Below are 274,477 nucleotides of genomic sequence, written 5' to 3' on the forward strand. Positions count from 1 at the left end.
CATCCCAGTCGTGGCGGGAGTTGTGCGGCTGGCGTTAGGCTTTAACGCAGAGTTATCGCTGCGTTAACGAGCTGTGATGAGACTCCTCATTTCCTGTAATGACCGACCCATTCAGCGATCACTAATTCATTGTAATCAATCGGATAATTAATATTGCAGCAGCCGGCCTCAACCGGTCCAGTGTCCATGACTCATTCTTTGTCTCGGTGCGGCCCACCCGTCCACAGCAGAGTCTCTGGAGCGTAACGCTGCCTTATTAATTCCTCTGTTTACCTGCAGTCGTTCTGCCGCTGAGGAGCGATTATCGCAGCAGCTGCAGCAGCTCTGTTGTGTTCCGCTCCTCTCCGAGTGCGGAGTGACGTTGATGTGAAGCTTCGATTGAGGAGCTCATCGCCCTCTGGAAGGGCCTCGCGTTAACTCGTGTCGTAAAGTGACGGCGGCGCTAAAACTTTACTGCGACAACAGACACGGGCAGAGAGGTGGTAAAGAAGTTGATCTGTTCTCCTTCTTTCTCATTTCAAGTTTTGTCCTTTAACTTAACTTGACCTGGCATCACATCTGAGCAGATACCAGATACAAGAAGACGATCTTCTCTGCAAAGATATGTTCAGCACTTTTATTCTGTGTTGCAGCAGCTGTTTGTTTTGGGGAAATGTGCAAAAACAACTGATGCAACCTCACAAGTCTCATGATGCAGGTTGTTAAATTATTAATATTAATCACAAACGTTAGAAACATCCATAATCTATTTATTGATAATATCAATTTGAATATTGAGCCTTTTACTCATTAAGTCAATGTAATTGAAAACTGGACGAAAGATAATGTCTCAGTTTTGGAAGAAGAAACAACATTAACATACATTTTCCATATCCGAGATACCATATTGTCTTAAAATCATAATACAATTCAAATAACAAACTTCTGGGCTGTCACCATGACGATAATCGGAGTAAGATGACCAGCTGATCCTGGATCTGTGTGGGTGGAGAACTGCCCTAATTAGCACTGCTTTGTGAACAGTGATTAATGTGGCTCCGACTTTTGTGAGGAAGTTTTCTTTTCTGCTGCCTGACATGAAACTTCTCAGATAATTGCCCAATCGGCTTTTGTTGTAGTTGCGGTCGTGTTAAAGCCGTTTTCACACAGAAGTGAGAAGATAACGAAACAAGCTCTCACTTGTTTGTGAGGTAAAAAAAGAAGAGGAGGATGAAACCAAGAACACAGTGAGAGATGAAGAGATCTTGGATCATATATCTTCTTGTGATACCGGATATTGTCTCGATAAATTCATAAATAAAACACGAATGAGGACAAAATGGCTGCTTTAACCTTTAGGGAGAATATATAGATTGTATTTGTATTGAATAGTTTCTCATTCACCTCATTATCCATGTTTATTTATTTAACTTGAAGTTGGCGGTTACACACTGACACCTTCCATTAGTCACTGTCGTTGTGTTAAGTTTGTCACACATTACCATTTTAATCAATGTAGGATTGATTCCGTCTGCGCGGAAGTTGACGAGCAGATTAAGATGTGCTTGCTTTAGCTTTTCCTATTCACACTCGGCCCATTCACTGTACACACACAGAGGAGCTGGGAGGGGCCTTCTCCTGCAGATAAGTTCATTCAAAACCTTTGTCCTCTGCTTGGTCTGTTTCTTGTGTTCTCTTCTCTTTCCTTCAAATAGGAAATGGTTTAAATTCAATTTTGTTTAGGATGCTGCACTCAGATTAAACTGGCAGTTTGCCCTTGGAGCTTTAACAGGATAAAGAGTATATACTGTGGGGAAAAATATATATATATTTATATTTTGAATAGCAATGCAGTCTTAACTATGAATAAAACAGTGAAGGAGGAAGTGTTGTAACCAAAGCAGCATTTTAGTAACAACTACAGAGAGACGGGTTGATTTAACTCATGAGGTCATTTTAAGTCCAGAGTTGTTGTGTTGTGCTGAATTGTGTGTAAATATATATATATATACAAATTCAGCAGTTACAAAGACTGATATTTATACCAGCCTCTGAAACAGGTGAAGCAAGGTGATGAGTGTCACAGTACAATAAACTTTATCTGGCACTTTTCAAAACAAAGCTTCAAAGTGCTTTATAAGATGAAATAATGAACGTTAAACAGTTTAAATGTCGAGCAATCATTAATAAAAAGAAGCCACATAGAAATAAATACAATGGAACAAAATAAAGTGTAAAAATAGGTGTTATAAGTAAAAAGGTAATTTCAGGACACAAGCCCAGACTCGTCCACAAATCAGAACCAGCAACTTTACAGTCACAAGCCAAATCACTTCTCTAACATTCACTCCTCATGTGTTTGTGTTGAATACTGCAAACAGTGAAACCAATGATGAGCTATAAACAATGCACCTCATCTGACATAATTAATAGAAGCATCTGTATGTGAACAAGAAGATGAGCAGCATTCAGTACTTTTCACTTTTCAGCCCTCGGCCTCGACCCCTAAAGGATGAGGCTGGTAATATATTCAGTTTTTCTCTTATCGTCAACGAATCCCATGAAAATCCCCAAAAACCAACAATGACTTGATCCGACTGAGTGTCGCCAGAGCCTGACACAGCTTATCCCTGCATTGTTGTCCACAAACCATTAGAAACACATAAAGGAGCTGTGCTATTGCACCAGGCGACACATTACTTCATCGCTGTGTTTTATTTTGAATGCCATGTTCATTGTCCTCCTGATAATCCTCCGCAGCAAATAGTCTCCACCATGAGCTGTTTTTACTATTGTTGGATTATTTCTAAATGAAAACCACAACATTTTCTCTACAAAATGAACTTTACCTGTGTGACCTGTTTTTAAGAGATTAAGAGCCCAGTGGGAACCAGTAAGCTTGTGTCCGCAGCACAGGCGTCACAGGGCGGAACTTTCATAGAGATTTCAAGTAATAAATAAATTGGGGTCCATTAGTGGTCCTGTGGGATTGGATGCTGCATTAAATGAAACTGTAGTGTGGATTTAAAATCACTCCCACAACAGAACAACATCAGGACATCACATCTGCACTGCTGTCATGGCTGTCACGCTATTCCAATTATTTGTATTGGGTGTTATTCGGTTCTCTTACATGTGCCTGGGACTCTCTGCAGGAAGCAGCATCATTACTGAGTCCGTCATCCCGCAGACGTCCAGTTGAAATGAAATATGAATGATCTCGGATCTGTCCGAGCACAAAGTTGGACGCACTGGACGTCTGTCAAACTCTGCATGTTTAAGTGATTTCTCGTTGCTCTCGATGCACCAAGGTGGACGAGTCTGTTTGATTATTGCTGAACAATTCTACTCTCTTGTTTGTGTGAAAGGAATCACAGGGTTTGAGTGTGAGGGTCAGAGGAGATGAGGAGGGACGAGGCTGTTTGTACCTGAAGCTGCTTCTATAGATTGTTTAGTCTTTTGGGTAAAACACAACTCTTATTTTAACGTTATATTTAACGCTTGGTATCATATTTCTCCTTCAGGAAATGAATGTGAGAAACATGTGCCTTGCACAACGGCACCTTGTCCAGTGACGGTGAGTTTTCTATTACATCATTATTCTTCTCAAAATACTGAAATAAACCAGTTACATGAAACACAATACAAAGTCATAATAATGAAGTCTAATAATGAATCATTATTTTGCGATAGGTTTGAAAAGGTGAAAACTGTTTTCTCATGAGTTGAAGATTAAGTTGCATGAGTTTCTCAAACTCACAGAATCTTGCTCATGTTAATGACTTAAGACTTTATAGTTTATCATGACTGACTGTTTTAAGGCTGATTTTAAACATGATTCAAATGGCACAGTGTTGATATCCAATAGAAAATGGGGTTCCATCCTTTGTGAGTCACATTTCCTTCCTATTACAGTGAACTGTACTGTACTAGCCTGGTTGTTGTTCAATCGAGTTGTCTTCACTTCACCTGTGCTCACTGTGTGTGTGTGTGTGTGTGTTTCTGTTGTTGGCCTTTGGGGACAAATTCCAAACTTAAAAAACAGTTAATTGGGGACAAAATCGGTGTCTAAGATTGGAAAAAAACTTAATATTTTTGGGTCAGTGTTTAAAGTTAGGATGAGGAAGACGGCGGTCTGGGTAAATGTATGCCATGTCCCCACAGACCCACTCTATGTGTGTGTGTGTGTGTGTTGCGCCTGCACTCGTGGAAAACTTCCATAAGCACTTCTCAGTTTTGGAAGATGAAATGACTTACTGTAGTTTAAGATATGAATTCACTTCACCAACTAACTAATCAATAAAACACAAAAAACTGCAACAGCATTTGAGAACATGATTCCCGTCAACTCACGCTGATCAACAGCCCAATAAGTGAGGATGTTTAGAGCAAATTCATTAAAGTTGAATGACTGAACAGATGAAACTTCTCTCTACTCGTCGAGTTAAGTTTCTAAAGAAACAAAAGAAGCACAAATAACAGACTTCCCAGCATGCATTGTTCTCCAGAGGCTCCCGTGCTCTTTAGTTTGAAGTAAACAGATGATTTAGGCCTGTGGTGTGTTTTCCGTGAATGCCAAGGTAAGTCGTGCTTGTTTCTTCTCTCAGTCATGAAAACAATAGTCTCTGTGACGAGCGTTGGATTTGGTCCCTGCAGCTGTTTTCTGAAGACCTGAACAAAGTCCCAGTGAGCGGCGTCTTTGTGTTTGAGTCTTTGAGTCTCGTACAAAGTGGCTTCAACAGCTGCAGCTCCGAGTTCTTCATGTGAAACGGAGACGTGACGCTTTAAACTGAGGAAACATTAAAGACAGAAGACATGTTTGTAACAAATATAACAGATCAGGGGATTTTAATTAATATTTCATTATGATCTGCTGCACCAGTGAGGTTATGTTTTCACCTGTGTTTGTTTGTTGGTTTACGCAAAATCTATTGAGCTGATGTTACACCAAACTGGGTGGAGGGATGGAGCCTGGGTCTGGGGGAGGAGCCACTAAATAAGATCCAGGATTATGATTTCTTTTTTCATTTGAACAATCCAACCTATAGAGCAATTTCATAAAGTTTTCAGGGAATAATGCACAGATTTTTATTTTGAAAAGGCCGGCAGTCCACTGATATTTATGAATTTAAACAATTGGGGATTTGTTTCTCAACTGTTCTTGTAATATTTTGTGTTCCTGTATAATATTTTGTGTTGCTATGACAAATAAATAATTCAGGTTATAGAGCGTGACCTCAGGAATGGGTTCGGACAAAGATTTTTAAAGGATGTTCTTTTTTTGGGTGTATTTAAACCTCAGGCTCCGGTCGGGTTTGGATACAAAAACAAAATGCCGGTTGTGTTCAGGTCAGACTTTTCTCTTGGGCTTGGTCGGGTTCGGACAGAAAGAAATAAACATCACATATTTTTTTCTGATATATTTTTACTGTAGCATCTAGACAATCACCGTGTGTTGGATTGTTCTTGACAAAGGTTTGTGCTTGTGAGTTTTATTCTATCTGAACTTCTGCAGCTCAGTTAACGAAGCTCAGTAACTTTTACAATTTCAATCTCCAACCACTCAGTTAACTCACATTTTTTAAAGGCACCGAGGGAACTTGTGTGTTTCTAAATTAAACGAGCTTGAAATGATCTAAGAAAACTGCTAAAAACATAAGTGATTCACTTCGGAGTCTCCAGATCAGTTCCTATGAGAATAACTCTGAACGTGCACGTGTGCTCCCACAGGCCACTGATGTTTTGTCTCCATGTTTGCAGAACACAATGAAGTGTTGTGTTGTGGAAAAATATGATCAACACGATTATCATGTTTGTGCAGCAATTAGCTGTAATTAGCAACAGAAATAAATAAACATAAATTCTGCTCGTGAACTGCATAACCCCACCGTAAAACAAAGCAGCAGTTGTTGTTTCTTTCACCCTTTATTTCATAATGTTGTTCTCCAGCGGTTGATGTGCGAGTCATCGCTGCCCCGTGTCACAGACGGAAAAAACAACCGATACGGAGATTTCGTGAATCCGAGAGGCTGCCAGCTGCTCAGTCCTCCTCTTAGGTAATAAGATCCTGGACCCAGCGCCCTGCTGTCTAAACAGCCGAGGGCTCCCGGATGTGTGGGCCCGGTGCGTAGGTGTGTGTCTGTGTGTGTGTGTGTGTGATGAAGTGAAGGGTGCGGGGTTGGGTTGCCATCAAAAAGAGACAGTCCGGCTGATTCTCTGCTGTCGCCTCTGGTCAGCGGAGACTGCAGCTCATTCCACTTTCTAACTGAGGCAATCACTGCCTGGAGACTTTCCGAGGCTCCCGGGGACCCGCTAATCCGAACAGGATATGCCCGCGGTGCGCTCCCCCCCCCCCCTGCTGGTGGTGAGCACTAGTAAAGGTCAGGGAGCGTCCACAGGGATTTTCATGCAAATGACTCCACCGCCGCCGACAGCGGCTCGACGGCAGATTAAGATTTTTGTTTTCCTACTTTTGACATTTTTAGAGCAGTTTTGAGATTCCCCCTCAGAAACATGAATCCTCCATGTTCTGAATTATAGTTTTGCTCTTTTATAGCAGAAGCAGCTGGAAATACACCCACACACCTGACTGCTCACCTGTGACCTCAGGTGTACTTGTGTATTTACACATAATCATATCAAACCCATTATCGTACTACTGCCACCATGTTACTGTGGTTCTCTACTGCACAGCTGCTCAGATATTATTATTCTGTTGTGCAGGGCTCTTCACATTTGAGTTCTTGATGTTGAGACCAGACCCTGGACGAAAAAAAATCTAACCCTAACCCAGGCATTTTGTGTTTTTGTGTCCGAACCCGATCTGAGCCTGAAGTTTTCCCTGATTAAAGGCACATGCAACTTTAAAAAATCAAGTATGACCGAGCTGACGTGACTGAACCCGGCCTGAACCCAAATATTTCTAAATTTCTGCCGACCCGATTGGCTCAAGTCGGGTTTTCACACTTTAATGTGAGTGCGGCTTGGTCCAAATCAATTAGTTCTACCTGGAATAAGATGGATTCTCCTGTAGGTCTGTGTCAGAGGATCCAAGTGCTGTTATATTCAAACATGTCCGGTTCAGACAAGCTTTTATTTATTAGTCGTTATTGTCATTTCATTTATCATTTTGTCGACATGTTGTTTATGTTCCAGAACTGACGGTCGTTCCAAACACTACGATTTAAAATCCGAGGAGAGAATCAGAACATTTCTCTGATAATTGACTCAAACAAAACGTTGCTTATTTACAATCAACTAATCAAATTATAATTTCATCAGTTAATGAACAACCTCTTTAAATCTGAAGCAGTAAATCCAGGCTGTGTAAAATGCAGAGGAATATTTTTTGTTTTTCTCTTCAAATCTCAATAAAGGCCCAGACGTCACTGGGAGATTTCATGAGTCACTGCTTTGATGTGTATTCACGTGTATTTCCTAAAAATATCCACTTGTAATAGTCGTTTACGAAGCCGCTCCACTTTCCCACCACAGCAACACTCATCAGCTCCCACTGAACAGATTCATCTTCCCATTCGCCTGCTTGGAAACTTTGATGACTTGTGCCAGCAGACTAAATATCAACAGGCACGTATTTATGGTGCACGTCTGTGTTTTCAGTTCCCATTGATCAGAAAATAAACCCGTCTACGTGCCGGATGCTGCAGTGTTTGCAGCTCAGAGACCAGTTGATGATAATCTGTTGGCAGTGGCGCTGCACCACTGCTGCCTGTCCCCCCAGATGTGTCGGTAACAAGACGTGTCAAAACAAATCCAGCCAATCAGAGGCCAGACGCACAGGGTCTCCCTCACGAGTGCATTCGTACCTACACACCATCTGTGGTCATCGTCTTATATAAACTCCCTCGTTGTGTGTTCCAGTTTCACTTTATTCATTTATTCGGAGGAACATTCTTCTACAGTTAACATGTGCTGCAAATCAACAACAGTAAAACAATCACAGGTGTGAAAGCAGCAGCGACAGAGCACACAACTCACCTGCCTGACTCCCTGAGACACATGCACCACAGTGAGGTTTTTCCAAATAGGTGTCACAACGTGTATCATTATGTGGGTTTGGTAAAAAAAATCGACGGCACATTTGTTTACTGACAAAGGAAGGTTCTGTAACTTACTGCGGTCAAGTGAGCCATCGTCTGTGAGAACCAGGTCGAGACAGCGGCTGATTGAAATGTGATGCTCGTCTATTTGAGGTTTGGAGCTTTCAGAAGAAGAACGTCCGTGTGATGTCACAACTTTAAAAGAAAAGGCATTGATGGCTCACTGAAGTTACTCTGCTCGTTTCATTGTCAACATCAGAATCAGAATTCTTTTATTGGCCAAGTATATTTTCACATACAGGAACTTGACTTGGTGTGGTTGGTGCATAGGACATAAAACAACAATATATATGAATAGATAACATCCATTGTCGTTCACTTCCATTGTGGTTGTGTTGGTGTTCTTGCGTTCGCGACTTCCCTTAACACGTCTGTGTCTCGGCCACCGTTCAACTGTGCTACGTTGAATATGACGTCGTTATATAGACTTTCTCTCAACGCCCTCAACTGACTTCCAGCGTCCCTGCATCAGAAATATTTACCAATCACTATTAGCTATTGTTAACTTTAATCTATTTAACAAGGGGACAAGAGTTGGCAGCAGATTTACTGAGAATATGTGAATAACTGAACCTTGACCTTCACCTTCAGTCTAAAACTCTCGGCTACTTTGCAAACGAGGGAAAACGCTCTCACCAGCTCAGATTGTCAATAACACAGAATAAGTCAAACCACCGATAAACAAAACCTCATTGACCTTATCAGGAAACTTTCATTTATTCTTTTTTTTTAATGCGAAAGGACCAGAAGGGTGATGTCATCAGGAGCCGTGAACCTGATGACATCACCCTGGTTCCTGCTGGTTTAACAACAACAAACCTGAATTGTTGCTTTCGCAGATACAGCATCTGTAGGTTTCTCCCCTTGGAGCATAAAAACAGGATTTTAGTGCTGGTCTGTTCAGCATTGAAGAAGCATTAGTTTGCATTTAAATTTCTGTTTAATCGACAGGGAAATTAGTCTTTAACGTTCCGAGTGTAGACCAGAGGCTCCGGGGTAGCAGCACCTCAAACCAAGACACTGGCCTTTTAAAGCTAATTTACTACGTTGTTAATTGTGCTAAGTGTTCTGCGGGTTGGCAGGTAGAGGATAATACATGATGCGCCAATTAAAAAGTGGATTCCCGGCCTGCTCCTCTTAAATCTGAGCAGTTTCTTGGCAATCAACTCTTATCTGCCAGTGATTACACACAAGCGTTCAGTCCGAAGAGCTCCTGGCGTTTTCCTTATCCTCATAAAAGTCTGAACTTCAAATGAGAGCCACTGTCAAATCTTTGAAATCCCAGACGCCTGGAAACAAAACACACAGGGTTTAATGGTATGCTCGCTCAGTTGGTTTGTCACAGGACTCCCCACAGATCCTCACCCTGAGGAGTGACCCCCGTGCTTTGTTTGTGTGCAGACGGGACGATGTGCTGTCAGACTTCTGTCTATAGACACCAGGTAGTACAGCGGTCATATACTGGAGAGAGGCTTTAGAGTCAAAACAAGTGGAGTCAGGTTGGTGGACAAAAAAATATATAACCCTGTAAGAATGAAGGGAAGGAAAGAAGGTGAAAAAAGAACATGAGAAAGCCAAATCTTAAATATAATGTAATATAATTGGTACAAAGCTCTGGCTACATTTTCACCCAAAACAGTTTGTGCCTCTTATTGAGCCACATATGGTTGAACGTGGAGGATTTTATATTCCTGTGGTCACTGAGTGTAACTGACAACCCTTAAAATCCCTTTACAGCCAGTCGATGGTCAGTTATTGGTCGTTTATATATGATGTTTTATCACTGCTGCCGTGGAGGTTATGTTTTCACCCTTGTTTGTTGGTGGGTGTGTTTGTCAGCAGGATTACGAAGCAGGAAGAGAGATGATAGGGCATTTTTTGGACATTTTCACCAATTTCCCAGGGAATAATTCATGGTTCGTGTTGAAAAGAGAAATCAAGCGCATTTAGAGGACCAGTATCTACGAGTATCTGCAATTTGTTGCAGCTTGATTGAATTTAAGATGTCTTGGTGGATGTGTACACTGCATCTTGATAGCTTGTGCGTGATTTTACAACTTTAAATCCTCAGCTAAAACTAAAAATGCTATAAATCACCGCAGAGGGGGAAAATGGATCCCTGTCACGTTATAAAAACCCAGCGTGGACCAGTGTGTGAGCGTGATGCTGCACTTTGTCAGATTCACAGGTCGGATCTCAGACTGGACTTCTTTCTGTAACAGGAAATCTCTTCTGTAATTCGTCATCGTTTCAACTGACGAGATTGAGAGACATAATTTCTCTGCCGCTGTTGAGGCTGTGGTTTTAATCTCCAGTCCCAAAAAAACTAAAGAAGAAAGACCGACTGCATTTCTTTAAAAGGTGTTTGAAGCAGTCGTCATATTTTCTGTGGAGCTTAGTTTAGGTCGGATTAGTGGAGAGTAAATTCACAGTGCTGTTTTTAAACGCAATTATAAAAGCATGATTAATTATATTTGTATAGCAAGGGAGGGGCCATGAGAACCTCAGTACTTTCCTAAAACATCTAATGAATGTGAGTATTTAAACCAAATCAAACTACAAAAAGGTATTTTTTCACATTCAGCTCCACCGGCTGCTACAAAACCCAATTGAACAGTATACAAACATATTAGCAGCCTCATTTAAATCTATCTGAGGACTATCTACAAAATTCACTGTGCTGTTTAATTCTTATTGCGACTCCATATCTGTGGTGAGATAAGCACTCGCTAATTGGCTGTTTCTGCTCTCTCGGATAAATGCCACAGATCAGCAGCCAGTGCCGGCTCCACGGAAAATAATGAGCTAATAAAGATAAGGATCATGGGAAAATTGCAGATCGGGGACCACTCATATTCCCTCTGACTGGGGACGCACATCATATGCTGTGAAGTCATTGTGGACAAGCGGCTCTTTCTCTGCAAGTCGTCAGAGAAATGAAATCTGTGGCCACGTTTCACAACCTCGAAAAACTCTTCTGTTCTCAGCTTGATATCCATCTAATAAACATATGTGTCTTTTACATTTATGTTTTGCTTGTAACACACCTGTTGTGTTACGGAGTTTAGAAGATGATACAAACCTGCAGCACGTGTTGGAGCAGGTGAATCGGCCTTTTGTTTTTTATCACTTTCCCAGCAGCCTCAGTGCTTCTGCTCTGTGATGCAGGGAATCGCTTTTGATTGTGATACAGAGAAGTCAATATATTGTGATGTAAAGAAATGCCTCTCGTGTGACAATCAGCCAAACATCCACGTTGAGACCTGACACAGATGGAAGAACGAAACCTGATTTGCTTCGTGCGTGTGATAACGATTTATTCACACAACAAGGAAGCATCAGCGTCAAAGAAATACACAAATATTCACATTTCTGAAGTGGAGCATGTTCAGGGTTTGATGGGATTTAGCAGAAGGATGTATTTGACCTGCTCGGGTTGTATTATACTTTATTTATGTTCCACATGTGTTGGTGAACACATGTACTTATAGATCATCCGGTTCAGTCACACCTTGTTTGGTTATTCAGTTGAAGGCTTCTTCAGTGCAGTTGACATATTTCTGTTCTTTCATGTGTCACATTGTACTGAACCTGTCTTTTATCATGCTGTCAACATGTAGTAGAACTATAGCCTCACCTAGAGTGCATGTATAAGTGTTGTAGCTATATAACCCTGTAATACTCAGTTCTATACCTCTACACCATTCATGACACATAACAGAACCTCACTTAAATGCATTGAAGTAGACTTTGTAAATGCATAAATATATTTACTCCATGAAAACATACACGTTTAAAAAATCCAATGAGTAATTGTTTGTTTGTGTTTGACATTTACTGCTTGTGACTGTCGTGGCTGAGCACAATTTGAGAAGCATATTGGGTTTTAGGGCCGTTAACAGGTTTGTGTGTCAGAGTCGATCCAAAACCTTTTAGAAAAATGGCATAAACTGACATTTTCTTAGAGCTAATGTCAATTAATCATCCAAAATAAGGGGAATTCTAATTTTGTTTAAGAAAGTGGACATTTTAAATATGTACTGTATGTATCCATTTATTTGAATTCACTCTCTCTAGTTTAGTTGGATGATCAACCTGTGAACCTGTGAACAAGCTGCAGAAGCTGGCGTCCACACACCGGTGAGCGCCGTAAGAAGTTGTGTTTCATGTCCAGTAAAAGTGTAGCCAACATAAACACCGTTGTTCACAACACGTACCATTAAGTTTGAGATATTTGCAGCTAAATGCTCGTATACCGGTAGATTCACTTCCTATTAGCACGACTACGACGAGGGACACAACAGTAGAATGTCCACTATAGTATCTGAAGACTATTTAAAAGAATCAAAGTCGTCCAAAGTAAGTCGCAGACAATCTCATGGCAGAAGTTTAATTAAGTCTTTTATTAACAAACCTGATTGATAAAAAACAACGGAGCTATGGCAGAAAGCTCAGTGGCCTCGTTAAGATTAAGTTAAGATTTTAATCATGGTGTGGTCGCCGCCTCCTGTATTTTAACGATCATAGAAATGAAGGAATTCATTGTTGACTCATGTAATCAGTCATTCTCTGATCCTGATTCACTGTTGCCAACCCCCAGGACTTCAGGAACAAGGCGATACAGGCGAGCACGTCAAGTCTCCACGGGGCTCATCAGCACCAGTAACAAGACCTGACCCGTGTAATCCCAGTCTGATTCCTCTCATTCAAGTCTGGGGCTCGCTCAAGTTCGGGAAAAACACCTGTTCAAAGTTTTCAGGACACCGTGTCTAACGTTGGTGAATCTTTCCAACTCAAACGCATCTATATTTAACCTCCGTGACACGGAATCAGTGGAGAGGAAAAGTACAGAGAGAGAGAGAGGTTTTGTAAAGATGCAGAACGAAAAGGCTGTGGAATGACAGCAGGAGCATGATGTGGGATTTGTACGATTTGATATTGCACACACTACTTTTTTTGTTAAATGGGTGATTATTAAACACTTTGCTTTTTGGGATTTGCCCCGAGGGAGACGTGTAATTACAGAAGTTGTGAATGATTTGCAGTTTTGGGGCATCAGCTATAAAGATGAATTATTAATCTGTGAATTACGATAAATGGGGGGAAAATGTGCCTCACAAGTTTCTCCCCCGACAAGGTGATATCTTCTTACTGCTGCTTTTGATTGAAAAGCCCCAAATGAGTTTCAGTTAACAAAGGCATTAAAACAGAGGAAAGCATTAAATCCTCTCATCTGATTCGCAAGAACCAGCTCAGGTTTGATAAACGATTTCAGCCAATAGTCGCGTTCCAAGCACTAATCAATTAGTTTGTCTAATTTTGCAGAGTGGAACATTTTCTTCTGTGTGCGTTGCCTCCTCACTGCAGCTCATCGCTTTGGAGATGAAACAATGAGGGTGAGTTCAAAGTGCTGACTCGCCGCTTTCATTCTGGAGCGTTATCGTCCACATTGTGTTGCCAGCGCATGAAAAAGAACATCCTCGCACACTTCTATAGCCGAGAGGCGGCACTTTAACCTTTCGTTCTTTCTCTTCAAAGCCGACGCTATAGAAAAATGTGCCGCCGTCAAAACACATACAGGAGTCTGCACTATGGACGCGATTGTTTAGATCTGACCCAGATCTTCATCGCTGTAACGAGGCCCCTCCTGCAGACAACATGGGCTGGCCTGGTTTTAATAGTTTTTTCCTTTACCTCACAGTTGTTCCCAGTGTCCAGCAGCAAACACCTTCTGACAGTGTGAAGCACACAAGGTTTTCTTGGTCCGTGTTTCTCTTAATTAGAACTTCAGTAAAGGTGCGTTTGGGATTTAGTCCCGGAGATGTGTGAGCGTGTGAAAACAAATGAATTGTCTAGTCAACACAAAACAGCTGCCAACACCAGCAGGCTGTGCTTTAACATTGTTTAATATTCAGTTTTACTTTAATTGCTGTGTGCCTGAGTTGAGCTGCTTGGTGAAAATGTGTTTGAAGGACCAACACAGAGGCAAATTTAGTATTTGATCTGTGGCACTTTGTGTTTGTCATTCAGTCCACAGCCGGAATTATTAGTCGTTTGGTGCGTGGCCCATTTTAAAGCTGTCCGCTCTGGACTCCAGGCATTTCTGGAATTAGTAGATCATTTTTTCAACAGACTATTATAATTAGATTATAGATTCTTAATCAAGATTATAATTGATTAATCGCATCAGTTGTTTTCTGCAGCGAAAATACAAAACGTTCTGTGGTTCCAGATTCTCAATGTGAGTTTGTTTTATGTCCTTCTTCACATGTAACAACTGCTTTTTAATTACAGGCTTTTTGATTATTTCTGTTCATTTTACAGACAAAACAACTAATTGAAATGATAATCAGTTGTTTGATCTATAATGAAGTTATGATTATGTGTTGCAGTCATAATAAATCCCAGCATCGTTCTTTGGATGGTCCCTTGTGGCTGCCACATGTGGCTCAACAGAAAGATAATAACTTGCAGGCTTTAGATGGTGTCGAGCTTTAATCCTGGAGACATTCGATCAGTTTGATTAATTCATAGATTTGTTTTTGGGTTTATAAACATCAGAAAACACTGAAAGATGCTTATAAATGTCAGGAGCTGCAGCCGATCCTTCAATTTGAAACTCTGTGGTCGTTTCTCTTTCAATCGGTTAACAAAATAGTTTCAGATGAACGTTCTGTAGACCGATCAATTAAACAGCTAATGGTGGCGGCGCTAATCTTCTGCTCTTGATTTAATGTCAGAAATAGTGAAAAATGTTCGTCCCGAGTTCCCAGAGCCAAAGGATTTTATTGTTTAATCTTGGGCCAACGGACTAAAACCCAGAATCATCCATTTTATTCTTCCACACGTGACGAAGAGAAGAAGGAAATCCTCACATTGTAGAAGCTGAAAGCAAAAAACATGAGTAATGAAATCCAAAGAGATTATTGGAACGTCAAACTTTTATTCATCTCTACTGACTTTGCGCTATAATCTGCAGTTTTATAATTTGAATTCGAGACATAACCAAATACCCCAAAAAAAAGAAAATGAGGTCTAGAGCTTTTGATGGACAGTAGATCTGAAAAACTGCATCTTATTACTCTGTGCTTTGCCTTTGGAAAACCTCCCCATCCATAATAGATGCTCATCTCCGAGGGAAGTTCTTAAGCCAGTGAAAATTAGTTTGCTCAATGCATCCTCTAAAAATCATTAGGACTGTGCGGAGCCACTCGGTGAAATCCGATATTGGCTTTCAGGTTTCCGCCGCAGCCGCCATTTCTTCCGGTCCTGTGATGTCATTTGCAGGTTTAATTCTGTCTGGTTAAATTTGGTCTCAAAATTAACAATCTCCCAACCGCTGTGAACTGTTCACGGAAAAAACCTGAAGCCTCCTGTTCTGCAAAGAGTCAAAACCTCATTAAGAACCAAAGCCACGATGTGTCCTCTGTTGCAATTTGTCCTTTTTATAGCTTCTCCTTTTTTTTTTTAAAACTTAACACATTTCAAAGCAGATGGGTTACACCCAAGGATTTTGCCTGCTGCTATTCATTCTCATTCTCTCTTTTAGCACTTCTTTCCACTCCGGTTGCTCCTGCATTGGGGTAATTACCATTCAGCACTCTCCTGAAGGCTCTCACTGTAAAATTCAATCAGCAACCAAGCAAGATTTAACTCCCAAACTCCCATATGTTGAAGCAGTAAAGCCTTGTCCATTGATTTAGTGGGGACATCCTCTTTCTCCGTTGGCTGCTCAAACTGCTGTGGCACTGGCTTTTTATGTGATTCAAAATAATATTGGAAATAGATGGACTGCAGGGAGGGCGGAGGTATAAACTTCTCTAAACACACTCATCGCCAGTGTTATTTCAGTCGCTGCAGTTTGGCCCCGACTGCGTTAAGCACGTGATTAAGTTGAAGTATTTTCACGACACTTATTACTGCTGAAATACTAGAAAAATACTCATTATATTGCCATAGAAATTAGCCTTTTAGAAACGTGCCTTGGTTTTAATTTGTCAAACTGTCGCTTAAAGCTAATTTAGACCAATTTAAAGACCAAAACATCCACAGAGCTCCTGAAATAGTCCGATTTCCAGAGTTCGTTTGAAGGCGAAAGGATCTTCTGTTGCCTGTAGTTTCCACAGAGCATGTTGTCGTTGCATGGATTAAAATGCCATCACCGCATTTCGCTAATGTCACATCGCCCTCGACTCATTCCCCTCCTCTCTCTCTCTCTCTCTCTCTCTCTCCCCTGGACACAAAATGCAATAAAACACTCGCCGAGGGTGCTGCTCCCTCTAAAAGGTCTTTTATCAATCAGCGTTAACTACCTGCCAAGAGCTTATTACTCTGGCCCATATGCGACACAGTAAACCTTATTACAAGTGAACCGTCGCCGCGCTGCAAAGCCAACGAACATATACTGTAAGCACCTGCTTTAGCTTCAATAAACCTGCAGCTCAAGGTACAGTCGATGGTCTGGAACGATGGGAATTATCATTTTCTTTCCCCCCCTTTTACTTCTCTGCTCCTCTGATTATTTCCAGGTAATTACAGATTATAGATCTTTGCACAAGCTCAACGTCTCTTACTTTTTTCTTTTGGGAAAGTTTTTGAATCGTATTGTTCCTGCTGCTGTATTCGATGCAGATAAGCAGGAGAGAGGTGGGATGTCATGGTGATTTCACAGTGGAGTCCGCAGTCCGCTGCAGAAGTTTTTGATGGTAATCTTTAGAATAAACAGAAGGCAGCATATCTAAGTTCAAACATGCATATTTATACTTTTGTTTTTTTAAACAGACGCACTCCAAGATATAAACCTATCAACCCACGCCCCTGTTATTTTACTGCCTTATGGCCAAAGCAATAGCAAACTAACATCCTGCAGAAATGAAGCTACATTATCATCCACTTTAACCCGAGTCCTGATGAAAGTCAAACAAATAGTCACTCTCCATTTGACTATAGTTTGGCCTCAACCAGCTCTAGAGGGAAGTTTAGCTTTTTAACTTTTTCACCAGCTTGATACCAACTTTGTTTGTGTTTATGTTTTTTGATCTAACTTTGAACTGTCTGCAGGGGATTCATAGGCAGTGGACAGCAGGTTTATCAACTGATCAGCTGAGAGCTGCTGGGAACAAGGTTCAAGAAAAGAATGGGACAGATCCACGAGCTTAATTTGATTTAAAAATCAAAATATCTAAAAAGGGCTAAATATCACCTGAAAGTCCAAAAGTCAAGGTTCAGCTCATTATTCTATTGTTCCCACACTAGAGACCTTTTGTTTGACATTTGGTCTCTTTACTTTTGAATGAGGAAAATGAATCCATAAATTAATTTTGTTAATTTATTGCCACTGTAACATCAGTGTAATATCATTATTCCCAGCAGCATCACCAATTCCCGGTTCAATAAAGAAATCAATTATATTTACATAGTAGATTTCACAACAAACAACATTTAGCAACAGACAAAGATTTGGGTGATAATTCTCTGTTTGTCCTCTTATCATATTGCTGTTGTTTTAATATATATATATAAATATAAAACACACTATTAGCTCAGTTGTTTATTTTAACAGTAGTTACCTATGATAAATATGCCATTTTTACCATTTTTGAATCTTTTTTCCCCCTCTACATTTTGAATTAACAAACTAAGATTAAACCGATATAATTATCTGCGTCACAATTATATGAGCCAAGTTTCTACGTAGATTTGTTGCTATAAGTCGAAACGTTTTTCCTGTGAAATACAACAAAATTTGACAGTGATTTTTATACATCTTAGTTATTTACATTCTTCATAGTTTAGACCCCACTGATGTGTGGCTGTTACTGGTTTGTCAGAATCCTCCTCAGTGTTTCCAGTGACCAAGAATCAGGCGGATGAGACGCAGTATATTTCTAAACTGTAATAATGTTAATCGCCATAATTACTCTCCTCAAAGGCACCGACTGCGGCTTTGAACTGTGTCCCACTCCAACAAACATTCACTGAACCCAGTGGACAAATTCAGGTCAGCAGGCGTCAGCGGCTCTATAGAGCACAAACCATAGATTTTAATTAAGTCATTTTTCTTTGTCATCATATGAATAGAAGGACAAACAGGGCTTCATGTCAGACAACAACATCAATTGAGTCGAACCAGTTTGGTTTTAACACAGGGCTGTTTTATTTTGGGGGGCGGCAGCAGCTGATTCGTGGGTGGATCAGTTTAACCAGAGATTCAACCAGTGGCTCGCACAGAAGCTTCAAAAAATCTTTCAGAAGATCATATCCTCTTGTAGAGAAAAACTTTAAAGGTGCTTTGAGAAGAAGGTCGGCTGACGCAAGTGAAGACCGCGGCACTGAAACGATCCAGTTCCATTTCTCATTCCATCCAAAAGCCAGAGAACAGTTCGTCATGACACCACTTTGATCTTTAATTAGCAGATCTCATCTGGACTCTGCTGTGAATCCTAATGCACAATATCTAGGAACTCTCCATCCGTCATCCCCCCCAACATAAAAACACTCTGTCTTTATATTTGACTCCATGCAAAGGAATTAGTCGCGATGGCAAATCCACTTGAAAGAGGTTGCAGTGCATTAGATGTTATATAAAACGCAGCCTCACCGCCACGCAAGAGATGTCAAAAATAATAAAATATAAAAAGATTACATGAATAAAACAATAATATTTAGCATTCGCTCAGAGCTTCTCCTGGTGCACGCCCAGCAGCGTTTCCCTCCCTGACTCCTTTTTAATGAGAGGAACTCCCAGAAGTCAGTTACAAGGTAAAATGTGTACATCACCTCGGCTAATAGCCGTCAAAATGTGGCTCCTGATGCGTAAAATCTGTTTCTACAGCGTCTGCGTGCACGACCCAGCGACATAATTCATTAAGATATGGATTTTTTTACACTAATTGCTTTTCCTCTTTTGACAGTGAGACGTTTATTGCGGTTGTTATTAATCAGTTTTAAATAACTTACAAACAGCTTAGATTAGCACAGATGGATGAATAATAATTGAATAATGTCTTTTAAAAATCTTTTTATTCTGTGACCTAGCATCTCATATTTTTGTTTCACTACTTTGCATTGAAATACCAGTAGAGTCGAGTGTGAAGCCTGTTTACAGCTTTACTTTAATCAATAATTGAAAGAGTAACACGTTTGATTTCCGATGCTCCACAAAAGAAAACAACCGTAATAATCTAACCGCAAGAACCGATCAGGGTTTATTGATCGGGGAACAGTGACTCAGGAGATGCTCTGCCAGTTTCTGACATTTCTGGCTCCTCTGACCCATTTAAATATTTAATCCACCCACGAGACTTTCACACAACTGCCGGTTAAAGACGGTACAAACAAATGCATTAAACATGAAATGACTCTCACGAAGCCTTTACTTGATTATTTGTCTTTAAAAATGGGATCAGACCATCATCAGGTGCCTCCGGGTGTAGGTTACATTTTTAGAGAAAACTGTGTCAGCCCAAATATAAGAAGCCCACACACACTCAACACTTTTCACTGTTTCTATTGGTCACTCGTAGTGGATCAGGATTATTTATTGCCATTTGCTGCGTAACGTGAATAAAGCAGGGGTCGTTAAAATCTAAAAGTAGAGGCCTGCCCTCCTCAGAAATGAAAATCTGTAAAATTCCCTAAAACTACATTATCTCTGAACTATGTTTTTTAACCAAATCACATACGTTTAGGCTGTTTTAAGTGATCTGCCTTTGATACCTAATTCACTCCCCTGAAACTGAACATCTCTGCATTCAAGGATAATGTTCACCTACATCCTCTTGAAAACATAATAATCTCTAACATTTAAAGACTATAATAATATTTTTGAGCTCCTCATGACATTTGGTGACACTAATAGTTCTTGGCTTCAACATATTGGACATTAAAGGTGGAGTCAAAGCTTCTCCGTGCTGCTTTTAAGTTTACAGGGGTGTCGTGCGTTTACACTAGTAAACTGTATTTTTTGTGCAACTATGTCAAATAAAAGAAATCAGGAAACACATTAATTTCTCCCTGACACCGATGTAAACAAACCACTGCATCCGAGAAAGGGGAAACAACTTGGTTTATCAAACATAAATGAATTGGATTAAGTGTCTTGAAGCTGAATTAGTTTTTCCACCCGCTCGGCTTGAGGATTACACAGAACAGCACTGTGCTGAAATTTATGCCATAATGAAGAAAATACAGAAATCCTCCAGCCAGGATGTTGCATCATCCTGCATTCGAATTGCGAGAGGCAGCCAGTCGGGCTTATTCCCTCCAAAGGAGACCCGAGCCTCCCCGAAGCAATAACGTCTCAAGTATGGCGTGGCATCTGAAACGTGCTACTCTGAGCGATAAAAGAAATTCATAACGTCTGATAAGAATCTAATGTCTTGTCATGGGCGACCTTAAATATGTTCTGCTGTGCTCAGTGGGCCGGAGTTCATCTGCTGTCAATACTGCCTGTAACATGATTGATCGGAGCATGTGCAGCGCTTTTTTATTTTGTTTATCCCGGCTCAAAGCTGCTTTCATGTGTTGTTCTGTGCACATGGATCCTGGTCATTGATTCTTACTGAAACGTCCTGACAGTGCATTCAGTGCTGCAGCCTCCCTCGTCTCCTCTGTTCCCCTCCACACCAACGTCTCCTCACAATTATAAAACCATCTAGTTATAAAACGAGCGATTGTGCTGGATTCTTACTAAATAGTGAGTTTTTTGTTTTTCATGCTCCATGGCTCTGACTGGTTTTTGTGGGCGCTGCATCGCCTCTCAAACTGGAGGTCAGGTCTAAACGTGGAACAGGCTCCGGTACAAAACACAATGCAGCTTTGGCTCGCTTGCATTTTGTTGTTGGGAAATTGGACGGTGTCCATGTCTGCTCTTCTGCAAACCTGTAACCTTTGTTCAGCCATAACCCCCTCTCTCTCTGCGTAGGTTGGCGCACATGATTGAAACGTTGATCTACACTGACACATAACACCAACTGTAATCCACCCAGAATGCAACACTCTCTGTAGGAGCCCGATACTTAACTCAAATAGACCATCTGATGCTGTGAATGCACAGTTATCGAGTCTTTGAGTTTAACACTATTAAACTCACACTTTTTCCTATTTCAAGCTGCTTTCAGACAGGCACTGAATTCTGGACATTTGCCCGGATGCAAAACTGGAAAAATACAAATATCTCTTCTAGTTATAATTATAGTTATACGTCATATCCTGCCTCCTGCATGCTCTACTCAGGCACCACCCCCCCCTCGCCTGAATATTCCTGTTATTATGAGGACGTCTGACTTGGACAATCTCCTGCTGCTCCTTCTTATGTGAAAGGCAAATGTCCAGATATTGTCCAGACATTTCTGAGAACATCTTCAGCTTTATGTGAACCAAAACTACAAAGCTAACTGTTTTATCAATGTATATAATCAAGGTAAATAACATTTAACATTGATATTCCTCTCAGCCTGGGCTGCTGAGATGAGGTTTGACACTGTATGTGTTGTAAGTTAAGAGTAATTACTCTGCGTTATCACATCTTATAGAGTTATGGTGCATTATAGAAATCTGTGCCGCCTCTCACATTCATAATTGAGCTACAAAGAGCTTCTTCTGGGGGTGAAAACAACACAAGCTGTAAACAAGCATTATAGTTTTTGCACTATATGTTTTTATATCATGAATTTTTCAATTTCAGTTCCATCGGCGAACGTAATGAAAATGTCTGACATTTCCACCTCTGGTGCTACGGTAAACACACTCGTTTAAACAGCGGGGTTTCGACATCTGGTGAACATTTAGTGCAAAAATGTGCGCACATTAAATCTGAACTCTCCTTTTAAAGATACATATCCCATCAGACAGAAAAGATTAAAAAAAAAAGAAATCCAATCGCATTATGTAAGATCAACATTCACAGACGCATCCGCGGCATAAATATGCAGACTGCATGTTCCTGCTGGAAATAAATACAGCTGTAATAAATAGATATAACCCCAAAAATGATATCATATACTGGGAAGTGTTATGAAATCCCATTAGCAGCACATATAGCGCTATCATATTGCACACACAGCGTGGTTTTGGATTCAAGCTGATTGCTGCATAATTCGCTTCTCCCCAACTAAATTAGCCGCTGTGCATTAGCAGGTAATTGTGGGTTCGACGGGATACGGCCTTCACGGGCTGAGGACCTGGAAGCGTCAGTGCCAGGATGGAGATATTAGCCTCCCGCCAGTCGCAACATGGTACAAATGGTCCGCAAGAAAAAAGGCTCAGCGTGTCCAAGTCTCCCTCAGAGGTGAAGATTTCCCGCGGTAAACCTGACGCCCGGCGTGAAGCCCCCCCCCATTCTGACCTTATTGTGCTTCTCAGATTTATGTCTCGCTCAAGGAGGAGAGTGTGAAACCGCGGGTAGAGTTAGTTTATTTGCTGACTTTCCACAAGGCCGATGCTGTTTATTGCTAGAGCCCCCCCCCCCCCCAAAAAAAGAGTGGCAGTCAACCCAGAGCGTCTCCAAGAAGAAATATATTTATGGGGCAACGGCACCGAATAAGCTCGGAAGACGAGGAATATTTATTGGCCGTCCCCGTGTTTGAAGATTACAGCGAGAATGCAAATCCTGAACACGGCGCCCGAGGTCGTAAGAAGGGTTTCTTTAGCCCGGGAGCATTGTTCGTGTAAAGTTAACGGAGCATGGAGAGGAGGAGAAAAATGTGAATTTGCTTTTTTTTAATAGCTTACAACAAAAACGTACGCCCTCCACTTTTACAATTGAATGTTAAGCTTAAATAAAGTTGAAGCCAATCTCGCGCCGCCGGTCCCAGAGAGGTTGTAGCCGGAGTGAGGAGCCGTGTTAAAGGTGAAATGGAGGATTTTTACAGTCACAGAGGACGAGCACAGTAACAAGCATCCCACCCGCTTCACATAAAGAGTAGTGGAGGTTGTCAAGTGTGACCTCATCTCTAAGCAGGAAAGGGAATATCTGTTGAGACACTGGTCCGTTTATCCACCGGGCCACACTGGCTGCTCTTCAGTCACAAATCGGAGGAGGAGCTGTGTCCAATAGGCTGATATTAATTAAAGCCTGGACTAAAGTGAGCAGCGCCAAGAAAAATTATTAGTCTTTATAATGTGTGGGTATATATATCATGGTGGAACAAACCCCCTGTAATACTGCGGAAGATGAGTTGCTATTATAAAAAATGTGATTTCACATAGTTTGTCAAACAAAGCGTGAGCAGAGAAAACTTTATTTTCAAACTTTTAAAAGTCTCAGTGAGTAAAAAACTTGTTCGCAGTTCTTGCATTTGAAAATCAAAGAGATATTTATTCATCTGAAACGATCAATACGTCTTCAGATGTTCTTAAACTCGCAAAAATCAATATCAGCATTCGAGTTGGACTAAAATAAACAAATGGATTTTTATAGTTATGTTGAATTTAAAGAATGAGCAGCTCATAGAAGATGAATTAAAACGATGATGTACGGTTAAAAAAAAAAAGTACAAATTCAGATTTGAGAAAAACGAACTTGATAATGGAAATAATATGCCTGTGAAAAACAGCCCATTGTAAAGTTGTGTTGGTTGTTACCTGTTATATTGTGATTACTGTACATTCATCAGTCGGTAAAACATGTTTACAAGTAACTTCCGTCTTGTGTTAGTGATTAAATTACTCAATAACTCATCTGTCAGGGGAAATGTAGAAGTAGCTCGGTCTCATTATTGAGCCTGATTGGAAAACAATGGTGACATGAAAGAATTGACAAAGCATGTGACTGACACAGTGGTTTTATTTTTAACGTCCTACCGATGGTGGACATCAGCGTTGGCGTCTTTTAATCAAGACCACGACAGATTCTGAACCATCACAGAGAGAAGTTGTTGATGATCTCTCCCTAATTTGAAGATTTGGAAATTAACTAGTTCTGAATGCATGGAGTAATTTAGTGTGACTGATTTTTTTTCCAATCAAGATTCATGAATTATTCTCCGTGTAGTTGATTTTGTGTAATTACGCTGACAAACAAATCAACCAACAAACAAACGGACGGGGGTGAAAACATAACCTCCTAAATATACGGAAACCTCATGAATCCAAATCACTAACTTCTAATTCTGTGAGCTTTTCATCCCAGGTTTGAATGCAGTTGAAAATACTCAACATGATCACATCATCATGAGTTGATTCCGAGTCCAATCCGGTTACTCAGACAACTCAGAGCCCCCGAGGCCCCGAGGCCCCGAGGCCCCGGCCCTGCCGTACAAGCACCTCTCTTATTTGTTCTTTTTAATTTTCAGGGTTTGGAGAAGCTGTAAAAAAAAGAGCAGATAAACAAGTCTGCAGGTCTCGTATTACCTCCGTGCAGTCGCCAATGATCAAGTTATTTGTACAGACGCCTGGTTTCATCTCATACCACAGCCAGCTGTAACTGTAAGCCAGTGTAACCTTCCTGCTATTCATTAAAACACGAGGGCAGCAAACCATGCACGAAAAATGGGCATTTGACAGATTTAATGAGAGTGGCTGCGAACAATGAGCCGTCGGGGTCTATGGCAGGGAGAGTCACACTTACTCAATTTAATGGGGGATTAAATTCAGCGGACAGACGAAGGTATTAGTGAGAGTTTGTCACTCCCACCTCCCTTCACACATCGATAAGATTCTGTAAATGAAGGTGGGAGGGATTGAAAGTTGAGCAAAGCAGAGCGTCCTCAGAAAGTTACTGTACGTGGACTTTGGTCACAACAACGTAAACTCTGACGTCCTTATCGTGCGGTACAGTTGGATTTAGTGGAGGAGGAGGAGGAGGAGGAGGAAGAGGAGGAGGAGCAGGAGGTGTGTGGGTGTCGTAATTGCGTTTCATAATAAAGAAAGCTTCTCAGATTATCCTCTTCATTAAATGTTAATTAGTTGTCATACATCTGTTCTCGCTCGTCGGGAAAAATATTCAAATTTAATAAACACAATTGATGGAGTCAATGTATTAGATGAACTTAATTTCCTCCGCCGATCTTCGGTTCTGGCGTATTTTCTTGATAACGGCAGAAATTATGGTTTCATTAAAATGTCAGACAGACAGTCGGCGGTGATGAGCTCTTATTGCCTCTGATCTGCTCGTGTGTGACTGAGGATGTCGACCAGACATTCAGGCCAGTGTCTTTCTTGGTTTAATCACGTTGGCGAGGCCAGAAAATGAGTTTCCATCGAGTTTCTATTCATTTTCCTGCTGTGGTGCAGCTTGTCAGACGTGATGAAGTCCAAAACTATCACAGGGAATTAATAAAACATAACATATATATATATAGCTATGCCAATTTTATTTGTTATAACCTCTGCTGTATTTTTTATTCTATGCTCTAGCTCTTAGACCATTAAAGACCATTTGCCATTCTGGGGGAGGAGTTAAATCCTCGAGTGGAGTGAGTGGATTCAGTTACTGCTGTAGAAATATGGCCGATGAATTAATAAAGTAAAATAAAAACTTCACCTGGTATTTAGTTAATCTCCAGGTACACTGAGAGGAATAGTTTCTCTCCTGAAGACTGAGTTTCCCAGTTCAGATTCCCATGATGACCAGTCCACACAGACACACAGTCACTGCACTAGGGTGGGGGGGGGGAGTTGCTGTAAACCAGTTTGATTTTATGCAAACTGACTGAACTGACACTTGTCATTATGACATGTTCTGGTAAATTAAACAACTGGTCCACATCAGGAACATGTCCCGACGGTGTCTCAGAGCTCAACTTGTTTTGCAGTAGTGATACGACAACACGATTAACATAATTGTACGCTTGTTAATCAACAGGCTGATGGATCCACGAGCGTCTGACAAACCGTGTACAGTTCTCTGGCAGGTCGAGCTGACAAAATGAAGATCATATGTCAGTGGACGCCTGAAGCTCAGAATCGGCGTCTCACTTGACTGATGTGTGCGTCACAGGATTTGTGTGCGTCACAGGACTTCAGCTGACAGCTCGTACAGGTTTGTGGAGATAGAGATGAATCTTCTGTAGTAATTAGACGTGACGTTCTTCAAGGCAGAATCAGAGATCTTGTCTCGCTGTAGACAGACGGTGTCTTTACTGAGTTAGCTGCTTCAGGGGAGGAGGGTTAGGAAAGACCCCCCGACGACTCCAGGCACCATTTCCCTTTTCAGTCTTCTTAAGTAAAGCAGACGGCTGACGACGCTGTTCATCATTATCACACTGTAGCTGTGACAGACGGGAACGTGAAGGTGTCTGATTGACAGAAGTGTGGATTGAGAGAAACAGGTTGGTGGAGGAAAGAGGAGGAAGATGTTAAAAGTTGATGTACTGCTTTAGCTCCTGTCTTTTCTGTGCAGCTGAAAACAGAAGCTGCCTAAAGAGACTTAAAGGTTCAGTGTGTAGAATCTAGAGACATCTAGTGGTGACGTTGCAGGTTGCAGCTCAATACCCCTCACCTCCCCCTCCCCTTCCAAACATTAAAGAGAATCTGTGGTAAAAACTCAAAAGGTTTAGTTTGTCCAGTCTGGGCTACTGTAAAAAACATGGCGGCCTCCGTAGAGAGGACCTGCTCCTGATGTAAATATAAAGAAAACAACAATTAGTACAATTTAGATGAAACACACTAGTGAAAACATCACAAGGATTATTTTATATTCAATTTCTACCAATAGATCAAATTTTTAAACCCTGAACAAATGGTTACCTCTGCCAAGGAGGCGATGTTTGTCCATGTGGTTGTTTTTAGGATGAAGGAATGTTTCATCATTCGTTTTTACCTTTTCACCTATTTTTCAGGCAATAATTCATGAAACTTGATGAGAGAAATCAGGCCTGTTTATTCCATAATTTCTATGATTGTGTGCAATTTGGTGCAGATCCAAACAAAAAAGTGTTTTTTGTAATGGTGGAGATGATGATTATTATTATTATTCTCTTATTACAACCAGAAATAAGTATGATGGCCAATAATAGCAGTGATCCAGCAGGAGCTCTAAAAGAAAAGGTGAAATGTTGCTACACACCTGAGTTACCTCCCAGCGCCAGTTGTTTGCTCATACTGTAACACAGCCTGCATAATTTAGGAGATGAAAATGTCATTAAATGTCAGCGGCAGTGTCAAAAACTCCCAGTGGATGTGAAGTGTTCTTTTCTATTTTTTTGTGCAGAGTTGAACATGAGTAATAAAACGAAGCATCTCCCAAGAAAATGTCCTTTTTTCAGTTTTACATATTCAGCCACGTCGCCTGCTGCCTTGTAGTTTCTCTTGTTTACAACACACATACACTGGAAATATCTTAGTGAGGTTTTGTAGCTCAAGGTGTTGACAATTATCTTTTTCCTTTCCCAAAGAGTCGTATCAAAGGTTTGTGCTCACAGAGGAGAGAAGACCAGGAAATGTCTCGTCCATGTTAATAACAGATCAAACACATGTACGGATGGATCATGCCCGTCAAAGTAAAAGCTCTATTAATGAAAGGTTAGGGGTTTGATGCCGTAACAAGACACTGGCGACCCTAACATCCATGTGCCATGTTAAATGTTGAGCACACATCATTTTAAAGACATTGAATATTCAATAAATCATCCCCCCTCGCCTGTGCTTCTGCAGCCAACATTTATTATTTATTCTTTATATATTTATTATTTTTCTGCATCAATCAATCTGCCGGTGATTTGTCACTATGGAGAAATCCATTTTTTACTCAATAAAATGTCAGGAAATATGGAAAATGACCCATCACATTATCCCAAAGCCAAAAAAACGTCATCACATTATTTTATTATTACCGCATTATTTGCCACAATGACTCAAACCATTGATTTGGATTTTAAAAACGTTTCCTGCAGAGTTTTTAATCCTCTTATTTGAACCAGTTGTTTCAGCTCTACATCATTCCACTCAACTTTTTTCAATTTACGATTCAGTTTTTATGAGATGATTTAGCGAGTAAGTCACCTTGGCGTCCTCTGACTTAACAGCTTCATTATGCCTGAACTACATGCTGTCAAAATTCCTCCTCTAACCTCAAACAGAAAGAAAGTAATGTGTTTGGAAGACGAAGATGGAAATTGACGTTTTATATCATCGGTGTGAAGTTTCAATTTGAGGTCCGAGCTCCTCAACCGGCCAGTGTTTGGTGTTTTAATGGAGAGAAGCTGAGAACTGAAGCAGCCTCACACGGAAAATGTTCCAGTATTCTGCTTCTGTCTGTCACATGTGAAGGATGTTGCTCTCAATGTTCTGGAGATCCACCGTTTTGGTTCAGAATTGTTATCGGTGATGTTCCTGGTCCTCAGATGATGATCCCTTTTCTTCTCTTCTTCAGCCAGCAGGTTGACATTTTGTGTTTGAAGTGAAATATATTCACAACTATAAGATGGATTGCTGGGAAAATTTGTTTCCGACATTTATGGCGCCCGGGGGATTGATTCACGCTTCCTCTAGCGCCACCATCAGGTCAAAGTCTGACCTCAACTTCTATAAGTAATAAATTGGCACATTTTGCTATGGACCGTCATGGTTCACAGCGGAGATATCCCACTGACATTTGTATTAGCGCCACCTAGAGGTTTAAATTGACATGAAACATTTATTAAATGAATAACAATCTTTCTGGAGTTGGGTTACAGACGTGGACTCTGTTAATGTAACGGGTCCGGCCACTCTACTGTATGTACTTCCAACTATTTCTTAGTTTACAAGTCTGTAAAGAGAACCCTGTGGTTTCAGGACCGTGTCTATAGGTTCTACAGGTTCTACAGGTTCTACAGGTTATATAGGTTCTACAGGTTCTACAGGTTCTAGTCAAACAGCCGAACAATGCTCATTTTAGTGAACTTCCAATTAATATGTAACAAATGTAAGTGTTCTCATGTAATATGATGATTATACATTCCTGAAAGAACATAACTCAGGAGGGAGCTTTTTAATTAAAGTTCATGCTCGCTGCTTGTTATTTACAGAAACAAATGTGTGCTCCTATTATCACAGCTTCCATTCCAGGGACTGCAGAAGTTTCTTTCCATGGACTTTCCGTGGACTATTTTGTCACTTTAACTTTGGTGAGTGATGAGTTTGTCTTACACTTTCAAATAGAAAACGCAGAGTGAGATTTTCGTGAAACCCAACTAGCTTCAGGCGGTATTCATGAAGCAATTATATTATATCACCGTGTAACGTTTGGGAACATATATGATTTAAAAAAGGTTAGTTTAGGAGAATATACAAGCATTCATAACAATTGTGTGGTGGTACCTACTCTTGGTTGCCTCCCTAATCTCATTTTAACGATATTTTCAATGCAAATCATTAAATAATGAAATTAGGGTTTTTATGTGCCAGTAAATGATTAATGTCTTACCTCTGAACGATGCACATCTTGGAGAACAACTGCTTTAGAATTACACGCTCCATTAAAAAAAGTGAAGGGGAAAAAAGGGAGAAACCTAAACCTACAAACTCATCCTCCTGCAGAAAGTGCTCGACTCTCCGGTGCAGCTCGGTGAATATCCACCCCGGCACTGAGCTGTCTGAAATACAATGATTCCAGAGTATAAGGAGACCACTGCATCCCCCAATTAGGTGCTACAGCAGCGATAAATACTGTTCGTTCTCTAAGTCCTTTCTCTCAGTTCAGGGAAATTATTACATCTATTCACCTTTTGTTTCCCAGTGGGAGAAACACGGTCGATTCGGCCGTTATTTTGTTTCCTTTTCCACTGAATATATTGACTCATCAATATATAATGTTATTGATTTTTTTTTGTGGGGTTTGTGCGAGTCTCTGCAGTTTCGGTCCACTATCTCAATTTGTGACACAGCAAAGCAACGTATAGAAATAAATTGTCCTTGGGTGTATCTCCCCTCCTCTGCTGTGTTGTGATGGGGTTTTTCTCAGGCTGCTGTGTGTTTATATTGAAGTCGCTCTTTTCGGGCTCTGTGCTGCCAGTCCTGTCTCGGTAACAGGTCACTGAAGCTCAGCTCCAAATGTCTGCCTGTCACAACGGGTTATTGACTCTGTTAAACCTTCCCCAACGCTTCCTGGAACGTACTTTATGAAATCATATTGCAATGCTATGAACGAGCCAACGTTACATTAGCATTTCTATCGCTTTCATGTTCCTTCCCTCCACCAAGGAGATGCTTTTCACAGCTTTCCATTTCTTTGTTGGTTGGTTTATATGTAATATGCAATATTACCCAAAAACAGCTGAGGAGATTTCCACGAAATGTCATTAAGGAAGTGGTTTGTGTCAGAACAGAACCCGGTCCAGATCCTGATCATTTGAGGAACTGATATCTATGAGTGTGTGAAACTTGGTGAAACTTGGTCCTCTACCGAGTCTCTACCGAGTCTAATTTAGTCTGTTTTTATGCACGTTTTTTTATCTTTTTTAAGGTGTTTTCAGCTGCATTTCTTCTATGAAAGGTGCTGTGCAAATAAAGTTTATCGTCTGCATTATTTTCACACAACACCAATAATGCGATACATGTTCCAGGTTTTATTCTCGTCGTAAAAACGGAATAGCGACCGTTAAAAACCATTAAAACCATCTGCTGACAACAAACACTGTTAAAATCCCAACTTGTTTGCATTTTGCCATCTGTTTTGTTTTTTCTTCAAAATTCCCTCCTGAGAAAAAGCTGTCGTGACATTCTTATAACACTTTCTGCCTGACATACAGGTATTGTGGAATACCTCAGGATGCTGTGTTTCCTTCTGACATAACCTCCCAGTCAGGAGCCGCACATGCACCACTGAACCTCCTGGGGGACTTTCATTTGCAGACGTTTCAGTCGTCCGTTTTTACTTTTTGATACTTAACTTTCACATTTTCCTGCTCCTTACATCAGTCCCAGAGAGCTTTATGGTCCACTTCTCCTCTGCCTCTGTACTTTGGGTTAAGAAGGGACTCAGCCGGAGAGTTTAGAGTAGATCCAAGGGGCTTTTTTATACGAGAGTTACTGCTTATAAAGTGACTCCGTGGGCCACACGCTGCGGTGATGCACGGGGGGTGAGGCCGGGGCACTGTGGCTGAAATCAATACCTTTAAATCTGTAATCATATTTGCCTCCATGGTGATTAAATTAAATTGTAATGGTGTTATGCATTACAAAACCTGTCACACCGGTTATAACAAAAAGTGACAATAACGTGAAGTGATCAGATTTAAAAACTGCTCGTGTTTCCCTCTGTGCAGGGAGTGTGTGTGTGTGTCTGTGTGTGTGTGTGTGTGTGCCTGCGTAAGAAAATGTAAATAAAACATGAAAGGTGAAGTCAAAAACAATGGCCCCGGTACATCCCGGCAGCGAGCGCTGTGTGAAGCCGTCCATCCAGGGGACTCATCAGTCTTTTAAACTCTCCGCAGTCAAACATTAATGCTGAGCATGCAGGTGACAACAATTAAAGTGTGTGAAGGTCATGGACATCGAGATCGGGCCCCTGACAGCCTCCTTCTGTGTAAGTTAGTCTGTGATTTGCAAGCGCTCACATCTGGCAGCGAGCGCGAAGGCACGTGTCGGACGTGTCTCGCTGAGAACAGCGACGCGGTGGAACAGAGGTTTGACAGCAGGTTGATTTCACGCCGGTTTAAGTTCAAGCCTGGTTTCGTGTTGCAAATCAAATTCAGTCGGTCGTGTTAAATCAGCGGTAAGACCTTTGTTTTTCAGATTTAGAGATTTAAATTATGACTTAGTGACGTTTACAAATTCTTTCATCCACCATCTTCATGTTAGAAAGATGATAATAAAAGACGATTATCTCTGAGGTCCATACTGTGAAATATAATAACGAAATTAAGAGGAACTGTCTTTTGTCATTAAATTCATAGATATAAAGGTTTATTAATCAACTTTCTTAAAATGAAACTTAGAAAACTTGAAATGATAAGTTGAATAGAAATACTCTTGAGAGTTTGCTTCTGTCACTAAATTAAGTTTAATGATCAGCAGTTTTGGAGTTTGAAGAAATCTTAGAGTGATAACTTCTTTTTTATTGTAATTCAAAAGTATTTCATCAAAACATCTTTGTCTTAGGACATGAAAGAAAAAGACCCTTCAATTTCCCAGACTGTGAAAATGTAATATAATTCAACACACTAATAAGTATCACAGACCTATAAAGATATAATAAATCCTGGCAATGTTATTCCAATTTCTATGCTTGCGTCTGTTCAATCATTTAGACTTTCTTCATATTAAAACAAAATTTAGAAAAATACGCAAGGAAGCCATTTACTTAGAGGAAGTTATTTTATAAAGCAAACAATTTACTTCAGTCGAAAACGATTGAAACCTTTCAAATTAAGTTCGTCGGCAAAGTGTTACTTTTAAAACGAGAGTAACACAACGACTGAGAGTGAAAATGAGAAACACAATCAAGAGGGAATGTCTCGAGAACTGAGTTTATCATAATAACGGAAATGGAGGAATATTGCGTTTTATATTGCGAAAGTGATTTGCTCGTAGGCCCGAGCAAATCACTTTCCATTTTAATCAACATGTTGACCGAGACGTCAGAGTAAATAAAAGTGAATTTAACTTTAATGTCTGGAGCTTTATTTAAACCTGGCAGTGCTTCATCCATCTGTTTGGCTGTTTGGTGAAACACGCTGAGCCACGGATGCCGGGGACTCCGCACTCTTTGAATGTGGGTTTCTCTGGATCACATCCCGGCAGACGAGGAGTCATTATAATTTCCCCGCCTGTGTACGCCTCAAAAGAATTGTGTACTTCTGATTGAGGCAATTACAAAGTGATATTGCCTGTGACGACAGATGGCTTTGAACCGCTGCTGTTTTAAAGAAATGGGCGTGATTGAATTTTACAAAGCTGAACGGCGACTCGGCTCAAAACGCCGCAGCTGAAGAAGTTCACGTTTTCTGTTTGCAAGAGGTTCAATTTCTGTTTTTATTAGAGAGATACAGAATGAAATTGATGTTTACTGCACATCTGGGGGGTCACACAGCAATCAACCTTCCCTTCCTGCCACAGTTACAGAAGAAAATGACCATGTTCTATTACCGTGACGATGCTTTGAACAATGAAATGAGTCTGAAAGCGTCTTCCATGTGTTTATGTCTGCGCTGGTTCATCCACTTTAAGATAAAGTTTATTATCAGGCAAAAAGATACAGCACATATCCAAGATGAAAAGTTCTCAGAGCTCAATCAAGCTCATCTTATCTTCATTTTCTGCCTTGAAAGTTATTTTTTTGCTACTAACCAATGACCATTAAACCTAAAACATCCAGACATTGAAAATGTGTTTGTGTCTTTGTATTAATAAACAAAGGTTTTTTTATGACAACCAAACTAACCTTAAACAAATCGAAAAACCTAAACACAATATTCCTACATTACCTAAATTTGATTTCAAATGATTTGTTAATCCTCCGAAATGATTGCATGTAAACAATGGGGGTGAAAAGATCCTGCCCACTAAAAAACTACAACTGAATAAATTATACCAGCAGCTTCACTTGTATATTTATGTCTGAAAACCTCTGTGTTGTCAGGTAAAAGGAAAATAAAAAGATGCTTGTATTTATTGGAATTCATTGGAAGTGCTTGGTGGATTATTACATTATATATATTTTTGTGTAAAATAACATTTATCAGGGAAGTTTCAGAATCCACCGACTTGATATGACCTTAAATAAACCTGCAAACCTCAAACTCGCTGCTGCTCAGCTGACACAAAACCCTGTGTCTCACAAATAGAAACATCAGAGAAACTACCGACACGACTGCAGGAGAATATTAATGTGTCACTTCTCTCTCTCCCACTTCCTCTCCGGCCCGTAAGCAGGTTAGTGACATCGAGCGTTACTGCATCGTTATGACCAAACTTCACTCTCGTCTCGTCAAGATGCAAAAAAAAAAAAAGAAAATCTCAATTACCTGGCACATCTCTGGGAGAAGACTTCCGCTCAGCAATATTGCATCGCAGCACTAAATGGATTTCCGAGTACTTTCGCACACACATTACCACGTCTTTATGCGTTTTATGTAGACGGCAATATTACTGCCGTTGGAAAGGGGTTGTGTTACATTGAATTATCTATCGACACTTCAATCAGTTTACTGGTAATGAAGTCGCCAGTGGTTGAGTAATTTATTAGTGTGTTTCCCACTCTGCTAATGGTGTTTCGCCTCATTAAGCCACACAGTGTAGGCAGATATTCCGTCCTAGGGGTTAGAGGCACAGGTTTCACTTCGGCTCCAGGTGATAATTTCCCTCTATTTTCTCGTGGGTTTGACGTATCAGCTCCCATTACGTGTCGTTATGGCGCTCATAATTTGGTTTATAATTCATGTTTATTTTATCTGCACATCAGCGATAACTTACCGCAATGTACAAGCCCATTTTAGGCTCGTATCATTATCGTCGTGACAGCGTTCATATATCAGTATTACACAGCGCTCCAAACACATAAAGCACGGGGAGTTGATAGTGTTAAAATTCATTACCCTGACAACCCTGACAATCTTTTCCTTCATCTGTAAACAATACCCTCGGCCAACTTCTTCTGTGGCCATTGAATCATGAGGCAGCTCAACAGAGGTCATTACTTTTAATGGCCGCCCTGATGAATGATGGTGTCGGGGCAGGTTGATGGGGTCAGGGAAGGATGTGAGTGTGAAAACACCTGTACAGTCCCAACAGGGGAGCAAATTGTGTTAAACCCTCGACTGTATATGTGCGTCTATTGTTAGCTGTTGTTTACGAGATGTAGTTGGTGTCATCACACACACTAATGACCTCGGTATACTTCCTGTAGAAACCAGCCTTGGCAGGTTCGCGTAGGAACTGAAAGGTTACAGCTGCTGGGTAAACAATTTTCTGCACCGGCGTTAGAATCTATAATGTGCACATGCTTGCTGCCTAAATTAATCTAATACCTTTAAATAAAGATTTAAACCTGTGTGCTGCCGTCTGCAATTAGTCTGAAGTATGGCACAATTTGTTTTTGTTGCCTTGGAGATCTTCAGTTTTTACAACCAACCAAATGGCTTCTAAATCTCTGCCCCCCCCTTCAGCCTCTGCTGTCGCTCCTTCCCCTGCAGCCATCGTTGTTATTGCTCTGCTTCATTTTGTCACCACTACCAGTGTTTCCCCGAGGTTACCATTAACGTTTTGTAATAAACCCCACGATGAGAAAACGTTCAATACAAGAGCTCAGTATGCAACTGTATATACGAGTTCTTAAATGTGATGCAAATAAACGGAAAAGAGTCAAATTTCAATTTCAATATGCCTTAATATTCACATTCAGCACATTTAGCTAATGAAAGATAAGGATATCAGGATACAAACAATGCACCTCTGGAAAAGAGAGAATAAATGAGTCGACATCCAGCTGTGATGATCTGCTGCACTTGACGTTGCACAAAGAAATCGCCCAGTTATACATCTTAAGTGCTCCTCACCATGAATGTGCCTTGAGTCTCCAATTCTCAGCCCATAAAGAGATTACTCTGTGAGGCTCGTATTCCAATAATAACCCAATTTTAATCTGTCTGTTTCACTTAAACTACTTACTGTGCTTCGTGAAAAAATCCTCTGCCTTTTTTCCCTCTGTGTGTGAAATCACGCAGCCTCATAAAAACACACTGATGTCGAATGGGAAAATAAAACTGCCACAAAAAAACAACACGCTCGGCTGCCGAGGCCCGAACAGACAATGGATCAGCGGGAAAAACAATTAACGTCCACTTTTGATAAAAGATACGTCAAAGATTAGAGCCTGGAGCTCACATGCAGGGTGAGACTAACAGGCTGCTGAGCCTCTCTGACACATTCGTTGTTCTGTTTTGATTTAATCGGCTCGTGTTCCAGTATTCCAAAGAGAAGCGAGGTCCAAAGACGGCATTCAAAAATGGCATTAAAATGTTATTCTTAACCGAGCGTGGGCGGGTGACCCCTATTGATTCCTCCAACAAAAGAAAATTTCCTGGAGCATTTGGCTCTTTTGGATTTTTTTTTTGCATTTCCAAACTATTTGTCTGCTTATTTAGAGAAGATTGCACAAATTACTCCCGGGGTAATTATTTCTTCTGCTCTTGAAAGCAATCGATTTAGTCAAATATGGAGGGGGGCAGAGGTGGGGGGCTTATGCGGTATTATGTCGAACTGCTCTGGGACACTCAATCAGCGCGTGATAGGTTCTTTTCAAATGGCTTAATCCAAATTAGGCCCTAAACAGAGGACGCTCAATAGACAGGCTGTGCTTTGCATGCGAAAGGAATAACAGAGCGGTTGAAGATGTTTCAACGAGACAAATGGCTGTCGATGGATTTGTCGCCAGCTCGTGGGATTTAACCTGTGACTTTCAAATTGGGACGTGGTATCTTTTTTACACCACAAGGGCACCTCCTCTCTGGTCCTCCAGAGAGATTAGACCGGGAGAGAGCGATTTTTCCCCTCTGGTGTTTGGGACACAGAGAGATATCGTGTCATAATTTATCTATTCTTTTGTCCTTGTCCTTCACTTTCTCCTCCTCCTCCTCACTTTGTAATTCTTCTTCTCCTCCTGCTTACTGAGATGTTTTAGTGCTTCTAGGGTTTGGGTATCCCATGTCCGCTGAAGCTCAGTGAACACAGTGTTGCACTAACGCTGCCAGGATTAAGGGTTTTATTACATGTGTGGCTCAATAGATATGGCATCGACCTGACGCTGCCAAGGTGAGGGGTCTGTTACGCAGAGTGTGACAGCCCATCATAAGCATGACCCTGTGTGGCTGTTTGGATTAAAGCTGCAGAACAGATAAACCTGGATCTCATGGCTTCACATCTTCCCCAAATCTGAATATAATACCGGTATGAACATAGCTGCCAGGTTGCTATAGTGACAGTGGTGAACAGCGCTGTGGCCATCGGTATTGTACCGTATCCATGAGCTTTGGGAAACCTGAGTAGCTTTGGAAGAAATGAAAGTAGAACGCCCTTGTTGTGTTGCACCAAACAAATACTAACCTCACCATCATTCTCCTTCTCCAAATCCACCCTAAGTCACAGGTGAGTGTTGTTTTATGTAATTTATCTTCATCATTAAGATATAAAAACTTGTACCGAGTGACAGAATCCCTTTACACTTACCAGTGACCCTGTCCTGGTTCTTCTGTCAGAACCCAAATCTGTCCACTTTACGATCACGAATCACCCACACATGTCGGTAACTGGCAAATGGCATCGGTGAGTCGAAAGCGATTTCAAGTGCGGTCACACTTTTCAAAAGTTGACATGGACGATGCTGTCTGGAGTTATATGAAATGTGAAATGCAAAGCTGGCCCGTGGCAACACATCTAAACCTGATGAACCTGGTCAAGCACAAAATATGTCTAAAAGCTGAACAGTGTGAGGTATCTGATTCCCTGCAGCAGCTGCAGCTAACATTAGCACCGTGCTAGCAGCAGGCGCAGAATAAGTTAATCCCTCCATGTATGAAGAAACTTTACGTGAGGCACTGGCAGCTTCATCGACCTCAGGTGTGTAATTCGCCAGTTGGTTACGTTCTTCTTCATTTTTTGTTTGCTTTTTCTTTGGTCAGCATTTTCTTCCGCTCTCGTCTTACTCGCAAAACAACGTGAAGGTGCTCACTGCAAACGACACAAAAATATGTCTGTTCGGTACCTATACCGAACTCCTGGTACCAGATCCGGTACCAACTTGATTCCTAACCCTACGAAGTTAACCAACCGTAATGATCTGTTAATTGGCTTGACAGGCGATTAGAGGTGTTACCCTGCTCCTGAACCTACGTTAACTTTATTTAAAGCTGTGGATTTCATGTCACGTGTACCGAACTGATGCCAAAACCCAGTGAAGTGAACAGCATGGCTTCTTTTCTGCTTTTCCTGCAGACACGTTAATGTACTGGTGCTTAACTCTACAGGGCCTTCAGCCAAACGTTAGCAGTTAAATGTGTAAAGTCCTCCAGTTGTCAGGTTAATTCAACACAATCAAACCCCCCCCCCCCGTTCAGTTGGACGACCTCACCTGTTGATCATTTGTTCGCTCGTTCAAAAACCAAACTAAATTGAGTTCTGGGTGAAAAACATGTGCAGCATTAAAATACCTGCTCTTGTTGCCGCGAGTTGTAAAATGTGTGAGTGCTTCATTGTCAAAAAGGCTTCTTAACTGGAGTACTGCTGAGCGGTTGGCAATTGGCCCTTCTCTCAGGGCTAACTGGGTGTTTAATGACCTGCCAATCACACATCACAGGCGACACCCAGGTAGATGTAGTTTTCCATACGCTGAAATGTTCTGCCTCTGGGTCCAAAGTCATTTGGAAGTGTTCACAAACACAGTGTTGACACTAGGAAAGAAATACTGGTCTGTTAGAGATAATGAGTGGATTGAGTCGAGCGACAAGATATACGTCTATATTGTAATTTATATATTAATCCATAGCTTTAAATTTAGGTTTTTGATCAATCTAAAAAACTCAACACAATGTCTTTTGGGTAACGATGATTTTGAGGATGTCATCTTCGTGTCTGGATATTTTTTTCAGTATATAAACAATTTTACCACTTAAAACTGAGGCTACACACAGAATTGATCAAACGCAAATAACCAGAACCGCTGAACTGTAACGTTTGCTGAGACCGAACTATTTATTTAGAGCAGATATATTCATACGAACTTTGATGGCCCCGAGCCCCGTTCTTCCCAGTGTCTGATATCAAACCACCTTTTACTTTCTCTCCTCACCCGCTTCCTCTCCGCTCGCATGTTGGTATAACATGAAACAGCGAGTTGTCTTCATCACGGAAGACGCTTTGTACAAATGTTCCGTGTGACCTCTACAAACCAGACGAGAGAGAGAACGCAGCTTGTGAGGAAGTTTCATCACGGGGATTAACGGAAGGTTACAACAGATCCTGAGAAGTTCATCTCGAGGTCAGCCGCTGTACTTATACCCTCCACCTTAAAGGAAGGTGCTTCAATCAGCTGTTTGTGTGACAGCAGAGTTACACTGTTTACACTGAGTGAGACCCACAGTCTGCACGGCCCTGTTCTTTCACCTTGTTTACCTACTTCCTGCGAGGACGAGAATCAGAGCCAGGTTTCGTCAGTGTTCCCTCTTTCTGTCCCTGGACAGCAACGTGTCTGGGATCCGCTTGTTTGGGTTGTATTGTTATTTTGTTGGGGTTTTTTTTAAAGATATTTTCTGTGCGTCTGGTCTCTATTGACAGGAAAGTATAATCGTGAAATAGGAAGTGAGAATGGGGGATGGCGTGCAGCAAAGGGCGGCTGCAGGCGGCCAACGCCACCACCTCACACTGGCAACTCAATGTGCACCTTACTGAAGTTGAGTTTGTTGTAATTTATTAAATTCAAATGTTGATCATCTTAGTTGTGGTCTGAGGGAGCTGGTTATTACACCGTCAGTGTTTTTCTGTCAGTAGTAAACAACATGTTCAAACTTCCCCATATACTTTCGAAACTCTTTTCAGCTGAATCTTTCTTTATGGTTCTATATTTCTTTCGCTCCTGTCTCGAAACCCTGCTCACTCAGGAAAGCTATTGATTGAGATTACTCGATCCTCAGCACTTTGAAGTCTCCGCAGTGTCCTGAAGGTCGTCTCTGTCTCCGCCTCACGAAGACGTTCTCATCCGTTTCCCTGTGTTGAGAGATTGTCTTGCAGCTGGTTTCACTTTTCATCCGATCACACGGACACATTTCTTCCTGTGTGCAACGCTGCTCCAAAAATAAAACATGCTTTGTGTTAATCAGTTTCGAAAAAACAGCAATCATCAAATACAAAGAGAATACCCCAAAGAGGTTGTTCATGACAAAAGGCATTTCGTTAAAAGACAACTAAATTACAGTCACTGACATTGTTCAAATTAAAAATTGTTCCAACAAAGGAAAGTCTGGAATTAAGATGGACACATACATTTATCTGCTGAAGCGGGGATCACAAAATCCAAAGTTCCTCTTTAATTAGCTGAGTTGATGTGGGAAAAGCTTCCTTCCCTTTCTCCACAGACGTCTTAAAGAAAATCTGATTTAGGAATAAAAAAGAGCCGACTTTAAAACCCTCAGTGAGCATCGAGAAACACTCCCAGTCCCTATTCAGATTCTACTGGGGAGAACGTTAAGCGCTGATTTATTGTTTGGTGTCTATCAGTGAATCAAAGGTAAGTATGATCACGGTTGGGAAATATTCTCAGCAGCCTTGGTTTTGATGGTGTTGGTGTCATCCCCGGCTGTTTTATGACGCGCTCTAGATTGGGTTTTGTTGGCGAGCCTTGATTAAAACTGCAGCGGGCGCTCATTTCACAAATGAACAGCTCAGCAGACACCACACCCTGTTGTATCATCGGTGACGCGCCGAAACTGCTCCCGCCGCCAAAAGGCCCCCCCGCTCTTGTGGAACAGCACCAGCTGCTCTTTAAATCTTCTGTGCATTAGCGGGATATTGAACTGGAGACGCATTGTATCTGGGAAGACGTGCAAATAGGAAACAGGGAGGAATATACCCTTTGTTGGTTTTTCCTGGTGTAACTGTTCGGCGGCCTCAGGCGATCTTTACTCCAGCGGTACAATAGCTGTTGGACATGTCACCTACAACCTGTGTTTCCTTTGGTCTAAACGCCACGAGCAGCCTGTTATGAGCTCCCTCCCTCTAATCCACTGCTGGAGTTATTTATACTGCTGTATTGTCACCGTGGATCCAATCTCGCCAGGAGTCAGAGCTCCAAAAGAGTTGTCATTGTCATTGTCGGTCGGGCGCCGCACGCTGCGCCTCAGTACGTCTCTCGCCGGCAGAAATGCCTCATCTTTCTCTTTGAGGCCGGGTGCAGAGGGAAATGCTACCGTTTTTTAAAAAAAAGCGTCATAAAGACAAATCTGATGTGGATTTGACCTTTCAACCCCCGACCAAAGGTGACAAGCGATGCAAAGGAAAAGACAGAGCGAGGCCGGCAGAGGCGGGGAAAGTGCTGCAGTCCGTACAGCGAGTTCAGACTCTGAGGCTGTCTGAGCATTACAAGTCTCCATTTGTTCTATTAGTCTCCTCCCCTGGCACATCCTATTTCTTCAGGGAATTAGCCTGTCGATAAGAAAGCATCAAACCCGCGGCGAAGGAGAGAATCCATTTAACCAGCCCCTTTGTTTCCGATATTTTTTTCAGCCTCCATCTGGAAAATGTCATGGCAACCTTATCACAGAAGTCACACGGCGGAGTTTCGACAGCCCCGGATCTGACAGATAGAAAAGTGTTGGAGATAATGTGACGTGTCACTTCATGTACAGGATCGGCCAATCACGTGCCGTGCTACTGAGTCGGTCCTAACGAGCTATGACTGTTAATGCAGTCAGCAGTGCAAGAACCAGTTGTTGTGTAGAGTAACTTTGTGTTGCGTTTTGTGTCTCTCTGGTTTTATTGTAGCTCTTTAGTCATTTTATCTCTATATTGTCATTTTGTGTCTCTATTTTGTTTTGTTGTTTTGTTTCTCGTTGGTTGTGTTTGCCTCTTCATTGGCCCTTTTTGTGTGTATTATAATCTTTTGTTTCTCTTTGTGGTTAATTTGTGTCTCTTTGTGGTAATCCTTTGTCTCTTTATTGGCATTTTGTGTCTTTAAATAATAATTTCTTTCTCTTTGTGTTCGTTTTGTCTCTGTATATGTGTTGTGTGCCTTTGTACTCATTTGTCTTTGTGGTCATTCAGTGTCTAACTGAGTTTGTTTCAGTTGTAAACATGTAGACAATGAAGTATAAGTAAAGGCACTCCCTGGAGAATTTCATGCTGTCTGGCTTGTGTTTGCGTTTTCAGCATTGTAGTAATAATACTGACAGTATTGTCATTACTTGTTGTTGATGTTGTGCTATTAAGAGGATATCCAGTGGCTCTAATGTTGTAGTTATGGTCACAGTAGTAGGATAGATGTAGTGTTTCTATGCTTTCTATCGTGTAATATATATACACAATAGTGTGCAGGTGTTTTTGTGGCATTTCTCAGGTCTGTTGTGGAAACTGAGGCAACACGCTGCCCATCAGATCTCTATCTCAGGATATCTCTATTTCAAAACAAGTATCTCTTGGAGACAGCAGCCTCTTTATTTATTAAGTGAATCCTCCTTTCAGCAATTGCAGCATGCCACGGTGCAGCCGACAAGCAATTAGTCCACAAAGGCCAGACAATTACTGAGGCCACAGCAACACTTCAAAGAGTCAAGGGCATAAATCCTTCAGGGCGCAGTATGCACCCTCTCACACGTCTCCGCTGGTCGGCAGTTTGTTATTTTGTCTGCGGCGAGTGCAGAGAACCAGCTGGAATGTGTCCGTCTGAGTCTCCGCTGAGCCTTGGGCGAGATAACGCAGCAGAATCGTCCCGCACACACACACACTAAGAGGGGGGGGTGGGTGGAGGGAGGCCTGTCAGTTTTTCTAGAGGGAGCACTTAGCATTTGCCTTCCTGCCGCCGCTGTGGTGCCGTGAATATTTAGCCTGTACCAGGTCTGACCTCCACTGATGTTGCAGTCTGAAGAGACATTTGCATCTGAATCAACTGACTCTAACCCGCATAATATTTGGTCCGATGAAAAAATGAGTCAGGGATGAAATCTGCTCTATTATCTGTAAAGTAGCTACATGGTGAAATGTGGCTGGCGTATGACGGGAAGGTCACCGACTCAATCCTACAGCTGCTAACATGCTTATTAACAGCCTGTTGTCGTTTTTCTGCTTCAAAGAAAAACACGATTTATTTTCCCCCCGTCTTTACCGTTAAACCCTTCAGTTCTATCGCGTGAGAACAAAAGCTCGGCGTTGTTTGATGTTTTTGTGAGAATCCGTAGAACTGCCATTGATGGGAAGCTGCTGTGCTCAGCGTCTTGCCAATTGCTTGATTACACTGTTGTTGATTGGAGGGGGAGGAAAACACCATCATTACATTAAATTACAATGATTGGGTGAAATTGCAGTCTCTTGCAGATTTTCAAGTATATGAGGTGAATTATGTGGCATAGTGCAACTGGCGATATTCAGAGCTCGAGATACTGAAGAGAAAACATCACCAAATAATCCTGTGATTTCACTGGTGATTTTCCAAAACATGTCTAATGACTTGTTCATGATAACCTTTGAAATGCAATGAGAGTCAGATTTCTGTTGGTGTAGTAAACAAGTCTTAGCTGCTGTTTTAGCAAAGACTGAACCACAATACATCAATAAGTCAAGAAGTCTTTCCAAGTTGACGTCTTCGTTGGAATCTTCTACGTGTCAGACACCTTTTTTAGTTTTTTATTACTGAGATATTCAATTCTTGTGAGTTCTCGTGAATTCTCCAGACAGTGTCCTGCTTTAAAGACAGAAGCATTACAGGGAATTCAGGAAAGTAAGACGGTGCCATTTAATACCAAAAACACGAGTTAAAAAGTACTATCCCCACTCTCCCTAATTCATTGATTGTTGATAATTAAATTGCGAACCTTTTGGTACCTTTAACAGCTGATTCCTCGATTAGACGATTAAATAATTTAGTTTTACTTGTGCTCCCTCTGTGTTTTTTTTTTTTTTCAGATAAAAGCATCCACAAAATGAAATCAGCAAATTAAGACCCATTTTCTTTTCTTCCCCCTCAAACTGCTTGATTGGAGCAGTCATCATGTGAAGGAGCTGCATCCCAGAACAAGACTATTTAGCACAAAGTGTCGCATTATACATTTTCCACATTTAATCCAGCTCCCCGAGGGGCAGACAACTTCCAGGAAATGAAGCCACTCTGGAACAGAAACCCCATCCCTCACTCTGTGGAGACTGAATATTGACATCTGGGTGGTCCCATTGTTTTGACCTCAGCCTGTATGTAATTTATCATACAAGGCGCCTGCTGATCAGATCAGCTGTCTGTTTCAGCTCTGAAGCATATACATCAAAGTGCTTTTCTGAAATCAGCCGAGCGCAAAATTACAGCTCCAGTTACCTGACAGTCCTATCAGCTTTGTGATTAGGTGTCCAACCTGGACGTGAACCAATACTCAGGCGCAATTGTTCTCTCGGCCACCAGAAATACAGATGAGTCGTCTGTGTGTCGCTAATAATCGGCAACATTTCCATCGGACTCAGGGACCTGAAAACAAACGGGTGACACACTTTGAATATTTAATACGACCTTTCCTTCACCTGTCGTTACCATGGATTAATTTATCCGGCACTGCTTGGGTTTGAAATGTGCTGCTTTTAATAGATTTCACATTTTCGAGACACCTTTCTGTGTGTGCGCTTCTCAAACCAGCTCCAATCCCTTTAACTCGCATCTTTATCCATTACCCTGATGCTACCATTACGTTGACACCCCGTACGAAATCGACCAGAGAGGCAGAAAAGGAGAGACTATACTTCCCTGACTCGCTGCTGCTAAAATGAATAGTCTTACATCTGAGCACAGTGTTCTGCTTGACTGGATTTGTCTGCCAGCTCGCCGTGGCTTTTGTGAGAGCTCGACAGAAACCTAAAGGGAGAGAGAGAGAGAGAGAGAAATATGGGAGGCGAGACCTGAGCTCCGCCAGATGCTCACTTGCCACCGAGATGAGACAAAAGCCGGAGCCAGAGGGGTCACGACGCCGAGATCATCCCTCCTTTCCCTTCACCTCGTCTCTCCTTCACGGCCGATGGCGGAGACGTTTTATAGGCGTGGGAGAGCGAACTTGCGGGGGTGGTTGTTTTATTTCGTAATTAAGCGCTGATTACCACATGGGCAGGCTTTTAACAAAACAGGCTTTCATTTATTTAGTTAGGGAACCATCTATATTAATTTAGCTGAGAGCTGCACTGTCAACAGAACACTGTGTGAAGGGGTAAAGACGGACGGCATTAATAATAGGTTTTCCCTGTGCTTTTTTTCAAATTGCTTTCATGAAAATATAAAAAAAAACAAAAAACAGAAACAATCTCCAATGAGTTAATTTAAAATCTGGAGGAGTTAGGGCATCATCTCCAGCTGCAGGATGAGGAACCATTCATCATCACATGGCCGGCTCCATCTTGCCAGTTGAAAACCTGCATGTAGGGTTTCTTGTGGGCCATTACTTACAGGCCGTACAGCGGAGGAGCAAAGAGGAGAGGAAGGAAATGGGGTAATGAGAGAATATAGACTAGATGGGAGAATGATTGGAAAGGAGGTGCGCTGGGGACAGAGGAGAAACCTGGAGATGTTATCCAGAGGGGCTGTAGCTGAGAATGAAAATGTCCAAGTCAGGTGCTCCAGTCATTCTCCAGAGCTTTACCTGCGAGCCCCCCCCTGGGTAAAATGTCAGGAGAACGTCCATGTGATACTACGCATGATACTGTCTGGAGAATTCACAGCAAGGAAGTGGGCAAAACTGTTGACAAAAGAGACGTCATACACAGAAGATGCAAAAGACGATTGTCAAGTCGGAAAGACGATGGGATCCGAGAGACTTTGGTCATAAGCACAGATGCTGGTGGCAGAATTTATACCTTGTGTTCCGCCTCCTGCTGCTCTACCCAGACGCCGTCCATCATCCAAAGGCTCTGGACACTTTCTCTGACAATCTCCTGCAGCGTTCTTCATACGTTAAAAAAGCAAAGTTCGCAAAAAAAATGTGGACATTTTCGTGTGTCTGAAAGCGTCTCATGGGAAGTAAAGGCAGATGTGACTGTGGGTAGTAAGTTAAGAGGAGGTGGGAGGAAAGGGAAGGGGAAGTGAAGGGGAGGAGAGGAGGAGTTACAGGGGAGACTTGGAGAATTCTGGACGTCTGCGCTGCTGTTGCTGCCAACATCCCCCCTCCCCCCCCCCGGGCCTGGGAGTTGCTGGAGCAGCTGAAACGACAGCGGGAGGTTCCTGGGATGCGGAGCTAAGGGCACGGAAACACCCACAGCAATGATAAAGAGGCAGCTTATCATTTTCATCTGGATATTATTAGATTGCAAGTGATGCATTTTACTCAGCCTTGACTTTGTAGTCAGATTTCATCGCACAGGCATGAAATTAAAATAATCCGTCAGTCGAAACTTCCCTCTCTCTCTGTGGATTTCTCCAAATCGATGTTTCTTTATGACGATTGCATCATTGTTAAGGGAGAGAAATGCAATATAACTTGAGGAATCCTTGACGATATGGGCTGTTTACTTCTGGACTGTGGTGATGCATGGTTGTACATTTCTTTCTGAAACCGGGAAAAAAATAACCTGCAGTAATTGAGCCGCGGCAAAATAAAGACCAACTGCCGGACTCGGTCCACTGAGCCAAAGAGCTGTTCACCAGTTTAAAGTGGAGCTTGATGCAGAATCTCAAACTGGAGAATCAACATGTCATCATGAAGAAAGAGATGAGACCCATCATCCTCACCCATTACATCTGCTATTTGTTTACCATCAGGAGAACCGAACCCGTCTCAATCACACACATACTCCCCTTGTCTCCCCCAACACCCAAGGCCAGGTTATTGATAAACGGCAAATTAGTGGTAAAGTATAATGTCTACTCTCAGGGACTTTCATATCTAATTCAACACATAACGTAGGGACACAACGTGATTGAGGTACTTCTGCTTTGGGTTGAAGTCTCCAATAAGATGCAAACACATAACATGTAACATATGTGAAAGCCCCTTTAGCCTTTTATGGACATGTTGGAATGGGTGATGCGAGCTGGGGAGGGAAGGAGTTCAGTTGGGGTTGATATTGTTTCATATTGCATCAAGTCTACATTAAACTCTTCTGCCTCCATCACAGTCTCCAGTCAGTGCGCTACAAGGAAAAAGTTTCAGGAATAGTACAACTAAGCCTAAAAGCTTATTGTTAACACCTTTTTCTGATTATTTCTTTCCTCATTTAAGAAAGAATTTGTACAGTCTCCAGAGCAGCCTGCACAGCTTTTTAGTTTTTAAACCTGAATAAGAGACAAGCGCCAGAAAGAGCATTCATGCAGTCAGGTGTGGGAGGGACTCGTGTGGATGTCTCAGCAAAGGAGAGCATACTTTACGATGTGAGGATGACGGGAACGTTATCGTCTCGTAATACAAAGTCTCTGTGTTTGCAGAAATGTTTTTTTCCCCCTGGAGGTTTTAAAGAATACGCGTGAATACACTGCACCTTGGCTTCTCTCTGCATTTACATATTGTCTAGTATATCAAAAATGGATTTCACGCCCGAGCTGTTAAGTGAACTGAGGAGTGTGATTTACATGGCTCCTTTTTTAAATTCATAAGCCTTAAATTTAATTAATTCAGCAAATACCAGTCATTGAATGCGATATAATATTCTCCCTCGCTCGTGAATACGGCTCCAGCTGATCTCGTGAGGCTGCGGAGTGCACCTTGCTTTTTATTTTTATGGTGATACATGCATAATTTCCAATTCACCTTTTGTTCCTTGACAGAATTTTAAAAAGCCGGAGGCCAACAGATCTGTCAAGACCGCAGCCTCTTTGTAACTCATTTTGTATTCTTGAATCGTGTATAGTTCTTATTCACCTCTCTGGCATTCTTCACCACACAATCTCACATATGAAAAGTACGAAGCGGAGCTATTACTGTCCCACTGAGTAAAGGATTCACTTTCCTTTTTTTTTTAGATGAGCGGAGTGAATTGTGAAGGAAGCTGCGATACAGATTCATTATACCTGACAACAGAATAATTTCAGGTGCTTTCAAGGGCCAAACACAAAGGGAAATAATACCTGCAATCGGCTTCATTATTTATCTTTCCAAAGCCTCATTTGAAGTGGTGAGAACAAGTAGAAAAGTGTGACCTTCCTATTTCTCACCCTGGAACGTCTCTCCAAGACAAAACATTTTTACTATTTACGATGCGTGAGTAACTCTGTGTTTTCTAGGTGGCTCGACGTGACTCAGCGTCTCTCAGTGTAACTGACGGGTCTTACAAAAACATTGGAACAACAAAGAGGATTACCACAATATCCTTTCTATGCTTTACTCTTTTTAAGTGAGAGTGAAAAGGTTTTATTATTTCACCTGTGATTTCAACAAACACTGAAATACTCAAGATACTACAACACTCGCTCCAAGGAAGAACAAATCAGAAACCACAACCTAATTGACCGGCTCCTAAACTGTTCCCTTCGAGGAGCAATTGACCTGGAGGCTAAGCCCCGCCCACCTTGCAACAACACTTTCCAGTTGGCTGAGCTTCATTTCCTGAAATGTGTTTGCTACCAGCAAAAGTTTAATCCACAACATTTACCTCCATTTAAATGTGATTCATGAACTGGAAGAAAGTCTGTCCCATCACGGTTGTAGCTGCACTCACCCCATGCACGTAGTTTCACCATTTCTCCACTTTATAGAATACCAGAAAAATGGTGATTACCAAAACCTTTTCCATGAAGGCTTGAGCTCAGAATGTCAGAGTGTATTGTATAGCTGAGCAACTCTAACTACACGCACTGTAGAAATTCAGATTTCTCTTCATACCCTATCCTATTATTAGCTCTTGCAATTATGTCAAATTCAAAATACTTAATTTTCATTCCTTAAGGGGCGATTTTAGGTATTTTTCTCTGACACTAATAAACAAATATGAGCATGTCAGAAAGTTGAATTTTGGAATGCACCAACCTGTAATGGCCCACAATGGCCAAATCCACATATACAGTTTGTCTTACTCAAACTGAAATTGATCTTAATTTGTTCCAAAAACAAGAGTCTTATCATTAATGGTGTTCGTGCTGTGCAGGGCAGAAAAGCAGTGATGGTAAAACCCGTCCGTCGCACTATCCAGACGGTATAGATGTGCATTATTTGCATTAAAGTGAAAGAGCAGATGTAGCAGCAGACTCTCACGCCTCAGTTCACTGTAACGTGTCAGGAGAGTTGGAAAGCCCTGCTTTACATCAAGAGCCTGAGTGGGGCCTTTCCCACCAAAGGTTACACACTTCACATTAGTCCAATGAAGTGAACAAGTAATTTAAAGTCATTACAAGCTGCCAGGAGTTGTGTAGCACTCTGGCAGTGATTCAGAAAGTGTCCACACCGTCTGGAGTGAAGCAACAACTTCATGTAGATTATAAGAATGATTCTGATGTTGAGGCGATTCTAAAGCTTCTTTGATTGACTTCCATGTGGCAAAAAGGAGTAAAATGCATGAATACTGAAAAGAAAAGTGTAAAATGATGATACTTACAAAAGTAATGGCATGAATAGGTTTAATTTACTAATACGAGGTCAAACCAACTGTTCCTGTTACACCAGCTCATAGTTTTTCAAGTTCCTCGGTGGGTAGGCTGTTCTGAGCATCTTGTGGGACCCACGGCTCCTCTGTGGATCTACACTGTGGGTTCCATCTTTTCATGTGATCCCATGATGTTGAGATCAGAGCTCAGTGGGCACCAGACCATCTGCTGCAGAACGTCTTTGTTCTACTCGTCTCTGAAGATAGTTCGGGGTCTTTTTCATGCTGCAGAATGAATTTGAGAACAATCTGACGTGTCTCTGATGATGGATACAAATCAGAAAATCCTTATTTGTTTTTGCGTTCAAACCAACTCATTCAGTGAGTATTCTTTTGATATACATGTATAATATCTATTTGAGACATCTATCTATCACAATTAGACCGATTAGGGATTCTCAGAATTATTTTTAATGCAAGTGCGGGAACAACCAAACCAAATTCAATTGTAGCCCTAACGTTCCTCAGCTTAGTGGTTTAGACTGGTCAGAAAATGTCATCCACTGACAGTGATTGAAAGAATCGTTTAGCTGAAACAAAACAACAGTGGACAGAGAAATAAACTTTTCATGGCCTATGCAGTTAAATTATACTGATAACCCATCAATAATGTAAAAACAAACAAACAAACAAAAGTAAAATATGATTAATAAATCTCCCGTTCAGAAAACTTTGATTTTAATATAGTTAAGTAAATAATTTCTCTCTGAGACAAAGAAAATCATAGCTCCTACAAACTGGATAAAAAGACAAATGGGCAACTTAATACTATATAAATAAATGAATAGAATTCTGAAAACATCCTGTTCTTTCATCTGTTCTTATACATACTCTGACTTTATGTTTAAGCACTATAAATAAATGAAAAAGAAGGTATATGAATTCAAATACCATTTTTCCTCCTTTTCCTAAAAAGCAGCAGCTACATTCCAAAATGATGTAGTTATTATTCAAAGCTGTATATTCTCTGCCTTTAGGCTCAGCAATCTCAAAAAAGTATTTGCATCAATCCAGTTCTGTTATATTTTGGTAAATTGTTGCTTAATGCAAACATTTATGTGCAGAGCCACAAACCTGAATGGAATGTGTAATGTTAATTTAATGGAAATGAGTCTTGTCCTTTTCTCTGTAAAGTGAGCAGAAGAGGAAATGTGTGGTCGCATTGATGCTGAATGTATTTATTTATTAGATCACTGAAAAACCCACACACATTCAGTTTAACAATTTGTTCCAGTCATTTCTGCCATGTTACTATCATCAGATCAGATCCAGCATTATTGTCATTGTGTAGATGACAGGTACAAATCTAATGAAATGCATTAAGCATGTAACCAAAAGTGCAAACAATGCACTATTTACAGATAAATGCAGATATAACTTCTAGAGTGTAAGTGAGGCTATATCTTACATCATGTGGAAGGGTTCTGTCAGTGGAGATCAACATAAACACAGATTATTATCTAAGTATGATATATTAAATATGTGTAAACGAGGGGGTGGTGAACACTGTCGACTCACAGCAAGAAGATTCCTGGTTTGAATCCTGGTTTGAATCCTGGTTCAGTCGTGGCCTTGATGTGGAGATTGTATGTTTTCTGTGTGTTGGTCGTGTGATTGGCCAACAACCTTGTCCAAGGTCAGCTGTGATTCGCTCCAGCCCCCTTGTGACCCTTTAAGGAAACACGATACAGATGATTGATGGAGATGAAGTGAGCAGAGTTGGATCTAATATGTATATTTATGTAGTATATAAAAGTGTATAAAAGACTGGATGTAGACTTGGTTGTATATATATCTCTGCAGTCACCTGTTTGGACTGATATCAGGGTCTTGTAGATGTACTTTTCGGTTTGTTTTTGATTCTAACGAGATGTTTCCTGGAAATGGAGCTTGAAATACTAGTTTAATTTGGACAGATCTCTTTATATGACCTCGTTAATGCATGTCTGTGCTCTGCAGTGACCAATTAAGGCTCCTGGTGCTGAAGTGAAGAGTGATATTCGGCTGCTGCGTTTTTTTATCTCTCTTTAAGGAGAACATATGGAGGGAAAACGAATGGGTAGAGTGCTGGTTTAGTTTTTCTTGTATATGGTGTATAATTGCGTAATGGAGACTTTTGCTTGGTTTTCCTCTCTCTCCCTCATTATCTCTGTAAATGGGCTCTCGGTGTGATAATTAAACGCAGTTCTGCAGCGGAAAAATGCAAATGAACGGGACAAACACAGCAACAAGTCTCGGTGGTTCCCCGCGGACATGCCAAGCCAGGAAGTGATTCAGAGGAAACAAATAGAACAGCCCTCATTGTGATAGCAGTAGAATGGCATTTCATTTTTTTCCTGTCTGCTCAGTTGTTGCAGAACACAAGATAGTGCACATTGTTTTGTACACAGCGATCCCTCCACATCCCTGCAATTGTTAGAACAAAATCACGTAATGACGTGCGATGTCTGACTGGCACCAGAAGATTCTGTCGTGGGTTTTTTTTTGTTGCCGTTTTACATTTTTCCCTTCAAATATCAAATAATACTAAGAGTCTGCAGCTGAAGGTTTTTAATCTGATCCATTTCCACTGAAGCACTTCACATGCTGAGCACGCGACTGTAAGTTAGTGCCGCGGCGGATAATTCTTCATATTTCCATGCGAGTTAAGGTCAAACTAATAAAGGAAAAATACAGGCATCACAATGCGATCACAAACAATGGCAGTTAATCACAGTGAATGCCTTCAGCTTTACGCGGGCCCTCCCTGCGGGTTGTACGGCCGCAGAATTAATTTAGACGGCGCAGCATGTGAAGTAAAAGAGACAGATTTTGACAGACGATGCTCATCAGGTGAACACGTCAGTCAAAGCCAAAGATAATAAAGAGTGACGCAGCTGATCTTGCTGTCGGCTGCACTGTCTATGTGGTTTTATGACTAAAGTTTGATTTGCTTCACAGGAAGTTGTGTAATGATGTACAAATATTGTTGTAGCTTTTATCGGTATTGTTTATATCAACAACATCAAAAATAATTCACAAAGATTTATCTTGCGTTTATATACTGAGCGTTTTAGCCTAATGATTCAAAGTTGCTGTAAATTAGATTAGGCCCCGATCTAACTCGCTGTGAATCTAATTTACAGCAACTTTGATTTCTTGGTTCAGACAAACTGTTCTCAAACAGATGTTTTCAGTGAAGATGCTGCGATGTGCTCTGCAACAAATAGTAGACGGGCAAAGTTAGCAGTTAGCTGGTGAGCATTCAGCAGGTAAGAGAATATTTCCCAGAGAAGCTGGTGGAGAGGAAAACGGAGCTAAAAGCAGAGTGATTGCAGGAAGGTGTGAATAGTCACCATCACAACTTTCCTTTTGATTATAACTTATAGTTTTAGTTAATTGTCAAACATTAACAGGTCAGGTCTCTCATTAAGGACCCATAGTTCTGTTTTAATGTCAGGTGACCTGCTGTGGTTGTGGTTATTGGAGTAGAGTTGAGATGGAAGTCATGGTTTGGTGCAAAGTGTGGAATCAATGAAACACGACCTTTACAAAGAAGACGGCTGTTCGTGTCCTTTGTGAAACCAACTGTCGTTTCTTTTAACAATACTGTTTCCATGGCTTTAACTGCAAAGTTGTGATTGTTACCGTGTGTCATGGTTTTGTCTTCGGACTGTTTATTTTCGAGTGTTTTCAGTTTGATTATTACCTCCTCGTGTTTCATGTATACCCCTGTGTTTATGTCTGTATATGACTTGTTCCTGTGTCTCATGTTTTCCCACTCCCTGTGTTCTGTTTCCTGTTTTATTTTGTAGTTTCTGCTCCTATGTGTGTTTTCTTTCTTCACTTCCTGTCTTGGTCCTGTTCCCACCCTTGTGATTGTCTGCACCAGTCCTCATGTGTTCCACCTGTGTTCAATTGCCCCCGCCTTCCTTTTTGTTCTTCTCTGTCTGCATCTTGGGTCCACCTGCTCAACCATACCCTGACACCGGGATGACAAAAGGCCAAGTTGGCTGCTGCTGTTATTCTATGGGTTGTATTCAAGGTTGGGGACAAACGACCTAAATCATTTTTCAGGTAGTCTGTTAATTTGTTAAGCTGAATGAAACCAACCCACCAACCAAGGCTGAGCTCTGTTGTTAATTTAAGTAGAGGACTGGGCCAGTCTGACCATGGACCCTTCCCCTAACATGCTAATTCACCGCTGTGCTAATTAATTTAAACAAAGTGCAAATTCGTGACCCAGAAAGTCAAAGAGTTTGAGTCAAAATACGCTTAAATTGGACAACTAATTAGGTCGAAGTTCCTCCAGGCCTCCCTTGAAACTCATCATCATGGAAGTAGCACATTGGTGTCGACACACTCCCCCAAGCAAAACAGTGCAGTTAGCCCTGAAGAGAACTGCAGCTTCCAGCTCGGAGAAAAACAATATCTTTAAAAAAACTAAAATTGGAAAACAAAACATTAAACCCACTCTGTTCTTTCTATCCAATGCATGGGAGCTCACAAACACACACATACAATAAAAAACACCCACGTCCTCCACCCATAAAAACGCACTGTGTGCATACTTTCCTTTACATTTAATCCATAAAACGATCCACACACTTCAGGGCGGCTGTATAAAATTGCAGACATTTAGAATTAGTCGCCTGATAAAAGTCTGCTGTAGGTAGAATGAAGGACTGTGCGGCAATAAGTGATGAACATGCAGTCTTCTGAGAGGAAAAGCTCCGTGTTCAATATATTCCCAAGAAAACTAAAATCCCCAGTGAGGGGAGCGCGCTGGGTCTCACGCCGCCTCTGTATTATTTTGGGAAATATAAGCTCGCTTGCTCCATTGCTTTTGAATTGCCTCCAACTCACCTGCGCATAGCGTTCGCCTGCAGGGAATTACTGTTTATACTCTCGCCATATGTGGTATTTTTTTTCCTCCCCCTAGTCATAACAAAAACAAATTTATATTGAGCACCATATAAAGTCTCCCTGTTCTCCGTCCAATGTGTGAACTGGTACTTTGGTCGGGGGGTGGGACGTATGAGAAAGAAGATTAAAACCTTGTTAGTGTCAAACATCAGCAGAACATCTGACAGCTTTGTGGCCTGAAATGTAAATCGAAGGTCCCGGTGGATTTAAATGCCAAACACACTCAATTTAACCACTTTACTGCACAATAGGTTGTGGTTCTGTTCCCCGCCGCCTGTGCCAGAGCGGGTAGTTCACCTCACCAGAAAAAAATCACAGGAGCACAGGATCTACAGATTTCAACAAATCTCAGGGTGAGACACGGATCCCTAGGTCGGCAGAATCAAACTTTCTTATAGCTTTTTATTTACCTCAATGGAAAAGATAACTAGGTCTTTCATTTTGCAGATTGCTGATTTGTTTTTATTCCCCTGTTGTGTTGATTAATTACTGTTCATTGATTAATCACCGATTCTTTCCTGTCAACTATTTCCATTTTACTGTGAGTGGAAATTAAACTCCACCTCCTGCAGGTTCTTCACATTAACAAACTTCCTGCCCCCCCTCCACTGACCATTGTTGAAAATGAACTGATTTTCCCAATAACAAAAGGGTTTTTACAGACCAAGTGAAATGCTGCACAGAATCCAAAGGCTGCGTCGTGATGTGTGGTGATTACCTTTCAGAACAACATGTAAGATTGAGAGGGATAACACACAAACAAAAAGTTAGATATCCAGCAGATTGATCTCCTCTTTCTCCGGCTGTAATTGAGTTGCACTGGACTGATGATCGAACAAACCAAATGTCATTTCACTCCATTACAGTCCCTCCTATTTAGAGTCTTGTCAAGCTTACATCTGCTCCTACACAGTAAGTCAAGATGCTTTTATTTTTAAAAGGCCTAAAAACAAACACTTTTTTCTTCTCTTATTTGCCATAAACCAGAAGATATAACAGGAAGAATCAGAGCAGCAGAATTTATCCAGAACACCACAGCACGGACCCAGTAACGTCCATCACTGGTGTTGAGGTAATAAGGTAAGACATTGATGACCAGTGACCTCACTTCACCACTAAATCACTGCAAATAAAGCTTTATTCACAAGGTTGGTACACGTCCAGTTCTTTCTATACGGTCCATGTTGTTCATGCCTCTCCTGCCAGGATCTCACCCGGATGGATAAATGTATATACACAGTACAAGTCACTGGGTGTTGTCCGTGTTTCCTTTGGTACAAGAAGACGTGAGAAGTTGTGTTTTCAAATGATTTGCAGAGTTAGAACTCGAGACGTTACTGACTTGTCGTGTATTTAATCACTGACAAAGACTAAAAATCGTCTGAAGGTCCCAGAAACAATCTGCATAAGTGGAATGTCCAGTCTTATAGGTTACAGCTAATCTTCAAGTGGTTCCCAAGAGTGTTTCTCTTAATATTCATTATTTGGGTTTTTAGTCCACCTGCAAACTTTTGCTGCAGAGCTTTGAGCCAGGGTCTTAGATGAAGCAGATGGATTTTTGCTCACTTGTCATAGTTTGTTCAGTTATCGTAATGTTGCATAACCTCAGTCACATGATCATAGATGACAATGACTTTTGAATCATTCCTAATTGATAATGTAACTGTTTTTTTTCTGGTGTTAGACAGCTGTCATATCTTCTGTCTCTCGTACAGTCCCTTTAATTTCACTCCACAGTTTGTTCCTGTCTTTAGGTTGTTCCATCACAGAACCTTTATTTTACGGGTTTAATTTAATAGCTGATTAATGGGGTATTGAATACTAATATTTGTAATCTGGTGTCAAGTGTTGCCTAGCAACAGCACTGTTGCCTAGTGTCAAGCACGAGACACCAGACGAGAGCCGGGAGAACTAACGAAGTTAAGGTAAAGCAGTGAAGACTGGAGGAGGAGACTGGAGGTTTCTGAGCAGCGGAGCTATCTCCTATTATTTTAAATTGCCTTCTCAGAAAGATGAGAAAATAACTGAGGTACAAACTCAGGTCCAGGTCAGAACGAGCTGCTGTCAACTCCACTGGAGTCTGCTGGATTAATAAACCAGAGTTATATTCAGGGTCCAATCATGTTCTTTACATTGTGCTACGGAACTAGAAGGATTTTTCAAGTATAACCTAAAACTTACAAATTGGTACCTCTGTTTTCATTGATTTCCACGGTAACATATTTGTTGAGCAGCTCTTCTCAACTGGGTCGATTTCGTGATTGTTCTTTAGCTTCCGCTCGTATCACAAGTTCTTCAGGAGTTGCACAGTTGTTTCTTCACTTCTAACTGACTGGTAAGAAATTCCATATTTTTAACCTGCGTGGGTTGTTACCTGTTTTGAGAGTCGTTATGTTGAACATGCAGGTTGTTGACTTGTGGGTGGTAGGGTTATTCTGAGTCAAGGTGTTAATGGCTGTTGATACCTTGCAGGTGGGTAAGGTCATTGGGGTCAGATGAGTTTGGGGTGTGGATTGGGATCTAGTTTTTGCTTCTTGCTTGTATTATTTTCTGTAAGTAAGTAAGCAACCAGCTCTTGTGGGCAGGGATCATATATGTTTTAAAGTGCTGGTTTAAAACCAAAATGTACTCGTATGGATTAAGCCTTAGACCACCTCCTTTGTTGAGTGATTTCAAATTACCTGAGCACTTCTCATCCCCTGTTGGTTCGAAGGTCAATGGTCAGAGTTCATTCTTCATGTTGAAAACAGCAGAACACTCACACCAAGGTCTGTGCAGCATTTGCTCTTGAACGTTCAAACCCACCACATTCTCCTCTTTGTAAACATATTTTTCGTTTAAAGTCATGATTTTGCAGAGATTAAAAAAGGATTAAAAACAAGAACGTGAAGTCCGTGAACCACTCTGAGAAAAATTTAAACATGAGCATCTACATTTAAACTGGGGATAGAATTGAAGGCTCTGGAGCAGTTACTGAACAGACTCTGTTTTCTCTGCTGCTGTTCCCAAGGTCAAGAAGGAACTTTGTCACACAACTGTCGCTGCTGCTTTACAACACACAAACACAATATGGTATAAACCTTCTGTATATAGTGCAGTGAAAGCGTGGCCTGTATATAGTGTAAAAACAGGACAGGGCTGTGATGTTCGTCGAGAGCTCGCAAAGCTGAAGGTCTTACGAGTTGGTAAAAGGCAGATGGTGAAAAGAGTTTAATGCTGACGTGAAATTCAGCTGAAAAGTGAAGGAAATGAAAAGGGAGTCCTGGCCAAGCTATATTATCCTCTCCTGCAAAAAGAAGCCAAAATTCACAATGACTAGAGGCTCCTAACAGCACAGATCATACTTCCATCCATGTGTTGTAACTATTAAAATGATTTATAATTTAAGTTTCAAATGCTGCATGGAGCACAGAGACAATCAAGAAAGTGGTTTGTTGAATGTGTTCATGTTCAGATGGAGTTGAAAGCCAAAATGATTGATTTCTAAAGTTACGTGTCAAAAAGGCCAAAAGGCTAATAGCATAGACTGTGTGTCAGACGTGACAACATTGATTCAGTTTGAATCTTTTGAGACAAACTGGTACATGCAGCTGCAGGCAGAATCCCAGAGGGCAGACAGAGGGAAAGCTTTGTATGTGCAAGTGTATGACATCAGATTACGACACGTTGTTCTCGTTCCAACTTGATAATGTCACGCTACCATTTTGTGTTTTGGTTAATATTGATGTGACACACACACAATCTGGTGTATTATTCCATCAGCTGTCACTTCACACTGAGTGGCAGCCTGTAGGTGAGGTTCCGTTCGCCTCTGGGGCTCCGGGTTGGATCTCAGAACATCGCTGACGGTTATGGGTGTAATGTATTATTTAGTTGTTATGGTTTTCAAAGACACTGCATGTTTCTCTTATGCATCAGGTATGAGGATTGTTTGTAACATGGATTTGAAGGGGGCCTTTAAACCGTAAGGGTATAATTTGAAAGATTTAAAAAAGCCACGTTTATTGGAACTTTTTGAATGGTATTTATTTTATATAGAGCTTTTCTAGTGTAGATGACAACTCAAAACACTTTACAATACAGGTTATTGCCATCCAGGGTTCAGTATCTTGCCCAAGGACACTTAGGCATGGATATGAGGAAGACTGGGATCGAACCACTGACCTTCTGGTTAGAGGATGACCACTTTTAGACAGAAATACATAATCTTGCAGCAAAAACTGTGACGCTCAGATGTTCACAAAAACAAAGCCTCTGAGAAGCAATGTGTGTTGATGTATTTTGAGTTTAGATTGTTTTTACCATAGCTGTTTGACAGCCTAGTCGAAATACTCGTTCCCAGTGTTATGGGTGCGATAGAGACGAGAGGAAAACCAAGAGGAGGAGGGAGTTACTGCTGTGGCCTGTCCTGCTCTTTGTCATTTAACGCAGAAAAAATTCAAAATATAGTTATTCTCATTTACATATTTTTCATTTTCCGATGTTAGATGTTTGAACTCGAGTGAAATATGATTACGGTTCATAAATAGGCTGCTTTGTTTTCCTGCCCTCATTACAGAGGTGGCGTAGCGCAGATATCATCGCTGACTCGTTTGAACAATGAACAAAAATACAGGTTAATAGCAGCGGCTGTGCGGTGAGATTGGCTGTTTTGACATTTAATAAGTGATGGTCGAGATAGTTTGAGGAACAGAGGGGTTGTGATGTCATACGACCACGAAGCGACTGAGGAGGAGCTGCAGCCGAGTATTCACTGGGCTGTAAAACTACACCAGCAAAACAACTCTGACTGACAGTATTTAAGAAATGTAGGCTTTGATTCAGTTTCTGAAAAGCTTCCATGGGACGTTAAACTTGTTAAACATTAAAGTTTGATGGCGCTGTATGAAAAGTTGTAAGTATAACCTCGATCTCCCCCTGGTGGCTGGCTGCGGTATACGTGATAAACCAGGCTTCCTCCGTGTTAGCAGATGGGACACGGGTCAAACTACTGTTCATATTTTCAGTAAGTTTATTTTTCAATTTGATACAATCCAAAAGAGGTGAAATGTCCTGATTGACAGCTGAGACTGACTTGTGATGTCAAAAGTCGAGACGGATCGTCCATTTCTATATAGATGGATGTAACCAATGTCTGTAAGGTTCGTACTCTGGGATCAGTGTAGGTCTGCTCTAAATATCATAGCAGTCCAATCGTTGTTAAGATGTTTCCGTCCGGACTAAAGTGGTTTTCTCTCCGACCATATTGTTCCCACAGCCACTAGTGGGACTGAAAACGTTTTTACATCATATGTACAGTCGGCATTTACAGATATTTTAGGATTCGCTAGATTGAACCTTTTCTTTGAGGCGAGAACACGATTCTGAACTGAAGGTGAACATTCCAGTTCTGTTTCAGTCCCACATCAAGATGCTAATGCTCCATTCAATCCTGCTGTTTCATATTGGAAGCACATTGAATTTACTCTGGAGGCTTTCGATACTGTTGAAAGTTTTATGAGAAAATATGAATAAGAAATGAATCTTACAGGTTTGGATGAGTTACATACATTGTCAGCACGTGTAAGGACATTTCTCTCACAGCGTCCCCTTGATAGGATAAAAGTAGGTGTTGGGGATGTAGATATAGTGCATATGTACATGAATATGTGCATATTACAAGTTTTGTAAAGAAAATTTCAAGACTTTCTTAAAACTCACCAACTAAATTGACCTTTGGTTATTAATGAAGTGTCTAATCGAGTGTTTTTGTTGCACTCAGGGGAGTCGTGAGAGAAAGTTGCAAAGGCTGAAATGTCCTTATAACTTTTAGTCCTTATAATGAGTCGGTCTCCAAACCAGTGCATGTCCCAGAAATTGATGAAACTCTCCCTTCCTCTTCCTCGCAAGTAGACTGACTTTTGTGTGTCCCATTAAAACTGAATCGACCACAATAGTTCCAAAACACCTACGCTCACAGTACGTTTGGTTTCAGTGTTCGTTGCAGTGAAAATGAGGTGAAACGTCATTCGATCGTCATAAAGATTCAAGCGTGAGACCTCGTTACTGCGGATGTTTTGACATTTGACACTTAAAATGACACGTAAAAAGCTTAAACCTTTGCCTCCTTTCGCTGCAGCATTCTTTAAGTTGACATTTATGTACAGTGCTGACTTTGATGATCAAAACAAACTGTATAATTTACAGAACGCAGTGGTGCCAGTGAGAGAATATGCATTCTTCATCACATTACTGAAAGAATAACCCTTCTGCCGCAGCACAGCGTTTGCCCAGTAACGGTGATATATGCCTCTTGGTTTCCTGCCCAGAATAAAAAGTTGTTTACATCCCATCATGCAGTTTCACAATAAAGACGCAGCGTGTTTGATCCTGCTGAGGTGCATGATGCCTGGTTTCATTTAAAAAATCCGCGTGAGCGTTGAACTCACCTGCCTCAACTTGAATATGACAATACATTGACTTTCAATTTCAAATGGATAAAACTGAAAACATGTCTAAAATCTCCCGCATCTGAGAACTTGACCAGCATAAGAAACCTCTGCCATGAAAGAGTTTCCTCAAAACCGTGGTTGTGAGAAGAGTCGACATGAACACCTCGCTATTGTGGCGTTCACAACGTCGCACCTTTGAATCTTTTGAGAGCTCTGAGTTCACAAGTTGTGCGTATGCAAGTTTTTCTGCAGAATTTTATATTAAATCTGAGGACAATGTTGATATTTCCACCGTCTCATCTTTCCTCACTGTCATCCTGCCTCAGCATTTCCTGCATCATGTTACTTGCTCAATCGTTAGCTCCTGGGTCTTCTTGGCACAGTTATTAATGTCCATGTTTCCATTGCCGAGCAGCAGAGTTCTCACGACTTGGCCACTTGAACGCCAGGCCTACAACGTACGTGGCTTACATGTACACATCGTAAGCTTCCTACGAGCTCACAAGCAGTTTTATGAGTTTGGACTCTGACTGAGACAACTTGTCCTGAAGCAACTCCAGATTCGTTGTCCTGACTCGTCTCAATGTCCCAGGTAGCATCTGTCTCCCCAGCAGGTTTTCTCCATGAACCTGTGATGGTATTAGCGTAGCATTTACCATACATAGCATTTTGGGTTCGATTTCCATCTCAACAGACCTGTGAATTTTTTTTACCTCATGCTCTCAGAGTCCTCTAAATGACGTTTGGCAAACTCCAGGCAAGCTGTCATATGGCTTTAACTCAGAGTGGATTCCATCTCAGGCCTGATTGATGAAGTGCTGCTGAGAGGGAGTGAGTAGCGGTGGACCAAACTTTCAGAATTAATGCAGCCACCATTTGTTTCCATACTCCCGTCCTGATCTATGCCTCTACTGCTCCTCCACTGAGTCCCGCAGCCTTAATGGTTCGGTTTTTGCTCTGACACGCAGCATGAATTGTTGGACCTAATGTGCACAGGCACTTTCTAAACTACGTTCAGTTGATTCATTTTGCCACAGGGTGATCAATCCAGTTCTATGCACATCTTAAACAATCAAAGCAGCGATGCACCGACCACAACTCCCAGTTCAGAGGGGCAGAATACTTGCTTTACTGCAAATGAGCAGCAACATAATTATAATGAGTAAAACAAATGAATCAACATCATTATAATCTACCACTGTTAGAACATGCTAAAAATAGCAGCCTAATTATTGATGCTGCTAAATAACATTTCTAGTCACTATCAGCATTGTAGGTTTTCTTATTACATTGATGTTTGTATTTGCAGTAAGTTAAAGTCAAAGTTATTTGATAGAAGGTGAACTGTCATGATTGACAGCTGAGACCGACTCACGATGTGTCAGGTGTGTTTATCAGCGGGACTTTACTTCCCCTGGTTTCGCAGCACGATCACGACAGCGTTCGAATCCACAATATTTTGGCTTCATTTCTGGATGGTGGGAGGTGGTGGTGGTGGTGGAGAGTCGTCGTCCGTCTTTACATCGGCTGAGAATCTATAATCTGACAACCAAGCTAGGACTTCTAAATAACGGGAATTTATTTGCCAGCTTTATATCTCATTTTAAGCATTAGACTGATCGAGTGGATGTAAAGTGCCCTCATTCAGTACCGCGAGCTCATTCTCCAGTCGAGAGCTTTACATTTTGAAGGAGTCCCTCTCGGCGTAAAAAACCACAGGCTGCTTCTCCTCTGCTCTCAGACTTCCTCTCTTAACAGCTGGCTCTTTGGCTGAGAGTCGTCAAGCTGGAGAGAGCTGTGTGATGTTTCCTCCTGGCAGTGAAAGAGCTGCTCTCTAGACTGGTTTCCCCTGGTGCAGGATGCGTCTCACTGTGTTTGGCAGCCCAGGAGACGGCCATCACATCTGGTCGCCCACTCGGCAGCGAGAAGTAAATTCTCCTAATGACGACTGGCTGGCCAATGGCCCAATCCGCCAGGGCCGGTGGGTAAAACTGGCCTGCTGCTCTAGTGGAGAGAGAAATCTAAAGACGGGGACCTTCGTCATTTGTGAAACTCTGAAGAGCTTTCACTCGGAATGGGAATGAGGAAAAGTTTGAGATGGAAGGAGCTGCTGCACGTCTCACTGCTTCGTCTTACATCGCTCTCTGCTGGTTGATTTCTCTGAGGTCTCACCGTGTGGTCTGCTGTGTACAGATGGACAGTTGATGGATGCGCGACGTCCATAACGGACTCCGGTAATGATTGATACAAGACAATAGGGAGTCAGTTCACGGCCAGTTCATGCAGATAAGCTGAAAATGATATGTTTAGGTAAAGACAATGATTAAATAAGATATATATATTGCTGGTTATATGTAGCCTTCATTGAACACCATCAGGATCATCAAGTGTCTGTGTTTACAGGGAATTAAACTGTAATTGGTGTACAAATATTTTAGACAGCAGATTATACAACTCGGGAATTGAAGAAATGTCTTCAGATAAGAGTGTTTGTAAATGTTATAAATATTTAAAGGGAATTTTGAGAATTTTATGGATATGGATGAAAGGAATGACTTTCTAGTCTTGGTTGCCCTCTGGACAGAAATAAACACACAAACAGTGAAAGTTGTAGAAGTTGTAATAATTAAAAGAAGCTCAATTAGCTGTGGACCAATTAGCAGAAGCCTAATTGATCTGCGTGTCCCACGTTGGCTTATAGGCTCCGCAAAACATCTGAAAAGAATTGCTGCCCATGTTTTCACTGCCTTCACTTACCCGCCTTCCAATGCACAGCCACAAAAACTGAAGGGCTCCATCCTCCAACCTTGTTTTCAAACCTCGGAGACTTGGGGCCTGCAGGTGTGACTTGCATTGCCTCCACAGGCCTCTAGGTGTGAATTGGACAGGGGGCTAGGACCCTGTAAATACCTGCTGGCAGGTCGAGTTATTAATATGTTCCTCCAGAGGCTGAGCTCAGCCAAACTGGGCAAATACAAACTTTAGTCTCACCTTGTACGTCCTCTCTCAGTAGGTGAAGATTCATGCTAACATTAGCAACTCGCTGCTTTCACTCTCAGGAAGTAGAATACTAACTTGTAGACTTTAAATGATTTTAATTGATAATGCAACAAACACTATGTGTGAAAGTATGTATTTAACATACTTTCACACATAGTGTCTTCGACGTCAAACCCTGCGATTCGACGTCAAACCCTGCGATTCAAAGTTAGATGCTTTCATAAACTTCTCCAAAATGTTTTCTCATGCAAACTGAACATTGCTGCAACATCATTACAGTTTTCAACTTTATAGTTTAAGGCTAAATTACACAGAACAGAGAAATGAATTTAAATGGCAGGAGACATTGTTGTGTCTGTTGCTACATAGGACAAAAGGTGTAAGTTTGTAGAAGTGAAAATAAAGATTTTCGATGATTATCATGCGCCACAATTTTCTCCATGTGTGAATAAACAAGATTTTCTCTTTGAAGAAATTCTAACATCAGAGACGTCGCTTAAAATCATCCAAACAAACAAATCAGATTCTAAGCAGTAAACTAACTTCAGCTGGAACATCAGTGATGTGAAACTTCTTCAGTGACGAGAGACAGAAGCACAATGGAGTCATTTCTCCACAGAACTGTTTGAATACGCTGCAGATTGTGTTTCTTCTTTGGGAATCACAGTACTAAAGTCTGGTGAAAGTACTGAACTAGCAACTTCAAGGTACTTATACTTGAAATATTTCAATATATCTCTATCTAGCAGCATTAGACAGAAAGTTTACAGAGAGTTTATGGAGCATCGGAACCTTTGGAAACTAAATGTTGTTTGTTGAGCCGTTTGCAGAGTTTACACGTGAGACTTTCAGACGCCTGTTTTAACAAAGTGCAGCCTCACTGACGACTGCTCCGTCACTTTGGTGTCACTTAGTTTGGAGGCGATTTTGATTAAACTTTCAGAAAACATAAAATAAGATTAAACTCAGCAGCCTGAGTGAGGTTGGGCGAGTGAAAACGGTTTTGCTTTGTCACTCCTGCTGCTGGAAATAATGGATCCATCCTCAGAGGCTATGGAGGTAACACTCTTGTCTTTATCATTAGAACACAGGCAATTGTCTGACCTATGAGAAGTTGGTCGGCCGGAGCATTTTGAGCAAATGGAACAATCCAGAGACTACAGAGCTGTGACATATTTACCTGAACTGTACCTGCAGCTCTTGGAACGTCTCCAATTTCAACTCAACTTTTTTATCGATTCATCAAATGTTTATTTATTCAATTAATCAATTATTCAGTCTTCTATATACAACTGGAAATGTAGTAGAATATTTTTTGGGAGTCCAAGGTGACTTCTTCAAACTGTAAAAATCCATTGAAAAAAAAATCCTTCCATTGGCTCCTCAGCGTTTGTGAAATAACAAGATAAAAAGACGGTGGTGTTGCCTTCTCATAAACAGAAATAAAAACAAACTATTTTTTCATAAACCTGACCTCTGGGTTTATGGAGGAACAGAACAGATAGAATGTGGCTGGTGACAGGCGTCTTACTTTATGGCTGAGAAACCCCTATCGCCTGCTACGCTCTCCGTAACGTGCAGAATCCAGCGCAGCATCACACAGATCAACACTCTCGATATTCAAACAAAGAGTAGCTGCAGCGCTGAGGAAGACCTACGGGTTTAACTCCCCAGGCCATCTTCCTCCTGGTTTTTTTCCGTCTCTGCTCGACCTTGAGAAGCGCTCCCTCTGCTGCCTCCTCACACTGAGCAGCGAAAAGGACAGACAAGGTCCGTGTTAAGTGCAGGTGGCGGCGCCTGTCATGGTCAACCTGGGCGCTATCAGGACGTGGATCATTGGGCTGTGTCTGGATGACAAGACTCTGCCTGCGTCCCCGTCACTGCTGAGTATCCACAGGCGTCCTCCGGTCTCGGTGTCATGACAGCCATCCCAGCACGACAATAGGACAGCTAAAGGGGACGAGGCGTCTGCTGTCAGTGTGTTCCACCACATCCTGGGCTGCTGCCATCGCCATATGTCCAAAGATCCCAAATATGAAAACTTTAACTCTAAATTGGGACACACACTGAGACGACCTTTCTCAACGCCAGTGGTCTCTTACCCCTCGGAATATATTAAACATGTGTGTTCAGATGCAAGCTGCAAAGGTTCACCAAGTTACATTTTCAAAAAGGTATTTTATTTGCAACTGTTGAAGGACACAGAAACTGAGGGAAGGTCCACAGAGGAACCTGGACTCAGTTTTGAATATATATTCAGTGCTAATGAAGCCACTTTGTAAGACTTTTTAATTAAAACAACAGAAAATATATTGATCATGACTTGAAACGTGACAACGTTTTGAAACTCTACGTCTTGAACAAACAAACGTGGATTTGGAAATCTTCTGCCGAATAAACTAAAGACATAATTTATTTCTTTGGAGCTGTTTCACCACCGCCCACAAGTTGCGGCTCCTCCATTTCCTTTGTGCGTTTCATTGTAGGAGAATAATGTCCATCAACATCATTCTCAAATTTAAAATGTTTTTAGTGAGCGCACTGTCTGGTTTGATTTCCTCACTTTTCCGGTTTTGAACACACAACAAACACAGCCTGCTTATAATCACTGTGTACCAGCAGCATACAAAGCATAAGAAACGGCGTAAAGCTGCTTTAACTAAGAAGCTGAACACGGTAAACATCACCAGCTGAGCGTGGGAACATGTCGCTCAGATCAGCTGCTGATAAACAAACGGAAAAGGGTTTTGGGAACATGTCCCCACTGCTTCCTGCTATTTAACAAACCCAGTTAATTGATTAATCAAAACAATATATAAAGAGATTAATCAATGAGGAAAAAATAATCCCCTAACAGAGGAGCAAAATGTAAACACAAATGTTTCATGTCTTGTGTCTGTCTATGTAATTACATTTTGCTCACTGCACCACGATGACAAGTCCGTTTTGCAGTTGGTTAAAAACTCTGTGTACTCAGCACCAGTGCAGCACCAGTGCAGCACCAGTGCAGCACCAGTGCAGCAGTGGCTTCACTCCGTCCTCAGGTGACTCGGTGTGGACGGAGTAGAGAGGTTGTGCTGCTGTCAGGCCCCCGGTAGCGTTAATGAGGAGGCAGCGGCACGACCACGCCGCTCCGCCTTATGAATGGAGTAATAGAGAGAGATGCAGAGTGTGGTGCTAAATCCTCCTGATGGAGGTGAGTGGGTGTCGGGGGAGGTGTTCTGGGCCGTCCCATGTGACCAGGAGAAGATAAAGCACTGACAATAGATAATTAAAGAACTGCAGGCTTCTCTTTTCTATTCATTTTATTAAAGGGGACTGGGTAAGGATGAAAATTAATATAAACTACCAGCCTGTGTGACTCAGAGGGGAATATAAATTGGCAGTTGTAGGGGGGGCGTTTATCAAGAGCGCAGGTGGGGGTGGGGGGGCACACAGGTTTCCAGTGGAGCTTCAGCTCTGGTGATCTCCGGTGAATAACTGTGTGCATGTCATCGGCAACAAAGGTGCTTTCACAGACCTGCTTGTTCAGGCATTAATCCTCCTGTAGGAAAGTGTGTCGCACGTTAAACTCCGACCGGTTCTGTCTGCTCCTGCATCACAGAGGCAGATGCTGTAGTTTTCACACATTTCACGGCAGCTGTAGTTACTTTGCCATTTGAGACTAAACTAATGATTATTTTATAAAAATCTGACTTAATGGAAACATTTCTGTTGAAATAAGTTGACAATGACGACACTAAAATTCTCTTAAAGTGCATATTACGTGTCATTAAAACTTGACATTACACTTTGTACTTTTACGGGATATAAGTACACACTTGAAGGACTTTTACCAGTGTTACTTCACTATTAAACTATAACTAGTGGTGGATACAAGTTCACTGGGTGTGTCTCTTACTTAGTTTTCGCTTAAAAAGATGGAAAGACTTTTTGTGACCTCTTGAAATTACTTCTGTTGTCCAACTAACAATTTAAAACCCACATATATTCATTATTACCTAGGAGGTTATGTTTTTTTCAGTTTTTTAGCAGCATTATGCAAACCTCGCTGCACAGATTACCATGAAACTTAGAGGAAGGAGGCATTATGGGTCAGGAAAGAACCTTTCAAACTCTAATGCCGATCCAGGAATTGTTTTTCACTTTGTTTAACAAAGATGTTTTTAGGACGCGAGAATAATTCATGGAACTTGATGGAAAAAATCTGGCGTTTTTTTAGGGCACCAATATCTATGAGTGTTTATAACTTGGTACAGATCCAAATAAAAATCCAAATGTAGTGAATTTATATTAGGTTTTTAAAAGGAGGGGGGGACTGTTGGGCCTTGGCAGAGGTATGTACTCTACTAAGTGTGTGAAATGAAATGAAATTTACCCTTTACACTGGAGAAATTGTTACAACCTAATATTTTATATCCTATCTATATGTTATATATAGTTCACTTTTGAAATGTCAAATGATGATAATATAAGAAGTGTATTTTTAAAAGTTATAAAGATGTTTTATTTAGCTTTCATGCAGACATTGGTTGAATCATGTCCGTGTCAATCAAGTCCAGAATATCCAAAAAGTATTTGCCAAAACTAACAAGATGATAATTTGCTCCGACCCACACTGCTCGGCTGTCATGGTAATTCACTCGTCTCTATCTTACACAACTGCTTGTTCTTTCTGTGCTGAATATAAATATGACCAGAAGGGTTTTGACCTTGTTCTTGGAGCATCTCCTGTGGAATGATTGGCAACTGGCCGCTGTAAAAAAGAAAGATGTTGAATAGCGCCTTAAAACAAAAAGTTTAATTAGGAAGAGTTGACATCATACTTGTTTTTTTCATGGTTTAGGTTTTATTGTTGGATAAAATGACAAGCGTGTTTTCTCTATATAAATAACAATCACATGAAGGAACATACAGGACGTGGCTATATGGAGGTGAAAGCAGTGTTGGTGATCACAATGTATTTGAGTACACGATGTGGATAATGACAACAGTGGGGTTTCTTCGCTTCTTAAAAAGGAAAATCAACAAAAAAACCTGCGTGAATCTGTACATTCGTGAGAAACTAGCGGGAGAGAGAAAGGTCAGAGGTCGTCATCAGCAGTACAGTCGAGTGTAAAGGTCGGAAAACACAACGTGTGACGGGGGAGAAATAAAAGGCTTAAATTAAATTAAAAGCAAAATCATATACGAGTAAGATCTAACAGGAAAGACAGGATGAGTTTATATAATCTGTACACAAGTCAAAAGTCCTTACTAAATTTGAAATACAGTTGCCCATCTTGAGTCAGAGTGCTAGGGTGAAAATGCATAGAAATGTGTTTTCCGGCAAAGAAACGTTTTTTTCTTTGACTTGCCGGCTATGAATCTACTGCAGGACGTTCTGGAAAGAGTCGTCATTCACATTCAAAGCTTCTCCTCAAAGACCCTCTACACACACCCACAACTATCCCACTCCCCAGTGTGCTAGCACGTCGTTACTTCACATTAAAACATCCACAGGAAACACGCTGTCGAACAGGGCAGACAATGCGTGTTTTCCACTCTTCATCCTATTAAACTCCACTATTCTCTCTTCTCTTTCCTCCTCGTGTTTGATCCCGGGGATATTTAAGTTGCGATAGGATTTTCTTCACACACAAGTGCTCTATTGACTCATTGCTAAGGAACAGTTTGACATACTTAAATTTTTAACAATGTGCAGTGTATAAAGCTGGTACAATTTTTAAAACATCGCCACTGACTTTTCTTCGGCTTTGGACTAAAAAGGGAAAAAGAAAGGGTTTCGCTCAGAACCTTCCGGCGCCGGTTATAATTTGGGATCAAATGTTACGGAGCGCACAACCGTAATGAACCATTCAGTCTCTGTCTCCACTTCAAACGGGACGGGATCACAGCAAGGGCTCGTTTTAATTAGGCCGAGTCGGCTGCGTTTGGACGGACGGACCAGATTCGGGAGGAACGACGCTCGCCACAAATGGAGGAGTCAAAGGAAGAGGTGTAGTTTACAGTCATACTGGGAATAATTACACTAATTCCTCTGATGGAGGGCGCTTTCTGATGGAGGGCGCTTTTCCTTGAAGGCACAGGAAAAAAGTTGGGGATGGGTAAACTTAGATTACAAGAGTCAATCCGGACACATACAGCATATATATTATATCTATTTCTGCCAATTTCGCTTGAGTATTGGTTTTGTTCAGAGATTATCTACAGCATTCCCACACACTGAATACAACTGACTGTGAATATTAATGCAAAGTTGCACATATTTACGGCTTCATACCAAATTTTCCTGAAAAATGTTACCAGCAAGCAACGTCATGTTGACTGAAACACAAACCACCTGGTGGAAAAGAATGATTTTAAACTTGGCTTCAAGACGATATCAATCAATTACTCCCTCAGCTGAATTTTTCTTTTCTTTTCTTTTTTTTTTTTTTTTGGTGGATGATGATGATACTTCTTCATCCAGCGGACTTACAAATGGCCAATTTGGTTTTTCGGAATCTGTGGATTTCACGTCTGTGCTCCCACAAAATGAAAGAATCTGCAACAGAATTCAGTGCAACAGTAACTTTGACAAAAACAAAGCTCCTTGGGTCTCGCTAAGCCGCGACCTAAGACTCGCCGACCCACACCACCACGTTGCCTTTGACGACGTCGGTGATCTCACAGTTGAGCTTGTTGAGCCGGCCGTTCAGGACGAAGAGGGACTCTCGTGACGGGGTCATGAGGTACTGGCCGAACAGTCCGCTGCCGGCCATTACCCTGTTCCTACTGCTCCACGGCCACTCAAACGACTTTGTGGCCTCTTTCAAGCTCTTGATCATCTTGACTTTGCCGGAGCTCAGTTCCACAAACAGGGCGTCGGTTTGACGGCCCGAGCTCCCGAACACGTTGTACTGGTGGACCTCCGTGAAGGAGCGCTGGAAGGCCAGGTCGGACAGGTGAAGGTTTGTGTGGATGTCGAACGGTTCCTGGATCTCTCCCCGATCGGTGATCGTCTGGATCCTCATCAAGCCGTCGCCGTCGTCGACAGTGACCAGGTAGTGACCGTCTGGAGACACGAAGGGAGTGCCGGTGACGTCACGGTTTTGTCCGATGGCGCTATCTGTCACACTGTCCAGGATGAGCTGGGGCTGCGTAGCGCCGGTGGAGTCAGGTCGGCAATTGACGAAGTAATAGCCTCCGAGATGGGTGTAGGCTATGGACTTGGGGATGCAGTTATACTCCCACAAACTGATGTTTTTCACGTATGACGTTGTCTCCAGGTCGATCTTGTGGAGGACAGGCTCATTTCGATGAAGGATGAGGCCGAATCTGCAGTGAATTTAAAGAGAAAAGACAAAATTTCAATCAATAACACAGCAAAGTCTTGTAAACTCCAAATTAAGACATATTTGTTGTCATGTTAGTGGCGAGGCTGCCGGGAGACTTTCTTCTAGTCATGTTCTGAACATTCATTGATCCCAAACACGGTGTCCAAATTATATTTTTGGGATTTTGTGACTTTCCTTCGGCTGCACAGTGAGGGTGACATTTGTGATTGACATTTCAGTGAAATGTCATAAAGCCGGTCAATAGTGTTCCATAAATTCTGAAACACAATTATTCCCACTTCAATATAAATCATAAGAATCTTGCTTATCCCTACTTTTTTCATTTAGAACCATCATCAGGTTTCATTTTTAACAGTCCATTGATATCATTTATAACAAAATACCTTCACATCAGTCTGTTTTTAGTGCAACTAATTCAAAAGCTAACAAGCTAATTTACAAAACTAAGAACATTGTACCTGCTTAATGTCAATAGACCCTTAGTCTTGATGTATATTTGATTAATTCATGATATACAGAGCAACTGAAACTCAATCATTATGCCCTTTGGGTCTACAGCATCTTAATGATCAGGACAAGATGGAATACTGAGTAAAACCAATTTATGAAAAGGTTGTTGCCTCCACCAAGGAGGTTGTTATTCTGCATTTTTTTGTTTGTTAGCACAATAATGCAAAAACTACTGCACGGATGTTCACAACTTTCTGTGGATGGGTGGGACATGACCCAAGGCGCAACCAATACATTTCGATTTTCAGCATTTGAATTATTCTCTGAGAAATCAATGCAAGCAGCAAGCGGTAACATCTTATAATACAGCTACAATCCACATAGCAACTAGAAATAACAAATCCAAACTGATTTCCACCGGTTAATTGGACCGTCCTCATTTTAAAGAAATAATCAGTAGAATATTAAAGTTACTGAGAAGGTTTTTAACCAGTTTAAAAGTCCAGCTTTGGTCCCTGACCGTCTTCACATCGGCAGCTCAGCACCATCTATTCTTTCCCCTCTAATAGAAATATATTAGGTTTTTTTTATGGGGGCATGGATCTGTGAACATGCTTCTCATTACAGAAACCCAAAAGAATCTCTTAATGGCACATTACGTTTTAACAGCTGAAGAGGGAAGAGGGAATGTGCACAGAGCTGACAGGCCTCAATTAAATGTGAATACCAGCTGATCGATGCTGACAGGCACTTCAAGCTTGCCGTTGTTCATCATCTTTTATGCGATTTGAAAACCAAGCTGTCGCGTACCTGCGAACAGAAAATGGCTGTTTGAAAGCCACAGAGCTACACTGCCCCCCCCGTGCAGGGAATCATTGATCCAGAGATCTTTCTGTCCACCAGGTCCAGAGACACGAGGCGACACCGAGTTCGAAAAGACAAGATCTGATCACATTTCCTGTTCTATTTTTTAAAGCCGGCCAGCAGGTGTCACGGGTAATTTGTGGACACGAATCAACAGAACATAACACTGAGCTATCTTTAACATTGGTGCAAGGCTGGCAGGCGCCGCGCGAAACCAGATCTGACTAATTTTCAAATTGAATTTCTGCTGGATTTGTTGTCCTCTGATTTGCAGCAGCTGTTGCTTTGACAAATTACTGGCATGTCAAAAAAAATATCGGTCGGCTGTCGTGCAGTTTGAGTTGCTCTGTAATCTGATTCCCCTCATGGCTGTAGTGGAAAGATCCGTTCTGAGCCGGGGTGAACTTGTATTATTTTACATTAGGTGGCTGCCTGTAGTCTTGATGTCGTCCACGTTTTCCCAAACATCGACAGGTCCATAGTTTCACCTGAAAACAAAAAGTCAAAGTGCGTTTTCCTTTCTGAGGATGTGATCTGTGCAGAGAACCTCCCGCTGTGTTGTGCATGTGTGAAAGGAAAACTCTGTAGACAGATCTCGGGAAGGTCCCAAAGGTCATGTCTGAAAACGGCGTTGGTGGATTTGTAATGTTTCAGAGAGGAACCTGTTAAATGTTGGTGCAGATCTGGATCAGGGGGTGGATTGATTTTCATCATTTTGAGAACTGATATCTGTGTCAAATGTGATGCAGCTTAATTGGATTTAAGGTTTGTGATCTACTGGGTTCCATTGTAGTTTAATGTATCAGAGCTGCAGTGTTTGTGTTCTGTGTTGAACACAAAGGCAGAATAACACCTGACGTATGAGGAAGATCAAAAATAAAACTTTTTAACAGGAAAAGACTTGTATTAAATCTTTTACTTGGACATGATGATTATTGCATTTATGTCTATATTTTATCTTTTACCTTGACCAGGGAACTTTACTTTCTGTGTCATTATAGAAATTAAATCGTTAAAGACTCAGGAACACAATTCATAGTTGGTAAATAGTTGATTTTGATGTCAAACATACTGAATAGTCTTCGTGTGACTTGGGAAACTATTTAAATGTATCCAAACATGTTGGTTCCTGATCTCACTGCGTCTCACCTGCACTAACAAATAAGCTCCAAGACATTTTTTAAATCTGCAGTTCAAACATTTGCCTTTGTCTTTCCTCCAAGCTGATGATTTATATATTAACACTCTGCCTGTGAAACGCTGCTGAAGTTGTTTTGCTATTAGTTGAATTCAATATTGTGGCTGTTGGGACAAATCAATGAGTCATGCACATACGCTGGGACATTTATTGGTAACATGCTCGGAAGCTAAAGGTCAAAGGTGCATTTCTCCTGCATGGACCAGATTATTTCAACCGGCAGTGAGTTGTTCTTTTTAAATTCCACCTTTGATAAATTAATAATCCGACATTGTTTGGCGTCGCTCTGATGTGAACGCAGCTGGGCGGCTTCATCGGCAGACCCAGATCGCTCTCAGCCAAACTGACAGCTGCTGTCTGTCGTCTGCACCATTGACTAATGCATTAAAGATTCTCCTCGCTTCTGCACAATGGGGTCACATCTTTATTTTCATTTCATCATCTCATCTTCACCTCAGTGTTTTTTTCCAGTGTAGACATTTCCCGGGTCTGAACACTTAACCCCCGATGTAATGTTTGCTCTGCAGTTCGGTTAAAGACCCAGAGGCCAGAATTCACGAGGAAACAGCAGGACAATGAATGCCGCACAGTAAAGGATATCTATAACACAGCAATTCTTGTTCACCCATCCTCCAGCGTGAAAAACATCGAATCAACATCTCGCTTGGCTTGTTTCGCCACGAGGAAGTCGGTGCAATGATTAGAAATTTGTGAAGAATAGGTGCGGGCAGCCCGAGCTGCAGGGTCCTGTATGTGGCCAGAAATGAGAAAGAACAGTTTTTTTTTTTGCTGACATGCAGAGCTGCCTGACTGTAAGTCGATGGGTCTAATGAATGACAGCCCCCAGAAGTTCCTGGTTGCTTTATAGTGGCTGCTGAGGGAATCCCTCGTCATTGAACGATCCCCAGAAGTTGCAGAATATATATCGGCTGCTGACACGCTGCTCATGTTGCTAAATCGACTGATCGATGCTGCGCTGCTGCCGACGGACAAATAGCTGTGTACTAACAGAAAAAGGAAGAGGCACCAGGCAGTAGTTAACTCAAAGCCTCCTTATATCTGCAATAGAAGCAGCTGACATGAGTCGTGGTTTTCAGTGTGATGAGGTTGAGATTCTTATATTGTGAAGTATTTAACTTGCTGGAGTAGTCGACTGTTATAAAGTTTATCAGTCTGTACTTGTGCTAATTGATTAATTGCTTTTCTTTAGGTTTTGTGAAGGTAAACTTAATTTCTTTTGGTTTTAGACTTTAAGACTCTGGGAAAATGTTAAAGTAATGTATTACTATATCTACTACATTTTATAGGATAAACAAAGAGATAAACTAGGAAAATTAGAGAATTTCTTTTCAAATAAAATTGTCAAATATTTGTTGGTTCCTGCTTTTAAATTTGATCAGTTTTTCTCCTTTTATATTAACTTTAAATTAAATTTTGGGGGGCGTGGCTATTTTGTTTTATACACTACACTGTCCTGATGCCATTAGCCTGCAGCATCTTGTGTATTTGAATTGCAGCTGGACACAGAGAAAGCAACTTTCATGTACAACCAGTGACACACGTGACCTCTGTAGTTAACGTTGATATTTTGATATTAATCAACATTCACAATATTAGGAACCCGGCTGTAGCAGAAACAATCAGAAAGCTGCTGTTCAGGACAATGATGAGTAGGTATCTGGTGAAGACGACTTTCAAACACAACAACATCGCAGGTCTCAGTGGATCTAATTACAGCTGTGCTAGCAACAGAGCCCCACCCCCACCCCCTCTCCATGACACCATTAACATCCTGAAATCCTCCAGACCTCCCGCCTGGTCCTGGCCTCTCCATGACACTAGCCAAGCGTCTGAAAGCAGCTTTTCTCTGTGCACGTTAAGCCCGAGTGTGACAACTACTCATGACTCGTGAAAACCACTGCAGCGTTTCGATGTCTCTGTATTCAGCACATCCGGGCTTTTGTAGATGATCAACGGAAATGTCTTTGCTGCTTCACGTGTTTTTTATTTCCTCGTCTATCTCAAACACAACTAATCCTACTGTCCTCAAACTGTGTCTTTGTTGTGATTCGTGCTGTTTCAGAGGAACCAGCCTCTGACACCAGGACTCTGGGGACGTCAGAACTGAGGAGGCGGCTGTTTTCTGATGTCTGTGATATCATCGAAAAATAAAACGTGGACAGATACAAACACTGTAATTGATTGATTAAGTTCATGTTGACATGTTGATGACCGGGGTCTTTTTCTTTTTAAAGGAGCTCACACAGTCTGTGCGGCGCTGATTTACTGCTGCTCGGTCCAAATGGTGGTCATCAGCATTTACTTACCATCGCTGATGCTTAGCAACGCAATTACACTGTCTAACCTTGTTTCAGGGACAGAGCTGGCATAAAGCTAAGTGCTCACACAGAGAGCACATTGACTAATAACTGCACCAGATACGTAACGACCAGTCGATATGGGAAATCTATTCTTTTATATCCTTATTGTTTTACTTTTTTTATAGGTTACTTTAGTTGTTAGATTGATATTACGACGCAGCCACTCAGTGGCCACATTAGGTAGATGTGTACAAACACAACTGTTATAATAATAAATACTGTAAATCAGCAAAGCAACTTTATTCCTGCAGCACTTCTCCAACCAAGGTTACAAAGTGCAGAGGAGTAAAAAAACAGAGCAAAACAAGAAAGGTGATGAAAAAGACTTCAATGATACTAATATTCAGTATTTTATACACCAGCATTGAAGTGTAAACATATTATTTAATTACACATTTGTAGTCAGAAATGAACATTATGCACTTTGAGGTCAAATTTATTGCAGAGCTGTTGTATTGGGTTCCAACAGATTGTACATGTGTGCATAATAAAGTTGCTGAGTGCAAATTAAGTTACTCATTCTGTTGAGAAATATAACTATAGTATAATCCTCTTGTTAAAGATTCAGAAACTCAAATTAACAGGAATTGTTTTAACTGCAAACAGAATCTATTAATAAACTACACTTCCTCAGGCTTGTTTATCTATTTAATCTAATTCTCACCAATATTCTTTGTAAACTGAAATGTTAACATCTCGGGTGTGAAGCAGCTGTGGCTGGGACTCGACAGCACAAGTGTCCATCACAACAACAGCAGTGGTGCAACTACAGCATCACTACAGGCCAAACAATCCTACACAGGCAGGTTCAGAACGGTCACTGAACTAGTGTTCTTTCAATTTTACATTTTATAAAAGTATAAGCGTCTATTAGGAAAGAATTAAAGTCTCTGTGCTGACACCGAAGTTGGGAAATCTAGAATATTTGACCTTTGACACCTATCCAACAGCATGTAGTGTTTTCACAGCTGTGTCACTATAATAACTTACTATGCTGTTGAGATCTATTCATTGTTAATCATTTAAAAAAACACTCAGCCTCCTGCCAGAGTAACTGTCAGAAGACTGAACCTTTGCTAATTAAAAAAAATGTTCGGTTGACTGTTCACTGGCTTTGTGGATTCACAACAGTCTGATATAAACTATTAATCCAGCGCAGCTCATGCAAGAAAGGTTACAACTATTTCAGGTGAGTGGCCATGAAACTCATCTGCAGCACAAGATGACCACCGGGACTTTCTCCCACAACCTCCATTAACACACTCTCTCACAAAACGCCCATCCACATCATTATTGTAGAATTGAGTCTCTGAGAGAGAGAGACAAAAAAATCAAACAAACAAGGGGAATCAAATGCCGATGGGATGAATTCAATTTGCCTGAGCTCTTGGATCCTGTGGAACGTACCTGATGTGGTTAACGATGAGGCTGGAGGCGGGGATGAAGAAGTCGTCCACCCTGTCGAAGCGCCGGCCGACCGGCTGCGTGTGCACGGTGTGGTGGGAGACTCTTCCACTGGCCTGATTGATGACCTGGAGAACAGCAGCAGGGGAGATGGTGGGTGTTCAACATGAGCCTCGCGCTTATTCGTAGCTCACAAACCAGAAGACAGCGAAGTCCACCCAAGTAAATAACTTAATATGTTGCTATCATGTTTATCTTTGCTTGAGTCGGGATAAAACTGTAAAATCCTCTTATTCCTGAGATCTTCTCTGTGGGAGGTGATGTGCGCTGTTGTCACTGGCGTCTAAATAACCCTCGTTGATGCATGAGTAGCGTGCAGCCACGTGTTCTGTGTGTGGGCAGCGTTTGCTTTGATTATGCCACGATGCACAAAGCAAATAGCTTCAGACCAAACCCTGCTTTCATGAAATTCTGTGCAGGCGATGACGAGAGGGATTTTCAAATAAAACCCCCTCAAGTCTTGAGCTGAATCAGGGATAAATGTCAGAGGAAGCGAGAAAAGCAAAGACAGTTTGAAAAAAAAATCGTGATATATTTGTTGATTGTATTTATAGTAAACGTGTGTCAGGGAGAAATACAGTAAAATCTGTCAGTGTTTGCACGCTTGCTTTGCTGTTTTCTGTTACGTTCTGTTTGGTTTGAACAAACAATAAATGATATATTGCTGCTGATGTTGGCTTGTTGCAGTTGCTCTATATCTGTATCAGTATGTAGGTGCATTAGATGGGGAAACAGTGAGGATGCTGCACAGTGGTGAGGTGGGGGGAGCTGTTGCCTCACAGCAAGTAGGCTAGAACCCCGGTGTGTTTCTGTGTGACATTTGCAAGTTCTCCTCGTGTCTCTGTGGGATTTCTCTCGATATTTCCAGTTTCCTCCCATAGTCTGAAGAGATGCAGGTTGGGAGCGGATTGGAGACTAAAGCTGTGAATGTGTATTAATGGTTTGTGTCTGTACGTCGGCCCAGTGTGAGCTGGAAATGGATCCAGCTCCCCCCTTCACCCTTAAAAGATAACTGGTGTAGATAATGGATGGATGGGAAATTATATGTAGCTATAGTTTATGGGTTACCTGTAAAGCTACAATCAGTAAAGGTTGTTGCAACATATGACTAATGTAATAATTGATTAAACTGCTAATTATGCTTTCCATGGATTGACCTATTGGCCTATCAAATGTCAGACTGCGTAAAATCCAAATTTCTGAAACATCTTTAGTCTCACCAGTTGAAAACCTAAAATCTATTAAATAATCAATGAATAAGAGAAAGTCCTCACAAATGTGAAGGAGAAAATTTAGTTACTCATCGTTTTTCTTGTATAAGCGACTCATTCATTAATCAACTGATCTTTTCAGTTCTATTCTGTTTATTCAAGTTATAAACAAAGTAACTACTCAAACAATATGTTAAATACAATTGCAGTAAAACAGTGCTGCCAGTACATACAGTAGTTTTCCAGTAGTTATCCTGGTCCCAAGTCTTATAACAGCACATTAAGGGATCTACACAAAAAAACGTGTTTATCTATTTAAAAAATAACAATGTAATTCCCCGACTCTGACGGTTTTGATTTCAAAAGACAACAGATGCAAGGCTCATCGTATTAAAGCTGAAAGTCGGCAGCTCGTCGAAATTGTTTCTATTTTCTATTTCATTTCCACTGTGCTTGACTCCAGAGCCCAAACAATTGAAAATGTGTCACAGTCCAAATACCTGCGCAGCGCTCTGAGTGAATATTAATTACCCTCATCAGGCAAGACAAACAAATCAACAGCTCAAAATCCCAGAGAGGCTGCAGTGATTAATGCCACGTCCAGGACATATTGGAAAAAAGGGGGAGAAGCACTTCAAGTTTAAATTCGCATTTAATAAGATGTCAGGTCTCGCCAGGACGGTGATAATAAGGTTGTTTATAATAAACTGTACATGTGTAGCTAATGGAAAAGCATCTAGGACCTAACAACACGACTGCAGAGGGTGTTGGTGTATTTGTTTCAGGTAGAATACAGTGCGTTAGTGTGAATGGAGCTGATCAGTGTGAACCGAATTTCACTGGGTTCTTTACTGGTGGTTGAACAAAACAACGTCGGAATTTGAATTCGGGGATTAACAGGGTACAAATTCATGTGAAACACAAACTCTGTCCCTTTTTACCAAACTGAAATCAAATCCTCTCAAATCAAATAATGTGGATTTACCTGCAGAGTCGGGAAGTTCTTCTCGGCGTCTCCCCAGCTGAGCAGCCACACCTGGTCGTGAGATTTGTCATAGTGGAGCTTCACAGGATAAGGATCGGTGCTGACCGTCTGGAGGGGACACACACACACACACACACACACACACACACACACACACACACACACAGACACACACACAACCAAACCAAACGGAGCCTTTAAAGCGAGCAGGGTCTGCAGAATAACAATTTAAGACTTTGCGTTTGAAGAGATCCCTCTTTGATGTGCAGTGGTAATGCTTCTGAAAAGTTTTCCTGCACACTGATGCATCAGGGTTGACAGGAGCGAGGCTTCTCTTAACAAGGCCGACCGGACGGGGTGCCTCTTATGTACAAGGTGTTTTTTGGTGTTCGGCTGCATTTCAAATCGAGTGGTGACAGACACAATTGCTTTACCGCAGCGAAGTAATTGCTTTCAGTCTTTATCCGTTCCTTGACGCACAGCAGCAGTATTCCAAGTCGGAACAAAAGATGAGTCGCATGTGACAGAGAACTGCTCCTCGTGCATTACGTCCGCAGCTCCGAGGGAATAGGGAAAGTATGAGGGAGAAGATGAAGCTGCTTCACAGGGAAAGCAATCATGCTGTTTTTCAAGGAAATTATTCCACCCTGGAATTCCCACAATTCCCTTTGACTGCAGTTTACTTCCTATAGTATTTGTTTTTTTTGCTATGGAGCCATCATAGTATTGTTTACCCAGGCAGAATATATATCGTTTCATGAGAGAGTGAACAGCTCCTCAGAGGGTTCTTGCAAAAAAAAAAAGAAGAAGAAGATGAGAATATCCGCTGAATCCCAACTAATCTCTGAGCATGTAGTCATCGGAGAGAACAGGTGTTCATGTTCTTTTCCTTCTTTTGCCTTTTCTCTATCAACTTCTTTCTGGCGGAGGAAGATTATCAAGATCCTCATCCAATATGCTCTTGTAAATTCAGCTACGACGGCGGATCTGTTGGAGATGAAGAGCGGAAAAAACACTGCGGCGACTTCAAACATTCATCCGTCTGCACTTTGCATCCAATCTGTTCATTAAAAAGTCCTCACCAGATATTTAATTGGTCAGAAGTTTCTAAATATTTTTTTCTCATTGATACTATCGTGTGCATGTCATTCATATTTATATTTCAATAGGAAATTTGAACCAGGGAAACCAGAACAAGTCTCGTGCTATTTGAGACGAGAGACGGTTTCAGGTAGTTTAATTATCAACTGCTAATATAATGCAATGAAGCTCAACCTCCAGGCAATTGTATAATGAGCTTGTGATAGTGTTGAGGACAACAACCTTCTTACCGGCGGGTCCCTGGGAGCCTTGCGAGCTGTAAACAGTCGTTACGGTGTCGCAAACATCTGCAGGGATTTGAACCCACCGTGAATCAACCGGTCACATCCCAACAAAACCCCCACTGACACTGATCATTTAGCCGAATGCTGCTCACGGAAAATGTGCTGAATGTTGTCATGTGGGAACGGTTCTATTTCCTGAGCCCGCCTGGCGAAAAATAAAACTCCCTCAGGAGAATAAACGGCGCTGCGAGGTGGCCGGGGATTGGAGGGATCGCCACTTCCACTATCTGTGAAGAAAACGGCAGAGGGGTTGCCATGTAACAATATCTATGAGAAGTTGCCGGGTGACGGTCTCCGTGAAGGTGGGTCTCAGGGTGACACGCTAACCACATCGACGCAGAGGTTAAGCGTGAGACTCGGCGGCGGCAGTGTGTACGAAACGGAGCTGGTCAGGGGTAAGCAGTCGGATTAAAGGTGAAAGATCCGACGTCAGAGCTGAAAAAGTAGCACTCGAAATCACCCGCCCGAGTGGAACAGAGCAGGGGTGAGGCAAAGCTTTCAGACGAGTGAGACACCGAAAGAGCGCCAAGCAGAAAACTCCAGCGCCGGAGGAACCAGACACAACAGTCTCCCGTCGTCTGTTGCTTTTTTATTGTTTCTGAATAAAGTCTGCAAGTAACTAAAATGATAAATAATCCAAACAAATTAAATTAAGATCTGTATTCAGGGTTTTTTCTGGCAGAGAAACCGTTTGAATGGCAGCTTGATTAATGTTTACCACAGCACAGCGGCAGAAAGACATGCTAATTAAATGTCTGACACATTATTCTTACTGGTGCAGCGGATTCACACCTGCCTCATCTGGTCCAAACCAAAAGAAGAGGTATGAAAGGTGCTGTGACCAACAGGATGTTTTTTGTTCTGCAAAACCAAGTTCAAAGGGCAATATCATAGCATATTTATGACCCTGGAGCCCCAGTGATGGTTTAAAAGGACATGACTGTAGTTAGGGCAACAAGGACGTCTCCAGAATTCATCAACATTATCTAATCTTATAATATTTCTACAAACCAAGAACCGAGGACAGATCAGAATAATTTGAACGGCAGAAATATCACTTGGGCTGTGATTATATCTTATACATCATTAAACTGACTGTACTTTTTTACGAGTTGAGCAAATGATGAGTTTAAAGTTAAATCTCCACAAATAAATGCACACTAATTTCTGCTATGAATCATATATGAGTCCAGAAACTACAGTTGCATTCATTGCCAGTGGCCAAATTCCTTTAAAACCTCAGTTTACTGTTCAGTGTGTGTGACTCAGGCACTAACGAGTGATTTTGGACTCTAAATTTGAAATGGCAGCCTCGTACTTACTTTAAATCAGGTCCTTAATTAGTCTAAAGAATGCCACTATCTGTTTACGTCACTCAGTCACATTTTACGCCCCGTTACCAGGCAACCAAGTGATTCAAAGCCCCCTCGTTAGTTACCGTTGCTGTTTTGGCCCTCAGCCTCTTGTTGCCCACCCGCTGTTGAGCTTTGTCTTCCTCCTGCTTTTGTCTTTTAACTTCCAGTTGTTACAGGGTGGATCATTTCCCACATCACTGACATTAGTGCCAGTCAGAGTCGACCGACTGTCAAACGTGTTGTGATTTATTCAGCCTCCTGCCAACACTTGAAGCACGCCACGGTTCTGAATGCACACACCACAGCTCTGCCTCTTGTGAATAAGTATCCTGCTAAATTATTACTCAAGTAGAATATTTTAAGTCCGGACATATCTGAAGTAAAAAGCTGTTTCTAAAGAGCCTGGGTGAAGTTTCACAGGCACTTTGGGTGAAAAGCTGAGGTCCTGTGCTTTGGAATAATTGTTTCTGGATGAAGGACAATGTACAAACTGAATCCTGCGTCGAAGGGGGGGGATTTCATCAAATCTTGTACTCTACTATCAGAAAAACGACTTATCGAAGGATCTTGTGGAATATGTTGCCTTTGTGTCAATGTGGGAACATGTGTTTTTTTGGGGAGTGAGAGAAACTCTATTGCTTCCTTCAACCTTGAGGTTTGTTTGAGCAGAATTCTGCTCAAACAAACCTTTATTCTGCCTCCGTGTGACATTGTCAACTTCCCTCACATGAACTATCTCTCATGTATTGTTGTGGTGTTGCTGGCAAAAGTGGACGTGAACCCCATTTCCAATTTAGCCGGAAAATTACCTGGACAGCCTTCTGAGACTGGATGTCAACTATGAGCACTCGATTCAAGGTTGGCTGTGTCACATAAATAAACTTGTCCTTGACGTTGACCGCTGATGACCACACACACCTCTGGACCGCCTCCCCCGGTGAGGTGGGGCACACCTCCTCCTGGGAAAAAAAGCACAAACACACTGTCAATTAATTGTTTTTCTCACATCAACAGGAAATACGGCTCGTTAAAAAACAATTATCTCCATCCAGTCATTATTCTGCGTTGTTTACTCCTCGACCGTCTTATCGCATCTTGGCAACTTGGATAAATGAGATTTTTGCGAGGTCCTGCAAAAAATCTCTGTAATCGCTCCCATTTGTCGAAACACGTAATCCCCGGAACACAAAACCCTGCCGACGATCTGCGGATGTTCAGCCTCCAGTCTTGGCAGCGCTCGCCTCCTCCCCGGCCGGTGGGAGCCTTAACCAGCCTCCCCGTCTCTGGAGTCCTCCTCCCTTTTGCCCCCTCCCCGGCCCTGCGAGCCCTACAGGGCTGCATTAGTGTGCAATGATTTAAGGAGCCGCTGGCCAGCAGAGGATGAATGAAGGGCTCCTGCGTGTCGGGGGGGGAACTCTCTCTCCCTCACTGTATTTACAACCGCAGAGGCGTTGGGTGACAGGTACCTTCCCACAAGCCAATGTCTTTTAGTTAGAAGGACATTAGGTAATGTATGAACTCCACTGAAGTATGTAAAGGATTGGAGGGGGCAAGGGGGCAGAAACACTCTCAGAATTTATATCTACTGCAGTTTCCCGCTCGTCCCCTCCTTTGTTTTCTCTCCAGGGGCGAGTTAAACCAGCTAATTTGGGGCGTTTTAAAACAATGACAGCTCTTTGGCGCTTTCGGCCTCGTGGCACCTTTTTTTTTTTAATCGGTAGCATCTTTCCGGGTCCAGTTGTGGCACCATCTGTCAGCGTTTCCCATCCAAAACAGGTTAGAGGAGTCCGTCGCCAGAGCCAGAAATCCAGGCACTCCGCTGAAGCAATCATCACTGGTATTGAACTGTACGAATCCCCCCCCTGCAGACCCACACACCGTGGTCCTTCTGTGTTATGTGGCTGTAAAACCGTACTTATTGCACCTTTTTAGGAGGTGAGAAATCGAACATGTGACGCCCAGCTGAGGGTGTGAATGGAGGTGGTCGTAATCCTCCACCGTGTTTACGTGTGTTGCATATGTCTGCATACGTGCGGTTACATAGCATTAATGTAATTTACGGAGTATGTGGAGGCTTCTAACGGGTGTAGATAGGTTTTTCCCTTTGTTATTGATATTCTTACTCTCTCCTGATAATAGACCGGTGTAATGTTTTTTTCATTGATCCACTGAAATCCTAAAAAGAGCATTTTATAGGGATTTTGCAGCTGAGCGATGACATTTAAACAGTCCTGCTAGAGAAATACGAGGCTTCTGATAGTCCCCCAGTTTAGCCAGTGGATGATTTGTGGCGTTAATATATTTGTGACACATCATCAGCCATCTGCGGGGAGGAAACTGCAGGAAGCAGCGGAGCAGCAACATCCAAAGTGTCAGAAAGAGGAATTTTAAAGCAAAGTAGCGGCGCACTTCGACACTGCTGTTCCCTCAAGGTGTTTCTCCAAGGTCTCAATCCAAACTGCTATAAACCGGCAATATGAAGCAGGGGAGAGAATATTTCGACGTTTGTCTCGCTGTTGTTTTTCAAATGGTTGACAGGTCAGTTGGTCGAAGAATGATATGTATCCCTCCTTTAGATACTTCTCCTGAATTATTCAGTGTCTATATAGTATGAGGCCATTCTTCTGTACACTGGCGACACTGAAATGTCATTAACTTAAAACAGAAGTCCGTCTCTGTCTGTAGCCGAGGCCTTTTCAGATACCGTAGATAGGACAGGACAAGTAATTGAGATTTTTGCATTACACGTCTTCCTATATATTTTACTAACTTGTTGATCATCACTTTAAAGGAAACACAATCTTCTCTGACAGATTAAAGCGCCTCCACTGACGGAGAGTGAAACACTGAGAGAAACTGCTTCAAGCTGTTGATTATGTTCCTTCAGGGACACAACGGGATTTTCAGATTCTCCTCTGCTGCAGAGGGAAGTCAAATAAAATTATTTCCTGAATTGGCTTTTCTGCATTTGGACATTGGAATGTTTTCCCTGATACTGTGCGTATCACGGTAAAACACTCTATACGGTACTTAAGGATAATGGATCGGCGGCGCCATTACCATAAACAAATCAATCAATGCTCCCTGGTGATGGGGAAAACTTGAGCGCCACGTTGGGAGCGGCCTTGCGTTCACGCAGCAATCCCCCAAGACAGCACTGGAGCTGGCACCACAGCCCTCGCGGTGATTGATACCCTAATACAAACACACCTCTCCGAGGAACGCTTGGCTGATTGTTGTGCATTCACGGCACTGCATTATGTATAACAGCCATCCAATCAGCGCGCGGCTCGTGGATGAAAAGCAGCTCGGAGGAAACCTGTCCTTTGGAGAACACATGTAAATCTACCGGGTATCTATCAACGAGCCGCTTTGAATATTTTGCTGCTTGAGAGCTTCAGTGATAAACGGTGATTCAGCGAGGGAGGCTGCAGTAAAGACTCCACGGAGAGGTGAAGCCCCCCCGACTGCATGTGGTCCGCCAATGTATGAAATTAAAGAGAGGGGCTGTAAGTCGGCCCCTGTGTTCACCCTGCGTTCACCCTGTGTTCACCCTGTGTTCACTCTGTGTTCACCCTGCGTTCACTCTGTGTTCACCCTGTGTTCACCCTGCGTTCACTCTGTGTTCACTCTGTGTTCAGCATGTGTTCACCCTGCGTTCACTTTGTGTTCACTCTGTGTTCAGCATGTGTTCACTCTGTGTTCACCCTGCGTTCACTCTGTGTTCACTCTGTGTTCAGCATGTGTTCACCCTGCGTTCACTTTGTGTTCACTCTGTGTTCAGCATGTGTTCACTCTGTGTTCACCCTGCGTTCACTCTGTGTTCACTCTGTGTTCAGCATGTGTTCACCCTGCGTTCACTCTGTGTTCACTCTGTGTTCACCCTGTGTTCACTCTGTGTTCACTCTGTGTTCAGCATGTGTTCACTCTGTGTTCACTCTGCGTTCACTCTGTGTTCAGCATGTGTTCACCCTGCGTTCACCCTGTGTTCACTCTGTGTTCACCCTGTGTTCACCCTGTGTTCACTCTGTGTTCACCCTTCGTTCACTCTGTGTTCACCCTGTGTTCACTCTGTGTTCACCCTGTGTTCACCCTGTGTTCACTCTGTGTTCACTCTGTGTTCACCCTGCGTTCACTCTGTGTTCACTCTGTGTTCACCCTTCGTTCACTCTGTGTTCACCCTGTGTTCACTCTGTGTTCACTCTGTGTTCACCCTGCGTTCACTCTGTGTTCACTCTGTGTTCACCCTTCGTTCACTCTGTGTTCACCCTGTGTTCACTCTGTGTTCACTCTGTGTTCACCCTGCGTTCACTCTGTGTTCACCCTGTGTTCACTCTGCGTTCACTCTGTGTTCACTCTGTGTTCACCATGTGTTCACTCTGCGTTCACTCTGTGTTCACTCTGTGTTCACTCTGTGTTCACCCTGCGTTCACTCTGTGTTCACCTCTGTGTTCACTCTGCGTTCACTCTGTGTTCACTCTGTGTTCACCATGTGTTCACCCTGCGTTCACCCTGTGTTCACTCTGTGTTCACCCTGCGTTCACTCTGTGTTCACTCTGTGTTCACCCTGTGTTCACTCTGTGTTCACCCTGTGTTCACTCTGTGTTCACCCTGTGTTCACTCTGTGTTCACTCTGTGTTCACTCTGTGTTCACCCTGTGTTCACTCTGCGTTCACCCTGTGTTCACTCTGTGGGTTAGGGCTAACCCTAACCCTAACCTTAACCCTAGGATGGCACTTAGTTGAGTGCACAGCCCAAGGCCCAATTTTGATATTTTAAAAGTCAACTATGCATAACATAGGATATATAGTTATAAGTGGAAAATAGGGCAGTAAAAGTAAAATATTTGTAAATAAAAGATTCAGTTTCTCCAGTGTAAAGAATGGTTGATTTACATTGCCACAACTAATTTAACAAAACCCATTATGAAACCACATTTAAATTCACTAAATCCAGATTTGGATTTGGATCTGCACCAAATTGCGCACACACATATATCTGCCCCCTGAACAGACCAGAATTATCCTCTGGGAAATGTTAAAAACTGCCCTATCGCACAATATTTGATGGCAATCGGTTCAGTACTTTTTGCGTATTACTGCTAACAGAGACGAAACACCCTCCTCAGTGGAAGTAACTCGAGTGGCAGATCTGTCCTCCGAGGCCAAACAAGCCTGCACATCTAAGCCAAATTGTACTGAATTGGACACACTCTGAGATCTCAACACAATAACATCTTTTTTTTTTTACATCAAGATCTATTTTCCCAACTAGCGGACAAAAATGTCGAAAAATCTCACAACTATAAGAAAACTTTAAAAAACATTCCTGGATGCGTTAATTTTGATGCAAATTGGGTTCAGCACTTTGTGAGTTATCCTGCTGACAAACACAGTAGATGAGAGTTGTGTTGTTTACACAGCTTCACAATTACCTGAACATCTGGTGTCAGTCGACTGTGGGTTTGATATTCAGCAGCTTCAACGACACAAAGTCACCTGATCCACGGATATAACACGTGAAGTCTTCTGTGAAAACTCTGAGGCCTGCGTCACTCAACCTGAGCAGAAGCTCCTGTAAAGCTCATGATTTGTAATAAACCGACGAAAACATTTAATTGTTTCATTTAGCTTTTCAGTTCATTATTACATGAATCCACAAGTTTAAATTTGCTGCTTCACTGGTTCTGAGCCTGTGACTTGACTCCTTTGCATAACAATGGAGAATTGTACCAAACCAAACCACTGAAAACCTAAAATTAAAGCCAGGAGCCTGACGTGTTTCTACGCTGAGGATATTATTAAAAGGAAATGGTCATGTGAGAATTCACAGTTTGGGGAAAATGCCGCAGCTTCACACATCCAGCTCCATCGTGCAGAGGAAATTATGATCTACAGCAACAATAAAGTCCAAATGCTCGTTCTCACACAGGAAAAGTGCAGTGAGTCAAAAATAACAAAGCTGTTTCTTCTTCCCGAGCACTCACCTGCAGAGCCAGCAGCTTCTCACTGGGCTTAATGTGTCGTTGTATCTCACACGCCACCGGCTGAATGACTTTTATACCATCTTCATAGAACACATAGAACATGTTGCCAATGCCGAGACCTGCAGGAGAGAGAGTGAGAAAGAGAAACAGCTCCGTTACACACCTGAAAGAGCTTGTGCCTCTGCACGGTGTGAATGTTTGCAACGGAAATAAGCCTACAACACTGTTATCTACTTCCAAAGCATCACATTATTTAATCCCTCTCATCACAGTTCACCAACCCTATTACAAAAAATTCAATTAACTCCGTATAATGAATGCTAGAGTGGAGCAGAAGCCGCAGAGACGTACCTTCTTCTCGCCACAAAATGTTCGCCACTGTGAGGGAGAGAGAGAGAGAGAGAGAGAGAGAGAGAGGAAAAGGAAGGATGAAAATAAGTGCAAGAATCAATAGTGTCCCCTTTTGTGAGAGCTAACAACCGAACACTAACTCGTATCGGGGCCGAGAGGAAGGCAGGGCCGCATGAAAGTTTTATGGAAACTGTCTCCCTGACACCTATGGCAACAGATAATCGATGGAGCACTCTGCTTGGAAATAATTTGATACCAAACACTGGAGAATGGAGCACAGTCAACAAACTACAAGCGCTGTAAAACGCCTCATGATTTTTGGAATGCGGAAACGCTGAATCTGTGAAATAGGACAAAGTAAATATGTATAAAACATCCGGAGACATCAGATCATCACCCTTCAATAAGAAGAGTTTTATGGATAAGCCGCCTTAGACACACATGCACAGGTTTCCGGCTCAGATGATTATCATACATCATTAGCAGGGATTAGTGAGCAGCTCCTTCAGCGTTGGCTCCTGTTATGGGTAATTTCTCGTTAAATTCACTTAGAGGTGACTAATGATGTGAGATGTGAAGTGAAAGACACACAACACCCTGAGTGGTTTAATGGGTCGACCCGAAACCCCGATCCCGCTGGCTTTCAGAGCACTCAGAGAATAAGAGACACCGGTTGACGACTAAATAAGTGATGTGGTGAGAAGAGAATCTGAGGCCAGTTTGCAGATGGGTCCAGATGTTTGGGAACCTCTGGGGGGAAATGACGTGTTGACTTTTAAAGTAAAAATATACGAAAACAGTGAAGGAGACATATTATGCTTGTGTCGTTATGAATGTACAAGCTGTTAAAGTTAAAAAGCCCAAAGTCGGCCCCACAGAAAACACAGTTCTCTGTCAGTAGCCCGACCGATCCCCCCCCCGACAAAGCCTGGGAAAGCAAGATTGTCGGCTGAAATGTCCTACACTTGCTGCAGCAATGGACAATGAAAAGTTCATTTTTATCATTTGAAGATAAAGATAGAAAAATGTGGCTTTAGGATTAGTCTGAAATTAGTCTGCTTAAGGCAGATTGGCAAAATGTCACATGAGGAGAATTCCAGAGCTGATAAATTCTCTACTGACTCTCCTCTGACTCGTGTGCAACGTGAGACCCCCAACCCGGTTTCATCTATCCTCAAGTCATTGCAACTTCACATCTTACAGCAGGTAAAGTCCAACTCAAGTACTGTGTTATATTATATTATGTTATTGTGTAATATATATTATATAACACAGCAGTGATACATGAGTGTATACAGCCAGAGATGTGCTGCCTGAAAGGGAATTTCACAGAACTAGGCCTCAAAGTCGTCCTTCAAAATGTTTTGTTGGAAGTAAAGATGTTGTCTCCGTAAGGACATAGAAACTAGCAGGAGAGTTGAAACTTGTTCTCATAACGTAGTGAAAAATGTGTGTTATATTGCTTGTAAGTTAGTTACTACTTACTTTGTTCTTAACAAGACTGGAGAATTATCTGTCTTTAAACTTTGGTTATGACCAATTCTTTATTAAATCTAATATCTGATTAATAGCTTTTTATTTCTATACATTGTTTTTTTGTGCTTTCTCTCAGTTGAGAACAAAAAACCTTGATTGGTATCAATTACAATGATTAATAATTAGCTAATTTGCCCAGAGGTGCTCACACGTTTGCACACAACTGTATAGTCTAAATACCAGAGCAAATGTATCCACTCAATCAGCATTATCCTCCAGCAGCAGCAGCATCCTCTCACGCTGCCTTTTTAACCGTGACCTTCTCTCTCATTGTTCATCTGTCACCCAGTCCTCCCTCTGCTTCCACCCCATCTTCCATTTTCAGGCATTTTCAGTCTACAAACCAATCTCCAGCCCAATTCACATCCGATTCTAATCTCACCTCTAATGCAACGCTCGTTCCTGCAGCCTCTTGTTCGGGCGGACGGACGCAGAGAGGGGGAAAAAAGAAAGAACGAAGGAGACAAAGCCAACGAGACTCAGTCAGCCTTAATCTTTCAAAAGTGCTTTGTCATGTGTTTCCTGTGCACTCCTGCATACCTTTCAGCTCATTAAAAGTTACACAAAGGGAGTGGGGATCTTAAGATACAGGGACAAGGAAGGAAGGGAGGACGTGAGGAAGGAAGGAAGGAAAGGACAAAACAAAAAAAGGGGGAAAAACAATACAATTTATTTGAGATGTGCCAAAAAATGGAACATGGAGAAAATGGAAAAGAGGAGTTGAGATGAGATCTTGTGTGCCCAGGTCTTTTCCAATAGCCCACAGTATTGATGCTATTCATCACTCTGCAGAGAGACTGTGGCTGCTCTGCGCATACAAGGGGCCCATACATCAACTTCATCATCCATATAACAAAACAAGCTGCTTGCCACTGTAGGCGGTGAGTTCACTCTTTCTGTTCGTAATAACTGTGTTTCCACCGGGCTCGGGGGAAACGCCATGCGTGTGCACCAGGCGCCGCGGACTCTGCGGTTCCTCCCCGTCAGCAAGGTTACATAAATTCAATTTGTTTACAAGAGCACGCCGCTGCGTCAGTGGGCCAAACAGCCTGTGGTGTTCACCATAGAAGCGTGGCGGGAGACGGCGAATGCATAATATCTGTAGACTAATTGGGTCAGAGTGGATGCAAATGTGAAACGTAACGCAAGATGACTGGCGCGGTCGTGCACATTTGTTTGCTGCACTTTCCAGAACCCAGCTCTGAGGTTTCTGGGAAATATTGACCCCTGCAGTGTGTTGAAGTTATGCTTCAATTATAGGCCGCGCACAAATACTTTATCACTGACAAACTGCGACGGCTGTAACAGGCTGAGTGCCCGCTCGCAGTCATGAGGAAGCCGAACGGAATGACAAATGAAACGGAAGAAAAATCTTTCCCCCCTTCCTCATCTGCATTGATACAAAACAAATATCCTGTCTCTGCACTGATGGATAACATGCAGAGCAGGTACACCTCATATCCATTACTCCGGCAGCAGGATTATGCATCCACCTGCCAGCTCCCACTTACAGTTCGTCCAGGATGGAGACGCCTCTGGACTCCTGCTTTGGTTCTTAACTAGTAGACCTGAAGAAGCTTTATCACTTACTTCTATTCTGCTTTCTCAAATGAGCTCTTTGTTTTAATACTTTTTATTAACTTGATTTCTACAACCTCAAATGTTATCTTTATTCTTGTCTTGAACATAGTTTGCCTTGCAAGTACAGTAGAATCGGGTGATACTGACTTTCTTTACTATTTTTCCTGTTAGGCCTCATTATGAGAGTCTGTCTGTCATAGAAGGTTCCCTCAAGTGACAGATATCAATATTTCTCGTTCATTACTGAAATTAAGAGAGTTCTGTTTATCTTTTATGGGATTTTAGCATTTTTTTGTGTTTTTTTTCCTTTGCTTTCATGGTTTGAATCGGGCTCAGTTGGATAACATAGATACACACTGTCTTCAAGAGGCACATTATTTTACCTTTACTGGTCATTTACGTATAAATATTAAATATTATTGAGATACTTAAGGTTTTAAACGAACAAGAGGTGTAAAGGATTAGACAAAAAGCGAACCCAGACAATCCATGAGTGTCTCATATTTCTATCTGTGCCTTTCATCACCAAGACAATATTTCTAAAGAGGACACAAATACATGGTTTCCCGTTCTGAAGGGCTCGCTAGTATATGTTGAGAAAATGTTATATTTTGGGGGGTAAGTCATCGTCCACATCCTAGTGACGACCTCACGGTATAGGAAGGAGAATCCTATAGTTCAATATAATGCAAATGATTACACTGTGCACAATGAGAGGTATCAGACTATGACAAGAAAAATATTTTCTTTGAACTAAATGAGTTGATAATAAGCAGGAATATACAGAAAATCAGCAGCAGACCTTAAAAAGATAAAAACTTTCCAAAGAGAGTAGAAGTGGTCAAATTAACATCCAGTGGTAAAAAATTCAGACAGATGGGATGATGATACCTTTTAAAAAAAATCTCAACTCTAATGTGAGCTGAGGTCATGAAGTTGAAACTCTTACAAGCCAAGCAGAGATAAAAAAATATATATATATTTTTCTTGTATGATTTGAAAAATGTGAAAATGACAGTTTCAGTTGTCAAGGGAAAGTCACGACAGGTCATTTCAGACACTGGCGCGCCGCATGCTAATTCAAAGTGGCGACCAACTGCTTGTGTGTTGCTCTCTGTCGCGTTGAAGGGAATACTGATGAGGAAAATATCAGTTTCAGTCCTTTGGCCTCACTCTGCACTACAGTCATGACTCAACTAGTGATTCAGCTTTTATATATTTTCACCTTCTTTTCTGCAGCCAGCAAATTTGTATGATTTCATTTTCTGTTGCCGTGCTGCAAATATACGAGGATGATTGATGATCGAGGGCTGACTTCAACAGAAAGTCCCACACGCTACGATTTACAGTCAGGTGCAGTCGGAGAGCCTTCAGAATGACAGCGCTGCCTGCACTGGAATTAGAGCTCGAAGCCTGTGGGGGGGGCGAACTGAACAGCGTGTCATGTCTGTAAGAGGAAAAGTTTTGAAAAGACTTAATCCTTGAAGAAAAAAAAATCCCTGAGAGTTTCAAGTTAATGGAGAGAGCATGAAACATCAAAGCCTGAGAAATAAAACTCCCCGTCTGTGCTCAACAGAAACAAAAAACTGCTACTGGACACGTGGAAAGATGAATATCTGTCTGTGCGATGGTTGCGTGCAGGTGAGCACAATTTTGTACGTTTCATGAAATTAAAAATATAATTTTTAATGCTTTATAAAGATTGAAGTCGCTAAAGCTGCTTTCAGACGTGCACTAAACTCAGAAGAATTCACTGTGAGCGAGAACCGATGCTGGGGCCATAAATAAGAATCCAGAAATTGACACGTCACGTTCTCCAGACAATTTCCTGCTGTTCTGGAAACGTCCGACTGTGACAATCTCCTGCTGCGTTCTTCATGGGCTCTGTTGTTGGGACACCGAATGGAGTAAATGTCTGAAAATGGCTTTAGGGTGACTAAGCCTTTTAAGAATTTCAGATAATCTTTTTATTTTAATGTGAAATAAACCACTTTACAATTTCATTATAATTTTATTTAGCTGGTTTTCTGTTTGCTTTGTTTTGTAGTGATTAACCTTATTTTGTAAATTAAAGCACACTTGATAACAGTAACAGTATAACACCCTTTTTGAAAGCACAAATCATGAGGCCGGTGAAGATGCCCACCTCTAATAGTCACATTGGGATAAGAAGTGAATCTTGAGGTGCCTGGAGGTTCCCACCTCTAATTCCTATCAATAATATTCCCATTACATCAGGTTTGTAACAGAATGCATCAGCGGAAATATCCATAAGCTGTCATGTTGGAACCGCGGCTTTAAGGCATTTAAACTTTCCACTGGATTTACGATAATCACTTCACCAGGCCCTCAGCATGAAACCCGGTCGACAGCCACTAGGCTCCTGGCACTGTAGATGGCGTCGCTGCCTGGTTAGAGCCGCTTGCTGCTGGCAGCCCGTCCGACACTGTGAAAGCCCGCTGTGATGGGAGGGACACCGCTGATGGAAACATGGACGCTGTTTTGGCACGAGCTGATCTCTATTCAGGGGATATGGAGCAGACAGTTTGCCAGAGAGCTCAGAATGAAAAGAGCTTTGTGAAGACTTTGGTGTGAAGTTGTCGTCCTCGTACGTGTGGGATCAAAGCGCAGGAGATTGCAGGGCTCCGGTCCAACCAATCACTTCACCAGCATTGATTTCACTGATTAGATCCACCTCTCGTGAACCAGTGTCGCGTCTGATTGGAACCAGAGCTGAGGAACATCTCAATATCGAAAGGTGGTGGGAGAAATAATTTAGCAGAACAAAGAATAAAATAAAAGACAATATAAAGGTTGATTTACGGAGATTTAGGTTTGTCCCTGAACTGCATGTCAAGATGGAGAAAATGACAGTCCCCAAAAGTGAAGCTAAATCAATAGTTGCCTCCTGCATTTTAGCAGATGGGACATGGAGTACAAAGTCAAAGTTCAATAAACTGTAGGAAGCTATTCTCACACTGAATAAACGTACGGTACATATGGATTGGAAACGGGTGAAGTGACCTCACCCCGTCTGCAGATGTGTCACGAATTCAATAACTGATCACGACTGAGTGGAGATGTTTTTCAGTATAAAGGCGTAAACTTGCTTCCCTGCCCACTGAAGTTTCAAGATTCCTTCTCCCTGCTGAAGTATGTAAAGGTCATTTACAGTGAATCATAAACAGTGAGAGGACAGTATGGAGGAAGAGAGAATGCTAGGATATAAAGAACTGACTGTAAATCACGGTGCACTTAATCCCTCTGAACACATTTTGCATGTGAATGTGCAGAATCTGAAGGTGAGGGGAAATATTTTGGGGCCAGAAGCTTTCTGTTCTTTTTTCTTCTTGTTTGAGGAGGCGTCAGAACATTTACCGAAATGCATCAGCTATCAGCTTTTTAAATAATCTGCTTTCATATGCAAATAGCTGCTAATAGAGATTAGCCAACGGGTTGTGTGGACCTAAAACACGTTCGACTCGTAGAAGAAATAATTGGATTGTAAAGAGGCGGAGATGAAGTCAGATATCCAGAAAATGAGATACTTTCTAGAGTTGATGGACTTGCATGTTAAGTGGACTGATTGGTTGTCAGAGGAAAGATGCCAGAGAAGCTGTAGTAAGGTCTCCTGCACCAGTACAACCTGTGCCACCACCACATGGAGAATAAAGCATTGACTGGAGATAAAGTGTGTGTAAAATAGCTGCTGAATATTTCATCCATAAGAATTTGTCTGTTATCTGTCTGTGTTGAACCAAGTTTGCAAAAACAAGCCCTTGCCTAAGCTGCCTCCTCCAGCTTCTTGTCTCTCTCGACTTTGTTTCATCTTTTCTGGAGAGCATCATCCCTGTAAACAACGTGCAGCCAATAATAAACTTTATTCTGAAAGACACATCAACCGTCGCCAACTGATAACCCATTAAAATATTCTGCGGAGGTATATCGTTCATGATAAAGAGTATGAGCATTTAAACAAAACCGTCCCCAGATCCTAATAAAGGTTTGAAGGGTTCAAGGGGAACAGTTACAGCACAGTGAAAACAAACCAGATAACACTGCTACTGTTCTGTCCTCTATGCTAATGAGCTCTGTAAGGAGAACACAATAAAAATGAATTATACAGTGAAATCCTCCGCCAAGTCAGAAAGACAGGTACAAATGGAGTTTTTCTTCCTCAAGTCAGTGACTCAACTGATTTCGTCCCCTTTTGAACTGCAGCTCAGCAGCTCGGTGAATAACTCCGTAATTAAAAGTTCTTTATTTGGTCCAGAACGGCACTTGAGCTAAAAAAAAAAAAGGGCAAAAGAGCAGCAGCGAGAGCGACTACCAGCCTCAATCCACCGTACGGTCCTCCTGCAAACCCCCGATACGAGACACGGAGTGCAGCCTAATGTGGAGACGTAAGAAAGTGGAGAGACCAAAGCAACAAACGCTGGTTCTGAGCCCCGCGGATCCTCTGACGCTGCAGAAATAATTGGCACATTGCGAAGGGCAGATATTTATGCCAGTTTAGCAGCAGCCTGTCAGAGATGGATGCCGCTCTGCCTGCTGGTGACAGACGGTTAAAGAGATCTCAGAATAGTGACTGCTCAGGTTTTCCCAAACAACGAGGCGCATTGGGTAAATCTGAGAGAAGAAACAATCAGACCGTTGTGTAGGCGCACGCGAAGAAAAAAAAGGTTCTGACCTTCGCGCTCCTCTGTGGTGAATTCATCTTAAGAAGCTCATTTATGCCTCGCTCATCACATCATGTTCTCCTGCTCGGCTTCTGCTTTGTATCCTTTGACAACTGAGCTCAGTTTGTTTTTCAGCCCCCTCTCTCTCTAATTCAAGTGTTTGAACGAGTGGCCCGAGGCAGATCATGAACACATTTTCCCGGAAATTAGATAATTACTTTCCACAAAGTCCGATTTTTAAAACATTTTTCGTGTACAAACGCAACGTGTCATTTGAATCTGTATCTGTATCAGATCAATGGTACCCCCCATTTAAATATCGGTGGTACCTCTTCCCTGTGCCTAAGGATAATTCAGTCAGCACCAGAGGGTCCGATGCCTGAACACAGGGCCGCTGTGACAGGTTGCAGGGAATTGCCCCGGGGCCCCTGAGAACGGCTGCAACAGCAACTGCAATTTCATGAGAACATCCTGGTCATAGACCCCTTAAGAGGGCCACATGCCGCTATACCTCTCTGCCAATAGCCCAGTAATGTTAGAGGTTTGAAGACTGGAACATCTATCATGTAGCATGTGTTTCCATGCAATCTCAGAGCCCATCTGCTATTGTCTGACAACAAATTAGCCTCTTGGGGCTACGATATTTCTGAGGCTACCAGTGTAGACGATCTGGGCCAAGGCTCCATCTTCCGTTCATTGCACAGTGTTTCCAGTCCGACTAGTTTCTTTTATCTCGTACTTTTTGAAGGTGTTTTAGGTCAAGACGACATTTGGCTCATCCCTATTAACAGCTATTTGTATGCAAATGCAGATAAATCAAAAAAGGCTGATTTCGGTCAATGTGATCTGCTTCTTTTTCTCTCCACACACACTAGTTTACCTGCGGGGAAGTCAACTAGAAACAGAAGACAGACGGCTTCCGGCCCCAAAACCTTGTCCCTCATCTTTATCTCCTGCACATTCACATGCAGAGGCTGTTTGTAGAGATTAGGTTTGATGTAGGGCCTCCCAGATTGTTTTGGCTTTGGAACCTCCAAAGTCTGTTGAAGGTCTTCAGCCCGGATACGTACAGTACATGATAAGAAGCTTCTTTTAGGTTGTGAGGACATTGCTTTCCCCCGAGATATGATCATGATTGATGCTTCAACTCCTGATTGGTCAGTTCGTCTTCAGAGAAAAATGCATGTGTTGACAATACAATCTCAGCATGACGTCCATTCAGCAGCTGCTCCGGAGCTTTTGATTGTATCCGGAACCATCGTCAGCAGATGGAATCGGCCCAGTCACTGAATTGCAGACGTTCACATTTCCATTTTTCTGAAAAGATGAGACTGCAAGTTCCTCCTTGACCTTGGCAACTGCAAACGCTTATGTGTAGTTATTATTTTAGCTTTATAATTTGGGAAGCAGACTTTGAAGTAGATGAACCAGTGAATCATTTCGTTTAGATCTAGAATTGGTACGTTTAAGGTCAGAGGTTTGTTGGTTGTTTTTGCCTGCACCAGGATGTAAAGCAGATGTTCTGAGGTAATAGCTGAGCCTGTGAGAGCCTCTCTGACCAGGACACGATGCCATATGGAGGTTATATGGATTCACACACTCCATGTTTGCTTTTGAATGGCTTTCATGTACGACCTCAGTTCCTGCAGCTGTATGTGCAAAGTTTTAGAAACAAAAACAGTAGCTACAAGTTCGACTCACTGTACTTACTGATCGTTACCTCCACCAACGAGGTTGTGTTTACACCCTCGTCCGTCTTTTTCAATGTTTTCTCAAGGAGTAATTCTTTCTTGATGAAAATAAATCAGGCACATTTAGGGACCTGATATCTCTGTGTGGTGCGGTTTAATTGGATTTAAGTGTGTCTAAGTGGGCTGTTGGGCCTTGGTGGAGCTCTACTGAGTGCCATTCGAGTTTGAAGTGTTTCTTCTTCTCCGAGAGGTTTTCTTTTTGGTATTCGACTGAAATGATTATTCAACAATTGGCCAAAATGTGAGGTAATTACTTTAGAGGCAATATGACAGGATGTAGACTGAAAACTGAACTTTTTCTGTACAACAACTCCCCTGTGCTGGAATTGACCAAACCTTGAATATCTATATACTTGGTGGAAATACATCTTACAATGCTATGTACAAGGACAACCACCCACGCACGTAGAACAATACTTCTGCAGCTGCTCGTCTCAACATACACGATGGTGAAAAGAAAGTATATTGTCAAGCTTTGTTATATTGTTGTTCGGTTATTGTTGGATGAGATATTTACTGATGTGAAAAAACAAACCTGTTTTCGAATAAAACTGTCTTCAACTTGCTGCTGATGATTTTAAGACATAAAATATCGATGCACTTTCAAATTTGACATATTTTGAGAAAAGAAAAAGGCTTTTTTCTACAAATATATTTATTTTCCTCAGACTAAGGAACAGAAAAATCCACTTGTGGTTTATAACATGTCTCATTTGCACACTGACTTGTGCTGTCATGTGACGTAACAGGGTCTGACATGTACTGTGAGGAGAGGCCAATGCAGCACAATGGGCCACGCTGGTGAAAAGCTCTTAGATGAAAGACACTGCCAGGTTTGATGTACTCGTACGAGCTGGCTGAGTGTTGATGAAGATGAGTGGTCGAGGTCAGCGAGGGGCCGGCGCTCATCGCGACTCCGGGAAGAAGCAAGACAGTGAAACGAGAATGGATCGCTCGCTGCAGATGAGACAAAAGGTTGATATCGATGTGAGGCGAAGCTCGGCCGGTTGCTTCCTCAGGTTCGTTACAGGTTCATAACGCTGCCTTCTCCCTCAGAGAACTGTGTTATCAACGCAGTAACGACGGGAGTTCACTGGCTGCATTTAGCATGTACTTCTTTACACGTTAATGCAGGTGACGTCTGCCTTTCACAGATTAAATGCAGGTTGTCTCCACTTCATCGAGGCTGAACTCCATTTCCAGGAGGGTGGTTAATGGCAGCTGAAGACGAGAGTTGAGGCAGGAAATGAGCTAAAGGGAAAAATGTGAACAGCAGGACTTTGTAGACCGAGATGAATACGCACATACTTAAGAAGAAAAATACTTCTAAAGCATAAATGAAACTTTAACAATGCTGTGTAATCTAAATGTATCAGAGAGTACTTTGAATACAAATCACAATCAGCCTTGGAGCAGTTTGTTCAGGTTACCTTGACCAAGAGTTGGGAACATTAAAGGAACATTTGTTCTTATTTGTTATTATATTTCATAAATATGGAAAAAAAAATATTCTATTCTCCCTTTTAAATATTTAATATTACCACTTCCAAGCGGGTCATGGTTTCCGCTTGTTTGTTTATCAGCAAAAACTACTGCACCGGTTTCTGCAAACTTTTGGTGGAAGTATGAGACAAAGGCCAAGAAAGAAGTGATTACGTTTGGCGAAGATCGAGACAAAGGAGCGGATCCAGGAATGACCGTTTTTTAAAAATATACATTTTCTGTGGTCTTTCATTGATCCGTCATATTTAGGGGACTGATGTCAATGAGTTTATGTAATTTGATGGAGCTTTATTAAATTCCAGGGGACCGTTGGGCCCAAGCAGAATTGTTCTTGTTGTGGGGGAACGAGGTCTGTTTTGTACAACTTGTTATTCTGTTTGCTTGTTGCAAGATAAAAAGGCATTGATTAGAAAAACAAACCTGAGAAAAGCTCTGAGAACAAAAAAAAAATCCTTTCCTAAACTTGCAAATTGTCACCTTTCAATGTGTGAAATTAATTCCCTTTAATTAATGGATACGCCGATTTACATACACGTTTTTATCAAGTAGAATTCACACTTTGAAAATCTATGAAGTTTGGAGGAAACGTGCACAGATAATTTCCCGTGTGAGATTCATAGCACACGTGAATGTTTTGCATGGAAACATTGGCCGACTGTGTCTCGACGGAGCCTGTGAGCCTGGAGCTGCCTGCACAAACTGTGTTGTTCCAGCAAAACACCCAACAACTTAAATAAACACCCTGACATGCTCTAAATATTCAGCGCAAGATCATCTGTTTGCATTTGGCATGATACCAAATGCAAGTACACGGGTGCTTTGTTTTTCTGTCGTACATTTTTTTTCTGTAATAACATCTGCTTGTTAAACATATTAATAACCACAAACAGGAGAAGAATAGCTCAGGTAAAAAAAACAAACAGCTGCAGTGCACACTAACACTCGCCGTGCCTGATTAACTTTGCTTTGTTAGCGCACAACCACCAGAATACACACGAGCGGCTCCGACTCCCAGTCGTTCCGTTCTGCCCTTAAACGCTGACGTATTGACAACAGCTGGCAGCTTTCCTAGAAAATATCATCCAGCTGCCCCCTTATTGCAGCGGCCAATCAGGATATCTGTCCATCTGCAGCGGCTAATCAAATGCCAAGACAATGCAAATAAGGAGAGAGGGTCAAAACTCCAACCTGCAGCCTGCTCACCGAATTAATGAGTTTGGTGTTTGGTTGTTTGTTTCACCTTCTCACTTATAAGCAGTTGCACAATCAAAAGCAAGGCTGGACTTTAAGTATATGAATTTTTTCTCATTTTCATTCCGATGTGAATGATCTGTTCTCCTGCCTGTGGATCACATCGCTGTTCACACATCTAAAGGTCATTTGATCAGATATTTCTCTCCCAATCGCTGATTAATGAGTGTATGGATATTTCAAATATTCAAAATGGTTTAACATTCAAACGTGACATTTGCAAGATTGAAAAAAAGCTGAAAATCAGACTTTAACCTGTAACCTTTTTTAATAATCAGGTTCATACATTTTATTTGGGTTATTGCTTGAAAAGAAATGTTCAGAAAACACGTCACTTTCCACACACTGTCCGTTGCTGCTGCTCCTCTTTTCAGCCTCTGTCTCTTTAAGGCCTCTCCTAATAAAGTCCAGTCTGCTTCAACATGTAGGAATTGTTATGTGGCTTTGTGAGGGGGCGTTCCAGACGAGCTCTAGGCTGCATTAGGTGACTGATAAACATCGGGGCCTGACGAGATATTTAATTTTTTCTGTGGGGGAGAAAAGCTCCCGTTTAGTTACTTTTAATTTGAAATTCGAGCATTCATTCGAACGTGAGGAAATGTTGAAGTGAACCAGTGGAGGAGGCACCACAGACCAGCGCGTCCGAGGGGTAGTCAAATACAAATTTATTTGAACTTGATTTTTGGAAAAGGTGACAGCCCTATTCCCTTTTGTGCGGACTTTGTGCTTCTTAACTTTTCAGGGTTTTTACACAACTTACACAACTAACCTATGTAACAAACTGGAGGAAAGAGCTGACATAATGAAGAAGCATGTCCCCTATAGTTTAGTCTCCTTTGTCACACTGCTCTCTCTCTTTGTTCCCTCACACTCAGCTGTGAAGTACTTTCCGGTCGACCTGTGTTAAAAGCACTTCATAAAACTCTAGAAGTGTAGAAATAGATTTGACTTGACACCTTGTGTGGATTAAACTAACAACACTTGTCTTTTGTTCCAGAGCTCATTACTGTTTTGTATGTTCTGATGTCTGATGACAGCCGAGCGCGGCGAACATGTCAAACATGTCTGATACCAAGGTCATTATTAGTTCATCTGTAACCCTCACGTTCTATATTTAACAGAATTACAGAAGGTAGACAAAGTCAAACTAACTGTAAAATAACTTGCTGCTGCAGAGTTGAATTATTTTAGATTCAGAGCCAATTAGCAGCATTTTTCAGGCATGAAAGGCGGCCGAGAATTCACACTTTGATACGTACGATTTCAAAGCGACATGAGACAACTCACACATCTCGAAAGAGACTAAATCTCCTCTGATCAAACCTGCAGGTGCATCAAACCCCCCCCCCAAAAAAATAGAAATTGATTAAATATGTCGAGGGAAACAATCTGGAAAGTCATGGCAACATAGACTCCGCACAAAGAGCTGCAGTGACAAATAGGAACATCTGCTATTAGACGGAATCTAACAGGAACATGATGAGGCTGAAAAATACTTTTTAGCTGGTGATCAAACATAAAGGAGCCAATTCTGTTGCAAACTAAAGCGCTTACATTATTCTAATTATCCCCTGTAGTACTGAATGAGTGTTTAAACATTCACCAGATAATTTGTATACAGTATTTGCCTGCGATTATTAATCCTCCTGTGAAAACACATTCGGTATAATTACCACTGTGCTTTATTATATTCATGTTCAGTTTGTACAGCAGCCTGCACACGAGGGTTCCACAGGAGGAGCTAGAGTTAGAGACAAATACATTTATTACATTTATCTGCTTATAACACTTTTATTATGTTTTTCTTAACTGTTTATTGGGCTAAATAATATTTAAATAGCTAACAAATGTGACCCTCTCACATATGCTTTTCAATTTAATCTCTTTTATATGATACATTGTTATGCCTTGGCTGATGAATACACTCCACTCAGTGCTATTCTGCTTTATGATATATAACTTTGTAAATCTAATATCTGTTGGTTGGAGAAACATATTCTATAGGTTTTTCTTTAAGTGTTAAGTATAATATGTAAAGTTTGAGTATTTTGTGACATAATCACAAAATTGCGTCATGCAGTACTCAGTACTATCATGTACGTTCTTTGGACAAAATCCACAGCATTTGTAAACGCTGCATGAATTTGACATTATAATCCTCCCTGCTGAAGTGAATGTCTCCTCAGAATGTATATTTCCCGGCGCTGTGGTGAGAGTCACTAGTATTTGATGGCTGCAGGCGGTGTGACCTAACATTAGCCTCAGGCTCACAGAGACTGCTAATCCATGGAAAATGAGTAGTCAGCCTCTTACTGACTCAACTAGTCTTAATAAAGGTGATACTCTCATGTGAAGACTAGTCATGGACACAGTGAGTAAGATTTCCAGGCTACGACAGCGTAGTAAAGTCTGTTTCTTCTCTCTCTCTCCATTTGGTAATGTTGTAGTGCAGCCACGTCTGGCTGTCTGCTGATATCCCTTTGAACTGCTGTCCTGTGGGGTTGCTCACCCCCCAAAAAAAGCGGGGGGGGGTCTGCAATACCCAACTCCTCGCAGCATTTTTGCCCACGGTACGGCATCAAAGGCATCAAAGCACACAAGTGACATCTGACCTCGCCGAGCGTGATCCTCTAATGCACGACAGGCCGGGTGGAGGAAGTGTCGTACTGCGGGGGTGACATCTAAAGGCGTTGGGTCCGGTATGAGGTGTGGGACCGAGCGCACACGTGGGTTGTGTGACCCGACTGCAGAGTGAGTGGCTGTGTGTGCTGTGTGTGCGAGCCCTAATTACCCCACAGGGAAAAAAACAAACACACTAACAACTGGCCTCAAATCCCAAAGACAGATTCTGACATTTCGGAGAAGGTCAAAGTTAATAACGGTGAGAGATTCTAATAAACAGCAAGAAACAGGAGGAGATTGTTTGTGTTTGAAAAATGCTCCCCAATTTGAATAAGAAGTTTTTTTCTTGTGGCACAGCCCCTGATTTCACAAAGACATTTTGAGCAGTGGCAGCTGAGGCACATCCCTGATGTGGAGTCTGACGTGTACAGCTTTTATATCAACATTAGGGTTTAAGCATGTTTCTTTTAACACGGTTAAAGCTGCAGCACTGAAAAGATGAAAGACGACGGACTTAAAGTGGACGGCTCGGAACAAAATAATTGTTCCTGCGACGATACACACTAAAGACAGTATCGCTATTTCCTCCCTGCAGAGGCTCCATCGTTGCACCGCAGGATATAAACTATTAAGCACTCACAGGATTAATTATTAACAGATCCATTAGCATGTACATACGAGTTTTGCGAGCAGAGTCCTCCACAAATAGCGAAGAGATGTCCTCGTCCACGCCAGCTTGGTTCCTGGCGATGCAGGTGTAGGCGCCGGTGTCCTCGAAGTGGACGTTGCTGATGTGCACCTCACTTCCATTAGCTTTGAGGAGCAAGACGGGGAGAGAGAGACGAGACAGTTTTTCCTTTCAGAGCGAGATAAAAGGTGACTTCATGCTACAGTTACTCTGTTACATAAGTGTTCTCTCACATGTCGGGAAACAAGGGTGAGAGGTTTGTTTCAGGGAGAAGTCAATAAAGTGGGAGTTCAAAGGGAGAAAGCAGCACAGGCCTGCCTCACGCTGCGCCTGTCATTTAGTGTTTTTGTGCACAACCTCCCAAAAAAAAAGCATTTGTCTTCCCTGTTCACTGAAACACCTTCAAACAGCGAAACTCTGACTCTGACTGTTTGATCCTGACGCTTCACAATCCACCAAATCTATCAAAATACAGATATTATGAATCTGTCGATGACCTGAATACATTCACATCAACATCACCATTTCCAGCCAGAGTCTTTAAACTGAAAATAGCAACAGCGATCAATAACGTCTATCCCGGAGGCAACCAATCAGCTGCGAGGAACATCAGATGTGAGTCGATATGACAGAGAAAACACATTTACCATTATCGAAGTGCGTCTGATCCTTATTCTCCATTACTTTGAATTGCTCAGCCCAATGTTATTTGTGTAAAATGAATCTTTGCAAACAGCATTAGTCAGAATTGACAGTAATATAACAACAATGATAGTGACATTTATGTTTGTGGTATAGTTGAAGCAATTGCAGGAGGATTCGTGGCAGTAAAAGTGTTGGTAAAAGCAGTAGTAAAATAATAATGGAAGCAGTAGTCGAGGCAATAAAACTCTACAAGTGCACACGCAGTGAGCTGTAAACTCTGGACTCCCGTACCTTGCAGGGTGAGCTGTTTGGACAGTTTGCTTGTGATGTCCATGCCGTTCTTCAGCCAGGCCAGCTGGGGGTTAGGTACACCCTCGGCGTGGCAGCGCAGGCTGGCGGTGACGCCCGGCTCGCGGGCTTGGCTCTCCGGGTAAACTCGGATGACGGGAGGAACTGAGAATACGGTGGAGAAGAGGAGAGGAAGACATGTGAGAAGGGAGAAGGAGATGAATCAATCAATCAATCAATCAATCAATCAAATTTTTATTTTAACAGCCCATGGTCACAAATCACAATCTGTCTCTTAGGGCTGAACAAGGTGCGACTTTCTCTGTTCTTAATCCTCAAGAGCGAGAAAAAACAACCACAATAAAAACATTTGAACAGAGAAACTAAAGGTAGAAACCTCAGAGACCCACATGTGCAGGATCCCTCTCTCAGGAAAAGACTGTGTCTAAAAGACAGGGAGCAGTTTATCAGAGTTTAAAATATTTATACAAAAGAAAAACTCTGACAGAGATGAATGGAGCAGTAATTGCAATTGTAATTATAGCAGTATTGCCAATAATGGTAGTAAATGTGAGTAGGCGTATTGTGTGTATAAGCAATCTAGTTGTAATCACAATCCACAATCAGCTGCCACCGCGATCATGATCCACTGTTGTTTACACGAGTGTCACCTGAGGAGAGAGGCAGCCGTATTAAATGAGAAGTTTTCGAGAAGATGCCGAGTCCTGAACTCATGGCGTTGCATTAGTAAACACTATCAATGGTATCAAGTGTATTCTCAGTATTACTGAATACCTTCAGATAAGGTTAACATGCTGCTGCGGAGCCAAACAAATCAGATAAATAAGGGAGAGAACCTCTGTTCGGATGTTATCGATTTTGCCTGGTAGTCATTGATTTTACGTAACCCCTCTGTCAGGGAGGAGATGAGAGGATAGAAGCAGACAAAACAAAATGTGTGAAGAAAGAAAAATCCCAGACTAAATGTCACTCCTATTAAAAAAAAAAATACCTTGCTCTTGTTTACTCTACCCTGCAGCAAAAACAAACAGAAAAACCCTCCTACTGTACTTCCAAGAACTGTGAATCAACATAAATCAATGAAGCAGACAAATGCATTAATAATATGCATTTATGCATTGGCTGAGAATATGCCACAAGTTTTGCTCCACACCCCGGGGGGTGAACTTGTTAGAGTCTTGCTCCGCAAAACATGGAAAATATCAAAAGACTGAATTTGAATAATCCTTTAAAAAGGGAAGGAGCGTTCTCCGAAATAACACAACAATGATAAAACCTTTCAAAGGGACAGTCGTATCTCTGAGGAGACGCTCACACCGAAATGGTGACTGAAACTTGGACGGTGACAATGAGCTGTTTACGGAGCGGCCGTGAAATAGCAGCTGTCACATATAAGGATGACAACCTGGCGGTGGTTTAAACAGGGACATCAAGTCTCTCCATCACGCCATCTTGATTTGAGCAATCTCTCATAGCCTGCGTGGCCCAAATCAGTGTCCTCTTTTCTGAAAGAGACTTCAGAGACGCGAGCGGAGGATGGAAGCTTGGCAGACACAGAGAAGGCAGACGTGCTGTAGAGACCATTTCCTGTGGGCGCTGGGTTTAGAGGAAGTCTTTACTCAGCCAGGTGAGTGAATGGACTGGAGATTGCTGCCACGGCCATCTGGTAACCATGGCACTCCTGGGCTTTGGCGCTCACGTCAACCCGACTGCCAACGCGGCGCCCACAGCGGCCCGCGGAGGGCTCTTACGGCGCCCAGGTTACTTTACCAATCACAGTCACAGAGACACTCCAGTTACGCCGATGCCCCTCAGCTGTAACAAGGTTGACTGAGCGGAGCACACGGAGACACTTATTTTGTACGATCTTCTGAGTGAAGATTATTACTCACACTTAATTTCCTCTCACATGCCCACAGAAGCATACAAAAGCTCCGGCCTCATTTCTGAGCGTGTGTGTCTCTGTGTGTGTGTGTGTGTGTGTGCGGCTCGTGTTCTCACTCCAGATTTACTTCTCTGCCTTTTATCTGTTTTTCAAATGTGAAACAATTTGTTATTGGAAGATTATTTAATGCTCGACTGGAAATCAACTTCCCCAAATGCACATGGAAGGAAATAATTGATCTTAACACATCTAAAGATACTTTAATTCTTTAATCTCACCTAAAAGAATGAGATCCAGCTGTTCATATAACATCTACATTTTGATATAACATCTGCTGATGGTATTTACCAGAATAACATAATCCATTATTATCCATTGTACGTTAAAAACCTTATTGTTTATCAAGTTTTTGGCACATTACCTCCACCAAAAACTACTGTATGGATTACCACAAGACTCACTGGTGTAGGATGGAGTATCGGTCAGGGGAGAACCAATTAAATCTTGGTGCTCCATATGCTTTTTCCCTTCTTCTATTTTTCTACATTTTGAACATCTGTTCTCACAGAATAATTAATCGTGACAAAAAAAACTGACTTATGTTAATAAGGGTTTCCAATTTGCTGCAGATCTTAATAAGAATCTGGATGTAGTGAATTTAAAAGTGTTTTTTATAAAGGAGAATGTTGGGCCTTGGCCGAGGCATATGTGCCATTCTAGTTATGTTTTTTTGCATATAAACATTGAATATCTTTCCAGAAACCTGTTGCAAGGAAATTATGTTTAAGATGTTCTGGTTTTATAAAGCTCGACCTGCAATCCAGGTATAAAATGGCATAAAAATACCTGATCCCAGTTCATGCAACTTTCCCTTATGTGTTCCTGAAACAGGATGAAATATATTCAAACCTTAGAATATGAGTTCTGGTACTTGATCACATAATTAATGTACAAATTCTAACTTTTGCTGATCCAAGCTTGTGAAACATGGAGTTTGCAGCCGTTCGTATGTGAAAGTTAAGTGAATAAGAATAAGGGCGGAAAAGCAATATAGAAACTCCACGTCTGACTCCAGGGAATTGAAAACCTCATATTGTATAAGAAAAACAATAAATCGAGAAAATAATATGCAGCTTAATCAACAGAGAAAACATTTTAGTTGCAGCTGCACTGAGAATTATTGTTGCTTCTGTCTTCCATTACTGAGGATTAAATGAAGAAGCTAAATTCAGCAGAGTGGTAAATGCAGCATCGTCCGTGCAGCCCGGCCAGGACAGAAATTACATATTGTCTGGATGTGAAAGAGTCAGAATCAGAAACTTGGATAATTAGAATAATGTCTCCAGGGTTCTTTATATTTAATATAAACTTTGCATCCCAAATATGATCCAAACGACGATACTAGAATAAAAAAACTGGTGATCGTCTATCAGAAGAAATAAGACTCGCCCTCATCTTCATCCTTGTTTTGTAGATTCAGGGCAATTAAATCTTTAATTTTGACATATTATACAATCACGAAACGTCACACTGTGCAGAGAACCAGGTGGAATCCAACTCAGGATCTGGAACATATGGAAGCTGTCGATTTGTCTAGTGTGTGTTGTCTCTGACGCTGAATGGCAGGATGTCTGTGTGTGTGTCTGTGTGTGTGTGTGTTGGTGTTACAGGAAGATTTCGAGGTCATGGCAGACATGGAACGTAACTTTTTTTTTTCCTCCTGGCACGAAATCACAACAACCTATTAATCAACGGCCGTATCCTGCGAGCGCAGATCGACCAGGTTCCCTTGAGCGCCTCATTAATAAAAGCTCTCAGGCAGTCTCACAAAGTTGCGTTAATTAGTGTGTTGTAATTAAAACTTTGGCTGTATCCACAAGCCTTTTTTATTCCCAGAAAAAAAAAGAAAATAGTGTAACTGCTACAGCGGTCAGTGAGAGGGGGGGGGGACTCTTCAAAAGCTTCAGCAGCTTATGTACAATGCAGCATGAGCACTTTATTAGGAACAGCTCAATTCAGTCTCAGTTCTTTGTGACTCCACAATAAGCCGGAAACTTTCCTTTGAGATGCTGCTCCGTGTCGACAGGATTGCATCATTATCTCTGCAGATCACATCCACATCCCACAGATTTTCATGTTGTATTACGATGTGGTGACTCGAGGACGCTTTAAGTTCCCTGAAGTCACGTCCGTGTCCGTGATTGCAGTTTGAGTCGTCGTCTGCTTTGTGACGCGGTGCAGTGTATCATTAGAAGATGGTAAATTAGGGTCATAAAGGAAGAAACGCATGGTCAGCAAATTCAACAGAAAACAGAAAAAGGATCTGGGTCCACCTGCAGCTTCCCAGAGGGAGAGCGTCGTTGACGGTTTAATACATCAGCCCACCCGCTATTACTAATTTGAAACGAATTACATTACAAAACACAATTAAATAACATTATTACATCTATTAATATCACTCTTATTCACACTCCAGTCGCACAGAGCTTAAGTACACAAATCACACAACTGTTCATGGCCTCTCTGTCCTCCCCCCCCCTCTGCTCGAGGTTTCCTCCAGTTAATGAGTTAAATCTCTCCACAGTCATCAGTGCGGCTCATTGTGGGAGCCGCTGGGTTCCTCCACCAGTTTGTTCAGCGCCTCGGGATAATGTTTGTGGTGATTTTGCACCATAGAAAAAGATTTGAATGTAAATTGAATTAGAAATGAATGTTAGTTTATGTTTAAGTAGAAGGGACATTGGAGAGTAGCCCCGACAGAGACTAACGCCTAATCTCAGCATGTAGAAGAAAGTGAATTGAATGTATTGTACTCTTCTTTGGGTCATGCCCCACCCTTACACGCATATTTAGATAAATCTGTTGTGGTTTTTTTAAATATATATATATTTGTAAGTTTTGTGGTTTTGTTTTAGTCTAAAAAAATGTTATGTCCATATTGAAACAGGTGCAGAGAGTCAGAGCAAAGATCATCCTGTGATCACTGGAGTGTTTTGTTGGGGCCAATGTAGAAATATCTTGTGCAGCTGTAGAGGCTGATAGAAAATGGATGGCACGACATCGAGCCCACATCTCATCTCATGCACCTTTTTGGGTAAAATGCTTTTTGTGATTTGAGAAAATGGAACTGGTTGTCACTCTGTGCTGAAGTACTCTGCCTATGATCCAATCACGGCTTGTAACACCACATCAGCTGCCAGATGGGTTACAGTAAAAGTATAGGTGCAGCGAGTGGCGGTGTACTTACAGAGGAGGTAAGTGCAGGTCTAATCAGAGCTGAAAATGGGTGTTTAGAGGCAGAGCAGGAGCTGAAGTCCTCTGTAGGTTTCATGATGGACCTAATTCAGCCAAACATCTGTGATGTGAGGGGCCCTGCTGCCAAAAAACACTCATAACCCGGCCTCGTTTCCTCCAAGTGAAGCTTTTCACGCAGGTGTTCCCCAAGTTCAGCAGGAGAATACATCACAGTCATTGTAGGCTGAATTTATAAAGGCTGAAGAAAGTGTTCGACCCTTTTTACATTTTGTATTCTTCCAGTTTCACATCTGATGCAGGTTAGAAATGTCAACATAAAACTGCCTAGTGGAAGGAATCAAAAGAATGAAATATTGTAGAATGGAATGAAATAAAATGTGGATAAATTAAATTAACTACTACTTTATTAGAAGAAGCTTCATCATCACCATCATCATCATCATGGGGAGAATCAGGTGCAGTTGCTGAGTGCCCAGTTGCATCCGTTCAGCTCTTGATGACCTGTGTCCAATTGTTTTCATATCAATTAGATTTAATTTGTTGCTCGACAGAGTGAGAGTCGCAGTGAAACACGAGTCAGAACATCTTTGTCTCCGTTAATGAGACGTCTTCATGAGCGAGTGCAGAACAGGTAGGAGTGTTTATCTGTCAGCTTAAATCAAATCCTTCAGATTTAATAAATCAACAGAGTGATGACGGAGAATTAACAAATTAGACCTCAGCAGTAAAACAGTGAAAGAAACTGTGAAAAAGCAAACCTCCTGATATGATACTGATACTTTTTACAATGTATTTGTACAGTTTAACCCATTCACACAAATTCACACAGACATTAACATACTGATGACGCAGCGTCAGGAGCAGATAGAAGTTCAGCGTCTTGCTCAAGGACACTTTGACACAGCCCGGAGGAGTTTGCGTCTCCTGATTGAGTGAATTCTTGTCTATTCCCCAGAGAGCAAGAATGTCATTCAAAGTGTTTTAATAGTTCACAGGAAGAGGAATTTTTGATATCGACATTCTGTATCTGGCCCATATCAAGGTTGTACTGACACGTAACTGAGCCCACGACGAATTTCCCCCGAGGTACGACAAAGGACATCTTGATCCACCAAGACAGAGCTGAACAATTAACACAGGGACAAATCCTCACTGAGTTAAATAAGAAACACCCACATCAAAAAAAGCCTGTATGCTTAACATCCCACCCCAACTCCACACTGAAAGACCCTGACCCATCCAGGATTCGAACCTGGAACCTTCGCTCAGTGCCGCCCAGATTCCATCGCAAATATGTAACTCTATTCCAATAAAAATTCCTTCCCTGATTATATAAACCCTCGTATTTAGCAGCAATTTGACTAGATGTTCCATAACATGGCACTCATTTAAAACAGGAGCTGACTTTAACAACAGGAAGGCATCAATTCAATTATAGGGGGCATTGAAAAAAGCTTTTAAGTCATAAAGCACTATGAATCTGCATCGTTCACCAGGTCCCTGAACACCTTATTAGCCACAGAGAACCGGGAAACAGTTTTTTCTACTCCACCTGAATTGTAAATGTGAGTATTCTGCTTTTCTAAAAAACACCTCACTGACACACTCCGCCTCTGTGCATGTGTAAACCCAATCCCTGCGTGCAAATCATTACTCTTTCCTTTGCCTGGACAGTCGCTGAAAATGAAAGGCGAGAGCCGGTCGGCGGGGTTTTTTTCCACTCAAAGCACGATTCAGACAAGATGTGAGAGAAGTTGCATTGTGATGTGTTTCTGAGAGTGTCAGGAGAGCCACTGCCAGGAGAATGTGACACAGCAGGGATGACAGCTCCATCATAAAGCTCCCCAGCCAGTCGTCAATCACTCAGCAAGGCTCCCGACGGCCGTGGCGCTCTAGAAGATGAGCAGGCGTTCAGACTCACAAACACACACACACACACACGTGTGACACACAAACACACAGGCGGGATACGACACATTACCGGGAGATTTCCAACTAAGCCTGGCAGACTCGTTGCAACTCTTCAGTCAAATTGAACTCGTGGCTGCTGCTAAACAACATGGCAGTGGATTGTGAAAACAGACCGAGGACCTGTGAACATCTCACAAATCACACGCGTGCTCCTGCTCACACACACACACACACACTCACTCATCCGCCGACAGACACACACCATGACGGAAAGCTTCCTCTCTCAGTTGTGATTACACTCTCAACCGAGCGTCATGCCTCCTGTGGAGATTTGGGAGAAATCCAGCTCAGACGTCAGCGTTGTCCGGAGCACAAATCCGTTGCATTACAACTGCATCACATAGCTGCTGGAAGGAGAAGTTTTCAAGGGTAAAACTAAAGGAAGAAACACTAAAACTACCGGGAACGTTAGAAAACAGATCTGGGACACGAATTAAGAGGCGTAATGGATGTCCAGGGAAAACTGCTGTGCCGTGTTTGTGAGCCTCCTCTGTTTTATACCTCAGAAGAAGTTTTTGTTTTACACAGGGGCTGGGAATCTTTGTATGTAGATACATTTAGATATAATTCTCTTATTATTTTATAATTAATACAAGACTTACAATATTTACCATTTCTTTTGTAGTGAATTAGATTGGGTTAAGGGGGGTCGTATTTTATTAAACCCAGCAGCAGTAATATTGTATTCATAAGCAAAAATCAATACACAGATTTTTTTGGGGTCTAGTCTGTGGATTTAGTTTTCTTCTTTTTCACTTTATTATGTTGTGTCTCATTCTGTGGTCTCTCTAACAGAGGATGACAGCACATAGAGGAAAGTCAGGGTCAAGTTAATACAAATTCACCACATATTTGTGATATAATACCAAGTCCCCTTCTCTTTATTGCAGTATTCACAGGACCCAAGGTTCAGTGAGGAAGTTAGATAGATAGGAACTGGAGGAAGGTACTTAGCATCTCTGTGAGAGGACTCAGAGAAGACAACAATGGTTTCGACTAGATGAGCCAAGGTCTAGATATATTTTTCAAAAGCTCCACATGAAGACTAAAGGTTTGTGGCCACTGCAACTTGCTGAGATTATAATACTCCTTTTTGCAAGGGCAGCTCAGTTCTGTGAACGGTTAACTTGTTAACTTTTCATCAGCCTGCTCTCCCTAATGCATCCGGCATTGTGAATAAATACTTCTGCTTAAGGCACTAGAACACAAAAATCCCTACAAGCACTCGAAGCATGCTGGGCCGGTGGGTGGAGATTAAGTCAACATCCAGGATCCGTCAAATACCAGAGAAGAGCGCTGTGATCCAAGTAATATTGGGCGGGGGAGACGCCTATGAATGCTGGTAATGTGGTGCAGTACACTTACGGTTGACTTGCATATGCACACAGAGCAATGTGGAAACAAGGCGTTACCCAAGTCTCTACAACAAAAAATATCACATCCCCAGGTGGCCGCCTCCCGAGGACCCCAACCAAACACTGCAAGCCTGCAAGCCTGTCTCCTGTGTCTGCTTAACGTTGCCTAGATACAGCAACGCTCCCCGAAACGAAGTCCCATGTGGGAAAACCTCTCCCCTGGGAAAACTGCAGCATTCAGCTGGGGACTTGTCACAATCCGAACATTCACCCAGCAACTCTGGGAAAAAAGGAGACAGTCCAACCCCGATCAAGGATTCTGGTTCCAGAGCGTCAAGGTGAGCCCGACTACATCTACCACATCGAGTTCTGACACCTTCCCACTAGAAACTGCATTCCAGCTCCCGAGGGCCTGTTTTGTATCGAGGGATCAGCACATAAAGGCCTCTTCTCCTTCGCCTGCCATCCACAGCTAACCTTGCAGGGGATGGGCATAAATGGAGGCAGTGTTGCATTTCTTCCCAGCAAGGCCCCATGGGTACGAGTCTCTGACTCACTGTCAGTGAGGCCTTCCTCACCTGGGAGAGACTCTACCAGGAGCTGTTGTCACGATGGCAGCCAAGGTACCTTTACTGATATTGACATATACTGCATAAGTACTGTGCAGCTTTCCAGGGTAGAAAACTATATTTACACAGTAATTATGTGTATATGACGATTCAACCAAACCTTTTATTAATTTGCCTCTAACAACAATATTTTCTACTTAAGTGGCTGAGAGAGTGGACAAACTTTTCAGCCACAGAATTAATTAGATGCAACTTTATTGATTCCTGTAAATAAAGTTTACAGGAATTCGTGCAACATGAATAAAAAGTTCTCAAAGAGTTTTCAAAATATTAGTCCCCACTGTATATAACATTCTTGCAGATAATACAAAGAGATTAACTGAAAAAGGTATCCAGCACCATCTTGGTTTTTTTAAACCAGAAGGAACCACATTTGGAGGAACAGGGAAAGGGGGCTGACTCTGAGCTGGAGGACACACCCACCTACACCTGAGACCTAGACCCATTGGATGGTGCTAGCTGTCAATCACACAGTATCCATGCCCGCTTCATGCAGTAGTTCACTTCTGTTTGACTCTAAATGGGACCTTAATTATTCAAAGAAGACTTGAAACTAGCAATCGAGACCCTAAACGGTTTTCCGAGACAATACAGGTTCCAGGCACTTCTGCATTGGCTTCACTTTCCAGACCCAGAGTCTATTTTTCTATAAAGTCAATGGTAGAGACCAAAGCCCAGAACCTCTAATGATCCTCCACACATACGCACGCAGTCATTTAGAAATCCTCTGCCTGCTTCAAGGGGAATCAAAAGTTCCTCTAAACTCCATCAGCTCTTCTGAATAAAACTCTGAAGGATGCATCATCAGTCTCTTGTGGTTGCAGACGGCGTTCTGAATCCACTTTCTCAAAAAAGTTACTCTACTCTTTTTAATTGAGTCGTGGAAAAAATCTCAGTAGTCATCGCAGGGTGACAGCCGGTCCTCCGAGGCTTCACCCAGACTAAGAATGTGAAATTCATAGTCTGCAGTAAAAAGGTCATCTGGAAGTTTCAGTATCAATTACGACCAAAAGTCACTGGTCTCATGGGATTCGCTCTGTTTCCATTAAACAAAGTCCTGGGTATAATAGGACATGTATATCACTGCAATTAACCCCCGATTTTTTGATGAATGGTAATGAACCGACTGACTGTCTGTCAACGGTAATGCAGATGCTGAGCAATCTGCATCGACACATTGTGGTTTATTTATATTCAGTTCATTAGAGCCAGATCGGGAGAAAACAGACTCATTCCCACTTCACCTCTGCCCTCTCCAGACTGTCACTGATTCACAATCCACCTCATCGGTTCCCCATTAAAGCCTGGAAGCTGCTCCCCACCAATTAGCGAGAGGAGGACCGAAAAACTCTATAAGGGGTTATTCATATCGATGCTGGTGTGGTCGCAGTGGTTTTCAGGCAAATGAATGTGGGACCTGGAGTGGGAAATAAATATAAGAGAAATATCTCCACCCTCCGTTCAGTGCACAACTTTCTTTTATCACACAAGTTTCTCCAAACCAAACACAAACAATGGTGCAGATGTTCTAGGTCTAGACGACATTTAAAGTAATCGCCATTAACACGTATCTGCATGTGAATTCAGATAGATTGTAAAGCTTATATGTTTTGGTTCATGTGTCTTTTGCTCTCAACAAATCTGCTCGAACGGGATCGGTAAAGGCTTCCAGCTCCAAACTCTTGTCCCTCACCTACAGATTCTGTGTATTCACAGGTTATATGAGAATAATGATGTGTCTTTAGTCTATATGATGCAGAGATACCTAGAAAATAGTTATTTACTGTGCATTTTCTGGCTTTTTTGTTTCTTTCTTTATGAGATATCTTATCATATGACATCGTTAGATGGGAAATGGGAAATGATACTGATCCAGATACACTTCAGGTTGTCTCTATAGTCATAAGTTTTGTTGACCTTTGCTTCTTCTTTGACTGATAAGCTCCAAAAGTAGATAATCTGAAGATAACCTCCTAATATTCTTCATATTATTTTGTACACACACAAGTTGGCATTATAAATATCCTGCTTTCAGCCGTAGCGTGCAGAGTAGAAACATGGTGGTGGTACAGTGTGCTCCATGAAGTCTGTGGGTTGACTGTGCAATTCACAATGACATTTTAACAAAAGTAAGCCAGCGACATCACCTTTACCCTAAGAAATAGAAAAGATACCGAAACTGGAAACCCAATGAAGGAAGTAAAGGAGGACTTCAAGAAAATTTCAAGATCTGAGAGTAGGAAAAGCATCAGTGAAACACCACAGCAACGACCACGTGCAACCAGAGATGTTACCATATGGCTTTGGATCGTCAAATCAAAGAATAAGATATAAAAATCCTCCTTCGACAAATTATTTTAAGTAATAACAAGAGACTGAAAGTCCAACAAAATCCAATAAATATTTACAACAAAAGCAAAGTTGAGGAAATCTCCCATGAGCTGCAGTCGCTGATGGATTCCACAACATAACAATAGTTTACTCAACAGAGTTTTAGGAGCAGAAAGAGACGTGTAGTTGATGTTTCGGCACCGAACACCGTGGCTGGTATTACACAGAAGACAAGACATGAAGTTATTTTAATAAAAAAGTGGGATGTGTGGAGAGTATGTGCCTCTTACCGTGCACTTGAAGAGAATGGGTCTGAAAGAGTTTCTCATAGCCATCGGCATGACAGGTGTAGTTGCCCATGTGGGTTGTTGTCACCTTGGTGATGTACAACGAGCCATCATCCCCGAAGTCCTACCAGACGGAGACAGAAAAACAGTTTTGACGACTTGGAGAAAGTCGCCGGCAGCTCAGAAGTAGCAGTGACGGTGTGAGAGGGCGTTGGTAGATGGGAGTGAACTGTTTGAGTGGGGATGCAACAAGCCCGTGGTGTGCAGATGGAAAAGATAAACATGTTTCATAGCACAGGGAATGAGAAACACAACAGTAATTCAACAAGGCACAGTGTGGATAAACGTCCAAGTGAGAAGTTGAAGCCATGTGGTGCCAAAGAAAAAACAGCTGAGGGACACAACGGCAAAAGTCACAGTTAAGAAAAACAGTTTTGATCTGATGAAACAACTAAAAAACAAAAGATGAAAATGCATTAAAACGTTGTCCCTGAAAAGGATCTAATGTGAGTTTGTTTTCACGCATTAGACACACATACACAAAATACTTTAATTCTCACGTAGCCTATTTAAACCAAAACAAGGCTGTAATCAAACCAACACCAATCCACAATGTGAATGTAGCACCAACAAAAAACATGACTTATTCATGGCGTACTTATTTATTATTAAGCCAGCAAACAAAAAGGAAAAAAAGAAAGGATAGAAACGGTGCCCGACAAGAAAAGAGAGCAAAGAAAAATAAATAATTCAAGCTGTGGCAGAAGAAGAAGCCCCCGAAGCTAATGAGCCCACTGACGGCGGGGCGCTGCGATGAATCCCATCTGGCAAAAGAGCAAATGTCTGGCACCTTGTTAAGACCATGTCGCCATGAGATCTTGACAAGACATTGTAATAAGGTTTAGAATTTTAAAGTCTTAAAGGAGGATTGTATTTTACTCTCAAAAAGGGAATTAACTGTTTGAAAGTAAGCGTTGATTCTTTAAAATGAAAGTCTACCTCTTATATCCTGGGTTAATGTGGTCAGAGGCGTAAAAGTGAAAAATTCTTACTTCATCCTTTTTCTTTTCTCTTATTAAAAATACATTTACAGACGTCAGGAGGCTTTTCTAATTTAAGAGTCTCAGACGGCTGCTGAGAGCTGAGTGTGTCCTCGGAGACATGTTTCAGAGAGACTGGCAATTATTGAAGAGTTTGGCATATAAAACAATAGGTTAAATTAATAATGGCGTAGTTATTCAGAATAGGGATAGTGACTTGCTATTTCCTGTTTTATTTTGAAATAACTTGATGTTTGTTTTACCTTCCTCCCCTTGTGTTCTACCTGCGTCTCTTCACCTCTGAACCATTTGTGTGTTCAGTCTCTTCCTGTTTCTCAGTTTCCATACATCTTATTCTTCCAATTGCTGATTTGAGTACATTAGTACATACTTTGAAACTTGTGAATATGGCGTCTGATTTGCAGGAGGTGAAGGACAATAACATCGTACGTTTCCATCTCCATTGATTGTACAGCAGCCGTGTTTGATTTGCGTCTCTGGTACATGTCAGATATCACGTGCCGCTCCAGTGAGTATAGCGTGTACTCGGTGTACTACATGTGAATGCACTGACTGACCCACTGTCTCTGTGCGTTCGTCTGTGTGTGTGTGTTATCTCAGTATCCCCTGGTGCATTCATTCCACGTGTTTCCTTGTGAGGCAGCAACCTACACATTGCGTCCTGTTGTCTGTTCCTGCCAGCTCACCTGCCTGTTCATACACAGGCCGGCCCATAAGCCTGTTTACCTCAGGTAGCTGCACTGCATCAGCCTCTGTGGGTCGGAGATTGGGTCCAACCTGCCCGTGATGCTGTAACTCCTACTCAGCTGTACTTTCTGCATTTGTCATTGTGTTGATAACAGACACTGATTGTCTGTTTTCTCTGATAAAACTTATCTATATGTTATTATAATAGATTTGTATTCATTGCAAATGAATCACTGTTCATTTCACAGTTGGGTGCATGTGATCAATGTACATGATGAGAGAAATATTTTTGATTTTATAGATTAATGTCAACTCTCCATTGCTGCAGCTCCTCTGTTCAGCCTCTGAACTACATGCGACGTCAACATGAGCCGGAAGTATCAGCCGGACTTCTGGCGAGACGTTTAAGGAGATTCAGGATCAGTGATTTTTGTGGAGGAGCCACGTTTGGCTTTTTTACCTTTGCAGAACTTTTACATGAACATAAAACCATATAAGACACTAGAGGAAAGACAAAGTGATAATATATCTTTAACCTTTGTCAAATATCTTTTTAACTTCCTAGTCATGCTTCATGTTACATTATACTTTTCACCTTAAGTCACAAAAAATATATATATATTTGAACCTTGTATTTCGCAATTGAAGAAAAAAACAAAACCTGTCTTGGACTATATGACAATAATGATTTTAGCACATGCATTGTCTCACGTAGTTTATATCACACGTGTTCAGACACTGCTTGGAAACTAAAGAACTGCCTGTGTTCAGAATAATGAGCTTCACCACTTCCCGATGCACAGTGGCTTTTCAGAAACCTGCCGAACGTGCTGCAGCACTCATTAGACTTTTCTTCAGTCTCCGCTAACTTGATGAAGGCCAAGTGCCAGAACGTGTTCATTCCTGATTGCCGCCGTGTCATTAAAAAAACATTCAGATATCTCTTAGCGACGTGAACTTTCCCGTGATTCTGCCCTTTGCTCCTGGATTCTTCTCACCGAGCACAGCACATTCTTACAGAATTTGATAAAGCCGTGTTTACCAGAGGAGGTCACAGTAAGAAAAAATGCCTCTTCTCATTAAATAGCTCTTAACATTTCGATCACATCTCCACTGGCTGTTTAAATCGTGGCTTCTCCTTTAAAGTCTACAAACAACTAAGGGGAGTCAGCCGTCGTGTTTACAGGCGTACAGTGTGTTTATCAGTCCTGATGTGCTCCGATCTAACCCACGAGCCCGGTGCCGGGTCGGGGCTGAGTGAAGCATCAGAGCCTCACAACACGAGGGGAAATCGATGGTGCGTTTTGGCCCCTTGGGCTGAGAGCATATTGTGTCACCTTCTTAAATGAAAAATGAATTGGGGGAGAAATGAAACTCAGAGGGGTGGAACGAGCCGCGGCGGAGGCTGTCGACATGATTCCTCCACCTCAGCCCGGCTATCAGCGGCACCCAGCTCTCTGCAGACGAAGCAGGACCGGGGCTAAGGCTGCTCGGACGCAGGGGAGACAAGGGCAGGTAGAGGTGGAGTTACAAATAGGCCATGGCCCTCAAGAAAGTATAATTAATAAAGCTGTCAGCGAGGGTCACCCCTGAAAGGACACTAAAGTGCCACCTCACTGGGTAACTAACCTCTAGTAGTGACACGGCATTGTAGAAATCGCCTTTGAAGAAGTTTCCAGTCATTTCCCATGAGACATCGTGAGAGACACAATATGTGGAGTGAAAATATCCTCCAGTCTAGAGAAGGCGAAGCAAACATGTTTCCTGACTCTCAAGTTTCACATTTAAAAGGGGCAGTTCACCCAATTTATGAAACTATGGCTCTTGATTATAATACCTTTCCTGAGAGATCTGATCAAAGTGCTAAGTTTGTCTGTTCAAATCACGTACGTCATTTGTGTTTGTGAGGATCAAACGTTTTTGTCTTTATCCAGTCTGAGCTCACAGATGTTCACAGATGTGTCCAATGATAATGTTTGACAACAGACTTTTATTACCAGGTGTGAACGGGCTCATAAAAGAAAGCTTCTCCTCTTTGTGTCTAGCAATATCGAACCATACAACAATGCAGTCGTTGCAGAATCATGTTGCAGCTCTACAACCCATTATCTGCATTTGTGTGTTTGTGATGTGGATGACAGCTTCATGCAGCCGCTGCAGGCACCTCACTAGATTTAAGGGCTATTTGTGGATGGGATGAAAAAAGAGTGAATGTATGTCAGTTTGTTGAGACATTTAAAAAAATGATATATCAAACATCATACCTGAGACGGGATCTGTTGGGGGGGGGAAACAGATGTCAAACATTTAGAGGTTTAGTTAAATATGAAGGCATTAAACACAATATTAAGGCATTAAACACAATGTTAAGGCATTAGAAACAGATTTTTCAGCAAAGGGGTCAAACCATGCGGGTGTTATTGTCACAAATGAAATCAGAGGTTAATAATTTTTGCCTTTTTGGGAAAACATGTCCAAGATTCACTGGGTTCAGCTTCTCATATGTGATACTTTTGAGTTTCAGGCTGTCTCCGAACAATACAACACATTTTGATCAAATTACGTCGGTCTTCAGAAAACCGTGAAGGTCATTTTCCACCATTGTCTGGTGATAATTAGGAGGATAATAAGCAAATTACTTGATAATTAGGTTGATTATTAGTTGCAAGCCTATAGACTAAAGTACAGTGTGTAGCACAGTGTAGGTCTGATCTCAGGACGACAGAGGAGCGGTGCAGATGTGCGCTTCTCGGCTCCCAGACCCTATGATTAATTCAACAGTAAAACCGAACCTGACAGAAGTTGCAGATATAATAAAACAGGCCAGTGTGATTCTGGGAGATTCATGTATTATCTGACACATGAGCTTGATTTGTTTGTCCTCGTGAAACAGCACGGGGGAGAATTCAAATTGCATCAGATGCCGAGGTTCAAACTGATCAAAGATGAATGTTGGGTATTAATAATAATCTCGCACATTTAATGTTACACGTCTCCTCTGTGCGGGGATAACATGAAAACAACCAGCGCGGGCCACAGAGAATTATGGGAGATGAAAACACACGTATTCCAATGGACGAGATAAGAGGACGAAAGATTCAGATCAGATTTTACTGTTTCCTGCTTCATATCTATTCCTGTTGTAGCCGCAGACTTCAAAACACTTTCTCTATTTTTAACAATTCCACCTTTTCAAGATTTTTGTTGCCGAGTCACAAATAATATATTTAAAAATGTGACCTCGCAAGTTCACTTTATGATACGACTTAAATAAGCAGTTTGTTGAATTCTTCATACAAACTTCAGCGTATTTTCTTTTTACCCACGATGCACTTTTCCCATTGTTGGGATGTCCAAACTTTCTGAGAATTACAAAATATCAAATGCAGTTTTCGTCTTCCAAACTCTATCCTGCACCACTGAGTCATCATCCCCAGACAGACACACACACACACACACACACACACACACACACACACACACACACACACACACACACACACACACACACACAGCGAGTACTTGACTGTGTCTTCTGCTCGGCCACTCGGGGAGGATTGAAATACTGACAGCCTTGGATGATGATGATGATGCAATAGCCTGCAACTGTCAACTTCATGGAATTACAGTAAGCTGCTTTGTCAAAATTTAGAGAGGCTCCATTGAACTCCGGGATACAAGCACATCGCTGGGATTAATGCGCAAGTCTGAATGTCGACAAAAACAAATTCTGAAACAGCCGCGTTCTAAATTGGGAGGGCCTGCGAGAGTGGACCGCGGAAACCTCCCATGTGTACTCACAGGAATATGACTCTAATTAAGGCTGGCAGTGGATGCTCACAAATATTAACAGCCAGCAATTATAAAGAAATTGTCTGCAAGGCAATTTAGAATGGGCCTGTGGATGCCAGGTGCGGGGCGGAATTCATTCTCCTCTCTGGAAGCAACAACAATGATTGACTGGAAGTCTCAGAGCCAAATATAAATCTGGATTAAGCCGGCGTTGGGTTGTGCCGCTCGCGCTCCAGCGGTAGTTTCTTTCGGTGATGTGTGGTTTGCACAGTTTCCTGACGAGCCACGGCGGACTGCTGCTGTTTGTGCTGATTCACTTGCTGTTGGTGTTCGGTGTTAGTGCAGCTGCTCCGAACGTAATCTCCGCTCTGGCAGAGGCTGTCAACTCAAGCTTTGTCAGGCACAAACAACAGGAAAAAAAATCAAATCTGACAATTGCAGACCGACAGGGTCAAAGTACAGCGAGTCCGCTCAGGATGAAGAGACAGTCCTGCTGGTAGTTTGACTCACTCTCACTTCATGAAGCTGCACTGGCATCAAGCTGTGTGCTGTGTGCACCACAGAGAGAGAGAGGAGGCATCTAATGCAGCATTAAACACAGGTAACATTAAGATCCTGGGGGGTCGTACCGAAGCGGTTTAGAGTTAATTAAAATAATTAAAATACTGTTATTTGCTTCCTTTTTTAAATTCTGCCTCAATCTGCCGAGGAGATTATGTTTTCACTCCTGTCGGTTTGTTTGTTAGCAAGATTACGCACAAAATACTATTATCACGAAACTTGGTGGAAAGATATGGAAACGGTCCGAACTGGTTAAGAACTGGTGCAGATCCAGGATTCTTTTTTCATTAGGGCGATTATTTTATATACTTTTGGGGAATTTCTCAAGAAATAATTTTACGATCTTTATGAAAAAATCTATAATAAGTGAAATTTGGTTTGCATCCATTAGCTTATCTGTATTCAGTGAGTTTATAGTCATAAATATTACTTTAATTTCCATGTACATGTGTCTGATCTCAATGTGCAATACGGCGATGAATCGGTCAGTCTCCGTGGAGGTTTGTTCCCTCCGAGTGTCAAACAACAAAGTTTGAGTTCCACGGACTGAAATAAAAGTTTGATACTTTCTCCAGGAGCACGACGGCTGCAAACCCCCGAAAGGCCAACGTGTGATTGTTACCCAACACGACGCGCTCTCTTCTCCACTGTCTCAGTAATGGGGTAAAAAAAATGAAGACGAAGGTGACGAAGAAAAAAATAAACTTCTGATGCAAAGGATGAAAGGTCAAATTCTTCAATGCCATTTTCTCTTGATCAACCTAAGACGAAGCATTTTTTGGGGGGAATACCGAGTCTGAGCTGACATTTGAATTGAAAACACACACGAGTGAGATTGTTTACGAGGGGAAACTGATGACGGCGTGTGAAGCTCCGACCGACCACCTGCGGCCGGGACCCTGAACTCAGCTATGTGTCCTCAGGCAAAGTGAGGAGATGAAACAAAAACGAGTTCCTCTGCCAAAAAAAGAAGTAAAACACTTCTCAGAGAAAATCTATATGAATGATAGATCAAAGCCCCGCGCTGACCTTACAGGACCTCACACATGTATTCGTCCTCCGGGTAAATCCTCCAAAAGATATTTAGTGTTTTTCAGGAAATAGTCCGACTTGACATGTCTTTGTTGTAAAACCCAGTTCTTGCATTCATGTTTTTTTCATGAATAAAGAATCAGCCATGATACATTAACAGGAAACGTCAAACGATTGGAAAGAAGCTGTTACTCTGGTGTGCACGGCCTTAAAAGTCACCTCTGAGTTTGAAGCCGCTCTTTATGTGGAATCACCAACAACCAGAACCAGGGCGCCAGTTTAGAGCGGGTTGATGGCGCCAAGGATGACTGGCGGCAGCTGGGCGCCTCTTACTCATTTTAAGGGTCATCAACATTTAATGTTACATTAGCGGCTTCGCTGGGTCTCCCTTTATCTACTGCGACAGTGTTGACTTAATTATGCACAGCAGCATCACACTGATCTTGGCCGGCCCTGACACGGAGACGAGGAAAGGCTGAGGCGAAGGAGCTCCGGCTTCTCTGTTCCTCGCCAACATAGGTGTCCTCGCTCCTTCTGATGTGGATGAAAGTGACACGGAGCGCTGTGTGGAGCCGCGAATGTAGATTAACACACACACACACACACACACACACACACACACACACACACACACACACACACACACACACACACACACACACACACACACACACACACACACACACACACACACAGTCTTTCAGAGAGTTGTTAAAAGTAGGTCCTTCCTCTAGGGCTGAACCCCTTTGGTCCTGTCCCCCCCCCCGTCCCCCTTCATCTTTTTTTATTTGTCGGAAATCCCCGTCCCTCCAAGCGAGTCTCTAAACACAGACACCAAGAATACAAACTGACATCCTGGATTACCGTCACGCCGACAACACAAAAGCCGGCACCGACAGTCAGATAAAATGTGCCGGCAACCTGAGCCACTGCCAAATGAAATAAATCTGGAATATGATGAGAGGGAAATACGGCATGAAATTATCTGAAAATTTACAGCTCGTGCTAAAAATAGAGAAAAGGTGATGTTTCTGAAAGCGTCGCTGAAAGAGTGACGGTGCTTTACGACGTGAACACTTGGTAATTAGACGTGTTCACGGGCGTTGTGGTAGTAACTCAACGATAAATCCCATTATCTATTAACATCTCTCCGTTGATTTACCCGTGAACATGTACGTCGACCTATATAAATTATAACTGCTGTCAGGTCGTTCTTACGTTGATGTCCTCCAGGTTCAAGGAGTTCAGGTATTGATCGTTTCTCTTCCACAGTATCGGAGGCCTCCGCTCCCCGGTGATGGCACAGGTCAACACGGCGCTCTGGCCGACGGTCACGGTGGTGACGCTCACTTTCTGGTCGTCCGGCAGGTTGAGCAGGTACACATCTGTAGACAAGAGGGACAGAAACATGAACGAGAGACTGAAGAAGTTTCCAGTTCCGGGTAACAAACTTCAGATTTGAGCTTGAACAAGAGAAGAAAATCGTGTTTTTTTCGGAACTGGTGAGTCTGTCTGTATTTTACATGTGAAATTTGACGGACTCCTTTTGCATGTGACGCCTCGTAATTCACACAGCTTCTCACTGAGGTGCTTCAGAATCACGTTTCTTTTCTTAATGCCGCTTGAGAACAAGAAAAACAAAACATGAGAGCGTCTCAATTAGCTGCTGCCGAGCTGCAGAGGCAGACGTTGGTTTAGTTAAAGATGCACTGAGGCGGCACAATTATTGCAATTTTCAAAGTAATGGGAGGGAATTAAGTTTAATGTTGTGTAAATACTTTGCATAATTTATGTGATGATAATATAAAGGAAGTTCTGCTTTCTCCCGGAGGATCCTCGTCTCTGTACCTCCTTTTTTTTTTTTTTAAGCGAACAGAACAAAACAGGCGCTTTTGGTTGAGGCGGCGGTGCTGCTGGTCTGCTGACTGCTGGAATCCCATCTGAAGCGCGCTGCTTTGTAACCAGGAGTTTGAATATTTTGAACATGATCAGTGTTCTGAGAGTTTAAAACAAGCTCCACTCTCCTGGCTGCTGCCGAAGCCCAGGAGTGCATCCCCTTCTGATGAAACTAACATGGAATGAAATAAAAAACCTGTGCTTCCAGGAGAGGTTCCCCATGGAAACGCAGCCCGAGACCTCGATCAGAGTCGGTGCTTTGCTCGCCTCCATATTCCTGCAAAAACCTCAACATCCTTTCAAGCGTGTTCCTGCTAATGATGAGATGTGGTCTGTGATCGCTTAATTTTTAACTAATCCTGAGAGCAAATTTTGCCAGAAAGAGAAGCCAGGGGACGGGTGACGAGGGGTCAGCGGGGCCACGGTTGGTTAACATCTTTTGTGCGTCCAGGATTTTGATGAGACAACGAGCACAATGTACACTCGTCCCGTTTCTCCGGCGGCATTGTGTAACGTGGCCTGTGAGAGAATGCTTTTTAATCTTTCTCTCGGGTAATGAGCAGCGGAGCAAAAGGAAACAGAGACTCAATTTGTTCTGCTCCTAAGGGCATGAAATACAAAACGTAATGAAAGAGCGGGTCCAGCAGACAGTGTTCGCTCGCCACAGCCCAGAGAATAAGGATGAGAGCACCTTCAATTACAGCATGACTCCGGTGGCCCCGTACCGATGGCCCTGTGAATGCTTCCTTAACCTGCACCTTCATCTGCTTTGTTTGCTCCACTTGTTGCGTCTGTGAACTGTGAACCGGGCTCAGCCATTATAGGTCCAGGCCGATCAGACGCGCGGCGCCGTGGGACGACTCGTGCTTCCTTTTTTCAGTGGGAAGCTCCGAGCTAAGACTTCTAATCTCCCGTTTGGCCCGAGGCAGCCCTGCTTAAGCCCGGGCAAATCACTGCCAGGATTACATCAAAATTAGAGGATTAATTTCAGCCGTTTCTTCCGAGTGGAGTATAACTCGAAGTTTAGGTGATTATACTGGAAGCGGAGAGACGTTCAAACTCTCCGGTAGTTTTTAATTTTCACATTTCCTATTTTTCTCGATGTTAAACTGATCAATTTGCTCCTGCGGCAGCATTACAAGTTTTGGGTGCACGAGGTCCTTAAAGGTGAAGTGTGTACGATTTAGTTTCATCTAAGTTGTTGTTTACTTTATCCTAGAATTGACCTTTTATATTTAAATACTTTATATTAACATCTGGAGCGTCTCCTCTCTACGGAGGCCACCATGTTTTTTACAGTAGCCCAGACTGGACAAACTAAATCTTGTTTTACGTGAGTTTTTATGACGACTGAAGCTGCCACAGATTCTCTCTCATGTTTGGAAGAGGAGGGTGAGGTGAAGGGTGTTCAGCTGCAACATGCAACCTCACCACTAGATGTCACTAAATTCTACACACTGAACCTTTAAAATGTAAGAAACAAATCTCACGTATCTTTTTCGTATAAATCTGTAAATTATATTAAAAGATATTTCAACCATTGTTAATAAACCCAGAAACACAATGAAAAAGCTGTTTCTGCTTCACCACTTTCAGGAGAGAACAACAGAAACGTCTTCCATCAAAACATAATTCAACACAACAGAACAAATGTTTCCACCAAGTTGAGCCAAACGTTCTGAGACAAACACCGAACGTCACCGGCTCCATGAAGCCAGGGAATGTTGCCCGGCTGTTGCATCACATTGTGTGATAATATACAAGGTGTTCTTGTTGCAATGTCCACTTGTCCATGTGTGTTGAAATATCAAGTTGCAACGAATCCTATACTTAATATGTAGGTGATTTTAGTGAGAACTTATTTAAAACAATAGCTTTTCTTGTGTTTGTATAATGCATGATTTTGTATTCATTCATTAGCTAAGAGACATTTCTGTGCATTTCTCTGTAATATTATATGATCTCCACTTCAGTATGTCAAGTGTTTTGATTTAGTGAATGTTGGGATTCGGTGCTTTATAAAATAAAACTGAATTGAAAAGGAAATGCAGTTAATTTGTTTCTTTGCACATTATCCATGTTGCAAAATAACATGTAACCGAACTGTGCAGGGTATTTTTTTTCCCGCCTGGTCACACTTGGAGTCGCAATGTGACAGACCACATTTATTCCTCCTTCACTATAAGAGCTGTGTGCATGTGATAGAGACAGAGCGGCAGGACTCGGCACGGAGTGATATGAGACACATCACGGACACAGAGAACAGAAACGACTGAAGGGAAATGAACTGTTCTGGTTTCACACGGCCTCATTAGAAGCGCACTGAGGCTACAACTGAGGAACTTCTGTCCAAGTTCGGCAGAAAGTTCAGAAAACTCTTGACAATAACATAATTGTTTCGGGGCTCACAGACACGCTGCCGGCTCGAGCTGTGATTTGAGAGAAGAAACAAACAGTGTCACCGCTGGTTTCTGACGGGATGGAGCAAATTGATTAATGAGTTAGTTCTCTTTCCAGCAAAAGGGGAACTACACAGGATCAGTTGTTTGGGTTTATTCGGTATAACGTGACAGTGGGATAACAAATGGTCCATCACAGCTTTCAGTGTTTTCTTATGTGAGCCCAGTGATGGACTGAAAATGCATCCAGGGGATAAGCATTATACATAAAGGATTTATAATAACAGGATCTTGAATTTAACTTTTGGTGCTGTTGCTCCTGACCTGAGCCGATCAGAATCTGTCAAGATCCGACGAGTCAGGTGATGATGAAATGAAATAGAGTTTGGGTTAAAATATCTACTTGATTTTTTTTACGCTGTTCGTCATGTCAGGGAAAACATCGGGTTCGGCTCAGGTTCAGACATGAAAAATTGAGTTTCTGTCGGGTTCGGGTCAGGCTCGGCTGATCGTGCTCGGTCGGGCTTGAACTGAAAACTCCAGCGTGCAGAGCTCTTAGCGCCGCTGCCACTCTCTCTTTGTCTTTCTTTACTCGCACCCGAGGACACAGTTCACGCTCACATGAGACATTAGCTACAAGTTAGTGGACTTAATTTTAAAAGAGCCAAAACAAACAAAAGCAAGAAAGAAAATCCTCAACCCAAACTAAAATAATGCAAAAATAAAAACAACACAGCAAGAAAAATAAAACACAGTCCATCAGTCATGCATCCTCCTCCTCCCCCGACACTAATAACAGTAAAACCAGCAGATCTACACACCAGGCAGCCACTTGGCGCTCGCCATGCTGGTGGTGGGCGGATACGCTGACAGAAATCTTCTTCAATAATGTCCTCCCTAACCATTCAATTACAGCCCCCTTGTATCTTAATGCTTCTGGAATACGCTGCGAGCTACAAACTCGATTTGCCGCTGATCCCCACGGGATAGAAACGTGTGAAGTTATAAGGAGAATTTTAAAGAAGAAAGTGGGCGACAGACGGCTTTAGCTGTTGGATGGAGGGAGGAGGGGAAGCAGGAAGGAAGTGATGGCTGGAATCGGACCGGAATGAGAAACTCCTCCGAGAGACGGGAGTTTGGAGGCGACTCAAACACTTTGAGTCCGGCACCTCTTCTGCGAGAGATTTATCAGAGGAGGAAGTGGCCTTGGCTCCTCTTTTTGGTCTGATTTGAGGCCTGAGGGACTCGGCCTCCTGGGAAGGATCAACCTTCACTGCCCAACCCGTAATTAGTGATTAACGGTGAAGTCCAGGCTTTTGATTTACTCTGCTCTTCTCCCAGAATGGGATGTTGACCAGTGACACGGCAAGAGCTAAATCACCTATTGCACTGGAGGCAACAAGCTTGTCAGGGAAAAGAGCCTGGGCCTGCAGGACGTTGCGAGGGGCCGGCTGCATGAAGACAAATTGCACCAAGGTTGCTCAGCCAACCCCCCACTCCATCCTCTATCATGCTCTGTCGCTCTCTTTCTTAAACACATGCTCACTTGCTCTGTCTCTCTTCACCAAGTCTTTCATTCCTCCAGCACACTCCCCCTCTCTCCATCTCAGTGATGTTCAATATTACTAAGGCTGAACGGTTGTGTAGCCCCCGATTGCTTTGGCTTTGACATTCTGAAGTGAAGATAAAAGTGCTCTCCGTGATGCAGAGTATTCATAGCCCATACACAAAGACACGAAAGGGAAAGAAAAAAAAACATCCCGAAAACAGCAAACACATCCGTGTGAACACTCTGATCTTGGCTCAGTTGATTTGTGCAAACTCTCTCCCGAAGAAAGAAGTATTGTGTCTCTTGCTTTTTTTTTTGATTCTGCAAACGAGTGACTCTGTGGACCTCAACGTCAGAAAATAGTCTCGACTCTGAAGCTCACACGCTCCGTATACTTTCTTCAGAGAAAACACTTATGTCTGTTTTTAACGTTGAACTTCTACCACAAGCCACACACACACACACACACACACACAGTCTGGGTGTATTTTAGTTTTGTAATTGTTTCCCCGTTGCACATGGAGCCGCTCTAACAACATCATCATCATCAAGCCTTTGCACCAATCCAGGTTGCATTTCCTCTTCGCTATTAACACGTTGCAGATTCAATCTAGTTAAGAGGAGTTGTTTAATATAGTATATATAACCTGAGGGTGATGTTAATCCAAGGAGACACACATGGAAGCATGTTTAACTTTATCATTATTATTGCTTTGTGTGCAGGGAAATGAGAAAAGTAGATTGCACACTGTATATTTAGCTCATATGATAAAGAAGCAGATACAGACAAATATGACGACAAACATCCAATATTCCAAAACAATCAATTATATAAAATACATATTTGCACAAATCAAGAGGTCATTACCTGAACAGAAGTTATATATTATAGCTAAGGCCCAGATATGAGCCTTTCACAGACGTATCAGTGTTTGTTTGCCGATATAAAAGTTCTTTATATTTAGTTTTTTATAGATATTCATGATATGGTTTAGGGTTAACATATTGTGGGAATCACTGGTATTTAAAACAAAATATATTTTTGTCCTCAAAAATCAATATCAGTGGAGCTATTAAAATAGTCTACATTTTACAATAATGACATATTTTTTTATATACACAAACCAAGATTATTCCTCACTATGTATTTTGTCCAAATATTCACTATAACAGTGTGTAGCACAATATAATATCTTTTTTGAAGTTCTTATATATCTATATTGATTTGGTTTAATTCAAACTGTTCTCATTGAATTTGTCAATGATGATCTTTATAAGACCATCTGTATTCTTATAATCACAACAGCCCTTTTCTTGTGTATGACATGTTTCATAGCTTGTGCAAAATAGAGAAACCAAAGCAGCTCTGCTTGTCGTAAACAAGACGGTAAGAAGAGTGTAAACATCTGAGGTTTGTTATCTCGACATCACAGCCTTGTGATGAAGATCCTCTGAGCGTCTTCCAAGGTAACGACTTCAGTCAACATCGTCTGAGTCGTCCTCCACGTCTGCCCAAGAGGATTCATCAATGCTGATATGTTAGTGTTTGTTGATTTATTTGGAAAAAACTGTGCAGCTCAACTTTTACAAGGTCGAAGAACTTTTAAATTTGAATCTGAGAATTTCCACTTAAATATCATAAATAAAAGATTATTTAAAATGGTCCAAATAAAAACAAATTCTCAAAGCAAGAAATAATTGTGGTTTTTGCTGCATTATTGCTTTAAGAAGCTTATAAATAATGCAATGCTTTTTAGGTAATCATAATTATTACCTGCTTCTTCTCTCTTACTACAAACACTACAAAACTGCACTTACTGCAATAAGTAAACCAAAGAGCACTGAAGCTGTAGCATTTATTCTACTGAGGGTGTCGTGTCGAGTGAAGCCTTCACGACTCTGAGACACATCACTTTCAATCTGTTTGAAAGAGGCCAGTGTATTTAGCACCTGCATCAACCAAGCTTCACCTGCTGGAAAATGCAGAAAGCCTCCAATCACCTGTTGAGAGAAGAGGAGCGATGGGTTTATACTGCCCTGCTAAACAGTCCTGACAGCCAGAGAAGCCCATTGAACCTCTCCTAGTGAGAGGGCATTAGATATTTCGAGGGAGGGTTTCACCGAACTTAGAATTCAACCCAGAGCTGAAGCGTTCGTTTGTTGAATCCAGAAAAGTCTTTGACCTCCAGTTGTGTAACTGTCCTCAGAACCAGCTGCACTGTCGGCAGCAAGACAGTCACTGGGCTTGTGGGCCGAGTAGCACAAGTATAAGCTGAAGTATACGATAAGCACTCATTCATTTTACTGTATTTACTTGGCATCATGTTTGCACAGGACTAAAGATCTCCTTCTCAAACATAGGTCCAACATCTGCCTGCCTAAGATGCTAAAAACGTGTCTACGTGTGTGTGTGTGTGTGTGTGTGTGTGTGTGTGTGTGTGTGTGTGTGTGTGTGTGTGGTGATGAGTGAGGCCAATGTTTCTACTGCTTCTACTTTGCTTTTAGACATTTGTTTGAAGCCCTTGGTGTCTTCTGCAAAAACATAATGTACAGTGACAGTTACGTATAATCCATAATTCAGATTCTTATCTGTGCTGCAGAATTGTAAGTCATTCAGGGTATACAACACAAATAAGTAGCTTGTCTTGACAAAAAGCTTTTCAGGGTAAATATATATAATATGTGCTGTTAAAAAATACAATGCCTTCCCTTTATCATCCAATTGAATAGGAAAGAACAATCCTCTGTTGAGAATCACTGAGTGCATTGGCCTGTGCACTTCAGGATCACTTCAAATAAAAAAAAGTAAAAAGGCTAATTCAAGTTCTTTTTAAATCTCTCTAATACATTCCAGATATAGAAAAGCCACATATTGGAAAATGAGGCATGAATTATGAAACCATTCTAAGACACTTGTGGCAGCATGTGAATAGAATCCTCAGCAGGGGTTACGACAAGTAAAAGCCTGAGTATCCATTAATTGTCGCTGTGCCAGGCACAAGTTCTGCTAATGTGAGGATTACGTCAGACTTAGAAATGGGCAAAATGATGATATAAAATATAAATAAAACAAAAGTAGACAAATGTCTAATCAAACTAAGAAATAAAAGAAAGAGAAAACACTAATACAACAAAGACAAATGGCATCTATCTAGAGGTGCGTTCATGGACCCTGGGACACACCAGCATGTGGCTACGTCCGCTAGCTTAGCCATTTCCAGTGGACTTTTAGGCTTAAAACACAGTGTATTGACCTTGTTTCGAGTCGAATGTGAATGTCGGGGCTTGGATGAAACCACAGGAGCTGTATGGAGGCATGTTGTGTTTTTTCTGTTGTTTTATTACGTCTAAGGTGTGGGTCACCATTGACTTAAATTGTATTGGATACAAAGTTTACCCCTGAGACTCCAGAGTTGTTTTTTGGACTCAAACACTTCTCAAACACGGCAAAGTGGTGAGTAGATAATGAGTTAATTTTCATTTTTTCAGTGAACTACCCCATTAAGTCACAAATGCCATTGTCACTTGCCACTTACCAACTCAGCCATTACTGTGTTGCCAGAGGCATATTCTGTTTACGGAGTTAATGGCAAATCACTGGTGATGTGAACATAACGCTCAGATACAGATGTTGCCCTTGATAAAAAACACAGTCAACTCTAACCCACCTTGAACTCAAGCAATCTATGGCGGCCACTTTAAAATTACAATATGACAGATCTTATTACAGCCCATCTTGGTTTTCCACCAGTCCCTCCTCGCCTCAGCAGAAATCAAAGAGCTGTATCTCCTCTAGCCGTGTGCTCTGTCAGGAGGTGTCAGGGTTCAGATCGATATCTGGGCACCACAGAGCAACGAGCAGGGGCGAGATGGATCCTGAAGTACAGCACAAACAGCATTTATACTCCACTTGATAGAAAAGTACAATTAAGGTCATTACTGTGAATCAGCTGAATAAATAATGTGTACTGAATAAATCAAGTTTTACAAGGAAAAAACAGTGGAGAGAAGCTGAGAGGAGGGAAACTGATGTACATCAAAATAGGGCTAACGTCTTTTACTTGGTGGGTGATTTAAAACTTGCCACAATAATGAATGAGCCCTGTGCAGTGTGATGTGGAGTAGGATTTGTTGGGGACGTGGTTAAATGCCAAATCAACCCGGAGGGAGCGTTCACACAGATTCTTTCCAAGCACTCGCCCATTCATTTTCATCGATGTCTGTGAAGCAGCACGTCCGGACGCTCGGAGAATGCGTTTAGTAGGTGCACCCAAACTAATAACATTTAAACTGTGTGGTGCACAAGCACAGCCGCCTGTGATTGTACAGCCGACCTGAAAGGGGCTTAAACAGCACTTTGGCACAGGTCGCTGTCTGCCTCACATTTAGAGGCTTTTTTCAAAACGCGACCCAATCTGACTAATGTTAATCTACCTAATAGAACATGTGCATTGCTTACATTGCCTGGGTGTGATAGCAGACATCAAATATACTCAGCGGTAAGTCAAACATCAGGTGCACTACACTCCAGACGTATTTCTTTTACCTTCACGTTGAGATATTACTTGCAGCAAACTGCGAGCGTGACCTTTCCTGAGTTTATTTGGGCGGTGATCACAGATGCTGACCGGTCGGCTGCAGATGACAGAGCTCCCTCGCTGCACCGACTGCACACAAGTGCTTTCTGCTATCTTGTTTTTTAGCAGAGTGTGCAGCTCTAGAGGCAGTGGAGAGAGTAGTGGATGCAGAATTGTATTTATAGAGGCACAAATGTATACAACACAACGTAGCCTGTAATCATTCAATTGCAATAATTGCAGTTCAGCTGCAATGACTGACTGGGGCACAGGAAGAGGTTGAAGTACTGTGCGGTACTCATAGTGGTGTTTGCAGGTAGCTGCTGTACATACTCACATAAATGATGAGTTATTTCTTATGAAACTTTAGTATTTACTCGAGTGAACAATATTCAAGGTCGCTGCCGTGCGAGTTTATACAATTACATTGTACATTTACCAATGTGTCCGTCTTGTCTCTTGTCTCGGTCGTGCAAATGAAAGATGTCAGGGTCTGCCAGTCAGTGCCCCGATGTATCGTGACACTCCCACCAAAAAGTTGATGACGTGCTATCACATCATGATGGATGGCGCCTTATCTGTGTACCCATGATGCACTGGGCCATCACTCACCAAATTATTCAACGATGACAAGGGGCTGACTCTCAGTAGCGTGGCAGACATCATTCATATCTGTAACATCATCTAATTAAAAGACATCACTTCTGCCAGACAGTTTCCTACTGCAAGCCGAGGCAAATTGATTCTCAACACAACCCCCCCCCTTCCAGTCCCTTCTAATGCAGGAATGAATAATGCATTGACATTAACGTCTTATCTTTTGTCCTGATAAACACAGTTGCCACACTTTGAATCGTGCACAGAGGTGTGCAGCAGCGGCGGGCCCTTATTAGCAGAGCCGTCAGACAGGTGCAGTTTTCATGGGGGGAGTCAGGCGGCGTTTACTGCCGTTCGTCTTCCAAGCTGCGCCCTAATTCTGGACACACTGCATCAACGGATTTACTTTATGACGGCGCTCGGTTTTACGACAGCGCTTTAAGTATTTGCATCAATTTTTTTTTTATAGCTGCCACTCACAGATTATGTCAGCAATGAAGTGAGAAACTATAACTTGTCAATGCGTGTTTGCCTCAGGCGCTGTGACCGTGGGCTGTAAGACCAGATACTTCCACGCTGCCGGTCCATGTTGCTGCACTGCATCACTCGTCTCCGGGCTACAGCTGCTGCAAGCCAATGTAATACATGTTCAAAGCCATGGCTCGGGCCATTATTGAGGACGCCTGTCACTGGATTATGTCGACGGCTCTGCACCCCCGTCCACTCAGATGACAAAAATGTGTAAAAGAAAAAGAGCAGCTCATGTGTGAGATGCTACACGGTTGATTTATAAATATATACAGAGGAACCTCAATGGATCGTCCATGCAAAGGAAACCTGAGCGACTACTGTTTACTTGATTAAAACACATCATAAGACAGAATTCATCACCAAGCACCATTAATTCCCTCGGCAAAGGAGGTTGAGTTATTGATTTGTATGTTAGTTAGCAGAACAACACAAACACTATTGAACCTATTACTAAGAAACTTGGGGGAAAGATGTTGTATGGGTCAGGAAACATTACATTTAGCTGCAGATACGAATAAATGTGCATAGATGAGCACAAAGATGGCTCTTGGTTTGTGAAAGACAAGATCTTTCACTGCAACTGCAGCAGAAATTGTGAGATCTGACTCTCTCCGTGGACGGTAACAACTTTACGGATGATACAGCGAGAGATCACGCGGCATGTAGTGCTGCATATGGGGCTGGAAATAATGTTGAACAAAGCTATGCAATGCAACAAAACACCAAGTTAGAGATCTTGTATGTTATTATGAGAAGTGTAACTTCCTAGTGTGAAGAAGGAACAGATCCAGATCCAGGGGTAGATCCATTTGGATTTCATCAATTTCTTTATATGACATTTTTGTCTCAGAGTAATTCATGGATTTAGATTTTTTAAACCTGACATGTTTTGAGGACTGACATTTGGTGCAGATCCAAATAACAATCCGGATCTAATGAACTTAACAGTGGTTTCATAAGAGGACCGTTGGGTCTGGTGGAGGCATGACCTTCTTTTTTCCTGGGATCAGACCACACGTGATAACGCTTTGAAAAAAAGCTGCATCTCTGCAATCTGCTCATTTGCACCAGGATCATATCCCTTGGTTGCATGAATATAAATCTCATGAAAGTGGATGAATTGTAGTGTTCGGTGCAGCTGTTAGTCTTTAGAGGAGGTGGATTTGTGACCTTGTTATCTGCCTCTTTCGTTCTCAGCTGCCTCACAGGCATATTGAGGGTCTACCTCCAAGGCACCTAAGTATTTAGCAGAGTGGAAGTAGTTTTACCTGTGAATTAAATAAAGAAGACAAGACCTCCAAGAATGTAAGACTCGTCTGAATTCGGTATTAGACGAACAGGGGTGAAATGGCTTCGAGTTCTCCGGCAGAGTGTCGGAATATCTCGAGTCAAGAAGTTGACAAAGACACAAAAACCACCTCAGTCGTAAGAAGCACATTATTGCTTGATTAAAAAAACACTTCATTTGTTAAAATAAAAAAAAATTCCACCTGACTATAGAAGCAATTCAAGTGTTTTAATGAAGCATTTACATAATAACATCATTTTTCTAACGACGTCGCGCGGCAGGTAAGGACAAAGAGCGGAGGAGAGGTGGTGAAGGAGAACAATGAAACAGGTTTGAAAGGGAAGGAACTCAGAAGCCACAGAGGGAGAGATTTACCGGCAGGAAATATTCCATTTCTTTGTGAGCGGTTAAGCTGCAGGATCTGAAAAAGTGAAGAGGAGGTAGTTGGAGTTGGAGCAACTCAACTCTTCAAGGAAACGCAGGCAGCTCTCCACGGAGCGGCTGAGGTCCCCCCTCGTTTCATGGGTTTGCCAGGAGGGCTTTGCTCCCACACATCCACGTGTGATGTGGAGATTAGCAGACGAGACCAGACTTTTTCCACTTTGCCATTTGCTCTCCTGATGTTTTTACTTTTCATTTCATAATTATTGTCTCTTCAAGGAAAGCGCTTTAAATACAAAAGGGGCTGATGAGTTGACGGTTGATCGTGAATTCTCTCCCACTGCTAAATGTGTCAAGCCAGCCAAATGTCAGAGGATATTCTGCGAGGGGATATCGAGCCGACTGAAAATGTCAGAACCATGAAAGAGATCACGAGGAGGAAACAAGGGAGGGAAGCCGCTGCACATTTGTTGTCGCGTCTCAGATATAGAAGAGCACCTGTCGTCATTATGTTTCCTAATGAGGAGGAGGCAGGATGCTACTATTTCATAATATTTGTGACCTGCTTCCTTTTCCTCCACCGGGGGGGTTTAAATCCTTCATCCATCGATCCCGACGGACGGAAAACATCTGAAGACCCACAATACACAAACAACCTGCAGTTCAAAGTGAGTGAACCTCTGGCAGGATATCAAACACTCCTCCGAGTTTATCGCCGTCGTAAACTTTGAAACACGGCCCACGTTTTCCAAGGAAATGCGACAGACTGACTGGTTCAGACGTTAAGAACAAGTCGGTCGCTCCTCCGATTTCAGAGACACAATCAAAATTTAATTAGAGAACCTTTGGTTTTTTATGGAGCCCGCGAGGTTTATACATTTTAAGACACGCAGCTTATATTTTATGCCGTTAAATGTGAAGCAAGCCGCTCGTCACACTGTGAGGTTTGAAATAAATGTACGTGAATTTATGATGTTTGTAAAAGATTTTCTGCTGCTCCAACAGATTTCAGTTGTTTCAAGTTTTCTTTTATCTTTTGAAGGTTGATAAGTATTATTACATTAAGGTCCCAGTAAAGATGATGCAGATACTTTTTCCTCAGTGTTTATTGATTGAGACGATAAGAGCATAAAATTCAAAGTGTGCAATTAAACACTTGAGGAGATAATGAAGGTGTTGGTGCACATTGTTTCTCAGATGATGTAAATGACAAATGAAAAAGGAAAATATCACACGTTGTTGGTTCATTCTTTTTCCACAATTTCAAAGCTCAAAATGCGTTTTTTTTCTTCATCACTCAAACATATTGTGTCGAGTCATTTATTTGAGTTTGGCAAACCAAGCTGTGCACTCACCGAAAGCCGTGTAGAACTCCTCTTTTGTCAGGTGCTCGTCGTCGTTGACGTCGTTGTACTTCAGCAGGTCGAACAACGTGCACTCAGAGAAGTCCTTGGACAGGCCCTCTTGTTTGATCACCTGAGAACACAATGATGGTTGGTTAAAGTTTACAGTGTATTTTAGTCTAAATGTCCTCATTTACACAAGCACCTGTCATCAACACATCAACTAACATTTATGTATCAAGAAAACATGGTTTGCAGGACGTGTATCTTTTAGGATTTGTATTTCAGTCTCAAAATTGTTGATACTGAATAAATTGGTCAAATATTCGCTGAAAACATCTTTCATTTGTTTTCCACCCAAATATCCATTATTGCTTAGGGAATATAATACTTTAAAAGTCCAATTACTTTGAATATGGTTCACTATGTGTTTATTAACCTCTCCTAATCAAAACAGCAGACTGGACTCATGATGGAAACTCACGAATATTCCTTTCATCTATATCAGAGAGAGGATATTTTGCCATTTAATATAAGTAGTATGCAGAAACCCTCTGTGTCCATGGTACGTATCTGATCTCATTACATGTGTGTAGGTCCTAAAGAGGCCGATAACCCTACGCTAAGGTTTGAGATGTGTCATGTTTAACAGGCATTTTACTACAGTGATTTTGATCTTGTTCTGTAAACATCGTATACATTTATCTAAATGTAAAACAGAACATGTGACAACCTTGGCCCCCAGAATAAAAACGATATGCATAATGTTTTACAGAGTAGTGAACCCTGTGTGTTTTTTTTAAATAGATAAGAAAAAGTACATGAATTTCCTCTGAAATGGAGTTCAACCAACACCGTGCAGGTTTGTATCCTCCTCCCTTCAGCTTCATGCTGATACATGATCCTGTTCACCAGCCTCCGCCCGGCACTGACACATCCATCATTCTGGATCAGCTGTCAGAACGCTGATCACAGGGGACGGCTCTGTACATCACGTCCCGTCCATCAGATCAATGCACCTCCCTTCCCCTACATTTAGGAGTCACCTGTAATGGCATGTCTTTAGTCGATCCTCGTAACTCTGCAGGAGACAAATAACCGTGGTGCTGCCTGTGTATTTCATATCTCATCTTTTTCTTCTTGTATTTATTTCATAGATTTGAAGCTGATCTACAAATAAACTTATCTAAATCAAAACTGAGCCGAAAGATTAAAAAAAGAAAGGTGTTGAATCTTGACTCTATTCTTCATTCTCTGGTCCGTCTTTGTGCTCAGACCTGAGAGTCACAGTCTTTGTTGCTGTCAGTGCTGAAGGGAAAACTGCAGAACTAGTGTGGGGCACCTGTAGAGAGATGTCTAACTGAGTCCCTCAGGATTCACACGTTGAATGAACTGTACGTGTGAGGAAAAGGTCACTGGTTCTAACACTTATTTCAAAAATAAACTCGGAATCTTTTTTTTTTTTCAAATTATGCCGAGAACTGCAGAAGAGTCTGCACATGTAAAGGGAATAAATGTTTAAAATAAATGTTTCTTTAGTTGCAGTGCGAAAAATCAGCGATAAGGAACTTTAAACCGAACACAGAAGAAATCTGAATCTTTATCCTCTGTGGAATAAATCCATTTTTAGACACGGCAGCTCAGGTAGACAGAGCCAGAGCTGCGTCCATGATACTATCTTCATATATGAGGGTTTTTTTGGGGGTAAATGGTTTGATTTTAAATATGAGCAACGCACATGGGGGGGGGAATAAGTTTTGATTTGCCATTTCAAAAAGGGCAACTGAGACTAAAAGGTCAGTGACAATTGTACACGATCCAGCAAGTCAAGTGAGCCAAGATGAGGATTTCCACCCCTGGAATTTCAAATGAGCGCTCCGATTATAAAGGAGGCTTCAGGACACGAGGGGGGGGGGGGCTCTGGTTTTATACTTTCAGCTGCTCATGAGACTGTGATTAGCTTGTCAATAAGCAAAAAGAAAACATGCAGATTGTCAAATGTAATCTTAGTAAATCTGAACCTTTAAGTATTTTAAGCTCACATTTTTCAGAGAGAAAATGAAACAGTGTTCTTCTAAGCTATTAAAAACTCAACATCAAAACTCATTAGCGGCCCAGTGAGCAGGATTTAGGGGCTGTATTGGCAGGAATGGAAGAAAGATTCATAATTAAGTTTTAATTGGTGTATAATCACCTGAAACTAAGATGAATTATTGAGTTTTCAGTTCACAGGGAGCTGGTCCTCCTCCACTGAGCCGAACATGAAGCGCCAGCAGCCAACAACACACTAAACCGAACCCTGGCTCTGAGAAGGTCTCTCACATTTTTAAATTACCGGAAGAAAACCATAGATTCTCCTACATATGTTGCGGAGGGAAATCATAATAACTGAATGCATGCACACTAACGTTGAGGGACATTGAAACTATCATCAACCATCTTTAACTCTGAGATCTTTTGGATTGATGAAGCACTTTCACTCTGATTTCATCGTGCAATTATTCTTTACTAATGCAGTGTCAGTTCTACACCTGATGGATGAATGGAGGGATTTTGTTGTGAGGTAGAAGAAAGAAAGTTGTTTCTTGTTTTGGATGTTTGTGCAGCTTCCTATGAATGCAGCCCAAAAGAAAAACAAGTTTGGGCTGCAGTATGATGGGGACAAGATCTAGAAATCTATTGTTCTTACAGAGCTGTGTGTAAATCAAAGTCACAGAAACTTGGATTCAGACGCATGTTAAGAAACATATTTTTGGGATTCCGTTGAGAAGCCAATAAGTTTTATTTAAATTCTAACCCTTTCTGAAATCTCCTCCTCTCTTGCTGTCTTTTAAAATATGTTTTTTCTGATGTTACTGACAGTTTAGGAAATCTGTCAACCATTCCACAGGAGATGTGGATGTTAACTGTTGCCGACTTGCTCGTGCCACTCAAACATCGAGAGGAAAACGTGGAACAGAATAAACGCATTAGCACCTCAAGGTCTGAAAATCAGCCCAGAGTAATATCCGATGGGTTGAAAGGTCTTACTCAAATTCACACTCGGAGTGAACTGACAATATTATTCCACAAAACACAGCACAACACTGTTGACTATGCATTTCACCCGCTGAGCATTGATTTCTCTCATTCTGGCCCAGTTGAATGTATAAAACATGGAAAAATATGTAAATAATATGAAGATATGACAAAAATATCCAAATTTCTGAGGCATCACTTAGCAGCTTTGAGCTCAAACTACAAAGATTTATTCACATGAATCTAATGAGACCCCCCCTGGTGGGGTCGAGGCTCCTGACAGGGCTCACCAAGGTGCCCCCTCTTCAGACAGAAGATCCTATTGAATCAGCAGGAAACTGACCTCCGAACGGCAACTGCTGCAGTGGATCTGAAAAACGCTGCAGGTTGCTTACACGTTCCATTATTCAAATACTTTCTCTATTAAATCAGTCCTCGGGTGCGGGCCGGCTTTATTGTTATGCACAGAATATCTTCCTTCCTCGTGGCAGCAGCAGAAAGCTCCTTTTCACCACCGTCCCTGTTGGCAGCGCTGGTCAAAGGCTGCAGCCTCGCATGAGCATGAGGCTCCTTTGACCCACATTGCTTTTCAAAGGGTTTACCTGCAGCCGCGCAGCTCAGGGGGGGTAGTTTAAACACCAGACATCAAAGTGGGCAGTTTAAACACCTGAGTGCACAGGGTGTTTGTTTCCTTTTTCTTCTGGTTTTTTGATTTTGTAAAAACATAACCGTGGTTTTGACGGCCTTGAGAGGATTCTTTAAGAGGGAGGTGGGACAGAATGGGAAGCAGCTCTTTCTACCTCCTGTATAATACAAGATGAGAAGCTTGACTCCGAGATTAAGTTGTTGCGTTTACCTTCATGTTCGTAAAGCTGCTTTCAGCCGCTTTTTTACCTGTATTGTCTTGTACCTGTGCAAATGGCAATAAACATCCATCCATTCAGACATCCATCTATACATCTATCTAATTCTCCGGACGTTTTCAGGAGAACATCTCAACTCACCCACAGTTTTGTCTTTCAATGTCTCGTTTTGTTCTTACCTGTGAGAGCTCGCTGGATTCGATCTGACCGTTACTGTCCGCGTCAAAGCGTTTGAACATCATATCAACCAGTTGCTTCCTGGCAGCCATGTTGTCCTTGTGGGCGCCGTGCATGCGAGACCCCGTGTACCTCTTGTCATGCAGATCCAGAGTCTTGGTTTTCAGCCGGCGGTAATCGCTCAGTCTGCAGTCATCATCTGGGGATAAAGGGAAAAAGGGGCTGTGAGGAAAAATGCTTTTTCTTTGTTTGAATAAATAAAAAAATATTAAAATGTTAAGAGGAAGTCTAAATAGATAAATATCTCCTAATGATTCCCCAGTGCAGAAAGAGCCCCCTGATTAAAAGCACTGAACTTAAGAATTGGATGCTGTGTTTAAAATCTCAGCCAATTAGTACCTGTGAAAACTACAATCCCCCCGTAGACTCACATTATTTAACAATAAGCTGCTGTTTATATTCAGCAAAATCCAAATCTGAGCCTGTGCTGTGATTGTCTGCCGCACAATAACAACAGGATGGCAATAATAACTGGATTATTCCTCTTCCCAAGGGGGAAGCTCAAACAGGCGTGCAGCATCCCACTGCCTCCAAATCGGAAAAAAGGAGCAGTCCCGTCTCCACAAAGGAACTGACGAACAAATTCATCACACAGGTGTCAAGAGCTAACGCTGACAGCAACAGAAAACACGACGCCGATGTATTTACAATCCGCCATCAAAGGCCCCAGATCAAAGAAGTCAACTACATGAAAGCTTTGGCGGGGGTAGAGTCGGTGCAAAGAGAAAATAATGACTACAACTACAGGTTGACACATGTCACATCAAATTCTCATTGTGGGACGCGGAAGTGTTTTTTTCCGCTAATAACAGTCGTATTAGCTGATGTCATTCAGCCCGAAAAGGGAAACTTTCTCGGGCACGGAGACGCTTTTTGCAGATCTCCGGGGAGGGAGGTGACATCGCCGCTCGCTCCGTCGTGATCACTGACTTTGGAGGAAACAGCAGCTGCGAGACAAATTCACTTTTGTTGCAGGGTGATGATCGGGAGAGAAGGATTTGGTGAGCGCGGTAATGAGATCTCCGGTCGGTGGAAGTCGGTGCTCGCTGGGAGCCGGTGACTTGTTATGCAGAAGAAGAAGAGCGACCTCAGAAACCGGTGACGTGTCATTATCCAACGCGCAGGATATTTTTTTATGTCTTATAGGTAAATTTCCCCCAGATGTTTCCTTCAGAGAGTATTTCAACGAGGGGCTTGGTGTGATCCTGACCCTCACCGTCATCTGGGTTTAAGAGGCTGGAAGCAACTCTCCTAACTCTCTGCCAGGTAGAATCAAAGAGTCTCCGTGTCCTCGTTAAGTCACAAGGAGAAGAAACTTTATTTCTGGAATTGAAATATTTAGAATTGTGACTGAGGAGTGTTTGAGATGCAAGTTATCGTGTTTATTTTGGCTTAAACTACATAAATACACAAGTCAGGAGTTATTTATATTCAGAATAATTTCATTTTCTCCAGATAAAGAGAAACAATGTGTAAACAAGAGAAATATCCATGAAATTAAACTGAACAAAGATGATTTTTGTGAGTAAATTGATCCAAATGCTTTGAGCCATGTGTTTGAAGGACGTCTCAGTTGTTTCTTGGCTGTTGAAATGTCACCCAATAGAAACCCCCTCTTGTCTGTGCTTGCTTTTCTAATAATGACTTGGAGAGCTGAATAATTGAGAGCTTGCTTCGCCAGGTGGAGAGAATTAGACACAAGCGAGGAAACCCTGGAACAACGCTTCGGTTTGTTGTTTTTTGCAGCTCCACCTGTCAGAGAGAGACAAACTGACTTGTTGACAGATGCTCGGGCTGAACGCTCAGTCTGGAGCTTCCTGCAGCCGGCAGGGTGTGAACGACAACTGCTACGTCTCCTCCACCAGCCGCTGCACATAACAAACCAAGTGGAGAATCTATTGAATTACAAGTTAAAACCGGTGAATGTGGCTGGTGAATTTCCCGGGAATGGAACCAGCATGTTTAATTACCACACTGGATGAACTTCTGCATATCTTGGGGCCGCGGCTGTTTTGACAGGCGTCAGTGCCAGACAAGCTGCCTTGGTCACAAATGGCAGAATGAATAAAAAAACAAAATGGCTGCTGGCGGACCCAGGAGATATGAAGGTCACCGACGTCAAAGGAACAGGCTCTGTCACATGCACACGCGCGCACACACACAAACACGCACACAGTCTACACATGTCCTTCATATCCAAACTGCACAGGAGAGCGTCAGCAGTAATTAGACAGTGTCTTCTCAGATATTATCTAAGCCAACTGTCCAGTTCAGCTCCACAGAAATCTGTTCACAGTTCAATCCATTTAATTGAGTTAGATTAATATTGTCAGTCTCATTAAACCCAGTGTTGGGTCGTGCTGCACATTCAAACTGGTTCCAATGAAAGAAAGATGCCTCAAATTTTAACCATTTAACTTTATATAACTTATAAAGTGTATCTGTAGATTGTTTATAAAGATGGATAACATGACAACTCCCCAATCATCTCAATCGCCCCCTGGTGGCTGGCTGCATGACACCTGCCTCCTCCATGTTAGTGAATGGTGCATGGAACGAACTACAAAGATGGTTTCTGTCGAATACATTTGTTCAAATGTAAATTTTCCCCTTCAGTGGGGTTTCAATTGATCATTTTACAGGATAGAAACAGGCCCATCAGCAGGACCTTGACACTGCGGCTTCACGACCACCATCACTACTACTCAGACTCTGGTTCCAAATAACGTCTAAGGTGCAAGATGGCTGCAGGATATCTTGTTTTCATTTCGGGGGGAGTGGAGATGCATCCTCCATTTTTATATACAAAACTAAATCAGCACTTTTAGCCATGATACTTTTAAAATATCTAAAAGTGAACTGATTCAAATCATCAGTGAAGAAGCCCAGATTTGAACTTCATGCCAGTCGAATATCCTGCGTTTTTTAAAGGAGAATAAAACAACCAGGGAAACAACATGTCGGGGAGCAAACAAGACATTGGCACCACTGAATCACGACTTTTATAAACCGCATGCACTGAATCTTTCACATCAGAGGTGAGGCTCCTGTTGGCTGCCAGCAAACACATTTCAATCTCTCACAAGTTCTTCCAGGTTCAACTTAACACTTTAAATAAGGGCTGTTCACAGTTTGATGTGTGGTGGTGGCTCTCTACCTGAGGTTGACTCTAATCTAACTGAGCACAGTATAGCAAAGAGGAATTTGGGATAATTTAAAGAAGGCTATGCTTATTTAAAAAAATACAAAATATCATAAGGATGCTCATTTATGTGGCTGGATTTCTTTGTGATTGTTCTCTGGCGCTGTGTAATTTAAGTGAATTTTATAAATTTAAAAATGATCCAATGCCGGTTTCGGAGTCTGAATAGAAGCTGCTCTTTTCAAATGTGTCGGAAAAACCTCTCGCATGTTTCCACAGATGTAAAAAAGTGTGACTTTTGCAAGAGTGAAGAAAATAACCCGCACTGTTCACCCGATTGTCCTCCTGTTCATTTTACTGCACAATCAACACCGCAAACACTTTGACCTTCACACAAGCTGCTCTAAGAAAAACACAGTCCTTGTATCTAAAGGCAAATGGGCTAAAGTTGGATTTTATGTTTGCTTGTTTGCTTTTTTTCCACTTGCTGAGAAAGATGAGAGGTTCAACCAACCGTGCACAGTCTCCTCTCCGGCGTGTTCTCGAACTGCTACAGCTCAATTACCACATATGCCAAAATCCACCTAATCTTCCAGTTTCCCCATGTGTAATCTTAAATTTTTTCCATTTACACTCATCTCAAGTCTGCTCATTTATAACACATACTAATGGCAGCACAGTCCTTGTTTACAACATCCAATTACAAGCTGAGTAAACAGCGTTCAAGGAGAGCTGACAGAGTTAGTAATAGAACCATCAACTGTAAGACTCCCACTAGAACGCTTTGGCGTAATGATATTTTTTCCGCAGTGTTCATGGATGAAACATGACATTCTGCAGCTGATGTAACTGAAGTGGTTGATGTGGAGTCCGGCTGTGAAAGTTTTTCCATTTCTCTCACAGGAGCTTTTACACTCGAAGTGTCATCATCCCTTTAGCTGTTATGAGAGAATCCATTACTACTAAAACTACTTAATACTAAAAAAGGAAAGTTTCTTTTCATTGCAGCTGTTAATCTGTCAAAGCGACTTTTAGCCAAAACCTAATGGTATTTTCCTGAATCTCCATCACTGCTTGCTTATGGCACATAACGGACACAGACATATCACAGTTTGCTTTACTGTACATTTTTGTTTAACCAAACTTTACTTCTGACAAATGTTTCTGATCACAAAAGCTTCATATGTACTTTAAACAGCTCGTCAGGTTCCACCATGAAAAGCACCAGCGTGTCTGATGTGGAGGTCAAGTGTCCACTCTGTCAGTGTATGAGAACTCATGTGTCGTTCCACGTCAGATCATTACACTTTTGGCCCATAACGCCACAGATATTAACAAGCTGCACTAAAAGTCACACACTTGTAGATATCAGCTCCATAAATATGTCGTAGAATAAGATTTTTCCATCAAGATCCATGAATGTCAACAGACGCCCTCTCAAAATGGAATGGCTTCCTCCCCGACCCCTACAGCTTCCTTCCACCAAGTTGTAGTGATCCATCAAGTAGTTTTTGTGTAATCCTGCAAACTATACTAATGCACAGGGGTGAAAACATAACCTCCTTGGTAGACGTTTACTTTGTTCATATGAGAAACCCATGCATCCAAATTCGCATGTGTCTCAGCTCCCGATTAAGGGATATGTGCTAACGAAGCTTGAACTTTTTGGGGTGACGCTGTGCACTGTTGTTTCGCATGTGTTAGTGATATGGAGCCACTCCAGGTCAGTAATGATATCTCAACAACGACTCAAGATCCCAAGAAAACCAAACACTTGCACATTATTAAGTAACTGGTGAAAACTTGACCAATTTCTTAAAGCTGTTATTTCTTTATATCGAGGAGAACCTACTTCATATCTCCCTTAATTACACTCTAAGAAAGACAAATTATTTATTTCATTAATACCATTAGTCAAACAGAGCGGCACACTTACAGGAGACGTTGTTATCGAAATTCAAAAGATTTGCTTTTAACCGTAAACTTTTGAATTACTGCTTTACTTTGGCAGGGTTTTGCTTTTTCAGCCATTTGTGGTTACAATAAATAGTAATTCATTAGCGTATCGAAGGAGCTGTTTACAGGCGTCTGATTAATAAAGAGAAGAAGTGAATGCTTTGGCAAGAAAAGGTTTTTTAAATAGCATCTTGATGTGCTAGAGCTTTATCTCGGGTGAACCCCATCAGTGTCTGTTTGCAGATTCAGGCAGTATACTGCATATGTAAAAAAGTAGAAAGTAGAAAATGTATAAAACCTTTTTTTGTGGTGGAGCAGACGGAGCTGCCTGAATCTGATAAATTGCCACGAGGGACAGAACATGAGATGATGCTGGTTAGGAGTGAAGCCTGGAAATGAAATGGAAATGAAATAAGTCTGAAAAATATAATCTGGCGGCGTGGAGCGGTGAACTTAGCAGACCTCTGTAGCGTCTCCGCTGGAGGAGAGAGCGCCTCCAGTCGGCATTACTCACTCAAAGCTTAGCACAGAGCAGAAACCCTGACAGAGCTGTCGGTGATCAGGTTGCATCGTGGGTAATAGAAGCACCAGGATTTGACACGGGAACCGAATCTGCTTCTAATGCATCAATGGTTTGTAGTATCATTGATAGACCACTGGTGCAGGTGAGGCTAGAACAATACGGTATTTTCTTGACCTTGAAATTCACTGTTTGGTATTTTTGCATCGTGGTGAAAAGAGGAGAGATTTAAACAGCTGGTTTTCAGAGGAAACGGAGTCACAGGCTGTTCAGATTCAATGTATTTCAACTGTGTTCCACTTGCATCTGATGGAACAATAACAAAATATGTTTCAAGCACTAAATATGTCCGCACCTGTCACATGACAGTTCACATCACACTCTGCATAATTCTACTTCCTGTCAGACAAAAACACAAAACATGATCTAATCTGTTTTGTTTCCTCACACGGTTAATGTAGATATATTAAGATTTATTTATTTATTATAAATACTGAAGAAGAAATCTGCAGCAATTATGAAATGATGCTGTGATTGTAAATGGAAACTTAATTAAGCTCAAACCCGATGAGATATATTTCAAGAATAAAGCGTGGAGCCAGAAAGTAGCCGACACGTTGCTGTGGTACAATCGAGATCTTCTGCAGAGCGCCGAGACTGAACAACCTGAATAATCATTACACAAAGAGGAATCCATCAAGGTCAATTGGAAAACTTCAGAGATTCAAGAAATTCAAAATTCAGCAGGTACAATCATGGTGCTTTTTCTCTGCTTCGTTTTCCCTCGGCAGTGCCGATGAAAAGCGCTGCAGAATAGTCAATGACTCACTTCAACAATGCAGCTCCTTCCGCCGACCACGATGTGGAAAAGGTTTTTATCGCAAGCAAAAATTTAATCATGGAGATTAGAAATCCACATGTAGCTGTATGGCTAATGCAGGATCATTATAAATGCTTAACTGTCTGCATACAACTGTGTGACCTGCCGGTTTGAAACCAAACCACCCTTTATTCCTTAACTACAGACACTTAGATCTTTACCTTTTATTCCAATTTACACTCCCTGCTATAACTCTTGCTATAAATAACCAGTGCAGAGCCTGTTGTAAACCTGCCTGTGAGGAATGGGCTGTTTGTTTTTTCCTGTGGTGAAGCTGGCTGCAGCTTTTCTTTCTTAAAAGGTAAAAGTGACCTGCAGTAACTGAGCCACAGCAGGAAAAGATCTGCTGCAGGACTCGCTGCACGGAGCCATGAAGCTGCACCGCGGCTGCTGCACAAAGAGCTGTTCGCCTGTTTATACAGAACAGAGCACTGAACCTGTTTATTCAAGGTTTATCAATATCGAACGTATCGTGTGTCCATATTGCACCAAAATCCACACTACGCTTCCTCGGGCCCTTTACATTCCACATGCCAAGTGTGGAGCTGATAAGACGAACAGTTCTCGAGGCATGTGAGCCACAAACAGACGGTTTTCTGGAAGTGGTTGATAGATAAAAGTATACGGTGTAATTCCTGTAGTGTAAAATCAAGATATGTATGCAAATATATTCTGTTTGTGTATTTAAGAGAAATCATGTCACTATAAACTGTATTTATCCATTTGCTTTGTATGTGACACACACAACAACTCGTTTAAAAATCTGAAATATATATAAAAACTATATTTTACACAATATAATGCAACTTAAATATATAAATGTTAATGTGATTTGGAAATTAATCAGTCTTTGCTGCATTGACATTTTTTTTAATGAACCACGTCTGTGTTCAGTGCAGCACAACTGTTTGTTATTTGTCATTGGTGGCAGAGTGATTTGTCTCTGAAACATCCAGCCGCTGGACGCAGCACTGAAATGAACCCGGGACGAAGAAGTGCAACAACAAGTCTCTGCATGTAAACCAGATGCATGATGGCGTTCTCCTGGGTACGACAGCAAACCCGTCCACAGGGAGACGCCCTGCGGTGGTGACGAAGCATGAAGGCTAACAGCGATGTTTGCATTTGTTGCTACACAGAGCTTTTTATTCAGATATGTAAAAATAACAGTCAGCACGCAAGAGAACCTTCTGATTAGTCTTCTCTCTGAGCACCTGAGGAGAAAACCACTGTGCACCATGAGTCTGCAGCCGCTGGTGGAGCCGAGCGACGCGGAAACAGCTCCTGCATAAGTGATCACCAGCTGGTGCTCACGACTGTCACAAGTTACTGTAGAAAAACAAACCAGATCTGTCCCACCACGAGCAGATCTGCGTTCCCGTTGCTCCACCGCCCGGGTCTCTGCTTCTGTTTGAGCTGAAAATACACACGAGTCATTCCTGGAATACATTAAACTCAGTGAGGAAAAAAAGGGGAAGCAATCTCCATCCTGTCCACTGAGGCCATAACGCTGAGTGAACCACCCCCCACCCTTTAAAAGCACTGCTGTTTTATTTATACAAAGACAGAGAGTGGCTCGGTGGAATAGCTGGACTCAACTCCGGCTGAAACTTTCCCCTCTTTGCCCCCCCCCTCCAGCTTTTCCATCTCTAGCTCCGCGGCTCACGATGCATCAGGACAGCTCAGCGTGACAACTGGCTTAGCCAAATCAGGGGTCAGTGATTGCAATCTTAAAGAGCAACCAGAGGGGCCACTGCCGCAACACCTGAGTGAATCTGAAATGTATATGTGGGCAGGAGGGCTGCAGACTCCTCACACACTCCGGGATGAGACGGATGCTAAAAAAAAACTCACAGCAGAACCCAGGAGCAGAGAAAATACTTCTGCTAATGTTCCAGAGTTAGAATCAAACAAGATCCCTGCATTGTTATTATATAAAACTAGTGAAGAACATTGTTTAAAATATGCAGTAAATATTTATTCACTGATTTCTTCAGCTACAAAGTCACTGTGAATAGATGCTGCTGAACAGCTGGAGTCACCTCCAACAAGGAGGTTGTTTTTGGCACCGTTGGTTTGTTTGTTGGTTTGATTGTCAGCAGGATTCTGCAAAAACTACTGAACGAATTTAAACTCAACCTGGTGAAGGGGACGGGACATTGATCAAGAAAGAACTCAATACATTTTGGGGGAGGATCCGGACAAAGGGGCGATGGTTTGGACATTTTCACTGACTGCCCAGGGAGTAATTCAGGATCTTATTCATGGATATATTTGGAGGACTGATATCTATGATTGGGGACATTGGTGGAGCTCGATTGAATATAAGGGTCTATTGCTCCTTGCAGATGTGCTCTACTGAGGCCGTTCTAGTTAATGAATGATGATTCTGTAACTGAAGTCTGTTGGTTAGTGTTCTCTCTCCATGGCTGATCAGTATTTCTGATCTGAGCGTGACGTGATGCAAACAAACCAACGATGAAAGTGTTTGTTGGTGGCGAGATTACGCAATATCTAAAAGTTTACTACGATACAAGGTGGAAGGATGCCGAACGGGTCGGGGAAGTACCCATTCAATTTCGGTGACTATCTGGATCAGAGGAAAGATCCAGATTTTTGTTGGCATCTTCGCTCATTTCCCAGGGAATAAATCATGGATCTTGGTGAAAAGAAACCAGGCACATTCAAGGAACTTTTGAGTTTTTGCTATTTGGTGCAGCTTGATTGAATTCAAGGGCACTGTAGGGCCTTGGCGGAGGAATACGCTGTACTGAAGGCCTTTCTAGTTAATTAATTTTAATTTTAATTCTGTAACTGTCCCTGGGTTGATGTGCCTGCGACAGGTTGTTTGTAAGTGAAGACGAGGGTTGGGCTGAAATGAAACCAATGATCTTATAGGTGACGAAATGTTGATTTGACTCTTCTATCAGTTCATTAGAACATGATTCTACTGTCTCTACACATTCGATTCTTTGGGAACTTGACTTCCTTTCTGCACATGATAACTTTCCGTGTGTGTGAGGTAACGGCTCCAGACAGACTCTCTGTCACTACCGCTTCGTCCCCAGATGCAGGTGTAATTCTCTCCCTCCCATCCTTCATCGGCCCCGCTGCTCTTCCTCGTGTCTTAATCTTTGATGTATTACCCCCGCCCGCCCCTCCTCTTCTCACCGTGAAGGGGATCATTATCATCCAGGAGACTTTGCACGAACTCACAGACTCACCTCTGCCTTCTTCTCCGGGCTCTCAGAAGCCTCCAGAGGAGTTCAGAGCCTCGGAGTCTCCTTGTTAAAGGATCTCATCTTCCCTGCCATCTGCTACACCACAGTAGCATGAAACTGCACCGGCTATTTCCACTTTACTGGGCCTTTTGTTCCAACTGTGACAGATCCACGCTGCCTGTGTTCTGCCGGCTCCTGTTCGCTCTTTAAAGAGAATGAATGGGAGGCATGACTCATCTTGAATTCTGCATTGGATACACAGTATGACATTGCAAAATGTTTTATGCCAGAGTTTAGATTAAGTTATTACAATGCATAAATGAATGAGCGAGGCTGCAGATTGGAAAACATCTCTGAACTTTTTTCGGGCTTAACTCATTTTTAAGCCCCGTTGTTTGAGTTTGAGTCATTTATTGGAAAGTACCCAGAGTTTTTAAAGAATGCAAATTGTTTTAAACTCATTTTTACCAGCTTCTACGTCAACACACCCAAAAGAGAGTGAGATGGAAGTAGACTGAGGCCTTGTCTCCATCCAAACGACCTTCGTTTTACAAAATATCTCCGTCCAGACGAGAACAAAAACTCAGAGAGAAAAGTTTGTTCTGCAAAACATCCGGTATTAGTGTGGACAGAGTCGTGAGCAGAAAGTCTGAGAGAAAGAAAGAAAGGAGGAGGAGGAGGAGGAGAGACCTCTGAGGCCGTGTTCAATTCCTAAATATGATCCCAGAAGAGTTGATCACAAGGAGCTGCCTCTAGTTGATGAGCTGATGGAGGACAGTGACCCGGGGGATGAACACACCCAGGCCACGACATCAAATCAACACACGGCTGCAGCTATATATTTGGACAAGGTGCAGACGGACTGGGAGCTTGTTCACTCTTCTGTTTGTTGACAGACTGGAGCTTCACACTGAGCACGGAAACTTTTCTCAGAGTCACAGGTGGATTTAAAATGGACAATCTCCAAGTCCTGGATGATTTGGTGACAGCTTCCACCTCAAACGATGTAAACTATTGTCCCTGCAACACATATATCAGCCAATAACTTTTTATTCTGTTAGCGACAGAGGTCTCTCATTTTATGCCGTCCACGGTTTTAGCCGGCGAGCAGGAAGGGCAGAGTGAAAGGTTGCTTACGTCGCTGAGAAGCTGGAGGTGTGCTGCCTGTCGCCTGCAGCTCCTCGTCTAACAGTTCACTGTGGCTGCTCCTTCTCCTTCCATGACTCACTGCAATATTTCAAACCTGATCCGCTGTCAGAGAAACTCGGCCTTTGTTTTCTAGTGGCATTTCTGATGAGGAGTGGTAAGTGCTAAGCTCACTGAAAAGGCAACCTGTGTTCAGCCAATGCTTTAATGCAGCAGGAGGAAATGTACAGAATAACAGAAACTTCATGCAGGATTTCTTCTTTTTCCCAGAAACGTTGCCACAGTTTGTAATACTGAAAATATACAAAAGTACTCTCATGTATGAATACTTTCCTTAGTGGCCCATAGGCTCAATAGATATTTTATACAAAGACTGGATGCTACGTATCCACATAAGTCAGGGGCCAACACCTGCATGCTTTGCTTCATGCATGTTTTATATGATGTGGTTGTCCTGGGCTCCGGATTTCCTGAACTCCATGTCACGATGGGGGAAAATGCATTATGGGTAATGTATTCTGTGAATCTTTGTGACAGCTTGAGCCTGCAAAAAATAAAAAATGAATGTCTTCACTTGCAGTTCAAACCGTGGCTGAGGAACAGAGTGAGAGGAGCAGCAGTGAAGCAAAGTAGAACAGTTACGAGGATGAAAAACAACAATGACAACGACTGAGAAAAACTCAGACTCAGACTTCGACGCGTCTGCTGAGCAACAAACGTCTGTTTCTCTCTGCTGCAGAGTCTGAGAAGTCAATGTTGGAAGTTAAGTTTTTCAAATATTACTTTTAGGAGGGCGTCTCATAAAATGCCTGAGTTTCTGGCATTCTTTGAGATTGCCACTTTAAATGCTGAGTAATGGCAGCCTACTCAAACCCAGTGGAAATACAGTAGAAGCAGAAAGTAAAGGATGTACAAATATATAATCTGTTATTGTTATATTGTTATAAGGTCGTGTTCCTTGTTTAGTCGGAGTGGCTTACAGCCCAGGTGGGTGAGCTACCTACCCGGACTCAGGGGATGTGAACTGCTGAGATAAGCTTTGCATTCGCTGACTTTACATTATGCTTCTCTTATCTCGTGCTTCTCAGCCATTTCTTCACATTCTCATTGATGATGATTTAAAAAATGGCTGCCTAAGATGGATGTTGCTGTACTTTTCCTCATGGTTTCACTGGATTTCAATTAGCAATGCGCACATTTTCGATCCAAGCACATTTTTTTAGAGCTTTCCACAGTTTTAGGTTCTTTTCAGAAATACAATGAGAACAGGAGAGTGTCATACACAATAACAAGTCTTTGAGGAACAAGGGAGTAAGTGGACCTTGAGTTGAGATTATTTTATCTGTGTGTGATTATCTATAAAGCTCAAGTTATGAAATTTACCCTGAAACCCTCTGTGCAATTTGAAAATATCTGCTTCTTTCACTCAGCACGACAACGCGCAGGAGTTTATTTCCTTCTGTCTGGTCGGTGTCGTGATCCGAAGAAGTACAAGCCTCTATTCAGCTTTAGATTATAGACATTATTGTACACAAACACACAGTGAGAAGGAGACTCTCAGACTGACTTGCAGAAACTCTCCTGATTATCTCAAAGCCTCCCGAGTCCTGCTTCTATTCCCACAGCGGGGTCACCATTAGGTTAACACATTCTATTATCATCTATCCAGCCAGCGGCCTCGTAGCCGGGAACCATAAAGAGCTGAATTCCTATAGATCCGCTGCCCTAGATATGGCAGAACGCTACAGCCTGTATTGATTGGTTCATAAAGCATTCAGGTTCACAAACCAGGATGGAAAACGAGGCTGTTTTGTCCCCACGTCCACCGGCGACTGTGTCTGCACCCACACGGACGCACTCCGGAGTTTTATGACCTCTCCAAATGCTGCCCGGTGACGTCCCAGTGCCACTGAAATGCAGCCAGATACCAAGCAGCATTTTACCATTACAGCTGATGTTAATTTCTTTAATCTATTCCATTAGTGTGGCCACGAAGCTGAAAATGAGAGGCTAATTTGATGTTTTCTAACCCTCGGGCGACCTCGTAATATCGACCATTTCGGGTTCAAGAAATGTTTAGCACTACTTTCCATTAGTCTTGTTCCTTTCTCTGCTGAGGAGCTCTGTGACCGTCAGAGGGGACGAACACAACGAGCCCAGGTCAGCGGCATCGTAAAGCTTTTCTCCTTCTGGAACGTGCATTTTTCTTGCTGATGTTTTGTCAGAAATGGGAATGTTTTCTGATGTATGGTGTAATCGGCCATATTGGCAGCCAGCTCCGTCATTTCTGCTTTTGACAAGACTCTCATTCAAACTGATAGAGCCGAGGAGAAAAAAGAGAGAGTCCCCGCTCTCTGAAATCAAAGCGAGGCCTTGATGTGCACTGAGCTGTACGTTGTTAATATTTATCTGGGTTAGCATTCATTTCCAAATAGGAAGAGACAGAAATACAACAAAGCATCTAGAGGAATATAAAGAATATTATAGTATTTCTATACGTTTTCTGCATGTTAACCTTACCTAAGTTAGGTCATGAAGCATTTTGAGTTGTTTCAGATTCCTATTGAATATTTAAAAAACATTCCTGCAGCACATCTTAAGCTGCAGTTTCTCAAATTACCTCCACTACACTCTGCACTCGCTTGTTCTGAGGCTGTCAACCATGTGACCATTATGCTCAATAACAGAAGGTTTAGAGCAGCAGTTTTCAGAATGTCAATGTGGAAGGTGTCGCCCGTCGTGAACCCGCAGAGATTTATCATCCACATCTTTAGAGTTTTACAGTGAGCTGGTGGATCAGCTGTCTGGCCCCGAACGTCACAACTTTGGTTAGTTTGCTTCGTGTTGTTTTTGCCGACTCATACAGTAAAGATAACAAAATCTGTAAAAAACACAGACACCACATGTGCCTGAATAACAACGAGCAGTGAATCTACCACTTTGTTTTTCAGAAATTGGAGGAGACAAAAAAAAACACATAAAAATGAGTGTATATTTGACTTATGTTTTCCAGTTGGACATAGACAACTTCCTATCTTATCTTATCTTATTACTGCTAAATGTATAAATAAGCAACTGTTTGATCACAGGTTCCTCATATAGATAATATGTCAGTGTATCTACAGCTTTTTTTTCTTCTGCTGCTGCTGCTTGCTGTTATTGCAGGTTTAACCGTCAAGACCATGTGATAAAGTCCAAAGCTCCAGTGCACAGAACAGCTCTGTGATAAATGAGAAGCACAATGGACTGAAGAAGACCTTGGGACATGTTCCGAGTCTGTAGGACGAGTGAACGAGTGGATGTTGAGCGGTGACTGCTTTGTCAACTGCTGCTGTGTCGACGGCTGCTTCCAAGGTCAGGAAGGAACTGTTTGAGTTTCTCAGACCCCTTGTGGAGGCGGAGTCGTTTGGATGGTGCAGAGAATCAAGATACATGTCAGAGAAAATCCTCTGCTTCGCCTCAACTTACTCCGACGTTAACAATGTGGCCAGCGTGCAACACATGCAGAAATGAAACAACTAATAATACAACTACTCAGTAGATTTGTCGGTAGCGTGAAGAGAACACGTCATCCAAGAGAACTACAGTTACAGAATTAACGTTAATTTACTAGAAGGACACTTAGCAGAGCCAAGGCCCGAGAGTCCACTTCAATTCAATCAAGCTGCACCAAATTTCACACTCTCATTGATAGCAGCCCCCTTTAATGCCTGTCCCCCATCAAGATCTATGACATATTCCCTGTGAAATCAGTTGAAATGTCCCAATAAAATCTCGCAAAGATAAAGAAAGTAAGAAGTAAAATATCCTGGATCCGCTTCAGCCTTGACCCATATCGCATCCCCGTGTGTTTAGTAGAAATCCATCCGGTAGTTTTTTGTAATCCTGCTAAATAACAAACAGTTAAACGCCAATGAAAGCACAACCCTCCTCGGAGCAGGCAATTATACGATCTCAAATCTCAAGCACAAAAGGGTTTTCTTTCTATTATCAGGCTGTTAATGCGAACACTAATTATGTGCAGGATCCTTTCCCCCCCTCTGGTCAAACAGAAAAAAAACACAACCTTCAACTTGTTTTATCCAGAGATTAGTTTTTTCTTCTGTACTTTAGCTTTTTCTTCCTCAGAAGAGATCCATGTAGTTTTTATCCCACTGTCCAGAACCTGAAAATCCAACACATCTGCCACATCACTGGGTCAGATGGGTTTGTTTTATACATAGAATGAAGTCAACGCTTTGATATTATAAAACGCCCACAACGCTGCAACCCAGTCAACCCTCTCCCCCTCCACCCTCTCCTCCTCTCTCCATCTCTCTCCATCTGCGACTTACTCACAAGCCCACTGCTCCGAGCGATGCTGGCAAAGATTGCTCACTTTTATTTCACCAAATTGTTCAAAGGGCCTGATATCCAGGAAGGAGAAAGTGGGTGGAAACAACAGAGAGCGAGAGGAGGCAGAGAGCAATAAAATGGAAACTTCTCAGGATAATAGCTTGCACAGCAAAGGAGCTTTTAACCAATTCCTTTAATGAAAAGCCACCTTGTGCAGACGGCGAAAAATTATTCTGGAACCTGTTCACTCACCGTAAAACGCGTCCGCAACAGAACGCGATTTGGCCAATTCATCACGAGTCTAACGCGTTTTTAAGGGTTTGTATTAATTTACATATTTATTGGAAAGTCTTAGAGGAGAGTCACTTTAATGTAGTTTTAATTTATGGGCCTTTTACTTATACACCTGAGCGGTCCCTCTTTTAAACTGCACAACCATAACACAACAAATCTCTGCAGAAAAATCACTGAGCAACAGCAGAGCAACTTTTTGCTTTAAAGTCAAAACAGAATTAATTTGATGGAACTGGAGCCCTGAGTACACGTTCTCGCTCTTCGTAACTTTGACGAACGCGTACGATCTCTTGTGAGAAGTTCGTAACTGACTGACAATCGCAGTTTATTTGCAAATCAGGCCGAGAAAGTTCAAGAGTGAAGCCGAACTGTGGATCAGTTCAAATAATGTAGTAGTCATTAAAAAACCTCCGATATTCAGGGAGGACATTTTAAATGTCAAAAATGCTGAGCAGAGTTTGGTGTATTTGCTCAGGGAGCCAGGGATCATGGGTAATATCCATGATTCAGTTCAGTGAGTGGGACGACATGTAGCCCAACACGAATGAATCAACCCTGTGTGGCTGCAGGGGGCGCTGTTTCTCAGTAACAATCACATAGTGTTGCTTTAATATTTTAAGTCTCCTAACTTTCTCTGGTTAAGTAAACGTTAAATATCGCTTTAACTTGGTCGTAGCTACTTCAATTCCTCTCGTAAACTATTCTGCGCCGTCAGCACAACATCACGCATGTTTAAATTGGCTAATTTGTCACATGATTGTTTGAGGATCTGTGGCCCAGTCATCTGCACGAGCCTTTGATGGAGTAATTGGCCATTTTAGGCGCATAATGAACATGCTAATGAATCGGATGCTTTGAAGCTGAGCTATAAATAAACCCATCGATCAAAGACTCACGCTCTTTGTCTTGAGGTGTTCGAACCTCGGGGGGGTTGTATCATTATCTACATCAAATTGGACTCGACAAAGTTATAAAACATAATTTGATAAAATTATACTTTACAGTTTATGTGAGTTGGAGTCTATAAATAGATTTAATGTGTGTGTAGTAAAAATGATCCATCTGGCAGCGTGATGAGCTGTAGGATGAAAATATTCAAACATTCCTCTCAAAAGGAACGTGTTCATGTTTTAGTATCAAAGCCTCGAGTTTCTTGTCCTTCAAATCAATGCAGCACAGAGTTTTTTTATTTAATATTTATGATTTGCTGGTTGGTTGTCTTTGAACACGTCTAAAAATAATAGCTTGACTGCAGTTGAACATAGTCTCTGAAAAAAATATATATACAGTGTATGTTTTTGAACTTTCAGTCCAAGGGGGGGAAAAGTCACCTCCACCCACACATATGTTTGTTTCGGCCTTGTTTGCTCAATATCTATGTTTCTGTTCCATTCATAATTTATAGTTCTACCTGAGAGAAACATCCCTCTTTGGTCTCCAGCTTCTTATTTGTGGAGCTTTTTTTTGCGTCTAATCGGTCAAAATATAATCGTAAATATAACATATTAAATTAGTTTTACCTCCACGAAGGACATTGTTTTGAATGCATTTGTGTTTTAAATCACATCTAGTTCTTTCCCTCTGTCGGAGCTGTACAGACAAACAAGGTTAAATTTGTTCACCATCTCAAACTACTCAGCAGAGCACAGTTACCTAAATAATAATTTTTGTGCTAATTGTGCTTATAAATAGGGTAAGTCAGGCCTCAGGTGTCTCGGCTGCTGAGGAACACGCAGGAATAATAAAATAAAACAGACTTGGGAGGCACACAACCCTTAAATGCACACGGAATAAATTACAAGTCTTTGTGGGAATATCCTCAAGGGTTCCTTTTCTTCGCTGAGAGTAAAAAAAAATACATGTACTTATTTATAGATACACACAGAGGGACGGTGGTACTGGGACACATTTATTCCAAACTGTCGGATGATTTTAAAATAAACACAACGCGTGCATTCAACCCCAATCTCGGTTCCACCTTTGTCACAATAAAAGACAATATATTTCACACACAGCGGCAACTTCTGCGAATGCAAACAAGGAAATTAAAAGAATTGAAAATGCTGCAATGCCGACAAAACAATTTATTTTTGTATTAATATAACACACACTAAATAAATTAGATTTAAACTATGCATAATATGTAATATTGGTGGTAAAATAAGCAGTGTATAAATGTGGGGAGATGAAATTAGCCTGGTTGTTGTTAGAGGTAGATTTTTTTAATTAAACACTGATTAATATTAAGCCTCAAAGAGATGGTTGTTAAGTTTTCCTGCGTTGAAACACTTCCAACAATTCACACAGATGTTTACAGCCTGTGATAAAATCAAACCTCCTCTTTAAGACCATCTGCAATTCTCTCCTAAGAATAAAGCCGAGAAGCACACATGGTGTAACAGTGTTTATATCCATGTCTGTCAAGACTCATAATATTTTTTAATAAAATGTAATTACTGTATTCATCATCATTTTTTCTTTTCCGTTTTGTGAGTTTTGAGCACAAAGAAAAATCTGTTCATCCACATGTGCATGGATGTTTGTGCCAGAAGTAATGAAATTCATGAGCCCCACGAGAACAGGCCAGCTGTGTCCTTGAGCGACCTTGACCTTTGACTCCCAGAATCCTATTAATTCATGCTTGAGTCCAAGTGAACATCTCACCCAATCTTTCCTGAGATAGTGAGTTTTTCAGACCGCAGCAGATGGTCAGACGATGTCAAAGCACAACTCCCCCGGGCCCACACTCAAAAATCCATATCTACCAGAGCTCAATGATCTGCAGTTGGAGCAAATGCAGAAAAGAACAAACATATTTCAAATCAAATACAACATAAATGTGCTGCAAATTCATGCAGCACAACCGAAGAGACGCAAAACCGTCTGCAGCTCAACGCACTGTGAATAAAGAAAACACGTGTAAATAGATAAAAACATGTGCAAATACAGAAAACTTCACAACACAACACATGCAAACTCAAGAAAACATCAATTTGTGAAGTTTTAGAAGTCTGAACGTCACAAAGCATTGAACTACAGCCGGGTTCATCACTCTTTTGGGTCCCATGGAAACATTTCCGTTGTCGTCTTCACATTTTGTTTCTGTATTTGCAAGTGTTGTGACCTTTTGCAGCTTTCTCAGCCACCGTAGATTTGTCTATTTGGTCAATACTGGTAGTGAAGCTCAATGTGGATGTTGGATCAAATTTAAATACATGGATTGGATATCAACAATAATATCAAGTTTCCTCTACAAGGAGGCTGCTGATGTTATTTTTCTAAGTCTTTCTAAGAACATATTTAGCTGAAAAGTGTTTTTGAAAATATCTCACAACTATAATCCTATTTCAAATGTGTCATACGCTGCTGCCTGCTGTTTGGATGAGTGGAAACTCACACAGGCATAAGGAGAGAATAAAAATACCACAGGCTCCTGAACAACACGGGTTACGTCCAATGTGCCACAGTGAAGGAACCGCTGACCACGAGGGACTTTAAAGATGCTTCTGGCAAACAGGCGTCCAACATGGAGCAGGTGAACAGCTCGGGTCGCCATAATTTACTGTCGCCACTGAAGGTATCGGCTTGTAACAAATCCCATTGACGACAGGAGCTGCCATATAAACCCTATAACCGATGACTTACCAGCTAATTTAGGTGACATGACAGTGGGGATGGGGGGGGGGGATCGGTGTTGTGTCACTTTGACAGGAGTCAGGGCTGTGAATAAACAAACAGGAACCTGCAGCCTTTCAAATTAGACCACTGTAGCCGCTCATCCCTGTCAGGCAGCACAAGGGGACGGCAGCTCCAGGCCTCGTCCTTCAGTAAATATTAACTGTCCTCGCCATCTGCAGCCACTTCCCGACCTCATTTCCCCTCTGAAACCCGACTGTACTGCAGATCCCCAACACGGACTCCCGCAAGTTTCCGTAATTTTAGCTTTTGATCAATAGCAAAAACAGGAGAAATGCTTGTTTCGTCGCTGCGGTGTGATGACGGAGTCTTTGCGGGCTGAGCACTGGAAATATTCTGTCACACGGCACAAAGGCAGGTGTGAAATACAAGACGACACCGAGAACAATACGAATACAGATTTTCCGGCGTGTTCACGTCGGGGAGCTTTGATTCACCTTGACATAAAATTTCACCCTCGTCTTATTTTCCATCTCGGCACCTAATTTCATCTGTATTAATCCTGGTTATGATCTGTCCCTCTCCCGCGCACCTCCCCCGAGCTGCTCCTGCACGCACCAGACACAAAGAGTGATGAGACCATTGTGCTCAGACATTTTTCCCCTTACCATATCACTTTTTTTTTTGAACAAATGCGCCTGCACACAGTCCCTGCGGCGATGTCATGCATCTGCACTGTTTCCCTACTGCATCAGTCTTCATTCCGCTGTAATCAGGAAAGCTAACGGTGCCACGCATCCAGCGATGTGACTGTCGTTAGCAGACGCCCGTGTCAGAGGGAAAGAAGGTGGGGGAACCAGAAAAAGACAAAATCAATGATAAAAGAAAAACAACATCTTGGTTTCGCTGTAGCAGAGGCTGCGTTATTTGTTACTCCGAGAATTCCACTGATGATGAATTTTTTTGCTCAATGTCACCACTCCAGACAATTAACCTTTTTTTAGAGGCTTTTTATTAAAATATGCCAAGGTGAGTCATTCGTTGTATGAAAAAAATGCCACAAAAAGTGATTTAATTGTATTCTTTCCAGTGTGATGCCGTTTCAACCTGGCCTTGTACTCGTCCTCTCGCTGCATCGTGTCAAACACTCATCATGTTCACTCTCTCACTGACCATTGAGAGCAGCACAATGACGTGTGGCATTGAGCTCATGTCGGCTGAGGAACGTCGAGGCCGTGAAGCGTCTTTATCTTTCTGCAAATGCCTTGTTTGCCCTTTCTTTGTCTCTCGATAAGGGTGTTGTCACAAATATCCATTTTCAGAGCTACAAACGTCGGAGAAAATGTTTGATGCCATGTAAGCTTGTGTTTTTCTGTGTTTATACAAGGTGAAGATAGTCGCACAGCCTCACACTCGTATTTGTGTTCTTAGTTGCAAAAAAAAAACCACAATCTGATCCTGGATCAATTGATAAACAGCTGATGAGCACATAATCTGGAGAGACTGAAGAGGATCATTAATCTCCTTTGCCCTGAGCAACATTTAACCGCAGCTTGTGTAAGATTCAGGATAATATGTCAGCGAAAAAATTCAAGGTTGCTTTTCAATATCTCGAAGAAATTATACAACGTGTAATTCACCACTTTTTCACCTACATAATAAAATCAGCTTTCGTTTCTATAAAGATTTTATTTCTCCTGTAAATTTGTCTCAGATAAATCAATCTGTGAATCTCATTTTGTTTATTCAACAAAGCAGATGACAATATACTGTATATAAACTCTTAGCTCCCGAGTCTAAGATCCTGCAGGTGACAATGGTTTGGACGTCCTTGCAAACTTAATGATCCGCCCGTCTCGATTTTAATGAGGAGCTTGTTCCTTGGCACCGCTGTCGATGACAACGCCAGGTCTCCTACGGAGGCTGCAGCGTTAATGGTGCCACGGAGTCATTAAAAGGAAAGCGGGAGTGCAAGGGAGGTTCTGAAGCCTTTTCACTGTACACAAGCTCCTCTCACTGATCTCACCGGAGCGACTCTCCGGAGGGACCGGCGACGCAGAGACATCGTTAAGGTAGAAGGTCTCCGGAGGCCGGGAGCTACGACGCCTCATGATCATGTTGTTCTTGGCAGAGCCCAGGAGGGTTGTCCACAAAGAGTTTGCTCTGTGGAGACGGCAGAGAGGCAGCCGGCAACAAACGCGCTGCACTTCAACAAGCTCTACTTTCATAGACACAAACTAATTACAGATGTTCATAGTTGCTGTGCTCAGTTTGGTGCAAAACAAAGAACGTAGCCATGCTGTGCTGTGGCAAAATGACGATGTCAATTAATTTTAACCTTTCAAAAGTCAATTCTGAGAAATTTAGGAGCGACAGACCGAAAATATAGATTTAAAATAAAGCTCATATTACAAACATCTACAGTTTATGTCTCAGATCAGTCACATTTACAATATTTTACCATTTACTGATCACTAACTATAAACTTAGGAACATTTAAATACAGGCGATTACTGTGTGCTACTTTTGACAAGATAAAAAGTTGTGCGATGCATAATGCTGATAAAGATAAATGTTTTTTGGCATTGTAGTAAAAAATGAAGAAAAGATACATCTGGGAAAATTACAGTCTCTGATTTAATGTTTTAAAATATGGAGCCTTGATTATATAAATGCCTACTTCATAACCCAAGTGACATCCAAACCTCCTCTCTTGATTACACAAACTGTCGATAAATTACACACTGAGACGTCTCCGCTTTCACATTTGTAGATAAATATGCAGAGAATGGTTGGCGGCCAACTCAGTGGCTAATACATCTCAGCAGAGGCGGGTTCCATGGGGGACATGTCCTCGTCTGGTAAATATTACAAATATTCAGAAGGTGTTTTCTCTTATGATAAAATTATTAGATAAAAAGATTAAATGGTGTCAAAACATTTACGGAATTTGGATTTTTTTTATTTGGCCGGGTGATTTAGACCTAAAACAATTAGTCTAATCATTGATTGATCAATCAGCAGAAAATAAGAGTAACAGTAAAAGTGAGCATAATTGTTTAGGTCATCATTATTTTCAAGTAAAAACTATCAAATATTTCAGCCGGTGGCCTCTAGTATTAAAATGTATAAGATTTACAGCTTTTTTCCTGTTTCTATCTTGTGAAGACGCCACTCTGTGTTAATCAGCAGATTATCACCAATCAGCAGAGAACGGATGATAAAACTAATCGTCAGTTTGCAGCCCAACAGGGAGGAGGTGACTAACCTTTGATTCGAGCATAGCTCAGACCAAAGGCACAGAGACTCGAGCAGCGGGGGGTGCAGGTGAGATCATTAGCACGGTGCAGGTCATCAGGCAGCTGCAATTACCATGTACGTATGAAAATTAAAGGGCTATTCTAGGCTCTGAGATGTCAGTCACTCATCATATTTTAGCAGTAATTCTAATGTATACTCGGCACCTCATTCTTAATTTAAAAAACTAAATGGGTCCCTCCTCGGCTGCATTAAACTTGAAACTACACCGATCAGCCACATTGTTAGAACCGCTGACAGGTGATTAACGGTTGATCATCTTGTTACAGTGGCACCTGTCAAGAGCTGCAGCAAGTGAACAGTCAGTTCTTAAAGTTGATGTGTTAGAAGCTGGAAAAAATGGATCTGAGAAACTCAAGGGCCAAACTGTGATGGGTAGAGGACTGGGTAATAACACCTCTGCAAACTGCAGGTGTGGTGGGGTAGTCCCTGTATCCAGTGGTTAGTGCCCATGGAAATTGGGACAACCAGTGAACCAGTGACGGGGTCATGGGAACCCAAGGCTCACTGATGCAGAAGAGCCACTGTGCCACAAAGTGATGATAAAGAAGTTCAAGCTGGTTATGATAAAAAGCCGTCAGAGCACAGAACGCATTGCACGTTGCTTCGAGTGGGAGAATGTCACGTCAGACCTGTTAGAGTGTGAACGTTGACCCCTGTCAACTGCTGAGCGCGCCTACAAAGGGCATGTGAGTATCCAAACTGGACGATGGTGTGATGGGAGAAAGTGGCCGAGGCTGATTCTTCTTTTCTTTACCATCCTGTGGACAGCTGGGTGCTTGTGCGCCGTTTACAAGGGAAGGAAATGACAGCAATATGGGAGGGAGGCAATCTGTCATCGGCACAGTGATGCACTGGGCCACAGCGAGTAAAATGCAAGTATAGTATGCATACTGTGTTTATTGTTGTAGACCAGGGATGTGATAATTCTATCTGCCAGACTATAAGAATTGTAACATTAACGACTTTAAATCAATGGAGACCCAAACCTCTCAACTTACAGGAATCAGAGGATCTGATGCTAATGCTCGTACCCAGTAACATCACCACTTTCAGGGGTCTTGTGGAGTCATGCCTGAAAGGATAAGTGCTGTTTGGCTGCACAAGTGGGGAGTGTGCAGTACTACGCAGGTTAATACTCCAGGAGTAAACACGGAGAATACACATTTTTGCATTCAGTATATGTCAAGGTACCAAATGGAAATTACCTTAAAGCTCTGCATGATCTCTCAGAACTCTGCATTACTATTCTGTTTGTGCAACCGCTCGTGATGTCGTGGGATTTATCTCCTTCTGGATTCACTATATTTGGATTTGTTTGCACTTGGACCCTCCCCTTAAAATGTCCGAACCAATATTTCATCTGTCAAGAAGTTTGGCGCAGGCCATTAGACTTTATAACGGTCTGATGAAATCTAACAACACCGGCTCATCTCAATATTAAAACAAAGCCGATGCAAATCTTTCATCCATCCTTCCCCAACTGTATGATGCAACAGCAAAGTAAATGATGCAGTGCAGCCGTACATTAAGTGGTAAATAAAAAACAATGTGACGCACTCAGGCACAGAGGGGTTATTAGGATCTGAATGTCTGAGGGTTTTCTGAATGTGAGATCTCTCAGATAACTGGACATGCTGAATGCACTGGAACCACTTCCTTGATGTGTTGCAACTTCAGCCCTGATTGTCTCCACTCGTTGTCTGCTGCAGAAAGCCGCTCGCCTCCATGCACACGTTTGGATTGGACAGGCTTTTGTGCACCACTTAATTTTCAATCAGATCCGATCCTGGCTAAGTTGCCATGCGGTGCAAAGGGAAAATGGGGGTCATATGCTTTCCCATAGTGCTAATGAGAAGCTTCAGTCAACACACGGCTGTCATTTTTTATCCTGTCTTCCACAGCAGATAAGAGGCAAAAAAAAAAAGGCCTGGCTGACAAGTCCTGTCCATTTCCCACAGAGACACATCCAACTGGGACCAGAACCAAGAGTGGCTCGGCTCCCACGCGTATGGATGTCAGTTGAAAAGCAGCCGCTTTAAGTTCAAGTTGGCCCACGGGATTAATTGTGTTTCCATCAAGTGAATCTGAGGCAGAATGTTCAGTGATCATAAGATGCCAGGACTCGTCTGCTGACGGTACGTATTAAGACGTCATGATGACATGTGAATAGAGTAAATAATGGCGTCTGTTTAAGTATGGACTAATGGCATTGAAACCATCATATTCTGCTGGAGCACTTCCATTCCTATTTCACATTAGCATGTTTAATGTATATTCAAATTTTTAAATTACTAGCAATACGATATATTACCCAAGAGAGCTCTAAATATGCAAATCCACTTTACACGCACACTAATGGTAAATGTGACTCGGCTTCAATAACTAACACATTGTTTTATGAATATTTGAAGTTGTGGAGTTTAAATTGAGTTGACCTGCGATTAAATAATTAAAACCAGGTCTGCACTGGTGTATGTGGCTGATAAATGAGGGAAACAGAAACTTGGTGACCAACTGATCGTGATTTCATTAAATTCTGTGAATCTAAAAAAAAGTCTGAGCCAATTTGTGGCAGTGGGCAGAGCGTTAAAGTCGGGCTGGCCTTTTTATTTCACTGGCACTGACAGTTCATTTGTGGCATTTTGTTTTGAGTCGAACCATCAATGGTTATATATAACTCCTCATTTAATGTGCTGGACAGAAGGGAGACCTTATGCTGCTGTAATGATTAGCTTCCCCGTGCTGGTGAGTTGGAAACAACTGAGTGAAGAATTCAATATAAACATAAAAGAAGAAATGTGATTATGATTATGACGTTAGGAAAAAGACCTATGATTGATGTGTATAAAATACACTTGTGTCATTGTATATATCAGGGTAACATGCATTAGTCTATCAGTGATTAGCTTGCACCACTAAACAGGCAATATGAAACCTATAAAAATCCTTTGGAATACATTACATTTAATGTGCGGGCAAAGTGCACATACCTCCTCTGAAAGAAATGGCATAATATTACTAATGACAGCTTCAAAAGATTTTTAAATAAGAGAGCACTAAGCCAAGGTCTGTGTCTGAGGAGGGATGAGCGAGTGAGGATCAAGACGACCACACGGAACAAACTCTGGAGAGGTTAGTTCCTAGAGAGAACATAATCCAACCTGGACCCAAATGTAGCATTGATTTTAGCATTGAACAAATATTAAATCCATCTACTGTCTTATAAATGATCTACATGAGGGATGTTTCTGTGAATCGTATGGTAACCATTGGTATCACACAGATATAAACCAGACGTATTTTCCTGCAATAGGTCCTGATGATGCAGGATGACATCACCAAATAGTCGGAATTACCTGTCTGTCTGTACGACTTCATGTTCACCAGAGCCTAGAGCCCTGTTCAGACCTTAACACCCACCTCTGGTGATTTGATGACAAAATGACAGGTGAGAACAACCCCCACCCCACACACACACACACACACACTTTTAAGTCTGCTCCAATCAGACTCTGGTTGGTTTTCCCCCATCGTGTGATTCATTGAGGCAGGTGTGAACACAGAGATCACACTTGGCGACTCTGAGAGTTGGAGCTAAAAGGCTCCTGCAGCCGGGTGTACTTTGCCTTCTGGGAAGCAGCAGGACGGGCAAACTGTAGCAGCTCAGGTAGCAGCAGCTGTACGTTACATTTCATGGCTGTTTCTATCACAAAAAATATGTACTAGTCCCGAACATGGGTCCTTCTTGATGTGTTACTGTCGTGATCTCACCTCTGACACATCCGGCCAACATTCTCACCCGGTTTGAAGCGATGCTTTTTGGGTTGCTTGGATTTTCCTCCGTTTGAAACGCAACCAAACCAAAGAAGAAATGCTTCAACTCATCATCTGATTCAGACCACAGCAAATAAAATGACAGGTGAAAACATCCAAAGAGACTTGCAGACTAGGGAGGATGTATTCAAGGGCAGTGATGTGTTGGAGTACTGTCAGCATAATAAACATGCTCCCAAGGACAATGTTAACATGTTGATTTGCAGCAGGTTTAATGTTACTACACGTTCACCATCTTTCTGTTGCACAGCTGGAGCTGATAGGAGTTTTGCAGGTACAGTATTTGGTGATGAAGCGAAGTGACAGTAGTGTTAGTTTAGGAGATCACCAGAGCTGTCAGAACCCATTCTGTCGATATCCATTTCAAATTTTACAGCAATCTATCCAGTAACCGGTGTAGAGACATGTCACTTAACAACCAAAAGTGCCAACTTCATGGTTGCTCAAGAGGAAAGATGGTAAGAGCTTCATCCTTAGGAGGAGCCATTAGGAGGTGTGAGGGGGATGAAGTGTAGTGTCAGATGTAGAGCGAGCTGGTAGGGAAAGATATTTACTCCCTTTTTACAGCTCACCTGGCGGCAGCACAGACCTGAGACACCCGAGGAGTGGACAGATGATGGCGGGTGATGACCTGAAAGACCCTTGATCCAATACTCTAGAGACAGTAACTCAGAGTATAGACTCACTCATTACTTTACTATACACTTGCCCATCACTTCTAAACTGAAATCGGGCAACAGAATCTGAGCTGGCCGGGGTTAGACGGGAAGCAAAATCACGAGTAATCCATAAGCTCCCTAGTCAGTGCGCCTCTACACAGGTAAGGGAGGCATACGAATACACAGCAGGGACTGAATTAAATGTTATCAGGTGAATGGGAAGCAGATGAGAAGAGGTCTGGTCTTTGAAAGTAGCGAGCCAGGTAGAATATAGTTCATCTCGTAACGATGGTGATCAGAAGTAAACCGTTGCTTTCCTTCTTTTAAGTCAGTATTCTATACCCGACAAGGAGAAGGAGACAAATGGGACCAAAAACATAAGTATTCTGTGGAGGTAACAAACACTGAATTGCAGGAAATTCATTATTATGCCGCGATAAGGAGGAAATATCTCCAGATTGCCAGGTGAATTCAACCCATTACCTGGAGGACAAATAATCAAGTGACACATTAAACATGCCACCGAGGGCACATTCCATTCTACTCACTAATAACCTCTGAATCATAATGACATCTAGATTTGGTTGTAAGCTCTATTACATTTGCTCAATTATCCATTTCCTCTGATTGCCAGCGTGGATGCAGCAAAGGACACAAATCCTCTGCAGCTGTTTGTATTTCAGGGAAATGCCTCTGTTCTTCCTCTCTTAAAGTTTTGCGACTGTAAACATCATTTCTATAATTCATGGATTTAAATGATTGGAAAGTGGAGAGAGGGAAAACAATGCCTTTAGGAGAGATTACTAATCACTGCAGCAGGTTCCCGCGTCCTCTTCCCGGAGCTCTCATCCAATGTGAAATTGATTACACATCAGTCAGAGTACAAAGAAAAACCGTTTGGACCGAGCAAGGGACACGATTCTCTTTTTTACTCCTTCTTTTGGCTGCTGTTGATCTGATATTGATCGCCTGACATTGGTCAAATATCCCACTCTGCATTGCGGATAGATGCTGATTGGGTGTCGAGGGGTTGTCTGACAGGACAGGACAGGGCGCATGAATGAGGCTGATTAGGGCCGTCACCCACCAGGGATGTGCCATTGATTCGAATGCCTTTTTCTGTGATTGGGATGGAACAGATGCTGTGATTGTGAACATTAGCTTACCTACACTGTTTCTGCACAGGCTGCTCCCTACGTATACCAAGCAATACGAGGCAGCTGCCACTTTAAGATGGTTTGTACTGTATTTTGGCTCTTGTGTAGGGAATTTACTCCCTGTAGTTTGGCTTTGTTCGTCTATAAATTCAACATTCCAGCAGCGGAGGAACTTGGCAAGGACGATGTGCAGTTTCTTTTCAGTTAATCCGAGGATGCGAGGAGGACCACACAGAGTTTCATGTGCTACAGTAAATAGATCCAAAGACACCCTATGTCTCCTGTGAAGTTACTTTTCAAAGTTAACAAGGTAGCTGAGACACCCTGCCGAATCAATGCAGAGACTCGGTCAGTTGCTCATGAATATTGTGAATATGCCGTGTGTGAGCAGTCCGCCACTGCTCCCCCCTTTGCCCTGAATGAAGTGGATGAGTGTCGGGAGCTCTTACTTCACCAATATCCAGCTTCACGAAAGAGAGCGGCCTTGTTTCCAGGGACTAAGAATAATTGGCGTGTTTATACAATCAATGTTAGAGAGCAGTCATACTTCTCTGGGGAAATATGAACACTAGAGCACCACCACCTGCTCCTGCCTTTAAACCGAGCTGTGCATTCTACAAAGGCTCATATGACTGGTTTCGGATCGTGCCCTAATTGTGATTCATGTTGCATTTACTGTGAAACGCTCTATTGTACATGTCAATATTTCACGTAAATGGCTGTGATATGTTTTACACTGTCTTTTGTGTTGACGTTGTTCTGTTACAGTACAACGTGATTTCATGTCACTTAATGCACTATGTGTGCTTGTATTTTGACATTAAGAATTAAGATGTGCAGTAAAATATGCATTTGCTTCAGACTCGTAATTGTTTTTGCTGAGAACATTAAAGAAACCGTCCCTAATTATCATGCAGCTTTTCATGTTCGTCCTCTGTATATTACTCCCACATGGATTCACCGACCACCATTATTTTTTCTCTTTGCCAAATGAGACAGAAGACGCTTGATGGATCCACTTCCACGGAGCACAGTTATTCCAACAAGAAGCACGTGTTGTTAAACGAGGCAAAGTGAAAGAACAGCTAAGTAAACTGATTTCCTCACATCTGCTGCCTGCTGTATGGAGAGCGTAAGAAAATCTGCCCAACAACACCTCTAAAATCTCACTAATTAAAACACCATACCTTGCTTGTGCCTTTTTTATCTGCACAAAAACTAAAGAATAAAAATGAACATCGAGACTTTTGTTGTGGCGATTAACAGCAACTTTCCAAAGCCTCCGCTGGTTCCCTGGAAACTACTAATTTACTGAGATTTAGTGATGTGCGAAAGTGGAGAGCTGATATCTATTGATCTCATTTTAATCGCCACCTGAAAGCCGATACAGAAGCAGAATTTGCTCGGGTGAACCAGCTGTCCTCATAAAGTCAACAGTTTATTTGCTTAGCCAATTAATTATATATGTCTGAGTTCATAACTTTTTCTTTGCGGGTGTTTTGATGTATTTTTGAAATCTTTTGAGTCTGAGCTAGTGATGTGAAAATGGATATTTTACCAACCACGTCAAAAAAACAAAAGGGAATTCCCTAATGATGGGAGAGGGCTGGTGGTTCAGACTTTCTTAGCAGCCGCTATTTGACAAATGGTAATTTCCCACCTAGCTTGAGTCTCTTGCTCAGTGATTATTCAGTTATCACGCTTCTTCCATCTTGAAAAAGCTTTCCTGAATAACTTTTATGTTCTATTCTTCAAGATCTTCAATAACCCAGATATTGTCCTGTGCTCAACAAGTCAGGCAGAACACTAACACAGGGTTAAGCATTCCTGTCCCATGGAAGTATACTGTACTACATAGGATGAAAGCATACGAGCAAAGGGCACAGAGCGAGACTCCCAGCATCCAGTGCTCCACACATCATCCTGCATTAGAGAAAGGTCACACGAGCGCTCACCTTTGTAGAAGCACTCCTCGCTGTGCACGATGGTAATCCTGTGTCCTCTGAGGCACGAGGCCCTGTGGAGCTCGCAGTGGTTCTGGTACAGCTTGCCGTCCGAGCCGCACACGGGTTTGTAGTGCGGTTTACAGTGATCCAAGCACTTGCAATCCCCTTGGCCGGTCTCATGGTCGACGACGCAGTGACGCCCCAAGCCACAGTACTTGTGTTCACACGGACCTGGAGAGCCATTGTGTCCCATAAAACCTGCAGGAACACATAAAGAGAAAGTTAGTACTTTTCGTCTGTCCACAACAAAACCAGGAAGTCAGGGTTTCAGCTCTTATGAATCCTCATCGATGGTTGATGGTGTTTTTCTCAACCAATAAAGTGTCAAACGCACAAATTATGCAACTCAAGATCTCTACAAAGCATCCACAGTGGGAGGGATTCAAAAAATACAACAACTAAAACAATCTGTTCATTTCAAAACTAATATCACCAAAAATGCAATGACAAGAAAAACATCTCCTGTTTTATCTTTTGACATTTGCAGACGTAAGATGCAATTTTCACATTAATGTAAGCACAGTTTTATAAATGTCGACACCCACAACTATTATTTAGTCTCTTTGGAAAATATAAGGCTAAATAACCAAGTGAGGGTATATTCCATTTATCATTTTTTTACTCAATATATATATATATATATAGATGAATGACAACAGCTCCCCAAAAGTAAAGGGAAAGGGTCTTGATCGCCCCCTGGTAGCTGTCTGCTGTATAGGTGATAAAGCCTGCCTCCTCTATGTTAGCACATGGGACATGGACCAAATTAAGTAGACATGCAAATAAATTATTGCAAAGGTTTCTCTAATTGTAGCCCACTGATGTTTAACCCCTGGGTAAAAGCCCCAGAGTTACAATATACAAAGTTTAAAAGCCCCAGAGTTTAAGGCTAAGGGGCTAAGAGAGAGGGCGGTACAGTGTCTCACCTGCTGCACCTGTGGGATGAAGCAGTGTTTGTGACATTAAAGCTCCACACAAAGGGTTTATTCTGTTTATTCCTGGCTTTTGTTATATTTTTGTTATAAATGTGCCCTTACATTTTAAAGCTGAAAAATGTAGCCTTGCTGTTGTGAATTGTTGTTGGTGCAGTATTTCAATAAGGTTTTATTCAGAGAGAATATAAGCTGTTGACAAACCTTGTCAAAGTTGAGTTACATTTTTCAAAAGTTTGTGTCTTGCAGTTTAAAGGTGCCATAAGGACATTACTACAGATACAAGGTTACTTGGTCTTGGTCGAAAAATGCTATTGCATGTTATTTGGTTGAACTAATCTGTCTTAAACGTAGTGTTGACTGATTTTATTCATAAAAATATATGTTATTATCCTCTTGGTTGTAATTATTAATAATATAGCAATAAATTCTAATAAATTTACGCATTTCAATTAAAATACCTAGACATTCCTTCTACATCTACCATTAAAGGGTAAAACATGGGGAAGGTGTAAAGTGTATTTAGCTGAAGAACCCGGGGAGCTGTTCCTCTTGCTAGGTGATGCACAGAATACACTACAGATGTGTTTAAGTTTGGTGTTATTTAGTTATTTGGTCCCATTAAAAACAGGGTAAAAAGCCATTATTGAAAGCTTCGACTGACGCATGATTGGTAGAGCTTTTATTTTGATACCACAGCTACACACCTAGATCACTACTCCACAGATTCTGGCTCTTATGACCATCATGGGTGAGAGATGGCCGTGTTCCTACCCAAATATTTAGCTTTCATTTCTGTATAGTGGAAGGAAGTAGAGACATGTCATTCATCTCCAGGTTAAGAAGGAGGGAGCAGTCCTGTTTGGGTTTTACAGTGTCCAATATGTCCTCACACAAAGTGACCTCTACAATGACAAGAGGTTACATGTCATCAAGTATTCATCAGATCCGAGGGCTGAGGAGTTGAGGGTGTACGAAATGAAAAGAAAAAAACGAGAAAGTGAAATGTGGGAAAAGTGTCCTTGAGTGAAGCGTTTTTTTTGTGACTGGCTCCGGGATTGCGGTTCTGCAGCGGCCCCTGAACTCTGACCACAGCGTGGAGGAGGCAAGCGAGGGAGAATTTCCCAATGGGGATTAGTGGAGTGGCAGGAAAAAGAAGCTAATCACGGATCCAAACACTGGAGCTTGTAGGGTTTCCCAGCAGCGGTTGAGAAACAGCGAATAGTAAATAGTATTGGAAATAGTATAAAAACTTCACAAGAGGAATAAGATGTGCTGTTGGACCGTGAAGTCGAAGTCACACTTTACGAAGAACGGGACTTTCCTTTGAGAAATCATTAGAGTGAATTTGTCAGAGTTGAAGATTCTGCCTTTTCAACCTGTTTGAACACGGGCCACAGATCATTCTGCACAGTGAACTACATCAAATATATTGGCTTTTTAATGGCTGCCGTCTCACTCTCACATCGCCCTTTGGAATAGTCCTCCGGGATCGGGGGGGGGGAAACGATGAGCCGAGAAAAAAGACACACAAAAACTCAACCATCAGAGCGGGAGGTCACTCAGAGCTTTCACGGGCTGAAGGGACAGCTTGCGATGAATACACAGAAAAATGATTATAGGTTTGTCCACTGCTTAATCCCTTTTGTGCAAAGGTCATTGTATTTGCAAACTGTTAGTGTGCAGTCCTTTAGAAAACTGCCCGTGTAATGAGAGAGCAATAAAAGATATACATTGCAGCATTTAGTTTTTGTGTCCCAGGACAAACGGACAATTTAACGACCGCAGTGAAAGCAAAACTGTTCAAACTCACACCCTGACGAACTGAACGTTACACACACCAGCACAGCGATGAGATGAATAAAAGCTGTGACACTACAGACTCGCACTGCACAGACTCATCACACAGTTTCACAAATTATTTTTTAATGAACTCAGAATAAATCAATTATCATGTCCTGTGCATATTAAGTTGAGAGCATATGTTTTATCGCTTTAAAAGAATTGGGCAGAGGAGACAAGCGTAGATAGAGACATGACTTTGGTCTAAATCTTTGTTGGGTTCACTTGAATGAACACAAGCAGAGACGTGTCCAACTGTAAGTTGTTTACAATTTTTTGCAAAACTTTATTCAGCTAAAAAGATTTTAGCCATAAAGAATGCAAAACATTCAAAGTGAAAACATGTACAGATTTTCAACGTCAGTGTCTTTCATTTGTCCCCCCTCAGTATCAACTTAACCTAAACCAAGATAATCATGGTTTTATGCTTATGCAACTCAAAGCACTTGTGTTAGTTGATGATCATTCTTTATAATTTATCAATCAATTCAAACATCAAGCATTAGATGGAATGTGAACCTAAGGCTCAGGTGAAAAGGTTTTTAAATCCAGGCGTCCACACCAAACTCCTCCAAATGCTGCCAGCGCAGTTTCCTCCCAAGCAAACAAGCCAATGCAAACCATTTGCACATGATCGTGATTTGTGGGGCGCTGCACTGCATTTACTTAAGATAAGTGTCCAACTGATATGCAAATCTCATGGAGATATAGAAAAATAATTCAACTGAGGGGCACACAGATTGGCATCCACACACTTTACTCTCACGCTGCACACACTGTTTCACCACTGACCAATAAATATTGACTAGGGAGCAGCGCTTCGTGGCATTAATTACAATCTATGATGCATTTGGCTTCGAGCACCGCGGTCTCCTGATATATAAACTCAGTCGAAAAGCAAGATGAACAGCCATTGTGCTCTGCCTAAACAGATGGTTATGGCCAATGCGTTCCAGCAAGGGAATCGCTCCTGTGGTTGAATAGATAACACACTAAGGAGTCAGCATCCACCGCTGTTGTCTCCATTTTAAAACACACACACACAAAAAAGTTTCTACAGAGCTGTGTCTAATCATACCATCATCTAAACGCCACATAATTGCAGGGTTTTGGGTTTTTCTTTCAAATGTGTAAAAGATGCATTTCAAATCCTCCTCGACATCACTGAGAATATCTGTATTATTAAATCCGCACTCATTTCTCATTTGACAGCTACGTGGCTTTCAATTAAAATGTCTTCATGAATTTCTGAACGCTCGGTTTTAGCAGCTGGACGTCGCGGTAAACAAGCCGACTTAAAGCGGTAAGCCTTGTTCACATCCAGAACATCTCCCCGCGCGCAGGCCCGGCATTATCCCCCAGCCATCACGGAGGATTTAGACGAGATACAAGTGTGGACACTGTGACCCGATTGGAGCCGGTCAATTTGCTAGTTTATTAATTCCCTGCGGTTCCCTGGCATAACGATTATTCAGTGAATTTGTGTCGCACAGCCAGGCATCCTCTGCCACCAGCAGGGTCAGCGAAGGGCGCAGTCGTTTGTCATCAGTATGCACGTCCAACCGTCTGGTCATCAGCTGACATCGGGGGACAAATGAGGAATTGTGCACGGCCTTTCATTCATCGATGACCTATTAGTTTTTCAGAGCGTGGAGAGAAATACATGATGTGCGGTGTGAACCCGAGGGCTGTTATGAGAGTTTGGGATTGTAAGGATGCACTTAACACACCTTCAAGGAGAATAGATCATGGTGAGGGTGGAGTGATTCAGTGTCTTGCTCAAGGACACTGCAGCAGCAGCAGTGGCAGCAGATGCTTGTTGTTGAGGCAGATGGTGGGTTTGTTTATACCGTGCATCTTAGTTGATCAACAGATATGACAAAACAATGGTATATAACCCTTTGATATGTTGTGATTCAATGTGGTTTCAATGTAGGAAAGCTCTGTTGTAATAGTTCTCCTTTGCACAAAAGAAAAAAACAGTAACACAAGGAAACCAAAGGACGATGCAGCAGAACCAGGCTTCAGGAACACTAGCATATTTTAAAATCTTAACAGCAAAGCAACAGAGGTGAAGCATCACTGTCCGCTTGTTGCAATGAGGACACTGAATATGTCTCAGTTGGAAATCACTTATTTTGCTGAGAGTCAGGTAGAGAGGGTCGTTCAATAACCTGAGGGTTGGTGGTAGTTATTGCAATAACGGCAAACTACAGGTGTGATGTTTTGATATGAATAACAGATCTATGCTATACTTGACGACTATGGCACAGAAACTCACCTTGATTATTTATTTGTCATCAGGAAATGACATAACCCTCAACACCCTAAAAACCTAAAAGTGCAAATCAGTCGGTGCTATGACAGTTAACCTGAGGTTGTAATATTTCTCTCAAGAAACCCACAGTATCCAAAAGCTTCACTCACGACCTGATAAACATAATTCTGAAGTTTCATGACAAAGTTTCAAATGTTTTTTTTGAGTTCTGCTCAAGGAACTAATTTATTACAGATGGACAATATCCCTGCGGTGTTTGCTGAGGGGATATTTTAGAGCTTGCTGACTCAATGATGAAAAAAAAAATAAGTAGATGTAAAAATTCCCAGTGTGAATAGATTTAGATGCAGAGCAAATTAATCAGAATCGTCAGTCTGAGCATGTAGGCAACACCAAGGTCCAGACATATGTTAGTCCAGTGTGCATCATTTGAAGGGCATGCATAATGAGGTGCACACCGTGTGAAGGGATAACTGACGAACATGGACAAGGCCAACATGATCAGATTGTCATCGCAGATGAATCAAAGCCTCGAAAATATCGCAGCTCGAGGAGAAACACGAAACGGCCTAATGGAAACTGCCCTTCACCAAATGTGTAACAACCTGCTCTCTGTGAAAAGCCATCCCAAGCTGCCTTGACATCTCCGCCGCTTAAGCTGAATCTAAATACTCACAACCACTTAAGCAATATGCCCCAATATTCTGAAGGATGTTTACTCTGTTTCTCAACAAGTTCTCCATTTCCTTTCTCTGGCAACGGAGAATGTTCGTTCGGTGCCCATCTGATGTTTTCATTACAGCTTCACAGAGTCCTGGGGGGGGGGCGAGCCGAGTGTGGTAAACAACAGTCGGAGGCACTGAGCTCCCTCCGTGCACCGAGTTAAGCTGGCCCACAAGGCCCCGTGAAGGGGAACAAGGGGGCTGCAAATCAGAATAAACATATACTGAAACAATACAAAAACTTCTACATGGCACATAAACAATGTCACGATCCCTCACAAAAGCTGACACGTCGATGGATTACGTTTTTTTGAATGTGCATAGGTGCAAAGGGCTGTGAGGAGAGAAGAAGAAATAAGTTTAAAGTTTAATGCATTCATGGCTAAAAGTCTGAAATCAGGAAATCTGACTTTACCGAGGGTTTTCTCTAACAATCGCTGAATTAAATCGTGACCATTAGGACTGCGTCGGAAACACTGAGACCCTGAATGTCGCCCATTTATTGACAGTGAATTATTTGTGACATATTTATGGAGAGAGGAATTTAACGGCCAGTTCATTTTCACCCAGCTTGAGTTATTGGTTTGCACAGTTTTGCAGATTTCATTTCAGATTTGCAATAAGGGAACAACGATTGGTTTTTACGTTTTTTTTTTCATTTCATAACAGGTAACAACCATCGGACGGTGTTTTGAATATGCAGGCAACCCTGAAACATGACATGTGAGGTTATAAATCAAAGCAATGTCTCCACTACATAATATCCAGCTGGTAAAAATAGCACCTCCATGTATTCAGTAATGAGAAATGAGAATTTAGTTTTGTTTGGCTCTGTGTAGTTATCCTTGGGCCATCAATTTCAAATTCATGCCCAAAAAACTGCTGCACCGCCAGAGGACACACTCTATAAGGGAAATAAAGCTTAAAGCTATTTTACAACTTCTGTTTCACTTCGCTTCTCAAGGTTTTACTCAAAATCCGCAGCTCCCAACGCCCCCTGTGTCAAATGGAAGGTTTGCCCAGATTAAGCCTGTTCCGTGTATACGATTGCAAATGTGCATAATCATTTCTGCACACTCAGCTGTCAAATCAGAGAAGCTGCGGTGTTCTGAAATTTTGAGATATGTGCAGAAAATTCTCCTGAAGTACCCTTGGCAAAGATCCTTGGCAAATTTCAGAAGATGCAGCAACTAGCGGCGTTGTTATCTTCAGCTTTACGCATGTCAATTCAATCTGCTATACCTGTCTGCCTCCCAGGTGCAGCCGTGAATCCATCACCTGCTGAAATGCACTTCCTCTCTCCCCCCCCACCCATCATGTGCTAATTTGCAGCACTGTGACAACACTTTCACTCCTGGTGGCATAAACAACTCGTGAACATTTTATGAGAAGCTATTTGAGGCACAGGAGCTTTTTCAAACCTCTGGAGCCGGCGAACCCACTATGTTTGAAACATTGATGACTTCCCTTCCACCTCAGTGGGTGCGTTACATCGTCCTCCCTCTGAGATGCAAAGCACAAGTCACATCTGTTGTGAGGCCATTTCTCAAATTTAGTAATTTCACAAAAAATCAATCACAATTCGTATAGTAGACGAATGGAAGTAGAGAGTATAGAGCTAGTTTCCTGCTGTTGCATGGCCGGAGTGGATACTGTCTTTGTAATTAATGTGGCCATGTTCTTTCTTTTGCTAGTTTTGTTTTGTTTAATGAATTCAATCAAGCCCAACTCCGTGTGAACAGAGGATAAGTCCTTGGTGTCATTAATAAAGAGGAAGGCCTTCTCCTTTTTAATGAAAGCTGAGCTCTGCAACCTGCTGATGTGAAACCTTGCTTGCTTTGCTCTGGTTCTCCGCTTTCTAACTATATAAAAAAAAACATTTGATGAAGAGAAAGTGTTGGTTTTATCAATTCAGTCATTTAATTCTGACACAAGGTGACTGAACGGCACTTTGCTCTCGTAAGTTGCGGCCAAAAAAATTAGAAGGAAGGGTTTTAGAATAAGAAATACAGGCAGAGAGAATTTGTTACACTTAAACAATACAGGAGATTTTTTAGTGCAGGTATAGGAGGCATACATTCAATAGAGGGGTTGTTTACCACTGAGCATTCATCTCGTAGCGCTCGACAAACACAACTGACATTAACAGACGGTGCTGGGTGTTTGTGGAATCTAACACAGCACCACAAATCAAGTCATGGTCAATTTATTCATAATGTGCCGTCTGACACTTTCATCACAAACCACTCAGCAGACTACAAAAGATGTAAATACAAATTAAACTATATATATATAAACTGCACATGGGACATTGTGCAGCTCGTCCATAGTCCAAGATATTAATAGTCATATCAAGGCTGTTCCATAGAGTGTCTGGAAAAAAGAGCCCTCACCGGGTTATCTTTTTCATATCTTATTGTTGTTCGGCTTTGAATCAGAGCTGATTAATTAGGCTTCTTTGACATTCATCCACAAGGAGACTCTTTAATGTTGGAGATAAAGCATTTATTTTAGAATAAAAACATCGGATCTTTGTTTTCCCCCCACAAGGTTTTTTCCATTTATGCAGAAAATAGGGTCTGTTATCTCTGTAAACACTTTGTTCTGGGACATAAATTACACCCATTAAACCCTCAACTGCGATTTCTGATGTTCTAAAATGTTATTTTTGTATTTGTACTAATTGCATGTGTGGTTCAAACACGGTGGAAAAAATAATGATTTGCAGAGATTATCCGGTTGGTTAATGCGTTTACCTATATTCTTCCACTGTAAACCCACTGAGACAAACAGGTAACATCCAGTTTTCTGTTTATACAAAAACAGGTCATCACCTCACGAAATTATCTTGATCATCTGGCCACAGCAAAAATAGCTGCAAGACAACCAAGTGGAAATAGATCAATAAACCCTGGAGCCACTGGACGTACACAATCACAAAATCTAAAATACCATAAAGAGCGTCCTGCCCCTCCCAACACAAAATGTTTGATTCTATAAGCCATGAACATTATCTCACACCCCCCATGGCAGCTACTTCACCACCAACTGAGCCAACAACTATTTGTAGTTTCTGTTGCTGCCTAAATGTCATTTGAATCAGAAAACAATGACAAATTTGTTTCTTTTTCAGAAGACAGTTGCTCACGTTCAACCTTTTCCTTCATTATTTTTGCATGATATGAATTATGTAGAGAATCTCTTGGTATCATGCAGTTGACTTCATATTTTTTAGCCAGTGTTCATCGTCACTTGCAGGGGTTGAGGCTCAGGGGAGGATGGTTTAGTCAATTAATGGAAAAGTGGGAACAGTAAATTAACCTGAATCTACTTTGATGATTAAATTATAATTTGTAAAATGCTAAATATTTGCTGTTTCCATCGTCTCAAATGTGAGGATTTAATGATTTTCTTTTGCTGTGCATGATGATAAACTGAATGTGTGTGTGTTAGTGGAACAAAAACATACCTAGAAAGTTGAGATAATCTTTCTAATGGAATTATATAAGACATTTTTGGCACATTAAACTATCAACCAACATGTCCCTCTACTCTCTTAGCCAGATGTTCTTTTTAATTACTATTAAAGGGCATTTTTATTATTTATAACGTCCTTCAAGAACCGTACTAAATTACTAAATGCATATTTTCTACGTGTCTGTCCTGAATATGTTGTAAATTGAACTATAGCTTGTGTTCTTTTGTCTCTTCGGAGAGGCGTCTGATGTCAGATGGTATTGAGGATGGTGATGATAAAGATGCTACTCAGGAGGTTTTAGCCAAAAAAACTTGCTCGAGCACTTCTCACCGTTGGTAGTGCAATGTATGGTTTGTGAAGACCATTACTCCTCCCTTGTATCAAACTCTGCTGTAACCCGACATGTAAAAATAAGTCTTGGAGCCCAGAGGCCCCCCCCCCCGCTCCACGAGACACAATGCGGCTGGGACGTCCGTTAATGGAATAAAAACGACACTGCATATCCATCACTCTAATGTGCACCTGCATTTTATTGAGTTACTATTCTTGTTACTCTCTCCTTTTAGATTTTGCAATACACACGGTCATAAAGACACTGAAGTCAGCACCTGTGCATAAACCACAGCAGATGATACACTATTTATATTCATTCACCTTTTACAAGGCATTTAAAGAGGTTAGGTGACTTACTATGAAATGCATGGGATGTACAATGCATCAATGTGACACACTTTAATTCTTATGAAAAGAAAACAACACAAGAGTTTATTCCATTTCAGCAACAAGACTGACACCCTAGAGTGTGTGTTTGTGTGTGTGTGTTTGTGCGTGTGTGTGTGCTAGTCCTTGGCTGAGTGCATGTGCTGCAGAGTGGATACGAGAGCACCTGGCAGCCACTTGGCAACTTTCCGTCCCATTTCATTCCCACGCCTAATGACTGAACGTGGGCCAGGCTCCTCTCTCATTCTGTCCACATCGGGATGCAGCACTGAGAGCATTTCCAGCAACAAGCCCATTTATCAGAGACTGCTGACTAATTGTAAGCGCCCCACGCTTCTCCCATTACTACTTCACATTACAGTGGGCTGTCTGGTTGGGAGGCAAACGGCAGAAATCAAGCAGTGTCTTGTTCCATGTTGGATATTTGGGGTTTGCTTTGTTTGATTTTTACATGTACTTGCAAGTACTGCTATCTGTATTTCATTCATTTTTTTGTTTAAGTCTGAAATCCCAATGATAATAAGGTTACACAAGGGGGGGGGTACAGTGCTGGGAGTACATAGCTCCAGGTTTTGCTTTGGGGTGAAACTCATATCGAGGCTGCAGGGTTGCAGATAGGATTCCATTTATCTCGTGAACAAACGCACAGCTGTGTTGTCGAGAGGCTGAATTACTGTGGAATATTCTCCGAAGGTAATTCAAGCAAATACCTTGTTTGTATAAACAATGAATTTAGTTCAATTGGTTTAAAATGTCACTGAGCCATTTAAAGTAAAGAATTAGCATTCGATGATAATTGCAAAGCATTAAAAAGCTCCTTACAGAAACAGTTATTGTGATTATGACTGATTCAATGGTTTAAAGGGTCAACAAATAAGATTCTCATAGAGGAAAATGAACAGAGAAAAAGGGCAAAGATGAAATATTTTACAGTCGTGATGGATTTTATACACACCTGGTTATTCCTTTTCTTTTTGCTAATGTGTTACTGTCAAAACATTTATTCTGAATATAAGATAAATTCATATTTATTCAAGCTTTTAGTGCCGAGCAAAAAGTAAATTATCTATTTCAAAGACGGTTATGTTTTCAAAGCTGATTGTTTGTTAGCAGTATGATGTAAAAACTACTAAACTTGAACTTATGGAAGAACCCATTAACTATTGGAACAGATTCAATTAAGGGGGCAGAACCAGGAAGTTTTTCATTTTCTTTAACATTGTGGGATAAGGCGTTTTCTGACATTTTTGCATAAGCGTTTTTAAGTGTGATCTTTATTCAGTATGGGAACAAATCTTGCTTTCAGTTACATCAGATAATGTATATTCTGCTTGTATTTAATGTGAGCAGATTCTATGTATCTGGTCTCAGTACATGTACATGCAATGGGGTGTTAAAGTGGCCAATCAGTCTCGACGGGTGTATGTGCTCTCTGCGTGTCACTTTTAAATAGACGATCAATTCTTGTCAATTGCGCTCTTCACTGCCCAGCATTGAAATGGCAGCGGGAGTAAATGATTTATTGGATATCTTTTTTGTAAAGACACTTCTACAGGTTGAAAAGCCAGGGTTGTGGGATCAAGGCTTTTGTCAGAGGGCCTACTGAGGGTTACGCCGTTTAAACTCCACAGGAGCCTTTTTTCAAACGGCAAAAGAAAAACATGTAGTGCCACAAAATAGGATGATTTTTTTTCCCACCACGTGTGGAAAAATCAAAGCTCACATTACTTTTGCTCGACAAATAAAACAACAGCAAGAGAGTCGGCTATGATGAAACCCACAAAAGAAGCATCTGAGACTTCAGCTCTTGAAGGAAAAGAAGAAAACACAACTTGCAGTTTTACCCCCAAACTGCCGTGATAAGCCGAACCCCCTGCTGAGAGCAAGACTGTACAAGGCAACCAAAGTGTTCTGTCAGTCAAACTGACTTTTTATATCGTTGTATATTCCACGAGTGATACTAACAGTCCTATAACAAAGACCTTTAAAAGACAAATCAATAATCTGAGTAGGTTACAGAGAGCTCTTCATTCATTTGGTCTATTCATGCTTCCTAAATTCACCCCTATTGCTGCCTTGGGTATTAAAGCTGTTGTCACTGCTGTGAAACTATTAATGTCAAGATCCTGGGTAAAAGCTGGATAAGAGTCTTTAAGAAGATTCATATATATATGTTCAATGAAGTTATGAACAAGGGGATAGAATACTGTGAAAGGGCTGACTTGCTTCCTCGTGGAGTTACTCTGTGTTTGTACACTGAAGTGGTCCTGTCATTCAGATAAAAGCTACATTAAAGTTAATCTCGGTCGAGAGCGGGGAACCGTCCTTCAAGATAATGTTCCTGCCTGTGATTACTGCGTTGACCTTCAGATGGAAGGAGATGGCACCGCTGCTGCCAAGCTTTTATCATTACCCACTGTAAGTACCACCGGTTCACGCAGATCACTGGGAATTATTGATGAATCTCAATTAGATTTGTCTCACTTCATTTGATACTACATATTTGGGATGTGGTTTGCCAAAAATGATGGGCATCAACACCATGGGAGTCATTTATATGCTGAAGATGAGTTTTGATGGTAATATTGTTGATCTTGCTAAGTGTGCAGCGCGTTATGCTTCCTCTGGCAGAGCTGATGGTCGCCGTGACACCTATCAAACACTTTTCTGCCCTTGCGTGTGTTATTGTTTTCAAATAAGCAGTTTAACGTTCTTTGCAAGTTCATTAAGCAGTTCAAAGACCTGAAAATGAATTGCATGCCATAACAGTATAGTACTGTACGCCTCATAAATGTTACTCTTACGGCCATCCGTCAATGTTTATGAGCTTGAATAACCCCCCCCCTTCTCTATAGTTTCAACCAGTCAGTCTTTAAAATCTAAGTAAAAAATCTGTCAAATTAAAAACTAATGATGTAGAAATGATGTTTTTCCCTTGAGGTAAATTTGTACATCAGAACTGATCAACAGAAACGTGAAGCTCATTTGCTTTTCAAAGAAATCAGATGTTACAAGTTCACTAAAATCTGTCTTCCATTAATTTTCCACAGGAGCAGTTTAAAAAAAACTTCTCAAGTAGGAGCATTACTTTGATGCTAAAAATGTGTTTTCTCTTTAAAAAACTTGAAACCAGAGGAGCGAAGCTTTCAAAAATGCTAACTCACCGTTTAAAAATGCGTATCCAGGGGTGAGAGCAGCTCATTTGATCTGCGTTGAAAGATTCATTATTTGAAGAATAATTTCTCACAGATAATAGCTCATTAGGAGTCCTCGCCCGGGCAGGAAGCATCTCGGCAGTTCAAATTATTGCTCGTGTGATTTGGGCTCCTGCTGGTTCATGTTCTCACCGTGTAATTAGGAGCCGACTCACCTGGGAGACGGGTCAAAGTAGTTAATGAGCACGTGGAGACTGCAGTTTATCACCATTTTCAGAAATCTAACTAATTTAGGATACACACTGATATCTTTGAGGGTTTTGCAAATTGAGATCCCTTGTGATCACGGTTAGTTATTATTTATGATAAAATGAGGACAATCTAATATGTAGACATATGTTGAGAACACACTGGTGAAGCCTTTATGACGACATCACTAAAGGTTTTGTTCGATATAAGTTGAAGCAGTAAGTGTAATCATTGAACCAACATGCGAGACAACAGGGTCCTGCGGTGGAAAAAAAATCTATACTGAATTGAGCCATGATTAAATATTATTGACAGCATCTGTTCTTCTTCGTGTTGAAACATTCACAGTGAGAAAGGTTTACACGTTTAACTGCAGCAGGAGGGAAAAGGCCAAAGCCACTTTTATGTCATTGTAAATGTCATAAATAATTATTGACTCATTATAAAAGAAAAGCTGAAATCATCAGGAAGGCTGTATAATCACAGTGTTGGTGGCGTGAGGTTAACAACTGGAATGACAGTATAACAGCAGGGCCATTACAGGCGTTCGAATACATGGAATTACTCACTACTTTTACATGGACAGCAATGTTCCAACTATTCACCTCTGTCTGAATTAGATATTATTTTCATTATGATGTTATCATGAGCTGCTGGTATAATATTCCATTGATGTTCCAGTTGAGGTAATCAGAAAATGCTAATAACATGACAGTGTCTTATTCAATTTGTCGATTCAACTTTTGACAAAGGTAGAATCTAACTAAGCTCATGAATATATTTTACTTTATTACAGGTAACAGTAAGAAGCAGCCTGCACCAACACACGTCCTTGTTATGGACATTAGATCAGTTTCAGATTCTCGTGGTGTATAAGCTTGTGTTAGAGGCATTTTCACCGGCTACTTAGTAAACGATTTGCCTAAGAAGAGAACTGACGACTAAGAAGGTGGACAACCAAGTCATGTTAATCTTTCCGTGCACCTGTTTTGGATACAGCCCTCATGCATCCAAATATTTCAAAAAAATAGATAAGAGAACCAAGTTAGAACCAAGAATATAGATCCGCAGTGCAAATGCAAGCTTCTGAGTGCAGCGTGACCATGAAAGGTAGAGCTGGTTTCTCTCCCTCAAGGAGGTGAAGACTTCTACCATACAGTATTTAGGCCAGACACAAGTGTCCTCTTATGGCTTATTAGGTCAAGGAGTATAAGTGGCCTGTAAAGCTCATCAGAGAAGTCCTGTGGGATTTCAAAGGAAAATCCTATAGGTCTATTTTTCTTTCTTAACTCCGCTCCTCATCTGAGCCTGTCAGTGGTGCTCACAAGCAGATGGTGCAGTGCGGTCCCACAGCCCTGTATTTAAAAACTACTTCTGTCCCCGTGCAGAGAACGACTGCACACAATCTAACTTGATTAAGACCCACTGTATGAAGGATTGTAAATTAAAAATGTGGCCAAACAGTGAAAGGATAGACGGAACAACAGGGAGTCTTCCAGTAATCCTTTCTGAGAGGAGTGCGGCGCGACACAGTGCTCAGCGCTCCTGAGTATAGCCGTGACGAGTTATTAAAAGTGTAACCTGAGCCCAGGGGGTGGTGTGTAATTTTAGAATTAATATACAATTTAGAGCTTGGTGTTTGCAGCCTCTGAATTATTCAAATGTGCGGCTGCAATAGGCTTAGGTCTGGTTGGGCGAGGGCGGCTCCAATGCATACAAATTAATATATTATGTCAGCATATGAGAGAAGGGGAGATGACATAGATCAGGGAAACGTAAACACTGGAGTCAATCAACAAAACAAGATGCTTGTTCTTCTGCAGAGTTCAACCTGAAAGTTCGTACCATATGGAAATAGACTCGGGTGTTTGATGTGTATTAAGGTTTCTGTCTGTGGGGAAATCTTTCTTTAGTGGCTGCACTTCATCAGTTCACTAAATAAACCTACAGTTGTTAACCCCTTCTCCTCCAGTTTGATTTAATACACTGGCTTTGTTCTGTGTTCAATTTAGTCTGGTTCATGTAGCTTTGCAGGTAGACTTAAAATGATAACAAAGGCATAGAAGATATAGATTTTTCAGTCGTTACAGTCACAGAGCACCTTATTTAGGAACATCATACTCATACTGGAGATGTTGGGAACATCAAATTCATACTGGAGATGTTGGGAACACGCCTTTGTTATTCTGTTCCATGTTGTTCACAGGGGACAGACTTTTACTTTGTGTTATGGTGCATTGTTATGCTGGAAGTAGCCTTTTGAAGATAAAGGGATACATGTGCTAATAATTAATATGCAGAAGCACAATGGCGTTCAATCCACTGATTTGACTCAATAGGCCGTTACACCACTAACACTACCCCGAACTGGTGACTCAAGTCCTGTTGGCTCCATGGTTTCATGCTGTTGACTCCAAACTCTGACCCACACATCTGCTGCCTCAGTAGAAATCCACATTCATCAGACCTGGCTGTATGTTCCAATGCAACTGTCCAGTGTTGGTGAGGCTGTGCCGACTGCAGCCACAGATTTCTATTACATATAGTTATGGTTATAAGAGTTACCGTAGATTTTCTGTCATCTCCAACCGGTCTGGTCATTCTCCTCTGACCTCCTCTGTTTGAACTCCTCCTTTTGCACCACTCTGAGTGAACTCTTTAGAAATAATTGTGCATTAAAACAGCAGGAGATCCGCAGTTTTTCAGCGATCAGGCCTCACTTGAAGTGACCAAATGTCCCCAGGCCTCCTAACCTGCCTCTGCATGATGTTACACATTGCACTGATGCCACACGATTGGCTGGTCGGATCACTTCGTGAATATTCAGGCCAACCTGCGACAGTAATGTGAACACAAACACATTATTTTCCGGAACTCATGAAGTTAGCCCGCCCTTGGCACCATCAACTGGACAGATGTGACCCGACAAACCTGATCAACGCCTGTGCAAAGGAGATAATGATGAGCTTCCCCAGATATATTAAATGTGCCTTGTTTTCACAGTCTCCGCCACATCTGTGAAGATTCATGTGTCAACAAATTGATTGGACAATATTTAGAATTCCAGCCCTAAATTGACACTGGTTTTAATGGTGTTTTGGTAGAGAAGAATATTCGTTAGCTGTTTGTTTTTTTTTGATATTGTTTGCAGTTACGGCCACGGAATCTATATATAGTTTTGTGGTATAACCGCAAGCGATATAAGTGATATATCATTGGTTTGCAGGACTAAACCTGGTCTGTAAACACAGACATAACTGCCCTTTTATTGTCTCTCGACGGTGCCTCAAATGAGCACGACTCATCCTTCACGCCCGCCACTGACACTTTTTACACGTAATGAGGATCGTAAGATTGTCTCAAAAAGTTCCATTAGATATTTCACATGGCTAAATCAGGCTATTTATTCCGTCAAATTGCATTTCACCGGCAGCCCAGGGTCTCGCCGCAGCCTGCATAACAAGCTCCGTCGGCGTGGCACCCGCTCGTTCTGGGACTCCAATTACAGAGCATCCTGGAAAACGGCTGGCATTTGTCTGTCTTTGTCTCTTCCGTGCTGACATTCAGTTCCAGTTTATAGGCCGCTGCATTCCTCCCCCATCTGTAATTATTTTTTGTTTTCTCATCCACACTTAATGTAGCAATATAATATCCGTCCATCCATTTCTGAAATTGCTCACCTCGCTCAGGGTAACCCATTAGGTGAAGACGGGGTGCCGGTCCATCATGAGGTGAGGAATATAACAGTCTCAGACAATTGAACGCTGAGGGGGCAAGTGAGTGTAAGTGCTGGCTATCACCTGGTTTAGATTTTGAGGGAGCAAAGAATTTTTAAAATATCAAATAGGAACATATTGCTTTAGGTTATGGACGCGGTGGAGGCTCTATAACAAATCTATGCTGCAGTTTTAACCCCACTTGTTCACCACCAGGAATTATTTTTGCAACTTTTCATGAATGTGAACTGACTCACTCTTCTCTGTCCAGCCCCGCCTCTTGTGTCTCCAGTCGTCCATTCAAAATGTAGCTCGTGACGTAGCTTGTAAAATTGAAGTTTTAATGCCAAATTGGCCTCAGTCGTGTAATAATGAGAAGCCCCCTACGTATCGGGTGATGCCTGAATTATTTATGGTTTCCTCCACAGTTCGCTTGCCTTCTTGTTACTGGGGCTGTAAATGAGTTTGCTGAAAACTGGCCAAAGTGAGATCTCCCCTCTCAGCTTACAGAACATGGCGCATTAAAGTGAATCACAGCAGACAGCTGGGGCCGCCCTTTATGGTAATGCACCCTCTACAATTACTGCTTCGACCTTCCCCGGTGAAGAAAAATGGGTAGACGTCCATTTAGAGGCCCTTTCAAACACTTAGTGGCAGACATGTTGGGCAGCAGGGCCACCTTTTGCCTGACATTGACTCCGGTTTAGAGGAGACAGAGAAGGTATTAGAAAGGTGACAGGTTGACAGATGAGATGCATCTGTCAAACAGCGAGAGGACCACGGCGCGTTGATGCAGCCGCACCAGCCTTCACCGTGCTGCTGCATGATGTTGGTGGTGGATAATGGTGCAAGCTGCAGCTAAAGGTTATCTTTACTAAATATTCATATTGATTTAGAATGTTATCAATTACTAAATTACCAAGCAGAGTGTATAAAGAGTATAAAATAACATTGAAAATGCCCACCGCAATATTCCAGTGCCCAAAGTCACATTTCCACATAGTTTAAATTGTCAAAACTCATATCTGTTAAATATTATGACACCCACTAAGAAAGGCCACCACTGAATCTGGAGAACTAAAGCAATTTGAGACAATAACTGTTTTGTCAAAGTGACATTTAATAAATTGTTTAAGGAGGTTTTTGCAAGTGCAAATTTATCTAGTCCAGGTTCACGGATTTGCTTTCTTATTATTCTGTGACAGCAAATTGAATATCTGTAGATGTTGTACAGAAAAAATTAAAACATTTTAATATGTCAACTTAATACGTGGAGACGATAACTGGCAAATTGAAAAATAATGATCAGGAAATTACCGGTTTCAAGTCTAATGTAAATTCCGCTCACAATCAGAGCACTTCACTCTCACATTATGATGTCTGTTATTTCAGCAGAGTGATTCTCAGTCAGCCTGAAAGCAGCTCGATGAACCCGACATTAAGAAACAATACGCTTGTTCAGTGGGGCGCGGAATTTTCTTCTTTTTTTTTTAAACCCATCAATCATAGATACCTGCTCGCCTAACTGAGATGCTTCATCCACCACGGATCACTACCCAGGCTGAAGTTGTAGACATTGGCTAAAATTGCCAAGTATACAGTAAGTGAGGATAGTTCTTGATAAAAAAAAAAAAATCTAGTGAAGTGGCTGATTAGAATGGGCTGTTTTGTATTTGAGCCGCTGCGAGTGAAGACTGGACAAAGAGCTGGTCACCTGTTTATTCAAAGTGGGAAGCTATGCGTTCCACAGGCAGACAGAGACTCTACGAGATAGATTAGATAGATGATATTGATGTTTGCTTGTGCCACAACTAGGTTTTTCCAAAGCTTGGTCACGACACTACTCTACAAACAACCCTTTATCTATATGCAGCAGTGGCTGGTGGATTCCAAAGTGAGAGACTTGCCCTGTTTCCCCCATTCACAAAAAGCTACCACCACAGCAGACGTTCTCCCCAGAGGAGCCTTGTTGGCTGCCTGTGTTAAGATGTGATTATCAGGTGAGATATCCTTGTTAAACCAAATAAACTGGTTGCAAGACCACATGAGAGTGCCGTGCTCCAAATGAGTTTCCCGACGCAGAGCTTTACTTTGTTAAAGGCGCTTTCTGGAGCTTTCCAATAAAAAAGTTAAACTCTTGAATCTTTTAGACAACAGGTCAGTCCGATCTATTCTGCAGCAGACGGGCTTCAGTCACGCTGTGGCCTCCATCAAACCACGACCCTGAACCTCACCTGCACGGTGCCTGTGCATCGCATGTCAGGGAGGAAATCGTAAAGAGAGAAATGGAAACTCACCTTTTATCCTCAAGCTCTCGGGGATCCCATCCTGCTGGAACAAAGACAAAGACAAGACCACAATTATAATAAACCGCACGATCACAGCATCAACAACATGGCAGAAGGATGAAAGTGAAATCGTTGGTGCATGCGTCATAGATTTTTAGAAGTATTCTTCAGACCACTTAATACAACTGAGTTCACACATCGATATAAGAAGAGATGGTCTGAGAATTTCACTCTGACCGCAAGAGCTCGACTGCGGGAAAATCCAGTTTGACTGGCAACAGATGCATCGATGATTTAGACATTAATGTACGATTGTATTATGACAAGTGGTCCTTTGCCTCACTCACATTAACAGCACAAATAATTATACATGAATACATCATTTATTGCATTGTTATCCACTTCATGATTTTATTTTTGTCAACTACCGACAATTTAATTATTTAATTAAAGTGTCTCTTTTTCAGATTTACTGCGTTCTGTTTTCCAATCCTTCATTTCTCTTTTTCTCCATCACATTTTCCCTCACTCCATTTTCATAACAGCACTTATGAATCCCCATGCTGGTCTTGTTTACACCATATTTGTTGTCTTTCTTCCTTCCTGTCATCTCAGTTAATCTGTTGGTTTAACAGGATTTAATAAACACTACGGGACAGATTGGAAACTTGGATACAAACTATTATGAATAAACAAAATGTGACTGAACTGTTTTACACAGAAAAAAGAAATAATCCACAATAATAGTGGAGAGACATATACAAAAGGGTAAATGTCCACAACCACTTGAGTGGTAGCACTATACAATATTTAGAGCATGCACAGCGATTACGGCTGCAGAAAACGCTGCTATCAGGATGACTATTCTAAGTAGCTGCTCTCCACAAATAATGAATATGAAAGAAAGAGGCATAAATATTTGATTTCCCTACAGTGAAATCTGCCGAGCTCATCCCTCTCGCGCTTGTGCAGAAAATGCAGCCTCCCTCGTTACCAGCTGTAGCAGAGTGGTGCTATGAGGAACATCCGCTGTGCAACAGGTCGACTGTCGATAATGAACAGCGGTCCCTGTCTGCCTACTGAAAATAGATTGCCCAGAAAATCTGCATACTGTATATTTTATAGTTTCTTATACGAATTGATTAATGGAGTACATTATAGATTAAAAGCATTTTACACCTTCCACTGTAAAATGCTGTCTGTAATACAAGAGATCTGGTTAAAAATTAATTTGGACTGCAGAAATTATTTCAGCTCACTCCATTGATTGATTACACACACACTCACTGCTAAGGGTTACTTATGCATTTCTCTACAATTACTAACTTGGTTGTAAGGGTCCAGTGAGACCGGACCTGGTATAAGCACAGAGCAGCACACTGTCATGCAGACAGGGCTCCGTCCCAGTGGCACGAATCCCAGTTAGTTTGCACAGAAACAATGTGCATAAAAGATGGACGAGGCCTTTCCACTTTCTCCCACTATCCAGACATTAAAAATGAAAGACCACGCTCTTGAATAAAGACGGGAGAGAAACTCCACGCTGATGGCGTTAGAAGAAACGTGAGGGGAGCACCTTCCTTCACTGTAGTTGCCACGTGAGTGTGTGTGCCGAGTTGAGACATGTCAATCCGAAACCAAAGTTGTCACACGGATCAAACCGACATCACACGGAGCCGCGCAGCTGTCATGTCTATTAATAAGATAAAATAAGGCTATGAACTAGCAGACAGCTAAGTTTAATAATTCATCAGGGGAAGAACTATTTTTATTATTTTTACAAAACCTCGTTGAAACCAATGAGCACGAAATCCCAGCAAACACCTGTGGCTGTGTGACATCCTTTGTATCCCCACGCAACGTCTAAAGGAGGTGACATTTAGAAGTGCACTACAGGTAGGAGGATATCAAATGGGGCCTATTTGCATATGGCAGACAGTGTTCACACTTCATTTGTTTGAGGAGCGTGATTTTCCCCGCGGCGGCTGGCAGCCCTGTCTCCGCTGCCCTGAGACTCCGGGGACAGTGAAGCACCCAGCTGTACAACCCGTGGTTCATCTGCCCCTGTCATAGCGAGCTGGCTGACCGCCCACATCTCTCTCTCTCTCTCTCTCTCTCTCTCTCTTCATCACTCCACACACCCCACCTCCACCACCACACCCCCCACTCCTCCTCCTTGTCCTCTCTTATACACCTTCAGATTCCACATCCCACACTGCTGCATTTCCACCAGCTTCTAAGTACACTTCAACTTGTAATGTATAACTGCTGCAAACCACGAAAAGACATTTTCCACATCGTGATATATTTCCAGAGTCGTACTTGCGTTTCAGCATCTGGTAAATTATCATGTTTAGGTCAAAAATGTTGCATCTCGTAAAAAAACTATTGGGGGATCTTGCAAATTCAGATTTTCAGTTGAGATGATGATGTTGTGAACTTCATTGTGTTTGTGGTTTATTGTGACTCCTGACTGGACAGATGTGACAGAGAGGAAATCAGACGATCATCATTATGGTCTGGTTTGTGTCATGAGAATAGAATAACTGTTCTGTTTGTTATATTTACGTGGATCTGTCCAGGTGCAACTACAAGGTTGTGTCACTTTAAACGTGGGGCGGCATTTCCTTCTTTCCTTTCGTAAAGGATGGTCCGATGTTTCCGATGCTAAAGGAGATAAGTTAGGAAGCATTGAGGCTCCTTTCCTTACCATTTAGAGAATTGGAACATCTCCTATAATGGCGGCCACTGAAATAGTTCCGGGTCATTTCACTCAGTTTGGGGGGATCCTAAGCAAAACTGACCAATCAAAACAAACAGACTGGGTACGTTCATGAAGTATAATCTGGTAGATTTAATTTAATTGTTGATGGGTGTGAACTTGTTGTTTCATAGCCGATGTTGTCTACACGCTGTTAAGGTTTGTTTGTGTCAATGTCAGCGCATCTCAGAATCAACTTGTATCTTTATCCAACTTGTGTGATGAAAATTGAACAAGGAAATTGAGAGATGAACATTGAGACGTCTTGCCTTCAAAGTTAAAGATTCTGGATGTAGCCGCCAATTTAAGGAGAGCTAAACTAAATAAATAAACTAGTAGCCTAAGTAATGCATATAAAAATTGATTGACAGTTATATATATGACTCTTTTACAAAATGGCATAAATGTTTGTCAAGCCCGGCACCTGAATTCCCCTGAATTCAGATTCCCTGTGCACCTACTGTGGCCTGTGGTTGGCTGAATATTGCAATAAGTCTACATATCAATAACACACTAACGATCCATAGAACAGCAACGATAAAAAAAAGAAATTGAGCATCAGCATCTGCATTGACATGTTGCTACAGCAGATTGGCTCCATGCAGCGTCTGCTTCTTCAGCCCCCGTGGAGACTTTACAGGAGCTGGTTACCGCCGCTGTGGGCTCGCTGCCATTTGAAAGTAGACAGCTCATCAAGATGAGTGACAAGGGTTGGGGCTAAAGCTGACCATCTGAGGAGGAGGAGGAGGAGGAGGAGGGGGAGGAGGAAGAGGAGGGTGGGAATAATCCCGACAGTAGCCACATTTAAGACTAACATTGCAGCTTTCCGAGCAGCTACGCTACATAAAACTGTGTCTTATGAATTGTGTGATTTGTTCCTGTTATTTCTACCGTCCCCTTCTCTCTTTATCTCAATCTCATTTACCCGCCCGCCCTCCCCCCTCTGTCTCTGTTTCTCCCCCACTCTCCCTCTCTCGGTTTATCCCCTGTTAATCTAGATTTGTCATGTGGCCAAGCCAGCCCTGGATGGATGGGGCTTTGCACACAGTCGTCCTTGCCTCCATTTTGTTTGTTGTGTCATAACAGCTTGATGTCAGAGCGACAAACTCTCAGAAATTGCTTTTGTCCCTCGCGTCGAGCGGGGCCTGGCGACTTTTCCACCAAATTTTCACAAAGTACACATGAAGCCTCTCCGTCACTTTTACAGCGGAGCTCAGCGGGAGAGAGGCCGAGTGAAAGACGAGGATAGAAAATGAGCTCGCTGTGTTCCAGAAGCTTGAAAACACCAACCGTCACATTTTAACCATTTCTAATTAGGGCTGAATTGTGATGGACGGGATTCTGTGTCCTATACTTGACCTGATGGGGAGGATTTCACAGCGACTTTCTGAAATAATACCACGGGAATTATGGGTAGAGCATGTGACCAGCTGTTTATGGCCGAGTGCCTCCTGGTGATTGAAGTCTTTGTGAGGGAAGCTTATAAGGTCGTATCCTATCCTGTTACCCTTGTCAAACACTCTCCTTCAAAGCTCAGGAAGAGGCATATAGCTTTAACGCTGTCTCTGGCACATTACAGCATGAAAGCAAAGCATAGTGCTGTGAGTGTTAGGAGGAGGAAATGAATGCAATTATGTTGTTTAAAGTATGTTTGGGCGTTTTTTGCATCTCTTTAGATGGAGAAAGTGAGGGAGAGACAGGAAACTGGATGAAAGAGAAGGGGGGAGAAGTGAATGTCTGTCGAGATCAGACCAGTTGCATCCTCAGTGTTGTGTGTAACTTCACTTTATTGTTTTATGAAGTGAGTCATCGTTCTCTTGGTTTAATTGCCGTGCTTGTAATTCCATTTTTCTTTCATTTGAGCAATTTGATTATTATTGTTATCTCCTCCGCTGAGGTTATGTTTTCACTCCAAATCCCGATCTAGTGGATTTGAGAGGACTGTTGGGTCTGGGCAGAGGTGTGTCTTCTACTGGGGGGTTATAGTTTGTTGGTTTGTCAACAGGGTAACGCAAAAACTAGCCTTGATTTCTACAAAACTTGGTGGAAGGATGGGACATGGGCCAAGAAAGAATCCATTCAGTTGCATCATTCATGAATTTTCATCCATTGATCTTGATTAAAAAATATTTGGGCAACTGATTTCTATGAATGTGTGCAATTTAAGGCAACTTGGACCTCGGCGAAGGTATGTGGAGTCGAACCAGGGACCTGCTGCTCAGTTTTTAATTAAAAATGTGTGAAATTGTTAAATGAATTTGAGTCACCTCCTACTATCCTTTCAAAAAAGGTCAGAGAACTTAAAATCCACATCGCCGTCACCTCTGTTCTAAAACTTGACATTGGCGTTTCTGAAATATCTCATTTTGAAACAGCTGTTCTTTTTTAACGCTGCTCACTCAACTGTATTGACAAGTGGACGACCCGCTCCTCTCTGGCATCCATCCACCGGTGCAGAACATTCTCTCACCAACAAAATAGGCTGATGACATATTTTGGAAAAAAGATCTTGTGATGTGGCCATTTTTCACCAAAGGGCTGTAAATCTCCACTGGCTGGTTTGACAGGCGGATGGATGAGCAGAGTTTACCTCTGTCCCCCCCCCGCAAGACGGATTGTAATGGTATGCAGATGCCGTAATGACATTCCTCTGCGATGTAATCACAGAGCCTGGCACATTAATTTCATTGGACCGGAAAGGCACATACATCATTTTTGCAGCTTCTCGTCAAATTCTGCACTGCACGATGGCCGTACATTACTTTAATTATTAAAGTCACACTGGTTCCAGACCAGCGCAATAAAGAGAGAGGGAGTCAAAACGAGTGTGTTTGAACAAGAGAACCTGTATCATACAAAAGATCAAATCCTGTCTATTGGAAGTTAACTGTTTAACCTTATAAACATGCCCATATGGAGTTTTTTTTATACGATCAAAGACAGATCATGAGTAAAATAAGCAGTTAAAGTCACGGGCCGAGTATTTCCACCTTGGAACGCAGGGATTCGATGACAATGTCAGTGTCATAAAGGGTTTTTTACGAAGTTGCATCACAAAGGTCAGTCTTAACCTCTGGCTTACAGTGATACTGGCTCTTAGTCGCCTTATTCCCCCCCCCCTCCTCCTCTCTCACCCTGAGCTCTGGCTAATGGCCCTGCAGGCACGTCAAAGTCTGAGGCTGAATCGTCTGGGCTCTAAAGGTTAATTTAAGTAAATCAAGACGCATTTTAATGGGTCACATCTTTACGAAACTACAAAATAAAAACTATATGACGCACTAGATGAAAAGTGAAAAATCCTACGTCTCCTTTAAACACAGGAGCACATGTTCCTCCTGGGGTAAAAAGAAGCATCACGCCGTACATGGTGCAGTTCCGCCCTGCACATAGATAAGCTTACATCACAGACATCTCTAACACTGTCCTTAAAGAATGAAATCCAACACCGTCTAAGCAGAGGTAGACATTGGATTATTTGCCTCTCTCTCTTTCCCTTTGGTGTAGAGCATCCCGGCCTGGAAGAAGTGCAATCTCTGCAGTTTACAAAGATCATATTATAGGATTTCTGGGTATTGAAGTTTAAATCGCTTTACTTCCCTGACACACACAATTTCCTGGATAAAGTGCTGGCTGGAAAAGAAGCATAACTCTCGCCCAGTTGCTATCTGCCCGTCCTCGTGTTGTGTCGAGCATCTCCCTCAGCAAACGGTTCGAAAAAGGTCAGCGTGTGTTTGACCGTCGTGTCGATTCAACAGCTTTGCATCGCTCCCAGCTTCTCACACAACTCTGATACCGTCTAATGACTTTCCTACCATCTGTTTCCGCTGTGTCCCGCTCCTCTTTCTAACCACCCGCCCTTTGCAACCACTATCAGGGCATTTTACTTCCACGCATATGTAACTCAAACCAAAATGGAGATAAATCTTAGTTTGAATATGACAGACAGACAAAACCATTTCTATATTTTCACCCCTAATTTATTATCTTTGATTGGATAGCGAGGATATGCGTTTGCAAGGGAACAGACTTGCAAAAGGGGCACATGGGAAATATGTAGTGGAAGGCCATAAGCCGACTAATGCCTCTTGACAAAAGACTTTGCCTTACTCGAGTCCCCGTCTGCCAAAACAGTCCGTTTTTGTTTTTTTTCACAGTCTGGCTTTAATTGATCCAACTCGGTTACTCTGGAGTTTTGGAGCCAAATCAGACAAAAACAAAAACAAGACGCTTCTTGTTTAGAGGGCAAAACATTTCTTTGAGTCGCTGTAGAGGGAGATAAATAAAAAGTGGCGGATTCTGCTCGTGGGGTCTGCCCTCTATCAATAAGATTCCAGTGACATCTTTTACTTTAAACTTTCCGCTTTGGTGCCATATAGAAAAAAAATCCTCATTTCATTCAGAGCTCATTTTCATCTTTGCTCAGCTGTGGCTCGCAATAATCTGATGCTGTCTTTGAAAAGACAGTCCCCTGGCACAGAGGGAGGGATAATGATTCATCACGTGTTTTTTCAGTAGGCAGAAAAACAACAACCACAGGAGAGTCATCTGAAGCGGGAAGAAAGTGCCACTGTAATTAGTTTAATACTTGGCAAAAAAGCACATAAGTTCTCTTGTTACGGACGGCAAATGAAAAAAGAAGGCGGGTCAATACCTTGTGGCGGAATCTCACGACCGGTCGATAAGGCGGCGATCCGAATCCCTCCTTGTTGGGTCTCCCGTCGGCGCTGAGCACAGCGAGACCCAACAGTAAGATTGCCGCCGACCACCATCTGGCCGTCTTCATTGGTCTTTTCCTTTTAGAAAACAACAAACAAGAACGGTGAATACTCTTCACCAACACTCTGGAGGTTCAAGACAATACATCACGTCCGCAGTAATTAGTGCAGACAATGGGAACCGCAAACTGTCACTGGTTTAGACTAGAGCCATCAATATGTGCCCAACACCAGTCCAGATTAGATCTGCTTTTGAATCAATTCCGGGGGGGACATGAGAAAATCAAAATAAGGAAGACAAAGAGCCAATATATTAAGGCAATTAGGGCCGAGTGTCAAGCCACTGTGATGTAGCACAGGAGATAACGTCTTCAACAGTTTGCTTACACCCTCACAGAGATGTGGCCCCTGACACGTTTGTTTAAGGGAGGGAGAATATTCACCTCCAACATAACTGCATTTTAAATTATTCATTACGCTGTGTAAAAACGAGTTTGACCTTTGCGTGACATGAATTTTACAAAACCATGTTTGTGAGGGGGGGTAGCCCTGTGAGAATGTGTGTCCCATAAACTGATGTTCAAGGAAAAGCAAAAGGCAGGAAATGCAGAGGAGGGTACATGATGTGTTAGCAGTGAAATCATATTGCCTAACACACAAACACACACGCACACAAAAACATGCACACAAGCATTTTGTCAAAAATCTGCATCGCATTTGTTCACTTTTTATTTTTAACCCACAAGCTCCATCTGCTTTTATGCCGGCGGTTCTTTTGTGCACCACATAACAAAAACTCCCCTTTGCAAGAGCCGCTTTATAAATACAGTTGACTCGACTTGACTTGTTGATTTTCACAGGCAAACGCTGAGCTGTGCTTCCTGAGCCTTTTCAGGCCACCAGTGCCTTGTCATCATCCTCCGGCGGAGGGAGATGACTGACGGCAGGACGGTGACCCTGCCTCCTTGTTCTTCTGGAGTGTCACTGAGTCAGACAACAATGGCCCTGCCGTGGCAGCTCTGTGGGCCCACTTGCTAGTCACCAGAGGTCAGGAGGTCGTGCCGGCGTGTCGGCATGTCACTGTGATGTGCCGGACAAAGAGGGAACAGTGAAACTTTTATTTCCGTGACTTTAAGGGAGTTTTTTTATTGCCTTCCTGAGCCGCCCGACATGCACCTACTGCTTCCCTGCACGTTTTCTCATTGTGAAATTCCATCTTTTAACATCTTCAAAAACCAAGTTTTCTTTCTTTCTGATATGAAGAATATAAATAAAGTATTTAATTGTTTTATTTTGAGACAACTTTGATAGTCTACTGGCTCCTGCACAAACCACCCGGCCACTAATGTCCAAACATTATAGTAAAATTCCCATGAAAACGCTAATTAGAGCAGACACATCTACAAAGACACTAATGTACAAGTCAAATGCAACATATTACAATAATGCTGCTGCATTAAGACGGAGCCTTAAGCCTGTTTTCCTTCAGAACAAAGCTTTGAGCCTTTTTGTAGTTGAAACATCTCTCACTTCTGTCAGGGAGGGGGGGGGAGCTGTTTCATAATCCAGTGGGCAGTGTGTGGTTTTGTTCCGTCGTGCGAGTCTAGAAATTCAAAAGATTTCCAAAAGCCTGTCAAAAGTAATTGTTAAAACGTTAATAATGATCAACAGCTTTACACGAACCCCTGCAGACACATTACCGTCATTTTGTGCAACCTGACAAAAATCCTACCTAACGCCTCTTAAATGTATTCATCATATCATTATATACTTTTCTACACTCTCCAGTCGCAGGTAGGAACCCTGCCGGCAGTTCCTGCTCCTGCTCCACTTCTCTGCTAACACAGTCTTTCAGCCACTCGGGGTGGATTACCATATCTGCTTGCACAATCAATCAACTTCTGTGCAGCATCCCCGTGTTAAATGGGTTATTAATGGACTAACTTTTGCAGGATGCTGTGTCAGAGACAGAGACGTATGCACAGGTTTTAAGGAGTTTAACTTTGTCATACACACACACACACAGTTCCTCGCAGACATTTAACTCATTATTATCATTCATACAAGTGCAATAACTTTCCAGCTCTTCTCCGACTGACGACTAAATCACGAGTTGTCTTACTGAGAGTTTCTACATTTCAAACTGGGCTGCTCCTCTTTTCCCTAAAAGCTGCCTTTACTGGGGTCTGAACAGAACACATTTAAATGGTTTCTCTTTCAAAGCAGAGAGCGTTTCTCTGAGTGTTTGTGTCTGTGGGTGAGTTTATTGTTCTGTCATTCAGTCCCTTTCCTTTTATCGTGTTGCTGTTAATGAAGCTTTGGCACAATGACAAACTACAGAGATGTTGAGAGATGGAGGGAGGTTCAAACAAAAGCAAAACTACTTTTATGAATAATAAAATCAACAGCAGACACTCAGTTTGTGCTGCTGCTGAACTGCCATACGTTACACTGAGGGATCATCTTTCTATTATTTCATGCATCACATTTATATCAATGAGTGTAGAATAGAAACAACTGTCAGCAGTAAAATACTTGAGATTAATCAGAAACTAAACTTCCATAAAGCAGTGAGGGGGGATGTGGCCTCAGTAAAACCATTTATATTGTTAGAGCTGCAGCAATGAGTCGATCAATAGAAGATTTTGCTGTAATTTTTAAAGGCATTTGTTATCACCAAAGTAGTGAATATCCACTTCCTCCAGCTTTTTAATTAGGAGGTTTTGCTTCCTCCCCAATTTTCTGGCCATAAACTGATTGTGTTCAGGTCTTGGACCTTGGGTTGCATGAAGAAAATCATTTCAAGACAAACCATTGGAACCTGTGACACGAATTTTCACATTTATGTTGCTCAAATGATTAATTCAACACTCGTTAGACTGTTTGATAATTAAAATCATCATTAGTTGCAGCACTAAAACCAATAATCAAACAAAATCTGAAAATTAAAACCCCAAACCTGATAAATATGATTAATTGTCTAGCTCTTGTGTTGTGGTTCTTATCAGATACAATTTTCTGTCACCCATTTTTTTCCAATGTCCTGCTGTGTGCAAGGATTTTTCTCTTTTTTGCTTCTTTCCATGTAAAATTGCCTCTCAACTGAATTTGTTATGTAAGTTATTAACCGGGATCAGAGTTTATAATCTGACTAAAGGCTACAAGCAAGATTTCCTGTTCCATTTAAAACCTTATTCCCAAATTGTTACTGATCCAAGAGAAGCAATGGGACGAGAAGAACGTGTCTCATCTGTAAAGGACAATGTTGCACACGTGAAACACATCGAATGTCGTTTAACAGTAAAGTGTACAAGCCTAAATTCCACTCTTGTCCGTACGTGTTTACTTCTACGTCCTTCAGTGACAATCAGAGTGTTTTCATGAGTAAATACTGTAAATCTTGACTCTTATTTATTCGCTTTAAAAGCACAGGAGGCTGAAACAGTCCAGAGGTTTTCCCCTTGGACCCCCCAGGGAGAGCCATCATAACTCGAGCCTGTGGTTTTTAGTTCCCCGGAGCACGTCTGAGCTTTGGCATTGACTTTCAAATGAAGACTCCCAATTTCCCACTATGTACACAATGCATCATGTCTTGACAAGCTCATAGCCGCCGCCCCTTCCCCTTCCTCCCTCCATCTCATTCAGTGCACGGGACAAGCATAACAACACATCCATACAACACAGAGCACGTTCTAGAGATAATGTGCACGTGCACCAGCTGACTGCACCACACTGGGCTTTAGCTACGTTTGAATTAATACACACGTTTGTAATTCATTTGCCTGCCATGTATGTTTGGCGAGTCATAACTCTGGAAAATGGGAATACATAATTAAAACATGTTATTCATTTTCCTGATATTGTGCATGATTTTCCCCTCAAAAAACGCCCTCCGGGAATATTGCTCTCCCGTGTGACTCTAACGCTGTAAGTCAGCTTGGACTAATTCTGATTCATAGCTGATAAGTCTTCAATTTACAGCTTTCTAATTACAGTCAGCTTGTCTCCAATGTAATTAAACAAACTCTTGAGAAATGAGGAACGCTGAGTGGCTGTTGGTCCTCTGGGGAAGTTCTGAGCCGAGGTTGTGTTACATTTTCTCGCTGTCCGTCAATTTGATGGACAGCGAGTGTAAAAAATTCCATCATAATCTATCCTTAGCTGCCGTTTTAATTTAAATTAGATCATAATGAGACATAGCCCGTTTAATAGCATTTAATTCTCAATTATTTATCGTGCAGCTACAGATTATGTACATGAAAGAGAATGGAGGAAAAGAAAAAGACGGAAAACAGAGACGTGTACCACACAGTCAGTTTTCTTTCTCCGCTGTGACGGTGGAGGGCAATAAAACAACGTGGTCATTGTGTCTTAAAGGGAAAATATGAATGATGAAATCCGACAGCATTAGATGGTTAAAGTGAAATGCGAGCTTACAATTTGAAGGTATTAAACAAAATTCAATTGACCTGCAGTAACCCAGCCTGGATTCCTCCTGCACATAAACTGGAGTGAAACTGCGTCCTCGTTTTTAACTTGATCTAACGTAAAAAGACATTTCTGCAAAAAGGCCCGGTGTCATTAGATTTAGTTTCTCTTCTTTTTATGGCCATTTTAGTTTTTTTTTTTTCATCTGAAGGTTGCATCTCTGTAAACTGGAAATTACCAGCACAGCTTTCAGCTTTCAAGATTTCAAGTGGTGGAACATTTCACTCAGGGAAACAATCAGGAGTCAACAAGACTCTGTGAACGTGGGATTTTCTATGTTTCTATTTTCTATATTTTCTAAGCAATCGTTTCACCGGGAGAAAATCCCACAGCAGGGGTGCTGTCGATTAAACTTCTCCAAAGTCGATGTTGACAATGCTCATTGCCAAAAGGGCAACACGTCTTTTGCATGTGAGGGGAGAAACACAAGAGATAAGTCGAAGCATCACATGCAGGTGAAGATATTCAGTTCTCAACTCTATAGTTCATGTGTGGTAAATTAAATCAGCAGATTTAGTGATTTGTGGGCTGAAGGCAAACTGCTGCAGAGAAAAAAGTCTTCATATATATATACTGTATGTCCACCATTTCTTTTTATCTATACCACTGCACTTTAAAGGTGGCAACATACAGGCGTGTAGGTGTTCTACACTCAGCAGCTCTTAAGTTCCCAATGAGTTGCTCAGCTGGAAACACTTAAAGTGGCTGCACAGTACAGCTCCCAAGTGTGAGAGGGGTAAACATCTATGAAGGAGAACAGGGCGATGCTGGAGGAAAAAAACAACACATGCAGGCTCAGTCAAGCGACTGTTGCGAAACAACCAGTGGAACCCTCTCAAAGTGAGGCTCAAGACTTCCTCAAGGTCACAGCGCTGCTCTGCAAAGCATGACACTCCATCACGCTGACAATTAAACTACTAGACCTGCACACTTCGGAAGCTTTTCATTTAAAAACGTAGGCTACGTTGCTAATGTATTAATTTTTTGTCTCCTGTCACATCTTTCAAGTGTATTTGTTTGTGGAACACACAAGGTCGCACTCCTGCCACATTAGTTTATGTTGTTTTTGTTCTTCTGCAAACACAAAATGAATTGATGACAGATACAAAAGAGAGAAATCGCAGAAAAAGGCTGATTTTAAAAAAAACGTGTTCTGCAGCGTAGACAATTTTCAATCTACTAACATTATTCTTTAGGTGCAGACTGTGTTTCAGACCTGTCATGTGTTGAACTGACGTTTAAAGCTTCATATATAATTTTCTTATGGCAGCTGCTTTGCCCTTCTCTGGCAGCTATTTTCTATTTTCATTTTGAGTGTAAAATGCAGAGCTCTGAGTCCAGAGAGGGAAAAATAACCACTTTTTTCATTTGTTTGCTGTTATTTATCTGCTCTGCTGAGCTTGCTTGAGGTTTTTCTGCCGTCACTGAACTTCAAAGTCAGCCGGGCATTGAGATTTACATCAGGCAGCAGCACAGCTCAGTGGGAAATGCTACAAAACCAAGCCGCTTACTCAAGCCTCCGTGTCTTACTCGACAATCCTACGATAGTAACTGATGAACAGGATGATGACTCAAGGTGTTTCATGTCATTTTATGTTTTTTACATGATTCTGCAGGATTCATCCGTTTCCATATGAGACTTTTAAACATTAATACCAAATTCACTCAGATACTGATGAATGTTAAAAGCTGATAAAGCCAGAATTGTTTACCAAGTGCATCTGTATCACACTTGTGCCAATTCCTACCAACACCTACAGACATGACCTGGATAAGCAGAAGGAGAACTGAACTCTCTGGATGAACTATAAAAAAAAAAGAAACATCTATTTCAAGTCTTCATATTCAACATTAGGTCAAAGGTCTGCAACAATAATTTACTGAATATTTTAAGACAGAGTTTTGTTAGTTATAAAACATTTCATAACTCACAACACTGCCTAGAATGATTACTAGAACACTGCCAGCAGCCGTTCTCCTGGATTCACTTCAACACAATTTAAAAGGTACTTTGCAGGTTTAAGTTTGAAGCAGCTTCGAGGAACCTGTCATAGTTTGTGTGAGGAGTTTTGCCGTCCCAGCAGTTTCAGTCTCTTCATGTGACACTGACTGACACCATGATGCTGAGATCAGACCCTGTGAAGTTCAGACATTCGGTTGTGACTCCCGTTGCCTCATGACTCTGACCTCTGACTTCATGACTGGGGTCATTGTCACGCTGCAGATTAAATATAGGCACCACACACGCATATGGTGGTTGAGAATTGAAACATCTTAGGTATCTAAAACGTTTATATAATCATGAAATATAGTTGCCTATCACATAAGGATCGTTGAGAGGTGCGCTGGTATATAATCTAATGATGTAATAAATGGTGCATGTTGAGTTCAGTGTATTATACCAAACTCGACAGTCGCATACAGGGAGAGTGTTTTAATTGATAAACTGGACTTTGGATCATGTCCTTGGATAACAGCGTTAAAGCAGAATCACAGAGAACAACCTCATTAACATTCTGTTCGGTATATTCAGTTTTATGCAATATGCTCAGGATGTCTTTCAGACTTTGCTCTTCATGGCTGTTCTCAGTTTTTTTATATTCAGTCACGCATCCAGCAGGAGCCTCTAGGTAAAACTGCCTGGAAAGTGGGAAGCAGGTTTTTAAACAATGCTGCAGACATTGTGTTCTAAAGAAATGATTTAAAAATGTTCAGTGTCGTGTAAACATAAACAAGACGGCGACATTTTAATGGTTGAGTTAGTGGAATTTGTGGCTCGAGATCTGTTTGTTAAAAGTTCTGAAAAAGCTCCTCTGGAAGGTCAATGCATTCAGAATAACTTTCTTCACCGGGTCCGTCTTCAGTCAAACTGGAGCTCACCTGTGCAGCTGAGACATTGGATTGTTGTCGGGGGGGAACCAGAGCCTGATTCGGCCAACATGGATTCGGTGGTTGCTCCCAGTTTGCTCTCTAAACCAAATCATTTCCTCGAGACGCTACTTTGAAATTATTCAAATTTCCTGCGAGGTCATTGGAGGGGAACTTGAAGCCAGCAGATGAAGTACTCTGCTTACCTCAGTCCCCACCCCCCACTTCTTTCGCCATATGCTTCAGTTGACACATCCCTGACCCCCTGCAGGCAGATCCCCTCCAGCACGCTCAGCGGTATTCCTGTGTACAGATCAATTTGGTTGGAGTACCACAGTTTGTCCCTGAGATATCTGGAGAACACCGGAGCATCTGCTGCGTGTCTGCTGCCCGAGCATCCCCGCTGCAGCGCGTCTTATTTGGTAGAGTTATCATGGCACTTGTCATACTCGCACATCCCCGGCAGCACTGTACACTGATAAAGGACTCCTTCAAGTTCAAAGCACGTCCAAAACCACAGGCGACACACTTCCCCCAAGGGTAGTGCTTCCTGTTCGGTCCTTGTTCTTTCCTTACAAATGCTGGAAATGCTGTGCAAATCGCTGAGATGGAGCAGGTCCTCACAACAAAGGAGCAGTGGGATGACTCTGAATGTCATACATGCTCAAATGAGTGTCTCGTATAGATTTTTATGTTATGTCCCTGAATTGTTTCTGAATGAATCGTTTTTTTAAATTAGAAATTCCTTATAAATTCGTGGTTTTATATTATTTTGGTGCATAAAGGCAACAGCAGCTGCCTCTCTCGTCCACATCTCCGTGATGTGCACAGAAATGAAACCCTTCAGGTTTGAACAGGACGTGCTGAGCGTGTTTTGCATAGGTTTGGGGGAAACCCCAGCAATTCACCACGGTTTTCTGGTGCTTCTCTGGAGGAGCAAAAACCTCTAACAACTCAAACGGACCGTGCTATATTTCTTTCTGCAAGAGTTGCAGTCAGCGAGTCAGTTAATAAATGGCAAAGTGGGTTCATCAAAAGGGGCAGCACTCGCCTGGAGGTGAGAGGAGCCGGCTGCTGCATGTTGGAACCAGCTCAGAGAAATAGGGTGTTTCAAGGGGCAACAATCCCTCCATCCCCCTTCAGAAAACACTGCTGAGAGTCCCCTGGGCAAAGTACTGACCCCCAATACCTGCTGTGAAACTACAAAGTGGTCAACAGCATTAGCAAGGGAAGTAGAAAAATCCATAATCTGATATTTCAGCAATAAGCAATCGTGAGAAAGATTTGAACTTTTAATTTTGTGTTTCGCAAATTTCACATTTCCAAACACAGAGCCCATAACATTACGCTGTAAACCGAGCAGGTGCAGTTTATATACAGAGGCCGTAAACCAAAAAATTAAAGTTGAACTGTATATTGGCTGTAAAGCTTTTACAGGATCAGATTTTTTATTTCACCTTTTAAGAATGAATGCATAAAACATGTCCCCCGCTCACTCAGGGCGATGATGCCAGATCTGTTGGATTCTCTGCCAGACTGTGCAAATCAAAGCTGCTGATTACAACACAGATAACAGGCCTGTGCTGGTAATTCATTAATGCTGCAATTTAAGATAAATGTGAGATTGTAAATTTCCAGAGTAACTGCCAGCCGGTCGAGGGTGTTGCCAAAACCGTATGAATAACTCATATTCTAACATTCAGCTATTTCCCTCTATTTAATGCTGAGGAATCAGTATGGGACGTTATTGTTATTAAACTAATATACAATAATATAAAATATATACATATACTCTATATATGGACAGACAGTCGCATATTTTAAATGATAATTTTTTTAAATGATTCTCTGTTTTAATGGACTATATTGATATGACTACAATTTAATCATAGAATTGTCATTATTGTTATTGATATATTTAAAAAATCGTTGTTGAGATACTGCATTATTGTCATCACTTTTAATTTAGTGTAAATATTAATATATTTCAATAAAAACTCATTTAAACTGTCACTTAATTCACACATTTCCCTTAACAACTGGTCCGTGGTTCAAACTAAACAGTATGAAAAACCACTTAGTGGCTTTTGCCAGAGCTTTCCTCTGTTGATCAGGGTCTTCATCAGCAGATCAGTGGGAGTTGTTATGGTGATGGTTGTGTATTGTTGCTGTTACATTCTCCTCCGGAGCAGTTTCAGGAGCGTCCCTGTGACTCTGCTGTGGTACTGACTTGTTTCTGTAAGCGTTACCGATGAGGGAGGCCGGACGTGGTTGAAAGCTCCAGAAAAACGTTCTGACATTGAGTCAGAACGGTTTCGTCAAATCATTTCCAAGGTCAGGAATGAACTGTGATGCAAAAAAAATATAAATCTGTCTAAAGGTCACCTCTTGCAGTGAGATATTGTTGTGTTGCTTTCTCATTTTTGTATTTTATAACAGGGGTTTTATTGCCGTGCAGTAAAGCATAAATACAGCTACTGTCTTCTGTGTTTTTCCTGGCAACAACTTGGCAGCTACATAATCACAGTTGTAGAATTTTAATACTGCACTGCCAGGGATCACTTGTCTATTAAATGTCCCGTCCAACATTGTTGCATCGTTGTCTGAAGTTGTGTTGACGAGGCTGGAACGTGTGTAGGTTGCAGTGTTTCATCTGCTCAGACATTGTGACTGTCGCTGCTTGTCACAACTGCCCAGTCCCTGTGTTTATCCCAGTCTGTTGCAGCAGCTGGAAAGATAAAAACACATCACGCCCCGTGTGCCCAGTGGATTTGTTTCCCAGGAAACAAACCAAAAAAAAGAACTATAAACCAGGGGATGGAACCTTAAATGTGAAAGCTGTTATGATTGAGATATTCCCGGAGTCAATATTCTCTAACATCCATTTGGGAATAAGTAAAACATTTTACTGCAGCATTTACATGAACCCAAGTTGTGATATTGGAACTGTGAACCTGTGTTCATCTGGGTTTTTAGACCAAAACATGTTTTGACAAATTAGTTGTTTGTGCCAAAGAACATCAGAATGTTTACATAAAATATTTTTGTGTTTACTCCAGATTTAAATACTGATGAGGAGGCAAATTTGATGTGCAGATAAAAACTTAACTTAAACTTGATAAATAAATGTTGCTTGATGTCTGAATTTAATTTCTGCACTTAACAGATGCTGCATTTGACTGTCGGTGAACCTGAGTCCGGCTTGTCTTCAGGAGTTGTGCGTGTGTGTACATAGGCAACTGGTTTCATCTCTCACCCATGTCTGGTTCAGTTCTCTGGGATTAAAGGTGAAATGTCTTCAAGAAACACAAGAAAGTCCAGTTGCCTGTGTACGAAACTCCTGAAGATACTACGACCTGGAAGACTGAGCATCTTCACAGATACACGTTGTTGACTCCGACCCAGTGAAACGTCTGGAAGAGCATGAACTTTAATACTGAACTGAACCAGAACTTATTTTCATTCCGCTCAGAGCTTGTATCGATGTCAGATTCTGACGTGACACATCTCATCAGTGCTCCCTTCTCTCCGCACATTGTGGCAACGTGAACCGTCTTGTCATGTACCTCGAATTAGGCACCTCCTGACAAAACCATTATTGTGTAATCACCGGCCATTCATCTGAAATGACACGGTGACAGATGTTTTGGTGAGAGGATGTTCAGCATCTTTTTGCTACGAGAGCTCTTCCACTGCAGATGCCCAGCTGTGCTGGCAGCTGGATGTGCTGACAGCTAGCGTGGATTCTGCCTCGTGTGCAGCCGCTAATTCTCCAGTCATCTCCATATTTGGATGATACATCTCCATTCTTCATATGTAGCTTGTGTTTCTTCACAGGGCAGCAGAAATGTAACCTTAAGTTTATACAGCTGACCCACTAACAGTAGGGGGTATTTGCTTACACACACACACACACACACACACACACACACACACACACACACACACACACACACACACACACGTATGTATATAGATACTGTCTCTTGAAATAGACAGCTGTTGTCATGGTTACAATAATGACCGCTTGATTAAGCCTGTGGAACAGTCATGGCTAATAGACACAACGCATATTGGTTTCTGATTGGAAACAAATGCTGCTCGACTGGGTCGGGGTCTCATGCTAAGTGGATCCATTCATCCACTCCAACCTCCTCCTGTTCCGGACTCTGTCGCTCAGTACACGATATGATTTGATTCTCACTTTGCTCCTCTCATCATTAATATGGCAGCTAGAAGCCACCTCATAAGTCTCTCTGTGTAATAACAGTCCGCATTCAAATGGATGAAACGCCAACAGAGGTGGAACACTTCATTAACTGCCTTCTGGTCTGTGCTATTCACAGCAAGATAATGAGTAGTAGTAGTTAGGGTAGTGGGGAAAAGGAGCACTTAAAAAAAAAGTTTATTTCCTTCTTCTCATCTCAGGAGTAGTTTTCAGAAAAGGTGGATTTCTTTGTGGGGCTTAAATTTAGCCCAAACGTTGGAGCCGGATCTGAACGGAAAACCTTAAAATGCTGAGACTCAAACCTGGCTGGTCCTTAATCATCCCTCCGATATTCTGGATCACGTCCAAGTAAGAGGCACTTGAGATGCCTAATGTTCCTTCATAATCACCGTAATATATTAAATATGACAAGTCATGCTAATTGACTAATTCATTAAGCTAATTAATGCACTAATTTGTATACATTTTACGTCTGTGTTACAGAACATGTTAATATCAACCCTGTGCAGCGTTGTAAAGACGTCATTTGAAATGAATATAAAATTATCTTTTTTTATATGAACATCTATGCGATGAGGTGCTTCTAAACCAGGTGAGGATCCGACAGTCACTGGCCTGATGATGTAGCACGGGGGGGGCCCAACCCTCTTCTTGAGCCAAGCTTTACTTTGAAAGTCTGGGAGGCTCTACCAGTCTAAAGAGGGATCTGGAGCCATTACCCCCACTGAGCACGGAATAAGATTCTCTGGAACCTCTCGGTGAATACGGAAGATACGACAACTTCAGCATCCATCACTTCCTCCCTGTCTTAAAATCTTCCCCCACAATGCACCAGTGCTGCATGGTGAATTAAACAACGGTGATTAAGGAAGTTTCAGAAAGATTCACTTTGTTTGCACAATACAACGAGAAGACGTAATGTAAAAATATCTTTGCCTTGAAGAAGTTTGTCTCTGCTCCACATCCGCCATCTCAGTTGAAGATGAAAAATAAAATACATGCATCAATGTTCTTCTTCAGTTCCTCCTTGACATCTTCTGGCATTAGATCACATCGCTGTGTAACCGCATTCCAGGATAACTACATATCCTGAATAAGAGTTTTGACATCTGATTTATTCTGAAAGTGTCTCCAGCCTCGACAAACGATTCCTTCACAAATTGACCTCGAAACACTTCTTGTGTTTTTTGCAAGAAAAGCGTCTGGTGCGATGAGATGATTCTGTTGCAGCCTCACGCTCGGTGTTGGGTCAGGTGAAGATTTACATGCTACGCTGCTGATTGACCTTTCCCACAATGTTTGGGTTTGTAGAAGTGTTTTAGCAGAAAAGTCTGGTTTGAAATGCCACTCAAAATGACCCCCCCCTCTTACCTTCTTAGGTCAGGCGATCCTCATTATTTAGAAAAGACAGACTGACTGAAAAAAATCCTAAATCCAAATGAAAATGTGGAGTTTTCACCATATTTGTGTTTTGCCAACTTAACTTGTGCTGTTGTCACGGACCTCTCAACTCAATGCAATGTGCCTGTAGCAACAACTGACCAGTGGGTTGGAGGCTAATGTAGCCTACCCACAATGCACAGCCATAACTGTGACCTGTCATTGAAAGGTTGCACAGTGAAAATGCAGGGCAAAAACTATTTTGCAATTCTATTTTTATTCATGATGTTAATTCAGAATGTTCCTATCAGACCATTTTCTTCCATGTAAAGAATAAACCTTGTCTTTTCTGGGAATCTCTGTTTTCATATTTAACCGTCCAGGAAATGATGCACTTCATATTCCAACCAGGAAACTGTCCACTACAGTCACAGTCCACTGCCGGCCACTGAGAAGTGTCTAATCAATAACTGGGAATTCATTTAAAGTTGAAAGTTGTGTAATTATTTTCCCATTCGGTTGGTTGATTAGATCTGTTCAGTGTTAGATACAGAATATATACGTTTCCTAACCATATCATGCAAATGCTTACATTAGTTTTGGATATTAATACAATTTACACGTTTGCTGTTTATTTCTGGAGTTATTTCTTCAACATTATTTTTGTAATTTAGCACATTCCCTCCCAGTGGGCGTCCTGCTGTGACTTAGAATAATTCAACTCCATAAGTTTTTGTGTAAATAACATCTCTGTGTGACTGAGTGAGGGACTTGCTGCTTCCTCATTATCCACTATTTTGGTGCACTTAACCCCCCGCTGCTCCAGTGGCTAAACGATGTAGCTGCTTGTTGTAGGCAGCTGTCAGGTGGGACTCCGTGTTGTGAAGCCATTGCTTCCATGCTCCGTGAACTCTGCCTGCGTGAGTTAAAACTTCGAGAAGTGTTCACTACTAAGATCTCACATCAGAGGCTTGATGGACAAACTATCAAAGTTAATCAAACCTGTTTTTGTTTGCTGTAATTTCCTTACATTTTTTAGATTAACTGTGAATCTGTCTCTCACCACAGTGGCAGCGGTTCTTCTGATTTGGCCCAGTACCAACAAATCATTCAGAATAAACACGGACAACTGAAATAACAAAAACAGAGTCTAGATGCACTTTAAGGTTAAATGTGAATGGATTGACTGGATTGTCAAAGGGACGACTTTTCTCCTGCTAAAGACTTAATTTCTGTCATTCAGATGTTTGAAATTGAAGGCGGTCATGAAAATACATTTCGGAGTAATCTGTAACAATGATTTACAACTTGTGTTGTAGTTAGCAAAACCACTTGTGAAGGAGAGAGTGTGTGCCCCATGTTTTCAGCTCTTAAAAGTCACATTGTTAAATCTTAGGTTTGTGTATTGTGTGGCTACTGATAGATTAAAATACTCATTTGTATTCAATTGATGCAACAAGTTGTGTTCATGCTTGTGTTGTTTCCCCTTTACATCATTGTTATTTTAAAAAATCTCCCACACTGGGTTTTAGTTTGCTGCTGGGAAGCCGTGAGGGATCGACTCTTCGTTACTCCACCGTCAGAATAGTTTGTGAATGAGTTTCTTATTGAATAGTCACATCATCCTAAGCCCCCGTATCAATCAGCCCCTGTGATTACAAGCCTCTGAGTTCACTTACTCCCTCAATAATTAGCACAGATTTCTTGAGGGATTTGTGAACCTTCACTTTCGCTGGACTTCAAAGAACCACCGTCTGCCCCCTCTGAATCCTTTATAGGACACCACCACTGCTCCGATATCCCAGACTCATTAGACTCCAAATGCCAAGTGGATAACAGCGGAGCACCAGATAACAGATAAAGAAGGAGATAGGCCCTTGTGTGAATTTGTTGGCTGCATGTTGTGATGACATAATTCATTACCCCCACCACACACACACACATCCTTTTTATGAGGCTGTTATCTGTTTCATTCAGATATCTATTCAAATGCATAAAATATGATTACACTAAGCTTTGAACTTGTGCTGGTGCTTTCCCACTGGACGCCTGTTTCAGGTGGCTTCCTCTTCCTCTTCCTCTTCCTCTTCCTCTTCCCCTTCCACTTCCTTCATGTTCCTCTTTTTATCAAATCCTTTTTGATACAGGAAACAACAACTGAACTGGTAACCTACATGCTGAAAATGGCAAGTTAACGACAGTGGTCGTCTTCCCATACGTCCAACAACACTTCCTCCAGCAGTGTTTTGCAGGCGGCAGCGTTGTTGCACCCTCGGTTTTATCGTCGCCCAAAACAATTGTGATTGGTTTAAAGAAATACCCCAAAAAATGAAAAATGATAATATGTGCAGCCAGACCATTCCTCCTGCGCTGACACAGCACTGTGGAGATAGGTCTGCCAATGCAAGACTATGTGTCTTCCCACTAAACCCCTGGTGCCCCATAGTTACATTTTAATACTCTGGAATGTATTTATTGTGTTGTGTGTGCGTGTGTGTGATTAGATAAGGCCCTATATAAGGCTGTATCTCTGTATTCATGCCTACATGACTGTCACTCGTCTCTTTTTACACGCAGACCCCCTCTAATTAGGTTTTGATATACTGCCACTGTTTGGGGTCACACAAGACAGATCACATTTCACAGGTTTGGAATATTTAGTGAATGTGGGGAACATGTGAGCCAGTGAGGACGGAACAAGTGGATGAGAAAAAGCTATTTTTTCTGCCGCGGTAGCAACTACAAGAACCCAGGAGCTAAATCACTTTCAAAGTTAATCTGCTATAAATCCAGGCAGGAAAGTCCAAATCTAGTCAGAGAAACTTTTTAAATCAAAAGCGGAATTTCAATGATCCTTCCACCCACAAAGTCGCCGCTTCACTCGAATTCAGCAACAGTCCCGGAAGCAATTTCAGTCCTGAGAACACTAGCATCTCATTTTATTCCTGCCTGACTCTTATGCAGATATGAAATACGAAAGGACTTCTGTTGGAATCATAAAAGGTGTCAACCGTGTGAGACTGGGGGAAACACAGAGAGGAGGCGGGGGGGAGGGGGAGTAGATCAAGGTAAACATTAAGGAAGTCGTGAGGGGAACTGGAGTTCAGCTGGTCAATCACTGGAGCATTAATGAGCTTCTGATGGTTTTCTAAGTTAGCTGGCTGCTTTGTTCACAGCGGGACGATAGATGTTATGGACTGTGGGCTTTCAGTGAGCATCGAGAGTGGTTCAGGGATTCCTGCAGGGACTCAAACATCACTTTCCTAAATAGAAAACAGGATGTGTCAGGTTTAGATTCGCACAGTTGCCTATTCCGACTGTAATTCTGGACCCGAACATGATGCAAATGTAGAGGAAATGTGTGTTTTGCACGCAGGCGAGATAAATCCCACACCACCTGAGATTACTGAAAATGCACCAAATTAGCTTTCTTGGTGAGAGGAAGACGAGAAGATCGATACCACGCTCGTATTTCTGTAGTCAACCCTACAGCTAGTTAGTGGAGCTTAGCACAAACACTGGACGTGGTCGTGGTGGAGGGGAATCTCTCACATTAAAAGAGGATTAGAATCACTGATCTGAGCAGAATCTTCTACGAATGAGGCTCAGGGCGACTTAATCAATCTACTGGAGCCGGGTCGACAGTTTCCTGCCTTTGTGATAAGTTTTCACTCTACTTATGTGGCTTCATATGTACTGTACCACATTTAACTCCCAGCAACACGGTACATCAGCGTGCTGAGCTGGAGCAATTTCTTGAAATTGCTCCTTGAAATTGAGACTTACAGTGTCCATTGCTAAGACAACTGGTCAAACTTGATCCATGAGGATTGTCCGATATGATTTAAAGCCCCAGAACAGCTACTGAATCGACCTTGTGGTCTTTTACTACAAAATTAGCACTTATATGCAAAATCACTTTCCTCCCATTGCCAGTGGAGAAATTTAGCTTTTTATTCTATTTCATGTTTGACATCACAAACGAGCCATAAACCCGGGCGTCAGAAGCAATACACACTTCATCCAACAGAGAAAAGCCCCATGTGACCAGTGTCAATGTTATGGAGGTTACACTTCAATCTTTCACTTCAGTCCCTCTTTCAAAACGACGTTTAGAAGTTGTATGCGCATCATAAGGATGAGTCAGAACACGTGCAGTGTCAGTGACTAGACTGCCAAAATGAAGAAGAAGAAGAAGAAGAAGAAGAAGAAGAAGAAGAAGAAGAAGAAGAAGAAGAAGAAGAAGAAGAAGAAGAAGAAGAAGAAGAAGAAGAAGAAGAAGAGTCTATTAAAACTGCCCTGCGACATGTGTGCAGTAGCATGTTTTTTGTAGTTTACTATCTCTCAGGAACGCTGATGATTATTTTTAATCTTCAATATGTATAAATTAGATATCAAAGCCAGTAAAAGTAATATATAAGTACTTTATCTTTAGTTTAAAGCTTGCGAGCACTTGTAAAGAGGTTCCTTCTCATCGTAGATCACATGTCTTTGATCCACCCAGGCAGTCATCTACGAAGCGGCAGATAACGCACTGTGACCGGACCCCGCCTGCCAGTTTGTACTATATGAAAAATGTGAACTAATTCGTCCTCAGTGTGTGTGTGTGCATTATTCATCACAGCGCCGAATAACCACCCAGTGAGAAAATTAAGTGATTCTAATATATCTTTTGTCATGCACAGGATTTCTGTCTGACTTGGCACGACATCTGAGAATTATAAACAGCCTACTGTGTACTATCAGCTCCAATTGTACCCTCAGATTATTCCATAAGCCACAATTATTAACAATTGGGAGCATGATTACGCAGCAGAACACAAAATATCTCCAGCAGTCTTCCTGCACAGCGGAGGACGGAGGAGGCTTCTCGTGAACCCATAAGTTCTGCGTGACAAAGGTTTGACTGCGGGGACTCGATGGTCCGCATTACAGTCATTTATGATCGCAGGGGTCTCTACATACGAGCCCGTGGCGGGAAGGACCTTGACTTGTCTTTTATTGCTCTTTAATTTATAGACCAGTTTAAATGTCGTGAAGTACAGGCTGTCGCTACAACTCTGCAGGAGGAAAACCTGGCAGAGGCACGCGGCTAACAATCATTACACAATCAGACGGATCTGATCGACTGCACTGTGCCCGGAACAATTCCCTCACACTTGGCCACGGAGGCAGCAAACACTGAACTGCGACCCGCGGTGCCATTAAAATGCAAGGCATGGCCAGACCACCCCCGCCGCTCTCCTCCCCGAGCATCATACGTTTTCCAGCAAACAGCAAACAACAGCGTTATTATCTCAAAGACTGACTGCTCCGTCTCCTATCTATCCTTGGCCGGCTCTACAAACACCCCCCGACCCACTCAGACATATTTTACAAGCCACATGTGCCACCATCCGCGTGCTTGCGGGACACTTACAGGATTAGCACAGAAACCTGGAGCCTGTTGACCCTCACCCTCAAGGTTTTCCCGGCCTCTATTATGGTCTGACCATCTGCCAAAGAGCACGGAGCAAGTCTCGATATTTCACCCGGGCTCAGCTTTTTACAAGTGGCCACAAAAGCCTTGTTCTGGTGTAGCTACTCCATGAAATGGGTTATGACAATAACAATTTAACAATCCACTCGGAGTTCAGTCGAGACACTGGAGTAGCGGAGGTCATGCTTCAGAAATCCAGAGCTGTTTGAAAAGTCAGGTGTCACAGCCTCCTACTGTTGCCTTAGATTGATCCAAGAAGCAAAGAAAAAAAAAATGAAATGGAAATGTCACCGGTTCGACTCCACTGCGTACAGGGTAGATATTCTCAAACATCATCAGAGCAGGTTGAGCATGAGCTAATAATCTAAGCTACATTTTAACTGTTCTCATGTGTTCTCGAATGCGTCATTTGATAGAAAGGGGCTTTTCTGTTTGTTTCCACGCTTTCAAGCTGAAGTAAAGTCCTGTAAACGAGAGATGCAGCGCACACAATGGAGGGAACATCATCAAACAGACCTCCTGTTTGCCAGGAGATATAAGAACGTCGGGAGATAGCGTCTCCTACACATGGCAGAGGCAGAACATATCTCAATGTGTGTGGGTCTCACTGCACAATAAAGATTCAGCGCATTGAAGAGGGGAACAACAAAGCCAGACACAGATGGGAGTTGGCAGCGGTTAAAGCTTAAAGTGCGAAGAGGGGAGATGGAGAAGGGGAAGGCAGCGTTAGAAGTGTTACTGCTGAGGCGGGCTGAGCGCTGAGAGACGTGATACCTTAACATTTTGGATGGTAAAAAGGTTAACTGAAAACATTTAAAAAATGAGATATAGATTGTTTTTACAATGCACGAATGTTAAATATGAGTTGCTGGAAATATCATGCAAATAGTACAGATGGGCCGATTATTGCTGTGTATTTCTGACCAAATTGCTCCAGTGGAGTCGCTCTGGCTGTAATGGGCAACTCCCAGTGAACTATAACTGTGAATGTGAAACCAGGCATCGCTTGGAAAGAGCAAGTGCACTCAACTAATCTTCTCAGCGTCATTTCTTTTATAACTCAAACACAATCTTATGTAAGAAGAAAAATACATAAGTTTGATGTTTATGTAATTTTGCTTATTCACTTTGTTTGACTGGAGTTAGGTAAGACGATCGATAAACTTAATTATGTGTCTGTGCTTAAAGTTTTCATACTTTCATACATACAACAAAACAGCTTGTGTTGTTGGTGCTGAAGCATTTCCTCGGCGAACAGCAGCTGGATGCAGCGATGTCTCAGAGTTTTGTGTTCGCTGTGAGGTCGCCAGGCGAGCAGAGGAGACGCGGTATAGAAGTGCCAGGCGGATGCACAAACATTGCTCATTACATTACATAATAAATCCTTGGATTTGTGTCTGTGTTTCCAACAAACAAATGAAGTACAACAGGTATTGACTATACCCTTGGGCCCACACTTGTTTTTGGCCAGATCGCAAATATGAATGTCTGTGTCTGACTGACTAATGGGTTCTATAGTTTTCCATCCATTATCTACACCGTGCATCCTTTGAGAGTTGTGGGGGGTGGATCTGGAGCCAATCCCAACAGACACTGGGCGATTGTACAGCCTGGACTTGGCCAATATATAGAAACAAACAACCAATCACTCTTACATTGACACCTACATATTCAATTTAAAGTCTCCAATGTCTTTGGACTATGGGAGAAAGCCGGAGTAGCCAGAAAAAACTTTTGCAAAAACCAGGAGAACATGCAAACTCCACACAGGAGGACCCCGGGGAAGCAGGGATTCGAACCTTCTTAGTGTGAGACGTCAGGCTAACCACCACAACACTGCACCGCCCTATTTTGTTGTTTGTAAATTTGAAAATGTTTTATCAGCACTAGCAAATCATCTGCCCCCCTCTTTGCTGAGTCTCCTCCCAGGTTAAAACATTAATGAACTTTAGACAACTGCAAGCTAGCAGTTTCCCCCTGCTACCAGTCTTTATGCTAAGCTAAGCTAACCTCCTCGTGACTCTTGGTCCTCACTTGTATGGCACAGGCTTTAGATTGACATCTGTTTTCTTGTGAGTGGAGTTTACTACAGAGATATTATCTATTACAAGATGCTTCAGAGGAATCTTCAGTTTCTCACTTGGTTGCTCGAATAACAAAGAACAACAGTAACGGTAATTAACTGCAATATGAAACACAACACATATTCAATTAGGTACATTGCAAATCTCCACATTTGTAGGATGAGCTGAAGACCTCATTAACAGTGTTGATTGGAACAGTAGACTTGTTGTATGGGGGGGGGGCAGAGATTTCCGAGACATACCAGTGCGAATAGAATCAAAACCATCATGCCAGCAAATAATGTGAGAAAATACATTTAAGTGAACTGACCCTTTGAATATGAAACGCAGCTTTGAAAAAGTGAAAAAAACCTGAAACGATGATTGAACCCTGATGTGAAGGAAGTGGAAATCTCTCATCTGAAAGGACGTCGCTCTTTCACCGTATAAATCCATTAACATGGCCACATGCTGGCACAGTACTTTATGTCACCTTGTTCCATTATATTCAGTTCAGTAGCATTATGTTGGTACATATTTGAAAGGCACTTGAACATGATGGATTTTGTAGATCCCTGCCTTCAAAAGAAGTTGGCAGGCTGTGGTATAGTTGTTTGATCTCCCATGTTTATTCGGGGTCCCAGTAGGAGCCACTGGGAAGCTTAGAATAGCGCAGCAGCCCTAAGAGGGCTAGCGCCGGATCATAATATCAGTGATGGAATGGGAAAACCTCACGGACCTGACTTGGCATTGAAAAGTGCTCTGCAGCATTTGCGGAGGAATCTGATGTTGGTACAGAAAGCTGTGATAGCAACACAGAGGAAGTGTGCTCTTTAAAACCAGTTTGCTCTAGAACAGCCTCCCAAACGGTAACGGATAAAGATTTTTGGAAAATGCTGGGACGCGAGGACACTCTAGATCATTGTGAAGACACCGAATCTGTGTTATTTTCAGTGGCAGCACAATTTTCCTCCCGAAAGGCACATCTTCATTGTCATATCAACCCTGCTCTGCCCCCGACTACCTGCTGCTACTGGGTGCCGACACCTCTTCTCCTCTCAGATCTGAAATACTTTAATCAGTTCCTTCTTCCTCTAGTGAAAAGTAATATTGACTCGGAAGCCTTTTCCTCCCCATGGTGCTCGAGGGAAGTCATAATGAAAAGAAGAGCGCTCCATTAACACTGCTATACCTGCTAAGCAGCTCACACCATCTCATACCTGCTGTTAAATGGCTTAATTGGACTTTTTTTGTGTGTTGATGAGGCGGAGAACAATGTTTTTCCTTGTGAGGATTGTTCTGAACTAAGAGGATCAGTATCAATTCAGTGCAGAAAACCTATAGAGACATTCTGAAATTGAACATTGTCTTATCTGTCTCTCCAAGTCCCTCCACAACACGCTATGTTTTTTATTAAGATGAGCACATTTATCACGTATCCGCCTCTATACTGCACTCTATACATATCGCTGTAGATATCGCCTATATTGATGATCCATTATTTGGTCCCTGGTTTGTATTCAAGTGGAGAATCAATTAGTTAGTGCAGTCTTGAAAAACGGATGCACTCATTCATCCTATGTGCCACTTGAAATAGATTCTATCTTGCGGTTTCAACGAGCTTTCATAGATAAAGTGAATGCATTGTGGGAATAAAGGGACCGGAGTTGGATTGTAAAGTCCTACAGATGGCTGAGCATCGGCGCACGCTTTCTGTAGCATTCACGCTGTCTCTTCAAGAATTTCAATTACTGTCGCAATTAGTATAGAAATGCGTCGAGGGCTCCTCGGTGTCTGTGATCCCTGAGAATCAAAGAAAGAGATCGCACATATAGGAAAAACAATATACAGCCGAGCCAGGAGTTGAAGTGCACAGAGTCTTTTGATCCTTTGTCTTGACCCTGTAAAATAATAGAGTTGTCACCAGACTAATTAAGATTTGGGCACCTTGCCCACCCAAAGGCTCGTCATGAAGGAAGTGCTTATCTCACCATCGGTGATGAATGAGGTTATCAGATCATTTACTGCTTTAAGAGCAGTAATGTCACACTATGTCATAAAAGTAAAAGCTGCATTGATAAGGTTTCGTGTGTGAGTATGATGCACAAAATCTAGTTAAAGTGTCAGGCAGACATGGTGACTGCAGAATAATGGCTCCTATATGAATGTCGCCCTATTGTATAATTTAATCATTGATATGCAAAACCTGTGTTGTTGGCAGATTGGAGGTAGTTTCAACTTTAATTTCTGTTCTTGGGAAGCAAATTGTGACAAAATGGAAAATGCAATTTTGTACTTGAGCACAGAACTCCAGTGATTTCCTCATAATGCAGAAAGTATGTTTATTAAAATTCTTCTTATAATTTAAGAAGATGTATTTTTTAAAGTCCCTAAGGCAAATGTCTCACTACACTATTTGTATTGTATAAATTGTCCTGTATAGAATGTATTTCTACATCAGCATAAGGCTGCTTCACTCCCCCACAACACAAACCCCCTCAAAGGATTTCACCCTGTACATCTGAGTCCTATCGATAGCACGACCTAATCTGGTTTAAGGTTATAGCTTTAACTCCATCTGCTGCAGAGGACCCCCCCCTCCCCCCCCCTCCCTCCCCAAAAAAACAAATTTCACTCGCACACCATCATGCAACACAATTAATGGCCATGCCCGGCACAAGAGCCTCGGCTGTACTATGCCAAATGAGTCAGGCGCAAAGCTGAGGATGAAAAACAAAAGTATAATCCCTCTGCTGCTAACGGTGTCACTCAAGGATTAGTGTGCCAAGGAGAGAAAAAATAACACACTAAGTACTACGCGGATAAATTAAAAGCTCTGGGCGACGTAGCGTGCAGCCTCCTGTCGTTTAAGTGCGTTACAACGGGACGTGTTGTTGACTGAATAACAGCAACTATAATCTACAACTTCACACGTCCTGATAGCAGGTGATTCGAGCCTCCAGCACCTGGCGACGAGTAAATTGAAATGGCGAAAGCTTAAGGCAGTCGATTGGAAGATATTCTCCGAGTCAAGGAGAGTGACCTGGTGGATTATTAGAAAAGAGTTGTGGCGCCTCGCCGATGATGAGGGTTAAGCTCGGTGTCTGATGGCGAGTCAGGCGGAGAGAGAGGGGGGGGACTTCTCCACGGATGGAGCTCCGGTCGGATGTGGCTTAACAATTAGTTCACGCACAAGTGAGAATCACACAAAAAAATACATCCTTACCTGTGTGTCCAGACGTAAACCATCCAGGGGAATAATCCAAGCCCACGAACGCGAGGACGCAACACTTCTCAACAAACTATTATTTAGGAAAATCGCATCAAATCCACGGCTGGTGTAATCTCCGATGTGTGCAGAGAGAAAGAGGGGGATGGACTGAGAGAGGGAGAGAGAGAGAGGTAGAGGTAGAGAGAGAGGTAGAGAGAGAGAGAGAGAGATGTCCTCAGGAGAAGTTTGCACCTATAAGCAGCCACAGGGGGGAAGATGTTAATCCTCCCAAAAGAAAAATATCAGCGACGCACAGGAGAGATGTGGAGTTCAGCACCACGGCGCAGTGGACAGCTCCGACGGCGCAGCGATCTCACCTCGGCCTCTCGCGGGTCTCGTGTGCGAGGAAGGAGCGCGAGCCCCAACCTCACCCACTGGATCCGTCCCCACAGGATTTACATACAATCACACGGGAGGGAGGGAGGGAGGAGCGGGAGGACCAATCACGACCGTCCCGTAGTAGGCAGTATAAGCAACCCCCCCCCCTCCTTCCCTCCCCTCCTCCCAAAAAAAAAACGAGGACAGACAGACGGGGATGCGGTCCAGTCCCACCGAGCCAAACATGAAGTGTCCTTGAGTGAAGAGGGAAAGAGAGAGAGTGTGGTTTCTCTATGGCTACACACACATACACAAGCTGTATATGTGAATACACACGTATGTGTACTCATAAACATGCAGAGATGGAGTGGTGAATGAAAAGCTGCTGTATCCACCGTCCTATCCTCAGCACTGTAGTGTCCCTGTGTGGGATCAATGATCGCTAACAATCAATCATAAATGAGAATGGTTTCAAGAAAAAACGTTTTCAATTGGGTTATTGTTATCATCAGCTGTAAGGACGTAGCCTGTTTTTACTCAGACACACTGGACTACTTGCAATTAAGTACAATTTAGTACAATTATACAGGATCAGTATTTTTTTCTGTACTTTTTTCAATTTCATGCTACTTTTTTTAACAATGTTTGAGGGTCATGTTTACATCTTACTGCAGCACTTTGAAGTCACAGTTATATGAAGCTTACTGGCACTTTACAGACAGACGTGATGCATCTAAAACAAAAACATGATGGGTTAGGGTTAGTATATTGAGCTAAAATCATCCATTTGTCGAATTTATAACAATGATCATAATAACGTGTCATACAATATATAAAATAATATATAACTCTGGGACCAGTCTGCTTTTATTTTTGATATTTAAGTATATTTTGAATGCAGAACTTGTTGTGTAAAGTGGCAGATTTGCAAAGTTACTGAAGGGAAGTCGTCAGAGCTCATCAAACATGTTATTTATAAAGGATGATGCAGCAAAAGTGTTCACATGAATGAAGTGGAGGAAAAAGCAAAATATGTATCCCTGAAATGTTGGGGAACAAAAGTACAAAGTCACATACAACTCACGTAAAATACTAGAGCCGCTCTCAGTCAAGCACGAAGGCCAAACCGAACCAGGATTCAAACCGTGAACCTCCTTCCATCGAGGTGACAGTGATAACCACTGTACCCCATGTTAAGGGAAGTGATAAAGGCAAATATTCCCCTTTCACCAGATCTGCACCACAATATAATAAGTTCCTCCCTGAATCAAACACCGTCCCTGCACTAGTTTGGTACAAATCAGTACTTTCTGTATTTTCAGGTTGATGCTATTTCTGAAGCATGAACGTGTGTGCTACATTTACAGGGCGTCAAAAGCCGAGTTTGCCCTACATGTGCAAATGTGGTTAATTATGCATTTTTATCATCACGTATTTATGTTTTTGTTTCTGTTTATTCTATTGTTTTTGCCTCATTTCTATTTCTATTGATTTCTACATTTACACCATAAGACATATATATGATGCACTGAACTGCAGGTTGCCCATGGTGTTAATTAATTCTGAAAAGAATGTCTGCCACACTATTAATATGTATGTGTTGTTTTTCTCTTTTGTGCAATACACATGTTGTTATGCACGGCAGCTAATTCTGCAAGATGTACAATGTACAGCACTTGCAGAACAGTAGTTATGTATAACCTTTATTAAATCTATAATCCCTCCTGCAGACTGGGGTGAGACAGTAATTAATTCATTTGCTGTTTCACCTGGTGGCTGCTGGGTCCTCTACTGATGCATTTTCGCCGAGGAGGAGCTGCAGCAGAGGAGGAACTGTGCAGCTCGGGAGCATTAGTCACCATGACGGAACAAACAAAGAGACACCCACCAGCAGAAACTCGGGCTGTGTCTCAACCCTTATCCCTGGTTCGGTATAGACCGCACTGTCCAGGGAACAAGATGTTTTCTGAGTTGTCCCAGTGCAAAACCCTGTTCCAGTGCAGGGACGGTTCAGCTCCATAAAAATAAAAAATAATCCTAGAAAAATGAATGCTTGCTGTCTGTACTCGCTGCCTGGAACCACAACACTTCTTCTTCACCACACTCTTACTCCAGCAGCAGTGTAGGTGTAGCTGAATGCAATTAACTTATCATTGATCAGGCACGTTAATCAATCTATTAAGTTTACTGGGCCTTTTTATTTACAATGTTGAGAATGTGTCACCATCGTACTGACTGTAAATTTGCAGTGAGATTAAGTGATTTGATATTTGGGGCGTAGACAAGGTCTTTGTTCCAAATTGTTGCAATAAATATGTTATACTGCAACAATTTGGCAACGTGCACTGTGTTTTATTGTCTCTTCTACACACCTCGCTGCAGATTTGAGACGTTCTCATGCCATAATTAGAGCTGTATAAGTCATGGACTCATCAATGTGCAAGTGTTCACTGGAGTGTTGTTATTTTCATCCTCACCTGCTGACAACTGGAGCTTCAGCCTGTTGCCAGGCGTGTCTGTTGTTGTGTCACTGTATTCGTGTCTTGTGGTGTTGTGCTTCTCTGCGTGACTTGTGTCCTGTCAAGTCTCACTCAGTGCTGCCGCTGGCTTTTATGGTGCTTTGGTTGTTTTTTGGTCTTTGTTGTTTGGATTTTATCACCCAGATGGTTTAAAAAAAAACATCCGGCCAAAGGACTGTAGTTGAAAATTTGCCAGATTGGCCCAATTGGAGATGTTGTTTAATGTGTGTTGTCCCTTTTACATGAATACAAGACTCTTTGTTGTATTGAAAGCAGTTTGCATAAAAAAAACCTTTTGTTCATGTATGCTACAGTCAGAATGTAGAACTATGCAATGTCGAAAAAAGGTTCTTGGTTTGAATCCAAGTTTTGGTCAAGCCTCTCGGTTGAAGTTAGGAAAAGATTGTAGTCGTGGTCAAAAGAAACCAATGTGTGAGATTTTTGGGGTTTTCACAATCACAATGTCACAGCACTTCCACTCTTGCTTGTGGGATGAAGGGCATAAACTTCATCACTTGTCAGGGAAATATCAACAGTATTTAAATATGTGACAACAGTTTTCCTCTGGTAACACATCGGCCTTCAGATGATTCAAATATGCTTCTCCTTGCCCCCTAGTTATCAAACCCCCCCAATCAGCCTCAGCTGATCATCTCCTCCTTCTGCATTCATCCCATTTTCCTACATTCAATCAGTGGTGGCTGCATTGTTCCTCAGATAAGTAATCTCAGACACACACGGAGCAGAGAAATCAGAACAATGAAGACAGCACCGGAGATATAAAAAAAAAAAAAATGAAACCTGGGACTTTGTAGATTAATACCGTAGTTAAACATCTGACATGTTTTCATGTACATACTGAAAACCAGTCATCGGCTTTGTGCCGTCATGTCACCGTAATCAAACGTGATGTGTGTGCTGATGCTCACTCAGCGCACACGGCAAATGTGCTGCTGCTCCTGCAAAATGAAGTTATAGCATGATTCATTAGGGCAAATGAGAGAGAGCTCTCCCTTGACATTCTCCCCATGCATCCAGAGATTATGTTACCACGTCTGTGCTTATACACAACCCCTGTGTGTGTGTGTGTGTGTGTGTGTGTGTGTGTGTGTGTGTGTGTGTGTGTGTGTGTGTGTGTGTGTGTGTGTGTGTGTGTGTGTGTGTGTGTCACATGGATGCTGCTGAGATGGCTTTAATTTATCATGCACACAATGAATGCCTGGCTCGCTGAATGAGAGAGAGGAGGAAGGAATTGTCTTCATGGGTAAGATATAGCACGTCCTAGTCTTTTGTTAATACAAGCGGGGAATTCATTTGTCTTTGTGTTATTGTGTACATGACTCTGGGTGTGTGTGTGTTACTGAGTTTCTATGTGATTTAGTGGACGTGTGTGTGTGTCTGAGTTTGCACACAGTAAGGCAGCAGGAAGTTCACATGTGAGTGTGAATTCTGACGCTATTTACATGCATTTGTGTGTGTGCATTACACAAAAGAATGGGAACGTGTGTGTGTGTGTGTGTGTGTGTGTGTGTGTGTGTGTGTGTGTGTGTCTGTGGCAGGGACTGTAATAGATTGTGACACATTGTACGGGGAGCGTCAGCAGGAGCGTGCTCACACAGATGTGATATGTGACCAGTTTCACATCCCATTATCCGGTAAACCGCGCGGTGTCGTGCGCGGCTCCAGATTGCGATGTCAACTCGGCGTCGTACATTCACTGCGACTGCCGCATTAGGGCCGAGCATATGGCTCCTTCTCTCCGCTCCGCTCGAGGAGAGTGACTTTATTGTGGATCCATCTTCCCGAGCGGAGGCTTTCCATTTGACCTCTGTGAATGAATGCAGCAGTCGTGCCGGAGAATCAACCCCCGGCATTCACCCCGAGAAAACTGAGAGATGAATTCTGTCAGACGCCTTTTTAAAGGGAGGTTTCCATTGTTAGAAAAACACAAAGTTTATTGTTACAAACTCATTATGGAAAAAAAAAATGGAGGAAGCTTTATTAAGTCAGTGATTAAGAGAATAGTTGGAGAATCTAAAGCAGATTTAAAGATACTGAAGGAACATGTTGAGTTCAGTCGAGCTGGGTTAATAATAAAATATCATCAATGCACAGATTTAGATCATCTTGATAATCAGTGTTGATTAGTTGAATATTTGTTCCATTTTGACAGAAGAGGAGATTTTCTGCTCTCCTCTGTTTTACGTCAGTTTGAAGTGGTTCATTTTGGGGGTTTTCTGGTGTTTGCCTGATAAAATAAGAAATTTGAAGACACCTGTTGCTCTTGGAAACTGTGATGGCCGTTCTGTGACATGTTCCTCAGGCCACGTCTGCACAGACACTGATGACGTCTGATAAAAGCAGCTACGTTGTTCATTTCAAGGAAGCTGGATAAATCCCTGACACAACTTTTATTACAAAACAATGTGTGGGTCAAGTAAACATGTGTGAGTGCACAATCCTGGAAAGTGGTAAATGAAGAATCCCGCGTTTACCTTGACATCATTAAAGTTGTAAAGCGATCGTTGCTTTAATATCTGATGAAGTCAACCTCATCAATGTGTTTCATCAAATTCATCATGTTGCCAGTAAGAGCAGCACAGATGCACATGTTGTATAAAACAATGAGGTAACCTCACCCAGTAACAGTGGAAGCTGTAGAACGCTCAGGTGATCCTCTCGTACACATCCAGCTTTCTGTTTTGTTTATCTGATGTGTTCCAGTGCTCCTGCACGCTTTCAGCAGGCCCCTCTCACAACTGCTTTGCCGGAGTCATTTATGCACAGCGTGATACTTTGAAAATGAGTGGAAGTCTTTGCTGAGTCACTCCTAATGGAATACTCTGCCGGCACATTCATAATGCAGCAGTCGCGGCACTTTGAGTGAAAGCTTTTGTCTCCGGATGGAGGTCGGAGTCCAAACATCGCTCTAATATCAGAGACTGGAAATCCAAACACATCCAAGTAGGACATGCCACCACCTCCACTTTCATGTGTGGCCAGTTGCACTAAGATTGGAATCTAAGTATTTATTTTAATTAGAAAGACAACTATAAAAAGGATAGAAGCAGTTTGCACGCAGTTTACTAATTAAGATGATTATTTTTTATGACTTTGGACGTCCTAGCGATGGCAAAGAAATAAAAAACATCAGCATCTCCTGCTGCAGCCAAATGTTCTCCCCAAAGGATCTGGACCAAAAAAGTGGATCAGCACTGATCAAAACCTTTTAAACAACCGAGTGTTGTAGAACTTTTGAAGTTTTTCTCAGCCGAGCATTGTTCCCCAAAGGATGTTGACTGAAATCTGACACTGAGGGAACAAACACATGAAACACTTCTTTGACATGAAGAGACACGGTCCAGATTTAAAACGAGGGAACAGACATGGAAACATTTTTTTTATATTTTTTGCCATATTCCAGTGCAGGTTTATCTTCTGGCTGCACGTGTTGACTGAAATTTAAATGTCGTCTGACCACAGAAGTGAAATCCCACCAACACAGTCTCACAGATCCCTGTAATGCCCAATGCATAATTACACAGGACTAGTGTGTGGAGTTGTTCTTAGCTGGAGCTCAGACTCTATATCAACAGCAGAAACCCATAAACTCCACACGTAAACGCCCCCAAACATCCGCAGAGCGAGGTTCTAATATTTCACAGCATTAGACCAATTAACAACAAAGTGTAAATTCAGCGAGTCTCTAAAATCAACATATACAGCTGAAAATATAATAATAAATAAGGAACCCAAAAAAAAAAGGGGATGCAAAACAAACTGGTGACAGGCAAGTACAGATTGTTTGTCAAAAACGCAACCGAGAGGCTGATTGAGGATGGTGAAACAAAGCAAGCTGTTAAATCTAATGAAGTAAACAGAACATTTATTTTACACTAAGGCTGTAAATGTTATCGCAGAAAATGATACCAAACAAGCTGTGGTTTCAAAGAACCAGTAAAACATTGTGAAAAAAAAAGAAGAAGAAGTTATTTATTCAAAACCCTGTTTAAGAAACAGCACAGAAGTAAAAAAAAAAACAGCTTTTGATGCTGATACAAACAACTTGTAAAGCAGCAATTTACAGCTGCAGCTGCGAGAGGTGGAGCCAGTTTGAACTACTTCACAGTTTGATAGCTGCAGACGGTGATTCATAGGTGTCTGACCGTCTTTGAAGGGTCATAAAATAAATTTGAGGTGTTGTGAGATGATTCATGGGAGAGAAAAGACGAAAATACTCAGCTCACTAACGGGGGTCTGGGTCTCAAATTGCAATTTGCTGTGTATGAAACAATCAGGGATGTTTAGAGTGGAAACGTGTCTTTGGTGGATTCATGACCAATTCACAGGTTCCTGAAACAAAGCTGTTGGTAAGTGGTAACTCTGCCAAGGCCGAACAGCCCACTTATTAAACCACATTTAGATTCATTAGATACACAGTTTTAGTTGGATCTGAACCAAATTGCACAAACTCATGAATATCAGTCCCCTAATATTCCAGATTTTTTTCATCAAGATCCATTAAAATTGAATTTCTGGATCTGTTCCCTGATCCGGATTCACACAAAAACTTTGAGTCAGGCTTGAAGTAGAATAAAATTATGAAACAAATATGTACTTAAGTAAAGTACTTGAGTGATTTAAGTGAAAGAGGCGGATGAGTTGAATGGAGGCTCTGAGAAGTGAAGAAGCTGATTTGGATCAGTACCAAACCCTGAAAGGAAAAGAGAGAGAGATGAAATATCTTCTTCGAGAAGTTTGTCTGGACTCGTGCACAAAGAAAAACCAGTGAGACGAGCAGAAATCTTACATATGGACACGTGTGGTGCTATGGATGTGTGGAGATGTTTTCTGTAAATCAAATTATCTTTAGCTGCAATCATGTAATTCCTGGTCATATTCGGGACTTTAGGTTCTTTTTAAAACGTGTGTTTCTGTAATTAATCTGAACATATCATTGTGTTCGACATCACGACCTGTGTGTGTGTTTGTGTGTGTGTGTGTGTGTGTGTGTGTGTGTGTGTGTGTGTGTGTGTGTCTGCTTCGTGTCTAATGAACAATCCAATCACGCTGCTACACTTACATCTATGATTTATATGCACGGCCTGCATCCTGTCCATATTGTGATCACATCTCATTATGCAGAACAAGTGGAACATGGCAGCTCTTGCTCCACAACCTGGACTTTCTTTTGCTTTCGCTGCAGCGGGGGGGTCGGAGAGCATGGGCGGGGCGGGGGTGCGGCCATGTCTGATAGAAGAATGGTGAGTTCAGCTCCAGTTTCACTTCACTGTGGGACAATAGAAAGTAGATGTCATGCTGATGATGCTTCAGGTTTTCTGAGGATAATTCTTGGAAAAGATGTTGAGCAACACTTGATTCAAGGTTTGCTAGAGAGCAACATTTCACGGCCCTCTCGTAATTGTTACGTCTGAAAACCAGATTCCAACTCAGTGACCCTCTCAAGATCAGGTACTTCTACTTATTAATACTTCTCAACCCACTTGAAGATGATATTGTGCTGGAGTGGTGCACGTTTCCAAGATTTCCAATTAAATTCTCACAAAACAGTTTAGAGTTACCTTGGAGTTCAGGGGCAGAGGCTCCATTCTTCCCAGTGCAAGGACCATTACTGGGTTTCTCTTCAAATCGAATAATGCGCAAGAGACACATTTATATGCAACGGTAAAATATTACAAATTTTGTGACATACTCTACACATACTCTACACATACTTTATTTGTGGTTGTTTTTCTTGTTTGGTTTTTGTTTATTTCTTTGTTAATACTCTAAAATGTAATTTAATATGTACAATTTCCAAAATATAATTCAATATATATACATTCAGTCTATTATTACAATACATCATAAGCTGTTTAAAGTAAGAATTGTATCAAGACTCAACTGCTGACCTAAAATAGGAAAAAGTCAAACAATAAAAGTTTTAAGATTCTGATTCAAAATGCATCTACGTCCTATAAAAGAACTGACTGTGTCACGTTCACTCCAACTTTCACAGTCACAGACAATATTATCGTTGGAATATTGTTCAAAGATGAATTTCTCTTCACACAATCTTCCTGTTCCTCGGCTTGTTCATCAGTTTCCTTCCTGCTGCGTCATGTGTGTTTCGTTTTCTTGCCCTCGGGCTCGATCACCTTCACAGAGAAGAAGAGTCGATGATTAAAGGATTCGGGCTGAAAAGCGTCTCAGTGGATCTGGTGCACAGTTCATTTGAGAAACATGTAATAAATTCACATGTTTCCTGAAGAAGTGCGTGAAGAGAAGAAAATGTTATTCAGGTTATTAACAGAAGTTAATTTCAGTTTATGTAAAGTCGGTAGCTTCCTGTTTTAAAGTGTTGAGTGATGTGAGTGAACACACTGACTTGTTTGTGTTTCTTTCTGAGATTCGGCTCCGGCTGAGTTTTAGTGATAAGTGAAAAGCTTAATATCGATGCTATAATTCAAATTCCAGTATGTTTGTTTTTTGGAAAGGATCAAAGCTTTAATGATGTCGTTGTCAACGATATCTCTTCACAAAAAATGATGCTGCTCTTCTGTCTCATCATCACTTTTGTCAGCGAGTACAGAAAAACAATATTAATCGATGACATTTCAGAGCTGCATCATTGAGAATCACACAGAACCTGGAGTTTGGGCTTTTTTTCAGAATCATTAACTAAAATAATCAGCAGTGCTTTGATTCGATTCATCATCATCTCAGTTTGGTTTAACAGATTCAAGCTGAAGTTCTCCACTAAACCTACTGAGGGATTCTATACGACTCATTATTGATTAGTATGATATTATTAATAAATATCCATTGGCTGGAATAACAGTTCAACCCTAAACCTACATTACATTATATAGTCCTATTTTTATTTATTACCAAAACAAAAATAATCTCCTGCTTAAAGAAATTCAGGCTTGTATGAGTTTTCTCTTGAATGCTTTATTCATTGAAGCTGCACAGGAGCAGAGCACGAGCCTGAAACACAAAATGCAGTTAAATGTTTATATCTATTCTTATACCATGGTGTCCAAAGGTCAAAGGTCAAGGTCACTGTGACCTCACAGAGCATATTGTTTACCTTGTGGATGCAACATCTCCGAAACGACTGGAGTTGATTCTTTCACACTTGGCACAAACGTTCACTTGAGATTCATCTTTGGAGCCTAAGGTCAAAGGTCAATGTTTATGTTTCCCTTGAACATGATGTAAATTTTCACCTGAACTCAAGGATGAAGTGATTTGATGTTGGTGCCTGGAGGTCAAAGGTCAAGGTCACAATGACCTCATGTTGCTGTGTTTCAGGGGTCAAAGGTAAAGGTCACAGTGATGTAGAAATATGTTCACAGAAACTACTCGAACTACATTTGTTTTGAGTCACATGTGGCTGAGCTAACCAATCAGAAGCCAGGAGGACTTAGACTGAGGTAAGTGTGAGCGAATCACACATGGTAGATGATTCTAAATGTTGTGATGTGACAGATATAAAGATTCAAACATGAAAATATGTAATTTATAACTTAAAACAAAAACATTTCAATGTAAACAACATAAACATATGACATGAAATATAAGAGTTAACCTTCACATCTTCACGTCTACAGTTCAGCGTCGGCTGATCTGCACTTTGCTGCAGATACTTTACAAAACTTTAACTGTAGAACAACTTAAAGACTTTTGCTGCTCGATTAACCGTACAACCAAAAATCTGTTTCCCTTCTCCAACAGTCAATATTCGTCATGACCACGATGGTTCCAGAAGCTGAATAACTTCTTTACTGTTGTAATATTCCTCTAAACCTGTAACCAAGTTATTTTTGTACCACATCCTCAGAGAAATAGATTTATATTTGTGACAAAGAGGTGCTGGAACAAACAGACTAACTAAATGTTTTCTGACAACAGCAGTGTTTCCAGTTGTGTGGGGCGCACCTGAGTCAAAGCTGATATTTGGCTCTAAATGTCAAACCTCAGTCGCAATCCCCCGTTTTATCTTTTAACCGTTTCTGACTCTGAACACAGCATCAAAAGTAAATATGATATCTTGTTTCATCAGTCAGAAAAACCTTTGCAAGATAAGTTTTATTTATCTCTCTTTACCTTCTGGTTCTCGGTAAAAAAAACCTGTTTGTTATCTTTGTGGCTTCTTCAGCATCGTTGAAAGTGAACTGAAAGTATCTGAAGCAGCCACATAATACTTTCTCAACAAGGGATTTGAAAAGGCTGCACACAGACATGTCATACTTTTACTTTTCACGTTGATTTTAAGACGCTTGGACGTAAAGGTGACATTTCTTTCTTGGAATGTTTTACACAATATCTGCGTGTATGTGACTCCACTCTCCCTCAAAAGAAACTTTGCTTTTATCATCACAGCTTCTTTTCAATTTAATGTCTCATCCTAATTAAATAAACAAAAATTTACGATTCTATTTAAACTCTTTTTTTTTTTTAATCACCGAATCATCGCTAGTTAAATAAGCCTCATCAAACAAGATACAGTGTTGTAAAATGAAGAAGCAGATGCCGAGAGTCTGTGGACAAAGGCCGGTTTTCCTCCTGTGAAGCCTGAAATGCTGTGATGTGCTGGGTTTCTCCTCCTGAAATGAGTTTATCAGAAGATCCAGGTGGAGAAGAACAACAGGCAGACAAGGCGTCGGCTCAATTAATCATAACTACAAGATGTAGACAAGAGGGAGTAGCTGCACTTTTGCAAAAGAATTCCCAGACGTTTTCCATCTTTAAAGCTCAAAGTCCACGGCACAGATGGATCAATCCCACTTCGCTCGCTTCTCCCCCAACTCCGCTGTGATTGTTTCCTCACACCCATGAAAGTAAGACTTCAATAAGCACCTGCACAGACGGAGGTGATTCCCTGGGATTTTACCTCCAATCTCTCTCTAATCACAGCTTCACCCTCCTGTGAAACTCCTCCAGCTCCCCCACTCCCACCCTTCACTACAGTATCACACCATCGCTTTATTGCTTCTCCACGTGGATCTTAAGTCTTACTGGAGGCAAACTACACTTTTATCCTGCATCAGACGCCGCTGTCTCCTCCTCTGTCTACCAACAGATTACCTCTCTTTCCCCTCCCTGCGTCTCGCCTCCCAGTAAACTCCTGACACCAATATCATTTCATAATCCACTTTCGGGGCGAGCTGCTGCTGCGAGATCTGAGACATCGCAGCCCTCGAGCTTTGCTATTCCTCCTCCCTGTTTAGATCACCTGTCCCACAACACACACAGGGTTTTGTGTCTGGAGCTCAGACTTTGTGTACAGGCCTCTGGGATGCACAATCGCACTGTGATTTTACAGGATGCCCTGCTGCTTAATTTGGGTTTTTATTATTTTGCATAATCTCTGTGTAATCTCTTAATTTGCATTTACATTATTTCCTCTTAAAAGGAAAAAAAGGCATCATATGATTCACGTTTGCCATCATCCAAACATTTCACAGGCTCAGACTCATTTTTATTAAAGGCTCATGGGGACATCTAGTGTTGACTTAGGAAAGAAAAAAGAAAAATGTTTTTTAATATTTATCCTGCATGAAAAATAGACCAACGTGGACACGATAAATCCTCGTCCAGAAGAAACAGGACACAGATTTACAAGGGAACTTATGTTGGATGTAACATTGCACATATAATTTGTCTCAAGCAAAGATAAAGAAGTTGAGGCCCTTTATTCCCACTGCATGTTGAAACCAGAAGACACGGAGGTGATGATGATCCAGGTGTCCATTATTTGCAAATATACTTTAAAATGTTCATTTTCAAGATCAAATATTGATTATAACGGAGAATGTAGTTGTAACTTATACCAGTTTTTATGTTTTCATGGAATGAGGTGAAAATGATGGATAGAAAAACTGATAGAAAAAGCAAAATCCTCATATTTTCCTTTCTATGTATTACAGAGGAGTCATTTTTCTCTATATATCTGTCCTCTGTGTTTTTGTAGTTGATTTATGATTTGTTTCTGTTGTGTTTCGCTTCCCTTTCTGTCTTTCTTGCCATTTTTCTTTCTCTTCGTGGTTTTCCATCTTGTTGTCGGCAGTTTCCATTTCTATGTGGTCGCTCTGTGGTCGGCTTCAAAGAGAGACCTCCTCCTGGGCACCGGCCCTGAGGCTCACAGTTCAAATGGGTCCCCAGGGGCTGTGGCCTGCCAGGTCCATCCATTTAGCCTGGTAACCCTCCCGTTTACCGTCCGTCTCTTTCCTCCCGTACTGCTCTCTGCTTCCCCTTGTTTTGATTAGCTCCCATTGAGAAACCACTCCAAGTCGCACACGCAGCTTTCCGACACATTTACAAGTCATAAAGCATCGCAATCAACAAATTTGCACCAGACGACTCTCTCCAAGCGTCCATTTGGAGGACGTCACAATGAAACTGAGAATTCAAACGGCAACAAAGTGGTGCTTGACACAGCTTTGTGGATGAATGGAAAATCTGCCGCAGATTTATGTCTCAAAAGTCTGTGAGTGAGAGCGAGAGAGGGTCCCTGGGGAGGGGGGGGCAACTGTGTCCTCTGTCGGAACTGAGGAAATCAGTCCAAACTGTTTGGCTGCAGGAGGAGCGGCTGCTCGAGAGCAAAACAACTGACAACACTCGTCAGCGGCAAAGAGGACAAGTGCAGCTAACTGATTTTTCAAGGTTTAATCCGCCGCTACGTGAAATGAGTGGAGGCAAATGTGATAAAAGTGTGTGTCTGAAATGTATTCACCTTGGGTTCGCTATTGTCTGACGCAGGATGTAGTGTTTTCATTTTGGGGCATTAGCTTTCGGGACAGTACGCTCTCGATGCTGCGAGTGAAGGACTTGTCATTGAAACAAAACAACTTTGTCTCTTTCACAAAAAAAAGTACTGTACGCTGTTAGGAGCAGAGCATTTCATTAAAGGGATGAGGTGTAGATGGATGCAGACACTTCCATGGGGTAGCCTACATTTTGAGGCATGATTTGGGTCATAGCAAATCAATACACGATTATTTTTGACTGATCACCGTTGTCCACTGATGAAACTTTCCTCTCCTGTTGAGGCCGAGATGGAGCAGATTCATTTTGCTTTGATTTCCTCCTGTTTGTCACCGTTCCTGGCAAAACATGCAATGACCTCATGTGTTGATGCTGCAGGTAGAGGTTTACAGATTTGGCAAATGAATGCAAAGGAGCATCAATGCTGATCTGGTGAATAAAAATCATAACATAACACACTTCCATCTTAAATTAATTGTATGGACTTGCTCTTAAGTGCAAATTACAATGAAAAATGGGGGAAAAGTACAACAAAACAAATAAAGAACAGTAAAGTATAGTTCAGCAGATATGGAGCCTGTGTTGTGCATTTGGCTCAAACATGCAGAGAACAAAGCAAAACATTGATCAACTACTTCAGCTTCAAATAGTTTTTAATTAAAAAACACTATTTACAAGAGGCTGCACAACAACAAAAAGATACACAATTCAACCCTATCATACAAATAGGAAGCATCGTAAAGACAAATACTTAAAAAGTGTCATGGTAAAATAAATTTAGATAAGTACATATGTAAAATCGGTGTTTGGAAATTGTTTTATAGCCTGAGCTTCTTTAAAGATTTGTTTTGAAACGTTAAAGTTCATCATGTGAAAGCACAGACAAACACAAGGCTTTGTCTGCACCACGAGTTTAATGAATAGGTTTAAAACAATATTCAGGGACAACATGTTTTTTCTGCTCAAAAGTTGCTAAAAAAATCATTTCTGTATGAATTTGGATCCAAAATCAACAAAACAAACACTGGTTATTGTTTTTCCAGTTTCAAAGATGTCGGATGTCTTAAAACTAAAACTGGGTTGAATTTGATTGAAAAGTCGTTGTAGTTTAGACCTGAAACAAAACGATGAAATATTACTCACATTTAAACTTGACATATAAAAAAAGGCTCAACTTACAATTCAAAAGCTGCTGCCTTCTACTGATTCTTGGATATATGGGAGCTATAGGCAGTAATACCAAAAGCTGTTGTCGTCGAGGCATCAGGCCTCATATCTAAAGTCGTACTCATTCAGGAAGGATGAGAGCAGGTGGGGGAGTCACTTACCTGCCGTCACATTTTCAAAACCCAGATAAGGCCAAAGCCAGGGACAGTATATAGCTGGAATCTCATATCTTCTCCTCAGTAACGGAAAAGGTGTTTATGATGTTGGATCCAGTCTCACTCAGACATATTGGCACTGAGAGAATCCTGCATCGGAACATCTGAACTCTGCTACTTAAGAGCATCGGAGAATGTAGAAGGAATGGAAATGTGCACCAGACTCCAACTTCTCCCTCTTTACTCTCTAAAAAGTTTGCAGTGACAGAAACAGTTTTCTTCCCTGATGTTTAAAAACCTTTAATGGCCATTAATAACTTCATACTTCATATTTAGAGGTGTCCAGGGAAAACGCTTATTCAATATCACACAATCAGCAAAGAAGCTGACCAATGAGAGTCTGTCGACGGCGGCAGGACTCGAGTTTCCCATTTCAAATGTAACTGACAAAAGCATCCTTTTATCCCCGAACAACAAAGGTGCCAACATGTCCCAGGATGCATTGCACTTCAGTGACAAACTGTTTTTCAAAGAGATAATGGGTGGCAGCGAGCGACAAGACGGAAACATCCAATGCTTACACTTTTGTAATGTAAGTATACAGGGTATATAAAGGCGGGTTAGGGTTAGGGTATATAAAAACAAGGGGCGTTAATATGTTCTCGTCATGTCTGACTGCAGCTCTGTTGCTGGGCGACGGCCAGAAAAGGCCGGATGAGCTGGTGACGCAGATCACGGAAATCCTCCAGAGACCAGAGGGTTTGGCCTTCGTGGTCCATGAAGGCCATGAAATGGGAAACGGCTGATACTCTAAAACTCAAGAGGACGTCTACCATGACCTCTAAATCTCACTTTACACCTTGAATCTTGTTCATTTGTGATTCTAGGGTCAGGTTTGGTCCCACCATGCCTGTGCAGAGGACTAAACTCAAATCTGTGCTCGCTGACTGTAGCTGCAGCCAGAGAAGCGGCACAGAGACGCTGTCATCGTACTCATGGGGAAACTGAATTGAACTATTCCTTCGAAACCATATTTATATCTTTTTAAATATGATTATAGCTTCTTTCAAATAACTGATAACGTGATTTTTTTTGTTTGTAGTAGAACTGCATGTGCACATTTTATAGCAGCAATGACGGACCAGTAGGATTTAGTGGCATCACTGTACAGGACAACCTCCAGTGGCTTTTGGGTGATGGAATCTCTTGAGAAGCCCTAGTGGTGCAACAAGGCTCCATAGAAGAGGACCAGCTCCCTGAGGGGCTCATTCTGAACTTAGGAAAACACAACTGTTCTTAGTTTCAGGTAATTATACACGAAAGAAAACGTTGTTATAAATTCTATATTTCATCTCTGCCAGTAGAGCCACTTTAAATTGTACACACTGGTCCCTTAATGCATCATTAATTTGAAGCGCTGTTCTGGTTTGCTATAATTCTCAAGGGAAATTGAAGTCTTCAGTTCCCTAAATGTTACGATATATCTTTCAAACGCTAGCGGCTCACTCTGTGCACCATGTGGTCTATGGGCTGGAGGTGCACTGCAGGTTCCGACACCATTTCCACTGGAGAGAGAGAGAGAGAGAGAGTTCTCTTGCTGTGGCTGGAAATGAGAGTGGATTTCTGCAGGTCCTGGTCCAACAATGAAAACAACAGCCTTTCAATCGTCTCGGCCAAACCATCACTTCTTCAGCCACCGCTCCTGCAGCAACTGTAGTCATTATTGTGTCCACTTCACCCCATGAGTTGCTGGACCGCTGACAGATACTCCACCTGGCACGGATTGCCACAGTGTACTTCTAATTTTGTCGACTGTCAGAAACCCGCAGGATGCCTCCTCCAGGTCTGAACCAGCCAGCGGGACATAATTATTGTGTGTTCCTTGGTACGTCACCCAGCTCTTGAGGAGAAGTGAGGTCGGTGCGCCTCACTGACTCCCATCACCCAAACAGCTCCTCCTCATCCCACATTCTAAAGGAAATGCTCGTGTGTTTGTTTGTGTGTGTGTGTGTGTGTGTGTGTGTGTGTTTCATAGCTTTTCTGCAGGAGATAGAAAGACGGGCAGGGAGGGCCTGGCATAATGCTTTTGCTCACAACACTGGAAAAAAGTGTGTATTTGTCTCGCTCGCACTCTCGTACAGTGTGTATGTGGGTGTCAGACTAGACAAACCAAGCATTTATTCCCTGTAGCAGAAATGTGTGCCACATCCAGGTGAGTGTGACAGATCGGGGGCTTCACTACAGTGACGGGGAGCCAAGGCCGTCCTGCTTGTTTTATTCATGAGAGCCAGGAATGTCTAGTTGGCATGCGGTGTTGGCACAGCACAGATAGCACAGCAGCAAAATAATGGGAAGCTGTAGCTCACTGCTGTGTCATCACCATCATAGTCTTATAGCAGCATCTAGTGCTCACTGTATGAAAAATAAATTGCTGGGAGGAGCACAGCCATACATTTTTAACTGTTTTTCCTCCAAACACATTCCTTTGTTTTAGAGTCAAACTTTTCCAATTGTTTTTACATTTACAAAAGAAAGAAAGATTCAGTCTCTGTTCAGCACTGTATTATTTATGTTCTCATTCTTGCTGCATGATTCTTGAAAAAAACATGAGATCAGAGATTCGGAAATTCAGAAAATTTCATTAGAGAGTAATTACGTTGTTTGAATTTTGAGCGCTACTTCGCTCTATGTGCAATGCCCTTCTATCTATCTATCTATCTATCTATCTATCTATCTATCTATCTATCTATCTATCTATCTATCTATCTATCTATCTATCTATCTATCTATCTATCTATCTATCTATCTATCTATCTATCTCTCTATCTATCTATCTATCTAACTCTCTGTCAGTGGGAAGGTAGATTTCTCTGCATATCTTTCATTGTGTTTTTTGCGGCATCAGACTAATGTATGTTCATTCTCTCTATGTATGTGCTTCTCATGTTATTTGTTCATTATGTCTATTATCCGCGTTGCATGTTATTCGTAGCATCTGTCAGTGGGTTTCCTCTTAACATGAATATTCTCTTTTCTATTCATCATCGCTCTAAATGCTTTTAAGTGATGAGTAACTTTCCATTTCAATTTGAATCTTTTTTTCCAACTTTGCCAACATCTTTGCAGCGACTACAGATGAAAAATAGCCTCTTAGCTAAACTCTGGCACATACAGCATTTTTTTATAAATGTTCACTGACCCTGTTAAATAAATCAAGAAATAAATGGGGGCTGTCATGGAACGTGTTGACTCTTTGCTTTTTAATTAAACAGTTGGAAATCCATTCATCATAAACATCCTTCTACGTGTTCCTCCCTTTTTGTGCATAACCTTGTTTTCTTCTACTTTATCTACATTTGAGAACCAACAGGACATATTTTATTGTCACCTTATTCATGTTATAAAATACAATGTTAACCAAACGCTGGATATAAAGAGTTATCATGTATTTTTTGGGCTAAATAGTTAATTGCTATTGTTCAAGTTATCGCTTTTTACGTTCTTGTGGGATTAGAAAATTCCTGGGGCATATGAAACAGTTTTATATTTGGTGTCTTCTTCTTAAACTGTCTGAGTGTTGAAATGATCATCTTCAATATATGATCATAAATGATTTATTAAATCTATATAAGCCTCAGGTTGTGTCTATAGTCTATATTTCAGACATATTCTTCAGGCCATATTTTGGTTTACCTTTGACCTTGACATTTGACCTTGACCTTGGCTCCAAAAGTGAATCATTAGCAACACGCAGCCAAGATTAGTTCAATTCCGTCCATGTGCTGTTTTTCACACACACACACATTCATACACACAGTTACATTGATTGAGATTTACTTCCTGGAGACTAACTCTAACCTGGTTATTACTTGCCTAACCCTAACTCTTAACCCTAACCTAAATCTCAACCTGATGTTAAAACATGTTGTCAAGATAAGTCCCCATAATGTGACTGTGTAAACAGAATGAGGTCCCCACAACATACGTAATACCTGGAGCTCACATACACGCACCCACACATTCTTGTACTTCTATTTTAGTGAGGACACTCATCGGCATAATACATTCCCTAGCCCCTTACCCAACCTTAACCATCACAACTAAATGCCTACTGTGAACCTCACCTAAACCTAATTCCAACCCATATACAGTCTATGGTCTTCATCTGTGATTAAAGTATGACTTTGAAGTCAAAGGAATCCTCCTTTGATAGGAATCCTCCTTTGATAGGAATCCTCCTTTGATCAACTTCAAAGTCATACTAGTGTTGTAGAATGAAACAGATCATAGCAAATTAGCTCACTATTTAAGAGAAACATTTGTCAGTGGAACCAGACACGACGACCGTGAGCCAACATCAGACACACGAGAAACTTCTCTCCAGTGACTTTCGACCATCACAAGACAAGAGAATACTCTACAAAAACTTTTGTACACAGCTACAGAAGAAAGTACTCTAGAGAAACCTTCTTGCTACACTGCAGCACCTGTTAATTGACATGGAGAGGATCAAAAGCTCAGGAGATGAGCAACACAAGTGCAGCATGAAGAAAAGGCTCCGCCAAGCCCTCCAGGACTCGCAGAGGGAGAACCAGGAGCTGGCGGCTGAAAACACCCGTCTGAAGGAGCTGGAGGCTGAAAGCAGCCGACTGGAGGCTGAAAATGCTTTGCTGAAGGCTGAAAATGCCCGGGTGAAAGACCTGGAGGCTGAAAACCAACAGCTGGAGAAGCTGAGGGCTGAAAACGCTGCTCTCAAAAAGCAGATCACCATGAAAACTATTTCCTGGGGAGAAGAGAGGAAGAAGATGGTCGAGAAGTTGGTGTATTCTGCCTCACATCTGTTGAAGTCCAGAGACGACCTGACCAGCTTGATTCAGCTCGTGGAGTCTGAAAAAGCCCAAAAGAAGGAGCTGGAGAAGGAGCTCAGAAACATGAACATGAGCTTTAAAGTAAAAGAGGAAGAGGTCGTCTCCCTGAATGCAGACCTGAAGCTCCAGCAGGACAAGCTGCAGCAGTACATCCTCAAAAGTGAGGGCAGGTCCGAGGAAATAGAGGAGCTGCAAAAAAAAATGAGAGCCTTAGATGAAAGGTGGTCCACCGAGCACAAGGAGTCCCTAGAAAAGGAAATCAAGCTGGAGGACACCATAAAACTCCTGATCCAGCAGAACATTGTACTTCAGGTACGTTACACCAACTCATTCTGATTGAATAATATTGGATTGTTGATTTGTTTCCGATTCAGACTTTGAAAAAGAAAAGAGTGAAACTTATGTTGTCTCTGTGTTTTCAGGAACAGGCCTTGAGGACCGACAGCTACAAGGAGAGGGTCAAGAAGGAGAAAGAGGACAAGAAAGAAAGGAAGAAGAGCGAGAAGGAGGAGAAGATGGAGAAGAAAGAAAGGAAGAAGGAGGAGAAGATGAAAAAGAAAGAAAGGAAGAAGAGAGAGAAGGAGGAGAATGAGGGGACGACGAGGAGGAGGTTCCCCTGTTTTCTCTTCAACTTTAAACCCTCCTAATCTCCTCTCCCATCCTTTCTCTCCCTCTGCCCTGTCAATCGTCTCCTCATCCCAGCTCCCCCCACTCCCTTACACCTTAACCCCCTACCCTCCTTACCCTCTTCCCTCCCCTCCTCACCCTCCATCTACCTGTATGTGTTAGAAAATAAAAAAGAACGACCTATCAATAACAGTGACCTTTCCTCTGTCTAGTGATTCCAGAAAGCTCTGTCAGTATGTGACTTGTATATCTCAAGAACTGTTCTTCTTATCAGCTACAGACATGTTTATTCAAAGGCCGATTGAAGAGCAGTTTTTGTGACTGTTGTGATTTCTTTTTTAATAAACTTTGAATAAACAGACAACCAGCGCTGTGGCTGATGTTTGGTCCACAATCAAAATGACGAAAACCAAACATTTATATGTAAAAAAAACTAAATATCTATTTATATTTTAGCTGGAAAACACACATTCTCCGCAGCACTATCCTTTCATTAGATTTAACTATATTATTTTGAAAGACACTGACAGACTATGTATCTACTTAACTAAGGTATGTTTACTTAGTTTTTCTGCTTATTATTCTGCATCAAAATATACAGAGGCTGTACATCACGTAATAACTCCGCTGCAGAGATCACATGGTTTTGTTGACACTCCATCGACACCGGTGTTGGCTATCCTCACAACAAACTCTCTTTACTTCTTCATCCCTATGATTCCAACCCTAAAAACAAGTTTTAACCCTTCAACATGTCTTTGAAAAAGTAAGGACTGGCCAAAATGGCTCAAAATGATCCTCACAAATATATACAGTAAAGTACAAATACACACACACACACACATGTCTTTGTTGACCTCCGACCTTGACCTCAGCGCATTAGCGATATTCTTCAATTATTTATTCAATAATCCAATTAATATTCCACACACACAGTAGAATAAACTGTTATTCCACTGTATCAGATGATGTGAGTCTGCACCTGTTGAAAGTTTGATGTCATTATCGATGTGCTATCATGTGAAACCACAACATGAGGTTTATTAATATATATTATTGGTGATTCGGTCTCATCACGTCGGCTCCGTGTGGCTCCAGCGGTGCGATCGTGTAGTTTCCGACAGGACTTGAAAGCAGCATTGGTCCCGCCCACTTGTTGCAGCAGCAGCAGAGAAACGCCCCCTCCTCCTCAGCGTGTATTTAACTGACTCTCACACACACACACAGACACACTTACACAGTAACACTACTCTGATCATCACACGCACACACACACTCACACAACATGGCTGCACACCGGGTCATCGTGTACGGAGGAAGAGGCGCTCTGGGCTCCAAGTGTGTCCAGCTCTTCAAGTCCAAAGGCTGGGTGAGTGAGCTGCAGCCGCCCGGTGTAGCTGTGGGCTCTCTGTGATGCTAACTGCTAAGCTAACTGTCAGTGTGTGTGTCTCTCTCTGTGTGTGTGCGTGTGTGTGTGCAGTGGGTCGCCAGCATCGACATGGCAGCCAACGAGGAGGCGAGTGAAAACGTGATCGTGAAGATGAGCGAGTGTTTCGCGGAGCAGGCGGGACAGGTGGGACGGACACACGATGCTAACAGAGAGCAGCTAACAGGCTAAAGTTCAACTGAATCATTTAAAAACCACGTGTCTTATTATTCATTCATTCATTTAAGATCATAAATTAATTTATTGTTTGTTTGTTCACTGTTTGCTTTGCTTTATTGATTGATATTCAGTTGTTGCAGCAGCAGGCAGCTCAGAATGAGTTTATAAATATATATAAAGGCAGTAGAATATGAATAATAAATGCAGAGTATGTACATTATATACTTTCACTGTAGTGGTTTGTATAGACATGTTATAAAGTAAAGTGCAGTACAGGATGATTTGCACGAGCAAGTAGAATAAAACTACTTGTACGTAAATATACATAAAGTTATTTTCTGTTGGAAATGATGCAGATAAGTGCAGCGACATGAGAAGTAAAACCAGCGCAGTATTTCATTTTACATTTCAATAAAAGGGCAAAGTCGTGTATATGCTCACATCAATCTGCAGCTATCATACACTATGTGGACAAAAGTATTGGGACACATCTCTTAATCATTGAATTCAAGTGTTTATCTTAGATCGTCAACAAAGAAAACAGTGTTTACAACTTTTATTAGAGGAAACAGTTTGTGACATCATGGAACAGTGTGTCAATGTTTAGAGTATTTGTACATAAAGGGGGAACCAGCTCTATATGAATGCCAACTCTATATTATTTAAAATGGGATGTCATAAATGCTCCTGTAGGTGTAATGTCTAGGTGTCCCAATACTTTTGTCCACATAGTATATATTGTTATATGACATTAATAATGTATGAAATGTAAAAGGTCCCTACCCATACGTTATAAACAGCAACTCCTGGCGGTTGAGAACATGGGGATTTTGTCTATTAGGCAATTTATTTATAGTCGTCAGGTCAAGACCAATAATTGCATGAATGAGGTAATTATTAGTTTATTCAGAACATCGCTGTTCTGTTGGAAAATGTTTAGGCTATTTAATTAATAAATTGTTGTGTAACGTCTTAAACCTCAAATCATATTCAGCTTAGTAACGTGTATGACAAAGATCAGAAGAAAATCTGGAACTTGAGAATCATGTTTCTGTTTCACGTGACTTCATTTCTTTTTTTACGGTTTTTAATCTCTTTCCTGTGACATTACTCCCTACTCGCTGCTTTGTTCTCTGAAGTCGTCACATGTCACTTTGAGTTTGAGATTCTTGAGCCTTTAAAATATAATAATATACTGTTTATGTAATATAGGTTATTAGAAACAGAAATGTACACATGGAGACTTTTGTTAAAGTTTGATCTAAATCTCTTCCTTTCATCTGTTGATCTGAACGCACCACTTGAGATGCATTGAACGTGTCCAGCTGACATTTTAACGCCAGGTTCCGCGGCTTCGTGAAAACATGTTTCTCTCTTCATCTCTTTGTTTTCCGTGCAGGTGACGGCAGACGTGTCCCAGTTGCTAGGGGAACAGAAAGTGGATGCCATCTTGTGTGTGGCTGGAGGATGGGCGGGAGGGAAATGTAGTTCCAAAGGTCAGAGTTCAACAACCTCTTGTTTGTTTGTTCCCAACATTAATCATCAGCCACTTATTTCCCTGCAGCGATACACGTGTGATTTTTGAAGACGAGCTCAATAAATTGCACTTATGTAATTTTATTCTTGAATGAAGTGTGACAAAAATAATCTCCATTTAGCTTTTTCCTTAATTATATAATGAATTTCAGCAGCTAAACACGAAATGGCCGTTTTGAATCTGTTTTTGATCTTGTCAGATGTTTAAGCACAGAAAATACGTACTTGATGATCAGGCGTGTTGTTGGATAGACGTGCAACAAAAGCCGACTCATTACAAAACTGAAGTGTGAACAATGACATTGTCTTTCGGGGGATTACTTCTGGGATCGGTGCCAGAGTGACGGAGACTCCAGGAAATTTCTGCTCTCTGCCAAGAAAATAGTTGGCTTCATTTTCCCTTTGTGATAAGTGGCAGTTTGTCATTTTTTTACACTTTGGTTTTTGTGTCACTGAAAAAAGAAAACACAAAATACAACATGTTTATTTGTGAGCTTTACACGTGCTGGTGGTAGTTTTTGTATATGTGTCCCTGCCTTTTTATAGACTGAAGATTTATGTGACGGACAAAAAGCAAATTTACCAACATTTTAAAATCTTCCTTTACAGTCCAGCACATAATGTTGCAAAGATTGTCCTGAATGGAACAAATTATGTTTTTGATTAAATATTGTGGCTCCACAGAATTAACTAGACCGGCACTCAGCAGATTTTTACATCCACCAAGACCCAACAATTTAAAACCAAATCAAGATGTATCAAATTACACACTCATAGTTATCAGTCCTCTGTAATATGCCAGATTTCAATGGGTTCTTTCTTGGGCCATGTCCCATTTCTTCCACCAAGATTCATGGAAATCAGTTCAGTAGTTTTTAGGTCAAACTTCTGACAAACAAACTATTTCTCCTTCCTTTCTAATTATTTTCCTCGTCTTTCTCAGATTTATACAAAAACTCCGATCTTATGTGGAAGCAGAGCGTGTGGACCTCGACCATTTCCAGCCGCCTCGCCGCTCTGCACCTGAAACCCGGCGGACTGTTGACATTGGCCGGAGCGAAAGCGTCTCTCTCAGGCACTGGAGGTGAGGCACACACATCTGTGGTGTTTACCCTTGTCGCGGCGATGACCCGGTTTGGCCGCGTGTCGTGTCAGGGTTCCAGGCGGACTTTGATTTACCGGAGGCGACATTGTGCATACGTCTCTGTTGTCCAACCTGCCAATTCAAATAACGTAGGTAATGAAAGGCGCTGCAGGGCCCTGACCAGGGAATCGACACAATGATCAGAGGCACGCCCGAGCTCACACAGATGAAAACATCGGGGGGGTGGAAGGTGTCGATAAAATGGATCCTAGAAACAAAACCAGCACAAAAAAACCAGAGCAGCTAATGAGATCACAGGCAGCACTGGAACTCGGTGGTTAGAGACTCGGTTTCATAAAGAACAAAATCCATAGTTTAATTCTCCAAATGGCCTGTTTGTCCATCAGGAGACATATTGTTCTGTGTCAGTTACTGACTCGAGTCCGACGTGCTCACACAGAGAGAGTAAATATTAAAAAATCTCCCTGACTGGAGTTCATTAAAGCAGCTGAAAACTACAAAAGATTCTAAATGTGATAAATGGAATAGATAAATCAATTTAATTACTACTTATATAAAACAACAGCACTACTATATAACTGTATCTATCACACACTGATTTAGGATTATGCGTCAAATTATCTCAATACACAGTGTAATAGAGAGAATGTTCTTATTTTGGCTTATTGCACATTTATTATTATTATTCTATTACCATTAATTTCATCAGTAAACCTGTGTGTTACTAAAACTTGATTATTCCCGATGTTGTATGGTTTTATTTTCAGGAAATAAGGAATATAACGTGTTTGCTAAAATTTACAGACACTGTTTCTCATTCATTTTGAAAAATGTCGATTTATGACGGCAAAGTTCTTAAAGCTCTACAATGAAAATTTTAATATGTACGTGAATGTTATTCTATTGCTGATATCTACGTGGTGCTGATACCAGTGGTCGAATTATTAACTCAACATTTATCGGCACAAATTTTGATAATAATGACATGTACCATGTGACTTTCAGCTCTGGTAAATTGTATTGGTAATCTCTATTTTGATTTATGTTCTGAAACATTATCAACGTTGTCATCAGATCTTAAAAAGTCTAGATTTGGCTCATCTGTATTTTAGACCTTGAAAAGTCTTAAATAGGATAAAATAAAATTTGCTAGGTCTTAACATGTTAACGTTCATTTTAATTAACAAATATTTGCACGCTGTAATAAAGCTACAAGCGAGACCAACCTGGAACTGATAACTGATCGTCTTCAAACACTTTGAACAGAATTTATCGTAGGGACTTAAAAGCACTTGAATTTAAACCCTGATATTACACTCAATCAATACTTGTAATGCCAATAAATAAATGCCAGTTGCAGCTTTATTACCACATCACCAGCCACAGAGGCTTTGGCGCGTCCCCATGTGATGTGCGATGCCCTACACCACCCCTCCCCTCCCCCTCCCTCCTGCTTGTACCTAAGCCAACTGTGTGATGGGCTGAGATCCAACTCCACAGCAACACAAACCCCTGGCTCAGCAGCTGAGCCCGCCAGCTCATTGGCTACGGACTTAGTGAGGGAATGACTCAGCAGTTGTGGCTGCACACACATTGTCCACATGGACGGAGCCTGTTAACTCCCCTGAAACAGACTGAAGCTCCGGGGGTCCTTTGTTCTCCTGTGGTTTTACACTGCACGAGCAGCTTCTATAGAGATTGTGCTGTGAACATTATCACAGAATTACTCAGAGAATCAGTTTATGTAAAGCATAAATAAATGAGTCATTGAACATCAACTGGTAAGAAATATAACACTTTTATATAATATAACACTTATAACAATGGGATGATTAACAGATGAATTTGACTTTTTAATTACAACAAAGTTTCAACCCATCATGTCAGTTATACAAGAAACTGGGAGATGATTCTGACTCGATTTTCTTGCCCGTGAACCGAATTGGGTTCCGTTGGAAAAGCTGTAGACGAAGAGATGGATTTCCAACCTCATGAATGAGTTTGTGATAATCCTGATCTCCGAGTTAAAGGTTAAACCCTAAAAGACCAAATGGAGAAGACTCTTCATGTGACATGTGGTGGTTTTCTCCCATAATCTGCGATTATCCTCCAAGAAATGCAGAACATAACATGCAACAATCGAGTGGACGGCAAACGAGCTCAGACACTATCGACTCCACCTCACAGAGACACAGTAGACGAGGATTAGAAAAGTCAGCAGTGCAGACATCAGAATAAAACAATGAGACACATCCACTGGACAGAGACTCTTTTAAAAGTTCAAACTTTGTCTAATGATAAATATCTACGTTGAGATGTTTGTATTTCTATAAGTCTCAAAGTGAGAGACTGTATTTAATGGACGTATTGGATTAGCGGAGGCACATTGATTGAATCAGTGTTGTCTTTCGCCTTTCGCCTTTTAACTCGTGCTTCTTTCCTTTATTTTTTTTTTTTCATGATTTCTGCTTTTGGAGAAAAACAAAAGCTTGAAAGAAAAGTATTGTCACCACCCCTTGTTCCCATTGGTCGGTCTGACGCAGGCCTATCATGAGACAGGTCGAAGGGGGGTGGGCAGATGCTTGGCATTCTTTGGAAAGCCTGTTTAGATTTTTCTTTTCTTTTTATGGAGGGACAACAACTGATTCCAGATGCTGAAGTTATTAACTCAGGGTTCATTCAGTGTAAAGATTCAGTGTGAAAGAAACCAACTAACTTCAGAAAAAGAGAACAGGCACTTGACACATAGTCTGTTTCCTCCCTCAGAATCCGTGATGTCTGTCCACCTGACCACTCTCTACTGAACCCCTCCACTCCTGTGCACAGTGTGTGATACATGTCCTGTGTGCTTCCTTTGCTTTAAAACCAAATGTTCTCTCTGGGATCCCCAGGCATGGTCGGCTATGGCATGGCCAAGGCTGCTGTCCACCAGCTGTGTCAGAGTCTGGCAGATGAGAACAGTGGGATGCCATCGGGAGCCGCTGCTGTGGCCATACTACCGTAAGTACCGCAGGGGAAATGGTGTGTGCACACTTGGTCGTGACGCTTTAATGGCACCATGGTGCGTGGAGGATGGAACATAAGTGAAAAGTCTATATCTTAACGTGTTCATCGCTTGAAAGTGACTTAAGTTTACAGCTTGCTCTCCTGTGGAGGAAGAGGTCTGTACTATCTCCTTCACACCTTCAGCATGATTCAGCTGCTTTCTGTTGATCCTTATCTGAGTCCTGCTTTTAAAAGTCCAGATCAACTAAGAACTCACGCTGCGGATCAGTCTTCATGATTCCACCAGCCACAGGAATATAACTTAACAGCTTTTTTTTAATTCTATTTTTGTCAATTTTAAAATGTGCTCAGCTGTAAAAGACCCTGCAAGGAAAGACCTGGATAAGGATAATCATTTTTGCTATGGTAGTTTTTTTTAAATTCAAAATTTGGTACTTTAGTCTGACACTAAAATGTAGAAAAGACTTTAAAGGATTACTCCACTGATTTATTGTAGCTGCGGGTGACATATTCGAAGCAGCGATAAAACAGTGGATTGCATGATGCAAATTTATGGCATCTTTCTTCAGATCTTTCCCGTCTCCACTTCTTTTAGACCTCACCTCTGTTATTTAAGGACAAATCACAATGACCTACAAGATGTGGAATATTATTTAAATATAAAATCAGTTGTTGTTGTGTGTCCACCAAGTCTGAGGTTGTGTCCTTGTCTTATTGTCTTCTGTATGTTTGGTCCAGTTCCAAACCACCTGCACTATTTTCCCTGAAGGTAACAGGATTCTGGAATTACTACAAACAAAAGGCTTCTCTCCCAGAGACACCTGCGTCTGTCTGTAGCTCATCTGTCTGTAGCTCATCTGTCTGTACACAGAGAGAGTTTAGTGCAGAGCCGAAAAGCTCGATGACTCAGGAGAGGAAGCAGGCGATGGAAGTATTTTGTACAATCTCATGCAGGACCTGTGCTGTAAAGTCTCATCAAGTGCTTTAGTGGAGATAAGCATGGCACATTTTACTAATTTCATATCCCAATACTGGAGAAATATCTATATTAATACAGCAATTCATCTAAGAATATATTGCTCAGCCTTTAACATGCATTTGCTTCTTTTGGAAAAGGGATTACATTTTCCTTGAAGTCTCTAAAATGCATTGAAACTCATTTTAAACGTGTGCAGATAACAAACGAGTGACGTTTTGAAGCTGGTTTCACAGCGTTCTTGTGTTTGTGAGATCAGTCGTGTGTCTTTTTATGCAAAATGAAACAAAAGACACACAACCTTCAACCACGATGGTGTGATAAAAGACGACGGTTAATCTGTTTTCCCGTGGATGGAGCGAGTGTTGTTTTGATATCATATTTCGTTCATGTGCACTGTAATTGGTGGAAAACAGATTCATTTCATTAGAAAAACAGGACAAATCCACAGTCTGACTTTATTTAGATGCTTTTCCTTCTGACTTATTGTCACGTTTTGTGCTTTAGGTAGAAAAGAAGTCTCTTATATACTGTAACATGGAAAATATTGCCCACTGTAGCTTTAAAAGCACCAACAATGCACACAGCCAGCGGACGGAGCGGAGATGAAAGCTATTGTGCCGTAAAAGCTGTGCCACACACTCCTTTTGTTATGTTCAGCGCATAAGTGCGAGGTGAAGATAAGCCGCGGGAATAAAAGATGGATAAGGCTGCCAGTTTCACCCCGGTACATCTCTGGTTGTGCACATGATCTGTTTCAGATGAATGACTCGCACAGAGGCCTTTTCATCATCGCCCCTGTCTCTCTGCTTACTGAATTTAAACCCAGTGTTTTTGCACTGTCATCGTGAAACGCTGAAAATGGATTTTTCAGGGGTGGTTCTCGTCCGCCGCGCTCTCTTTGGCTGCATTTTCCAGCAAAATGAGGCAGGACTGCCTCTCCAGCACGCTGTCACATCTGCTCAGCATTAGCCCCATGACTTGCATTTCTGTTTACAGCCTCCATCCCCCAAACCCCTTGAGCTGCTGTGTATATGTGCACCAACACTCTGTAGCAGTGTTCCTGCAAACGCCTGAAAATGATTGAACAGGGGTTTTCAAATACGTTTGACACTCGTTACCATATCTAAAATGTAATTTCTGATTTTTCTGTATTCATGTTGTCGCCTTTATGGGAGATAATCATAGCCTGCATTTGTTTAGATTTAGTTAAGGTGCTGGATGGGTAATAAGCAGTTCCTTTTTTAAATCACTGGATTATTCAGATACAGAAGAAAAGAAAAACAGATGATTCTCAGGCTCTGAAATGTAAGGAATGGGTTTCGTAGTATATTTATTTTCTCTGCTTCATCTCCAGCTGCTGACGCCGTCTATAAGAGTCCAAACCACATTTACCTCTTTGAAACTGCACGCTTCTGTTCCTTTAAGTGATATCTGAAGTCATCATCGTGGTAACATGATAATAAAAACAGCAACATGACGCAAATGATTTAATCTCCGTCCACACGAGGCCTGTGTTCAGTGCTATGTGTGTGTGTGTGGGGGGGGGGGATGCTGCCAGGTCTCCTCCCTCTCTGCCTCCCAGACCTCACTCTCACATCATCTGGCTTCATTTGGCAGGGTTACCTTGGATACGCCGATGAACAGGAAGTTCATGCCAGACGCAGATTTCAGTTCCTGGACGCCGCTGGAGTACATTGCAGAGTGAGTGCAAAAGCAAATGATGATTCAACAGAGTAATTTTATAATTTCACATTTTAGTGGCTATGATTAGCGCTGTGGAAATTACTTTTTGGTCATGTTTTTCGTCAATGTAGCAACACAAAGTTTTTATAGATGGTTTACATTTAAATCTATAATGACTTTTCCTATTTCCTTTGTGTAAATCTCTGTGTTGGGAGCTTCATGACTAAAATTCATCCTCCAGTATATTTTTGCAGTCACTTGTCACACGTTGCTCTCAAACTATGTTAAAGTTACAAAAAACATCTGAGAAATAATATAAAGTCACTAAATGAGCCCAGAATACAAAGTAAATCGACCGGTTGCTATGTTTTCGTTTTAGTGTGACAGTATAGATTATCTGTCACATTTTAACACGGTAGGTGTGAAATATTGATATTGATCTTTTTATATTAAAAGTGTCAAGAGTAGCTGTTGTTCAGACTTAATATGAAGGAAAGTAAGTCTCCTTTGAGGTTAAAGTGGTCGCTGCCTCCTGATGTTTGCTCACATGCGTGTCAAATTAGAGTTTTACTCAACTCCCACAAGATGGATAGATCCACACTGGCCTGGCACTGCAGTATCACTGAGAGGCCCAACTTTATTCTGTTCTAGTTACTTTCCTATCTAACACGTTCCTATCCATCATAACATTTCATCAGATTCAAGAATGTCATTATATTTAACTTTTTAATAACCTACAATGACAAACTGATCCAAGTTTTTGAAGTTCTCCAACTTTCCAGCAATTCTAAAACTTTCACATTCAATCAGTGCTTTAAAACTGAAAAAAACCCTCTTGATTGAATTAATAATTAATTATTCCACGTGTGCTGCTTCTTCAAAACTGTGTTGTGTGAGCACTACAACTCATCCGACTCCACGCTGGGTCCATTTAGACGGAGGTTGATTTCCACAGTGTTTACACCCCGGGTACCACAGGGGAGATTAGATGGGATTTCATCCAGTTTGATAATCCCTGAGGAAACAGATGAGAGTGTGAGGACGGAAATAGAAAGAATCAGGCTGGTGGGAAGTGAAGGGGAAGTGGAGGTCTGTCCTTTCTTGTCCCTTTTCTTCTTCTCCTCTTCTTACTCTGCTCTGTCGTTACTTAAAAGAGATGGTTTATATTCTACATCTTTGGAAATCACAGGTTGGCAGGTTCAGGTTCAACATTGAAAAAGTTAGTTCACTGAAATATTGAATCACTTTTTTTATTCATAGAAGATCCTTGTGATTGTCTACTCAAGGTTCTAGTGTTGTATGTATTTATTTATTAACTCATATTTTACCATAGCAGTGGAAAATACCAGCTGCAGGTAACCCTGGGAACAGGAGTTAATGCTGGTTACTAAAGTAGCTCGAGTTTTACTGGTTAAAATGTATGATTATTAAGGTATTTTTATTTGTAGTTCCTAAAAAACACCTACACACCCTGAAGAAGAAAATTGGTTTTGAAAATGGATCACGTACGTTTTAAACCCACAGACGGGGCTGAAAATACAAGTATCCTGTAAAAAATCTAATCTAATTTAGAATCTACTCATTTAAACAAAGCGTTTTTGACATTTGAGATACTGTGTGTATCGTGACGCAGTGAAATTAAAGTATTGAATAAGTGTAGGGTGGATTTTATTGGTTTCATCCAAGATGAAGTTTGTTATAAGAAGATGAGAGAATTTTTGCCACTAATGAAAGAAAATACAGATAAATCTTGCTTTTTAATCGCTCTCAGGAATTACTCGTGAAAAACGATGTTCCAAATCCTGGTTGACTCCCGTCCCAGCACAGTTTTTCCTTCCGTCGTATTTTCATACAGAAAAGAAGTTATAATAAAACGCATTCTTAATTTCCAGTTGAATTCATCACCAGTTGTTTGTTCTGTGGTACTTTAACTACTGGGACCATCAACCACCGATTTCATTTCTTTGTTTTCCCGCAGAATGTTTTTCAACTGGGCCACGGACGTGAAACGGCCGGCGTCTGGAAGCCTGATGCAGCTGCTGACCTCCGGAGGCGAGACCCAGGCTGTGGCCGCTCAGTAGAGGACAGAGTGGAGAGCTGTGGAAACGGTGAGGGAGGGAGAGATAAAGATGGATGGAAGCAGAGAGAGGGAGAGATGGGGAGATGGAGAAGCACAGAAATGGAGACTGGAGGAGGAGGGTGTGGGGAGTCGGAGTGATGAAGAGGGTTGGAGGTGAGGAAGAGAGATGGTGACAGAGAGGAGCTAAATAAAATGAGGAGGAGGAGAGGAGACGGCCAGATGGGTTTGTTTTGCAGAGGAGAGGAGGGGAGGGCTTTCTTTGAGAATGCAGCTTCACAGCGCCATCTAGCTGTGGATCCCTACAAGTATCCCACTGAAGCAGTCAGGTTGCGTCTCATCTGTAATAATGGTGATGCACCATTGGCCAGTTTGGGACGCACATTGAAGAGTGAACTTCTTTATCAACTTTAAAATATTCAAAAAGATCAGTGTCAGTGAAAATGTGCTAAATGAAAAATGTGTGTCCTTCTTGGTCAGGCCAGAATGGAAGCAGCCTCCAATTGAGATGCATATAAAATCTATGATGTGATATCATAAGTGTTTTTTGTCTAATGTGGGAAAATGAACGAGTCTTGAATGGACTTTTTATATATTTTACCTGACGTCTCTGAACCCACGTCCCTCTGAAACCCCTGTGACAGTCCACACCCACCATGTCCACCCTCTGTCCCGTGTGAGATCTGTAGCCCTCTTTAGTTGTCCAGCGTCCCCTGAAGGTCCCCTGCCACTGAGGAGCCTCCGAAGTGGAAGAAAGCCGCTGTCTTCTCTCAAACGTACAATAAGTGGAGTGGCCTTATTTTATGTTTGTATCCGTCAAGTCAAAGTGTCCTTGGTGGGAAAAAAGCTGCTCTGTTCCTGTGGGTTTTCTAAGTCGTGTATTGTAACCTTGTCAACATTCACAATAAAGAGTCAAAAAATGGAAGATTGATTTTGAGGTTTTAAAAGTTCATTGTTGAAATTGGAAACGGAAACAAAACTGTCTCGCTTCAAGGTCATTTAGTTTCAGCTCCAGAGCTTTGGATCATACGTGTTCACACAGGATTCATCACTGTTTAAATGTAAGGTTTACTGTGATTTTATATCAGTTTCTGAATCTTGAAATTAAAATTGACTTTATACCAGCAACTCTATAGTGTTGCATTCAAGAGAGAAGTAACAAGTCGATGTTGCAAAAATACAAATTTACTCTAAATGTGACAAACTTAAGGTAAAGTTTACATAGTTAACTTCGTATTGTCAATGTTAACATTTTTCCTCAGGGTTTTTCATCCATTATTACAGACTGTAGAATAATCAACATGACAAATAAGCAAATGAGAGATTTGCTCAGTTTCTGATCCACTTTCAATCAGCTGCTTCAGGGTTAAAACTTGATTTTAGGGTTAGAATCAGGTTCAGGTTAGAGTCAGGCATGAAGATTAGTTTAAGATATAAGAAAGTGTGTGTGTGATTCTGTCTGACTGTTTTTCTTTTTGTGTAACAGTGGAGTCACAGACTTACATCAGTAGGATCAATTAATTGCAAGTCTCGACCTTAAACTATGTAAAGTGCCTTGAGATGAATCATATCATTTTATCTATACAAATAATTTGAATAGTTTGTTTTTTGAGATTTGTTGAATATCACCGAAGTAAATTTAAAAACCAAACTTAACAGCCTGACTATATCAGCAGCCACTAGATGGAGCCCTTTCATTAGACTCCTGCACTGCTGCACTGCACCTCAGTGTTTTCCACCTCCGCTTTAATCAAATGGGAGTTAACACTCTGGAGACGAACACGCGCTGCCATGCATGCACTGTATAAAAATAACGTACAGAAGGGCCCTTTAGTATTCACGCTCCTGCACACAGCTGATTGCTGAGCATCCAGGGCCCTTTCACCTTGGAAAATGCAAATCTCTCCGGCAGCGACATCTGGGTAGACATCAATTTAAGAGTTGGGATTATGACGAATAGATTCTTTCCCAGGCACATTCCTCTTCTGCACAAAAATGTTGTTGTTGTTCACAACCAACTCGTATATTCACCCTCGGCGTGGAGCAGAATGCACATAAATAGACTTCGGGGCAGCTGCTGGGCCTTAGTCTTAAACTCCACTATTTCTCCTGGCTGGCCACAGTTCCTGGGGACTATATGGCTGTTGACAAGCCCACTGCAATAAATCACCATGCTGAGGATTAATAGGAAAGAGCAAAGCGCCCCAGCTCACTGTAGCTGATATGTATTTATTCTAGGTGGCATAGCAATTCATCTCAGTGTGTACACGCTGTGTGTACGAGGGCCCGAGGCGAACTCAACATGTCTATGCATACATTACCTCCCATGATGCCAGCACTATAGAGTGATTGCCCATGGGGATCGAGTCAATGTTTATCACAGAAAGCGTTTCACCTGATCAAAGATTACCGCTGAGACAGAGCGTGTTGTTCCCGTTTTCCGCTCGGGCAGATAAGTTGTCACCCAGCGAAACACAGATGCTATTGTTTTCTGCAGCGTCAAAACCCATGAGAAGCAAATTATTTGTGTGTCACAGGTGCAGTGGGGTTGCTAAAGAGAATTTACCCAGACTGCACTTCTTCAGCGTGGGCATCTCATCTGCAGAGTGGAGCATTTGAAGAGAGGACAAGTGATTTGAACCGATTTGAATCATCCGACGTCTCGTTCGCTCGTGGTAAACAAGAAGCAGAGTCTCATCAGGTCAACGGCAATATGGATAAAACCTTGATATCTGTGTTCATGTGGTAAATCCCATCTCCTCTACACTGGGAGAATGTTTTCATGACATCACATGGGGGGGGATCTTAAGCCACCTATCATGAACCACGGTGTCCTTGCTGTTTATCCTCCTCGTGACCTTTGTCATGTGTTGTTCACCAACTCCCCGACTTCCTGTCATCTCTGCAACTAGAAATCCTCCAAAGGCAGAAAACTCCCCAGAATATAGGAACAAAATTAATGTTTCATGCTTTCAAAGAACAACAAATGTTCTGTACTTTCTGTGCAGTTCAGTGCGTCCAATTTGATCATGTATGAGCAAGTAATGCTCTGTGATTTGAGGTCTTTCCACCAATAGCACACACTGTACTACACTGCCCAGGATATTAAAGGAGAAGCTGCATGAATATAAATGTTAGAGGGAAAATTGCTCATGGGTTGCAAATGTATTTAATCCCATGCAACAGTTTATCTATCGCTCCGACACATACATTATATACATTTATATATAAACACATTAAGGTCACAATCTGTTTTTATTATTATTTTGGTTGAATTTGGTTTTCAGATTATTTATTTCTTTGGAAATTCACAAAATTCTGCATCAGTCCAGTAGTTTTGACTTGGCCGATTAACACTGTTACAAAAAGGTTTACAAGAAAGGAACAATGACAAAAACAAAGAATTAAACAATAGAACTTGAAAATAGAACAATACAAATAAATATGTATATATGAAATAAACATAATTAGTTGTTATTATCAGTGTAGATAAGAGCCAATGTCAATCGTATGTAAAAGCTTTCATAGAAGGAAAAGTTTTAGGAAGGGATTTAACACAAGCTATGGAGAATGAGTCTGAGTTCAATAAGAAGGAAATTCTAAAATGTTTGGGCTGCGACAGCTCCGTCACCTTTTGGTTACGACTACACACAAATTCTAGTTTTTCAACAAAAACAATTGTTCCTTGCAAATGTATTGAAAGTGCTTCAAAGGGGCTTCAGAGATCATATCACAAACACATGCACCTCGCAGGTTGCTGCCTGCTGTGTCTGCAGCTCCATTGTATTCTGTGCTTGATCCTTCTAAACAGCAGGTTGTGAGTCTGTGAAACCAGAGTTCAGCATGAAACTGCTGCTAATTTGAGGTCAAACCGACTCCTGACTTCTTGCATATCATCATCTCCTTTAAGCCTCTTACTCTCTCTCTCTATATTTATATATATTTGTTGTACATATAAATGTATTTAAAGCAGAATAAACATGTCACAATGTTATTCACCCAGTTCAGCCACATCATTATCACAGGTAACTGGTCCTAATGTTGTGCCCGGTTGGTTTTGATGGTATTCTTCATATCAGACGCTGGTTTATGATTTCTTCTTTCTCTCCGCATGTCGCGTGTGAAACCCTTTAATAGATTGCACTGCTCACGGAGAGAACCTGTGATAGCATTAGCTTTGTTGACAGAGGATTGAGGCTTTTCAAGCACAGGCTGTCTCAGTGATTCATTGTGTGAAGAGAACAGGGAGAAGAGCAGCGTCCAGTCCGGCTAAGACGAAACCCCTAGAGGTGAATTTCCTGATTAAAGCCCCACACCCCCCACCCTCCAATTCAAATCCATGCAGTTCTCTTTGTGTGTGTGTGTGTGTGTTTATGTGTGTGCATGTGCCGGTGTACCCACGTGCATGTGGTTTCACTCGTGTGTCGTGTTACTCGTGTGAATTATTGTGGCTTTATGTGCAGTCTGGGTTCATGTTAGTGTGAGTCCGCATGTGCTTTTACCTTGTACATGTTTGTGTATACATGTGGTGGTTGCATGCTTGCTTGTGTGCACTGTGCGTGCATGTAGTCGTGTTTTATGTATCTTGTGTATTCAGGAAGCCATAAAAACACACCTTTACCTTATAGCTATGGGGTTTCCTTGCTCTTGACGTTTTATATTGTGATCTGCAGATTTATATTAATTGCATTGTTAATTTCCACTCTCTTATCACGTCTGTTAGGAATCTTGTAATCACTGTTCTAATAAGTTCTATATAAATTAAGACTAGATTGTTCTTCCTGTCCGGGCCTTTGTATTTGTGTGTATTGTGCTTCAATGTTTTAACGTCATATGTGCAAATGTTTGTGTTCATGCATGTTGACCTTGTGTCAGTGTATTTGTGTATACCTGGTGTGTGTGTGTGTGTGTGCATCAGTTTTATAAACGTGTATCCCCGTGTGTTTGTGTGTTGTAGAGGTTATGACTGAGATGGCGGGACGCCATGTGGAAGCCATTGAGACCTGGAGCGGCAGTGAACATGGAAGGTGAGGCCAGATGGTAGTGGTTATCCTTTGGCTGCTCTGGGTAACCTGACCTGCAGGGGAGGACCCCTCTGCCTCCCAAGGACCGGCCGCCACATGTGTTGCGTGAGAGTAAGTCGCCCAAAAACTCAGGAACCGCCTCTCGGCTTCCTGACGGCCTGTTCTCATAGCCGGGGCTGTTTTTTTAACCGAGGATCTAAAACAACAAACTAGAAAAACTGGATCAGACGGGAACAGTTCAGGGACAGGACCAGGAGGTCTGGAGAAGATGTTTTCAAGAGTCTGGTTCATGTGTTTATCTGGAGAAGCACTTTGAACAGTCAGAATTATATAGAATGCCCTCGTCATGAATTCTCACTGTGGACACGTTTACCTTTTACATTAAATGTTGATGAGTGCGGTGCTGGAATGGAACCAGTTCATTTCAGTACTTGAGTCCATTTTTTTCCATTTACTGCACTACTCTATCTACAAAACAAAGAAAACAGTTAATTAAATACATTTTGCTGGTAATACTTGCGTTTGAATGCAGGATTTTCACTTATAATGGATCGTTTTCACACAGATAGTTTTACTTTTTGATCCCCTCAAAACTAATTTTAAGACATGAAATGATCTGCATGTAATAATAATGTGGTTTTCCCACCAAAAACCCACTTACCTCATGAGTCACTAACATCTGCTAACATCTAGAATGGCATCTTAACTACAAGCGGTATTCACCATCTTATCCCAAAAATATTCCTAAAATCCAATTTACTTCTCATAAAGAATAATTTGTAAATCAAAAGTGTGACTGCCGGACAGAAGATGTCCCCCACGTGTCCACTTTACGTTTCCCACAGTGTTTTAGTTGCGTATTGGACAATGATTGTCTCTAATTAAGTTGTGATGTGATTAAATCCCGTTCATATGAACTACGTGACGTAACAATAAGTAAAACACAGTCTGCAGCAGCTACACCTGTAAACAATGGTATCACAGGTTTAAAGACTATAAGAGTGAACAGTGCACAGAAGGAAAGTCGAATTCATGGAGAAGTTTTCCTCATCAGTCTATTTCTGTTAAAATTAAAATCATCCGGTGTATTAAAACATTTATAACCAGCTGTATTTCCACATAATGAATGTTTCATGCTCTTGTAAATCCAGTTCTCAGAGCTGTTGCCAGCTCGGCCTCTAGATGGCACTAAGTCATAAGTGAACCTGGGAGACATGGCAGCATAATTAAAATTTGAGTGATAAGTTTTTGATTTAATTAAATGCCCCTCAAGCCAGTAACTCACAGCGCGGGGTCGGGCGTGGATAGAGAATTTATTTTTTAAACGGGCAACATCAGGTCCAGTGTCTCATAAGATCAAGGCGGCTCGAGATGGTACTCAAACATCTGCTCAGTGAGAGGTGAGCCACTGCTTGAAAAATCCATGTCGATGAATAAATGATGGGCTGATGAAGACCTGCTCCAGATATTCTTTCAATGCACACAATAATGGAGCCTCTGAAATTACTCAACACAAAAACAGAGGAAAGGCAAGAAAAAAGTGGAGGAGTCTGACAAATCCTGCCGCAGAGAGAAAACACAGAATGTAATCGCACACACGCAGGCGGGAAGCAGCCGAGGCTCCAGTGTCTTTGGCTTGTTTTGATTTGTGATTACACTGAAGTTGTGTGGGAACGTGTTTTTCCTGGTCTGTCAGGAACAACGATGCTTTCGCAGGAACGACGGCGACTGACGAGGTTTCTGTCAAACCCGGACTATATGTACTGTATATTACAGTTTCCTCTCTGAGCTCAGTGTATGTGCCGCAGCAGAAGTTGCAGAATCTGACAGTTGACTGTACATTCAGAGGGAGACGCGGCTGCAGACTGTTTGTATGGGTGCTGGCTTTGTGGTGGATTTTTAACCACTTGTGAGAAGTGGAATCATTAGAAGTAAAACCTGCTGCTCTTTACAGACTGAAGATATTTAATGTACATGATCCAAACACATATTTACTACATTTTAACGAGTTTTATAATGTATTTACACATGCACTTGCAGTATCTTTGCACCACCCTGCAGTTTCTTATTCTTTTGCTCCACACATCTTCACCCTGTCACAGCTGTGTAATTGCAACGTTTTGTCTCAAATATATATATATATATATATACAGTATATCCTTTTTAAAAGCTATATTCTGAAAACCACACACTCATGTGGGGCAGAGCTGTCATGCTCGCTGCCGGTCGGGCCACTGGGGCAATTTGGGGGTTCAGTGTCTTGCTCTTTGACAAGTGAACAGGAGTCGCTGGCACTTAAACCACCAACCCTGCAATTAAAGAGGCACCCTCTGTACCTCGTGATCCTCGGCTCCGCGACAATATATAAAGCTCGAACGCCACTCAGTGGAGCGTGTACATCCACCAGGGCCCAGCAGTCTTCTTATGAAACCACATTTAAATTGACTTGATTCCGGATTTTTATCTGGATCTTCACCAAATTGCTTTCACTCATCGATATCTGTCCCCTCAACTTGCCTGTTTTTTTATTTTAGATCAAGATCCATGAATTATTCTCTGAGAAATCAAGAAAAATGTTAATGTAATTGTAATAAAAAGAAATAGCTGATCTATATCCACAACAGAATTGAATGGGTTCTTTCCTGACCCATAGTTCATCCTTCTACCAAGTTCCCTGATAATCCGTTCAGTAGTTTTTGCAAAATCCTGTTAAATATCAAACCGACGACCGCAGACGAAAACATAATCTTCTTAGTCGAGGTAATAAAATGTTTTTATTTCAGAGGAACTCGTTGATTCTACCTTAAACCAGTCGATTCATCAGTTATTGGACGGACTTAAAATTGATCTACACATTTATTAAGGGGATCTATTAGTGGAAGTTTATTATACAGTTGCTCTGGGTAACGCCCCAAAATATCAATACAGGACAATGTAGGAATAAGTCATCACAGCCAGGACGTTAAAAGGTATGAAGGCAGACCACCTTAAAAGGTAATCGCCTCGTTATTGGGATGGTAGCTGGGGTGGGATGGGATGAATGGGCTGGGTGGGCTGGGTGGAGGGTGGGCTGCCGTCACATGTGACCCACCTCATCTCATCTCGTCTCTTCTGGGACAGCAGACATCTCTCACAGGTTTTTGTCCCTGGTTGTTTTTTAGCCAATTAGAAAGCAGGTGGAGCGTTTGTCTTTCAGATGAGGGACGAGCTCGGCTCTGTGATGACGGAGGAAGGCGTTAGAAGAAGGGAAAGGTTTAACCAAAGCAGGTGAGCTGCTGCCTTTACAGTACATGTGATAATATAATGTTTAATGACATCCTCGATGTACGTGGAACGAGGAAGCAATGTTTTGATGTGTACGGCTTCTCCCCTGAGACCCCCCCCCCACACACACACACAAACCCACCCACCCTGAATATACTGAAGAAAAGCATTGTTACTGCACCGTGAAACACAACCTGGTTATAGACTTTGTGTTTTCTGAGGTTGTTTATGCACCGTGGATGAACGTGGAGGCCTTTGGGCTCTCAGCATGTCGTCGAACTTCTGTTGAGTAACTTAGTCAAATACACGTTAGCCAACTGGGAACATAAATATTCACGTCTCAGCCCCGATCTGTAATTATCATATTCATGCAAAAATGATTTGATATGAAGGTCTGAAAAGTCAATCTGCATTTAGTAGGTAGATATTTATTTAGACATGCTGCTGTTTCCTGCCACTGATCAGTGATAAGAGTAATAAAGAAAACTTTAATTGTGGTAGTTTAACTTTAAACTTTACTTCATCTGTCTGAAAGACATATTCACCAGATACTTCACAGGTTACAATTTTATAGAAGGAATCTTCAAAGTATCCAAAGGTAAAGAATGTAATATCATAACATGTACATTATGATGCATTAAGGTTACATAGAACTATAGATTTAACTGCATGTGAAATTATGTTTCTGTTTGAAAAACTCCCACATACTCACATCATCATTACCATAAATTTAAATTGATTCAATTTGGTTTTACACCTCAAATACAAATGTTTTCAAAATCTATAGAAAATAATTATATTGAATATCAATATAGACAAAATGTATAGATATAGTGAAGCATAGTTTAATAAAGAGAATTTCTCAAGTTTCCAGTCAATGCAGATGAGAAGTATTAGAAAATGTAAATGTTCAGGACAGTTGAGGAAACTGATGATGATGAGAACAGTGTGATTTGGATGAAAAGCTCCAGAAAAGACAATAAGAGCTGAAACTATCAAAACTCACCAATACAACTAACAAAGTCAGTTCTGATATTACTTAATACTCCTACAGCTTATTCGTCCAATATTACAGTTACTACTACTACTGCTGCCACTCCGGTGGTGGCACTAATACCTCAAAGTCTCATTTCGTATACTTTTTAATAAAGCCACTGGTTTTTACAGCTCATGCTACTTCTCCATTTATTTAAAAATACTTCTGGTTCCAATAACGGAGTTTCCATTTGTAAAGTGTATTAGTATGAGAGTTATTTGCCTCTCAGCGAGAACATCCAACAGTCAGTCTGTCAAAGTAGATGTGGGCGGATACTGCAGGCAGCAGCCAGTCAAATCCAGGTCAGCGGTGGTGGGGGGGTGGGTGTGTGTTTGTGTGTGTGTGTGTACTTGTACAGATATCTTTGTGAGGACCATTTTGAACCTCCAACCTACAGATTGAGGACATTTTGGGAAAGTGAGGACATTGTTTCTCACTGTTTCTGGTTGTTTCAGGGTTAAGATTTGGTTTTAGAGTCGGGGTTACAACAAGGTTTAGTTTAGGATTAGGATTAATGGGTAATATTGGCATTAGGGGCAAGGGCTGCCAACGAGGGTCCTCACTAAGATAGATGTACAAATGTGTGTGTGTGTGTGTGTGTGTGTGTGTGTGTGTGTGTGTGTGTGTGTGTGTGTGTGTGTGTGTTGGTTAGGGAGGGGGTTTACTATACACTGGGCAAACGATGTGACTGAATTGAGAGTTTTCCATACAAGCAACAGGATCTAACCAAGATAAGCCTCTTGGGAGTCGTGCAGTCCTCTCTCAGGATGGATTATGCACACACACACACACACACACACACACACACACACACACACACACACACACACACACACACACACACACACACACACACACACTCCTCTCACAGTCTGGCTGTGCACACATCTGTCCACATGTTAGTTTCCCTGTCTGTGCGTCTGTCTCTGTTTTCCCCTGTCGACTTCCTGGGATGGCGCCTCATGCAGAGAAACGGGTCCAAAAGTTCCCAGTTTGGAGATTTTCTGGTTCTCTCAGGTCTTTGTGGAAACAAGCCCCCGACTCCTCGCACCCTCCTAAACATCTGTTTCTCATTTACATCCTGGGTCTAAGTTCAGTTAAAGATGGGGGGAGGGAGGGGGTGTTAGGTAGGTGGGGTGGGGGGGCGGAATCAGAAACATCTTACGTCTCCACCAGAAGTTTTATTTTTTCCCTTTTTTTCACAAATAATTAAGAAGCTGTTTCCAAAAATGTCAAATGCAACTTTTTAAAAACTTTACGAAAAAAAGAATAACGTTCACAACAAATGTGTGCAGCGTTTAAAAATTAATTTACATCTAATATGAGACATTTCTTACAATTACAATCATAATAGTCTGGAATTTATTAGTGACTGATAATAATATAACAACAACAACAGATGGGTTATTAATCAAAATTCTATATATCTCTACTTTGGATTTGTCAAATATATATTTCATTATAAGACAATGTTAGATATTATGAACCCAAATGCTGTGGCCAGGCAAACCTACAGTAAAGATTATGAATCACGATTACATCTCCGAAGTTTTACTGATTCTCATTGCTTTAAATTTAGTCCAAAGCCACACTAGCATCTTTGACCTACATGCTAACAGGTGCATAACAATGTGCTTACAATGGCAATACCAATATAGAGAAATGAACATCAAAAACCAGCAAAAACTCTGAAATTGAATCAGGAATCAAGATTTGTTATTATAGTTTATGATTTTGTATTACTTTAATTGGGTCTAAATCCACACTAGCATCTTTGAACTACATGCTAACATCTGCATAACAATATGCTTACAAGGGCTACGCCAACATACTTAAGTTTAGCAGGTAGCTATTCACTTTAACACGATCTATAGCTGAATATAACTGATTCTGCAGGTATTTGTTCAAATTGGACAATAATATTCATATTTTACAGGGTGAGGGGAAATTTTGATCTGCTGCTGGTTTCGAGACCAAAAATGTCAAGGCAGCAGAATTTAATGTGAGCTCATCCAGTCGGCTCCTAACGCTGATCTATTTCTGGACCGAAAGGCAACGGGCTGACATGGCCATCCCATAACTAAAAGGTTAAGAAGATCTATGAATAATATTTGTGTACTCACTGTAAGATACAGACTTTGATTAGATTACAATGTGACATATTGGTCATTACTAAACACTGAAATAATACCAGCTGACACAGCCCGTATCTAAACTGCTGTCAGTCATATATAGTAATAAATTGGAGATGTCTGAAATTCAGTTTTGGACTCGTTAAAATGTCACTTTCACTTCTCGGACTAAAACAAATCAGCGGTGTGTGACCTGACTCTGATGCAAGACCCTGCAACGGACCCCGGCCGAGCAAACTCAGCCCACCGGTGGTTTTCCTGCAACTGTGGTGGTGTCTGACAAGAGAATATTACAAATGTCATTAAGAAACAAAAGCCACCATCAGTATTTTAGTCAGAGTTGAAGCATCGTGTATATTTATTGTCTGTAGATACGTCCGAGGAGCTGAGTTCCTGCGGGGTTCAGGTGGAGCTGACATGGCGGTCGCTGTCGGCCACACGGTTTTTTACTGCCTTTGTTGCACCGAGGACCACCGAGTCAGGTTCAGGCGGGTCGGAAATAAAACAAAGTAGAAACAGCAGCGAGACATAATGAGAATATTACATCAGCGACATGTTTTACAATATTCTTTTTTCAAATTAACATTCACTTACTGTATGTATCGCATGGCTGCATAGTCCAAAAACCCTGTAATGAAGCGCACTGCACCTTCTTTAAATTATAGATATGGTTAATATAATACAGTATCCACACTTTAATTTGACCAGTCCTGTTCAGGATGCAGTATTTACAGTTGCATTAAAAGAATAATGTGTGGAAAGTGTGAAAATACAGATGTTTGGAACACGGAACAGATAATAAAAGCAGAGGTGTGCTACTGTAATGGAGGTTTACTGCTCAGAGTGTAACCTGAGAGAGGTCTACTGTAAATTAGGGTTATTATTATCATATTCTATTCTATCATATTATAAATAGAGAAATCTTGTTCACACATATGTGAAACCTATTTTGGTATTTAAAAAAATATATTTTAAGAATAGGTTAAAGGAAGAATACTGCTGATCTCAAGAAAAGACGAAAACCAACAACATGTAAGTTCACCTCTCGATATCTTTCCAGCTTCTCCAGCCTGTGTCTGTCACTGGGCCTGAATTCAACCTTTTCCCGACTTAACCTTTAAAAGTGAGTCTCAAATATATTTTAATTTTTTAGAAATAGGCAAAGTTACTTTATAGACCAACGGGGTTCTATGGATTTGAGCTAAACTTTCCCAAACAGGAGTAAAAGGAGCGTTTGTTGGGGACTATTTTCAGTTGTGGGTTTATACATATTTGTACAAAGTAATTTTTTAAGTAAGGATTTCAATTGTCAAGATTTAACAGAAGATATAATAAATGTGTTTGATTGTTATGAATAAAGTGAAGATATAATCGATATAGTAATATACAGTATCAATGGCCTGATGTAATATGAGACATCATTGTCCTCACATGGCTTTAAAAAGGTGTTTTAACCTGTAAATTAGTATTTGAAAATATTATAACTTGAATAATCATTCTGACTTGTGGGTTTTAAAGGTGTTGGCTCTTACAAATATTTTATAAGACTAAATAATTTCAGTTTATAGTGGTTTGGTAACATATAGGGGAAAAAAAACCTTTTAACTTCGACTGAAGCAGTGAAAGATCAGAGATGAAAATACAATGATGCAGAGCAGCAGCTATTCAGAGTATTTTCAGTCGCAGCTTCAGTAAAATACACTTAAACATTTCAGTTGTTCTGGAGTCTTCGGCCCGTTTGACCGCACAAAGGCATTTTTTCTTTTATTTTCCTAAATGAGGCGTTTCTTTGACTCGCGACTTTAAAGGAGCTCTCGTCCTTCATTATTCATGTTAATTTATGCAACAGAATACCCAACTAATAAAATTTTGGAATATATAAGTGTGTCTTGGTCCAGAGTAATGAGATATGCCAATAATAATATGTAAATTCAGTGAATTATTGAATAGGAATGACTGAGGATTTCTTATTAGTTTGCATGTTTATCTCTAAAATTTCCATCAATTTTTCAGAGTGCTTCTCGTGGCCCGGCCAATAAGTAAATCTAATCAAACACTGAAATCAATAATTCAGGTGTTTATGTGCTGTTGTGTGCGTGTGCACATGTGTGCACGTGTGTAGTACAGTAGATTTAGTTTTGTCTGGTCTTCATTTAGAGGCTGACGTCCCCCAAACTTTGTGAATTGAAGCTTTTGGCGCCGACTCCACTCTAATAAACTCATGAATGATCTGAAATCAATGCAGCTTATTAACCGCTCACTGCTGATTATTGCTAAGTGCATATTTTAATTACTCTGCCCTGTCATTAGCTGTTGTAGCAGTACTGTAAAAACACTAGTGACTGTACACTGGTGAATGCATATACAGTATATATATATATATATATATATATAAAAGAGCAGCCTGTGGTGATCTTGTTAAAAAAAACTGTGCCAAATGTGCTTTTTTTTTCCTTCTTCCTCTTCTTCTTCGTTCCCCTGCCTCATTTGCAATGATTATGTTATCAGGGCAGCCAGGCAAAAGGGTGGAGCAACCATAATTTCAGTGCGGGATTAGGCAGAAATAACGAGGTCACCAAGTTACAGTTGCCATGGCAACGACACATCCAAGAACACAGGATGCCATTGCTTAAAAAAAAAAAAGAAGAAACAGGGCCCAGGATTTTTCCTCTCTCTCTCTCTCTCTCTCTCTCTCTCTCTCTCTCTCCCTCTTTCTCTCTACCTCTTTTTTCATACCCCTCCCTCTCCATCTCGCTCTCCCTCTCTCTCTCTCTCTCTCTCCCATCCTCTCCTCCTCCCCGTCTCCGTTTTTATTTTTTTTAGGCAGCGAGGAGCGGAGGGGAGCAGTTCACTTTCACTCCCCTCTGTTTTCCAGAGCCTTTTGTTTCTGAACATATTCAGAATAATAAATTCACTGTTGAGAACATTTGCATCTTTCTGGTATTCATATTTTGGGAGAGGGGGGGGGGTCTGTGTGTGTTTCCTATCATTTTAACGTGGCTCTACCTGCTCTATAAAGCTCATTAGAGAAATCCCTTCCTCACTCTCCTCACCCCGACCACCCAAACCTCCCACAGTCTTGAAAAAAAAAGACACAACTCTGAGTTCTGCTCTTTTTTTTTTGGGCTGAATTTAGTTTTAGGGGGAAACGAAGTCAGGAAATTCAGAGAAATAAGAAAGAATGGCTTTTTTTCAGGGGAAACAATGGATGTGCAGCCCTGGTCCGAGCATTGATTTGGATTGAAGTTGCCAGAAGCTTTTGGGCTCCTGTTCAAACACACATCTATTCCCATGTTGCACCTGGTTGCTGGTAAGACCGGAGCCCAGCAAACCCAGTCCACGCCATGCAAAGTCCAATAATAAGCAGGCCTCCAGATAGCGTCCAGTCCGAAGCTGTAATTTCTGAAGCACTATTGATCGTCTTTTTGGGACGACGCCGATTACACAAAGCCTCAGAAAAAGAAGAATAGTTGCAGATGATACAAGGACACTGGCTGAACCTGGCAAAGGAAACTCTGGGGATGAAATAAGCAGTGAACCGTGATGTGTGTGGGTCCATTTGGCTGGAGACACTTAATAAGTCTGAATGATGAATAATATTGACAAAAAGGTGAGAACACAATCTGCTCAGAAACATCCTGCAGTTTTCTCTTTCATTTTACATATCACATTAGTCATAGAGAACAGTGTAGAATACACATCATTTTATAATGTAGAAGATAATATGAATAAATACAAATACATTATAAACTGTACATGGTTCAGGATGATTGTTTAGTTATGAAACAATGTAAAAAATACAAAATTACATGTAAAATATCCTGGTAAATGTGCTCATGAGTATTTTTACAGAATTTTATGTGAAATCTAATATTCTTTGATTGTTATTAATATGAATTCCTCTTTAGGTTTTGCATTGGTGGAAAATGCAAATGTAAAAAATCTCAACATATGTAAATTTGTGCTGGAGGTCAAAAGTATAACACAGCATTTAATGAAATTATACACATTATCATTTAATGTAGATAATATAGATTATATGTCATATAGGCTATTTAGCACATTTCACATCTACACTGAAATAAATATCGTATTCTGTTGTACTTTAAAAGATTATATAAGATATAATATGGGCAGTTATTTTCTTTTATATTTAACATATATAAGCAGTAAACAAATATCCTGTAAAACAAACTATGATATAGTTTTTCCAAGTGATCATCAATGTGCAGTTATATATTTGTTTTTATATTATTACAACCATGTTTAACTGTTGTTGTTATTATTGTTTTACCCACCAGCCTCACACATAGTTCACACATACATTAAAAACACTTAGATCTGCTTAAACCCACATTATAGTGTGTGAATATACTGCTAATAAATGGTAAATATGGAAACTCAAAGCAAAGTATTGCCTACATATGTGTGCATGGTATTATACTTTGTACTTTATACATTGCAGGCTTCATATCGCATCAGCACACAGGAGCCTGTGGCCTGTTAGAGGTCAGCTGACCTGCATGTTATTGGACGTTGGGAGGAATCCAGAGCACCTGAGGAAACACACGCACTCAGCAGCAGAAGATACAAGTTCAAAACCTGAGTAGTCATAGTTGTCAACTTTTTGACACGTTCGTTCTCCTGTCATGTATTCCAGTGTCTCGTAGCAATAAAAGTTACAAGAACAAAATAGGACCAATATTAATCTTAAGAAGCAAAAGTAGTGAGGTTGTTTTCTGAGTTGTACAACCAATATTTAGCCAATATTTGTGGTGGAGCCCGACAGATACTAATGTTAGGGTGGAAAAAAATTGCGACTCCGATATTTAGGCCAATGCTGTGTGTTTATATAATAATTTCCAGTAAGTTCTGTTGGTCTGGATTCGAACAGTCTGGCTTAGTCTCAGTAAAACACTGGTGAAACAAGGCACAGACAGTCCTCACTGAATATGCCTCTAAACCTCATTATAGTTGTTTCACGTCATGGAAAAGAACTATTATGAATTCTGGATTAACTCTCTGAAAGAACACACTTGTGCTCAAAACATTTTTTTTGAAATTGAAGGAGAAAAAAAACAAAAAAATCTCCTCAAATCTCCAAGAAAAAAACCTTGAGCTTTTAAAAAATGACTCATCCCTGAGCTGCTGTGTGTGTTGTATTATAAAGGTGCGGGGCGGAGCGGCAGGACCACCACAGGTCACCACAGCTGCTCCCCGCCTTCAAACGCTGCTCCAGTCTGCCTCTTAAAAACACTTTACTTATTCAGCACTAAAACCCCAAACTTTTTCCCCCCCAACCCCTCTCCTCCCTTCTCCCTCTCTTTCTTTCTTTCTCTTTCTTTTCTTTTTTACTCTCCAGCGGTTTGAAAATTGATCCTTGAGACTAAATAGAGCAGCTTTAAATACATGCGTGGATTTAATTTGAATTAGGATGGTTGCGGCGTGATTCTCTGTGTTGTATGACGAGCAGAGAAGCGTTCATTGTGTTTGGTATCTGGAATATTCTCTGTGCCTCACGTCAGGTAGCAAAGAGAGATGGGCTGTGTGTGTGTGTGTGTGTGTGTGTGTTTATGTGCGTGTGCTTTGTATGCTTGTGTATTTCAGTGTATGTGTGTCTGTGAGCGATTGTGTGTGTGTGTGTGTGTGTGTGTGTGTGTGTGTGTGTGTGTGTGTGTGTGTGTGTGTGTGTGTGTGTCCATGAGCAAGCGTCTGTGTGTGTGTGTGCAGGCGCTTGTGTGCGAGGCTGCTGCCATGCCTACGAGATGGGGGATGGTAGCAGCACAGCCAGCTATTTTTCTTTCTTTCTCTCCTGAACATCAAGTTTGGTCTCCCATCAGCCGCGTCCTCCACAGACGTTGTTGCCGGTTAAAGACGTGGAACAGACATGTATCGATGCACAAGAATATTGGACACACGTGATTACTGATCAATTCTGCACGAAACAGATGTCATTGATCGATAAAAATACAAAACACAGCGATTAACTGAAATACGGTGGATGTGGTGGACAGTAAACTGAGCAAACTAATAATAACTAATACATACGTGAATGTTGCCTGACTCGTAGAAGACCGGTGATGTTTCCTGACTGAAATCTGCTCCAAACATCAATTCACACGCTGCAAGAAACACACAGTTATCTTGTTCTTAAAAAGTATATTATTATTATTGTTATTATTATTGTGGGGCCTTTAAATAGCTGGGTGAAATATTAGAAATAGAGCCGCCTGTCATCGGCCCTGATAGAATACAGACTGTTGTTGTCTGTCCACCTCCTCCACATCGTTAGCTCTTGTCATCCTTCTCTCTGTACCTGTACGTTCCGCGTCTGTCAAAGAGCTGCACAGTAAATATCTCAAACAAACTGATTTGTACAAAATTAAGGCAAAACATGGAAAAATGCAACACTCACATTCAGCTTTTTGGGGGGTTTTGATTCTGAGCTTATGTTTCTTAATTTGTTACTTTCTTTTTTATGGTTAGTTAGGCCGACACCAGATGGTGATTGGTTTTGATGACGGAATGTTTTTTGGACAAATGTAGAACAGTGCAGGCGATACACGGATGAACATTATTCTGATGCCAGTAAGAGAAAATGTTATAAAAGTCTGGATTCTGACAATCATTTCTTTTCATTAGTTAGTGAGATGGTGAATGAGTCTGAAGAACAGACGTTGAGTCGATGAACACAGATGAAATGGTTCAGCTAACAAAGATATCAACACTATTTTTATGCTAATAATGGGAATTAAAAACAACGGGGATCTCACCTGCTGCTCAGACTCGTTGCTGTTCCGGTATTTTCTGAAAATTCAATCGTCATCAGAGTCAATTCAGGACTTTCAGACAGTTTGGAACAGTCTTCCAGCTTCATCCACTTCACAAGAGCTTAATCAACACTCAGAATAATTGTCACTGAACAATAAACACTTAAGAAAAACTGGGAAATGTGCTGTGTGGAGCTGGAGCCCGGGGAGCGTTATCCCCTGTTAGGAGCACAACAACAATTTCCTCTTTTCTGTATCTGTATGTGTGTGAGAAAGGTTTTGCACCTGAGTTGCTGAGAGGCCGTAGCACAGAGTGAAGCTAATGAGCTGGACCTGGTGCAGCCAAACTGAAGCTGAGATCCCATCAGTAAATGTTTGTCACATTGTGGAGCGAAACCCACAAACACTGGAGCCCCGCGCGTTCGAATCCAGCAAAC

At 41.7% G+C, this 274,477-nt stretch overlaps 2 protein-coding genes across 5 annotated transcripts; one reads left to right on the forward strand and one right to left on the reverse strand.

Annotated features, from left to right (window-relative positions):
* Nucleotides 1–68,421: 68,421 nt before the first annotated feature.
* On the reverse strand, nt 68,422–223,789 carry fstl5 (follistatin-like 5). Of its 4 annotated transcripts, none has more exons than XM_035162282.2 (17): nt 223,351–223,789; nt 199,555–199,696; nt 192,152–192,182; nt 172,712–172,960; nt 142,598–142,794; nt 138,550–138,670; nt 125,195–125,361; nt 120,856–120,867; nt 116,847–116,967; nt 105,113–105,274; nt 104,167–104,301; nt 88,566–88,592; nt 88,215–88,333; nt 83,038–83,187; nt 79,489–79,596; nt 77,236–77,360; nt 68,422–70,915 (listed from the first exon to the last, which is right to left on the reverse strand). In XM_035162282.2, exons 1-17 carry the CDS (start codon nt 223,371–223,373, stop codon nt 70,213–70,215), a joined length of 2,592 nt encoding a protein of 863 aa, XP_035018173.1. In that variant the 5' UTR covers nt 223,374–223,789; the 3' UTR covers nt 68,422–70,212. The 4 variants fall into 4 exon arrangements, with proteins under 4 accessions (XP_035018173.1, XP_035018172.1, XP_035018175.1 ...); XM_035162281.2 differs by having other exon boundaries at nt 192,152–192,185; XM_035162284.2 differs by lacking the exon at nt 120,856–120,867.
* Nucleotides 223,790–245,001: 21,212 nt separating this feature from the next.
* Nucleotides 245,002–256,739, forward strand: qdpra (quinoid dihydropteridine reductase a). Its single transcript, XM_035161844.2, has 7 exons — nt 245,002–245,191; nt 245,303–245,395; nt 246,828–246,924; nt 247,908–248,048; nt 250,961–251,069; nt 253,672–253,755; nt 255,716–256,739. The coding sequence occupies exons 1-7, from the start codon at nt 245,108–245,110 to the stop codon at nt 255,816–255,818; spliced, it is 711 nt and encodes a 236-aa protein (XP_035017735.1). The 5' UTR covers nt 245,002–245,107; the 3' UTR covers nt 255,819–256,739.
* The last annotated feature ends 17,738 nt before the right edge of the window (nt 256,740–274,477 follow it).

Source organism: Hippoglossus stenolepis, chromosome 7 (genome assembly GCF_022539355.2).
Source record: "Hippoglossus stenolepis isolate QCI-W04-F060 chromosome 7, HSTE1.2, whole genome shotgun sequence".
Lineage (NCBI taxonomy): Eukaryota > Metazoa > Chordata > Actinopteri > Pleuronectiformes > Pleuronectidae > Hippoglossus > Hippoglossus stenolepis.

Bases quoted from the DNA above. Each gene is read 5' to 3' on its own strand.
- fstl5 (XM_035162281.2), bottom strand. From the start codon at position 223,373: ATGGTTTACGTCTGGACACACAG. The intron at 192,186-199,554 runs GTATTGACCCGC...TCTTTGTTCCAG, and splicing joins TCGTGAGATTCCGCCACAAG to CAGGATGGGATCCCCGAGAG. The intron at 172,961-192,151 runs GTGAGTTTCCAT...GTGTTCCTGCAG, and splicing joins CGAGAGCTTGAGGATAAAAG to GTTTTATGGGACACAATGGC.
- qdpra (XM_035161844.2), top strand. From the start codon at position 245,108: ATGGCTGCACACCGGGTCATCGTGTACGGAGGAAGAGGCGCTCTGGGC. The intron at 245,396-246,827 runs GTGGGACGGACA...TTTTCCGTGCAG, and splicing joins TCGCGGAGCAGGCGGGACAG to GTGACGGCAGACGTGTCCCA. The intron at 251,070-253,671 runs GTAAGTACCGCA...TTCATTTGGCAG, and splicing joins GCTGCTGTGGCCATACTACC to GGTTACCTTGGATACGCCGA.